Source organism: Lygodium microphyllum, chromosome 4 (genome assembly GCF_053477565.2).
Source record: "Lygodium microphyllum isolate KBCC chromosome 4, Lygodium_microphyllum_v1.1.10, whole genome shotgun sequence".
NCBI classification, from domain to species: Eukaryota; Viridiplantae; Streptophyta; class Polypodiopsida; order Schizaeales; family Lygodiaceae; genus Lygodium; species Lygodium microphyllum.
Genome location: NC_141138.1, coordinates 49,628,409 through 49,916,766, shown reverse-complemented (window position 1 = coordinate 49,916,766; position 288,358 = coordinate 49,628,409). Strand labels below are relative to the sequence as shown.

Below are 288,358 nucleotides of genomic sequence, written 5' to 3'. Positions count from 1 at the left end.
CAATTTACAAAAATATGACAAGCTTTTAGCTTTTGAGTTTCCTTTCTACAAAAATAGGAAAATAAAGATAATGGACGGTGCCCATAGAGTCTGGCACGCCCAATCTCAATGTCCAAATAGAAATAACATATCCGGGCGCATAGGCGCATACAAAATAATAATCAATAATCAATGTCTCAGTAGACATAACAAAATATAGGCGTGGCGCCTATCAAAATATAGTTCAAAGGTCGAATACTCGCTAAACTCCAATGCTTTCCTCCGCCACTGCTGCTATCTCTACACATCAACTGAAGCATTCACAATCGTTAGTAAAATAATACAATTAAACCGACAAAAGTGAATACCTAGCAGTCTTCAGCTACATAAATAAATCAACTGGTTAGAAATAAATCCTAACCTTAATTTATTACGAGTGCGCACTCTAAACTCATAAACGTTTATTAATTTAATATGCATTTTGTGGAATCACCCGCTATGGAATCACCCATGTACACACTAAATTAATGAAACGCCCGAAAAGGACAGGCGTCCCCATCAACTTCTCGCACAAAGAATCCTCTTTGTGTATGAGCCCCGGTCATCTAAGTTTACGGAATCCACCGTAAAACCTCACGGAATCCACCGTGGCACAGAATCCACCGTGGAATATGCCTCCTGGTATCAGCGAGTTACTTGACAACAACTGCGCATAAACAACAGCTCCGTGGCATGAGCAAAACGAGACACTCGTCCTTGTGTGTGAATGGGCACTTCCAGCACACAGAAAATCTGAAACATGCACCAGCACGCGAACGGCCACAACGATGACACCACGAAGTGTCAACATGGGGCAGCAAGGGGAACTAGGAAGCAAGAGGGTACGGGGTGTGAAAGGGGGCCTGCGAGGGGGTAGGGTGTTGTTTCGTTGTTCCTTGCGTCTTCGTTGGTGTGGTTCGAGTGGGAAGGGGGGCCTGTCGGGGGGTGGGGGGGTTTCTGTGGGGAGTGGTAGGAAGGGGGGCCTGCGGGAAGGGGGGGTTTCTATGGGGGGTGGTGTGAAGGGTTTCTATGGGGGGTCGTGGAGGTGAAGGAGATGAAGTGGATAAGGTGGTGGAAAGAGGCCGGAGGGTGGGCGACCGTGTAGGAGAGTGTGGAGAAGGGCAAAGGAGGTGGTAGCACCCATGGAGGGTGGAGGAGAAAGTGGAGGGAGAGCAATGGTGGGCATGGAGAAGGCTTGGGGCGGGCGGCGGGCGTGGAGACCGCAAGCAAGCAAGGAGGGAGGCACTATGGGCAATAGAAGGGGATGGAAGAGGAGGAGGAGAAGGAGAGAGAAGGAGAGAGAAGGAGAAGGGGAGGGAGGAGAAGGAGTAGCAGCAGGTGGGGAAGGAGGGAGTGGGAGCAGGTGGAGGTGGGAAGGAGGAGGGAAGAGAGAGAGAGGAGTCTGGGAGAGATAAAGAAAGAGAGAGAGAGAGGTGAGAGAAGAGGGAAACGGGGGCGGTGAGGGGATGCAGGAGGGGTAGTTAGGTCTCATGACTATATCGCACGGGTATTCAATGAGGGGGAGAGTTGGGATTGACATTTGAAAATGCAACATGCGTCTTGAAGAGATCTGGGACGTTGAAATGGACATCTATGCACTTTATTGATGCAACCAAAGTAAACTAGGCCAAAAAATCGGGCGTTCCTTTCCGTTTTTTTATATGGATCGTGGAATGGGTTATATTAAGGGCTATTGATGCAATTTGGCTTTATTTAGCCTACTAGCTAGATTTTGAAGAGGGAACATGTGGTGTAATTAATTCCATTGGTTTTATAGGTACTACACCTTTAGTCCCTAAAAATTTCAAGGTCCTAGTTTACTAAAAGTGAACTAGGACAAAATGGTAACCTAGGATGGATGTTTGTGGGATAGTTTCGGGCAAAAGAGCTTGCATAACAGTTTCTACAAATCTAGATGGTTGGGAGCTTGAATGCAAAGCAATAAGGTGAGCCTAATGATTTATAATTTATGTGCTTATTGAAGAAAGTGTGCTTATTGAAGAAAGATTGAGGTGCTATGGTTCTTACAACATGGTATTTTGTGATTTTGCTACTAGTTTGGATTGATGGGAAATGCTTGCTCATTGCAATGTACTTGTTTCACATCTACTTTGCTAGATGATGGACGATAATGGAGGAATTGTTAGTGACTTTGAATTCAAAGAATACTCTGAACATGATAACAACAATCCATCGAGTGATGATCATGATGCTGCAGAGATTTTACAATGCGGTGGTCAAAGGCCTAATGTAGCAACCCATGGTTCGTTGAGCCCATTTCTCTATGTGTCACCTAAATATTTCACATTTGAGAGGGAAAGCCACAAGCTCATGGAGCTTGATATTCAAGGTGTCATGCCAATAACACTAGACACCTTGAAAGCACATGATACAAGAGACTTGCTTGATTTGAAAAGGTGGAGACGAATGAGGGATGACATGTGCTTGGTGCAAAGAAAGGATGGTAGCAATCAATTATGCTTGAAATCGTTACCTTTTACAAAGATTTCTTACATCAAAGGTTGGGAAGATATTGTTCAAATGATTCATCGCCATGGCCCAAATGGACATCATCAAGGTGTTACTGCCACAATCGATGCAATCAAGCTAGAATGGTGCACTGACATGAGAAAGCATGGTATTCCTACTCCTTATGTGCGTGAGATAGTGAACACATGTGATTGTAAAAATGACAACAAGAAAATCACCTATGGTACCTCTCATCTTTTGCCTCATGCTAAGAAGGATAACAAAATACAACCATGCAAAACAACTTTGACAAATAGGACCCATGTGGAGGAGAGCTTGATTGATATAATCATCAAGTACAAAGTCAAATTGGTTTTACTCCGCACCTCAAAGAACAATGCCATGCTCAAGACAATTGTTGAGTATGTATGCCATCAAGGTGGAATGACTGAATGAAAGGGAGATAATATTCGAATATTGAGGAAATCGAAAAAGTGTGGCTATCCATTCAAGGTACATATAGAGTACATTGATGGTGTGGATGAAGTGACCATTTTATTATGGGCAACTCATGATGGGCATATTCCTAGTACATGTGCAAACCTATATCACTTACATGTGCATTTGAGAGTCATCCAATGTTGCGCAGACGACTTTTTTGATGTGGGCATATTTCACCATGTTGCAAATATGTCGGTCTCCAAGGAAAATTTTCATATACAAAACTCCATATTGCTAGATCGGGTAACCTTTCGATTTTTCATGATCCCGAAGGAAGTTCAAATGTTGTCACATCAAATGCGCAACCAAGGTGAATTGCAAATAGCATATTTGTCTGCACATGTTTCTATGTATGTGAATCATACATTAATGGTCACAACCTTTTTTTGTGAATAGGAAAGCTCTCGAGTGATGATTGGATGGCAATGTATGTGGAGGCTCTAAAATTGAGGGCACAAAACAAGGTTTATGTATACAATTCAGGGTTATCATAAACACTTTGTATGCAGGAAAGATTGTTATCACAAATATCAAATGTGCTCACTATAAGATACTTGCATATGCATTTGTGCAGGTGTTTTATGTACAACCTTATACTCCAAATGCATCAGATGAAAAGGATAGACCATTCATTCTCATCATTAAAGATATATGGATGTTAGAAATGGCAGTTCACTTCTCCCCACATAATGCATGGGCGCTTTATTGCACTTTCAAAACTAATGTATTTGGCCTTCCATTGTATGCCATCGTTTTACCAAACCAACATGGTAATGGGATTCCTTCTTGGCTTATGTTATGTACAAATGACCCTCGCACAAGTCAAGAGAAACTGACACTAAAGATGGTATTCTCTAAAATGAATGGTGTTTGTCCTAAAGCCATTGTTATTGACAAATGTTCACAAGAGCTTGAAGCAATCTCAAAGGTCGTTAGTGAAGATCCACATTGCTTTGAGAAAGATCGACAAGGATGCCAAGTGCAAACTTCTTGCCGTGTTCTCTTATGTTGGTTTCATGTCAAAAAAGCATGGGTGGAGAACTTACTTCCATAGGTATGACTTTATGATTTTAATATCATGCAAGTTTTGTTTTTGGTATGGAATTGATCTCTCTCATAATGAAGCAATGATATCTTTGTTATGCATAGCATGCTTGTATAGGTTCCAAAAGGCATGAGAGATGTTATATATAGCTCAATGACGAGTTTGATGCATGCTTCTATAGAGGCAAAATTTAATGTGAAAATCAAGGGTTATTGCAACAATTCTCCTCCCATCTGAATGTGCAATGCTACGTGTCCAATGGATGGTGTGCAAAGACTTCATATGGCAAATAAGATGGCCTATGTTTGGTTGTCTCTTCCAACATGGAAATGTGGATACAACAAATTTGGTTGAGAGGCTGTGGCAATATGTGAAATATACTCTCTTGGATGCAAGAATAAATAGGTCCATTTTAGACTTGCTTCATGCCCTTGTGGGGAACTCTCATACAAGGACTCATATGGGAGGAACATTACTTGAATTTTTCAAAAAGAAGTAAGAAATAAGTAAATGTTGATCCCCACTTATTCCTCTTTTTTATTGTTCAACGACCATGCAATTAAATTTTTCAAGTTTTCCTTTTGTAGTGGACTCGGCTTGTTTTAGTATATATGGTACAAGCAACAGCCACACATCTAGATTGGCTACAGGGGAGATGATATTACAAAGGTATAAGAAAGACCAATCAACTCTTCAACTAATGAACAAGCTTTCAATGTTATTCAAAATACAAAGCACTTCTACTCCCTCTCAATGGTACAATGTGAGTTTGCAATCCAACTACTGTGAATGCCCAGATTGCTTCAAAATGCAAGCATTTATGTGGCATTCGCCTTATATTGAAAGATAAACAATATCAACACACACAAGTAATGATAGTCAAGCGCAGGGAGAAGAGTTGGTTCTGACAAGCTAAGTGTAAAATATTACACGGCGCAGCGAACAGAATCTGAGAAAGAGATAGAGAGTACACAACAGATAAGAGGAGAATCAGTAAATTCTTTAACTCCAAACAACTGATACAAAGATGGCTCTGTCCACCCGAGCGCTTCCACTATGTGAAGCTTAGATGGCGATCTAGACAGAAGATAGGTGAAGAGCTTAAGGCTAGCTAGAATAAAAACTCTGACTGGGTGAAAGATGAGTGTAAGATGGCTACGAAGGGGTTTAGCTTTTATAGCCCGCGAAGGTCGTTAGGTCGGCCTGCTGACCGACCTACCATATGAGCCTCCACTAGTCGGCCAGGGAATATTCCCTTTACCATCGGGCCGGGGGCGCTGCCCCCGGACCCCCGCTAGGGGGGCCGCTGGCCCCCCTGGGACCCCCCAGCCAGGGGCCGCTTCCCCGGCCCCCGGATCCCACAATAGGGGACCCTTTTAACTCCCTTACACCGCAACTCGATGCAATGCGCCTCGAGTTGCTACTAGCTTAACCACTCCGTCTAACCCAAAGATTAGACCCACAATGGTCACCTTTTTGCCATCCGGTCACATAGACCTCATCTGATATACAAGTCAAGACTCCACCAATGTCTGGGCTGTTGAGAATCAGCAATCACACTCAAACAGCCTCTTTGTATGGAGTCTCAGGGTCAAGGACATGCAAGCTAACTTATCCCATATGCACAATGGTGCCTACTGCAGTTTCCTACTTTCCTATAAAGCATTGTACTTGCTTCCTTTCTTAATGCAATGATAGTACTCTTTTCATTTCAGTAAAGTGTCAATGTCATTGTCCACATACACAAGATTGTGTTTATGAGTCCAAGTCTCAATCTTGGAACCTAATTCACTTGTGTAACAAACAGTGTCCATTCCATCATGAGTCTACACTTCTCCTTCCATCCTCCATAGCTTCCGGTTATGTCATGCTCTAGATCCCGCATTTCTAACATGGTATCAGAGCCCAGTTGGGCATGGCATTGCTTCTCCAGCCTCTCTTGATTCTTCTGAACCTCCATCCAGCTCAGTGTCAGTGTATGACTTCTTTTCTCAACTCTACTCTCACTGAAGCTTCCATGGCAGCCATAGCCAACAGCACCCTGTCAGATTGAACTGCTTATATCTCACTCCACAGGTCAAATCTCTTGGAGCTTCCTTCTAGAAAAGTATTCCCCAACTCATAAAGCTTCCCTGTATCACATCAATCCAGGACATTGGACCATCTGGAGCTCAGCATTGTTAAAATCCCCAATCTCTGTTCTGTGTCTGCCATAGCCAGACAGGACCTACCTTGCTTGGAGCTTCCATAACTCTTCAACCAGGCCATTTCAGCCCACGATTTCTTCTGGAGAGTTGTTCCTCTGCTCAAGGCGCTTCATCTTGGCACAATAATCAATGACATTGATGCTCCCTGGCTCCAGCATTGCAGAAATTCGACCTCGCTGTCCAGATCTGCGCCGATTCTGTTCGCGGCACCTGCGCGCTGCATACTGACCACGATCTGCACAATCTCCATGGGGCTTTGGTAGCCCATGACATAAGCTTCCTAGATATGTAAAAAGTTTTGAAAATGATGCACTGTAGCTCCTGCAATAAGCAAAAAACCAGGCCCCTGTCTCAGAAACCCTAATTCCACCATAGCCAAAAGCTTCAAAATCTTGACATTTTTCACTGTTTCTCTCACTGAAGTTATCAACAGTGATTTTAATCACTGAGCAATACTCTCTGAAGTTTATTAAAGTACTGTCACTCAGATCTGAAGACATCAACATCAAATCAAGAAGGGGAAGATCACTTGGAGTAAAAGACTTTTGCAGATTTGGTATTCATTGACACTCAGTTAGTGCTTTTTAGCACTTGTGTCTCTCAATCAATTCTTCTGTTGCTCAAATCTAATAAAGTCTGAAGTTGATTTGCTACTGTTCCCGTAAATCTAACATGGGCAAAGACTCGCCAAATGCTCGATTCAAAGGAGTCGGATTCCACACTTGGCAAACCCGCATCAAGCTCATCCTGATGAAGAAGGGTCTCTGGGCCATCACAAATGGCAAAGAGAAGAAACCGCGGGACGCGGACCTTGCAACTACTTGGCAAAAGAATGATGACAGAGCCCAGGCCATTATCAAATTGGAGCTAGATGACAGTTATATCCATCACGTGGATAACTGTGAGACCTCACAGGATACATGGAAAAGACTTGACACTCTGTTCGGTGCACAATCTAAATCATCAAAGTATGGTCTCCTAATTGAATTCTTCAGACTTGAAATGAAGTCCAGCACATCACTTGCCACACATCTTAATTACATGGAAGGACTCCTAACCCAACTTGCAGGAATCAACATTAAAATGGATGAAGATGTTTGCATCGGTGTTCTACTTAAGAGCTTGCCTCCTGAATATAATAACGTATCAACAACTTTAATCAACATGCCAAATCCTGAACTTGTTGATATCCAGGCATCACTGTTAGAAGAAGAAAAGAAGCTAAAAACTAAAGAAGAACCAAGTACCTCTAGAGATGAGCATGCATTATATGTTGGCAACAGGTACAAAGGCAAGAAAGATCAGCTCTTTTGTGACTTCTGCAAAAGGACCGGACACACCGAGAAGTTCTGCCACGCAAGAAAGAGATCCCAAAAGGCCTATCTAGTCGCAGTCAAAGAAGAAGAAGAAAATGAAGCAAAGGAAGAAGAAGATGAAGATCACCAGGATCGGAAGAACAAGACTCATCAGTCCTTGTACTCTCATAATTCTGATAGACTGTTTTAATAGCCTTGTATTTTTCCTTGCCCTAATGCTTCCTACCATAAGCTATGTAAACTCCTTATGTAACTTGGCATTACAGTCCCTGTACACTTTGTGAGGCCCCTGTTACAGCCTCTGGATGTCCACCATGTTTATGGTACCCACACTTAGCTTTTTCTGCGACAGCCTCTGGTGTTTTGCCATGTCTGTGGTATACCCACACTTTGCAGGTGGTTCTCATTACAGCCTCTACACACTTTGTGCCTTTCCTAGTTGTGATTGAGGAGGGGTGTTGAGAATCAGCAATCACACTCAAACAGCCTCTTTGTATGGAGTCTCAGGGTCAAGGACATGCAGGCTAACTTATCCCATATGCACAATGGTGCCTACTGCAGTTTCCTACTTTCCTATAAAGCATTGTACTTGCTTCCTTTCTTAATGCAATGATAGTACTCTTTTCATTTCAGTAAAGTGTCAATGTCATTGTCCACATACACAAGATTGTGTTTATGAGTCCAAGTCTCAATCTTGGAACCTAATTCACTTGTGTAACAAACAGTGTCCATTCCATCATGAGTCTACACTTCTCCTTCCATCCTCCATAGCTTCTGGTTATGTCATGCTCTAGATCCCGCATTTCTAACATGGGCTCACACTTGGCTTCTCCTCGTAATGGGGGCCTTACAACTTTGAGCACCATGGATCATTGGTAGCACCTAATGAGGGTGGGGCATTGATCATATCTAACACTAAGCTCCTCAAGTCCTCCTCTCATCACCCATTTAAAAGCCGTGTGACCATCCCCACCTCCAAGTGAAGGGCATGCAACCCACGTTACCGCCATAGGAAGCCTTGACCAACAACACTGATGGTGTAGACAGGGTGCAGCCCCTTTCTATACACCTTCTTCCCTTTTTGGTCTATCCTTCCGAGGATGTACCCTATCCCACTCCATGACAACCAGTCCACACAACTTAGCATAAGCCAATATTGGCTAATGGCTGGAGGCAAAACAAACATCATCATAGGGGCCATCCCTTTACAACAACCACTGCATGCCTCACCCCTCCCCTTCTTGTTACATACGCTTGATAAACCACACTAAATTCCCTTCCATGCGAACAGTTGTATCCTATATCAAGGTCTAACCCTTGGATTGCATCTTCCAGGCTTCCACACGGAACACATGGAGAACCATGGACATCTGGCATGCAAAGACGCTCTTCACAGACGACGGGAGCACGTGGCATGCGCCCCTCCACCGAAGTGCTATGTGCCCACCATCAAGAGGTACGCCAAGAAGCGAGGCCCTAAACGCCACTGTCCAAGGCGAAGACCGAAGAATCCTCAAGTCAAGAAAGCCAAGACTCAAAACGTGCAACAGGTGGCAGCACTAGTGGCACGAACCCCCAGCTCACGCCCCGGCCCCAGATGCTCAAGGGCAAAAAGGGCAGCTCAGGAAAGGGAAGAATTCAATGAATTGTTTAAAGACATTCTGGAAACGGTAGCTGCCCGGGACTACACCATTCATATCCTGGCCGACATGTTCCCTACCCAACCCCACAGGATCCCCACACCAGCAGAGCCCCAATCAACCGGCCATCCAAACTCGCCCCGCTTCGTACAAATAGAGTAGCCGCATGTCGTATAAAGGGCTCATCAAATGCTACCTGGCCATAACTTGTCTTTAAATGGTTAAGTGTTGAAATGTCTCCGACTTGTACGAAACTTTCATATCTGCGTTTAATGTATTTCACGTCTTTTGCAAAGAAAAAGCTAATTAAGTGCAGGTGATAAATGTCCAAATCAACACCATAGAATTCAGATAAGTGGTGTCTCCTTGCATTGCACTAGTTTATTATAGTTGCGGCATATACCATGCACGTACTCTCATAAAGCGACAAGTGGATACAAGATCCGACAGGTCTTTGGGCGAAAGTGCTCAATGCCCGATCGCCGCAAGACCATCAACCCCACAAGGAACCGCGGCAAAGCCACGCTGCCGAAAGCACCCTTGCCAACCGCCCCCATTGCACGGTCTAAAGCACATTCATGGGCCACGCTCCCTTTCTGGGTCAAGCTCTATAGTTGGCTCACGGTAGTCATCACCTCAATTATACCAACATCGCGTGGGTCGCAAGGAGGTTTGCAATATCTCAAGTGTATCTCCCCATCTCAACAACTGCTTCTCTAACAATGAGGCTAGGGCACAATCATCACTGTAATATCCATTTCTTGAGCCTTCGAAACTTGACATTTTCCAACCCACTGAAAGGCTGATAGCCTCAACATATTGCAATGGTTGTACTTATGCAAGTCAACAAAAAAAAAAGAGAGAGAAAAAAAGGAGAAGAAGAAGAAGAAAGAAAAGAAATGAACAAAAAGAAGCACCCACAATCACAGCACAGCACCTAGGGGTCCTCAAATTAGGTACGTCCAATGACCTTGATCGACTGGCTCCGTCCCTAGTCCCCTAGCCCTTTAGCATCCCCCACAATTGTTCAGGGCACATCAAGGGCAGGACATACCTAGGGAGCTTGTCTCGCCTATGGTTAGACCTGTCACCCTGACCCACTTGCACAATTCTCTCTTGCACTTTGCCATAATACCATTGCAATCAATTGTGGTAAGCACCGCATGATTGGCCGTGAAATGTACACCGTCCTCATCAAGCAAGTCCAATAGCTTCCAGCTACTGAAAGTGCGGTGTCCCTGTATTCAATTATGCTCCATCGTGCAGTCACAATGCAAAAGATGTCTCATATACCTTCACATGTTCTTATTCTCAATACGGACAACTTTGCTTCATCCACACATTGTTACGCGAAACTAGCCCATGGTCTTCTAACTACATAATATCTAAGTATGCACGAGCATTCACCTAATATCTGCACCAAAGTATATACATAGTTTGGGTCCTCAAGTGCAGGGCAATACTCTCAGCTTGCTTAGAGTTCGACCTGTCTCCCAAACTAATCAAATATGTCTTGTGCACGATAAGAAGACTACCACTACCCCTTAGGGAGAGACCACATGAGAGGTTTTCAAATTGCAGGTATTGAAGACTCCAAGGAAAGTGTCGTTCGATCTTAATCAACACCCAACTCTGAATGCTTATCCCTTACCATCCGACAAGCCCGCAAAGGATCATCATGTGCAGAATCCCCAACAAACCAACACTTGTACTGGCAATCAATGCAATCCCCAACACAAAATAGCCCTACCGCCAACTCCAACAACCTTCCACCAGCCACCTTGGCCACCAACAGCCCCCCAGGACCTTCTACCACACCACCACCAACACTCCTCCATGGAAACCACAGGCGTCCTTGTCACCCACGTCTTCGATGCATGCTACAGCTTGCTACCTACGATGGTGAGTGCCATGGGACTGGCACTCGTCTCGGAGGGGGGTAATGTTAACTCTCAAACGAACGAAGGTGGAAAATCCGGAAAAGCTAAAGCAGAAGACAAAGACAAAGGCCAAGGCAAAGAGAAATGGAAGACAAAGACACGCAAGGAGAAGAGTCCTAAATAAGGGAGAAAGGCGCAAAGGAAAAGCGCAAGTCAAAACTTTTGTAAAAAAGCGCAAACGCATCATGGTTTAATTCAAGGAGCGCCGGGCTCTCACACGTGCAATTTGTAAATATAGACGGGCGGTGGAAAGGAATCTAGGAAGATAGAAGGACAATGGTAAAAAGGGCCTAGGCTACGGTCGGCCATGTAAAAAGGGGAAAAGGGAATGACCGCCCAAAAGGGATTTAGGGTTTTGTATATAAAGTTGAAAAGTGAATGAGAAGCTCATTCTTGTGTGTGGCCAAAAGTAGCTCTACTCTTCTTCTTCTTCTTCTTGTTCTTGCTTGCTTGAGCTTGTGCTTGAGAGAGGGAGCGTGAGAGTGTGAGGGAGTGAGTGTGTGAGGGTGAGGGACCGAGGAGGAGAAGCTCTCCATCTTCTCCTCTCTTCTTCTCTTCTCTTCTCTTCTCTTCTCTTGCTCGTGGACATGGAGCTTGGAGTGTGAAGCTTGAGGATGGAGTTTGCTTGAAGCTTGCACTTGGATCGTGGAGCTACCGGAGTGCGCGGGAGAGGAGGTAACTCGAACGGCATCAAGGTAAGCTCACTACACCCCTAAGGTAGGCATTGCGCGTCGGCTATGTGAGAGGTAGCCATTAGTGCTCGGCTTGGAACGCTTGAAACAATAAGCGGTCCGAGGGTCTCGACGGTTGAGTGAAAGCTCCTATAACTGCAAGGCTTCAAAGTGCAGATAACTGTCACAGAATCAGGAGATATGTCTTCCAGCTACATACATATCCTACAATCAATGCATTCCATGAGCATACATATCCAATGGATGGTTTATTAAACACCTGGCATGCTTCTACAATGTCAATAGTTTCAACCATCGATCCCATCTTTAGATTCAGAAGCCTCTTCCACATCAAAGGGCTGACATCCTTCATCTGATTCCTCAAAATTTTTAGAATTCCCGACCACCATCCTTGATGAATTTCTCTGCATTGTTAACATACCCCCATGAGATCATTCATGCCCCTAGCATTGTTGATATACCCTACCCATGTTCAAGCAACACGATCACTTGCAAACAATAGTATCCACAACCAAAATTTAGCCTGCATGAACAATACAAATGCTAGTCAAGCTTCAATATGAGCACAACCACAACAATGTGCAAACACCCTCACCTCTCTAAGATATTGCAGCCCTTAATCTATGTTAGAAGATAGGCATAGGAACCCACTGTAAGCAAGGGTGCATAAGGGCAGATGGGTGTGAATAGCCTTAGGGGCAGGGGAAACCCTAACCCTAGCTTGGCAAAGGCTATACAAACAGCCTATGGGTCACTATCAAATGAGGGAGAGTGTACCCAAGTTGTACTTGTAAGCAACTTAATAACAAGATGTTGTTCTTGTACTTTGACTCTCTCCTTCCTCTTGTGCACACATTCCAATGCTGCAACTCTAATTTCTCACATGGTATCAGAGCCTCCTCTGATCCCTTCATCTTCCTATACCCTCAGCCTCACTAAGTGCACAAGATTGTCCATCATCTTCATCTTTTACCTCTTGCCTCCATAGCCAAACTAGACCCACCTCTGATGGAGGACTCGGGGAGAATGAAGGAAGAGGTTTCAGCTCATGGTTCCTTCTGAGTAACTCTTCACCAACTTAGGGTGACTCAACTTGGCACAACAAATGCTAAGATTAGTTGACGTGGTGGATGACATTGCAAAAATCCCAGATTTGGCACAGTTTTTGCAAGCGACCTAATTCGAGCTGAAGTTCGTCTAGTACAGGGAGCAATAATGGCAGCTACCTTAGGGCTATTGTAGCCCCTATAGAGGACTATACTCACCTAAGAGGGTTTATACTGATTCATCTCCTATAGCATGCAATGATCAAAACCCTAACTGTGGGTCTTTGGCAACCATAGCCAGGAGCTTCAAGCTTCATCCATTTTCAAATTTTTTCAATGTTTGGTCATCAATAGTGATTTTAATCACTGAGTTAACTCTTCTAAAGTGAGTTATGAACCTGGGAACTTCATTTTAGTGGTTTCTCTACTCGAAGGGTCATAATCAAAACCGACATTTATCATCTCTAGCAACATGAGCTACAGATGATTGCTTGTAAGCACTAAGGCACATTGCCTCATCATCATTGTTGCTAATACTTATATAATCTAAATGTTTTTCATCAGGAAAATAAAATAGCCAAGTACCTTGCATCAAATTGTAAGGCTATGTGTACAACTCTAAACACATATACCATCATACACTAGAAGTGTATTGCATATCTTGAGTGATTTCTTCTTCAGTATATTGGTCAATGAAATTAGAGGAATGAGTGTCATTGTACTCTCCTCAGAATCATCAACAAAACAAGCATTGAAATCATAGACCGTCCTTGTCCTACACACAAGTGTCATCCACTGAACCATACCACAAAGAGGAGCCCGAAGTCCAGCCTAGGTTCAACTCATTGAAGCCTAAAAAGACCATTAAACCTCGGAAGAAGCTTGCCCCTAAGAAAGGACCACCAAAGTCATATTTTGAAATATTACATATGTACAATTTTCAGCCCTTTTCCTCATTACAACTTTGAATTGCTTTTGCATTTAGTGGCAAACTTGTAAGGGACTAGACACTGTCCTTGTTGTAACAAGTGGTAAGACCTTCCCAATGGCCACAACATATGCTGATGTCCATCCTCAAATTCGAAAATTTGATGGCAAATATTTCCTCCCATGGCAAGTCCTTATCAAGTATAAAATGATGGAGAGAGGGTATTGGCCTCTCATTCAAGGCATTAGAGCTGTTAACTCTACAAATCTAGTTGATATAGAGGATGACCAACATGCCCAGGCAATCATTATGTTACACTTAGATGAGTCATTGATTCATCATGTTGATTAACTAAATACTGCTAAAGAAAAATGGGATGATCTTGAAAAGCTCTATGGAGCTACTCATAAAAATACTAAAATCTTCCTTAAAATTGATTTCTTTAGGTTGGAATATTGATTAGGAGAAGACTTGGGAAAATTCATCTCTCACATGAAGGAACTTATGGCACAGCTTGCCTCAATACAAGCTCCAATACATGAAGAAGATGCTATAGCTATTCTCCTAAAAGCTGTAAAACAAGTGTTTCCTACTCTTGTAACCACTCTTACCAACATTCCAGATCCTACATTGGCAAGTACCATCCAATCTTGTTTGGATGTAGAAAAGAGGAACCACAAAGAAAGCAGCAACAATCAGGCATCTTCAACTTCCCGTGATCAAGTATTGGTACATACAGCTCTCACTAGATGTTCTTTCTATAAGAAAAAAGGACATCTTGTAAACAATTGTTGGAAGAAGTATCCCGAGAAAATGAAATGTAACAAATGCAAGAAGACATGACATATCACTAGTAAATGCCCCAACACTCCTGATGTACCCAAAGAACTGGTGACCAATTATGCCTCCAATTCATCTGAAGATCAACTTTTTTGAGTTTTAAACCATCTACCTAAAAACACTCTTGTAGCCTGATTTATAAAGGCATCTCAGTTGTTTAAAAGGGGAGGGACATCCTTACATGCCTTGTAATCCAATGCCACCCTGGCATTGAGGGCGGGTGTTAGAAGATAGGCATAGGAACCCACTATAAGCAAGGGTGCATAAGGGAAGATGGGTGTGAATAGCCTTAGGGACAGGGGAAACCCTAACCCTAGCTTGGAAAAGGCTATATAAACATCCTATGGATCACTATCAAATGAGGGAGAGTGTACCCAAGTTGTACTTGTAAGCAACTTAGTAAACAAGATGTTGTTCTTGTACTTTGAGCTCTCTCCTTCCTCTTGTGCACACATTCCAATGCTACAACTTTGATTTCTCACAATCTAGATTGGCTGAATGTCATGGAACAAAATGTACCTGCAAGACCTATACAAACTCTACAAACAACAAAAAGTGCTTTGAAGTACAAATGAATTAAATATTGAATATCATATATGCTAAAACCAGATTAAAAAACCTAATGCAATTGTGAAAGAAATATTGTCATTTTAATAGTAGCCAAAACAACTCATGTGCTAACACTAGATCAAAACAGCCCATGCACAGGCAAAAGAGATCTTGTCATTTTAATACTAGCCAAAACATCCCATATGTACAAGGTATGTGGCATGAACATGAGAAAATAGGAAGGGGTCCTTGAAGGCACATGAGCATTAGCATGATCATACAAAATGGTATGAAAATCCACTACAAAAAATGGACTCTTCTAGCAACCATAACTAGTATTTGCGACACTACTCCATTTGCAGCACACCGATGCACCAATCTTGTAATCTTCTCTTTAAATCTTCTACGGCCGAATGAGTGAACCAAGACTTTGAAAGCTGCACCATAAAAAGACCACCAATCAAATTAACACATCAACAAATGTGCTATAAAAAGACCACTTACCCAATGCCTTGACACCTTCTCTTGTAGTGCCCCCTCAATCAAAAACTTCATGTAGGCCATAACATAGAACCTACAATCAATGCTATTGGGTTGTTGAGGACAAGTAGGTACAACTAGATCTAACTCATCCAGCCTCTTCAAGACATCACTAAGCTCTATATCTATTGCAAAGCATGTAAGACTCTCTAGTGCACGGTGCATAGTCGGTAAACACTCACAAGCCTCGATCAACCCAAGGGAGTCAAAATACAAAAGGCTTATGCCTTTGTCTCCTAAATGTGAAACCCTCTTAAATTTAGGGCTGTAAAGGGCATACAAAGCCCAATGATTTTTTCATTAACCAAAATGGTATTTAGATGTCAAAGTCAAAGAGTATATTCAATAACAATGGTATTGATAAAACCCTAATTTAACCATGCAAATATTTAGCTCAAGATAACTAGCAAAAAAACAAACATCAATCTTGATGCATCCACACTAGAAAAGAAATTTAGCAACACTCGTGATTTTGAACATGCCCCAGTCACAAGATTTGGTAATCAAGGCTCCATCCACCGACACTACTCCATTTGTAGTACACCCTCTCAAGAATTTGGTAATCAAGGCTCCATCCACCTGGAAAAGAAGCTTCAATTACCAAACCAATAGACCACCAACAAAAGAGAGCCTTGATTTTGAACACACTCACACTACTCCATTTGCAGCACACCCTCTCAAGAATTTGGTAATCAAGACTCCATCCACCTGGAAAAGAAGCTTCAATTACCAAACCAATAGACCCAAATGCATACATAACAATGTACTATGATATGCAAAAAACTTACTTACAAACCAAATAGATTGAGAGTCCGAGTTGATGCCTCTAAGGCATTGTCTAGTACAGAAGCTGAGTATAGAGGAGCTGCTTTAGTGGCTTGCAAAGCAGTTTGGTTGATGAAACTGTTGAAAGACTTGGAAATACAGTTGGAAAGCAGAGTGGGATTGCATATTGTGATAACCTCAATAGTGTTATGTTGGCTAGCAATTCTGTCTACCATGCTAGGTCCAAACATATTGAGGTTCACTACCATTTCATAAGAGAAATAGTTATTACAGGAGGGCAGATTGACTTGATTCATGTGAAGACTGAAGACCAGGTAGCAGGCATATTTACCAAGTCTCTTGGTAAAGAAAAGTTCATATACTTCAGACAGCTACTTGGAGTTTATCAGATGGTTTGAGCTTGAGGGGGAGTGTTAGAATATCAAGCTCCTGTTACTCTTCAGTCAGTCTATCTTTATGTGTGTGACCGACATTAGCTGGATACAGATGTACACATGTGTGACATTTAATAAGTCAGTGTAGTTAGTGGCTTAACCATAGTTAGTCTTGGTTAGTCATACATATGTGTGTAAGTCTCTTTCAGTTAGTATGATGGAAGAATAATGGAAGAAGAACAACAATGAGATGAGGCTCATCTTTTGCTCCACTCTGTCTCTCTCCCTCTCTTCCAACAAAAATCCAGGCCCAATCAACATCAGTAAACCCTATCAAGTCAAGAGATTTTCCATATGCATAAAACAACCCATAATCTGTATTACCCTTTACATATCTCATGATCCTCCTGACTACATCTAAATGTGGTTTGCAAGGCTTCTGCATGAGCTGACTAATCGGTCCCACTACATAACGTAAGTCAGGATGAGTAATATTTAAGTATATCAAGCTACCCACCATCTGTCGATACATGGTTACATTCTCTATGTCATTCCCAACATCAATCTGTAGCTTGACATTCTAATCAAGAGGTGTCTCCATAGGCTTGCATTCAGCCATACCATACTTCTGTAACATATCATGAGCATACTGCTTCTGTAGCAGCCATATGCCTTGAGGCGTAGAGACTACCTCAATCCCAAGAAAATACTCTAGTCCACCAAGGTCTTTGACTCTGAATTCAGCCTGTAAACATGATTTAATTTTAGCAATGCCCTCTTCATCATCTCCAGTGATGATAAGATCGTCTACATAAACCACTAGGAACACATCTCCATGATCTGTCTTCTTCGTGAACACACTGTGATCTGCATCACCCAATCTAACTCCATGTTGCTGTAAATAACTGTTGATCCGAGCATTCCATGCTCTAGGTGCTTATTTTAGTCCATATAAAGCCCTTTTCATCCTACATACATGTGTAGGAAAGTTCGGGTGAATATAGCCTTCAGGCTGCTCCATATATACTTCCTCAACCAAATCATCGTTCAAGAAAGCATTCTTGATGTCCATTTGCCATAATTTCTAGCCTTTGCATGCTGCCAAAGCAATGACAGTTCTGATTGTTGCCATTTTAGCCACCAAACTGAAAGCCTCCTCATAGTCAATGCCATATTGTTGTGCATACCCTTTTGCAACCAACCTGGTCTTATAGCATTCTAACAAACCATCTGACTTGCACTTAACCTTGTGCACCCATTTTCAACCAATGGGCACTTTTCCTTCATGCAACTCAACCAATTCCCATGTCTTATTTTTAGCTAGGGCTGCATGCTTCTCATCCATGGCAGCACACCAATTATCATTTGTAAAACTGCACAATCAAACTTTGTAGGTTCTTTGTAACTTGTCACACTAGCCATATATGCATAATGGCAGGCTGAATAACCAATGTATGTAAACCTATCAACTGGTTTTTTGACTCTCTCAGATCTTTGTAATTGTGGCTCACTCTGAGTTTGCCTCTCATGAGGCACTACATAACGACTATGCCTTGCTTCAAGCATCATAACAGACAAAATGCCCAACTCACTATCCAAATTGTTGCTGTTAGATGGCTCATAACCTGTTGTAAGTGGACCTATCACATCCTCAAGCATCTTTTCTTTTCCCTTATCCAAACTCCCCCTCTATGATATATCCGTGTCAGTGGACGTAGGAGTACAACTCCGCAAGTGTCCTGACCAAGTTGTTGGTAACCCATCACCTGTAAGACCACTCATAGATGTACTCACTGTAGGTCTATTTTTATCATTACTAGTGCTAACTTATCCATCAGTAGCCGCTACAACCGGATTACCATACCACGATGCCAGCTCATCAAAAACAACATCTCTGCTAATCAATATCTCATGTGTAGATGGTACATAACACTTGTAAGCTTTTTAATCTTGTGCATAACCAAGGAACACAATCTTGACACCTTTAGGATCCAATTTCTTCCTCTTTTCATTAGGAACATGCACATACGCAATGCTGCCAAATACCTTCAAGTGTGAAATGTCAGGCTTATGACCATAAACCTCTCATATGGAGTTACATCATGAATCCCTATTGTAAGGGTTCTATTCAGTACATAGATAGCAATCACTACTACTTCAGCCTAATAACCATTTGGCAAACTCTTCTCATTGAGCATAGCTCTTGTCGATTCCATCAGTACCCTATTTTTCCTTTCTAGTACACCATTTTGGTGTGGTGTATAGTTGCAAGTTAATTGTACCTTCTAATCCCATGTTTAGCAAGGTACTTGTCAAAGTAATTAGAGACATATTCTCCACCTCCATCTAATCTAAGACATGAAATTTTACAGCTCAACTCATTTTTAGCATGCTTCTTGAAGTCCTTGAATGCATCAAACATATCATCCTTATAAGTATGTAAAGCCAAGTGTACCTGTTGAAATCATCAATGAAGGATATATAGTAACGAGCACCACCAAACGAAGCATTATGAGACAAACCCCATACATCTAAATGTACCAATTGCAAGGGTCTTAAGCTATTCTGTACATGTCTCATAAATGGAAATGGTGCTTTCTTTCCAAACTAATATGAATCACGTACATATCCAAAGTCCAAGCACAATCTCCTTTTGTTGCATAGATTTCAGCTTTTGTACATTCACATGGCCAATCCTCTTATGCCATATCTCAACATCCCGTATAGCACCATCATCATGTGCATGCATGGCTACTTTCAATTCTGGAATTGATGCATCAAGAGTAAACATTCTGCCATCTCTTCGGTCTCTAGCAATCAATTTGCAACCATTACCATATTCTTCAACAAAGCATCCATCTCTATTAAATTTCACTTGTAGATTCTGTTCTTCCATCTGTCCAACTAACAAAAGATTCTTGGTTATTGTAGGTACATGTAGTACATCATGCAGGCTCTTTTTCTTGCCATCAGGCATCAACAATGGAACAATTTATATGTGTTGAATGTCATGTTGGGTGTCATCCCCAATACACACATAACCATGTGAACCTGCAACCATCTCATCAAACCATTCTCCATAGGGTTTCATATGATTTGAAGCCCCTGAATCAATGTATCATAGCTCATCTCTGTTTTGCCTAGATGTATTCTTAGACACATGTTGCATGGCAAACAATCTGTTAACCTGCTCATCATGAGCACCGCTAGAAGATGCATAGTGCCCATGTTGTTTTCCCTTTGCCTTCATATCTCCTTGCTTCTTGTAACAATCCTTTGCAATGTGTCCATATTTGTGGTAGTAATGATAGTCTTTATCTCTGTTTGACTGATCATTTGATTGCCATGAACCAGATCCACCACCTCTACAATGGGGTGATCTCCCCTTGCCTCTAAAGCCACCAGATCCATGCTGGCCTTGTGTATTTGTGCCATGCCAAGCATTCTATTGATGTTGTCCATAAGTGTTTTGAGTGTCTCCTCAACCTCGAAAAGAGCCACGGCCTCTGCCGCCTCTACCACATTGGCTAGAGTAAAGAACAGTGTCTCTGTTTTGAGACGTACTAGAATTTGTATTCAGCCCAAGCTTAACTTCCTCATGCACCACCAAAGCAATCAGCTCATCCCAATTAGGGGATTCAACTCTCACAGAAATAGACGTATCGAATGCTTTATACTCTTTGCCAAGTCTGTTCAATGTCACTGCAATCATATCATCCTCAAACACTGAAGATCGAATGGTGGCAAGCTGATCCGCTATGTTCTTGATCTCTGTAGTGTAGGCATGAATGCTTTTGCCATTCCTAGACATGTTATTGAACTATTTCTTTAGCTAAATCTTTCTTGCATGTGTTATATTTCCATAATTCTTCATGAGTATGTCCCATGCATCCTTTTGAGAACTGCATCCAATAATTTGTATAACCATAGCATCTGATATACATAAGGAAAACCAATGTAACACCTTGCATGCTCTCTCAGTCCATAGCTTATGAGCCCTTTTTTGATCATTTTTCGGATTCCTTTCATGCATTTCAGTTTCAGCATAATCACCTGTACATAAGTCCCAATAACCTCTACCAACCAAAAAAATCTTCATACGGAACTTCCATAAAGCAAAATTTTTGTTGTCCAGCTTTTCTCCCACAATTTGAGTGATATTGTCAATGCTTTGAGCATTTTCCATAGTTGTAGCTTAGGTATTCAGTGATGTATACAACCTGTAAGTATCCGACTCCTTTTCCTATAGTTCGGGACCAGTTCCTTGCTATTCATGACAGTTTCTTGCAATTCAGGACATTTTTCCTAACAACCTACTTGCTATAAATTGTATTCCAACAATGAAAAAACACAGTCAAGTGAGCATAAACCAAGCTCAAATCAATTCAAAACATTCTATGGTAGTGGAAAACATCCCAATAACAAACTATGTCTATACAAGTATCAATGTTTGTATTGTATGCAAGTAGCAGTACCAAATACAGTCTATCCACTACTATAACTAGCAGTATTTTCTCTGTTAAAACAAGAGCATTCATACCTCAAAACAGCCCCAAAACATCTCATTCAGTTTCCACTCTATGCAGGAGTTGATACATGTCTAACTGGTCAGAATATATTACATGTATGTCAAGTGAAGATGATCGTATGCTTCCTGCAGACAATAACCAATCAATACCCTGGTATAACCAGCAAAAAACAGTCCAAACTTTGGACTTTCAACACTCACAATATCCCAAAAAGCATCTACCACTCAAGTGGTATAATCCAAGCTTTTGTCTCTAGCAAATAAGCATCACAGATACTTCAACCATGTAGGTATATTGTTTCCAAATTCAGGACAGTAACCAGTTCATTGTTTCCAGCCTGCAAATAAGCTCCAAAAATGAGAATTTAACACTCCAATATCATGCTCAAATGCATGATAATAAGGGCATATACATTGTCAGGATGAAAGCCACCAGTGCCCTAGAATCACTTGTTGTTTATTGCAATAAACAGCCAATCTGCATAGGTCTGTGTTGAATATCTCAAAATCTGTGAGGAATTTGAAAAAACTTTATTTTGGAAAGTTGTAGACCACGTTGAAACAGTCAGGAACCATGGGCCGTTTCTCCAAAAACCATTTCTATAGCAAGATGTAGCTTCTTCAAAAAAAATAGGCTGCAAGCACAGTCTCCTTTGATGACATTTTCTTCAGATATGATAACTTGATGTCAAATGGCCACTGCCAAGCCTTCATGCTTCAGGCATTCAAGCTCTGATACCAGGTTGGAAGAGAGGGAGAGAGACAAAGTGGAGCAAAAGATGAGCCTCAGCTCATTGTTGTTCTTCTTCCATTATTCTTCCATCATACTAACTAAAAGAGACTTACACACATAGGTATGACTAACCAAGACTAACTGTGGTTAAGTCACTGACTACACCGACTTATTGAATGTCACACACGTGTACAGCTATATCTAGCTAATGTCGATCACATACATAAAGATAGACTGACTGAAGAATAACGAGAGCTTGATATTCTAGCAATTGTATCAATGTAGTATCAACCTCAGCCACACTAGGGATGACCTCAAGGATTTGAACTCAATATGTACACTTGTCTCTAGCCTATATACAAAACCATGGTACTAAGAACACTACGAATCACACAATATTACATAAAAGATAAAAAATAGATACCATCAACCCTAAACCTACAATGAGTCATCTGGCCCCTCGTTTGCAAGGGACTCCCTACTATGCATTGTGGCTCAATAGTGCAGCTGGAGATCACAAATGTATATGCACATATAGCCTCCTCAGATGATGATGGTGAAGAGATGCTAATAGTGGTCATATCATCCCTAGCACATGGACCTCTGAATCTCAATCCCCTCTGTCGAGGGGCACGTTGTCTCTGCTATGCATGAATCAATATACAACTTTCAATAGATAAAATGAGCTCTAATTAGGAAAGAACTGCAATATTAAAACCACCTCAAGACTCACAAGTGGGGGTAATGGGGGTTGCGACTCAAGATTCATACCTTTGAATGTTGATAGGAAGGCCGGCAAAGAACTTTGAAATTGTGGAATAATGCACTCCTTAGTTGATGCGAGACCAAGTTATTGAGGAGTCCATTTTGGGTCATAGTCTCCATCATGTGCATTTCCATCACTAGTAAGATCTCTGACATGAGGTTTAGCTATATCATCATCACCAACTACACCATCATCACCATCTTCATAATTTTCAACACCCTCAGCAACACCCCCAGTTGCAAGTTTTGGGTCTCCATGAGGTACCTTTTTCCGTGCCTATATTGAGAAGCATTGAATAAAACAAACTCATTGTGTGTGTGTGTGTGTGTGTGTGTGTGTGTGTGTGTGTGTGTGTGTGTGTGTGTGTGTGTGTGTGTGTGTGTGTGTGTGTGTGTGTGTGTGTGTGTGTGTGTGTGTGTGTGTGTGTGTGTGTGTGTGTGTGTGTGTGTGTGTGTGTGTGTGTGTGTGTGTGTGTGTGTGTGTGTGTGTGTGTGTGTGTGTGTGTGTGTGTGTGTGTGTGTGTGTGTGTGTACAAGATGAAGACAACAATTAAAATAAAAAATATGGCTTACATGCTTCTTGTATCCCTCATTTATTCTATCTTCAATTCTTTTCAGCTTGATGGACTTTTCAGCCATGTATTTGCTCATGGCTTTCTTTAGAAATTGTGAAATATAGCTAGCCATATCCATAGAAGTCTTCTTATCTTCAGGGATCAAGTCCCATGCAAATTCAGCCCTCTTAAGGGTAGCAAACTCAAACTTCTTTCTTGCTATTTTAGACTTTCTCTCCTTTTGGAAAAAGCACTTCTAACTCTGCTGCATAGAGGTATCAGTAGAGTACTCTGTGACATTGGCATGGATAATGTCATCTGGACCAACCTTACATAGAGGAATGTCTACGTCCAAGCCATGCTCTTTCTTCAAGTGTTGTATCATCCTTAATCTTTTGAACTCATTCACATGTCTCCTCAGACAAACAAGACAAGCATGGCACTAATGTGCCACTCTACCATTTGGACACACAATCTCCTTGTATAGAGGCTCCTGAAATGGAAAGAACACAAAGGTAAGCACAGTGTTAAGCATAATAACTATTTCATGTCTACATTGAAAAAAATGCAATTCAATGTCAATCAACAAACTTACAGTGCATGTATTTGTAGTAGCCCCATCGTAACCCACATCAACATCATTGAATGCTCCGATATCGACATGGTTTGTTGTCAATGCTCCATGTAATAATCACTTGACATAACCAAGTCTTGTTACAAATAAATAACTACATAAAAAATTTGTCATTTACAAATCCAGACATTTAATACATGAAGATTTGGTAGCAACTAGCAAAACCGAACATAGTCCCTCATAGCTATAAAGGTTACCCTGTATTTAGCTTTACAACTTGACTCAATGTCAAGACAAGGAAATTGCACAAGATTTTTTTGAAAGAAATCCTACAAAAATGTTAGACAACTCATATTCTGGCTAGGTATGGTTTGATCCCTTAAAACAAAACAAAAAATGATATGGCATAATCATGTCATGAGTATACCATGATCACAGCATGGCCACAACAAGTACTTTATTGAGCATGATCTCATGACAAGCATGAAAGATTTCCATTACAGAACAAGATGACTACAATACAAGCAGGAGGTTGAAAACTCTTCCATGCCGTCAATGTACTACAACATGCAACATCATCATCACTGGACAGTCTCATAAAAAATCACTCTTTGCTATTCATAGGTAGAGGTAACATTTAGAAGTTACAAAAATCCTCCTCTAATGGCCTACGCCATGGCTTCATCTGATTATCTAAAAATATTATCAGGTGCATTTAGATTTATAGCCCAAGCAAAGAGACATACAAATTATGCTAATTGATGTATGTTTTCGACCTAGAGTCCACTCTGTGATGCACAATAAACAGCCTCGAAAATAGGTTTTGTTGAAACTGATGTAACTGTAACTTGTAACAACCTGATCAAGCATCCGAGCGTGACAAGCAGCTAATCATCGCTCCATTCACAAGACTTGACGAAGGGAAAGGAAGGGAATGACAGCCTATAAGGAATGCCCTAAGGGAGAAAGAACGGCATGAGAAGGGATTACATGATGAAATAGAGTGCTGGAAACCCTCGAGGGATGTTAGTGCTGAAGCGTCGAATTCGTCAGTGGGCAGTTTGAGGAGGTAATCCTTGAATTCGTTTAGGAACGCCCAATTTGCTGGCTTAATTTACTTTTCGGGCCTAGTTTACTTTGGTCACGCTTATAAAGTGCACAGATGTCCATTTCAACGTGCATCGAAAGATAGAAATGAGGGCGTTTATTCGCAAAACCGCGCAATGTTGGGATGCAAAATGAGACGAAAAATAATTTTGAAAAAATCATCCACCAAAACAAAGTGCGGACAGAAGAAAAATATGTGGAACAACACGTCGAACAGGCCAGGCCTATCACATCAAAATGCCGTTCCACCAGAGATAGAACTTATTCATATGGAAAAAACCAAAAAAACATACTTAAAAAGAGAAAGAAAAACTAATACGAAAAGATCCGACAGTCGAAACCCGACAAAGTGAACACAAGAAATTTCCATAGGAATAGGGTGGACAGATGGATAAGGTTAAACGCGGTTCTGGGAATGGTAAATGGTGCCTTTGCATGGGAAAAATAGCAAAAACACAAATAAAAACAGAGTCGCAAATTAATACAGAGAAACCCGTGCATCGAAATGGAGGGAAATGAAAAGTAAAAATGTTAGGGGATGTGAGTGGAACAGGTTTGTCTAGTCAAAATGTAGTTCCGATGGGATGAGGGGCATTCACATGGGAAAAAGAAGGGAAAAGATCATAAAAACGCACAAAAAAAGTAATAAAATAAAATTGATAGGTCGAATCAAGAGGGGAAAAAGGAAAATCATGCAAGGAACAAAGCCGAATATGAATATGCAATCAAAATTAAATTTGGAGGTGTTTAAGGTAGGTTTATATGGAAAAATGTCAAAAATACATACAAAAATACCCAAAATTACAAGAAATTTAATAACGGACAAACCATACATTAGAATAATAGGCATTAAAAAGGAAAAATGTCCAAGGAAAGGTTTAGTTCAGAGTTGGCATAACATATTGCAATTCCGATACGAAAAAGATACATTCACATGGAAACACATGAAATGGGTAAAAACTTCTTCAAAAATTAATAATTCATGATCCGTAGCTTGGAACATGGGGTTGTAAAAAGGAAAAATGGTTAGTTTGAAGGGAAAAATAGGGCTATAAGGTTGTATGGGGTAAAGGCAATGGAGGATGCATTCACATGGGAAAACATCAAAACAAGGGATAAAGGAAAACAGAGACAGAACAGCCTTGGGAAGGGGGTAAAGGTAGACGAGTGGGTGGGGAAGGGATCCCATCAAAGTAAAATCTAGACATGGCATACATGCATGATCATATCATGATAGATGCATAAGGGTATGCAACATAGACGCGGAGGAACATATCCCCACACTTAAGACCTTGACGGAAAGGGTGAACCAAACAACAATGACCTAGAACCACACATCAAAACAACCACTAACATCCCCACACTTAAAACATGACCATCACTAAGAAACCAAAGGTGTAGGGTTAGAAAAACTTGGTACATGTTCCCGAGAATTGAAGTTGATTGTCAATGTCACGTGTTGTGTCGTAGTCGGCCTACAAGAGGTACCAAAGTGTCTTCATAGCACATGTTCAATGTGGCAAGAACCAAGCAATAGCACCCACGGAGGAAACTTTTCCGAGACAATCATGGGGAATCAATGATGGAGAAGGATATTGCACTCGGCCTCATAGTCACTCAAATGGAATGAAAGAATAGTAACTCACCCCACAACGGACATCACTCAATTGAATAATAATGAAAGCCCAGTCTCATACCTAACTTAGAAATCAACAAGGAAGATGGTTCAGAGAGAGTATGCCAGTGTGCATAGTTAATGGTGCATTAGTGTGTCCAACCTCGTCTGCATAGGTACAAGCAGGAAGGCCAAGGAGCCTTGTAGTGCAATGTACAGAATAGGGTGACGTCTCTTGGGGTGATGGCAAAGACCCATCCCGTGTGTGCATAGGAAAAAGAGAACATACTTGATGCCAAGTGTTGTAACGTCCCTCAATCCGCACCTCTTAATAAGTGTTTGAGGAAACATCAGTCACATTCAACCCCCCTCTATCTCATGCTCTATTGATAGATATAGAAGGGCAACCCCTTCTTGAAACCCATTGATATTATCCTTACTGTCCTGTGCAAAGGCTGTATGCCTTGTGCACAATTGATAGTGCAACTATGCATCCCACAATATGTGCTAGCATACAGTGCGAGAAGGGAGGCCAAGGAGCCTTATAGTGCCATGCACAAGAACAATTTTGTGCTTTGTGCATTGAGAGGTCCATCCCGTGTGCATGCAACTCTCCATTCACACATCTCACCTCTCTATGGGATATAAAGAGCAAGGACTGGTCACTCACCCCACCCTCTATCTCACACTCTGTTGATGAATACAGAGGGCAACCCATACTCACATCCCCATCCGATTAGGATGAAATCTCACTCAGCTTCATCTAGTTGATGATGTCAACGTGGATTGGTTGATGAAGAGGCATACCCATAGAGGTAGCCAACAACTTCGGTGCTTGAATTTCATGTCGCAAACTTAGTCTGTTGTAGGAATGAAAATGCTGATGGAGTTACAGGATGCAGTGCACCAAGGGAGGTGGCTTGAAAACTTCTTCTACAAGAGTTCTGCTAGAGATTCGGTAATCTTGGACTACAGGATGTTACCACCTTTTCCACAACTAGCTTCCCGTCCAAGGGTGTGTATCACCTTTTCTTAGGATGAGACCTGTTATGATAGGGAATTTCTTCATTTTTTCTCATAACAATTTTTCTCCTTTTTTTCTTTTTTCTTTTCTTTTATTTTGCCCTACTCCCGAGGGTGTTTCCACCTTTTCTCAAAAAATAGGTTGGCATGACAGGGACCAAAGTCATTTTCTCCCATGACTGATATATTTTTATTTTTTATTTTTTTCTTGTTGTTTTTGAAGAGTAGAATGGTCGGAATGCCATGTATCATAACCATCCTCGCCACCTCTGATACATTAGACAAAAGAAAGCCAAGAAGGAAAGGAAGGTGGCTATGAGGGGCTAACAGAGCAAAACCACATCATCACGATCAGCAAGAGGGTTATCATGAGCATTAGGTAAATCTGTATCAACCATCGTGTAAGGAATGAGGAAGCTATCGACAATGATTGTCAGGATCCTAAGGAAGGGTAATACTTCTTGAGGCGATAGCCATTAATAAGGAAGGGATCATCTGAAGTGTCAACTGTTTAGACTTGAACCAAGCCATTAGGATTGATGGCAAGTACCTTAGAAGGGCCCATCCAACATTGTTGAAGCTTGCCAGGAAACTTGCCAAATCGAGAATCATAAGCTAGGACTGTGTCGCCTTCCGTGAACTCCTACTTGATGAAGCTATCATGATAGGCCTTTTTGCGAGCTTGCATGGCTTCCATGCACTATAGGGCCATCCTGCGAGTCTCATCAAGACATTCCAAGTGCAAGAGATAGCATTGCAATGACTCGCCATCTTCTAAGCATTCTTTGATACCCACTCATAGAGAGGGTAGCTCGAGTTCAACAAGAAAGACGTATTATATTCCATACACCAACTGGAAAGGGGTTTGTCCTGTAGTAGCCTTATGGGGGGTTCTCTATGCCTAGAGAGCCTCTATAAGTTGATCATCCCAATCACGACAATGTGCAGCTATCGTTCTTATTAGAATTAAGTAGAAGATGCAATTAGTAACTTCGACTTGGCCATTGGGTCTGGGGTAATAGGGTGTGGACTTACAATGGCGCATCTTGTACAGTTTTTTCAATTCTTCCATGATCTTGTTGAGGAAGTGAGTACCTTGGTCATTGACAAGCTCTAGGGGATTGCCAAAACAGGTGATGATATTCTTGTACAGGAACAAGGCCACATTGCTACCATCATCCTGCTTTAGAGCTTTAGCTTCACACCACTTGGTTACGTAGTCTGTACAGACCAAGATGTATCTATTATATTTCCTTCTGTGGTTTGGCGGATCAGCAGAACCCACGAAATCAATTCCCCACTTCTCAAATGGCTTTAGGGGAAGAATAGGTTACAGGGGCATAGCGCTAGATTTGGTAGGCTTTCCCATTCGTTGCAACAAGCATCATAGTGTTTGCAATAGTCATAGGCATCCTTGTGGAGGGTTGGCCACAAATATCCTGCAAGTAATGCCTTTTAAGCTATCACCTCTCCTGTGAAGTGTTCGCCATAGAGCTCCTCATGGCATACTTTCAACACAATTCCAATCTCATCTCCTGAAACACATCTTCGCAAGACCTCGTCTTTTCCTTTCTTGTGCAGAGTACCTCTTAACAAGGTGTAGGGAGTTGATTCCAACATAAGCTTCTTCTCGTGGATCAAGATACCAAGGGGATACTATTGGGTTGCCAAGAGGTTGGCTATGTCTACATACCATGGGTAATTGTTTCAACTAGAAATAAGCATCAAGAAGGTTTGGATCATCTTGCTCTTCTTCATCATCGCTTTAAGGGATTCGCAAAAGATGATCAACCAAGACATGAGAGCGATCGAGTTTGGTAACCACTTCAAAGTCAAACTCTTAAAACAAAAGGAGCCATTTCATCATTATTCCCTTCACATTGGCCTTGTTCATTAGAAAGGACAGGGCTTCATGGTCCACATAGAATTTGAAGTGTGTCGATAGTAGATAGTGTTGGAGCTTCTCCAAAGCAAACATCATTGCTAGGCACTCAAGCTCTATCACTATGTAGTTTCGTTCTCTGTCGGTTACTTTTCGACTTGCATAATAGATAGGTTGATCTAACTTCGAGGGGCCTTTCTGGCATAAGACTGCACCTAGGCCTTCAACTGATGCATCAATGTGCACATGGAACTCCTTCATCCAATCAAGAGGCTACACGATGGGTGCTTCAATCAAACACTGCTTTATGGTGTTGAACGCCTCGTCACAATCATTGATCCACATGAACTCAGTATCTTTTCTTAGGAGTTTATCCAAAGTGTCTGCCTTTGTAGCAAAGTGCACAATGAATCTTTTGTAATAGCCCACATAGCCAAGAAATCCCCTCAATTGTTTAAGACTGGTTGGGGCTGTTAAGACAGCAATCTTCTCAATCTTGGCACAATCTATTGCTATCCCCTGTGTGGAGACAATCTCGACATATATCAAAGCACTGCTTGAGGTGTTCCCAATGCTCATGGATTAGGCTATAGACACAAAAGTCATTCAGGTACACCTCAATGAAATCATGCAGGTGGTTTTGGAACGCAGCCATCATCACTCATTGGAATGTAGTAGGCGAGTTACAGAGCCCAAACGGCATCACTCTCTGTAAGCATAGGTTCCCCATTCTATTGTGAAGGTCGTTTTGGATTGATCTTCTTCTACAATCTAGACTTGATTGTATCTATTGAATCCATCTAAGAGGGAATAAACCTCATGGTCTGGCACTATGTCCAACAATTGGTTTGTGAAAGGAATAGGGAAATGATCCTTCTTCGCCTTGGAATTCATCTTTCGAAAGTCCAAACATATTCGCAACTTTCCGCTCTTCTTGGGTACTGCTACAATGGGCAAAAACCATTCACTCGTTAGCCACTACATAGATAAACTCTGCTTCAAGGAGATTCAGTAATTTAGCCTTCACTTGGGCAAAGTAATTTGGATTCATATGCCTCTGTCGCTACCTCACAGACTTGGCATTAGACTCTAGGTTGATGTGGTGTTGGCACACTGTGGGATCAATCCCCTTTAGATCTTTGTATGACTATGCGAACACATCTAAATTCTCCTTTAGTAGGTCACGCAAGACCAGTAGTTCTTCTTCCACAAGATTTAGACCCACCTTAAGTCCCATTCAATCCCTTCAACATCCACAAATTTCAATTTCTTTTCACCTTCCACTTTGCAAATGAATGTCCCACGGACTGTTTTTGGGTAGAGATCCAACTCCTTCAAGGGAGTGGTCTCCTCTTCTAATGATTCATTGGAACTAACTTTATTTTTCAATGCAGAATTAGTTTTCTCTTTGGGAAGTTGAAAAGGTATAAGAGCGGTTTTGAGTTTGGTTTGGGGATGAATTACTTCTTGGCAGAAGACTCCTCTTTCGAGGATGCATCAAAGAATGTGACATAACATGAACCTTCTACATTCTGTTTGAGCTGCCAAACTAGGGGTTGTTGGCAAGGCGCATCGTCATCATCTTCTCTTCGGAAAGGTAACTTTGGGTGACAAGAGCCATTGTTATGAAGGAAGGCCTATTCTTCTTAATCCATTTCTTATAGAGGCTTTGTTTATGACGTGATTCATTAATTAGTTCAAAAGGTACCATAGTCATCTTGTCAAATAGAAAGGGATCATTTGCTTATGAGGCTTCAGGAACTTCCGAAACTTCTTCCTCATCTCTGCCTTCTACGAGTAGGATAGACTCTTCTAGCTCACTTTCATAATCTTCTTCTACATTATCACCTTCATCTTCTTCAGATTATGTTTCTATCTCTATATAGAAGCTCTGTAAGAGAAGAATAGACTCTCTATTATGTCCTCTACTTCTATCTCTATCTCTGTCTCTATCTCTACTATACTGCCATGTAACAGGGAGACCAATACACCCATGCTTCTATCTCGCTATCACAGGTGACTTCAGAAGTCAATTCGGGTTCAAGCAAGAGATATTCACACATGGACAAAGACTTTTCTTCCTTTGGTAGTTAGCTTACAGTGCCCACTATTAGGGACTGTGCCTCTATTTTCTTATGAAAGATCTGTTTGACAGCCTCTTCATCTCCTAATGTACCATCCGTTACTTCATTGGAGGAGTTTGTTACACGATCCATTGCCTTTTTGTGATCCATACAACTTCAGCACTACCTCATTGGGTCCTCTGCCTATGATTAGCTCTTGCTTCAAAGAGCCAAGGTCTTCCTAGAGCAGCAAAGGGTATGAGGTCCCGTACGAATTTGGTTTAACCACCAGATATGTCTGCCAATAATCCCTTCTTGCAAGGGTTGTCTTCATGTATGGGAGAATGCCCAAAGGCTTCATTCTTCTTTGGTCTACTAATCTCATAAGCCACTATGTAGGCTGCATTCCTTGCAAGCCTAGATCCTTCATTGTCACATCCATCATTATATTTACTGATGAGCCTACATCAATTGATGCATTTACTATAAAGCATCCTTCAATCCATATGCCAATCTCTAGGGTTCCTAGATCCAGAAAGGCGTTAGCCACATTCACTTCCTTCACAGTCTCTAAGGCTCTATTGGACTCGGTTGCTACAAAGGGAGCAATCCTTAAGCGTCTTCTTCTTGTCAGTATGATTTTGAATATCTTTCGACAGCCAGGTGACTACATCAATAACTGTCAAAATGTTAAGTTTGGTTTAAAAGTGTCTAGGTCCTTGACCAAGTCATATTCTTTGATAAGATCCATAGGCTTCTCTAATCGGCTAGGAAATGGAGCCACACCCACTTTTATCTTCCATTTTTCTTCTAGGAGCGACAACATCTGTGCTTCTTCTCCCTGATGAGATACTTCAGCATCCTCTATATCTTGAACCTTTGGTCCTATCTCTACAATTGTATATGTAGCTCTCTATGACTCTGTAGTTGTCTAGACCAAAAACAAGCCCGACACTCGCTAAAAGCACTAGCTAGGCCTCTACGACACACAAGACATCCCACACAACCTCATGGCCAAGAGCGTCTAAGGGACACGCTACACAAAACTCTAATATTGATCTCGCCTTTGTAATAGGACACAGTCCAATGTTTGCCTTCCCCTACTCGTCAGAGGGAGATCCCATACACATTGGTATAATATACCATGTATCACATACATAGGAGGCAACCTCTCGATTGAGTACCGCAACCCCACTGCAACTCTCCTACATCTCGGGGATTGGCCCCTTGATACGCTGCTCCAACATAAAGAACAAACATACAAGCTCCACTCTTTTCTGTATTAAATGATCCATGAGTCAATATTTTCTCACTAGACTTATCTCCAAGGAACCGCTCGTATATCCTACAGCCTAGGAATCCTCACACACGCCACATTGGTCATTTATTTAGTCAATCAAGTGCTATGCATCTAGGTTTTATACCATGTGGCATGCAAAATGCAAAAGTGTATGACCATTATGCAAACTATTTTATGATTAGAAATCAGCCACATTCTGTGCAAAAAAATCCTTTAATGATTTCCGATATAAGCTCATTATTGTTGTGTTGCTAGAGACTAGCACCAAGTTTACTCGTGCTACTAGTCTACTAAAACAAAATTTATTGACCTATATGCTATGGATAAACCAAATGAATTAGAATTTTATGTATTTCCAATAATCTCTCACTTTTACAATCTCTTTCCCCCTTAACCATTTAGGTTTTGCAACGTTGCATAGGTTCAAGATTCATTTGTATGTCATTTTTTCATATGAAAAATAATCACAAAACGCACTAAAACATACAAACAAGGATGAGCTGAGGCTTAATCCTCATGTTCAACCTTGTTAAACGTTCACAAACATTAATCATATTTTTTCTTAAATTTTAAAGCATGAAAATCTATTTTTCATATTTTTCCCTATTTATCTATTCATAAAAATAAGGTATTTTTTATCTATGATTCTTGGCTGATTATGACAGATAAAAGATAGTTTTTATCATAATTTTATCCCATGTGAATTTCTTTTTTCCACCCAAAACCAACTAAACCTTCATTTTCCCTCTAAAAATGCACTTTTCGGGTTGCAATTTAATTATTACGACTATGTATCATTACAATTATGTATTTCTTTTATGTGCAACCTTCAATCATGATGCAAACAATATTCAAACAAATTTTTATTCCATATGAATTTCATTTCAACCATCAAACATCAAAAGAAGCAAATTTTCTTTATAAAAATGAAGCATACTGCTTATTTGCGTGTTACGGGTTTTTTTGATAATTAATACGTGCAGTCGACCAACAATCATTCTTCAATGTTGAATACCTTCCCTTAGCCTCCTCTTCATCTTGGAGCGATCAGGGAACAAGCATCCTTCAACTCCTCTTCTTCTTGATTTCCTATGTGTGAATCACAATTGGAAGAGAGGGAGGGAGTAGAGAGAAAGGCTAGATTCCAATCTTGTGATGTGGATAGTCATTGGATGCGAGCAAAGGCAGGTGTTGGAGAGCATAGAAGTTCTTCATCTCGATGGTGGCATTGATTGCTATGGGTATACGGGCCCTCTGTTGTGGCTTATAGCCGCCCCGCCCTCCCCCCCCCCGGTTGCGTTTCAGTTTGGAGGGGGAGGCCCCAAGGGTCACCCCCCTTCCACTTAAAGTTCATTTACAACAATTGTTTTTTGTCCTCCACCTCAGGCACTACCATTTCACTGTCACGCCCCCAATTAATTATCTGAAATTTTTCCTTGCCTATCTCGGGATCCCCCACTATCGAGCACTTCCAAAATTTTGATCCGACACCCGAATAAATTATGAAAATTCCACAATAGTTGCTTGGTGTGTCTTCAAAGTGCTTTTGAAACCCTACCACTTAAAATTGACCCAACTGCCTCTGCCACCTTTGACAAGATTCAATTTTCTCTTGAAATTCCGATTTTTGGAAAATTTTGAGCACTTTTCAAGGTCAAAAATCCACCACTCATTGACAACCACGGAATAGGGCAACTCAGCATGTCAAATCCCATGAACAAATCTACATATAAACATAACCACAAAGAGCATCAAGCTAATATAAAATAGATAAACAATAAAACACATCACAGCTTTCACCCTATCCCCTGACAAAACCAAGGCATAAAATCCACGAGGAGTAGGCCTAGCATATTCTAACAGAAACCTCAAAGCTGGTCACTAACCGACTGCTCCAACACAGCCAAGCTAAAGAGAGGTCATCCTAAGTGTTGGTCTGAACTACTTACCTAATTGAGGATAACTCAACCAGGAGCTTCTCCTAGGCAAGGACTCCTATAGCGTGAGAAAAAATTATTGTTATTTAATACATTGTCCTTTAGCATTAATTCTTCCATACTCAAGTATGTAAAAAGAAGGGAGTTGAGCGTAGTGACCCAAGGAGAATAGGGCATTGGCCTCAGGTCGTGTATCAATACCCAAGAACCTACTAAGCCCTTGCAAGGCGACACTCAATCCTTTTCTAACGCTCACTTTTATTTTTGCTCCAACCTTCTCTTATTTTTATTTTTTCAGCTAGATGCCATCCCTAGGAAGACAAGGCATCGGCCTCAGGTTCTATCTCATCCCCAGGAACCTACCAATCCTTCGCAAGGCGGTAAGCACAACTCATAGATATTTTTCTCTCTTTGTTTTTCTATTTTTATAGGAGTTAAAACCCCTTTTTACACATCTCCGTATATTTTTATTCTTCAACTATTCAGGATTTTGCTTCTTTGCATATATTTGTTCTGGTAGGCTTTTCTAACTGCCTCACAACTAACAAAAACTCCTAGAACGGCTGCCTAGTAGGTCAACAAAATAGGGTCTCTAGGATTGCCTTTTAAAACAGGTCTTTTAATGCCTAACAATGCCTATATAAGAGGAAACAACTACTCAAATCTCCCACAGACACACCTAACCTAAACATGGGACTTTATGCCTTAATTGTCAATCCCCCAACAAATGAAAAGAAAATAACCCTTACATACACATATATCGTTATCTACTTAAGGGAAAAACTCAAAAAGGGGATGAAACCACCTGGAATGGCCACAAGAATCTCCTTCGCAACAAAGGCTCCCTCTAGTGACTTCGGCAACCTATGTGATGCAATCACTAAAACAGAAAAGCATTAAACGCACCTACACCAAACAAACATATGGCTCTCTTGGCCTAATGGAAATCAAACAAACCAGCTTGTATATATCCCCCCTTAAAAAAGTTTATTAATATACAACAAGATGCTCCATCCCAAGGAGGAGATAGGGCTCCTGCCCTAGACTAAATGCATCAAATTGTGACCCATACCTCCTGCATAAACAGTAAGAGGTGTATGCATAACATGTCGTCTAACCAACCTATGGGTCCAAGATAACAAAGGCAAATGGATCTCGGTCACTCTTTGCATCACCCCTACTAACCATCACTTGCCATATAGAACATGTTCTGATCAAAGGCCCCATAATCAATTGGGTCCTATCTCATCATCAATAGAGATGTCCAAACTAGAACCATAGTTAAAGAAAATGTATTCTTCATAAGCAAAGTTTGCTAATGAGTCCGCAAACTAATTCCAATAACATGAAACCAGCTGAAGAGACACTCTCTCAAACTCGTCGAGCAGGGTCATAGCCATGCAATAATACATAGAGAGAATAGGATTTCAAACTATGTATGTCCCATTTAGTTGGTTCAATACCAATTGGGAATCCCCCTTTACTAACAACTGATGGATACCGCCTTTCTTAGCAATATTTAACCCTCTGATTAAAGCTTTGTATTCCGCCATGTTATTGGTAAATCCAACCCCAAGATAAATATCCAATTTCATGATAACTCTACGTCAGGGGTCTTTAATAGCTACCTCTATACTTCCTTTCTTGTTGGGACCCCTAGACGCTCCATCAAAATACATTGTGTATAGCCACAATGGATTCACATGGCCAGTCGTTGTCACCTCTACTCGTAATTATGATAGTCAAAATTTAGCATATTCAGAGGATGTACTGAAGGCTCCATCCCACCTTCTTCATTGAATATAATAGGGATGCTTGTCAGAATTTGTAAGCAGTGATGACAAAAGACTTTGATTTTCCAGACAAAGGATCCGTCCTCTTGCTCAACCACCTTATATCCCTTACTCCACCAGATAAGCTTCCCCTGATGATATTGCTACTCCAAGTACGAGTGCTCCAAATAAGAAATCCACTGCCCCATCAATCTCTTTCGACTCTTTGCAGGTTCCTAATCAGCCTAGTATTGACCTGTAAGGCATTTATTTTGTTAGTGCATTTAGAGATAATAATGTTTAATCTTATTAAGATTAACGGTATTTTTAAACTCCACTCCCTCAAGATCAGCCAATAATCCCATGGACTTATTCTTCCCTATTCTCATGATCTTGTAGGGACTATCCCATTCGTTCTCAAGTTTTCATGGAAGCGGTTCTCTACATGCATCATAATATAGAACTAAATGGCCCTTCTTAAAAGTATATTTCTTCGCTTTTAGATCATGCAACCGCTTCATCTGATGCTTAGCCACCTCCTGCTGCAACAGATTCTGCAATTTGAGCTCATCCAAGTGGGCCAAAGTCGTAAAGCACTCGAAGAGGGCATCCTCATCACCCAAAGAATGATTGATTGCAAATCTGATGGTTGGCAACTCAATCTCTAAGGCCAAAACACACTCCTCCCCATAAACGAGGTTGTGAACGGGGTGTGGCCAGTGGATCATTTAAATGTCATGTTATACACCCACACTGCCACATATCATTTCTTATCCCAGTCTTGCTTTTTTTCGAACAATATTTTTGATAGAATACCCACAAGCTGCTTGTTAGTACTTTCAACTTTGCCCATTCGCCTGTGGGTTATAAGGAGTCATCTTATTGTGCCTAATTTGCCACGCTTCAGTCAAACTTTTAATCACTTTGTTTAGGAAATGGATTTCACAGTCAGATACTAATTCTTTTGGAGACCAAATCGGCATATAATCTGCTCAAGTAGAAAATTGGTAGTCTCTTTTGCATCATTGTTCCTCCTCGCTCGTGCTTCTGACCACTTTGTAAAGTAGTCAATCGCCATGATAATATATCATTTTTGTGCAATGGATGACCAAGTAATAGGACCCACAAAGTCAATGCCCCACTTCTCAAATGGAAGTATAGCCATAATCGGAGTAAGTGGCCGCTTCCTATTCTCCCTACTGTCATGCCATTGACAAGTATCACACCTCTTAACATACTCAAATGCATCTTGGAAAATGGACGGCCACCAATATCCAGTTCTTAAAGCTTTTTGTGTAGTAAGCCACCCAAACAAAATGCCCTCCGCAAGCAAAGTCATGGCACTCTTTCAAAATGAATGAAGCCTCATCAAGCACCACACATCGGTGATAGATATCATCAACCCCCTGCCAATATAATGTTCTTGCGATCAAGGCAAATTTCAATGCATGGTGTCTAATTTTTCTCTTCTTTGATTTTGATAATTCAGATCCAATCTCTCCCGTCGAGAGGTAATGCATTATAGAGACATACCAAGAGAGAGAATAGACATCGTATCAATCTTAAACAGCAACTCAATATCGCTTCCTTCTGCCTAAGTGTCTTTCGGCTCCCTAAAATCCACAAGGCATTCTACAACACCCTATAATCTAGGTGGCTTACTCCTGATCTCATAATCAAACTCTTGCAAAGTGATTAACCACTTTGCTAAACGATCACGGCTGTAACTTGTTCATCAACAATCTAAGCCCTTCCGCCTTCGTATAAAATACAACCTTCTCATAGAGAATGTAGTGCCTGAATTTTTTTGTCACAAATACCATCGCAAGGCACAACTTCTCCGGGTAGGTGTAGTTGATTTCTAATATGCCCAACTTCTGACTAGTAAAAGTGATCGAATGGTACCATTTTTCCTCCTAGATTTGGAATAAGCAGCAGCTGATACTATGCATGGTGGCTATTGAAAATATATAGAATACTTCGCCCCTTTTAGGTGCTTTTAAAACTGGTGCTTTTACTAGATCCTATTTCACATCATTAAAAGCTACCTTACAAGGGTCACTCCATTCAAATAGATAACTAAAGGATAATAGATTTATTAGTGGCAATGTTCTTTTTGCTACGACATTTATGAACCTCTGCTAATACCCCACAGATGACAGAAAATTGTGTACTTCTTTTGGCATGCGCGGCAGACTCATGGCAACTATGACCGTGATCTTTTCAAGGTCAGTCACAATCCCTACTGAACTAACCACATGGCCTAGTAATAGCCCATAAGGCACCCCAAAGATGCACTTCTGCGGGTTAAGAGCTAGGCAAAATTGTCTACACCACTCAAAACACTTCCACAAAATAATCAACTGCATTTCTCTTATGGTGGCTACCCCCGGGTCATTGATAAATACTTTCAACTCCTCTAAGGAGATCTCACCAAAGGTCTTATCTATTGTTTGTTGCCATGAACCAGGTGCATTGCATAAACCAATTGCCATCACAGAGTATACAAAGGTACTGAAGACAGTAATAAACATAGTTTTAAGCTTGTCTTCTTCTGCAATTGCCATGTAGTTATATCCTGCAAAGCAATCCATGAACGAATATATTTTGCTACTTGCTAACTGGTCCAAAATCTGATCAATAAAGGGCAATGAGTAGTAGTCCTTAATTTTTTGCTTATTTAGCTCTCTAAAGTCTATGAAAAGTTGGATTTGATTAGTTTTCTTCTTCCTAATAACAACATGTGAACACATTTAAGTGTGCTGAATAGGAAATATCAAACTAGCTTATCGCAATTTCTATAACTCCTTGAACAACCCATCCCTCAGTTTGAAAGGCATATGCCTTACTTTCTGATGCACATGACAACTACTTTCCTTTAGAGGAATGGTATGAATAGCCAGGCTGGGAGGAATACCTCTAAACTCATCATAACTCCAGGCAAAGATGTAATGGAACTCTTGGATAAGGGACACATAGTCCTCCCTTTCTTCCACACTAAGCATGGGCCCTAATTTAATTGGCCGTGGATCATTAGACGTACCAAGATCCAACTCAATCACATCCGTGTCTCTTATTCAATCTTGAGGCTCTGTAGGCTCATTTAGAGTTATTTGATAGATGTCCTCTGTGGTGGACCCTTCTTTGGATTCATCACTTGACAAACTCTCATTAGTAGATACATCTTCTAATGTCTCTAATTCCGCAAAGGATAAAGGAGCTCTCTCGCTTTAAGGTGACTCAAGAGTTACATCAACTACTACGCAACAAGCACCTCTACCAATTATCAATCCACCAGTAGGTATATCCACTTGAAAATCTGCTTGCAAGTTCCAGGGTCTACCCTGCAACACTTGACAGCTAGGACACCCTGCAAATCTAATCACCCTAAAGTCCAGAAGGCATTCTACATTTGCAACGGTCACAAGGACTTTAGTAATACAACCTTCAGGTTGTCTTAGACTATCATTAGTCATTTGTAGAATTGTGAAAGCATCTTTTTGGATTGAGAGACCCAATCTCTCCATCAATTGAGAACTTGTGACATTAATAGAGGATCCCGTATCTACAATAGCATGATCCACTAGTATTCCATCAACATAGGCTAGTGCAACCCTTGGGCAATGTTTTTCAGCATGCTCAAACCAATCATCTCCTCCTCGTGCTATGCTCAGAGGTTCTACGATATACCCAGTATGTAGGATCTTTTTAAATTCCTTGCACACTCATGGAGACAGCTTAATTAGCTGCAAGAGATTCACATCTAGTTTAACTTCACAAAAAGAGCTTGCCAAATCAAATTTGTGATAATTCACTAGAGCTCTCTTTTCTCACAAGACCATTCTTTATTTTGGTCGTTGAAACCCAACTTTGGTGTCCCCTTCTTAGCTTTTACCTTTCTCCTTGGTAATTCTTTATCCTTCTTGGCATCGGCTTTGCTCTCTATGGGTTTTAAAGGTCCCTCATGTTAGGGTTAAGGACTTGCGTCCCCTTGTTGTCTTGTTTAGAGTTTCCGTCAACAATTTTTACATTATCTTTGTTACCTTCTCTACCCTTTTGCCCTCTCGTAATGGCCTACAGATTAGAAGCTTTACTGCCATTAACTCATATAGCCTCAATGAGGCTAACTCCATTGCTACTAGACAACTCCTCTATAGCATCCTTACCTCTTTGAAGGATTTTACTTCAGCCCTCATCTTACTAAAGATTATCCCTTGCGTGCAGTGGTTAACAGGACCTTGATGTCTACTACCTTGTTGGAAAGAGCTAATCTTACTCCAACCGGTGTAGCAGCCAAATGGTTGGACTTCCCACAAATATCACATCTCACGTTTGGGAAATTTCGAGGGTTGGCCACCACACCATTTACAACTAAATCTCAAGGGTGCACCCTCTTCAGGGTGTCGACTCCCTAACAGATCCTATTGTTTTTTAAGGAAATTAACATCAATGGCTATTTGTCTATATTATTTGAAAATCATGTCAATGTAATGATTTATCATATCCTTATCTTTGCTAAGGACATTTGACGTACTTGACTCATAGCCATGCTCATCTATTGGTCATTCAAGTGGCCTAACAATTTGATTGGGCCTTGATTGCTGCTGACTCACAGGAAAAACCTTAGGGTATTCGATGCTTGGCCTCCAACATTCGGTGGAGTCAGCTGACTAGCCATAGGCATAGTCACAGTAGGAGGAGCTGGCAATAAGGGGCATAGTCACAGTAGGAGGAGCTGGCAATAAGGGTATCTTTTGAACCATGATTCCTCTGCCATTAGGGTTAGTCATCACTATCCCTTGACTTCCATTGCCACTAGTCAATGACAAATTATTTCCCGAAACTAGACTCATATTAAGATTGGTTCGAGAGGCATAAGCCACTTGTAGTCGAGATTCTACTTCTTACGCTTGTCTAATGGCAGCGTCTACATCCGGCAAAGCGATACTACTCAATTGCACCTAAATATTGAAATCGAGACCATGCAAGAAATATTGCAATTGGACAATTGCTAGAATAGGGATAGAAGCTTGCAATTTTCATAATATGCTCGGATATTCTCATGTGGCTCTTAGCATATCACATTTAGTACATATACCCAATATTGACCACCCCTTTCAAGGGCAAACTCCCTTCAAAAAGCTTCAAAAAATAAATCAATAGTGGTTATGGTTCTGGCCTCTAGACCGTAATACCATCTGGCAGCTCTTCCTTTGAGAGTCATGTTAAAGAACATCATTAGATATCCTTCATCATGGATGCGACAGTTGAACATCAACTTTTGGAATTTGTTAATGTGCAATTATGCATTCTCCTCCACTAACCCATTAAAGATGGGAAGAGGGAAACCTACAACTGGCAAATTCCTCGTTCCAGCAAGTATGACAATAGGTTATGATGCCATGGTAACAACCGGATTCACTACTACTACAGGGGTTCAAACATCGGAACTAGACCTCCACTTGAAGTGGAGGGACTAATTGGAGGGGGGGGAGAACTAGAGCTTCCTCCCCCTAATGGACTATGTGCTAAGCTAGGGTTATTAAAACCCTGCCCTTGCAAAGCTATTGGGCTACTCCTTTGTGAAGAGTATCTTCTATTTATCTCAGCCTACCATCTAGCTTCTTTAGCACTAGTCGGGTCTCTATGACACACAAGACACCCACACGACCTTGCAATCAGGAGCGTCTAAGGGACACACTACACTAAAATCTAATATCGATCTAGCATTTGTAATATGACACAATCCAATGTTTGCCTTCCCCTACTCCTCATATGGAGATCACATACACATTGGTATAATATACCACGTATCACATACATAGGAGGCAACCTCTCGGTTGAGTACCGCGGTCCCACTGCAGCTCTCCTACATCTTGGGGATTAGCCCCTTGATGTGCTACTCCAACATAAAGAACAAACGTACAAGCTCCAGTCTTTTGTGTATTGAACGATCCATGAGTCGATATTTCCTCACTAGACTTACCCCCAAGGAACCACTCATCTATCCTACAACTAGGAATCCTCACATACTCCACGTTGGTCATTTATTTAGTCAATCAAGTGCTATGCATCCAGGTTTTATACCATGTGGCATGCAAAATGTAGAAGTGTATGGGCATTATGCAAAACCATTTTATGATTAGAAATTAGCCACGTGGTGTGCAAAAAAATTCTTCAATGATTTCCTATCTACTCATTGTTGCTAGAGGCTAGCACACCAAGTTTCCTTGTGCTACTAGTCTCCTTAAACTTAAATTTTTATCAACCTATATACTATGGATAAACCAAATGAATTAGAATTTTATGTATTTCCAGCAATCTCACACTTTTACAATCTCTTTCTCCCCTAACCGTTTGGGTTTTGCAATGTTGCATAAGTTCAAGGTTCATTTGCATGTCATTTTTTCATATGAAAAATAATTAAAAATGCACTAAAATATACAAAAAATGATGAGCTGAGCCTTAATCCTCATGCCTCAACCTTGTTAAACATTCACAAACATTAATCATATTGTTCCTTAATTTTTAAAGCATGAAAATCTATTTTTCTCTTATTTTTTCTATTTATCTATTCATAAAAATAGGATATTTTTTAATCTATGATTCTTCACTTATTATGACAAGTGAAAGATCTTTTTTATCAAAACTTTCTCCCATGTGAATTTCATTTTCCCGCCCAAAACCAACAAAACCTTCATTTTTCCTCTAAAAATGCACTTTTCGGGTTGTAATTTAATTATTACGACTATGTATCATTACGGTTTTGCATTTCTTTGATGTGCAACCTTCAATCAAGATGCAAACAAGATTCAAACAAATTTTCATTCAATATGAATTTCATTTCAACCATCAAACATCAAAAGAAGTAAATTTTCTTTATAAAAACGAAGCATACCACTTATTTGCGTGTTGCAGGTTTTTGATAATTAATACGGGTAGCAACCAACTACAACTTGCCTATATTCATTCTTATCATCTGAGAATGGCAAGTCAAAGACTGCCAATACATGTATCCAATCATGCTCATTCTCAAGAGAAAGAATATACTGTCAAGGGTCTACATTTGCACTTTTCTTATGAGACATCCTTTAGTACTATAGAGAGCCACTAACTTCTACTCTTGTGTCCATGATTTCTTTCCATGTGGCATCACCTAATGCAAAAACATGCAAGACTGTGTGCATTTCCATGCCCTCCCAAAAGGAATTCACTTCTAGGGATTTAGACAATGGGTTCAGGGTTAAGCTTGGTATATGCATCTCTACATCATCGTCCGACAAGTCGATCACTCCATGTCCATTAGGTCTTTCTACCCACTACTTCAACACTTGCCATAGCATGGGGTTTTGCCTAAGTAATTCTTCTAATAATAAGGTTACAAGAGTTGATATCAGTGTCATCAATAGATTTCCAACCTTTTTCTTTTCCTCTAACTCAAGGCCTTTCTAACAATGCTCTTGGATGGTTCATCTATCCATGGCATCTAGATTCTGCTTATGCAGGCGGTGCTTCATGGGCTATTGATGTGCCTCTTAATCTTAAACACATAGGGGAGATTGGTAGACTCACACAAAAGAGTTCATTAATCTCATCCTCCAAGATAGGTTCTACATCCTGTAGGTTTGCATGAGCTTTTTTCACCCACTCTTTGATTTTTTCCACAACTTCTAATTGGTGTGTTGGGTTGGGGTATTCTCAAACCTTGGCACTTCCCTTTTCCACTATCTTAGGAGCAAATGTTTATGCCTCCACATCTGTAACCCATTTCCCTTTGGTCAATGTGGTGACACTATTGATTTTGAGTATTATCTTGGTGCTTGTGCTCTTCCTTCTCCTCCTACAGCGTTTCTTTTCATCAAATGTTGTATCAAAGTTGCTAGGTACAAGTAATGAAATACCGGCCTACTTCGTTTGAGCTCAGGTCATAACATTTAGTGGTATTGGTGTGGCTTCATCACATTAGGTGTTTTTACACTAAATAGTCTAAGTGGTACTACTGATAGAACAATTGTCGCACTAGTAGAGGGTTTTTGTCTAGGGCAATCAATGTACAAATGTGTAACTCCACACTCTAGACATCTCAAGTCAATCTTGTCCTCGCTTTCTTGATCCTTTTCATGGTAATAAGATGAAATGTTCCTTGGATTTTCACAAGTCCAATATGTTATTGGCTCTTTGGTTTGGGCCCCTCCTAGACCTCTACCTCTTCCCTTGTGCCTAAAGCCATTAACTGATATTGGGTCTAAAGGCCATCAATATAGGATTACCCTCCTTATCATAGGAGACATAAGGATTCACATACATTTCATCCTCTAATGGCTCCTCTACAAAGTGTATTGGAGCCGGCGTATGGGTCGCTATGGGTCCAAGTGGCCTTGGGATTCCCATGGGGTCAAAGTATCAATCCTAGGGGTAGCTAGCTTCGAGTCATTAGGCATTGGTAGAGCTAATGGAGCTTCTCTTCCAAAGTTGGGATGCCTATTCCCTAGATAGTAGGATTAAGTATAGGGTTGTGGGTATAGGAGCCTTCTTGGTGGCAATCAACAGTGCAACACATCATGTCCAAACCTATCGCACTTTACCACAAGGTCATGATCTAGGGTCAGGACACTCAATTGGGAGATGGTTCCCACTACAATGCACACATGGCATGTGGGGTCACACTAGCTTTCTCAACATCTCTTGTAGTAGCTTGGCCAACTCTAACTACTTCAAGTTAGCTATTTCTTGGTTTTGGTTTATGTTTTTCCCCTTATCTTGCATGCCATAGCTGGGTCAATCACTAAGGATTGTGGTTATCTTGATGTTCCCAGAGGTGATGTTCTCTTATGGTGTGATTCTTGAGCTTTTCTCTCTTAGCAAGTCATCCACATGTATTGCCTCATTAAAGACCCTAGCTAACACATCCCTTTGCAGGTTTGAGTTACTAGCTAAGGTCTTATAGAGTTCTTTGTTTTGGATTCCATTGATAAACACAATAGAGACTACTCTCTCATTGGGTCCAGCTCTGTCGTTGGAATCCTCTTGTAGATACTTCTCATGTGAGTGACATAGTATCGGATTTTCTCCTTGTCTTTTTGGCTAACATTCACTAACCTAACAATGAGGTTGTTTGAGTATCCGGCTTTGGAAAATCTCTTAGTGAAAAGATCCTTTAGGCTATTGAAGTTATTGCACTTAGGTCGTCTAGGCTAGTAAAGCAAGTTCATCCCTTGTCCCTAGGTAGAGTCCAAAATCTTAAGCACACTGAGTAGGGTCCATTAGGCTATTTGCCTCACTTACATGCTCAAACTACTCAATGAAGCTATATGGATTGTTACATGTCTGATATTTCTCAAACTGCTTTGCAACTATAGATATTTTGATCTAGCTTCTAGCATTTTGGGTGATTCCTAGTTCAGCTAGCAACGAAGTTGCTAGGGCTGCTACGCTTTGCTTTGTAATCGTGTTATCTAATAGTCGCTTCGTGAGAAGCTCAATAAATGTAAGATCAACCTCTAATGCTCTCTCTCTCTATCAACATTTCCTCCTGCTCTGTTTCTATGTGTAATGGCTAGAACTCGTTGGACCTCGTTAAGCTCTATCTCTTGGTGTAGCCTCTGAGCACCTTGCTCCTACTTATAGTTGGCTAAGTCTTATAGAGCAATTCTTCCTAGCCTCCTCTCCTCCTCGAGATCAGCTATGATTTCATCTATGGATCTCCCGTGGTGCGTTATTTTCATTTCATGGTCCTATCGTGATATGAGTTGCTATATGTCAACTTGAAAATCGCCTAGGTCGAGATCTTAGTTACTTGTGTCCATGCTAGCACTTGCCATGTTACTGGTCTCTTGAATCACTAAGGTGTCAATGAGGTGATTAGGTTAGCTAAGGACATGTCTCTAATTGTGGTTTGTTCCTTTCTTCACTCAATTATCAAGTGTTTTGGGGTTGTTCACTTCTCAATGTTGGGTCTCTTGGTTTGTTTCCATGGTCCCAGGGGTTTCACAAGTCCTACTGGCGGATTCGCTTCTTAGCTTAATTCCTCTTTAGTGTGTTCCTTCTTAATTTAATCACTTTGCAAGTTTGCGCTCACTCATGCATTTGGATGATGCAATGCAATGTGAGCTATGCACAATCAAGCTTTCAACTTTTCTTATGTACTTAAGTGTCTACAATTCAATGTGCAACCTTTAATGAAATCATTCACATACACATCTTGCCAATCAGTTCCACATGGTTGCAGCTCTTTTATGTGAGCTGCGATTACATCACACAGTCATATAGTGTCTCTATTGGGAAGTAAACTAGGAGTGATCGGATGATTTGGTCAATTCTTGTGCCTATCGAGGTAAATTCCAATGTTGGTCAACTCTATGGTCACACTCACAAGTTTGCGATCAAGCTATGGTCACCCGATATTTAGCTCACATCCTTTGGTATGTTTGCGAGGTCTGGATGGTCCCTAAATATGTGTTCTGATTCAGGTAGTCTTTCAATTTGGGCATTCAAGTTGCAGGTCTTTGACTATTCAAGTCCCAGACTTGGCCATCCAAGAGTGGTGAATTTGGCATGTATGAATGGTTGGGTCTTAGACAAGGGTTCCCATCTGAGTCTGAGAAGGTGTGTCCAAGTGGAGGCTGACTGAACATCTGAGTGGGAATGTCTGAATGGGCCGATTTGAGTGTCCGAGGGAGTGGGACTATCCGAGTCTGAGTGAAAGTTCTCCAAGATAGCAAAAGTGATTCGATTGTCCAAGAGGCTGATTGAGCTCGACCATTTGAGGCCTAAGGCATCTTTTGAGTGGCAAAAAAACACACCGAATGGCAAAAATCAATGACAAATAATTCTCTAAATCACATATACGCCTAGCTATGATCTTGTTCTTATTCCTCAATTAGTAAGGAAGGTTTTGAGCATACCTAGAATCACTAGGAGTGATGATATATGGATTTCTACTATCATTACTCTTTCCTAACCTGTTGTTCTCCCTCTCAAACTCTCACAAGAACAAATGAGCTCTCCCCCCTTTTTTCTTCTTTTAATGCTCTCTCTTTCTTCCCCTTCTCTCTATTTTCCTTCTAAAGTATTCAAAATCTTATTTCTTTACTTTCCCTACTTTCCTTCTTCATGGTTGTTACAAAAACTTATCTTTTCTTTCTATTTCTTTATTTCATCAATCTTTATGCATCCTAATAATGAAAAACATCCTACCACTAATCTAACTAACATTCATAAATCTTCCAAAACCTAAACTATTCGGCAAAGAAGATTGAATACCTTTCAACTCCCTTGCTTCCTACCTAAATGAAGCAGCGTTTTGGAGATGAACTCCTACTCCATTGCTCAATTTGGAGCATGCAAGCACTCAAGCTTGAATCTGTTTGTCCTGCCAATGTAACCAAAATTTCATCGCTATCACTAGCAACTGTCACCAAGACCCTATGGACTACTTATCATGTCAAGTGTTTCAAGCAAGTGGTAATGTGGCTATCTCTCTCATAGTGGTGCATACTCACACATGATGTAGTGAGATTACCGTTGAATCTTATCATTGTACTCCTCTTCCTTGAATCCTTTGATGGCTCCAAGTTTCAAGGCACTAGCTCAAGCAAGCTCCATCTCCATGATCCAAGCTTCAAGCTCCAACCTCCATAGTCGAGCGTGCAAGAAAAGAGATTAGAAGAAGGAGCAAAATAAAAAAGGAGAAGAAGAGCTTCTCCATGGTCCCTCACTCTCACACACTCACACCCTCCCTCTCTCATTCACTAGAAGGAAGCAAGGGCAAGAACAAGAAGAGAGCTAGTTTGTACACACACCACAAATAACCCAAGCACTAAGCATTAGTGGGCAATGAAGTGAAACTTTTTCTCCTTGAATTGTACTTGGCACTTTGGGTTGTTTTATCGCAAGGAGAAATCATTACCACCACATATACATGGTTTTTTGGATTCTAACATAGACTTGGTTGCTGTGACACTCATGTATCCACAAATTAAGTTTTGCTTCATGCTTGGCAACTCATGCATATCATGGTTCATCCCATTCTGTCCACTTATATTTGTGAAGCTAAGTGCATAGCAACTTTCATAGCTATGGTTGAGTGTGTTTGGCTCAAATGCCTTTTAGTTGATTTGGATATTTGATCGTCATCTACTACTACCATCTTCACTCTAACAGTCAAAGTGCATTACAAGTTGGATGGAATCTAGTGTTCATGTATGTACTAAGCACATCAAGGTGCATTGTCATTAGCTTAGAGAGAGATTCTTTGTAAGGGAGATTACAAGTTGGATGGAATCTAGTATTCCTGTATGTACTAAGCACATCAAGGTGCATTGTCATTAGCTTAGAGAGAGATTCTTTGTAAGGGAGATTACTTGGTCTATGTGCCAACACAAGATAACTTCACAAATCTTTGAACAAAGGCTTTGTCTCATGAGAAGTTCAAAGATTTCAAAAAGAGCTTTGGGCTTACTTCCCTTTTAAATTGATCTATTGCACTAGATTTGACAATTTCTTGTACATGAGTGCTAGCTCTTACTCAATGTATCAACCCACATGGGATTTGTTACCATATTTCTTTGAAGACTAGCTAAGATGCTTTGGCTACTATGAGATTAGGTTTAAGGAAGATGTCATCCTAAATATAGTCTTTGTGATATAGTATAGCCATTATAAGCTCACTGCCATGCCCTTTGGCTTAACCAATATTGTAGCAATATTAAGTAGATAATGTAAGATATTTCTTTTCCATAATTGGATGATTTTATTCTTATCTTCTTTGATGATAGCTTATTTACTCCAAGTCAAAGGAAGAACACAAAGATTACATAGGCAAGGTACCATAGTTGCTCCATGCCCATAAACTCTTTGCTTAAAAGAGCAAGTTCATTCACTTCTTAGATTGAGTATGTGCGATTCATTGTTTTCAAGAATGGTGGTTCTATACACCTTGCAAAGGCCAAAGCCATAGTGGACTAGCTAGATCATAATATAGCAAAGAAGTTTGTGGGTTCCAAGAACTCACTAGTTGATACACTCAAACTTCATCCAAAGTCAAACTCTTGTAGCAACACCCTTCGCTAACCTTCTAAAAAACAATTTCTAGATAATTTAGACACTAGTACAACAAGTGAGCTTTCATTAGATCAACTTTATCCTAACAAATTCCTTGCTCATCATACTTCTAATTAAGGAATGAAAGGTTGTTTATGATTATGGTAAACTTGAACTTACGCTATCCTAGTCCAAGAATGCAAACATATAGTATATTTCATGTAAATTTAAGACCTATGAATCCAACAATGCTATTCATGACTTTAAGTGATAAAGTATGGTACATTGGTCAATTTATAATAGCATTATCCTCTTGGTCACAAGTTTTCACAAAGTCTAAACTAAATATTCACCCAACCAAGCCTCAATATGAGTAGAGAAGATGGATAGAGTCTTCCAAGAATATGAACTTTTCATTTCAACTAATGCCAATGCAAAGACAATGTACTAATTGATGCCTTTAATTCGAATGCTCTAGTTAATTCAATCTCCATAACCAATATCCTTATATTCAGCTTAGTAAGGTAGGCTACACCTCAATATGAATCATATCAAGAGATATTATCTCTTCTCCATTTAGTGAAACATTTCCAAAATGAGGGGCTCAAATTTAAAGACCATTTCCTTCATGATTGGTGCCTATATTTCAATGACATATTAGCCATTCCTAAAGAGCAAGGTCTAAAGAAGCTCATCTTTTAGGAGCCAAGTGATAGTCTGGTAAGTGGCCCCACTGAAGAGCTACTCAAAGCTAAAAGAATAAAAATTCCTGGAAGGCCAACCATGGAAATGGTATTTTTCTCCTAGGCAGCTTGTGGGTCAGGTGGAGCTCTGGACACCCCTTGCCAAGTCTAGAATGGAGTTGCGGACGTCCGTGGCCCCAACGTTTGTGGCATTGGAAGATCCTATTCTAGATAAAGGATGGAAATTATGGTGCCATGTGATTTGGACTGAGTACTTCTGCAAGGCAGAAGGGACATATAATTTCTCCTATATGAGCAGGAGACAAAGATTAGCTGGAAGATACGTTAAAGAACTTGTTTTTCAAAAGGAGTGTTTGCTTTGTTTTCATGTTAATGCTATAAGTTACACGAACGAACCCTGTTCCCTAAATGTCTTAATTAAGGAAGCTAATTTTAAATATCACGCATAAATATGATAGGATCTAATTAGATAACTAAAGAACACCTATTGAGGGAAGCGGGTGGGTGGGATCCTGGACGAGTCCGTCCTACGATAGGGAGGTCCTAGAGAATTGGGAGGCTTCTCACAAGGTTTGACCCTTAGTAATTGTTAGGTTAAAACCCCGATTCATGCCGTTTTAGGGGACCAGAATGGGGCTATGCCCTACGGGTAGAGAGGTTGAGCAGCGCATCCCTCTCATTTCCCATTCTCTTTGAACCAAGTGCGGCATGGATCTACTATGACTTGGGTATCTCTGCGAAAAGTAAAATGTCCAAGACCCGACGATAGAATGTTGTCAGGAGACCTTATTCAGTAGGAACCCAAATTTTTGGTCAGTCCTAGTGGGTCGGCCATGAACATTCCATTGGACTTGAGAAACCCTAGGCGACAAACCCCGTAACATTCCATGGGAGTCCCGGGCGGCATCGCTTAGATTCGTCTCTCGATGGACTGCTAAAAACGTGCCTAGACAGTCGATAGGCAGGCACGTTGCAAATAAAGAGATTATAAAAAATCCAAATATTAAAATGTCTTCTTCATCAAAATAAGATGGGATACTTTAGTGTGACTAGGTCTACAATCAATGGAATGGAATCATAACCTCCTTGCAAAGTAGGAAGATTTGGAATAAATTCCTTCCTAATGCACTCCTACTTCATGTTTGGTATGCCTAACCACTCGACCTTCGGCTCATAAATCGAGTAGTGCCCTTCTTGGGTTAATCCACAATGCAATCTTGGAGGTGATCCACTCATGCAAAGAACCTTTCCTTAATTAAATCCTTTAAGAATGAAGTAGAAACAAGGCATTCATCCCTAATATCTTCTTTCAGAAAACATTCATTTATTCCCATGGCAACTTGTCATCACAAACCCCTGCCATGAATTTACCACCAATCACAAGCACTTGGAATAATCATCCAAACCACAATCCAACAATTAGTTGAATGTAAAAGCATTAAGGGTGTTGTTTCATCAACCCACAAAACCAATTGCATTTTTCCAAACAATACAAGAATAGACGTGATAACATTTTCATCCGCCACTTCAATATAGATGTGTTTACTATACATGGATGAGTGAGATTTTATTTTTCATAGTTTTAACTCTTGCACTTGAATATGCATCCTACAATTATAAAGATGAAATTTACCCCTTTCAATGACCTATTCTCATGCAACATAGTATGGGACCTAATGTATCTCATGTGGGAACCAAAGTAAGCATCTAACAATTTGGAAATGTATTACTTATATCCGATACCGTAGTTGTATTGACAGTGATACCCTCACCCAAAGCTTCATTTTCTGATTGTGGGATTGCCATCTGCATGCAACATTATTCACTTGGGGGCCATCGTCCGCAAGTAGATTCGAGAGATAAAAAAGAAGGAATTTGAGATGGAATAGTGTCAAAGAAGATGGCTTAGTTGAAGACCAAGATAGGGGGAATTGAACTAACTCTTTCCCTTGCAGCCTCTCAGGGTAACTCCTCTCTCTCTCTCTCTCTCTCTCTCTCTCTCTCTCTCTCTCTCTCTCTCTCTCTCTCTCTCTCTCTCTCTCTCTCTCTCTCTCTCTCTCTCTCTCTCTCTCTCTCTCTCTCTCTCTCTCTCTCTCTCTCTCTCTCTCTCTCTCTGTGAGCCTCTCGGGGTCTCCTTGTGCTTCCTTGTGCCTCCCTAACTGCTCCACATGCCTCATATTTATAGCTAAACAAGAGAAGAAGAGCTCTTTGTGAAGGGGATCTTGGAAAAATCAGTGATCTGATACTCAAATCATAAATCTGATGGTTCCATTGGCTCGAAAAGGGGGTAAAACCTCAAGAAACTTGGTTAGAAATCTTTCAGATCACTCCTTCTTTTTCTCCTTGTTAGAAGTGTTGTTTACTACTTGTAAACTGCAATCGCAGCACACGCAATTTCGCAAATCCCTCTTTTTTGTATTAAATCTCCAAAACTAGCTTTTTTTTTCATGACATCCAGTTCTAGACATTTCCATATCTTTTTAGGATACTTTCAATAAGTAATATCTAAAATATGCTAGTTTTGCCCAAAAATCTAATATTTTTAAACTATCCATACTATACACATTAACACTAGTGATTAATATAGCTCATAACTCTCGTTCACGTTGTAACTTTCGTGAAGGGTGGCTACAATCCTTGTCAATCCGAGAAAAATGTCAAATTATGACTTTTGTTTTTTTAATATATTTTAAATTAAATAAAAAATATTAGTTATTAACATTAGTTAGTTTTTACTGTAGTTAGTAAACTTACTATCTTATTAATTGACTAACTAACTTTAGAACTAACCAACTAATTTTTTTTAATTGCGTGGAAGTATTACATCCTCCTCCCCTTACAGAAATCGATATGTCCTCATCTCGAGAGAAACTGGGGTTTTCATTCTGAAACCTATGGGGTAAGACCCATCACGCATTCATTGCGACACTCTAACCACTCATAAGCATGTGGTCTTTTAAAACAACAACTTATTGTATTTGATATATCCGAGTCTGGATTACAAGAGAAAAGTTTATTGTAGTTACATCTCATAAATATCTTCTAGGTTTTTTTCTAAGTATCTAATAATTTCTTGGTAGGTTCTAGATCACTATCAATCTAGATGTGAGACTTGTACAACTTCATTTCTTGTAAGTTCAAGTTCTTTTTTAGTCTTGTTGGGACAATTGGCATGGATATGTCCAATGTTGTGGCACTAGGAGCGTCGGTGTTTAGGGTAATTTGGACATTCCCTTTTTAAATGACCTAGCTCCTTGCACTAGAAACAGTGCGGAACTTTATCACTTGGGGTCACAAGATTCTTGGTTGTCTTTGGCAAGATTTTCTTATTTAGACCAAATTGCTCTAGGATCCTTTTAACGGACCAAAGTGGTCCTTTATCTCGGAATCTTTGTTTCCAAATTGTCATCTTTTTAGATCTCGACTGAGATTCATGGAGGATCGGCTTTGCTTGTAATACTAAGGAATACTGCCAAGCTTTGACATTCTGGTAAGACCCAATCTATATTAGTCAAGAAGAAAAAACTAAACAAAAATTCATCACAAGTTATAACGGTCATCCCTTGCTAAAGTATCTCTGATCATTCATAAGTTTTAGGCTCAAATTTGATGCAACTCATATTACTTGAGTTAATTGTAGTTACAAAAGTAAGGTTTATTTCAATACAAGTTGTATTACATGTTGATAAAATTTCTAAGATTTCTAATCATCGTGAAGAGGTGTAGTGGGTTCTAGGTCTTTGTCTTCATCTGATTCCTTTATATATCCAAATATTGCACTTGTGTAGCTTTGTTTTCTTAGGGTCTCAATATCTTCTAGACTTAAGTCAAGGCAGTCTACTTGGACGTGCTCTAGATCATTGCAGTGGAAGCATTGATGGTTGGGACATCTCTTACGGATGTGCCCTATCTCTCCGCATGTGTGGCATCTCTTGTCCTGATCTCAGGAATCATCTTTTGTCATAGTTTTCTGATTTAAGTTATTTGATGATTGCCTTTGCTCGAAGTAATGCATCTTGCAAGTCTGTTGGATGCGTTGCTTTAAGACGGTGGTTCAGAGCAGCATTCAAGCCATGGCAAAGCTTGGATACTTACTGCACAATATCCATAGGTGGTGCGTATTTTAGTATGGTTACAAACTTTAAGTAGTAGGCTTCCAAGGTTAATTCCAACTGCTTTACCTTGAAGAATTCATTCATCCTCAAAGTTTGGTAGGTTGGCGGAAGATATCATCCACGTATAGCATCTTTCAGCTGAATCCAACTAACAATGGCTTCAGAAACAACTTGATCTTTGCACCATTGCTTCCACCATATTCGAGCCTCGCCAACTAACTTAAGTTTGGCTATCATTACTTGATTGGCATAAGCAATTTTCGAAACAGAGAAATAATCGTCCATCGACTCAATACATATCCCTGCCTTTGCTACAACGTCTATTCCTTTTCCACCAAACTCGGGTGCCTTAATCTGTTTGAGAAGGAATTTCTTCTCTTATATGTTAGTATTCATGGCTGCAAAGAAGGTGCTTGACAATCAAGACATACCACTTAGGTTATTCTATTTAGGATATTTCTATGAACCATACATTAATCAATCTCATATCATTATGAAGTCTCACTTTGATACCAACTATAATGTGCCTGCCTATCAATTATCTAGGCACGTTTTTAGCGGTCCATCGAGAGACAAATCTAAGTGATGCTGCCCGACACTCCCATGGAATGTTACAGGGTTTGTTGCCTAGGGTTTCTCGAGTTTGTGTTGTAGCGGAACGTTTGTGGACACGAACCCACTGGGATCGACCTAAAATTTGGGTTCCTAGTGAACAAGGTCTCCTGACAACATTCTAGCATCGGGTCTTGGACATCCTACTTTTCACAAAAATACTCAAGGCATAGCAGATCCATGCCGCACTTGGCTCAAAGAGAATGGAAAACCATAGGGATGCATTGCTCAACCTCTCTACCCGTAGGGCATAATCCCATTTCGGTCCCCTAAAATGGTATGAATCGGGGTTTTAATCTAACAATCACTAAGGGACATCGGTAAAACCTCGTGAGAAGCCTCCAATTCTCTAGGACCACCCTATTGTAAGACGCGGACCCGTCGAGGGTCCCATCCACTTACTTCCCTCAATATGCATTCTTTAGTTGTCTAATTAGATCCTATCATATTTATGCATGACATTTAAAATTAGCTTCCTTAATTAAGCCTTTTAGGGAACAAGGTTCGTTCGCGTAACTTATAGCACTGACACAAAAACAAAGCAAACAATCCTTTTAACAAACAAGTTCCTTACCTTATCTTCTAGTTAATATTTGTCTCCTGCCCATACAGAAGAATTATATGTCCCTTCTGCCCCACAGAAGTACCTAGTCCAAATCACATGGCACCATAATTTCCATCCTTTATCTAGAATAGGATCTTCCAACACCACAGACGTTGGGGCCACGGACGTCCTCAACTCCATTCTAGACTTGGCAAGGGGTGTCCAGAACTCCCACCTGACCCACAAGCTGCCTAGGAGTGAAAAACCATTTCACCCCTCGACCTTCAGCTTGTGAATCGAGTAGTTCCCTTCTCGAGTTAATCCACAATGTGATCTTGGAGGTGATCCACTCGTGCAAAGAACCTTTCCTTAATTAAATCCTTTAAGAATTAAGCAGAAACAAGGCATTCAACCCTAATATCTTTCAAAAAACATTCCTTTATCCCCATGGCAATTTGTCATCATAAACCCCTGCCATGAATTTACCACCAATCACAAGCACTTGGAATAATCATCCAAACCAATATCTAGCAATCAGTTGAATGTAAAAGCATTTAGGGTGTTATTTGATCAACCCACAAAACCAATCGCATTTTTCCAAACAATGCAAGAATAGACATGATAACATTTTCATCCGCCACTTCAGTGTAAATGCATTTACCATACATGGATAAGTGCAATTTTCTTTTTCATAGTTTTAACTCTTGCACTTGAATATGCATCCTACAATTATAAAGATGAAATTTAACCCTTTCAATGACCTATTCTCATGTGGCATAGTATGGGACCTAATGTATCTCATGCGAGAATCAAAGCAAGCATCTAACAATTTGGAAATGTATTACTTATATCCTATACGGTAGTTGTATTGACAGTGATATCCTCACCCGAAGCTTCGTTGCTGGTTGTGGAATTGCCATCCGCATGCAACATTCTTCGCTTGGGGGCCATTGTCCGCAAGTAGATTCAAGAGATAAAGGAGGAATGAATTGGAGATGGGACAGTGTCAGAGAAGATGGCTTAGTCAAAGACCGAGATAGGGAGAATTGAGCTAACTCTCTCCCTCGCACCCTCACAGGGTATCTCCTCTCTCTCTCTCTCTCTCTCTCTCTCTCTCTCTCTCTCTCTCTCTCTCTCTCTCTCTCTCTCTCTCTCTCTCTCTCTCTCTCTCTCTCTCTCTCTCTCTCTCTCTCTCTCTCTCTCTCTCTCTCTCTCTCTCTCTCTCTCTCTCTCTCTCTCTCTCTCTCGGGGTCTCCTTGTGCTTCCTTGTGCCTCCCTAACTGCTCCCCACGCCTCATATTTATAGCTAAATAAGAGAAGAAGGGTTGTGGCTGAGAGGAAGAGCTCTTTGTGGAGGGGATCTTGGAAAAATCAGTGATCTGATGCTCAAATCATAAATCTGATGGTTTCATTGGCTCTAAAAGGGGGGTAAAACCTTAAGACACTTGGTTAGAAATCTTCCAAATCACTCCTTTTTCTCCATGTTCGAAGTGTTGTTTACTACTTGTAAACTGGAATCGTAGCACACACGATTTCGTAAATCCCTCTTTTTTTTTGTATTAAATCTCCAAAACTAACTTAAAAATCACTTGCTTGTTTTTTCATGACATCCAGATCTAGAAATTTTCATATCTTTTTAGGATACTTACAATAAGTAATATCTAAAATATGCTAGTTTTGCCCAAAAATCCAATATTTTTGAACCATCCATAGCACATTAACACTAGTGATTAATATAGCTCATAACTCTCGTTCACATTGTAACTTTCATGAAGGGTGGCTACGGTCTTATCAATCTGAGAAAAATGTCGGATTACGACTTTTGATTTTTTTTAATATATTTTGAGTTTAATAAAAATTATTAGTTATTAATGTTAGCTAGTTTTTACTTTAGTTTGTAAGCTTACTAACTTATTAATTGACTAACCAATTAATTTTTTTAATTGCACGGAAGTATTACATTATTAAAGAAAATTTTAGACTGCATAGACTTCCTTAGATAATAGGTATTGATTGTGACTCAACTTGACCTCCAGCTTCTAGAAGGCCTTATGAATCAAGCTATTCAAGTGTGTCTATGCTTTAGTCTTGTTTACACCCTCCAAATTGATGGGTAGTTGGGATAGGTGAACAAGTGGCCAAAGATAGAACTTAATACAAGAGAGTGCTACATACATGAATGTGTGTCAAACTCTACAAGCTCAATGGTTGGACCATTGGACACAACCCTATTATTTCAAGGGCTCAATGCATGAACCCTATGACTATCTCTCACCTACTTTACTCACATATGCAACCACATAAACTAACCTACCAATCAAAAATCAAATCAAGGAAAATGTATTGAGTGCACTTGCTAATACTTACCATGGTTTAGTTGCAATGCATTGGCAACCTTCACTCCACGATTCATGTGTATGACCCTTCACTCATGATCTTGCTTTCATTATTGTCCAGAAAGAGAGGAGTTTCTAAATATAAGCTTAAGGAGATGAAGAGAAGAGCTTCACATTGCCACATCCATCACTCCCTCAAACTCTCTCCTTCACACACTCACACTCATACACTCAACCCACCAAGAAGATGGGATGGAGAATAAGAGAGGATAATGCAAAGAGCTTCACCACCATGTCAAGCTAGGTAACAAAGGCCAATGAACATACCTAACTTGACGACCCCTAAGTGTGATGTTGTGATCGTGAGTGTTTTCTTTTTAAATAAATATATATGTCCCGTACAATGAGGCATTCATCCTTACAAAAGAAACTAGAGATTTTTAGGGTTTAGAAGATTAATTGTGACTATATACTGAGAAAATACTTGTATAAATCATTGCTCCATGAGCTTCAGTGCTAGAAGACTTGTTGCCAATAGACAATGGTAGTTTGCTGGACGATTGATATTTTTTAGACTTGTTGCACTTCCAATCAAGGTTGTAGAGGATTTTGTGGTTGTAGCCAAAGTAAATCTTGCTTGATGAGGTGAGGCTCTTGATGGTGATTGCCTCTCTTTATACCCTAGAGGTGAAACCAAATTAAATCTTGCATTCTTGTGCCTTCAACCTTATTGCACTCTTCAAAATTTGTTCACTTGTTACTTCACTGGTGTTGCCTTCCGGCTTGAGCATATCAATTTATTAGCCTTTTTGTCTACATTTACTTTAATATAAATTGAGATAACATGTGGTTGAGTTCAAAAGAAATAGAATTTTAAATTTTGAAAAGAAATTTTTGTACCACTTACCAGTTCTGGATTTGTCAGCAACTCACTTTTTGGTTGCTCCCACCTTGCACCAAAAATGTTGTGATGCTTCCAAGCATTGCAAGGGTATTGTTTTTATGGTATGCTTGGTTTTTTCTAAAATTAATATAATTTATTTTCTTGTGTACAAAAATTTAATGAATTAATTGTTTATAGAAGGTAACAAGTTGTAATGTTACTCCACCCAAGGATAAGCCATTTATAGAAGTCAGGATTCTATTGAAGAGTAGCCTTTCTCAAAGAATAGTATATGTGCAGCAATGTCAAGTACCACATTTCCTTGGCCTAGTTGGCTAGCAATGTGTAATCCCTCCTTTATGAGAAGCTTATTTAGTAGATGGTGATCTCAGACTAATTTGGATAGCTCAATATTCTATACATTTGCAAGTATTCATAACAAGGTTGGAGCTACAAGCATTGGGCCATTTGTGGAATTCAATAGCTCTTATTTCCTCCATGAAAGTCACTTGCTAAGCACCTAACTTTGTAGTCAATGCTTGCATGGCATACCTATTATCATCACTTGTTGTGTTTACTTTTAATTGCACTACCTATATGATGTCTATCTTACTCATATAATTCTAAATGTGTGGAAAGAAGGAACTCAAAGTCCCTCAACTTTAGCTTTTGGCATATGTCGTATAAGTATATGTGTCATTTTTGAGTAGTGGTTACAAATGTGTTCTTGCTTGTCCCATATATTAATGGGGCAACATGGGACTTCCTCATATTCCTCTAGCAAAAAATCAAGATCGACATACATGGCTACGTATGTCAACAATTTTATCTTATTGTATCAATCTCTTTGTCAAACTCTATTACTAGTCAAGTCCCTTCTCATGCCTTGTCTTTGATATGTCCATAAGAGAAATTTCTATACATCTAGGTTTCAAGTTTTAGGAGATTTTGGGTGAGTGGAATGTGTCTTACCCAAGGATTAATTAGTGGCATTTTTTATCGTAGTATTTGTATCTTGCTATGTTAAATCACTATGGGCTTATTATTGGGCAAAGTTCACAATTCTAGTCACAAGTGAGGGGTGTGACTATTAGGTTTTTTGGATTTGGAAGTAGTAGTTGAAAGGTTGAGGGACTTGATTATGGTAGTAGTTGAGGACAAATGTGTAGTTAGATCCTTGGATAGTTTAGAAGTGTTCCTAGGTTCACAAGCTTGAGATGTACCTTTGATAGCAATTTTGGTATCTTTTGTTACACATCTTGTGATTTTTTTTCTTTAGGATCCACTTTCATAGTTTAACTAGTTGCAAGGGGCAACTACTATTGTGCTTCACATTTCTATTTTGATAATAATAGCTTCAACTTAGAAGACTTTGATGATTTGACTATATTATTATCTATAGTTGGCTATTGCTTGTTTATCTTTGATGTTACTACTATCTCATTGCTTCCTTGATTAGAGTGAAAGGCATTGCAATGACTTACAAGTTTCATCTCTTTATCTTGAGAAGATGACCTCTTCAAGGTTTTCGAGGTCACCTTGTCATTACGCTCAAAGAGAGATTATTGATTCTTAGATACATCTTTTGTTGTCTTTTGTGTACCATTCTCATTAAGTTGAGTAGCTGCATTGGGCGATCACGGTTGATTTTCTAGCTTCTACCTAAGAGATGATGTGGATTTTGCTATGGGAGAAATCAAACGTTTAGAACTATTAATAGCATCCTTGGGTTGCAACTTGGAAACATTAAGTGAATTGTTTGTCTTCTTCCTGGGTCTTTTCTTTTTAGTTTAAGGAGCATCACTAGAAGGAGACTACTTCTTGATCTCTAGTACTAATGATGGCCTTTTAGAGGCCATTTTGTTCTCTTGCAAGCTATCAACTACCTTAGATTGTTGTTCCATAATTAAGGTAGACTAAAGCCTCTTTTGTGAATCAGTAATATTTGGCTCGACCTGTCTAGTGCATCAATATCCTTGGTGTTCTAGTTCAAGAGTTTGATCTACATTTTAATATTTTTCTCTATTCTTTGCTCTATTTTCCATATAGTACCCTTGAGCATGTAGAAATGCTTTGGTGGAGACCAATCCTAGCATTGTGATAACTCTCTTAATTTTTGTGGGGGTATTTTCAAGATCTCTTATTCCTATTGTGTGAAGATTTTCTCCTGGTGGCCTTTGAGGTTATGTTGTGTCTTTTGACAACCTTGGCTTTTCTTTCTGGACCAAGCTTTCACAAGCTCAACCATTGAACTTGAGAAAATACTTATTGTTTCAAGTGCTTCGTCAATTTAGCAACGGCTACCTCTCACATAGCTAATACATCTTTACGCTCATCAATCTATCCATTCTTCCCCCCATGCCACATGAAAGTAAGACTAAACAAATCAATGAGAGTGTAGTGAAATCGCCAACTTACCTTCTCCTTGACACTGAAAATCAAAGACTCGTTGGTGGCTCCACGATCTAGTGGCGGTACTTGATCCACCTCCTTTATTCCATAGCTCCCACATGTGTGCAAAAGAAGCTTCACTTCTCAAGTCCCTCACTCTCACTCTCAAGATGGAGTACAAGTAGTCAGATTAGAAGAAAGAAGAAGAAGCATGTTCTCAACTTTTTACACCACAAGAATGAGATTGTCCATTAAATTTCTAGCTTTTATACATGAGGTTTTGAGTTTGGGCTTCTAGTCAAGTTGGGTGGCCATTTCTCTTATTTCATTTTGAAGAGAGTAGTGGTTGTTGTTGGAGTACAATTTGGGTGTTGAAGTCATTAGGAGCTCAATGTGAAAATTGGAGTTGTTTTGCGCATTGGATATCAAGTAAGAGCTCCATGTGAAAAATTCACACTTGGATAGTTTGGCAAATAATTGCTCTCACCTTAAGAGACATAAGATGATGCACAAGTATTTGACATGTTCCTCTAATGACTTACTATAAATAAGGATGTCCTCAAGGAAAACAACTATCCAATTTCCAAGGTACAAACAAAATAAATCATTTATCATTTTTGTTGGAAAGTTGCGGAAGCATTGGTCAATCCAAAAGGTAGGACCAAAATTTTGATATGTCCATATCACATTTGAAACACAATTTTCAAGACATCCTTTGAAGCTATCCATATCAAATGGTATCTAGATCTTAGATCAATTTTGGTGAAACATTCCGCACTAGAAAGCTGATCTATAAGGTCATCTATCCTAGGTAGCCAATATTTATTCTTGATGGTCACCTTATTGAGACCTTTGTAATCAACATGGAAGTGCACCATACCATCCTTCTTTTTAGTGGAAGGATACCCATGCCCCATGGGAATTTACTCAACTCAATAAAACCCTTAGCTAAATAGTCTTGAAGTTGCCTAAATATTTTATTCTCCTCTTTTGGGCTAAACTCTAACGTTGTAGAGAGATAGGATGGCTACCATACGACATCTCAATTCTATGGTCTAAAGTTCTACGAGTCAACAAAAAGTCCATTAGGTAGCTCACATGGAAAGATGTCAACATATTCATGTAATATCAAATCCAAATACTCGCTAACATTTGATTTTAAAGTAAGATTATTCAATTGATTTTAATGTAATATTCAGTTGGTTGAACTTTTTCAACAAAACAAATATTAGTAGTAACACTTGGATCAAAAAAGCATTGAATAAACTCTATTGTTGAAATCATATATACATTGTTTTCTGTGATCTCCAAGGGTAAATAGCCCTGGATCACATGGAAAAGACCATCAAGTTCAAAAGAAATTACATGATTTTCATAATCCATACACAAAGAGGAGCATTTATCAAAGAACCATCACAATTCTCTTTGTTGTCTTGTCACATAAGATCCTATATTGTTCTCTTGAAGCTTTCAAATTGTGAAGCTTTCAAATTGTGAAGTGTTACCATATTGAATTTATGGCAGTGGCTACAATGTTATCTTTGGGATAACTTCTTCTACCCATAAGGAGTTTTAATGCTAGGATATTTAATGATTTGCTAAAGTTAACTAATGTAATTCTTTAGACTCAATGACTTGAATGCAAATGGTATACCTTAACTGTCACTCTTAATTTTTCATTTTATTCGGAGTCTCAAAACTTGGTGACAATTTCTCTCCTTCTCCCTTTTTACTTTGATTATTTTTCCTTTGTGAACTGTGGCTAGTCATGAACCCTTTGACATTTCTAGTGAATCCAACATGAAACAGCCACATTAAAAATTGTAGAATGGAATATTCTTTGGGTATACCTAAGTGTATGGATGATATGAGATATCATTTGTAGGCTTTAAATATGTATATACAACAATAGCAATAGCAACATCACTAAAAGGTATAGTAGCAACAATAGTTGTACCAGTAGCAAATTATGCAGCACATGTAATTACAAGTTAAAACTTGGTATGAGAATGTAGCAATGAAATCTATGGAAGCTGTGGGTAATGAAAGCAAATGTTTTGATACTAGAAATGTCTCCAGTTACTTGAAATTGTTTTGAGGCACATATGGGTTTCTTCGGGTTTCCTACATGATTAGTGATCAATAGTCTTGGGACCTCATCACTGAAAATGCACATAAATGAGCTCTATGGATAGGATGCTACATGGAATGCATTCAACAAAGCATTGAAGGAGGACTCTTTCTTAGAGGACCTAGGGTTGGATACCTAAAGGACATTCAAGGAGTGGATTTATAAGCCTAATAAAGAGCTAGTTGCATTAGAGTTGCTATGGATTTTTGAAGAGAAATTAATCATTTGGATGCTGCAAAGTGGGTAGCTTTGCAATCTAAAAAAGTTGAATTATTGTACAAGTGTTAAAGGCAGTAGTAGTTGACTTTAAAGCTAGGAGCTACCAATGGCACATTAAGGAGCCGACAGGTGTAGGAGCACTGAATACCATCTAGCATGGCACATGGGTGGAGAGAATGTTGCAATAGGTAGTATGCTATACAAGGAAGGGAGTGAGGAGATCAAGGGTTGCATAGACTAGGAGCTCAAGAGATCAAGTATCCAAGGGAAATTAGGACTCAAAGGCAAAGGGCTCCCATGCTCGACTATTAGACCTTTTGTGTCCTTTTGGTCATGCCATGTTGAGTGCTATCTAATGGCAGAGCTCACTTTTGTATTGTTCTTAGTCACAACATCTGGCAGTAGTACTACCATTGTCTTCTATTCATCAGATGTCATAAACTCATGAAGGTGATTATTCATCCAAGAGTTTATATAGGATTTGCAACCAATGAACAGAGTGAGTATCATGAATATAGGTGTGCAAGGCCAATTGTGGATGAGATTGCTTAGGCATTTATAGGGTGAGCTATCCATTCTCTTAGTGATCTTTATTTAGGATATGATCAGTTTCAACTTGCCTTGGAGAGTAGAGATTTGACTATTGTGAAAACTCAATTGTTGATGCATATGATGGATGCCATGAACAAGGTCCTACATGATTATATCCCTTAGTTTACAATGACATTCTTGGATGATGTGTCTATTAAGGGTTGTGTAAAAGAAGAGAAGGATAAAACATTGGATGTTCATGGTTGCAGACACTTTGTGGCTGACTATATTATGGATTGTAAGAAGATTTTGTCTATGCTTGAAGAGGTGAACTTGACTTTATCAAAGCTTAAATCAATTTTTGGGGTCAAGGTCTTGCTCTTTAGGATCAGAGATGAGCAAGTTCCATGGAGCATGTGTCTTCTACTGTGACATGCCCACTTGAGGCATCCTTGGTGTCATAATGTAGTGGTCCTTCGAGCTTATTTTTCCTAGGCAATGCCGCTCGATACTCTTTCGAATAATATGAGGTTTGCTACCTAGGCTATCTCAAGTTCACTTCATTAACGAAAGATATGGGCCATTCCCATGAGAATCAACCTAAATTTTTATCATTTTTCTATATAAACTAAAGTCTGCTATTTGAAATTAACTAGCATCACTCTTTGAGCAACTACTTGTGGTAGATTACTCAACCGAAGCTGACTCATATTGCACTTCATTCAAGGAGAGTGAGAAAAGAGGGGGAGTATAAAGACATCAACCCCTCTATCCATTAGGTAAAGTATCAATCCGTTCCCCAAAAATCATACGAAGTCAAGGGTCTTAGTTGATTCGAGGGTCAATTCCTCCTATTTTCTAATGTAACGAATCTATGAGAAGTTCTCAACTTACCAAGACCACCCTACCTTAGAGTGGATATGTCTGGGATCATGCTCTCCCACTTCTCTCAGTTCAGTAGTTTTAGTTATCTACTTACCTAACACATTTAAGTTGTACATATAAAATCAACTTCCTTAATTAATCCTTTAGATCACAACATTCGTTTACATAAAATAGAATCACAACATATAAACAATGAGGACAACCCTTTGAAAGACATGTTGTTATTTAATAAGATTCCTTATACAAGTCTTCACCATCCACCCATACAAAAGAATGGTGCAAAGGCCATTATTTACCCAAGATTTCCACCCCTAGCTCTAGTACACTGAGGCCCCAGGAAACCCATTCGAAGTCATATAGGAATTTAGGCGATTCCTAAGAGTTTAAGAGTTTATGAGCCAGAGTCCCCCCATGGCACCCTCACTCCTCTTGTCCAATGACTTTCTATGAAATGACTTCTCGCCATATCAGGGCCAGTCCAGAAAATCTTTACATTGGCAATCTATTTCCCCTTTGGGAAGGCACCTGCGACTAGCCTTGGGGGAGGTCTAGTGCACTTTTCTTTTTATCTGGTTGTAGACTTAGTGTGTTAGGAATTTCCTATTATTCAATCAATTTCCTAAATGCATTGATTCAAGCTCATGTGCATTGCTACAAACATAAGTATTTTTTTCCAAATGATTTCTTAACAAGAGGCAACTGAGTAAGGTCTTAACTTAAAGGCAACTCTTTACAATTTGACTATCTTCAAACTCTTAGGTTTTTCCCAGTTTTCCTTCGGCTTGGATTTTTGGAATTTTTTTCTCTCAATCTTCAATTAACTTTTCTTTTTAAAAATTTTTATAATTATCAAAGGTCTTTGAGTACAATCTTTCGTTCATAATTATTGTCACAAGAATTAGTTGTTAGTCCCATTAAGAATTTTAGAGATTATCCTTAAGAACCCCTAATCAATGGTTTTGATTAGGGGAATTTATCGAGTTTTCAAGGGAATTTATCGAGTTTTTTTGGGAAATTTATCGATTTTTAGGGGAATTTATCAAGTTTTTTTAAAATGTGAAATTACCTCTCCTTAAGAACCCCTAATCAATGGTTTTGATTATCCACTTTATTCTTCCTAATTCACTTATTATACAAGTTAAAGTTATTCTTCTTTGTTTATAACACTAAGGGAGTATTTAAGAAGTTCATAAAATATAAATAGAATTATTCTTGATACGATCACTACCACTCTTTACGTTCATATGATTTGTAAAAACTAAAGAGCTATTATTGATGCAATATCACGCATCCTAGTTTTACATAATTTATAAACATAAAAATATTTTTTTCTCAATGAAACTTTTACCCTTTCCAACTTTTTAATGCCAAAAATAAATCTTGATGCAACTTTGTTTTTTTCCAACATTGTCTTGAAAAATAATTATTCTTAATGGAACTTTTTATCCTTCCATGATTTCTAGATGTAAAGGAATTAAGCTTGACGCTACTTTCATCTTTCCATGTCTTTCTAATGTGATTGATAAATACAAAAAGAATTTTATTCATGATGAGACTATTCTTTTATAAGGATCTTAAGAAAATTATTCAATGTGATATTATATAATTTACCCTAGCTTTGTTTTTTTTCCATTTTAACTTAATGATTCCTTATATGCCATATTTATACATTTCTAACCATGTGTTTAATGAGCATAAATTTATGAAGGAACCTAATCTTGTGTCGTGTAAGATGGTGTGTTGACCATGTTTGTGACCATGTCAATAACCCCCGCGCTCCTTGCTCTAGAATATCTCCTCTTGGAGGCCATTGCAAGAAGGCGTCTGTGGCACTAGCTCCGATTTTGACAATCTTGAACTGCAAAAAGATCTTTGCAGTTCCTTGTGGGTCACTCGTACTAGGTACGAAGGACTTGTGTTGAAGGTATCGGAGTGATACTCCTCTTCTACTTCGAAATGTCTTGTTTGTACTCACTTCCCCCCCCCCCCCCTTCTCATAATCTTGCTTTACTACTTTGACTCTTTTCCTCCTCTCCTTTTTCTCCTCACCTCTTCTACTTCCCTCCTCTTCTTCTTCTCTAAACTTCTTCTACTTTCCTTCCTTTCTCCTCTTCTTCTTCTATCCCTCTCCCTTCTTCTCTTCCCTTCACTCTCTTCACTTCTTCCTCTCTTCTCTTCTCTCCTCCCTTCTCCTCTCCTACTTTTTACTTCTTCTTCTCTCCTTCTCCCTTCTTCTCTTCTCTTCACTCTCTTTGCTTTTTCCTCTCTTCTCATCCCTTCTCCTCTCTCTCTCTCTCTCTCTCTCTCTCTCTCTCTCTCTCTCACAACCAACATGAGTGCGCAGAATGGTATTCCATTGGCTATCTCTAGCTTATATAGGCTTATTGTTTAAGGTATCAAGCCTTCCAATAGTCGTTTGATTTATTTTCCTCCTCTCATCTTGCGAACGTCGAGCATTAGTGTAGTGTTAGTTTGAATTGTTCGTCGCATGGAGGCCTCAATAGAATCGTGTGATGGAGGAGCAAGTGGTAATGAGCTCGGTGAAGTTGACGACATTGACGTGCAGTAGCTGGAGGCTATGAATCCTTTTTTATTTTCCTTTTCTTATTTAATATACCCCCCTTCACACACAAGGGGGGGAAAATCAAGTTATTACATCATTTTCCCCTAAGGGAATAAAGATGTCCTCATCTCGAAGTTAGGGGATAGTTTAGATTGCAAGATCTACAAGATAGAACCCTTCATGATTTTCCAAGATTGTGAAGGTAGAATAGCCATTTTAAGTAGCTTGTATTAGTCTTTCTAAGATTTCATTGGGGTCTAGTTCTGTATTACAAAAGAATCTGGGGATGTTGTTTACATAGGGTGTCTTCATCCATCCAAGTGGCATCCTCCTCAGGATAGTCTTTCCACTAGATGAGATACTCTCTAATGGTCCTATTTTTTAAGATTTGATTCCTTTACATCAATTATATTGCCAAGCTGAAGCTCAAGGACTCCTTAGCTTGGCATTACAACTTGTTGATCATTGAGAACATGATCAAGATTAGATAGGTAACCTCTTAAAAGGCTAACATGAAATACATTGTGAACTTTGAGGTGTTCACGAAGTTGTAGCTTGTAAGCATTGAGCCTTGGACACTTGAGAAATTTATAGTGTCTGCAATATCTTATTCTTAGCTTCTTGTATTGCCCTAAGGAGAAGGAATACTTTTTAGGATGAACATGAATGAAAACCATGTCTCGCTCCTTAAAGATCCTTTATTGTCTTCCTAGATTGGCATATGCTTTCTATCAATTCTTGGCAACTCGGATATCTTGTCTGATAGAATTATTGCTCATCCATTTCTTTTGACATCTTCTTGGAAGCTTTTACCTTAACGGTGGAGTCTTAAATGTTTAGTGTGGTTAGACACTCTTATCCATACAATGCTTGGAATGGGGTCATCTAGATGCTTTGATGATAAGATGCATTGTAAGCAAAGTCCTCCATAAGTAGATATTGTATCCATCATTTACGCTCTCTGCAAGCAGTAAGCTCTAAGTACATCTTCAATGACTTGGTTGATTCGTTCAGTTTGCCCATTAATTTGGGGGTGATAGGTGGTCCTGAAGCAAAGTTAGATACCAATGGCCTCAAACAAACTCTTCCAAAAATGAGAAGTGAAGAGAGAGTGTCACAATTAGTGATTATCCTTTTTGGCAAACCATGTAGCCTAAAGATTTCATTCACAAAGATTCTTGCAATATATGAAGCCTTGTAGTTGGTTTCAATTGGTATAAGGTGAGCAACCTTTGTTAGCATATCCACAATGGCTAAGATTGAATAGTATCCTCCCTAGACACAAGGTAGCCCAACTACAAAATCCATGCTAATAAATTCCCACTTCATTTGTGGAATATCAGGTGATTGGAGCTTTCCGTGCATTTTGACATACTCAACCTTGACCCGTTGGCAACTCAAGCATTCATTGATATATTTAAGCACATCTCCTTTGAGATTTTCCACGTGAAAGTTTCTCCTTACCATGTTAAGGGTCTTTACATAGCCTAGATGTCTTGAGAAAGGAGAATCATGGGCTTCCCAAAGTATCTTCTTCTTGAAGTCTTGACTTCTTGGAATGCACAGTCTTGTCTTGAAGTAGAAAAGTCTCTCTTCTATAGATAAGTTCAAATACTTGAACTTGAATTTAAGGTCTCTCACTTTGGATATGACTTCTCTTATCATCTCTATTGATATCTTGGGACCTTACGTGCTTCTTCCTTAGATATTTCTAGGATTGGGTTATTAAGCATTGACACTACTGTTGTTAGACATCTTACCTTGAAGGGTTCTTCTGAGATAAGAGCATTGAGAAATGCTTTATAGATTAGGGCATCCAAAATGGAATTCATTTTACCTTGCCTATATTTAATATTGAATTCAAATTTGTGCAAGACTTCAAACCATCATCATTGTTGCATGTTTAGATCATATTGAGTAAAGATTCATTTGAGGCTTTTGTGGTCAGTGAGTAGAATAGACTTGCTGCCAAGTAAATAGTGTCTCCATAGTTGGAGAGCATGAATTATAGCAAGTAGCTCTAGATCATGACTTCTTCTCATGAATCTTTAGTTTCCTAGAAGAGTAGGCTATTGTGGATGGCCTTCTCACATGAGTACACAACCTAATGCAAGAGAGCTTGCATCAGTGATAACTTTAATTATTGGTTCAAGTTGGGTAGTTTTAGGATAGGTGTAATGGTCAAACTTTGTTTAAGCTTCTCAAATCTAGACTACTCAATGAGAGTCAATACAATGGCAATTCGCTTCTTGAGTAAGTCAGTCAAAGGTGTGGCAAATCAAGGCATAATCCTTTATAAAAATCATGTACCAGCTAGTTAAGTCCAAAAAACTTTGGACTTTCTTAACTCTCGATGGGGTTGCCCATTCTTGTATGTCTTTAACCTTGGTAGGATGTACAAAAATTCCCTCATTAGAGACTATAAATCCTAGGTACTCAATTTGCCTCGTATAGAAGGCACATTTCTTCTTCTTGGCATAAAGCTTGTGTGTCCTCATTATTTCAAGGATAACTCAAATTTGAGATTCATGATCTTCATCTTTCTTTGAGTAGGTCAGGATATCATGAAGAAGACAATAATAAATTCATTAAGATAGGACAAAAAATATATTGCATTAGCATGTTAAAGGTTGCGGGTGCATTGGTTAACCCAAAAGACATTACAATGAACTCATAATGGTTGTACTTTGTATTGAATGCAATTTTTGGAATGTCCTCTTTTTTAATCCTTATTTGATAATAGCTTGATCATAAATCAATCTTTGGAAAAAAAATTGCTCCTTGAAGACAACCAAGTAATTCATCTATCCTTGGAATTGGATATTTATTCATGATCGTCACTTGATTTAGCCCATGATAGTCGATGCAGAGATGAAGGATTCCATCATTCTTCTTTTGGAATAGTACTAGTGCTCCCCATGGTGAATTACTTGGTTTGATGTACCCTTTATCCAAAACTTTATTGAGTTGTTCTTTTAACTCAATGGCTTCTAAAATAGACATATGATAGGATTGCTTTGCTCTACCGACGTAGCTCCTGGTTTTAACTTAATCTCATGATCAACTTCTCTTGGTGGAGAAAGTTCTATCAAATCTTTAGGGAATACATTTGCATATTCTTTTAGCTAGAATGGCTCTTCATCAGCTCCCTTCTCTTTCTCAATATTATTAATTTGGATTGGGTAGATAGGGCAATCCCTTTCTCAACCCTTTCATGATCCAAGAAGCCTTTGCTAGGCTGAATTCTAGGGTTCTCAACTTCACCTTGAGTGGTTACTAATTTTCTTTTTGATCCAAGAATGCAATTTGACCTTTCCCACAATGAATGTGATCATCATTGGGTATTAGCCAATCCATCCCTAACAAGCACTCATAAGCTCCTAAATTCATGCCTCTCAATCCCATATTGAAAAGGTTGTCTCCTAAGGTAAAATCCACTCTCATAGTCTGTTGAGCAAAAATTACCTGTCATTCATTTCTCAAATTTACTAATAGTGTAGATGCATATTCAGTGTTTACTCCTAGTCTCTTTGCACACTTCGGTGAGATAAATGAGTGGCTGCTTCCACAGTCAATCAAAATCTAAAAGGTTTTACCTTGGTCGGTTTTTGCTGGCATCTAAATTACCGAGAGCTCATGGTTGGGGCCCTGCTTGTTGAGTGCAACATGTATCATTGCTCTCTCCATGTCCATTTCTAAGGTGGGGTCTTCTTCTTCTTCCATCTCTTTGTTCCTTCCCTTGAACATTATTTTGGCAACCTTTCCTTTGGTAGCTGATACTGCTCAGTTCTAGCCATGAAATTGTCCTTGATGGATTGCTTGCCCTAACTTTGGACATTGTCTTTTAAAGTAGTTGGGTTTGTTATAGTGGAAATATCTTTGTTTCTTGTTGCTGATAGTAGGTACAAAGTTTCCGAATGCACTTGTCTTGGCCTTCTTCCTTTTCCTGGTTTGGTATTGTTCTTGGATCCTCTTGACATATCCTCGCAACCCTTTGTATGGAGAACTTTGTCTCCAAAGTCTGCCACTATTGAATGTTGATTGCAGTTTATCTATAATAGGCCTTGCTTGAATTAATGCATATTATAGGTTGTTAAAGGGGTGCATTGCTTCAAGACACGTGTCCAACAGAGAGCTTCGCCTGCGACAAAACTTTGACACATGTTGTGTAATGTCCATGGATGGGGCATACTTTAGAAGGGACACAAATCTAAAATAATAAACCTCCAAGGTTAATCTAGATTATTTCAGACTAAGGATTCATTCACATTCAATGTACAATAAGCTCATGGGAGGTAGCACCCATGTACAACTTTCTTCATCCTCTCCCAAGTAATGGTTACCTCTGCAAACCCTTGGTCCTTACACCATTTCTTCCACCAAAGTCATAGGGCTTCACCCATCAACTTTAGTTTGGCAATCATTGCTTGATTTGGACAAGAAGTTCTTGCAGCATGAAGTAGTTCTCCATAGACTCAATCTAAATTTATGCTTCTGATTTGATATCCTTTCCCTTACCATCAAACTCGAGCATTTTGATTTGTTTAAGAAGGAATTTCTTCTCTTGTGATTTGACCAGGATAAGCAAAGGCATGGAAGGTACAACGCCCTAGTTTTGTTAACATTCACAAGATTAGTTTTACATCTTGAGCGCTTTCAATACTTGCCTCTCTTTAAGGTTTCAACACTTGAGTCTACAAATCTTACGTTTATAACATATGGTTGGTATGAAGCACACAATCTTGCAAAAGGTTGAGACTCTTTTATTATTCATGGTTTGCGATAAGGCTGACTAGATTTCTTTATTACATTGAGTAGACAGTCAGAATCAAGCTAGGAAAACTTTTTTAGGTTACAACGATTCTAATTGTGAAATTCAAATACATCAATGGTCTTCTAAGTTGAGGGTTCATCAAATATTTTTAGGATATTGTACTTCTTTGGAAGAGTTAGGAAACCATCTTTACACTAATTATGACGATGTGAATGCCCTAAAATGGCAACACACTCAGTCATGAGATTTTGGAGCACTTGGTCATAGAGATAACGATTCTGGTGAACTCCTTCTCCACCTAAGTTAAGGATGGGATTTAGGCATGATTCTTTGAAGATGAATAGTTTGACCAGTTTAAGATCCTCCATCCATTTGATCCACTTAAGGTTGTTTTGAAGATAGGTAAGTTGATCTACATTGATGAAGCAATAGACCTTGCTTCACATCCATCGATGCTCCCGAAACAGTGATGAAGGATTGTATATGCACTCCAAGATCCTCATGAAGTGATCTCACCAGCCAACATCAAGGGAATGTATTGCTAAGGTAAACATTACTTGAAATACTAAATTTTTTAACCAATCTTCATGGTTCTGAAAGAGATCCCACTAATTTGTTAGAGCAAGTCATTCTTGCACCGAATATTCTTTTAACAAGGTTACAAACAATTCTTCATATACATTAGTTCTATTTTGTTGTGATACCATGTCTGACATGCCCACTTGAGGTTTCCTTGATGGCACGAGTTAGTGGTCCTTTGAGATGATTCTTTCTAGGCAACACCACTTAATACTCTTTTGAATAATACAAGGGTTGCTGCCTAGGCTCTGTTGGATCCACTTCACAAGGAAAGATCTTGGTCATTCCCAAGAGAATGGTCCTAAATTTTTCTCATTTTTATATGTAAATTAAAGTCTCCTATTTAGAATTAACTAGTGTCAATCTTTGAGCAATTGCTTGTGCTAGATTACTTGAGCTGAAGCCGACTCATATCGCACTTGGTTCAAGGAGAGTGAGAAATGGGGGGGGGGGGGGGGGGGTATATGAAAACATCAACCCCTTTGCCCATAAGGTAAAGTCTCACTCCATTCCCCTAAAGCGATACAAAGTCAAGGGTTTTAGTTGATTCGAGGGTCAATTCCTCCTATTTTCTAATGTAATGAATCTATGAGAAGCTAGTGGCTTACTAAGACTAATCTACCTTAGAGCAGATCCATCAGGGATCATGTTCTCCCACTTTTCTTGGTTGAGTAGTTTCACTTATCTACTTACCTAACACATTTAAGTTGTACACATAAAATTAGCCTCCTTAATTAATTTTTCAATTCACAATGTTCATTTAAAGAAGTTAGAATCACAATTTACAAAAAATGAATACAACCTTTTGAAAGACAAGTTCTTTCTTTAATAAGATTCCTTATACAAGTCTTTACCTTCTGCCTATATGGAAAAATGGCACAAAGGCCATTTATTACCCTATGGAGTGATCCCTTGCCATTGGGGTTGGTTCAAAAACTCTTTGAGGAGACAATCTATTTTTCCCTTGGAAAGGGATCCACAACTAGCCTCGGGGGAGGTCTAGTATACTTTTCTTTCTATCTTGTTGTAAAATTAGTGTATTAGGAATTTTTTATTATTCAATCAATTTCCTAAATGCATTGAGTCAAGCTTGTATGCATTGCTACAAACACATGCAATTTCTTTCAAATGATTTCTTAACAAGAGGCAATTAAGCAAGGTCTTAACTTGGAGGCAACCCTTTCCAACTTCACTATCTTCTAACTCTTAGGTTTTTTCTAATAACTTGGCTTGGATTTTCTAGTTTTTCTTTCTCTTAAAATTTGATTAACTTTCTCCTTTTTTAATAAAATTTTAAAAAATTTGTCATAGGTCTTTGAAAATGATCTTTCGTTCATAATTATTGTCAAGGATTTGTCATTAGTCCCATCAAGAATTTTAGAGATTATCCTAAATTGAGAGAAATTTATCGATTTTTTTACATTTTTTATAGTGGGATTATTCTTTCTTAAGAAGTATCCCCTAACAATCCAGGGTATTGATCATCTATTTTATCCTTCCTAATTTGCTTGTTACAAAAAGTTATTCTTCTTTATTTATAACACTAAGGGAGTATTTAAGAAGCTCATAAGCATAAAGAGAATTATCCTTGATATAATTTTTACCATTCTTTACATTCATATGATTCGTAAAAAGTAAAGGACTATTATTGATGCAACATCACTTATCCTAGTTTTAATAATTTATAAATGTAAAAAGTTTTTTTTCTCAATGCAACTTTTACACATTTCAACGTTTTTATGCAAAAATAAATTATTCTTAATGCAACTTTATTTTGTTTCAACATGTTCATGCAAAAAGAATTATTCTCAATGCAACTTTTTATCCTTCCATGATTTTTAGATGTAAAGAAATTAAGCTTAATGCTACTTTCATCTTTTCATGTTTTTTTCTTTACATGTTTATAAATATTAAAAGAATTTTATTCATGATATAACCATTCATTTATAAGAATCTTAAGATAATTATTCAATTTGATATTATATATTTTACCCTACCTTCAAATTTATACAATTTTGACTTGATCATTCCTTATATGTCCTATTTATACATTTCTAACCATGTACTGAATGAGCATAAATTTACGAAGGAATTTGATATTGTGCCATATAAGATGGTGTGTTGACCACATTAGTGACTACATTAGTAGCCCCCGCTCTCCTCACTCCAAAGTATCTCCTCTTGGGGGCCATTGCGAGAAGGTGTCCACGGCACTAGCTTCAACTTTGACAATCTTGAACTCTCGAACAAATCTTTGCAGTTCCTTGTGGATCACACTCATGTACTAGGTAGGAAGGACTCGTGTTGAAGGTGTCGGGTTGGTCTCCTCTTCTACCTCAAAATGTCTTGCTTCTGTCCCTCTCCCTCTCCCTTCTTCTATTCCCTATTCCCTTCACTCTCTCCTCCTCCTCCTCCTCCGCCTCCCCCTCCCCCTCCCCCTCCCCCTCCCCCTCCCCCTCCCCCTCCCCCTCTCTCTCTCTCTCTCTCTCTCTCTCTCTCTCTCTCTCTCTCTCTCTCTCTCTCTCTCTCTCTCTCTCTCTCTCTCTCTCTCTCTCTCTCTCTCTCTCTCTCAACCAACAACAATGGGAACACATAATGATATTAGCCTTTCCATTAGCTATCTCTAGCTTATATAGTCTTATTGTTTAAGGTATTAAGCCTTCTGAAGACAGCCTTTTGATTTCTCCTCCTCTTCTCATCCTTTAAATGTCAACGAGCATCAATGGAGTGTCAAATTGAACAATTGGTTGCATGGAGGCCTCAATAGGTTTGCATAATGGTGGAGTAGGTGGCAATGAGCTCCGTGAAGATGAGAATGGCAACATGCAGTATTGCTGGCAGTTTGCAACCCCCTTTTTTATTTTCCTTTTCTTATTCAATTTACCCCCCCTTAACCCCCCTTCAAGGTATTACATCTACATAATTTGGATTCCACTCTTTGCTCATATTGCAAATGAGTTGTATTAGTTGCTTCAAAATGGGCATAAGTTCTTGTGTGATGAGAAGCATACCAGAGCTATGAGAAAGCTAAAGAGGTTATTGAAGTCCACTTCAACTCTCAAGAAGGTGCACTATACATGTAGAAAACCTATTGTGACTACAATTGATACTAGTACTATTAAGATTACTTAGTGAAAGGTGAGAAGGATCAAAACTTGCACGCGAGAGCTATGGCAGGAGAGCAAGAGCAACAAAGAGAGAGACAAGAAATGGGAACTCCAACAACCACAATGTGTGGCCAGGTCTTCTTTTATTCAAACTGTGACTAAAAGAATAAAGAATAAGTGACTGTGACAGGCGCCCACCACTTGCAGTGTGCAGTGGCGGGTACTGTCAGTATAGTAATACACGGGCGGCTAGGCAGAGATGCCTTTACCCCCAACAACCTCCCACTTAAAGGTGAATCTACCCCAGTGAGAGAGAGAGAAAAGAAAAGACAATACAACATGTACACATGTACAACAGGATGAGGAAAAAGACGTCATCTCATCCAATGCCCATCAATCTCCTGAGGAAGGCAAAGTGCTTAGTAGTGAGGCTCTTTGTGAGCAAGTCTGCATGATTCTGCTCAATCGAAATCTTGACAAGATCAATAGACCTATCCTCAACGACCTTGTGAATGAAGTGATACCTTACCTCAATATGTTTCATCTTCGCATGGAAGACCGGATTCTTGGCCAATTCTTGGCCAACTGAATGGCACTCATAGAATCCCAATGCAGTGTAGGCATAGCATCTATCATACCAAGGTCTACAATCAAACGGCCTAACCAAATAGCCTCTTTATAAGCCTCTGTGGCTGCAATATACTCGGCCTCTGTAGTAGAAAGGGCCGTACATTTCTGCGCCTTGGACATCCAAGAGATAGCCCCTCTAGCATAAGTGAAGACATAGCTAGAAGTGGACTTCCTACTATCTGCATGTCCTGCATAATCAAAGTCAGTGTACCCCATGACTCCTGTATCCTGGCTGCCATAACAAAGACACATATATGTTGTGCCTTTCAAGTACCTCATGATACCCTTCACGGCATCCCAATGTTTCTTGCCAGGTGTAGCCATACAACGTGCCATAACCCCAACTGCAAAGCAATATCAAACTTATGGTACCATTACCTAGGTGTGTGCTTTAAGCCATATAGAATCTTCTTTAGCTTGCACACTAGGTGTTCCTTGCTAGGGTCTACAAAGCCCTTAGGATACTCCATGTAAATCTCATCATGCAAGTCCCTATCTAAAAAAGTCGTCTTGACATCCATCTGGTATAAGTCCAAGTCAAGCTGTGCAACCAAGGCCAAGACTAAGCGTAGGGTAGTCATCTTGACCACGGGAGAAAAGACTTCATTAAAGTCAACACCATGCTCCTACTTAAAACCCTTAGCAACCAATCGAGCCTTATATGCTAGCTTGGGGTGTCTAGGGGTACTTTTCAGCTTGTACACCCACTTGCATGGCAAGGCCTTCTTACCTTGAGGCAAGGAAACCAAATCCCAAGTCTGATTCTTATGCAATGAGTCAAGCTCAGACTGTATAGCCCTCTCCTAAGAGTGGCAATCACCTCAGCGCATAGCCTCATCATAAGTGAGAGGCTAATCTGCAAGGTGTAACTAATATATAATCCATAGAGGGCGTGAAACGGTCAAGAGGTCGTCTATCTCTAGTAGAATGCCTCAATCCAAGTTCTACTACCTAACCAACATCATGTCTAACATCAGCATGTCTAACATCTAGGCCATGAGCATAGGTGATGCTACATGCTGTCTAGTTGGCCATGGAGCAGGCTGAACGGAAGTAGGTGGCTCCTCTTGAAAGATAACTCTACGTACCTCAACCACTTGTTCAGGCTGCATATGCATTTTGTCCTCATGAAAGTTGATATCATGGCTGCGGATCACTTTCCGTGCCTGCGGATCCTATAGATGGTAACCCATCTCTCCTACATCTCCATAGCCAATGAAAATGCATTTGACACTCTTAGGATCCAGCTTATTGCGTTTGTCCTTGGGTACATGGCAGAATGCCTCACAGCCAAACACACGCAAATGATCATAAGAGGGGGGTTTGCCTGCCCATACCTCCTCTGCAACCTGAAAGTCAATGCCAGTGCTAGGCGACCTGTTAATGAGATGCACTGCAGTAGTAGCTGCCTCTGCCCAAAAGTGCTACGATAAGCCAGCCTAGCTAAGCATGCTACGGACCCTTTCTTGAATTGTCCTATTCATGTGTTCAACCATACCATTCTGGGGTGGGTTGTAAGGGGCGGTCAAGTGATGCTTAATACCCCACTCATCACAAAACTGCTCAAAAGCAAGTGATACATACTCACCCCCATTATTTGATCTTAGGCATTTTAGCCTTTTCCTAGACTGGTTTTCTGCCAATGCAAGCAAATGCTGAAATGTGTCTAAGACATCAGATTTTCTCTTTATAGGATAAGCCCAAACCTTACGTGAGTAATCATCTATGAAATTAACAAAGTACTTTGCCCCACCAAGTGACTGACAGGGCATGGGCCCACATACATCTGAGTGCACAAGAGCCAAGGGCTCACCCATGCCTTTCTTACCAAACTTTTTATGCATATTTCTAGTATGCCTGCCATACAAACAATGATCACAAAAATCAAAATGCAAAGAGTCAAAAGGCGGAAGATACTGTAAAAAGCACGGAGCATTTTCATTCCTTTAAGAGACATATGCCCCAAACAAGCATGGCAAAGGGATACATGGGAAATAGAACCCACAGACAAAACATGATCCAATGTAGCTCCAAATACAAGTAAGGGATAGAGGCTGCCAGACTTGGCACCTCTTGCAAGTACAAGCCTGCCACGAGTAATCTTCCATGCAGAGTCTCCAAAAGACACAAAATACCATGCATCATCAAGCTGTCCAGCTGACATAAGGCTACATGTCAACACGGGTACATGGCATACATCATGTAAAACAAAAGAGTTGCTAGAAGGAAACTGCAACCTAACATCTCCAATCCCCACAGTATCAAGAGACTTGTCATCACCAAGACATACAAAACTAGACATGGTACGATAGGTATGAAACCAATCTCTACAGGGTGTCACATGAAAGGACGCACCCGAATCCAAGAGCCAATGCTGCGCATACATGGAATATATCTCCGAAGTCTGTAATGCATCACATGCAGAAGCTACAAGTATGTAATCATCATTTGAATCAGTGGCATGCATGACATTAACCTCTTCTATCTTCACACTGGACTTTGCAACAGGTACAATACTGCACTCAGAAAACGTTTCCTGCAGTTTTTCTTTTCCCTTTTCCTTACACTTATCATCATGCATTTTATGGCACTGCAGCCTAATATATCCTGCTTTCCCACAATAATGACAGGTAATATCAAACTTCCATCCACGGGACTTGTTGCGACCACATGATTGACCTGGACTTCTGAGAGTCCCTGCCCTTATGATCATTATCATGCTTGCAATGTATGCCACCTCTAACGGTCAATGTATGTGAGGAGTGGGAAGCATAATTGTTTCTCATGTTGATTTCCTCAGTCAATAAAGCACTCTCAACATCTTTGATTTTCAGCCCATCAAGCTTGTTCGTGCATATGGCAGTACGGAAGACATCCCGTGATTCATGCAAGGTGCCAAGCAGAAACAACGGATGTTAGTTGTCTTTGAACTCAATACCCTATGATAACAAACTCTTCATGATAGCATGAAACTGACTAAAATGAGATGAAAGATAGGCCCCCTCCTTCATGCGAAGGTCCATTAACTGCTTCAGCCAATACATCTGTGGCGCACGACTCTACTGCGCATAGAGCTCCCGAATCTTCTCCCATAAATCCCAGGCACTCTGATTCTCATCTTCAACAACATTATGATGGACCTCTTCTGAAAGTGACAAAATAATGGTAGACTTGCATAGCTCATCAACTTCCATCCAAACATCATCATCCATATCCACACGTTTGACACCTTTGAAATGCAAGGTTTTAATCTACAACTTCTGTACCAAAACCTACCATATTTGGGACTTCCAATACCCATAGTTGGTACTATCCAACTTGGCAATGTTAAAGAGAGATGTGTCTTTCAGATGACCAGCCATACTGTCCCAAATCAATGCAAAAAGGCAAAATTGTAGGTTGTTGTAATTAGTAGAAAATGCACTAAAACCATTGCTAAAAATGACTGAAAGAGTGGATTTTACCAAGAGAAGCACCTATCCACAAAATATCACTAAGATAACATCAAATAGTAAGCATTACCCTTAGAGAAGTGCTCAAAATCTGTAGATTTTAGCTTGCAGAGCTAACTGTGCTAGAAGCGGATCCCAAGTCAATCATATACTGCCAAGACCATAACCAACATCATGCGGGCATAACGTAGGCATATGACAATCGATAAGCATGAATCCAACATCCAACATGTCATGAAATATCTGCCGGTGAGTAGGCACACCCCCCAATCAACGAAGAAAAGTGTGACTGCCACTACCAAGACTTGACACAAGTAGGTGTCAACTCACAAGGAAAGGGACCCAAGTCAAAGAATCAACTCATAAGCATCGAAAGGAACCAAGACATATGAACCATGCATCATCCCAAAGGGCAAGAAATCCCAAATAGTCTCAAAAGCTCAAATAGCATAGATCGCGTGCTCAATGTCTGTCAAGCATCCAAAGACGCTCCCATTGGCACAAAAGCTGTAAATATCAAGCAACAAAGCTTAAACAAAGCATGTACAAGCACCAGTGACAAGTGTCCAAGATCAAGCATCAATGATACATCCCAAACATGTAGGCGATAGAGCATCCATATGTAGCATCCATAGACATCAAGTACATCCCAAAATAAACTCTAGCAAGCCAATAAAGCAAGTGGCTCCAAACAATGTAACTAGCATGCATAGGTGACATAGCCCGTAATGGCGGTCAAGGCAATCAAGCATAGACCAAAGCATGCCATAAGTGCATCAAAGACAGAGCATCCAAATGCTTCCTGATATGTCCCAGCATAGTATTATCAATGACTACAGATAGCCAATACATCACCTTTTTGTCTTTCGCATTCCACTCTTTCCATGCTTTTAACTCATCTGCAGTCAGAGGGATACCTAGCTCTAGCTCCTTTTCTTCACCTGAAACAAACTCATAAAGGCCCTTTCCAATGAGGAAGTTCATCACACGAAACTTCCATGAAGGGTAGTTGTTCTTGTCGAGCTTCTCAATAATGGGATTTCCACTGTTCTCTGCCATTATCACAAACAAGGATACAATACAGCAAGTTAGTCTTCTACAATCTTTCACAACACGTGCACATCAATACACCAAGCAACCTTTTTCACTGATTGCTAAATAGTACATGTAATCAACAACATGTTTGTAGATAAATCTTATGTTTGCTTCCTACAAACACCTCAAAAATTACAAATTCGCAATCTGTAACGTGTGCACCCACTTTCTGTCAATACAGCCGAAATCACAGTGTACCCTGAAACTGTTATCCGCAACCGTGCGGCTCTAAAACGGGGCGTGAAATGGCCTCAGACGCCCATGATAACTATGGGACAACCCTAAAGGGCTAATCTGCAGAATATACAGTGATTTGCTCGCACACCAAATCTCACAGCAGTCTGAGATTTTTGCTCGACCTGCTTCTGGTGCCTCCACAGGCACTATCCAAGAGAGAGAGTGAAAGAATGGGAGAGCTTCTTACCCGTTGCTTGCTTGCTCGAACCTTCCTTCTTCTCCTTCACTTCAGCCTTCAAAATCAGCCTATCTCAGTGGCGCGGCTCTAATATCATGTCAAGAATCATGTGATGGGGGAATTTGCTTGAGTTGCTACGCCAAACACACACTGTATACACAAGAGGAAGCTCACTCAAGAACACAAGAAGAGAGATGAAGGCCAAAACGTTTTCTTACTGGTTTCTTCTTCTTCTTCTTCCACACACTATACAATGTACATAAAGTATAGATAAGATACAACATAAAGGAAAGTGGCCTACCAAGTCAAACAGTGCATAACCGACTACACTAATCGGTTGGTGCTATGTCTTTGCCAACTGTAGGTAGGTGTAACAAACTAAATATAATAAGTGATAAGACATTGGCCATATGAGTATGATAATGACCACCAACGTGCTAAGTGTAGACATGCGGACCCATCTAGCCAGGTGGCCCATCATCAATGTCTACACGTGTTGAGTTTGCCATCTCAACACACGTGGCCTAAATGGCAAGTGTGGGGGGTAGGGTAGGCACCAATGAAACCTAGGAAGAGGCCTCAACAAGCCACTATGAAGGGGGAGCAATATATGAGCTCCATGAACCTTGGATATGGCTACCTTGTTGCCTACACCCTATGGACTGAATAAAACCTAGTAAAGAATGAAGCAATACCTTTGTGTGAATGCCCTAAGGGTGCCTCAATAGGCCGGGAGGAAGCTCCAGAAGCCGGGGAGTGACGGGAGCTCAAGGGAGTCGGCTATGGCTGTCGGAATGGAGACCCAATGCTAGTAAGGAGTCAATGGGAAGATAAGAATGCCAAGCCAAGCTCAAGAGTCAGGAAGCCGAGCTTTGATACTAGTTGAAAGGTGAGAAGGATCGAAGCTTGCACACGAGAGCTACGGCAGGAGAGCAAGAGCAAGAAAGAGAGAGACAAGAAATGGGAACTCCAACAACCACAATGTGTAACCGGGCCTTCCTTTATTCAAACTGTCACTAAAAGAATAAAGAATAAGTGACTGTGATGGGCGCTTGCAACCTGTGGTAGTGTGCAGTGGCGGGTATTGTCAATGTAGTAATACACGAGCGGCTAGGCGAAAGCGCCTTTACCCCCAACACTTGGGCTATTGGACATGATGATGCAAAGGGTCATAGGTATACTATATGGTTGGGGGCAAAGGTCTTGAATAAGAGGCAAAAAAGATACCCATAGAGCAAAAGAGAGCTTTGAGGAGTTGTGACTACTCTTAAGTGTGACAAATAATATTTTATCGATGCTTATGTTGTGGTTGAGGCTAATTGTTTGACTTTGTTGGGGATGATTGCTAGTTGCTCTACACCTAACATTGCTATACTTTGACGGATCACATATATACATTCCACGAATCTAAAATTTAGGCATATTGTAGGGAAAGAAATTTAGGTTGCTGATTTGCAGATGATGGAGAGGCTGAAATTTCAACTATGGTTGATTACATATGTCATGTCTCTTGAGTTGAGAATTTTTCAAAGGATCTCTATACAAGTGAATGGTTATATAGATTGGTCAATACTTGAATACACTAACTAAGAGAGCTGAATTGTTGGATATAGAGTTCAAGAAGATTAGACAAAAGGCCCATGGGTATTTCTTGAGAGATGGATTGCTATGGAAGCATCCTAAAAAGAGAGGTGGGGTACCTCTGAGAGTAGTCTCTAATAAGACTATACAATTGCAAGTTATGAGAGAGTTTCATGATAGCCTATGGGTTGGACATAGAGGTGTGTGGGCTACATGTTAGAAGATCCAAGAATGTTACTAGTGGAAAGGGATGTACAAAGATGTATCTCACTTTGTTGAGACGTGCAAGGATTGCCAGTCATATTCTCTAGTGCAACATAGAGATGAGCTTGATCCAACGTACCCACTTTGTATGCATTATAAGTAGGTGATTGATTTGCTTATTATGCCCATTGGCCTTTGGCAAATGAGATACATTGTTCTATCAAGGGAAGATCTCACCAATCAGGTCGAGGGTATAGCATTGTGGACAAAGGCTACCAAGGTTGTATGCAAGTTTCTACTCAAGGATATATTTTGTAGTTGTTAGATGTGTTAGTAAGATGACTGCAGATTGAGGTGATTTGGATCTGGATTAATCAAATGTTGTTTCTTAAGGTGCCTTCTATCATCAACAATGATGCATCCCGTGTGCACTAATCCTCTTAGTCGCTGCAAAACTACCAATCATGCTTCACTTCTAGGAATGGAAGTGAATGCACGCTTCCACCAATTACCCCCACTACTCCATTGAAGCTAGTAGGTTGTTTCTTTGCTTTTGGTTATCCGGTTGTTATGCCACCTATACCCCCTCTCGATTTTCAGTTCTTAATAGAATAGCCCACCAAACCAACATCCCATTCCCAAAGTTCTTTAGATCTTCTCATGAGATTTGGATGTGTTCATCCACTAGTTTGGTGTCACTTACACTATCAACTTCCCTAGTCAAGTCAATGAGCCTCACAATGTCATCGTATTCGAATCTTTGATGCAAAAAAATGCTGCAATATGGCTAGCAATAGAACATGGATGGCCCACGTAGAATGCTACATGAACTACATTCCAAAGTAGATTTCAACTTGACTGAACAGATGCATAGAAGCTTGAATGACTTCATAACCTAAAGTAAGGAGATAAATTAGCCTAGCCTACACGGCCAAGTTCACAATCCTAAAAAGTAGAATTAACCCAAACACCCACCCTCATGATGAAATGTTAAATACCATGTATGTCCAAGGATTCAATAAGCCAATCCAAAAAGCTTTTGCCTCTAATGAGTTGTTTGGCTTTAATATAGATCCCTTTTACAAGAAAGCTCTTAGATTGGATCCAAAGAAAAACCTAGAGAAGGAACAAAATCCACAAAGTTGGCTCAAAAGACCCAAGATGACAACACTAGTGTTTTGGATTCTGATTCAAATCTGGAGGTAGAAATTACCATTGAGGAAGATGACTCCAGTGTTGAGGAGGAGAAAAAGCCCACTAATTCTAAGAAGAAATAAAAGGGAAAGAGGCCACCGGAGGACACTCAAAAAAATGAGATCAAGAATCTATGGTGTACATAATGAAATAATTTGAGCCATGTCCAAGATGAATCAATAGTGGTGTGGCATTTGTAATATGGCCACTCGCAACTAGTGGTACAATGGCCGCTATTAGATGTTCCACCTCAGAGGATGGCAAGGTACTAGAGCATTGTAGTTCGGCCAATGGAATCCTATGTCAACCAATCAGGCATAGAGCGTAGATGCCTGCAATAGCATACACAAATTAACAGTATCAACAACTCGACAGTAACCATGGCATATGTGGTAGGGGAGGAAGAGGCTCTTCGGACATTTTCTAAATATTGTTTCTTTTGTATCCAAGAAGGGCATTGGAGATTGGAGTGTCTAGAAACCCAAGCATATGATGCCTAGAGATGGCAAGGGCAAGGCTCAACATGCATGCTCTCGTAGCCAACGCAGTGAAAACCAAGTAGCTACCAAAGCTAGATATCAATGTAGTAACCTAGTCCGAAAGAACTTACAAGGAAGTAGCATTAATATCCATAGGTCCTTTACGGGTAGAATAGGAGAGAGTCTACCATCAAGTAGTCGAATGGACAGCAAGAAAACCAAGTGCAATGAAATACACATCACCAAGTTCTAGTCCACAAATGTTCAACCTAGAAGATGGTCAGGAATCTCAAGTGTGTTAAAGAATTCTCAATAGCAATATGAATATGGCTAGGATGATAAAGCCTTGAAAGGAGTGCATGGAATCCACACTGCGATGCACTTTTCACAATATAACTAGCAAATGAGAGGCACACACCCCATCAGTTCAAGAATTACAACCAAGTGAATATAAATTTTCACTCGAGTTTAGGATGGAATTAACAAAACTAGAGAATCTCCATAGGATCAAAAAATATGAAGTCTAAGGCCGCAATAGGAGAATGGCCGGGGTGTACCATCCCCGCAACAAGATAAAAACAACCAAGTTGCAAAGGAGGATCTGCAACCCGATGGTGTCATCAAAGTTTCGTCCTCAAAGGCAGGAATCCCACACACTATGAGGATTGATCCACTCTTGAAACATCCGTAAGTTATTATAGAATAGAACTAAATCAACATCTAGATGGTTAGCCTAGTATTGACAAAGGCAAGCATCTCAAGGGTTATCTTAGAAAACAGAAAAGCAATATACTAGAAGTTCGTCCTGGCAAGGAGTAGGAAAAGAATCTAGAAGATCATCCCAAATAGCAGCATGGTAAGACCCCAAAAGCTAATCCTAGCATGACAATCAGTAGAAGACCCATTTTCAACCAGCAAAAGCATAAAGAAACAAGCCAATAATCATAGTTGTTCCAAACTCATCCGAAGAATAAACCAGATGGGAACCAATTGATATCACTATTCTATTAGGAGATCTTTTAAATATTGTACTAGCTTTCAATTATTACCTATTGAAGCTTATCCAACTCACTCAACTAGTGTTACCAAAATCCCAAGTAGCGGCTATGACTACGACCACCCTAAAGGAGACATTATAAAGAATCAAGTAAGATCCAGTACCACTAGGCCCATTGTCTAATTCAACAATTCTACTCCTCCTTGTTTGGTGTGCAAGGACATAACTATCCAAAACATCATGCTCAACAATAGATTCGATGTCAACATTATCACCTTGGCAACCTATAAGTAATTCAAATTAATAGATTAGGAACCCTTCCTATTCTTAATAAGAATGGAAAATTTTCAATGGGTGAGACTACTCGGAATTATTAGCTATGTGCATTTGGAAATTGCTACCATCTCTTCTTTGTTTCTTTAGTTGTAAAATATGGAGCATGCAAGCAAGGATTATAAGCTCTTATTGAGAATGCCTTGGCTCCGCCAAGCAAGAGTTGCTCATACTTGGGATCAAGATAAACTCGCTATTTGCCGCAATCAACACAACGTTACTCTATTCTTGCAAAATGTTGCCCTTCCCTCACCACAATGAAGAGCAGGTGTGGCCAAACACTTAACATGGTGGAAGGATTAAGTATGATGAGGAAGATGAGTTTCTAAAGGCCAATACAATTCTATAACCATGGTGTCTAATTAAGGTCTTATAGATCATGAACAATACGTGCAAATGCAAAGTCTGCCAAATAAACCCCTAGAGAAAGAGGAAGGGGGCCATACTACCAAGACCTCCAGAATCTACAATAGAAAACAAAGACATTGAAAACATTGTAGAATTTGAGATAATTGAAGTATTGAGGTAATAGTGGGAGTTTGAAGCTCATATGTAGAAAGTCGGGAGAGTAAAAGAGGAATAATTGTTAAATATGCTCAATGCCCCACCCTCGTAAGGTGCCACCAATGATCCATAGTGCTTAAGTTGTAAGGTCCCCATTATGAGGAGAAGTCATATGTGAGCACGGACATTGGGTGGATCCTAACTTATATGTTAGATGAGGTCTATGTGATATTGGATGGCAAAAAGGTGACCTTTGTGGATCTAGCCTTTGGGTTAGATAGAGTAGTTATGCTAGTAGCAACTCAAGGCACAATGTCTTGACTTTAGGAGTTGTTAGGCTTCAAGGGCCTTGGAAGTTGCCCCTGGTTGGGGGGTCTCAAGGGGACCCACACCCTTGGCCCGACGGAAAATGAATTATTCTTTTGGAATATTCCCTAGTCAATTAGGGAAATTTCATAATATGGTTTGATATGTTGGCCACACTACCTTCTCAGCTATAAAAGAAAGACCCCTCTAAAGCCATTTGTCAATCTATATTTCACCTAGTTAGAGCTCTTCTAACTACCCTTAAGCTCTTTACCTATCATCTATCTGGATTGCCATCTAAGCTTCATAGTGGAAGTGCACGAGTAAATAGAGAAATCATTGTATCAATTCATTTAAAATCAAAGCAGTCCTTGTTTTTCTTATATTTGTTGTGTGCTCTCTGCTCCTTGCTCAGATTCTATATGCTATGCCATGTAATTTCTACATGGTATCAAAGCCTAGAGGGCTCTAAGGAGTGAAGAGTACATGATCAATAGAGAAGAGGAGAAATGACATCTGCTATATTAAGTAGCGGTGCTAGCACATCAGGTGGTGGTGGTGCTATATCGACAATTCAAACACTGATGATTCATCCACGAACCTTCAACGAAGACAAGTTAGATGGTACAAACTACACTTTGTGGAACAACTATCCCTGATTCTTATGAGCTTCTCAAAACAATGCTTGGAACTGACCCAGAACCACAACCCATCAAATTCAAGTGTCATGATTCCTCAAAATGCAGATCTTCTATGAGCTTGGAAATGAAGGAATGCGAAAGCATTGTGTGCCTTAGTTACAAGTTGTTCCCATACTGATTTAGCACACAACTAAGGCATAAAAGGCTTGGAACGTATTAAGGAGTCTGTAGAAAAGTGATATCAAACAAGGATTCAGAACTTGGAGAATCAACTAGCAATAAAGAAGTTTGCTAAAGGAGAGACAGCTGAAGCATTCATCACTCGAATCAAGAATCTATGTGACTAGATGGTTGGTGCTAGGATACAAAATACTAGTGAGGAGCTAGCTCGAAGGTGATGGATTGGTAACTTCCATAAATACTTAGGTGAGACCCCAAGCTTTGATGTTTGAGAAATTTTGTGTATTACTAACAGAGGAGGAGTTGAGGCTTAAATCCTGAGAAGGCAGCAACAGTGGAAATATGGCATTCTCCACCACCAATGCAAAAGGAAAAAGTAGTTCCTCTACCAATGGTGACAAAAAGAAGAAGGGTGGTAAGAAAAACTTCCCTCAAGAGTGCTTCTACTTCAAGAAGAAAGGACATGCAATTGTAAATTGTCATGTCAAGAAGGTAGATTTAAAAAATGGCATTATGAAGACTAAAGGGAAGGAGATAGTCAATATGATTGAAGCAAAGTTCGAGTTATTCTGGTGACCACCATTGAGGAAATGTGTTTCTTGGTATAAGAAATATCTACCATTGCCTCATGGGTATTGGATAGTGGCACCTCCTATCATATGACCAACAAGAAAGATCTATATAGTTCTATGAAGCCTTTACAAGAATCCATCACTATGATGGTTAGAAATGATGCAAAATGCCTTGCTAAGGACACATGTACTATTTCCTTTGTTATTGCAAATGGTGAACTCAATAAACTTTCAAAAATGTTATATGTTCCAGATATTAAGAGAATTTTGCTCTATCAATCGCTTCTATAATTGATATTGGCAGTGAGGTGAGGTTCACTAAGACATGTGCAAAAATTATTGATAGTTTTGGCAAAGTTGTTGGCAAAGGAGAAAGAAGGAACAATTTGTATGAGCTAAGTGCTCTAACAACTACCGCTAGTGTGGGAAAAAGTAAACTTTGGCATGAAAGATTTGGTCACATTGGTTTTACATTGTTAAAGGAGATGCATAAGCAAGGTATGGTTGCTCACCTACCTAGAGTAACTGAAATGAAGGAACAATGTGAAGCTTGTATGATGGACAAGCAACAGAGAAATACATTTCCACAAGAAAGCAAACATAGAGTGAAGGCTTCTTTAGAGTTGCTGCATGTGCTGACTCATGTAGTAAAATGTCTACAAAAGCCTTGGGAGGATCTTCTTATCAACCATGGCCATTGATTGCACTTTGTTGCAAAGGTTGTATGTATAGAGGAAACTATGCACAGAATCAACCTATGCTAGATAGCACAACATAAAGTAGACTGTAGAAGGCATTACCCTCAAAAATGGACATTGTAAAAAATTCCACATGAAAGGGAGCTTGCATAGTCCTCATAGTAGTGCAAATGAAGCCCAAAATAAGCTTGAAAAAAAAATTGATGACATGGAGACCCATGAGCTTACATGTAGTATTAGACATTTTGTGAATGCTTCTTGAATCCCAATTAGAAGACAAAGCGATAGGTGTTCACAATTCTTTCCATGAAGCCAGAGAAGATAACGAGGAGGGTGTTAAATATTATTTTTGAAAAGTAGAATCCTACTTTGATACTAAACGGTGGATTTACAATTGTAGAGATGTGCAAACATAGCATGGAAAAGAAGAAGAAGCTTGATAGTACACAACACAAAGTGTACTGAGAAATACTAATGTAGAAGATGTATGAGATTAGGTTTGCTCTATACAAAGAATGGGTATATACAAAGTCGAGGGGAAAAAATGTGAAAGTGAGGGAAAAAAAAACATTGGAGGTCCTAAATGTGTTCACACACATCACTATCATAATATGGTAACATTATGCATACCTACTATTGGGATAGTTTAGTGTATCTTGGTGTTCGTGTATCTCCAAGAGGAAGAGTTGTGAGAGCATCTTTGGTCACTGAATGTCATAAACCGACGTAGTGGAGCAAAGTCTTCCTAGAAGAGGCAGTGTAAGTAGCCTTGTATCTCATAACTAGGCAAAACATTAGCCTATGTGATGTTGCTTTGTCTTCACTCCTATATATCTACTATCTTTGATATATATTTATTATCTTGCCTCTCAAGGAAATCTCCATCTCAACTTGAAGCTAGTGCGAGGAAGTCTTGATTTGACTTATGCTAGTTCCCATCTTGAAGGGGGGACACACACACACACACACACACACGCACACGCACGTGCGCGCGCGGACGCACACACATAGAGTTAACAAGGGCACATTTTACAACAAATTTCAGCATATGTAGGAAACCTTCCTAGAGGATACGTGAGACTATATAAGAGCCCCAAAAGCTTCTTAGAGTAGTTGGCACAAAAAGTACTTTTCTAGGGGGTATTAGGACGACGTCATCGAGGATATTGTAAATGTTAGCAATATGTTGAATCCATGTTTTTGGGGAGTGATGTAAATATATCTTATGCATAATCCAATCCCAAAAAACTCAAATAGTGAAATCTAGATAGGCAATATTTGGTCTTTTTTGCTCATTGCTTAGAGCTTGTAAAAAAGGGAGTCGTCTCGAGGCTAGGTGGTTAACAATAGGATGAAGTTTCATCAATTAGGACAACGAGGATTGAGAAAAATTGGCGTTGTGAAAACATTATATGGAAGCTCTTCTGGGGGATCTGGATTGAAGCACGTAAGGGTAAGCGTTTGGAGGTCTGATGTAGTCAACGCCATGACTGTCTGTTCTTGCAGCATTTGAGGTCCCAATTCTGCCCTCCGTTTTCATAGAACGTCTTTCTTTTCTTTCGACGCCTAAATATGGTTAAATGTTGGAGCTTGTTCATGGCGCGTGCAGGGGAATTGAGTTTTATTTGTGGCGCCTGAGGAGAATCTCGTTTGCTAACCGAGTGATCGCAGGTTCAATTGTAAATAGGGAATAACGTGAGTGGCTTTCTTTAACCGCGCATTGTGCTTCCTAACAATGTGCACAGGTTCAGGCACGAAGTTGCCTAAGTTCTATAATCTTGCTGCTTGTATTGATCGTTCGAAACTTTGTTTCCAGAGTCCCGTTTGAAGCTTTTTGGATTCAATCTGCAACGGCAAGGGTCGTTTGAGCTAAGCTGGTGATGTAAACAAGCAGACTTATTCTTCATGTCAGTTTTTAAAGCTCATGACAGCATTTTTCTACGTAAGCATTGGAGGCAATTGTGTTACGTGCACTCATGTGTGCTTGCTTTTCATTATTAACTCGAATGGTCGAACATGTGTGCAAAATATGACACTCTTAATACACTTTTACTTGCAAAATGCATTGTGTGCGCGAGCACGCACATGCACATTCTATAATATATGACAATGCTTGACAATGGCGAAAGAACTCATGCTTATGTGCACCTCACTCCTTCATGCCCTCGCTGGCTCATCAACAATTGTACTAATGTAATTGCAGAGGTGGAAGCTATAAAAAAAGGTTATGAGGTGGTTTTAGCATTGTTTTGGCAGCTTGAATGCATCATGAATCAAAAATACAGTTGCCAATTGGATATAGGAGCTTGACTCACACAGTTTAACTAAGATATTTTGATGGAACATCTATTATAAAAAATCTAACTTAATTGGGGTTCCTGCTACTGATTTCTCAACTTTCAATTGGTATATCTAACATAAAGATGTTTCTTTTTTGAAATCATTGTGCAGGGATTCTTCTCATTATCAAGACGAAGACGAAGAAGATTGGGTACACATTGAGCAAGAAGAGGGTGCTCCTTTGTATGATAGAAGCTTGTAAGTCTCTCAATTGATAACTCTTTGATGGTTTGAATATTCATAAAGCATTATGAATAGGAACATCATGAGAGAGAGAGAGAGAGAGAGAGAGAGAGAGAGAGCATTATGCTCCCCATGCTCACTTACCTTTTCCCATTGTTGCCTTGGACTAATGTTGCCTCGAAAGACTCGAAAGATCTCACTTGGCACTTCCATTTTATCATATGGAAGAAAGATTTTATGCATGCTCATATACCTTGGATATCTTGGAGCCATGTTTGTACCCTGAAATCCATGGGAGGTGGGGTTGTTTTGGATGTTTAGGACCGTATGGCAGCTCTTCATTGGTCTCTTTTTCAGGTGGTGTGTGTTGGTCAAGAACCCTTGAGGATCGGGACCTTTGGTATGGTAATACCAAGATTTAGGGTCTATGGTGGCATGTACTTAATGCCGAGGTTCAGTTTTCTACATCGGCTTCAATTCTTCAACCATTTGGTGTGCTCGTGGAAAATGGTTCTTTGCAAGGTCCAATGGCATTTGGCAAAGGATAGATTGGTTGCCAATTCATTGCAAATGGGAATTCTAGTAGTGTCTCATTGCTTTCTTGGGAGGACAAATCAAAGGAGAGACCTAAGTTTAATTGTATGGCTTGCCTTGGATTGGTCTTGATGGTTGATGCCACTCTCTTGGCGCAAGGCACATTCATATTTTTTTGCAACACCAAATGGGTCCTTTTGAGTCCCTTGTGGCTACCGTGATCTTTAAGGCAAGGTCTCGAGACTTTTGTAAGATTGACAACCCTTTCCTATCCTAGATTCTAATTGTTCCTGTCAGGGTTGGGACGTTGTAGGGCATTTGAGTGTTGAGTCTTCTTTAGCTAATCGGATTTATCATCTCATGATCAAAGATCTCTCATGGTTGACCACCAAAGCCAATTTGCTTTGGGGATTGCACAAATCTAAAGCTTAGTGGAAATTGATAGTGATGGATGGATGGATCAACAATACACCATTCACATCAGGTATTTATTTGGAGAATGTTAGTGGATTGTTTTCTTCTTGCATTGGCTCTTCTTAGCATGGGCATTTCCAATGGGAATTGTTTCTTTTGTACCACTACAGTTGAGTCTTCCCATCATAGATTCACCTTGTGTCCTTTTGCTTAGAAGATTTGGGTCCTCCTTTCTAGCATTTGGCATATTGGGGTGGATACTAGGATGCTTTCTTTCAATTGAGTCTTTGGCAAGGCTAAATACCATGCTTCAATGCAACCTCATATGAAGATTTTATTTTACTTTCTTAGATTTTAGGGTTATTGTGGCATATTTTGATAACTCATAACGTGTTTATTTTTTATGTTGCCTCGGATATTCAATGTCATGTTGTGAAGCTTAAGGGACTTCTTCAGGGGCAGCTTGATCTTATACAACATGTTTATTGGGCAGTCTCTTCAATGACCTTGTCCAGACTTTTGTACTTTTTTTGTGACTAATATACATACTCTATGAGAGAGAGAGAGAGAGAGAGAGAGAGAGAGAGAGAGAGAGAGAGAGAGAGAGAGAGAGAGAGAGAGAGAGAGAGAGAGAGAGAGAGAGAGAGAGAGAGAGAGAACGATGCCTTCAGATTGGAAGATTGTTGTCATTAGGTTGTTACCCAAGGTTCCTTCTCCAACATCTTTGAAACAACAAAGATCTATTTCTGTTATGGGTTCTTTATATAAAATCTCTTCCAAAATCATTGCCAAGAGATTGCAAAAGGTATTTCTACACTTGGTTCATCCACGTCAATACGGCTTTATTAAAGGCCGGAATGTGAGAAATGCGGGATCTAGAGCATGGCAAAACCGGAAGCTATGGAGGATGGAAAAAGAAGTGTAGACTCATGATGGAAAGGACACTGTTTGTTACACAAGTGAATTAGGTTCCAAGATTGAGACTTGGACTCATAAACACAATCTTGTGTATGTGGACAATGACATTGACACTTTACTGAAATGAAAAGAGTACTATCATTGCATTAAGAAAGGAAGCAAGTACAATGCTTTATAGGAAAGTAGGAAACTGCAGTAAGCACCATTGTGCATATGGGATAAGTTAGCCTGCATGTCCTTGACCCTGAGACTCCATACAAAGAGGCTGTTTGAGTGTGATTGCTGATTCTCAACACCCCTCCTCAATCACAACTAGGAAAGGCACAGAGTGTGTAGAGGCTGTAATGAGAACCACCTGCAAAGTGTGGGCATACCACAGACATGGCAGAACACCAGAGGCTGTTGCAGAAAAAGCTAAGTGTGGGTACCATAAACATGGTGGACATCCAGAGGCTGTAATAGGGGCCTCACAAAGTGTACAGGGACTATAATGCCAAGTTACATAAGGAGTTTACAAAGCTTATGGCAGGAAGCATTAGGGCAAGGAAAATACAAGGCTATTAAAACAGTCTATCAGAATTATGAGAGTACAAGGACTGATGAGTCTTGTCCTTCCGATCCTGGTGGTCTTCATCTTCATCTTCTTCCTTTGCTCCATTTTCTTCTTCTTCTTTGACTGCGACTAGATAGGCCTTTTGGGATCTCTTTCTTGCGTGGCAGAACTTCTCGATGTGTCCGGTCCTTTTGCAGAAGTCACAAAAGAGCTGATCCTTCTTGCCTTTGTACCTATTGCCAACATATAATGCATGCTCATCTCTAGAGGTACTTGGTTCTTCTTTGGTTTTTAGCTTCTTTTCTTCTTCTAACAGTGATGCCTGGATATCAACAAGTTCAGGATTTGGCATGTTGATTAAAGTTGTTGATACATTATTATATTCAGGAGGCAAGCTCTTAAGTAGAACACCGATGCAAACATCTTCATGCATTTTAATGTTTATTCCTACAAGTTGGGTTTGGAGTCCTTCCATCTAATTGAGATGTGTGGCAAGTGATGTGCTGGACTTCATTTCAAGCCTGAAGAACTCAATCAGGAGACCATACTTTGATGATTTAGATTGTGCGCCGAACAGGGTGTCAAGTCTTTTCCATGTATCCTGTGAGGTCTCACAGTTATCCACATGATGAATATAACTGTCGTCTAGCTCCAGTTTGATAATGGCCTGAGCTCTGTCATCATTCTTTTGCCAAGTAGTTGCAAGGTCCGCGTCCTGAGGTTTCTTCTCTTTGCCATTTGTGATGGCCCAGAGACCCTTCTTCATCAGGATGAGCTTGATGTGGGTTTGCCAAGTGTGGAATCCGACTCCTTTGAATCGAGCATTTGGAGAGTCTTTGCCCATGTTAGATTTACGGGAACAGTAGCAAATCAACTTCAGACTTATTAGATTTGAGCAACAGAAGAATTGATTGAGAGACACAAGTGCTAAAAAGCACTAACTGAGTGTCAATGAATACCAAATTTGCAAAAGTCTTTTACTCCAAGTGATCTTCCCCTTCTTGATTTGATGCTGATGCCTTCAGATCTGAGTGACAATACTTTAATGAACTTCAGAGAGTATTGCTCAGTGATTAAAATCACTGCTGATAACTTCAGTGAGAGAAACAATGAAAAATGTCAAGATTTTGAAGCTTTGGCTATGGTGGAATTTAGGGTTTCTGAGACAGGGGCCTGGTTTTTTGTTGATTGCAGGAGCTACAGTGGATCATTTTCAAAAATTTTTATATGCCTAGGAAGCTGATTTCATGGGCTACCAAAGCCCTATCATAATCATCAAAATCGTGGACAGTATGCAGCACGCAGGCACGTCGAACAGCAGCAGGCGCATTTCTGACAGGATTCCGCAATTTTCGCAATGCTGAAGCCAGGGCTTAGTAATGTCATCGATTATCATGCCAAGATGAAGCGCCTTGAGCAGAGGAACAACTCCCTAGAAGAAATCGTGGGCTGAAATGGCCTGGTTGAAGAGTTATGGAAGCTCCAAGCAAGGTAGGTCCTGTCTGGCTATGGCAAACACAGAGCAAAGATTGGGGATTTTCACAATGCTGAGCTCCAGATGGTCCAATGTCCTGGATTGATGTGATACAAGGAAGCTTTGTGAGTTGGGGAATACTTTTCCAGAAGGAAGCTCCAAGAGATTTGACCTGTGGAGTGAGATATAAGCAGCTCAATCTGACAGGGTGCTGCTGGCTATGGCTGCCATGGAAGCTTCAGTGAGAGTAGAGTTGGGAGATGAAGTCATGAGCTGACATTGAGCTAGACTGAGGTTGAAAGGAATCAAGAGAGGCTAGACAAGCAATGCCATGCCCAACTGGGCTCTGATACCATGTGAGAAATGCGGGATCTAGAGCATGGCAAAACCGGAAGCTATGGAGGATGGAAAAAGAAGTGTAGACTCATGATGGAAAGGACACTGTTTGTTACACAAGTGAATTAGGTTCCAAGATTGAGACTTGGACTCATAAACACAATCTTGTGTATGTGGACAATGACATTGACACTTTACTGAAATGAAAAGAGTACTATCATTGCATTAAGAAAGGAAGCAAGTACAATGCTTTATAGGAAAGTAGGAAACTGCAGTAAGCACCATTGTGCATATGGGATAAGTTAGCCTGCATGTCCTTGACCCTGAGACTCCATACAAAGAGGCTGTTTGAGTGTGATTGATGATTCTCAACACGGAATATAATGCACAACATCTTGAATTTTCAATTGGGAATTGACTATGCCAAAGCTTCAAGCTAGCAGGTGGTTATGCTTTAGCTTGATATTGAGAAGGCATTTGATCATGTTAGCTGGTCTTTTTTGCGACAATTAATGTCTACAATGGGATTTGTTCCTCGCATGATTTCTTTGGTAGATACCATTAGTCAGGGTGCTATGGCTTGTATTGCACTTAATGGAGGAATCACTGAGGAATAATGGAGGAATCACGGAGGAAATTGCCTTAATGCAAAGCTGCCCTCTCAACCCTTTGCTGTTTGCTTTAGTCACTTACCCGATGCTCTCATTGTTGGATAAGTTGACTAATTAAGGTGAGATAGTTGGCTTGTCTCTTTCTTGTGGTACCCAGCTTGTGGGCCAATATTTGGTAGACAATTCTTTCATGTCTCTTAAGGTAGATTGCACTAATGTTAATCGGGCAATCGTGGCATGGAATCTTTTTGATTTGGCATCGGGTCTCCATATTAATACTTAGAAATCTACTCTTCTCTCTTGTACGGAGAATGATCTATAGGCATTGGGCTGGCATGGTATTGTGATCTCAAGGGGAAATATAACTAGACACTTGGGATATCCTATTGGTGTGGAGGTAGCCCCTCGTGCCTTGCTAGATTGGATGGGCTTCCTAGATTCATGATAGGTTTATGTACTGGAAATCTCAAGGCTGGCCTCTACATGTCCGACTTAAATTTGCTTAGTGTATTATGATTAGTATGATTTCGTTTTTTCTGCCATTGCTTCCTTGGAGTAAGAAGTCCCTTTTGGAATTGGTTCAGCCTATTAGATTCATGTTGTGGAAAAAGAAAAGCAATCGTTTGGGATAGGTGTGGATTTCGTGGCAGTATGTCACTATTCTGAAAAGGATGGGGTTGCAGCTTTGCTAGATGTCAACTTGCATATGGTTGCTTTGAGGCTAACCCTTTTGTAGGCCTTATGTGTACAGAGTCATCCTTAGTTAGATATTGCTAAATTTTTCATAGAAAAAAGTGGCATATCTCATGGTAGCACAGTTATTTATGCCTCCTGGTGGCATGTGCTCAATTCCTTGAGGCCTATAAGGTCTCTCAGTCTTTTCTTCTTTCTCATTTGATCACATCCTGACAGAAGATGTTATGTTTTGTAGTTTGGCGCTCTATTGATAGTTGTAAGGAGGAGAATTTGCTACAAGCAAAAGTATTGGCCTCCTCCAAGTTGTTGGACTGGTCGGATAAAAATTTGCAGAGAGACAAGCTTAATCGGATGGCTCATTTGGGGTTGCAGACTATCTTTGATGGTGTTATTCCTAGGCAGCCCCATCTTTATTCTTTCAGGCGTATTCGTCAATACTTCCAGGTGCCTTACGAATATAGTGATATTTGGTTGTTCATACAGGACATACTTCAGAGATTCGCTCCCTTGCCTACATTACAGCCATTGCAACCATGGTGTGACTAGATGTTTGTGCTCCTTGATGATTTCGAGAAGAGGTTAGCTAATCAGATATATCATCAAATGGCGCAGGCCAAGAAATTGGTCACTAGGAAGGTTAATAAACTATGGAATATTCGAGATAGTAAAAAGAAATGGCAAGAAAGATTTATACAACTTTGGAAATCTGAGGTTCCATATCAGGGTAAAGTGTTCATGTGGAGGCTCCTCATTGGGGGTCTTCCAATTGGGGATGTGTTGCATGCCCGAAAGATTTCTGCTGGTCATTGTGTTTTCTGCACTACATGTGATTAGACATTGCTTCATCTTTTTGTCTCCTGCCTTGCTGCTCAACAGATTTGGAGTTTTACTTCCCGTGTGTGGTCGTCGGCGACTCAACAACGGATGCTTCCTCGTTCGTGGATTATGGGAAACATGTCCTCTATGTCTTCTTTGCCTTCAGATTATTCCTGCATTTTCCATTTCCTTAGGTGGACAGCCTTGTGGCATATTTGGCGCACTCATAATACCTTTATTTTTGATTCAGTATTGGGCATCCATGGTCATGTGGCCCGTGTTAGTGGTTTAGTGCTATAGCAGATCTCTTCTATGATATCAGCTGACGTGGTTCTTCCTGACATTGCTGCACTTTGGCTAGCTATTGTTCGCTCTACTCCTACAGTCATTTCAGTGTGATCTTGTAGTGGTACTCATGTAGAATGGTTGTTCTGATAGCCTGATGGCTTCATTACAGTTGTTTCCTTTTTGTTTGGTTGGCCTGAAGGCCTGATGTAAATATTTCCATACATTAATATACTCTTATTCATGAAAAAAAAGAAGGAATATATATGTGTGTGTGGGTCTTGGGGGGGGGGGGGGGGGGGGGGGTGTTCAATGACTGCAATGCTTTGTTTGCTATTGAAGATTTTCTCCCCTTGAACTTTAAAGTAGTGGATGTCCATTTCTTTATGGGATCATTATATAAAATATTATGATAATCGCTAATAGACTGCAAAAAGTTTTTTTTCAGTTGATTCACCCTGACAGTTTGGTTTCATGAAGGGACAAAATATCACGCATAATATTCTGAATGTTCAATTGGGGATAGATCATGCCAAAGCCTTTGGTCAGCATGTTGTTATCATTCAATTGGATTTTGAAAAGGCTTTTTGATCATGTTAGCTAGTCCTTTCTTTGACAATTGATGTCTATCATGGGTTTTGGTGCTAGAATGAAATCTCTTATAAATACTATCAATATTGATGTAGTGGCGCGTATCACACTAAATGGGGGTGTGACTGATAAGGTTGCTCTTTCTTGCTCCCTATGTTAAGGATGCCCCCTTAGTCCCTTGTTGTTTACTTTGGTGACACATTTAATACTCTCTTTCCTAGATAAGTTGGCTATTGATGGTGAGGTCATGGATTAGCTCTTCACAATGGAGAAAAACTTTTGGTCCAGTCTCTTGTTGTTGATGCTTCGTTTATGTTTCTTAAGGTTGAGAGATGTAATTTGAAAAGAGTGGTGACAATATGGAGCCTATTTGGTCTTGCTTCGGATTTGCACATCAATGCACATAAATCTACTTTGATCAATTGTATAGAGAGTGATTTGAATAATTTGGGTTGGTAGGGGAGTGTGGTTCTTCGAGGAGAGAGAACTCAATACCTGGGTTATCCCATAGGGGTGGATGTGGATCCTCATGCTTTGCTCGGCTGGATGTCTTTACGTATTCATTATAAATTTATGTATTGGGAGTCTCAAGTTTGGCCTTTGCATATGTGATTGAAAGTAACTCGAACAATCATGTTCAGGACAATTTCTTATTTTTTGCCATTGCTTTTGTGGATGCAAAAGTCGTTGCAAGAAGTAGTGCAGCCTAACCGCTTTATGCTCTGGAAGCAGCAAGGGAATTGATTAGGCCAAGTGTGGGTATCTTTGCAACATGTTACTATGCCAAAATGATTGGGTGGTGCTGCCTTGTTGGATATCAAAGTTCATATGATGGCCTTGTGGTTTGCTCTTTTGTAATCTTTTTTTTTTTTTTTTTTGGTTTTGTGAATTGAGCATGCATGACTAGGTTTTGAAATGTTTGTGTGTTCAGCATTACCCTTGGATAGATATTGCAGAGGATATTGGCATTTCACATGGGGACGCTACTTTCCAAGCCCCATGGTGGAGTATTCTAAAATTGACTCAACGAGTCAAAACTTCAAAGTATTTTCTTCTCACTCACTTGATTGCATAATGGCAAGAGACTCTTCGGCTTACTGTTTGGCACCCTTCTGATTTTAGAAAGGAAGTAAATTTCTTACAAGCAAAGGTATTGGCTACATCGAGGTTGCTTGATTGGCCTTAAAAGCAAGTGCAAAGGGATAAATTTAATAGGATAGCGAGATCGGGTCGAAGACTATTCAAGATGCTATTATTTTGGGTTATTTGGGTTGTATTTGCTAGTACTTCCAAGTACCTTAAGGTTACATGCTGATTTGGTCGATCTTGGAGGACCAGCTTTGGAGGCATTCCTCCTTGCATGTTTTTCAACACTTAATGTCTACCATAGGTTTTGGTGCTAGAATGAAATCTCTTATAAATACTATAAATATTGATGTAGTGGGGCATATCACACTAAATGAGGGTGTGATTGATAAGATTGCTCTTTCTTGCTCCCTTTGTCAAGGATGCCTCCCTAGTCCCTTGTTGTTTACTTTGGTGACACATTTGATGCTTTTTTTCCTAGATAAGCTGGCTATTGATGGTGAGGTCAATGGATTAGCTCTTCCCAATGGAGAAAAACTTTTGGGGAAGTCTCTCGTTGATAATCTGTTTATGTTCCATAAGGTTGAGAGATCTAATTTGAAAAGAGCGATGACAATATGGAGCCTATTTGGTCTCGCTTTGGATTTGCATATCAATGCTCAAAAATCTACTTTGATCAATTGTCTAGAGAGTGATTTAAATAATTTGGTTGGTAGGGGAGTGTGGTTCTTCGAGGAGAGAGAACTCAATACTTGGGTTATCCCATAGGGGTGGATGTGGATCCTCATGCTTTGCTCGATTGGATGTCTTTACATATTCATGATAAGTTTATATATTGTGAGTCTTAAGGGTTGTCTTTGCATATGTGATTGAAAGTGACTCAAACAATCATGCTCAACATGATTTCTTATTTTTGCTGTTGCTTTCATGGATGCTAAAGTCGTTGCAAGAACTAGTGCAACCTAGCCGCTTTATGCTTTGGAAGCAGCAAGGGAATTGATTAGGCCAAGTGTGGGTATTGTGGCAATATGTTACTACGCCAAAACGGTTGGGTGTTGCTGCCTTGTTGGATATCAAAATTTATACGATGGCCTTGTGATTTGCTCTTTTGAAATCCTTCTTTTTTTCTTTTTTGGTTTTGTGAGTCGTGTATGCCCGACAAGGTTTTGAAATCTTTGTGTATTCAGCATCACCCTTGGACAGATATTGTAGAGGATATTGGCATTTTGCATGGAAGTACTACTTTTCAAGCCCCATGATGGAGTATTCTAAATTTGACTCAATGAGTCAAAACTTCAAAGTATTTTTTTCTCACTCACTTGATTGCATCATGGCAAGAGACTCTTTGGCTTACTGTTTGGCACCCTCTTGATTTTGGAAAGGAAAGTAATTTCTTACAAGCAAAGGTTTTGGCTACATCCAAGTTGCTCGACTGGCTTGACAAGCAAGTGCAAAGGGATTAATTTAATAGGGTGGCAAGATTGGGTTGAAGACTATTCAGGATGCTATTATTTTGGGTTATTTAGGTTGTATTCATCAGTACTTCCAAATATCTTAATGTTACATGCTGATTTGATCGACCTTGGGGGACCTGTTTTGGAGACACACTCTCTTGCTTGCTTCTTAGCCCTCATTGCCATGGTTGGATTGAGCCTTTGTGAAACGAGGATTTTCTAAAATGGTTGACTGATCAGATCTACCACAAAATGGTACAAGATAAGAGATGGATTGTAGAGAAAGCTAATAAATTTTGGTATGCTTGTGACAATATAGCTAAGTTGCACGATTGCGTGCTTCATCTATGAAAGTCAAAGCTTCCCTATCAAGGGAAAGTTTTTATATGGAGGCTTCTTATTGGGGGTCTACCCATTGGCAATGTGCTGCGGGTTGGCAAGATATCTTATGGTAAATGTATTTTTTGTACTACTTGTGATGAGACCCTTGCTCATCTTTTCCTTTGTCCAATTGCTAGATAGGTTTGGGGACTTCATCTCCAAAGTGTGGACCTCATTGACATGTCGGAGAATGCCCATATATTCTTGGGTATTATGCAAGATGCCTTCTATGTCTAGGTTGCAGTCTCACTATCGTTGCGTCTTTCAATTCATATGATGGATTGGTCTTTGGCACTTTTGGCAAACTCACAATGCTTTTATCTTTGATTCAACCTTGGGTATCCATGGTCATGTGGGTTGTGAAATCAACCTTCGTTCAGTGGATGGGTGGTGAAGCCCTGATCACAACTTAATTACAACTCTAAGCATTTATTGCAAAACTAAAAAATACAAATGTACCTACTAATCTTTGGACTATGGACACTTGGTTGGCCCTAGAACTGTACCCCTTTTGGCATTTCTTTAGCTTTATTGAAGTAGAAGTTCATTTACAATGGGATTCTCCAATCCCCTTTACAATCTAAACTCCCCTTGCTGTCCAAAGTGACAACAAGTCTTCAATCTGGTTGCCCCTAAATTCGGGCAGTCAATTGGCCTTCACCTCTTTGAGAAGAATGGAAGTGCCCCAAGTTTGACGGCTGGATGGTCCTCCACCTGATTTCAGCTGAAAATTACCTTTAGCCCTGAATAATTCAGATCTTGGAGTCTTCAATGTCTAGCATGCATCCGAAGGCAGCTTCTAAACCCTAATTTTTGTTGTAAATTAGGGTTTACAGCAGAGAAAACTGAAATTCCTCCTCCAAGGGTCCAAATGCTGAGATCTTCAAAGCAAGATTGTGAAATGGCCGGGGAATGAAAGAGAATACCGAGGAGAGAGAAAATTCAGAGTTTTATCAGGAGAAATGACTGAAAATCAGTCAAATGTAGTTCTCACTTTGTCCCAACGGCAATAAATGCTATCGCCTACACCTTAGAGACCTGAAATATGTTGACACCTTTAGCTTGGGGCTGTCACCTAGCTGCCCAGGATCTTGTGTAGCTATCTGCTGCTCTGAATGTGTAAACACCTGCTAGTAATGGCTGAAACTTAGCTCATGATGGCTGCTCCAGCTCCTCACGATGTGTTTCCAGCAAGAATGAATGATTCTCTCTCTCTCTCTCTCTAAGCCTTCGTTTTTGCTCTTCCAACTTTCCTTCCCCACATTTTTCCCATTCTCCCTTTGGAAAATTTAACAAGTGGCAACCTTTTCAAATGAATTTCTAGCATTGTCCACATTATTATATTAATTTTTAGCGTAAAATTACTAAAAAAATAATATAATAATTATTTCGATGCCCAAAAAAATGGTTAGATCATCTAATAATTAAATTTTTTAGGCTACTTCATCTCTCGAGTGTCCCTGTGCCAATTTTGACCATTAGATCGGCATTAAGTACCATTAAATGCCACATCTCAAGTGTCATCTATTGACACTTATGGCCAAATAAATGACTTAGGCCAATAATTGGCACTAGATACCACCTAGTATCAGTGCGATATAACTAATTGCAACTTTTGCCTTCGACATTCGTTGAATTTCTCAGGACTTGGGCTCATTAATTTGCACTAACCTCGGTTGCACCTCACATGTGCAACATTTACTTAAACATGTGATTAAAAATTAATCGATATGTTAAGCGAGGCTTGCAAAAATACATGCCCTCATGATAGGTTGTGTGCGAGGCTTGCTATTATGACAAATTTCTTCCATGCTTTTGGCTGGTTTCATAATTGGAGAGATGGATGGATACCATGTGCTCCACCCTTATTATGCCCTCTTCATGATTCCCTTCTTTTGTTCCTATAGAATGGTGTTTTAATGACCTTTGGGCTTCATGAGTACTTGTTGGGGGCGGCGGGCTTGGTTGGCCTCAAGGCTTGGCGTAAACATTCTATACATTAATATAAACTTCTTCGTGCATGCGTGAGGGAGAGAGAGGTTAAATTGCAATAGGTCGCATATCTCTCATGGCTTAAAAGTAGAATGTGTCCCATGCTCTTCTCTCAATGGCAATTCATTATTTTGTGTTGACAATTGGGGTTGTAGTTTGATCTCTGGAAGGGATGCTCAAGAAATGAGTAGTGTACTTGCTACTCTGGGTGCTTGTTTGATGCCATGGAGGGCCTTCAATAGTTGGTAGACTCAATCCTCAGAAGTGGTTGGCTACTCTAGATAATCTCCTACTAAAGAGTAACATTCACAAAGCTTGGCTTGATATTCAACCATTCAAATGGTAGTGATCCAAGGTGTCAATGCAAATTTCTCTGCATCGCTAACCCAAGCTTCTGGGTAGCGTTTGCATCAATAAGCTTAGTTGTGTGCATATCTGAATCCATTAGCCCTGTACTTGTCTTATATTCTGTTGTGACATCAAGGATCTTCCTCCTAGAAGGTCGTGAAACCAACTCCCAAGTTTGATTTTGCATAATGGAATCCAACTTCTCTTGCATTGTGTGTTGCCAAGTGTCTTGTATTATAGAGCCATCCTCAATGGAAGCAAGGTCTTTGTCCCCCATGGTCTTGTGCATTAGGGTGTAGTTCACAAGAAGTAAACTCACATATTGCTATCCCCCTTAAAAATGTTGTAACCTTTGAGACCTTCCAAGACCTTTTGTGTGTGGGGCTTTGGAAAAGAATACATATGACTCCCTCACGATTGGCCTAAATTATGGTGACACTTTAGGAAACGATTGTAGGGTCTCACTTGCCTCAAGACCCTTTAATCTCTTGCCTCGTGAAACTTAGATGCACTGTGAGTCATTGGCTCATAGGCACTGGCACTGGCTTCCTCTTTCCAATAGAACCTGTGGTGATGATGTGACTAAATGAGGAGGGAGCTTGATATATAAAGGACAAACTAATGCCAAAATAGGAGCAAGTTGGGCATCATTCAATGCTGGTTGGCCAGCCTAAGATGCCCCAAATAAGTATCACAAATGCCCCAATAAAATGCCTAAAATACCTAGCCATACCCTCACACATGAGTTGTGTGTAACGCTAACACCCTTTCTTAGATCCTAGGTGATCTAATACAATACAATGATACAATGATAGAGTCTAATTAGAGTCCATACAACAAAGAATCACTAGACTAGAACCATGGATATCCAAGCAATGGTGGGTGATCTAGCCACCAACAAGGTGCCTCGGAGAGAACTTGACGTTGATGTCAATTGTATCAGCTCTTGAAAAATAGAGAAGAATCATAACAGATCTCTATGTCTGCCAAAAATGTCTTGCAGTAGCATACAAGACTTTCATGTCAAAAGTGCCTTTGAACATATGTGACCATGGATTCCTTGCCTTTGGCCAAGACCTCTAAAGTGTCCCCTCATGTGAGTTCGGACTAGGAGCCAATCCCACTCTCTATTAAAGAACAGGCCATCATGAAACTGGATGTCAATCCCAACTCTAGGATTTGAACTTGCCAGACGTTAGTCTATGTATCAGGAAAGTCCCTCTTTGGAACCTGTGCACTTGTACACTTGTATAGATGCAGCTCACTTGCCTCATCTCACCACCTTCTCACATTCCCTCTCTAGGATTTGAACTTGCTAGACGTCAATTTATGCATCAGGAAAGTCCCTCTTTGGAACCTGTGCACTTGTATACTTGTATAGATGCGGCTCACTTGCCTCATCTCACCACCTTCTCGCATTCCTTCTTTGGCATTGAAGAGTCGTTAAGGATGACTGCATCACCTATACTAGAAAGCAAAAGGAGGAGGGGTTGCCAAGCCCTTTCCTCGGTCTAAAGAAGATGATATTGTCTGTGCCTTGGCCTTGGCCTTGGTTGGAGGATTTGAGTCGGAGTCTGAGGAAGAGGATGACTCAGCATAAGAGTTTGGATCGTGCTTCTTCTTCTTTTCTTTCTTTCTCGAAGAGCTACTGACTTTTGAAATCCTTGTGCAAATATCCCTTCTGACCTCAGTGATAACATTGGGCCTTCAACTTCTTCTTCTCACCCCTCTTTGAAGTTGTATAGGTCTCATTGGAACCACCAGACTGTGATCGAAGCATCCCTTGTAAATGCAAAGATGTCACATGCTCAAGTAGCATTGAGGACATCTATAGAAAACTGGCGGGTGTTGATGACGTTTGAGCCTGCAAAGCATTGGCCACTCCATAAAACTCTGGTGGAGGGAGCTTGTAGGGCACAGTCCCCACAAGATGAGCCTCCAGAAGGGGCGGACTGTATGCGGCAAAGCTAGTCCTATACTGGTGTGACAGGAAGTAGAACAATTGAATAATGTTCTTAGGCTTGAACTTCATCTGTTGGAGCTATCTACAAGTAGTGATGGGACACATAAGTGAAGGAGCCTCATACATCATTTGAAGCTTCACCCAAATTGTGAGACAAGTCTTGCAAGCGACGATTGTCGGAAGAACTTCTTTGGAAATGTAGCGAAGAAGGGTAGAATATGCATGGCCATCATCAATATCCCATGTGAGCATAGCTTCTTCATGAGTGTCCTCCTCAAAATTAGCCGGAAAAGTAGGATGCTTAGGATACTCACAAGCCCTAGGTACAACGTATCATAACTTCTTCTGCATAAACCAAGCTTTCATAATAGCACTCCATGTTAGGTAATTAGGGCCATGTAACTTGTCCTCATTGGAACAACAGGGGGAAGCCATTTGGAGAGAATAGGAAGAAAAAAGAAAGGAAAGAAGAGAAGAGAGAGTACAACCAAACCAAGAGCACAGACTACACAAGAGAGTTCACACGCAATGAATAAGAGCTGATTACAAAAAAAAACACAAAGTTGTAATCAGAAAAAATTGCAATAAATAAGCTAAAATATACCGCCCATAGCTATATGAATCAACAAGGATCAAAAGATAGAGAGGCTATGTAATAACCCGATTTGCGTGTGAAGGGGAGGTAAAATTAACCTTAATAAATGAAGAAAAGGAAAATAAAAAAAATGGGATCGCACTGCAAGCTACTGCGTGTCGCCATTGTCATCTTCACTGAGATCATCACGTGATCCTATCGCGGTCTCCATGCAGCCAATCATTCAAACTAACACTCCAATTGACGCTCGGCATTTGCAGGATGAGAGGAGGAGAAGAAATCTGACAACTGTCCAAAGGCTTGATACCTTAATGAAGGGGTGAGTGCGCAATGGCGTGTGAGATCAAGGTGCTAGCTGAAGAGCAGAGCTGAGTTGAGAGTTAGAGAGAGTGAACGTAGAGATAGGTGTACTGTTTGTTATGGTACACAAAGAATAAAAGAATGTATTTATATGTAGGGTACATTAAGGGTGTGTTCACACTCGTAAGTCTATTTACACGGAGACGAAGGGAGATGAAGGGACTTTACACCCAACAACCTCCCACTTAAAGGCCTGAAGTGGTACCTTTAAGCTAACCAACTCCCATGAAACGAATGCACTGCTCATGCTAAGCCTTTGCAAGAGACTTAGTGAGAACATCTGCAGGGTTATCTTGGGTTTTGACCTTAGTCAGTGTGACAAGACCCTCATCCAAGACCTGTCGAATGAAGTGATAGTGAACATCTATGTGTTTGGTACGTGCATGGAACATGGCATTCTTAGCTAGACATATTGCACTCTGGCTATCACAACCATGCACTGGAGTACGTGAAGAAAGACCAAAATCCTTGACCAAACGGCCAAGCCAAATAGCTTCCTTAGAAGCTTCAGTGGCTGAAATATATTCAACTTCCGTAGTACTTAGTGCCACAATTTTTTGCAATCTTGAACACCAAGAGATAGCCCCACTAGCCAAAGTAAAAACATACCTAGTGGTAGATTTCCTAGTATCAAGATCTCTTGCCATGTCTGAATCACAAAATCCCTGCAACTCTAGTGTACCCTTTCCATAGCATATACACTTTTCTTGTGTACCTTTCAAGTATCTGAAGATACATTTCGTTGCTTCCCAGTGTGGCTTGCCAGGGTTAGACATAAATCTGCTAACAACTCCCAGTGCATGAGCAATATTAGGGCGAGTTGCAACCATGGCATACATCAAAGATCCACAAGCTGATGCATAAAGTATACCCTTCATGGCACTAGTAGCTGCATCATCTCTAGGGAAATCAGCTTTGCTAAGCTTTGTATGTGGCGGTAAAGGCACACCAAGAGGCTTAGCATCAGCCATATTAAACCTATTAAGTACTTTGCTGATGTGCTTGTCCTGTGAGAGAAACAACAAGCGCTGCCCTCTGTCTCTTTTAATGCACATGCCCAAAATGTGTTCAACTACCCCCAAATCTTTCATAGAGAAGGCGGAACCCAGCTGCCTTTTAAGAGCATTCAAAGTACTCTTATGCTGTCCTACAATCAGCATGTCATCCACATATAAAACCAGCACAATAAGGTTGCCATCATCAGCCTTTTTAGTGTATAAGCAGTGATCTACATGACTGTGTTTAAATCCATGGCTGAGCATAAAGGTATAAAATTTTTTGTACCATTGTCTAGGGGCTTGTTTCAGCCTATATAAGTTGCGTTTCAGCTTACAAACCAAATGCTCTTTTCTTGGAATAGCAAATCCTTTTGGTTGCTTCATATATACCTCTTCATTCAAGTCACGATGAAGAAAAGCAGTCTTCACATCCATCTGATCCAACTCTAAATCCAAGGATGTAGTGAGAGCAAACAAAACATGGAGCGTAGTCATATTCACCACTGGTGAAAAGACCTCCCGGAAGTCTATGCCTTCCTTTTGTGTATAGCCCTTAGCAACTAGCCGTGCCTTGTACTTGGGCTTCCCATCAATACATGTCACTTTGTAAACCCATTTATTTGGAATAACTTTCCTATCCTTGGGCAAAGGTACAAGCTCCCATGTGTTTTTTGCATATATAGACTTCATCTTAACCTACATAGCAAGTTCCCACTTTCTCTTGTTTTCGCATGATTGTGCTTCTTTAAATGTCAGAGGCTCACTCTCATTAGTCAACAAAATGCAATCCAAAGATTGCTGAAACCTTTGTGGCTGCCTTCTGATACGTGTAGACCGTCTTACCCAATGATCTGTATTATTAGGCGGTGGGCCTACATCGTGAGGAATGTGCACACCATCACCAGGTGACTGATTTTCAGCATTTTCTTGCTACTGTAATCTGTTTTCAGCATGTTCTTCTTGCTGTCCTATTTCATCCTGTGCATCTATTTGCTGTCCATGATCTTTTGGCTGTAGCACAATAGGTTACTGCTCATTTTCAGCATCAAAAGGGACAGAACTTTTAGCTAATGGCTGCTGAATGGCTGGTTGTTCATGCTGAAATTTGACCTTCTTTTTGTCAAGAATACCATGTGTAGCATTTTTCAATAACTTTGCCTCATTAAATACTACATCTCGGCTGTATACTATCTTCCTGCCCTGAGGAAGCCAAACTCTATAACCCATCTCTCCCTCATCTTCATATCCCATGAAGATGCCCTTAATTGATTTCATATCCAGTTTGGTGTAGAGGATCTTCGTTGCTAGGTGAGCAGATCCAGCTCTGATACCATGTCAAAAGATGGCATACCAACGAGACAGTAGGGTTTGTGGGAAGGAACAAGGAGTGAACTCGGTAAATGTGGAGAAGAGAAGAGAAGAGAGAGGAAACTCTGATGAATGGAATGATGAAGTTTCGAATCATGGAGTGAATGTGATAGAAGGGACCAAGGGTGCCGTAGCACAAGGAAGATGAAGACAGCCCACAAACCACGAACCGCAATGTCCTCTTGAAGGGGTGTCAGGGTAGTGGAGAGGATGGAGAGAAGAGGTGACAGACTGAATGAATTAGCTGTGAGGAATGAATGAGAGAGTGGCCTATAAATAGGCATAGTTAGTCTAGGATGGTGCCCCTTTTTGGGGCTGCAAACCCTAAACGCAAAACACAGAAACACAAAAATGCAAACTGCGGGTGAAGGGTGAAGGGTGAAGGGTTTCTCAACACTTAAGAGCAAAAAGGAAGTCTTGGATTCTTTTAAAAAGTTTCATGCTTTTGTTACCACACAAAAAGGGCTTAAGTTGAAAGCCATAAGAACAGATAATGGGGGTGAGTATGTCTCAAAAGAATTTAACAAGTTTTGTGAGATGCACGGCATTAAGAAGGAGTTGACAGCCTCTTATAATCCTGCATCAAATGGTGTGGCTGAAAGATTTAACCACACACTTTGTGAGAGAGTCAGATGTATACTATCCACAGCTAATCTCTCATAGCAGTTTTGGGGAGAGGCTCTTAAAACTGCAATTTATGTATGCAATCGCTCTCCCAATCGTGCATTGGAAAATGTCATTCCTAAAGAGGTTTGGTCTGACAAACCTGCTTCATATGACCATTTTCGTATCTTTGGTTGTGATGCCTTTGTGCATGTACCTATAGAATCCGTCCCACGGCGGCAGGGTGGTCCCTGAGAACTGAAAGGCTTCTCACAAGGTTTTACCATCATTTGACCTTTAGGTATGGTTAGGTTAGAGTTCGATTCGTGTCATTTTAGGGGACCAGAATGGGACTATGCCCTATGGGCAGAGAGGTCAAGCAGCACATCCCCCTCATTTCCCATTCTCTTTGAACCAAGTGCAACATGGATCTGCTTCAGCTTGGGTATCTCTACATAAAGTAGGATGTCCAAGACCCGATGCTAGAATGCTGTTAGGAGACCTTGACCACCAAGAACCCATATTTTAGGTCGATCCTAGTGGGTTCCTAAGCGAGAGGCAACATGACTGATACATACCTTGGTGTGTGGTTGTGAAAGCTTCAGGTTAAGATTCTCTTTTTGAGTTTAATGCAATGCTAAAGGAGCTCCTCGAATGCTCACTATGATACTAGTTGAAAGGTGGAGTAAGAGTGGAAGCATGAGTAGAAGCAAGAGAGAAGTAAGAGCTATGGAGGTTCAAGTAAGAAAGAGAAAAGATAGTATGTGGTGGAAATTCCAATAGTCACAAAGGCAAAGACCGGTGGTGGGTTCGACGTCCACTTTTCTTCTTCTTCTGCTGCATCAACATCTCGTTTTTATAGGTTTTAGGTGTTTTCAGCTTGCTGCCCACATCCCTTTTGCGGAGGACATTACAGTCTTTGCTGTTAGAGCGACTGTTGCTGATCACTCTCCATTCAAAAAATATTTCGTTTTTGCAGATTTCAGGTAATTCAGCTTGCTGCCCATACCGCGGATGTGGAGGACATTGCAGTCCAAGCTGGCCATCGCTATCTATAACAATTTGACGCCTGTTTCCAGCTTACCACACTGTTCAGAGCTGATTTTAGCATACTAACTGTTACTGCTAGTTTTTCCTCCGTTTTTTGTGTGTGTGTGTGTCTCTCTCTCTCTCTTGCAGCCCGTGTTTTTAGTCATTCTCTCTCCTCACGTGTTTTTCTACTGATTGCAAACTCTTACTGCTAGTCGCATTCGCCTCCCATAGGCAGCTCACTTCCAACCCTTCCACTGCCCTTCCACCCCTTGAGGCAAACATTGCGGTTCGTGTTTCACACTGCCTTCACTCCCTTTGAGGCAGACATTGCGGTTCATGGTTCGTGGTTCATGGTGACTGACCACTTCCTTCTTCAGCAAGGCACACTGGTATCCATGGCGTCTTTACCAGCAGATGACTAGACTATTGGGTGCTCCTATTGTGGCATCATCGGATACACAATCAATGCTTGTCGACTTCAACCCTTGCTCCCCACCCCTCCGGAGTATATGCATCTTCCACCAGGCACCCCTTGTGCCACCTCTTCTTTCTGGGCCATAGAGATTGTTCTACATTGGCTATCAGAGTACTATGCTCTCAAGGCAATAAGACGCATCCGATGCGTACTAAGTCCTTTCGAGTACATGGAGGATCAATTGGTGCTACGACCCCCTGGAGATCGTTGCAATGTAGTGGTAGTCTTCTCCCACTTATTTTCAGGTACAGTGGCTTCCACGACCTACGGATTTGCAGTCCACTCCATTGAGAGAGAGTGATTATTTGATATCGTCTCCTCGTCAGTCTGCTCCTTTGAGAGACAGTGGTTGCTCGACTCCTTCTTCTTCGACTATCCAGTCTGCTCCATTGAGAGACAGCGACTATTGCCCACCTCTTGCTCATTCTGAGTCCCACCCTTCCCCACCCTCGACTACTCTGTTCGAGAGGCTATGTCTAGGAGCTCTTCGGCACCCTAGATACCTTCTTCAGCACGACCTGCGGCACTTTCTTCGTCATCAAACATTTCGGAGTCCGTGATCCATGAGTTTTTGGATTCTCTATCTACTTCAGAGGGGGATTTAGAGGGGGATGTTATTTCTTTACCCTCAGAGCGGGCATCTACTTCTTCTTCGACTTCAGCGGAGGCCCCTTCACCTCCCACCTGAGAGGGGAAACCTACTCCACAAGAAGTTCTTCACCCATTCTCTACTTTCTTGGGGTGGTTGTCTTCAACCAGTTATCTCTTCTACTTATACCCAAGATCTTCAGGTACCACCTAGATCGGGACCTCGGAGGTTTGGCCGCGACTTGGTGACGAGGCTTTCGTATTTCTTCCAGCATGGATGCACTGAGCTAGTGCCTTCTCTCCCGAGGTTGTGTTTCGGGTTCTCCAGTTCACTCTGTCTACTGGTCTTTACTATAGATTTCCTTTTCGGTGGAAATCTTGGATCTTAGGGATCCTCTACATCTTCTTCCTCCTCTTTTCTTCTTGCCTTGGTCACTTGGTCAGCATGGAGCCACCTCTCAAGATCAAGTATGGGCATATTCTTATGGTTCTCGGTACCACACAAAGTCCGACATTCCTCCTATGCATTGCATGTTTTCATCATCTTTGTACTAGGGCACTTGGGCAAGTGAACAATTTTCCCATAAGGGACAGTGCCCAAGTGGCACCTGTTGTATGAGCATTCTTTAGCATGTAGCATTACATCTCCATCTCTCTCCTCTTGTTTCCCTTTTTGGGCCTAAGAGGGGGTGTTGAGAAACCCTTCACCCGCAGTTTGCATTTTTGCGTTTTTGTGTTTTGCGTTTAGGGTTTGCAGCCCCAAAAAGGGGCGCCATCCTAGACTGACTATGTCTATTTATAGGCCACTCTCTCATTCATTCCTCATGGCTGATTCATTTAGTCCGTCACCTCTTCTCTCCAGCCTCTCCACTACCCTCACACCCCTTCAGAGGACATTGCGGTTCGTGGTTCGTGGCTGTCTTCATCATCTTCCTTGTGCTATGGCACGCTTTGTCCCTTGTATCACATTCACTCCATGATTTGGAACTTCATCATTCCATTCATTAGAGTTTCTTCTCTCTTCTATTTTCTTCTCCATGTTTGCCGAGTCTACTCTGTGTTCCTCCCCGCAAACCCTGCTATCTCGCTAGTATGTCATCTTTTGACATTAAGTACATTCACCCATGACTTTCTACTGAAATCATCAATGAAAGTAACAAAGTACCGTGCACCCCCATACGGATTAACAGGCAGTGTCCACATTAGAGTGTACTAGGTCAAGAGCATTAGACTTTTTAACGACACCAGAGTAATAAGGAGACTTCACTTGTTTTCTATATAAGCAATCATTACAAAATTCGGGACCAGAGCATTTTACATCAAATCTTCCTAAAGAGGAGAGAACCTGAAGGCTTTTCTGGCTCATATGACCAAGTCCTTTGTGCCAGAGCTCCATCTATGAATGGACTTCAACCACAACCAAGAACTTGCCAAGTAATGCTTTACAATGCAAATAATATAAGGTCCCTCTTTTGTTGCCTTTAACAATTAGCATAGAGCCCTTATGGACCTTCCAAGATCCACCACCAAATGTAGTAAAATACCCTTTAGCATCAAGCTGCCCAACTGATAGTAGACTCTTCTTTATGCTAGGTACAAATCTGACATCTTGCAAAATCAGCTCTTGACCATTTTCAAGAGCCAAGTGAATGGTGCCAACACCCTCTATCTCACATGCATAGTTATTGCCCAAGTAAACCTTGCCTAAGCAACCTGCAGTGTATTCAGAAAAGACTCCAAAGAGGGAGTAACATGAAAAGAGGCACCGTTGTCCACTATCCATGATTGTGACAGCCCATCATGAGCTGAAAGTAAGGCATCAATTACCTTCTTTTTGGTGATGTGCATATCACATGTTGCTGCCAGAATATCTGCATCATTACATGAGACTATAACAAGTATCTCTTCAATGTCAAGAAGCTCTTCAATGACCACACTAGATGCAACATTTGTCTTTGCAACTTCTTTTGAGGAAGAGTTGTCATCATCTTTCTTATCATCCTTCTTTTTCTTACCCTGCTGTTTCTTTTTTTCTTGCTCTTTTTTGAAGTACTAGCAATCGGGCTTTTTATGCCCTTTACACCCGCACTGATAGCATGTGACATCCTGTTGTTTGCCCTTGCTTTTGCTTCTCCTTTTCCCTTTATTAGCTGCATTACCCCTCTTTTCTGGCCTGCCTCTCTCACATGGTAAGTTGAGCCATTGCTTTCACCACTAGACTTTCTTCTAATTTCTTCATTAAGGATTGAACCTCTTACACCATCAAAAGTCAAAGCAGGATTGTTACTAAGTGACACAACCAAAGATTCCTAGCTGTCAGGCAAAGTCATCAATAAGAAAATAACTTTCAATTTATCATTGAAAGCCGCCAAACCAAAGTCCTGCAAAACTGACTCAAAACCCCTGTGAAAGTTCTTAAATGCTCAGATGCTGGCTTAGACTCATCCAACTCCATGTTCACAAGTTTACGCATAAGATACACTTGATTCACAGGATTTGTATTTTCATAAGTGTCCTTAAGCTTTTTCCATATAGCATAACCTATGTTAAGATGCTTGATGTCTGTAAGTACATCATCAGACATGGCCATCTTAATGTATGCAATGGCCTTCGTATTAAGTCTAGCCCAATCCACATCTGTCATGGCTGCAGGCTTAGTCTCCAAGAGAGCATCTTCACACTCCTTGAGAAACAAAATGCCTTGCATCCTATCCTTCCACAAGTCAAAGCGAGTGCCATCAAACCTCTTGATTTCAAAGAGGGATTTAGTGTCACTACTGCTAGAAGCATTTGCAGCCATTTTTCAACAATAAACCAGAAATTCAATGCTGCAATTTATGACAACAAAAAATGAGCTGAATATTTAGCTGATTTCAGCCCAATTTTTCAGCAAATAATAGCAAGATTTAGTCCAAGTCCATGTACAGCAGTAGAAAGAATGACTTTCAGCAGTATGACTGCAATTTCAGCATACATTAAATGCATACACCACTGCTAGGTAACTCCCACTTAAGCAATATCACCGAAAATACATTTACACCAATCCCATATCTGCAAACAATCACTAAGACTGCTGCAACATGAATAATCAGCAATACATTAACTCAATGGGAACTGTCCAACAAGTATACCCCATATGTATGTGCTTGTATCATCTTGTGATACCCAAAACACCAAGAATTCTCTGCAATTTCTCCAAAATTGTACAAGCGGGACATAAAAATGCTCAAATCACTTTGCTTATAACCACAAGATTGCTTTAGCAATATTCCTAAAGTGCATTTCACACATTAACTTTGCCAAAATCCATAGATTTCAGCAAAAACCCCAAAAATTTCACTATGAAATTTGCCCCAATTGTATTAATACATGTTCCCGAGAGCATAAAACGGGCAAATTTAGCAAAATTTCACAACATTTTGCAAAAGCCCCAAAATTCGCGGGTCCAAGTGTGCACGAATGTCAGCAATTTGACTCAGCTGAACAAAATTTCACCAATACAGCAAAAGCCCCAAATTTTATGGGTCCAATGTTGAGAAATTTCACTCGGATGAGCAAAATATTAGTAAATTTGGCGAAATCCCCAATTCAAATGCGCACAATGTCTGCAATTTCTGACATAGATGCCTTAATTTTGCATGAGTAGCACTCAACCTGAAAAGCCCCAAATTTTTGGGCATAGATATGCACAAATCTGAACTCTGTGCTTGCATGCAAGAACCCCCGTTGAGCCAAGGGAAAATTCCAAGAGAATCTAAGGAAAGAGAAAAACGAAATTGTGGCCCAAAAAGAATGACGAGACGAGGTCCGTTGATATGCCAGTCACGTCACGTCGCGTGACTTGGAACCTCGCTGGCTGCCGTCTGACGCACGTCGCTTGTCCGTCTAGTCGCGGCTCCGTCATGCCTGTCACGCCTCGACTCCCTGCAATCGTTGCTTGCCGTTGGTCGTCGCTGGTGCTGCCTGCTATCGCTGTGGTCTACGCTGGACCTGCTGTGGTCAACGCTGGACCTGCCTTGATCTTGCCTTCCGCTTGTGAGTTGTCGTCCATAACCCACAAGTCTTGTCGACTGCCTGCGTCAGAGCTTGTCGCTCGATGGCCACACACTTAGCAGCTGTAAGTCACACTGACTGGTCCTTGTTTGACCTTCTGCCTCGAGTTGTTCGCGAGCCGTCTTTGATCTCAGGAAGCGTGCACTCTGGGCTTTGATACCGATTTGAAGGGGTGAGTTCACAATGACGTGTGAGATCAAGGCGTTAGCTGAAGAGCAGAGTTGAGTTGAGAGTTACAGAGGGTGAACGCATAGATAGGTGTATTGTTTGCTATGGTACACAAAGAATAAAATAATGTATTTATATGTTAGGGTACATTAAGGATGTGTTCACACCTGGAAGTTTATTTACATGGAGATAAAGGGAGATGAAGAGACTTTACACCCAACACTTAAACAATAAGTCTATATAAGCTAGAGATAGCTAATAGAAATGCTAATACCATTCTGCACACCCATTGCTGGTTGAGAGAGAGAGAGAGAGAGAGAGAGAGAGAGAGAGAGAGAGAGTTATATTAATGTCTACGAAAGGCCAAGCTGGCCCATTAGACCAAAACGTTACATACAAAATGTTTGGGAAACTTTCTAGGTCCTAGTAAAGCTACCATCTAATGCTATGATAAACTAATTGAGTAGGTACAAAATGGTATATAGGCTGGATACAATTCATATGTGTTCCAAGTATGGTGTGGAACTGCTCATGGAGCTTGGTCATCCTAAAATGTCATGCATGGGTCTATTTGATATCGAGAGGGTGAATCGGTGGGGCAGGGCCCTTTGGTGGCGGCGTAGTATCCCTTGTATCCTCGACATGTGCCTCTTGTATGAGCGGGGGCCGGTTGGGCGTGAGCGTTGGGCTTTGCTTCTTGCCATGGCTATGGCTAGGATGGTCCCTCTCGGCTTGGAGGTCAGTGGGGTTGGTGGGGGCTCAAGGGTAGAGAGAGAGAGAGAGAGAGAGAGAGAGAGAGAGAGAGAGAGAGGAGGCAAGGGAGGGGGAGGGAGGGAGGGAGAAGAAGAGAAGGAAGAAGAGAAAAGTGGAAGGAGAAGAGAGGAATAAGTGAAGAGAGTGAAGAGAATAGAAGAGGGGAGGGGGAGAGAAGAAGAAGTAAAAAGAAGGAGAGAGATTCAGGAGCAAAGAGTGCAGGAGCTACTAATGCAGTCATAAACATGGTCAATACGCCACTTTACGCAACATAAGATTAGGTTTCTTCATAATACATGGTTAGAAGCGTATAAATAGGATACACAAGGAATGATTGAAAATTGTATAAATTCGAAGCTAGGGTAAATTATATGATATTGCATTGGATAATTATCTTAATATCCCTATAAACGAATAGTTGCATCATGAATAAAACCTTTTTTTAATCATGTTAAAAATTATGGAAAGATAAAAGTCGTATTGAGAATAATTCTTTTTGCAAGAAAGTGTAGGAAGAAAAAAAAATTGCATTGAGATTTTTAAAATTTAAAATTTAAAATTTTATTTTATTTTTTGGATAAGAACATTGAGATTATTTGGAAATGATAAAATTTACATCAAGAAAGAAATTCTTTTTACATTTATAAATTATGTAAAAACTAGGATAATTGAAGTTGCATTAATAGTAGTTCTTTAGTTTTACAAATCATATGAACGCAAAGAAAGGCAAAAATCAAATCAAGGCTAATTCTCTTTATGGCCTCGGTACTAGTTAGGGGTAGAAATCTTGGGTAAATAATGGGCTTTGCACCAATTTTCCGTATGGGTAGAAAATGACGTCTTATACAAGGAATCTTATTAAATAAAGAACCTATCTTTCAAAGGGTTGTTTTCATTGTTTGTGTGTTGTGATATTTAATTTATGTAAACGAATAGTGCGATTTAAAGGACTAATTAAGGAAGCTGATTTTATTTGTACAATTTAAATGTGTTAGGTAAGTAGATAACTAAAACTACTCAATCGAGGGAAGTGGGAGAGCGTGATCCTTGATGGCAGATCCGCTCTAAGATAAGGTGGTCTCGGTAAGCCGAGAGCTTCTCACAGAGTCGTTACATTGGAAAATAGGAGGAATTGATCCTCAAATCAACTAAGACCCTTGGCTCTGTATCATTTTAGGGGAGCGAAGCGAGACTTTACCTTATGGGTAGAGAGGTTGATATTTCATGCTCCCCCTCGTTTCTCACTCTTCTTAAACTAAGTGCGATATGATTCAGCTTTGGCTCGAGTAATCTAGCACAAGCAGTTACTGGAAGACTGACACTAGTAAATTCCAAATAGGAGGCTCTAGTTTACATAGAAAAAGGGAAAAAAACTTAGGTGGATTCTTGTGGGAACAACCAGGACCTTCCGTTGCGAAGTGGACCCGAGAGGGCCTAGGCAACAATCCTTGTGCTATTTGAAAGAGTACCAAGTGGCGTTGACTAGGAAGAATCATCTTGAAGGACCACTAAATTGTGCCGCCAAGGACGCTTCAAGTGGGCATGTCACAAACTGAGCAATCATCAGCAGTTCAGGAGCTGTTTTGAGCAACACGTGGGAGGTAGACTGAAAATGCATTTGTTGTTGCCTAGCCATAAAGACATTGCATTGTCTTAAAATAGTAGTATTACGGCTAATGTAATAGGAACTGATAATATCACTTAGATTTTGGGGGACAAACTGGATAATAAGAGCCTTTCTCTATGGAAGTTCAAAATGCAAAACTTCCTAATTTGAAGAGGTTATTGGGATTTATATACTGGAGATGAAGCTAAATCGAGTTTTTTTATAGCATATTAGATGTTATGGCCATGCAAATCACTATCAGACTCCAAAGGATGCATGGGAGATTCTTATGAGAAACTATGACAATGTCATTCATGCATGGAAAATTTAGCTCACGCAGCAGTTCAGTAACATGCCAAGAAATAGCAGAAACATACAAACTTATACCACCAAAATTGAGACCATTGTAGATCAGCTTCCTTCTATTGGATTTTGAGGTTGAGGATGAGCATCATAAATGCCCTAGTAAAATGCCTAAAATGCCTAGCCATGCTTGGCATAGGTCAGAATCACACGAGTTGTTTGTACTGCTAACAACTACCCCTTACTAAGGGAAGGGAGATGTGTCTCATCTAATGAATAAGGCTTCCCCTTTGATAGCTCAATCCCCCCTAGAAACCCGAGAGATTTGAAAGGGGTAGAAATATTCAATGACGATGTGGTGGATGAAGGAGCTATCAAGGGTGGAAGGGGAAAAGGTGAGAAAGAAGAGGAAGAAGGGGTGCCAAGGGGTACTTGGAAGGAAGGGGAGGGGTTGATGGTGTTTGGGGGGGGGGGGGGGGGGTCCATGATGAAGAACGACGTGTAACAAAAGAACCTTTAATTGGATCTTGGGAGGCCGTAGCCTCATTGAAGATCACATCCCTATCCACCTCAATCTTTTGAGTCTTCTGGCTGTGGAGTCGATAGCCCTTCATGGTTGTGTTGTAACTTATGAAGATAAGCTTTTTCGACTTGGGGTCGAGTTTGCTCCCTCTTTTCTTCTTGTCCACATGGACATATGCCTCACACTCAAAAGTTGTGAAAGTGGGAAACTGAAGGCTTCTTTCTAAAGAAAGCTTGGTAGGGAGTCATATCCTGTAATGCTAAAGTAGGGGACTTGTTGCAGATATGTACCGCAGTAGCCATTGCCTCATCCTATAAGGAATGGGAAAAACTCCTATGCTCCAACATTGATCGGGAGCCATTTCAAGCATGGTTTGATTGGCATGCTCCACCGCACCATTTCCTGATGGTGTGTTTGGATGGGAATATTTCACCCGAATAACGTGGTCCTTGCAAAACTAAGAAAATAGGTTAGAACAAAACTCATTGTGACCTTTATGAACCTATGGGTCCCCTTGGGAAGGCCAAGTATCTTATGTTAATTGTTGACAACTTTAGTCATTGTGTGGCCCTATTTCTTGGAGTACAAGAGTGAGGTGTACTCCCACTTTTGCAAGTGGAAGGTGTTTGTAGAGACGTAAACCTCTTTCAAAGTTTGCAATGATTGAGCATACCAAATTGGTGTGTATCAACTCAAGCGGTGTAGAAGCCCTCTGAGGAGCAACCTGTGGTTCAACTACCTATGCTACTTGCCCCTTAAGTAGCTAGGGTTCAGAGTGTGAATGGGAGGGAAATTTGGAAGCTCCTCGGGCCTCCACCATCTTTTTCTAAGAAGCGCCGTTCAAATGCGTGTAACAAGCATGCCAAAGTAGTCCCAGCTCGCGGAAAGACCATGTAGCAAGGACTGCGATTGTGATCCGCCAATCAATCCTCCATGTGCTCAAAAGACCATGTAGCAAGGACGTGTAGCAAGTCCTTTCAAGCACATTGCTGTTCGTGGTGACCTCTTCCACCTCTTCCTTTTTCAGCAAGGCACACTGGTACCCATGGCTTCTTTACCAATAGATGACCAAACTACTGGGCGCTTCTACTGTGGCATCATCGGACACACCACTAATGCTTGCCGACTTCGACCTTTGCTCCCCACCTCCCCGGAGTATATGCGTTTCCCACTAGGCACTACCTTTGCCACCTCTCCTTTCTGGGCCACAGAGATCATTCTGCATCGACTATCAGAGTACTATGCTCAAGGCAATAAGATGCATCCGATGTGCACTAAGTCCTTTTGAGCACATGGAGGATCAATTGGTGCTACGACCTCCTAGAGATCGTCACAATGCCAGCGGCAGCCTTCTCCCACCTATTTTCGGGTACAGTGGCTACCATGACCCGCGGTTCTGTAGTTCGCTCCATCGAGAGAGACAGTGATTGTTTGATACCGTCTCCTCGTCAGTCCACTCCTTCTAGAGACAGTGGTTGCTCGACTCCTTCCTCTTCTTCGGCTTCCTGGTCTGCTCCATTGAGAAGCAGTGTGTTGCCCAACCACTCGTTGCTCAGTATGAGCCACACCCTTTACCGTCGCCTACTCAGGTCCAAGAGGCCACCTCTGGGGTTCGAGAGAGTTAAGTAGAAAACCCTAATTTTTGGGGTGCCCTTCCACATCTATAAGTAGACAGGCTGCCCCCATTTAGCCATCATCCTTGTTTGCAAGTTACACCAGCCCACACACCCTTTGCTGCTATTGGCGCCCAGTTTCCAGCCTGCAGCCCGCCTCCATCTGCTGTCCAGCCATCATCAACTGCAGCCACATTATCTTCAGCTTGTCCATTGCTATAGGTGACAGCTCTCAACTGCTGGCGACTGCTCCAGACTGCTGTTTAGCCTGCTGTCCATCATCTCCGAGGTCACCCAGCCTGCGTTTTCAGCATTGCAGGCCCTGGCACCCTTAGACACTGTTTCAGCCTGTTGTTTACAGCAGACTGTGCACAGTTTCCAGCCTTCGATCGGTGGTATACTGCTGCGTTTACCAGTTTCCAGCCTCCAGCCTGCTGTGTTTTGGTGACTAGACTGCTGCCATTCACTATTCTGCACTCCTACACTCTGACTGGTGGTCACAGACTTGGGATCCATCTTTGGTGGATGTCACACTCCGACATTGCTTTGCCCTTGAGCACACTGTACACTCTTACATTCATTTATAGCATTCATTCACTTTAGAGTTGTGTTCTCTCTCCCCCTTCTTCTGTTTGTGTTTGAGTTTTGAGTTTTGCGTTTAGGGTCTGAGTTTTTCCCTCTATGTTTATGTCTGTCTCTTTGTGTTTCTGTCGTGGTCGTACACTCTGTGTGTCCTCAGTGCAAACCCTAGCAGTTTCCTTCACAGTGGTCATGGTCTTTACATATAAGAACCTTTTTTGGTGGACAACCTCTCTGTAAATAACTTAATGGTATTGGATGTAGTCCCATATTTCACATAGGTTGAACATGAGGCCTTAAGCTTTTGATCTTAGAATTTATGTACCCTCTTCAGCTTGGCCCTAAATAACAAATTTTTACCAGTGGATTTTATCTCATTCATCATTTATGCAAACCTTGACATGCAAATATAAACTATAGGTCTGGTTCAGTTTTACTTCACTCACTCCTTTGGTGGTCCAATATCGCATTTGCTAAACGTGGATGCTTATTTTCATTGTAGGCTTCTACAAGAGCTAGGAGAAAATGCTTTGACAAGAAATACCAAAAAATCATCATTTGTCATGGAAGAGGCAAGTGAAAGAAATCAAGAACTTGATGCACACCCATCCTTACAAGACACACCTTCACGGTACAATTTTTTGTTTAGTTTAATGTATTATTTATGCCTAGTTGTTTAGCTGAATTGACCTTGCTAGTTTTGAATCTTGTATATTTGAAGTGGTTTTTAAATAGCATGTTGTGAAGTCTTGTGAAGAATTAATTGTCATGTCATGAATGGATGTAACCATGTTGCTCAATGCAACAGATTGTTAGATCCATTTGTAAATTTAAACTTCTGTTAACACAGTTCAGGCTGACTGGACTTAGGGATGATTCTAAGCTGTGTAATGTCACATTTTTTAATCACATTCCCTAATGCAATTAAATCTATGTGACAATTATGTACCTTGTCTTGTATGACCTAAAAAGAGCGATTGCAACCAATATGAAATGTTTACATGAAGCTTTTTATGCTTTCTGCATAGAATATTTTGTTTGAAACCTAGATGCCGATTGTTACGTCCTTAGACAAGTAACTACCTACACACTTGTATTGCTATGGGTGGGTGGTATGGGACACCTACCCTTGTGGTAGAGGCTTGGCTTGATTGTGGTGGCTGCTAGGCTCAGGGTTAGCTCGTATTTGCTCTATGGCTAGGAGGTGAGCACAATGCCTTTATCCTCATGTTTATTCTATGTGGTTGTATGGCTTGTCTTGTGTCACATGTATAGGATGGATCCTAGTTGGTTGGTATCAAAGCTTCTTCTTGCTCTCCAAGATGTGCTGTTACAATACGCACAAGGTCACTAGAGCCCATGGGTCTGTGATAGTCCAGCCTAATAGGCTCTCTCCACTCTTACATAGTGTGTGATATGGATAGAATGCTACTAGGAAGAGAAGAGGTCAAGGTAGGCACATGCGAGCTGATAGTGGGTTGGAGGTTAGGATTCTCATATGTGGAAAATGAATTATTATGGAATCAAACTTTCCTCTTAAGAACTTTTCTATTAGACGCTTTAGAATTATACATACTAAGCTTGTCATTCCATTATTTTATTTGAAAAGTTCCATTAATTTGTTTAATAATTGCTTTGCCTAGACTATTTGGGATATAATGATAAATTAAAAGCAAGTGTGAACTTTGAAGGGCACCTCGGCTTCATTTGTGCCATTTGTATTCACGCTTGGGTTATGTTGTTGAGGATGGTCTTGCTGCATCCAAAGGTTCTGCAACGTTGTCTAATGTATGTGGAGAAATTATAGAAGGGAAGAAAGGGAAGGAAAATAGAGAAGTGGGTCTTCGAATGCGCATGTGTAGGCCGAAAGGTTTTCGCTTTTGATACTCTCTCTTCACTCTATTGCCTTGGAATCTTCACCCTTGCTCACTCCTGGTTAGGTTTGGCTTGCTTTCCACTACCATCATTTGCCTTCCAGCTGTCCTTGGAAGTCACTGCTCCAGGGACATGGTGGGCCCTTTGTTGGGTATACAACAGTGAGAGTGTTCTTTATGCTCTCTGAAGTATGTTGTGCAGGTATCATGCAGAATGAGGAAGAAAGAATGGTATGTTGTGCAGGTATAATGCAGAATGAGGAAGAGAGAGCGGTAATTTCTATGCTAGCTGATCATGTTTGGCTGTTTCTCTTTTGCTGCTGTCCTGTGGGTATGCTTGGGCTTCTACATACTTGGTTCCACCATCATGAAGGCCTCGTGAAAATCCCCAACGATCCAACCTGCACGCAAGGCACAACACAAGCCATGACCAGGCATAGAAACCATGAGGGAATGTACATCAGACTCACCTCCAGCCATAGAGCCAAATGGGCTTACCCTCGAGCCTGGGGGGGACTAGTTGCATATTGGGCCACACTCGCGTTCCAAGAGCTGGCATGTTATACCACCAACCTACACCATCCCAGTGTATAGAAGTAACAATCATTGGATCTAGAATCCAAGGATAGTAATTACACGATGAATGTGCATAGACAAGCCTTGAGTCCTGTAAATAGGACTTGGGCTCTAGCATGGTAAAAGTGGCACACAAGAAGGTTGTCTAGGACGAGCTATAAAGATGGTGCTAGCTAGTTAAAAAAAGCTTGTTTTCATATAACATATTTTTTATTTTATTCTACCCATTATAGTTTATTTTATAAATAGCAACCAATTTCCCTCTTCTTTTGGTTTGTTTTATAGTTCTTTTATTTTATTTAAAGAAAACCAACAAATTTCCCTCTTCTTCTCCTAGTCCTCCACGTTTATCTCACATAACTGCTTCAAGATCTCTCATATTTCTATACACAAAAGGGCATGGAGGCACTCTGAGATGTTTGCAAAATGCAAGACCATGATGTGCAAAATGTTAAAGAAATGATGACAGCAATATGTGATGAGGCTATCCAGCAAATCAGGGAGGAGATGGTTAGGAAGATGCAAGCATGGAAGAGTGAAATATACGAGGAGCACACTTCACCTCTTGGAAGCAAGACATTGAGTCTCCTCTTCAAGAAAGAAATAGGGTGATCGAAGAGCTTCAGCATGATATCATCAACTCATCATCACTGAAGCAAGACAAAATACAAATGGAAATTAATGAGCTGAAAACACACATGACGAAGGAGATCAATACATGGCAGCCATAGAAGACCCCAACAAAGAAGGAAGATTTTGTGAACATAGCACTTGAAGAGGAGAAGAGAAGGAAATTAGAGCTTTGCACATTTGGGTGGTTGGATGGAAAGTGGGAGACAGCCGTTTAGAAGATGCCAAGAGCATATGTGGAAAAATGGGAGTAGAGGACCCCTCCATTGTGAAAAACGCATGGCAAGTAGGTAAGGACCTAGAAAAGAGTCTCCACCTTATCCTCAAATTTGTTGATTTGGAGTCATGACGAGCCTTTCTTTCCAAAATGAAGGCTCTGAAAGGGAAAAAAGTCTATCTTGAGGACAGTCTCACACCATCCCAAGTAGCCCATTGCTAGGAATGCATGCCACTTATGGAGGCTCGCAAAGTGGGCAAATGGGTAGTATATGGAGACAAAGGACTGATGTTGGGCTATTGCAGTAGACCTTCATTGATAGTGTCATCATCTTGTATACAGAGACACACGAGAGCCCAGACACATTTCCTAGTGGTGGGAGAAGCCATAGATGGGAGATGGCATGTCACCCCTAAGCCCAATCACAAGGGGGGAGTAGAGGGTGTTGGGGAATGGATTTATTGCACAAGGAGGAGCTACGACATATTGTGTAGGTCATGCTGAGGGATGAGGAGGCTCGCTTCATGTGGATTTGGATACATACAGATCACCCCTGTGATATATATTTTGCAGTGTACTAGTTTGCTTGAGTGAACTCCCCATATGCACCGCAGGGAGGAGAGTTGCCATGTTTATCATAGTATGAGAATATCATGCATTATTCTACCATAGGAGATGCCTTGTTGACTAGGAACTTCAATGACCACATAGCATAGAGACATGTCCCCTTCTTTGAGAGTGAGGACCACATGTACAGAGAGAGAGCACCGGAGGAGATGGGGCTCAGTCGGACATCATAGGACACCGTCCAATGCACAGAATATGGTCACCACCTCCTAGCCTTGGAAGGCATACATGGATTAGCCATCCTTAATGGCTTGGCTAGATGGCTAGGATTGGACACTATAAGCATGCATCTAGACGTACAGGAGGAGGCCTCTCTGGAGGACCTACATGGTGGATTCCCAACATATAGTCTTTCAGAGTCTCCCCTCGTCCATTGGTAGTGGCAATTGACCATACTTATCTACAGTTTGCCATCACCTACGAACATGATGTGATCCCTCAAGGGAGTATTCACCACAGATTCCTTAGATACCACTTCACCAGATTGACGACGAGTGTACTTAGATTATCTCTACTGGAGCTTGCAAAAGATGGATCCTCACACACCGTTGGAGGAGTTCACAACATAGCTTGCTAGAGCATTTCATACCTCAGTTGCGATATATTTTCCCCACACACATCCCCATTCCACTCCTCCAAGCAAGAATGTCTCGAAAAATAGCTAGTACGACCAGGAGTGCAAGGAAACCCATCTTCATTGTCGCTAGCAAGGTGAAGCACAAGAAATCTACACACATAGCCAAACATGCTTGATCTTTTGTCGCCTAATGTGGTGGAAGAAGAGGGCATATCTATCCATATTGGAGCATGAGTTTTACCAACTATTCTTGGAGCAAAACAACAAGGAGGTATGGAAGGCATTCCAGGATCTCTGAGCCCATACACCCATTGCTTCTCTAGATACGTGGCATACATATGCCATGTCATTGTATTGTGTACCTAAACAGCCCTCTCTGCCTTAACCACTAGGTTAAAGACCCATGTCGTCCGCTTTCTTTAGTACAATGAGGGTTTGCGACACCATTGATAGATGGAAGTGAGCAGGTTTGATTTAGGAGAGGATACTTTACACTTGATCATATCCTCACACTTCGACCATCATTGAGGAGAGTGGGGCATAGGGGAGGTGGGTATATTCTTGCTTTGTGGATTTCTGCAAGGCCTTTGACATAGCAGCCCATGTTAGCCTCATGTAGAGACTACGGGAGTGGGAGGTCCCGACTGAGATGAGATGAGTATATTGTTGCTTCGTGGATTTCCGCAAGGCCTTTGACATAGTACCCCGTGTTAGCCGCATGTAGAAACTACGGGAGTTGGAGGTCTTGACTGAGATGAGATTGGGGGGGGGGGGTACTAGCACCATATGAGTCTGTCATAGGATAGGTATGAGTACTAGGAGGGTTGTCAGAGGAGATCACCAATACCATTGGAGTGAAACAAGTATGTTCACTCTCACCTACTCTGTTTAGGTTCTATATTGATGAGATATTGGATTACATTGATAGACTTGGAGGGGAGGAGATCACCAATACCATTGGAGTGAAACAAGTATGTCCACTCTCACCTACTTTGTTTAGGCTCTATATTGATGAGATATTGGATTACATTGATAGACTTGGAGGGGAGGGATCTAGCTTGGGAGGGGCATTAATGCCCATATTATTGTATGTAGATGATATAGGCCTCATCTCCAACACGCTTGAGGGATTGTAGCACCCCTTAGATGCACTACATGCTAGTCTTTTCTCAGAATAGGGATCTCACAATGAACCTTGAAAAAACCAAGGTTATGGTGTTTAATACCTCCACCTAGTGGATTCGGTGATGAGTGCCCCCTTTCACATATAGAGAGGAGAGTGTGGAGGTGGTCTAGAGATATGTTTACTTGGGGATTCACTTTGAGGAGGGCAACAAAGGATAGATTGACATGAGGCTATGTGGCCCCATGGTCGATGGAGAGCCAATGTGCATGCATATAGTTTTAGGAGCTTGGGATGAAGCTTTGGCTCTTCAATATTTGGTCACACCAAGACTTGTATATGGGGTCCCTATATGGGGATCACGCCTCTATCATACAAAAAGAGCCACGTAGGATCAATGATTATATAGGGAAGAGGAGATATTTGAGGAATGGGAGTAGATGGAGAGACCCCTAGTATTGATGATTTCATGGATGATTCAGAGTAAGCTCCCTGTGCCACATGGGATCGTTAGAGTAGAGATGGGAGCACCACCCATAGTGGTAGAGACCCTTTTTTAGGCCGTGACTTTCTTGCATAGGTTCTGGAGATTGAACAGAGAAAAATATGCCTGTGAGAGTGCACAATAGAAGAAGGGACAGGTCAGAGCTCCTAAAGTCCTCGTGTAACTCAGATTGAGGCTCACATGCAAGAGATGACAAGGCATGACAAACATCACTGCTAACACCCCCTCTCAGATCTTGGATGTGGTGAAAGGCCAAGGGAGAAATGGATCCTTGGGTGGCAAGAGGAATGCCAATGTCGATGAAGTCCATCCATAAAGACTACCGATGAAGAAGCTCCTCGCGATCCTAGGAAGCCCCCTCTAAAACAATAGGGGCTAAAAAATCCAAAGCCACATCACCGAGATTGTCCCCCTCTGAAAGGGATGGGGGGTATGAGGGAACCACTGGAGGAGAGGGTATGGGACAGGAAGGAACCTGTGGATAAGAGGGTGCACAAGCGGGAACAGGTGCAGCAATAGGCAATTGCCTTGGAGAACCTTGCATAAGAGAAGGGGAATGGAGCTTGTAAAGCCCGCTCTCCTGCCAATCTCTCGCGATAACAACCCCTATAGAAGAATCCTCAATAGAAATGGCCTGCTTGGTGAAGACAACCCAGGTACCAAGCCTTGTAAGGCCATAAGTTGAGAGGAGTGGAAAGCCCAAGTTCGGAACACAAAGAGCTTGTGAAAGGGAGCTCGACGCGTGGTCGGGAAATAAAGGCAAAGTGCCAACACCACAAACAGGCACCGAAACAATGTCACCAATAGTGACTGAACCCTTAGAAGGATGTAGATCCTGCAACAAATCACCTTGGGGAGTCATATGACTAGAAGCTCCACTATCAACCAGCCAAGGCCTCTTAGAAGATGAGGCAACCACTAAAGAAGGCTCCTCCAAGTCAACAATTTGAAAAAACACTGACTCATGGATAACCACTGGAGTAGAGGTAGAAGGCTTGGATGTTTTAGTTCCATCCTTTGCTCCTAGACGGAGGTGAGGGTACTTCTTCCAAAATTTCTCCTTTGGATGTATCCCCTTCCCACAGTATGGGCATTTAGGCTTCTTCGAGTCGAAGTTAGAACCTGAAGAACTCTCCTCTCTTTTAGCTTGTGACTTTCCTTTCTTTTGCGTCCCCCCTCCCGAACCTGAAACAAAAGCTTTGGTGGAGGTGGATCCACTAGCTACCTCTTTGGCGCACTCGTCATGCTCCAAAACAAGCGGGGCAAGCTCCTCCCATGGAAGCTTCTCATGGGTTCTCGATGTAAGAAGGCTGGTATAGAAGACATCAAACTCGGGAGATGGCAACTAAGTCAAAAGAGTCATGGCCATATCCTCTGAAGAGATTATCTTACCAAGGGACGCAAGCTCATCCCTCATGTCCTCCAACTTGTTGATATAGTCCTTCATGGAAGAAGAATCATCAACAACGAACATCTATAATTTCTTCTTGAGAGTAATCTGATGAGCAAATGTCTTCTGATGGTACAAAGAAGCAAGCTTTTTCCACACTTCCGCCGCTTTCCATAGCCAGTGCACATGCACTAGGACAGAATCCTGTAAGCTCATAAAGAGGAAATATCGAGCTCATAAGGCCGCACGATCCATCGATGATCCAATGGTGGGATCCTCCATGGGATGGGGAACAGGATGGGTAACAAACTCCCAAAGATCGAAGGTATCAAGGATATACTCCACCTTACACGACCAAAGCGAGTAGTTGGAACTATCAAGCCGGTCCTCTTTGGGCAAAGAAGGGATTACATGCACCTGTATAGAGGGTGCCATGGAAGGCATATGAAGGCCAGTAGAACGAGCCTTTTGTGAAACATGGAGAGAGTGGGGAGGAGAGGGATCTTGGACAAACGGGTTAGGTGACCTCCGGTCGTCACGTGAACTAGCACGAAATCACTTTGTCTCTCAGAGGAAGGAACAAAGACCTCATCTTCTGAGTCAACAAAGAACTGGTGATAAGACATCTTTGTATATTTCTGCAAAACACCCACAAAAAATCTGCGTTTTGGAGGTAGACAACCCCGAAATAGGAGGAAACAACTACATGATCACAATGAAGTCGATGTAGAGGGTCTGTCTAGGAGAGAGAGACTATTGCCTGCACAAGGACTATGTGCATTTGCTGAGGAGAGCTGTTGCCTGACCAAGGAACACTACGTTTGCAGTAGAAGATTGTCACCTGATTGAGGAAGCCTGTCACTTCCAGCAAGAGAGGAAGTGGGTAGCAAAACGGGTACTTGGCACAAGAAACGCTAATGCCTCCAAGCAAAAAGTTGCATTTTCAGCAGAATGCTGATGTGGCAAGGCCGCCTAGTAGTCTGGGGTGGTCTCCTCTGCGAGAAGTCAGCTCTGTGTCACTCTTAGGCAATGATATCATACTTTGATACCATGTGAGAGTGTGCAATAGAAGAAGGAACTCAAACATAGGAAGAGAGAGACAATTTGCAAGAGAAGAAGAAAAGAAACCTCCATTGAACAAGGAACAAATGCTGATTACAGGAGGGCTGATTAGTCCCTGCACGTAGCCCATAACATCAGAGAGGGCACGAGATCAGGATGATGATAATGACACCACCGAAGATGATGTTGTTGGAGTGTGCACCTACCAAGGAAGGAGGAAAGATGATAATCTAACTGATTGCCAAGTGGGAAATGGCTATAAATAGTAGAAAATCCCAAAACTGGCTGACCTGAAATCTGGGGCCAAAAATATGACAGACTAGCATTTAATACTGGTTCGACCATCATTTAATGCTGTTAAAATTGCCAGAAATGCACAGAATAATCTCGAAAAGAGTGGACATTATCCGAACAGGTGAGGCAGGTTGAAGAATGCAGAAATTGCCGTGGAAAATGCATACAAAATCTCAATTGGAGAAGAAAATGCATTGAAATGCAATAAATTGAGTGCTCTAGAATGAGCTACCTCCTCTGTCAGAACAAGTGATAGACAGGTTAGAGCTCCTAAAGTCCTCGTTTGACTTAGACTGAGGCTCACAGGCAGGAGTTGACAAGACATGAAAAACATCACTGCTAACAATGCCCAGGTCTCAGTAGAGTCATCTAGATAGCTAGCATTATAGGGGGATATTGTGTGATGGTATGCTCGGATAGAGGCATGGTTATCGCTGCATGGATTACACATGGATCACCTCTCTCCCTATAGTACAACTTGGATTGTCTTCACTTGGAGCTTAGTGGTGAACCACATCATCAAGATGGACATTATTTAGCTATACATAGCTAGGATATGGGCGACACCTATTAAGGATTTATGGATGTGAAGATGTCCTTCTATCAGAAACATCTTTTGCACATATCTCTCGATGGCTTTGTTACTTGGGATACATGGATGTACACCTATCTCATGGTTTGTTACGAGGACATGTATTTTTGAAACCTCACTTAACACGTGGATTAATTTTTAATCACATGGTTAAGTAAATGTTACACATGTGAGGTGTAACTGGGGCTAGAGTAAATTGAGACTTGAGAAAATCACGGGATGCCAAAGGAAAAAGTTGCTATAAGTTATGTTGCACAAGTACTTGGTGGTTTTTGGTGCCAGTTGTTGGCCTGGATCATTCTTTCGGCCATAAGTGTCAGTTGGTGACACTAGAGAAGCGACATTTAATTGTACCTAGTGTCAATTTGATGGGCAAAGATGGCAAAAGATACTCGGGAATGGAGGTTGTCTAGCCAATTTAATTATTGACCAGTCATATTTTTCTTTTGGACATAGAAAGAATTATTAGATTAATTTTCAGCATTTAAAGATTAAAAAATAATATTTAATTATGGATAATACTGGAAAAACCATTTGGGAAGGCTGCAACTTGTAAAAAATGCCCATGCAAGACTGAAAACTTCTTTAGAGGTTGGAGAGAGGCATTTTAGTGCATTTAGCTTGCAAGAGAGAGGGAGGTTATGCTCCGGGTCTGATCTGTAGTCATTGGAGGACCTTCTGAGGCAGCCAGGGGTGAGGGAAGACCAATCAATAGTAAGCGATAGTATCTATAGGCTGTTGAGATAGGGCAACAACAGTAAATGATTGTTTTTCTTCGGTTCTTCACGAGGAAAGTTTGAATTTTCTCTCTCCTCAGCATTCTCTCTCATCCCCCGCCTTGCTACAACCGTGCAAAGATTATAGCATTGAGATCACCAGAGATTGAGAAATTTCAGATTTCTATGATGTAAGCCCTAATCTGCAGGTAGAAATTAGGGTTTAGCAACAGCCTCAAGAAGTGTGCCAGAAATTGGAAGCTCCAAGATTTAGATTCAACAGGTTTGAAGCTGTTTTCAATCAAATTCAAGTGGAGAAACCAACAAATCAATGAATTTGGGGCATTTTCCATCTCCATCAAAGTGAATGAAGGCCAATTGACTGCCCGAATCAAGGGGCAAATCAGATTGAAGACTTGTTGGTCATTTTGGATAGTAAGGGGAGTTGGAATACCAAAAGGGATTGGAAAAATCCCATTGTGCATCAACTTCTTCTTCAATTAAGTTAAAGAAATAACAAAAGGGGCGCCGGTTTTGGGGCCAATAGGTTGCCCATTGCCCAAGATTGTGAGTTAATTTGCATTTCTTAGTTTTGTAATAAATGTTTCTCTTGTAACTGAGTAGTAATCAGGGAATTACCACCCATCCACGGCTTGTGTGATAGTTTGGGCGTGCATTTGCTGAAATTTTTTGGTCACATTTGGGCTGAAAATCATGGCTGGCAGTAGTAACAGAGTCATCTCATGCACATTAAGAAATTGAAGGAGCACAAAACTTTGCAGTGTGGCAAAAATAGTGCTATAATATCTTGTTGCAGAAGAAGTAGGCAAGGCTGATTAAGACCAAAGGAGCAAAGCCCGTAGATATGGAATAGGAAGATTGGGATAAGTTAAATGAGTTTGCACTCTCAACCATCGAGCTATCAATTTCTGATGCCTTGCTGTTTAACACTCAAGGTGTGGATTCTGCCTATACTATTTGGACTCGACTAGAAGAACTGTATGCTCAGAAGAGTGCCGCAAGCAAAGTGTATTGGCTGAAAAAGCTTATGAATTTGCGTCGTATGAAAGAGGGTACAACAATGTCTACTCACTTGAGTGAGTTTAACTCCATTTTCAGCCAGTTGGTTACTTTGAAGTTCTTGATTGATGAAGAATTTAAGGCTACGTTCTTGCTTTGCACTCTGCTAGAGAGTTGGGATATATTCAGAACTGCTATGAGTAATTCTAATGCGATACTTTTATATGCTGATGTAGAGAGTGCTCTACTCATGGAAGAAATGAATCGGCAGAACAATGCATCCAGTAAGTCTTCTAGTGCTTTGCATACTAGGGGCAGATCACAGCAGAAAGGCAAATCTGATAGCAAGGGACGCAATAAATCACGCGGTAAGGATGTTGAATGCCATCATTGTGGCAAGAAGGGTCAATTTAAATGTAACTGCTACAAATGGAAGAAAGAGAAAGGAAAGGGCAATAAGACAGATGATAGCAAGGAAGAGAAGAAAGAGAGTCAGCCTAAGAAGAGCGGTGTCAAAATTGAAGAGGTGAATGTAGTTACTCATGACAGTGACAGTGGAAATGACGTACTCTATGTTTCTTCACACTTTAGTATACATGCTTTACTTGCAGATACGGATGATGGCATGCATACTTGGATTTTAGATTTAGGTGCTTCCTTTCATGTTACCCCTCATCATGAGTGGTTTTTTGACTATACAGGGCGTCGGCATGGTATTGTCCTTCTTGGGGATAACTATGCATGTGACAAGTGTACGGTTGCAGTTTCAGCATGGTTCTATCTTCACACTTTAGCATGTACGGCATGTACCTCAGCTCAAGAAAAGCTTGATTAGCACAAGGCAGCTAGACGACGATGGATTTCATACCACCTTTGGTGATGGGAAATGGAAGATCCGTAAGGTATCTAGAGTGATTGCTAGAGGCTGTAAAAGTGATATCTTGTATTCTCTCCATGTATCTAGTGTGTGTGACCATGTTGTTGTTGTGACCGAGTAGCCAAGTGTTTCTTTGTGGCATGGCCGATTGCAACACATGAGTCAAACTGGAATGAAAGTGCTTTCTCGTTTGGGTTACTTGCCTTGTCTTCGTTATGCTGATTTTGAACATTGTGATCATTGTGTTTATGGTAAACATGCACATACGTCTCATAAGAAGTCTCTTTCACTGAAATCTTCTCCTAAAGAGTTAGTACATTCCGATGTATGTCAGATATCAGGGTTATCTTTAGGGGAAAAGAAATACATTGTTACCTTTGTCGATGATGCTAGACGGAAGGTATGGATTTTACCCTATTCGTAGCAAGGACAAAGTGCTTGACAAGTTAAAAAAATTCTTAGTATTGGTTGAGAATCAGACTGATAAGACACTTAAGTGTCTTCGCTTTGACAATGGTGGGGAATATATGTCCAAGGCCTTTCCGGCATTTTGTGAAAGCAAACGGATAAAGAGGGAGCTCACTGCCCCTTATAATCCACCCCAAAATGGAGTTGCAAAGTATATGAATCGGACCATACAGGATAAGGTCCGTACCATGCTGTCACATATTGCTTTACCTCATGGTTTTTGGGAAGAGGCTATTATGATAGCCATACACTTGATTAATCGGTCACCAAACAGGTTTTTGGGGGGGAGGGGGGGTTCCCCAAGAAGCGTGGTCGGGCAAATCATCTTGGTATGCACACTTGAAAGTGTTTGGCTTCGAAGCATTTGTGCACATATGTAAGGAAAAACACAGCAAACTTGAGCCAAAGTCCTGTAAATGTATTTTCCTAGGATATGGTGATGAAGGTGAAATCGAGTATAGATTATTTGATCCCGAGAAAAGGAAAGTAGTATGCAGCAATGATGTTATCTTCGGAGAAGATCGCATGCATAAACAGCTCGAAAAGACTAAGAAGGTCCGTAGGGTTGTATTTCGAGAAGAATTATCTTTTGGACAGCAAAATGTGCCTGCTGTACAACAGCAAATACCTGTTGTAAATGAACCTGCAAATGCAGAAAATAATGTTGGAAATGATCAGCTAGACATTGCCCATAATGATGAGCCATTGGATGTGCAGGAACAACCAGGACATCAAGCTGCTAATGCTGATTTGCAGGCTGAAATGCCAGGACAGTAAGCCGAAAATGGAAATTTGCAGGCTCAACAACTAGCAAACAATGATCATTGGGTTAGGAGATCGTCTAGGGCTACTAGACAACTTACTAGATTCGTTCCTGGTGCAAACAATATGGCTGATTATGTCATGTTGATAGACTATGGTGAACTGTCTTGCTTCAAGGAAGCAATGGATAGATAGGTTAGCAAGAAATGGTATAAAGCCATGTTGTCAGAGATGGAATCTCTTGAGAAAAATGACCCTTTGGACTGGTGCAGTTCCCTAAAGAGCAGAAAATCCTTCTATGCAAATGGGTTTACAAGATGAAGGTCACTTTTGGTTCCTCGCTAAAGTACAAAGCAAGATTGGTTGCAAAGGGGTACAAGTAGAAACATGGAGTTGACTTTGATGAGATCTTCTCTCCTATAGTGAAGATGATTACATTGAGAACCATTTTGGGCTTGGTTGCAACTGAAGATATGGAGCTCATACAGATGGATGTAAAGATTGCATTCTTACATGGTGATCTGTATGAAGACATATATATGCAATAGCCTGAAGGGTTTGTGGCAAAAGGGAAAGAGAAGATGATATGTAAACTCAAAAGGAGTTTGTATGGGCTGAAACAAGCACCAAGAGAATGGTATCATAAGTTTAATACATTTATGAAGTCTCAAGGTTTTCATAGAAGTCGAGTGGATCATTGCTTGTACACCAAGAAGGCAGCAGATGGCAGCCTGATTATGTTAGTTCTGTATGTAGATGACATGCTGATTGCTGGCAGGGATACTCATGTCTTGGACTCATTGAAGCAAAGTCTTCATGGTAGCTTTGACATGAATGATCTTGGTGATGCAAATCACACTTTTGGCATGCGAATACTTAGAGATAGGTCAAAAGAATTACTCTATCTTAGTAGGAGTATATCTCGAAGGTTTTGCAGCGTTTCAGTTTGGTGGGGGGGAAACAATCAGGGCTCCATTGCCTCCATATGTGAAACTCAGTGTAGAGCACAACCCTACATCTGATGATGAGAAGGCTGAAATGGCTAAGGTACCATATGCTTTAGCTGTTGGCAGTTTGATGTATGCTATGGTGGTTAGCAGATACATAGAAAACCCTGGGAAAAAACATTGGGATGCAGTGAAAGGTATTATGAGATACCTCAAAGGCACAAAGGAGTTGTGCATTTGCTTTGGAAAGCAGAAGGCATCTGTTGTTGGCTTTACAGATGCAGCCTATGCTGGTCATGCGGATTGTGGAAAGTCCACTTCTGGGTATGTGTTTACCTTTACAAGAGGAGCAATCTCTTGGATCTCCAGGCCACAAAAGTGTGTTGCATTGTCTACTACAGAGGCAGAGTATGTGGCTGCCATTGAGGCATGCAAGGAGGCTTTATGGCTTTCACGTCTGGTAGGAGAGCTTGGCATTATAGAGTTACTTGTTCTCCATTGTGATAGTCAAAGTGCTATCATGCTAGTACGTAATCCCATATTTCATGCAAAGACGAAGCACATACAGGTGAAGTATCACTTCATTAGAGATGTACTTGACAGCAAGAGCATTGAGCTTTTCAAAGTGCATATAGATGATAATCTTGCAGATCTTCTCACGAAGGGTTTTTCAGCAGAGCGGTTTGTTCATTGCTGATAGATGATGGGAGTTGGATAGGTAAATGTATTTTAGCTTTGTATATACGTAAACTTAGTTGATTCTTTTCTTCTCTTAAGGCACATTGCGTTTAGGTGGGAGGTTGTTGGGAATAAAGGGCCATCGTGCCTTTTATATGTGCAAGGTGTGAACACACCCTTGGTACATTTGTACTTTCATATATATCTATCTAAAACCTAAAGAGGTGCACACACAAGAATTGTACCCAAGAACATCGTGCATGTCTATCTCTGACTCTCACTTGTTACTCTTGCTCACATTTTGCTCTCTACTTGACAGTTTCATCGCCGGATATTGCATCGCCACTGCGCATCGCTCACTTCAGTATTTTGACCACTCCTTGTATCATAGAGCCCGCACCACACTTCGAGGAGTCACCCCAAATACAACCACTTAGAGATGCAGTTGGCCATGCCTAGTTGGTCCATGCCTCCACAGGAGGCATCATTTGTAGATACAAAGGATACTACATTGTCATTGGAGAGTTCTACCTCATTGCTTTAGCCTCTCTATGTTAGATAGACCCATGAGAAATATCTTGGGATGAAAGTATTCTAGAGGAGTTTCACATTGTATCTTGTTTTGTATTTATCAACTATGTATTGTTTATTCTCCATTTAGTCAGTCACAACATTAGATGATAGCTATTTTGGAACTTGGAAAAAGCCCATGTTTTTCAGATGTGACATTTTGGTCTCATAGGCCTATTTGGCCTTTTGTAGACGTTAATATAACTTTCTTTCTCTCTCTCTCTCTCTCTCTCTCGTCATCGCCCATCTCTCCTCGCCCCGTCATCGCCATCGCCCGTCCGTCCGTCGCCCACCATCCCCCGTCTATCCTCGCCCCGTCATCGCCCGTCCGTCCCGCCCCGTCGTCGCCCGTCTCTCCTCGCCGTCCGTCCCTCGCTCTCGATCTTCACCGGACAAGCCTTCAGGAGCACCTTCACATCGTAGGTGAGGCGGACCATCTCTCTCTCCCTCTCTCTTGCCCTGTCAGCACCCCATCATCGCCCGTCTCTCCTCGCGTCCGCGTCCCTCGTCTGAGTCCCGCCCTCGTCCGAGATCAGCGCCCGCCTTCGTCCGAGATTAGCCCCCGTCTGAGTTCCCCCCCCCCCCCCCCCCCCCCTCAAATCTCATCCGAAGTTCCCCCCACATTGGGATGTCTCTCGTCCAAGCCCCGCCCTCGTCCGAGTTCCCCCCACAATCCCGTCCGAGTCCACTGAAAATCGGACGCCCTCTCGTCCGACTCGGACACTGCCACGTGGACTAAACTGTCCGAATCTCCACAATCGGACGACGCTCGTCCGAGTCTCCGCCCTCATCCGACTCGGACACCAGTCCCTCGTCTGAGTCGCACAATCGGACGCCCCCCTCTCCACGTGACCACGCGCCTTGTCCAAGTCGACGACCAGACCATACCGTCCGAGTTGCCGGACCACGCACGCCAGCCCGCCCCGGCCATCGCCCTCCCTGCTCCCTCGATAGGAGCAATCGCCATCTCTCCTCTCCTCGCAGACCCCGGCCTCGGCACCCATATCACCCCACCGCCACTAGCCCTACCCATACCCAACTTTTCCGCCACCTCCCACCACCACGCAGCACGTATCCGCAACCACAATGAGGCCGGATGCCCACATCCCCTGAGCAAGCCCCGGAACCGTGAGGAAGGGATGGGCTCGAACAAGACATCCCTGTCACCAAGCAGCCGCACAAGGGGGGAGAAGAATGAGAAATACTCAGCGATTTGGAGTAGCATTGACAAGGTGACAGACTACCACACAAGGAAAGACATGGAGGCCCTCCGAGATGTATGCAAGGTGCATGACCAAGATATCAGCAACATCAAGGAAATCATGGCAGCAATGTGCGCGGAAACTGCACACCAAATCAAGGAGGAAATAAGCACGAAAGTGCAAGAATGGAAGAACGAAATCTACGCCGAGATCACATCACACTTCACCTCCTGGAAGGTGGACATTGAAACGTCCCTCCAGGAGAGAAACAGGGTGATCGAAGAACTGAGGCATGAGCTCGATGAATATAGAAACCAGCTGGACCTACTCAAGAAGGAGGAAGGAGAAATCACCGAAACAACGCCCACCAAGGTGCAATCCGAGATCAACGAGCTGAAGACACAAGTAACAAAGGAGCTCAACACGTGGGCGAATATAGTGAAACAAGCACAAGCTGAAGTGGCCGAGAACTCCAAATGGATTGAGGTAGCCAAGAAGTCGCCAACAAAGGAGGAGTTTGTGAATGCAGCACTAGAGGAGGAGAAAAGGAGAAAGCTTAGAGCACTCCACATCCGGGTGTTCGGATGGAAGGAAGGGGATAGCCCCTTGGCAGATGCCCAACAGATATGTGGAAAGATGGGAGTAGAGGACCCTCAAATAGTGGAGAATGCATGGCGTGTAGGGAAAGACCTTACCAAGGGAAGGCCTCTTATCCTCAAATTTGCCAACTTAGAATCCAGACGAGCCTTCCTCTCTAAAAGGACAACTCTAAAAGGGGAAAAAGTCTACCTGGAGGATGACCTCACACCCGCATAGGTGGCACACCGTAAAGAATGCATGCCACAGATCTTGGAGGCTCGCAAAGCGGGAAAATGGGCAGTATACAGAGATGGTCGGGTCATCATCACAGATAAGCGCCAATGACGGGGCGCGGCCTATGAGACCCACCCGATTTTTGCAGTGTGGAACTGCAACGGAGCTATGAAGATAGATGCAGGATTATTCCAAGAGACCTTCACCGGCAAGGACATCGTCCTCTACACAGAAACCCACCAAAGCCCAGGCACCTACTTACCAGAAGTGAGGAGATATAGATGGGAGACGGCATGCCGCCCTAGAGCCCGAACAAAAGGAGGGACCCGAGGGTCCGGAGGGGTGGCTGTGTTGTACAGGGAGGAGCTACAGTCCATGGTGCAAGTCATGCGGAAAGATGAGGAAGCCCGGTTCATGTGGATCCGGATACACACAGATCGCCCCTGAGACATATACATGGCGGTGTGCTATTTCCCACTAGCACACTTCCCATACGCACCACAGAAGGGCGAGTCACTATACCTACCACTGTACGAAGATATCATGCACTACTCCAGCTTGGGGAATGTCATGTTGCCTTGAGACTTCAACGCACGCACAGCACAAAGGCAGACCCCCTTCTTCGAGAGCGAAGACCACATGTACAAAGAGATTGCATCGGAGGAGATAGGATTCAACCGGGCGTCACAGGACACAGCTGAGTGCACCGAATATGGCGAACACCTACTGGCGTTAGGGGGGGCACATGGACTGGCCATCCTCAACGTGGCCCGGGTCGGATGCCCTCACATGCTTCCCACACAAGCACGCGGCCAATTGCATCGGACGGGGGGCACATGGAACACCCACACAGAAACTGGGAGCAAGCACAGTGGACTATATCCTCGGCCCTCTATCACTTATCCTCGACGTCCAATCCTTTAAAATATCACCTCGCCCACTCGCAGTGGCTGCCGATCATGCATACCTACAATTTGACATAACCTGCAGGTATGACCTAACCCCCCCAGCAAGCAACCCCCCAAGATTCCCTAGGTACCACTTTACCAGGCTAACTGCGAGCGCATACTCCGACCATCTCTATTGGAGCCTGCAAGAAATGAACCCCCACGCACCCCTGGAGGAGGTCACAGCACAGTTGGCGGGCACACTACACACCTCAGCTGCCGAATAGAAGCTTCAACACTTTAGGACTATGCTATGAGTTCATGAGCTCATGCTGAGCTCAAGGGGGAGTATTGAGATGTCGAGCTCTATATGAGAATTGGCATCCACTACGTGCCTTGATGATATGGTAGGATATTATTTGTTGGCATGTTAGGTGGTGAACATGAGGATACTTTAGTGATTCTATGGACTAGATCCACATAGTCCATCCTTGGTTATGGCCAATCCATTGTGCCATCTGTTCTTTGAGAGTACATAGATAGATTGGGCGAGGTGGGATCGAGCGTGGGAGGGACACTGATACCTATCTTACTATATGTGGACGACATAGTCCTCATCTCCAGCACACCCGAAGGGCTGTAGCGCCAACTGGAAGCACTACAGGCCTTCTGCCAAGACAAAGATCTAACTGTGAACCTGGGGAAAACCAAGGTCATGGTGTTCAACACGTCAACCCAATGGCTCCGTCGGCCGGTACCCCCCTTCACATACGGTGGAGAAACCGTGGACGTGGTCCAAAGATACGTCTATCTGGGGATTACATTCTCTGGACCGAGATTTACCCTGAGAAAAGCCGCGGAAGATAGACTAACCCGAGGCTATGCAGCCCTCGGGTCAATGGAGAACCAATGTGCCCGCATACAGTTCCAGGAACCCCGGACAAAACTCTGGCTTTTTGACACCTTGGTCACACCAACCCTCCTGTACGGGGCTCCCATATGGGGGTCCAATCTCTACCACACGCGGAGGGCCCCACAGGATCAGCCACTGCCTGAGGAGGAGGCCGCCTATGAGGGATGGGACCAGATGGAGAGACCCCTAGTACTTATGATCTCACGGATGATCCGAAGCAAGCCCTCCGTACCACAGGAGATCATCCGCGCAGAGCTGGGGGCACCGCCCCTCGTGGCTGAGGCCCTCTTCCAGACCGTGACCTTCTTACGCCGAATATGGGACTTGCCCCGGCACCGGTACCCCAGACTCGCCCTGAAGTCATCCAAACAGCTAGCAACACAAGGGGACACTGAGTGCTGGTATGCCCGAACAGAGACCTGGCTACGGCTCCATGGCCTGCACATGGACCACCTTCCCCCACTACAATACAGCCTAGACTGCCCACACCTGGAGCTCAGTTGAGAGGAGGTAAATCGCATCACCAGAATGGATATCATCCAGACAGACACCGCCAGGACATGGGTGACCCCCACATCGGAACTAGGAACCAAGAAGGCTTTCTACCGAGAACACTTCCTGCATATCTCCCCGGACGGCTTCATCACCCGTCCAAGCTACATGGACACACACCTGTCTCACGGGGTCAGAAGTGCCATCGGACAGATCCGCACGTCCTCACACCAACTACGGGTCGAAACGGGCAGATACGGGGCTAACCCCCTCCCCCCAGAAGACCGAATCTATTAGCTCTGCCATCTCGAGCCAGAGACAGAGGAACACTATATCTGTAGATGCCCAGTGTACTACGAAATCCGGGGACGCTTCCACTGTCTATTCAGCGAAGGATTTGGACCACTCTCCAAGGTGATGGAATTCAAAGACCAGAGATGCCTGGGGCTCTTTCTACTGGAAATACGACGCCACAGAGACCACCTCCTACGAACCACGGAGCAAAGACAAGGAGCCACCAACCAACGCACACTCAACGACTTCTACCAAATACCAGCTACCCTCCCCACCACGGAGGCCCCACCAGCCCAACCGGTCTCCCGGCCCCCGGGGACCACCTTAGAAATAGCCACAGCGAGAGGTAAAGCCCGGCGACTACGCCTCGCCGGCCCCCGTTCCCGCAGAAGACACTGGTTGAAGATACAAGGGATACTACGCCGCCATCGGAGGGCCCTGCCTCGCCGCTTTAGCCTCTCCATGCTAGACTGACCCATGCGGGACGAACACCCCAGGAGCAGTTCCACACCGCACTGGGAGTACCTCTAGATTGTATCTAGTCCAGATATCATTTTGTACCTACTCAATTTAGTTCAACATAGCATAAATGTTAGCTTCACTGGGACTTTTGAAATCTCCCAGACATTTGTATGCAACATTTTGGTCTCATAGGCCAACTTGGCCTGTTGTAGACGTTAATATAACTTTCTTTCTTTCTTTCTTTCTTTCTTTCTCTCTCTCTCTCTCTCTCTCTCTCTCTCTCTCTCTTTCCATGGTTGGGAAATTCTCTCTCCATGGTTGGGGCCCACCCAGACGACTATTACACAGTTCTTTTAGATAGACAAAGTGAGAGCTACTGTACCAGCCTCCAGCCAGACCTCCGGGCTCACACTACAGCAGGCTGAGGACCAGCGTACCCGACGCCGCACGAGGATCCGTGGGTTTCGGACGCCACAGCCACACCGATAGGAGATCCGGAGGATTCTTGATCTACATCGACAGCAGATTGAGATCCGACGACACTCGACACATTGGATCTCAGATCTCCAGTTTGCTCTTTCTCCACCACCGATGTACCACATCCTGCATCCAGGAGGGATCACCTGCTATTAGTGACTTTGACGACTGCTACTACATCCCAGGATAGTATATCTCCCTGCATCTGTTACATATACACATCGCACCACTTTATCACAGCCGACAGTTGTTCCCCTATCACAGCCGATATTTGTTTCCCTTTTGTAACCATTATCTGGAGTACCAGAGCTACATACGCACATACACATACACGACACTTATCACACTCACAACACCGTATTTTCAGTTTCCAGTTTTTAGCTTTTCTTTCAGCACTTTTATTTTGGATAGCTGGACCTCCTCAGTTGTATCACAGTTTGTCTCATAGGCCAGTTTTGGTCTTTAGAAGACGTTAATATAACTTTCTTTCTTTCTTTCTTTCTCTCTCTAGATGTATACATGCCACATGAGAGGTGGGTAGCCATTGGCCAACTTAGGGCATCCTCTCACCAGCTTGAGATTGAGACTGGGAAAGAAGCCCATATCCCTAGAGTTAAGCAATTTGTAGATTATGCCATGAAGAGGTAAAGAGCGAGGAGCACTACATCTGCAGATGCAGAGTCTACACCGAGCTGGATACCCTACACTATTTGGAGGAGACACCTTGCTTAGACTAGTTATGGAGTCCCCACACTAGTGCCACTTGGGCCAGTTTCTAGTGGAGATTTAGAAGCTCTGCACATTGCTACTATAGGCTAGCACTACACAGAGAGGGGGGTGTTAGTTAGAGCTTACTGATTTTTTCCAGACAGTGACCACACACACAACAGCTACACAAAGAGGGGTGACAGTGCAGAGAGTGAAGGAGGTCAGAGTGGCATGCCGCCTGCAGATATAGGGATACCAAACACATATGCTACATTAGAGAGAGATGAGGGCAATTCGCTCGCGACAGAGCAGCAACTGATAGAGTTAGTGTCCAATCTAGATGCTACCGTCATACTATTTCATCCGAGATGTATGACATACTCTACTCACTGATCCTAATCGGGTGGAACTAGATATATGAGTATAATTTAGCCACACAGCTAGACATGTACTATCTCATCCTCCCACAGTATCCCTTTATGAGCACTATTTTGTCTTGTACACCACCTTGGCCATAGTATATCATTGACCATCTTCCAACACGTCACATTTTGATGTCTAGTGATGATCAACATTGTACATGATTTTGTCTCGTAGGCTGATTTCTGCCTTAGAAGATGTTAATATATATTTCTTTCTTTCTACAATAGGGTGCTCACAGCAGTAAAACAATGGTCTTTGTCTTTGTCTCTACAACTACTCCCTTATGCTTCAGTTGTCTCCTGCGAAGGTATTTTCCTCATAGAGGTCCTTTGAGACCATGGAAAGGGACCTTGGTGTAGTGGCTTGTCAAAATTATAAGGTTATTTTGAACTTGATACTATCCCAAAAAGGCTATTTTTAATATAGAAGCGTCACCTCCTGCTGTAAATATCCTTGTTATATATGTTGAGGTGATTAATTCATTGGTAGAAGTATAACAGTGAGAAAATAATGCCAAAGATGGCAATCAGTGATATAAGACAAACTACAACTGCTAGGGCTCCAACTAGCAGTGAGTGAATATGCGAATGGCACTGAGAACTGTCAAAGAATCAGTGTGTTAGAGTGAGATACACCCTATAGGCATAACAATCATGCATAGAGTGGGTCTCACGGGTAATAGAAGAGACCAATTAAAGTCACAATGGACTGAGCAATGTACCGGAAGCTCAATACATAACCAACCAAGATGCATACATCACCGACAACATTGTGATAGAGATAGGTGCCAGCCCAAGAGGAATGTCGGGATTAGCCCACTAAGCATCAACTGCGTACATAAAGCATGACAAGAGCATGCACATGCCACCAAGTCCCATAGTCTCACTGGAAGACCCTCAAGCTCAACTGCGTAACCAAATGCTTAATGTAATATCCAAGTGTCAAAGTAGTGGCTCCCATTGGGGCAAAAGTCGAATGTCAAATGAGCAAACAAAGCTCAAAACACATCTACCTTTCTTGATCAGTGTCAAGGTTATGGATTCAGCCCGCGGTACATATGTATCTTAAGCCTCTACTATAGGTTCTTCCTTTTCATATAAGATTATATGTCAGTATGAGGTGGATAGGAAAAGGCATACCAATAAGGTGGTTGCAAAAAGAGTGCAAGAGGATGACATTGATGTTAGCAAGCCAAAATGAAAGGCAGTGGCAGAAGATCTATTGAATTTGTTTTTGAATGACACATATGGCATGGATGTAGCAGTAAGAAGGGACAACTTTGAGTGGTTTTGCCTTCTACCTTGTATGGAAAAGTTTCAACCAAAGTCTAATGCAGAAATTAATGAAGCCATTGTATCTAAAGTATAATGCAGCCTAAACTTGATGAAACCACCTCGATCGTGTGAAGAGTTGTTTGTGAGGAGGTCCACCATGCTTATGTTGATGAACCAAGAATTATGAACCAATGCTGAAGTATCCCAATTGAATCTTTGTGCAATGGCTAGGGCTTTAAACATTCATGTTAGGAACTTGTATGGTGCACGTTCTAGGTTGATCGCTACCAAGAATGGACAACTATTGTGGGATTCTTGTCACTGAAAAGGACACAAAAGCATCATCACAGAAGAGATTAAGGAGCTTGTTTTCTCATTTTGGCTCAATAACACTTGGGCTCACCAAATAAAAAGGATGTTTGTAGGAAGATAATTGGGAGAAAATGCTATCTTGAACACCCCATTCATCATCTTGAATTGTCCCAGGTTAGCAGATCTTTTTAGAAAATCAATTCAGCATGTATGGCTACATAATGTATCTACATTACTATCAGTAGTATGCTATGCTAATTTGCATGTTTAGTACTTGTTGCTCTTAAAATCTAAGTGATGGTTGCTGCAGACTGGGCTGTTCATTCAATTTCAAAGGGCACGCCTAGACATCATCATACAACAATGCTCCTTTTCACCTGTAGGATGACAAACCCTAGTGGTGTTAGTAGTTACACTTCACCATGCCCTCTTTCCCAATCCCCCCCAGTCCCCCGTGATAGGCATTGTATACATGTGATTTGATTTGCATTCAGCTCTAGCTAGACTGTTGAGCATTTGTATTCAGTTGTATTTTCTTTTAAGTAATATAATTAGCCACACCTTTTTTTGCCAAAAAAAGGTTGGTAATTAACACATAATGATATTTTTCGTCTCATCACTTGGAGATACTTTGGGCTTCTTTCTGTTATGTCCCTCTAACTTATGTGTCTTGAGAAATCATTATTTCTAAATTCCAATGTACACACATGCACATATGAGATGGGCTGTTTCCTACAGGCTTGAGCTGCTCAGCATTGTACGGAAGCATTCCAGTTTTTTGAAAAGCTCAGCAAATGCAGGCATAATTGGAGGAGCTGAAGATCAGCTAGATATGCGATTTTGGCGTGAGTTAGTGGATATGTTTTTTGTGAGGGGTATGACTAAGTTAAAGACTCCTCAAGATGACGATCTTGTTTTCTTTGTTCGACAGACGGTATTGTTCAAAAGCTTTATCTCTTGAATTTTGATTTGGAAACTTTGTTTTGCACTTTTTCATGGAAATTCAAATGGATGTCTAATGACAGCATGGGTTCGGCCTGTTCAATGAGCAAGCCAATATCCAACCTTACTTTGTTCGTAGATGGGCCCCGCAAGTAAGCTACTTCAGTTAGCATCATGCTCTCACTCCATTTGTGTGTCTTTTAAAGTTGATGGTTGAGTGGAAGTGTCATACGAACTGCTTGTACTCAGAACAGATTAAAAAATTGGCCTTTTTGTTTATGTCATTTTTGGATTGGGAAAGTTGGTTTTTTGGGGGTGGGGTTTCAAAGGGTCACTGGTTGCGGACTGGTATTTTTGGTTTTGATAAAGTTGTTCACGTGAGTTACTGATGAGCTGATCCATGGCTCTGATTGTGAAGCAGCTTGAAAAAGTTGTTGGTGAAAGTGATTGGGAAGTCGACTGGCGTCGCTCCTTATACCTTAACCTGATTGCCCATACATCATATACATTGACTGTGGCTGTCTGCAGGCAACTTTCCTTTCAATACTTGGATAGAGATTGACTTTTTCAACCAATAAACTTGTCATCAGCTGTAGAGTTTATGTTAACTCATGAGCTGACAGTGTCTTTTTTGAACTTGATATACAAGCAGTCGTGAAGTTTTGCAGAATCAGCAGAGGACCAGCACCTTGCAAGTGGCTCCAGTCTATAAAGTGAGTAAAGCTGTTTTTTCTTGTTATTTAAGCTCAAGGAGTGCATAGTTTGATTATACATTTTTATTAGTATGTTTGTTAGTTTGTATCCTGTTTACTGCTCAGCAGATCATTCAGATCATGCTAAAAGTAATACATTGATAATGTCACATTGAAATGCAAATACACATCAGGCCGACATTAGAAAAGGACATTGTATGATCAATGCCTTTCTTGAATGCAATATGTCATTTTTGGGAGTTCCTAGTTTTTTCTCAATTTGAACATTTGTGTTTTACAGCAAGTCTGACGCTAAGTTCCTTGTATTGGACTTTGACCACTCTCCATGTCTATTCCTACTCACCTCATGCACTTGATCTTCTCTTAAGTTTGGTCTCACAACCCCATTCTATCCTATTCAGCCTGAGGCTCGAAACTTCCCAAGAAGTGCCACCCAATCTAGCTTGGTCTCTCTGCTCTTTGCCCCACGATGGAGTTAATGTTCCTTTTCTTAAAAAGCTTCACCATAAACGAGGCCTGAACTCCTTTTCTGATGGTGGATTTCAAAGATGAATGTTTATATTCGTAACGCTTGATTAATGCCATTATCTATCAGGTTTCCCAATTGTTGTAAATTGTCCATGGCCCATGAGGTGAATATTGTCCATAGTCCATTGACCATGAGGTGAACCGCTCAGTTGAACATTGGGATGGCAGGTGTTTGATGGATTTCATTTCCTTGCCTCAGTAATTTTTCAAAACTTGCAAAATTTTCCCTCTAAGGAAAGAGAAATCACTAAGTAGACACATCAGAAAAGACTTCCTGAGGAATAAGCCCAATATAGGGCTTCAATAGGCAGTCTAGTACAAGTGCTGAATGAACAGCCAATCATGTGGTCTGTGATGCCAAACCATACATGACTCTAAATGAAAGAAGGTGCTGGAGTTCGAATTCTGAAGAAAATCATCTCTCCTCCTCATGTCTTTATAATCACTCTGTAGTCTCTTCCATCTCTTGTAGAGAGAGTGGACAATCTCTCTCCTAATCTTGGAGACAGTCTCTAAAGTAAGGCATGTGTTGAAAACCTCGGCAAGTCCATGGTACAACCCATAAACAATAATAGTAGGGATCAAGTCCCATCTGTGACAATGCCTCTCAGTCTACTGTCCATGAAAAATCTCTTATGCTTAATTGCTGATCATGCATGAGAAAGGACTAGCTCCCCTAAAAATCCTCAATCCACATGTAGGGCATTTGTCCATGACCCAAGCTGCTGTCCCCCAAATCACTCTCCCACAAACAGTGCCCCTATGTCTCCCCTTGCTCTCTACATGTGACATTGCCATAACCTAAATAAAGCCATATGCCAATTGCCAGGCTCCACATTGCTACTAACCAAAGGAAGAGCGAAATCTTCCTAGATCTAAAGCTATCATCCATGCTTCTCCAAAAGCCAAGAAAATTGGGTGAAAACTCGTTTATACCAATGCTGGGTAGCAGTTTGCGCCACTTTGGAATTGCACATTTGTATCCTCCACTCCAACATGGTGATATATCTAAACAAGTGGACAGTGCACGGTTAGTCTAGAAAGGGATTTATCCCCACTATAACTTCTATAGGAGCCTCCTTTGCTAAGCTCAGTGCCTTCACACATCCATTGTGCAAGTAATAGGTTTTGAATCAGAGTGCCATCTCCAACATGGTGGTATATCTAAGCAAATGGACATTGCATGGTTAGTCTAGAAAGGGATTTCTCCCCACTATAACTTCTATAGGAGCCTCCTTTGCTAAGCTCAGTGCCTCCACACATCCATTGTGCAAGTAATAGGTTTTGAATCAGAGGGCCATCTCCAACTTTGATCCTTTGACGAGAGCAACTTGTGAACTTAGAAAGATCTGAGTCCTCTCTCACACATCTGTTGTTTCCTCCATAGTGAAAGGAAAGACTTTCTCTAATGGTCCCTATCACCAGGATGAGAGATTCATTTAATGGTTTAGTTAAACTTTACCTAAGATTTGAATCAAAATGATCTCTAATTATACTACCTCTAGCTCTTGCATGATGCCAATTTGAAACTTTCATGAAAAACGAAAGTTTTGACTGTAGAATCAAGTTACATTGAAAGTTTTGTCAAGTCAGCAGCTTTTATATGTCAAGCAACCCCCTTGTTATTTAACAGGGTTCTAGAGAGAGAGATTCATTTAGAAAGGCATGTATTGCCATTTGCATCTCCTCCGCCACCGCCACCGCCGCTCCGACCCGCACCACCCCCACCACCACCACCCCCTTGCCTTGCCAACCAGTTGGCCACACCACTAGCCCCATTGTTCCCTGTGCCAGCCTCCATTTCTCCCCCTCTGTGTCGCTGCCCCCAGTCCTGCTTAGCTGCTGCCACTCCCACCCTTTTTTCCCTGCACCACTGTCCCCAGGCCCCAGCCCTGCCTACGTCACTTCCATCCTGCCTCTCCCACCAGCCTCAGTAGCCTGTTCCTCATCCTGCCCCAGTTTCTGACATGGGTTCTTCACACTGACCTGTGGGAAGAAAACAGGCAGCAATCAGATTCCAGCAAGACAGGACGGGGTCTAGAAACAAGGCATCCCCACCATCCGGAAGTTGCACAAGAGGGGAGAAGATTGAGAAATACTGTGTCATCTGGAGCAATATTGACAAAGTGAAAGATTCCCATATGTAGAAGGGCATGGAGGTGCTTCGAGGTGTTTGTAAAATTCAGGATCATGAAATGCCGAATGTCAAAGAAATGATGATGGCCATGCGTGATGAAGCTATCCAGCAGATCAGGCAGGAGACGTTCAATAAGATGCAAGAATGGAAGAATGAGATATATAAGAAAATCAAACCACACTTCACATCTTGGAAGGAGGACATCAAGTCTTGCCTCCAAGAGAGGGATAGGGTGATTGAAGAGTTTAAGCATGAGATCATCAATTACAAGAACCAGCTTGACCTCCTTAAGGAGGAAGGGGAAATCACGGACGTCACTGAAATTAATGAACTGAAAACCCATATGACGAAGGAGATCAATACATGGGCAGGCAACCTAAAGCAAGCACAAGCTGAAGCTGCGGAGGACTCTAAATGGATCAAAGTGGCAAAGAAGGCCAGTAGAGCTCTACATGTCCGGGTGGTTGGATGGAAAGAGGGCGACATCCCTCTAGAAGATGCCAAAAGCATATGTGGGAAAATGGGAGTAGAGTACCCATCTATTGTAGAAAATGCATGGCGAGTGGGTAAAAACCTAGTTAAGGGTTGACCCCTCATCCTCAAATTTACTGATTTGGAGTCATGATGAGTCTCTTTCGAAAAGGAAGGCTCTTAAGGGGCAAAACCTACCTAGAGGATGAAATTACACCAGCCCAAGTAGCCCACTAATGGAAATGCTTGCCATAGATTATGGATTCTGGTGAGATGGGCAAATGGGCAGTATGTATAGAGAGAGACACATCATTATCATTGACAAGTGCCAATGATGGGGAATTGCGTATGTTACACATGAGGTTCGTAGTGTGGAACTGTATCGGAGCCACGAAGATTGATGGCAGGCTATTCTAGGTGACCTTCATTGATAGTGATATCATCTTGTATACAGAGACATTAGAGCCCAAGCACACATTTACTAGCGGTGAGAGGCCATAAATGGGAGATGGCAGGGTGATTGAAGAGTTGAAGCATGAGATCATTAATTATAAGAACCAGCTTGACCTCCTTAAGGAGGAAGGGGAAATCACGGAGGTCACTGAAATTAATGAGCTGAAAATCCATATGACGAAGGAGATCAATACATGGGGAGGCATAGTAAAGCAAGCACAAGCTCAAGCTGCGGAGGACTCTAAATGGATCAAAGTGGCAAAGAAGACTTGGATGCAAAAGAAGGAAGAGTTCGTAAATGCAACACTTGAAGAGGAGAAAATAAGGAATATGTAACGTATCCACCTGTTATCTTCAGGACACGTCTTAGCAGTCCATCGGAAAGTATATCTAGAAGGCTCTGCCTGGCACTCCTATGGAATGTTACGGGGTTTGCGATCTAGGACTCTCCGCGTCTGCCACGTAGCGGAAGTATATTCCGGCCGTTCCCACTTAGGACCGACCTGAATTAGGGTTTTCCTATTGGTCATTTCCTAACGGCAACTAACGTCGAACCCAAGCGAACTACTTTACGCAGAAACGCCAGGTCCGAAGTGGATTCACGCTACACTTGGTTCAAGGAGAATGAGAAACGAGAGGGATGCGAAGCTCAACCTCTCTGCCATAAGGTATAGTCGCATTCCGTTCCCCTAAAACAACGTAAATCGGGATCAATCATAACTCTAGGTCAACGCTTTTGTTGTTCGTGTTCTTTGACGATCTTCCAGCTGTTCATTGTGTTTTGAGAAAAGTTCCCAGTCAACCGGGACCACCCATCCATAGGACGGACCTATGGCCGCATCCACCGCACTTTCCTCAGGTTGTTTTAGTTATTTAATTACCTAGCACATTTTATTGGATATGTATCAATCAGCTGCCTTAATTAGCCTGTTAGGCACTGGTTCCTTCATGTAATCATATCACTGACATAGAAAAGCAATGTGAAACAAGTTCCTTATTAACAGGTTATCATATTTATCTTTGAAATTCAGAAAGTCCAGCCCGTAGGCTTATCCATAATCCGTCGAAAGGCTATCTAGCAATCCACAGGGATCACTAATCCAAGTTTCCGCTCGTAGACTAGTATGCAGGCCTCGAGATCCAATCCCCAGTCACGTTAGCCTCTTGTGCAGGACTCGGAAGGTGAGGGATTTACGGCCAGAGCCCCCCCCTGGCACCCAAGCGTCCTCCTGCTCCAAGTAGCGCTCAACGGAGAGACCTCTTGTGGCGGGTTCGGTCCGCTTTCCCGACGCGGTTAACAACCCCCTTGGTTAGGGTCAGGCAGGCAGTCGGGGGTAACTGAAGCTGCCTCTCCCTTTAGGCCTTCAACCTGAAGCATTAGATATCCATTTATCCTTTAATTCATTGATCAAACAAAGCAAAACAATGCTCTTAAATCTGTAACAAGCACAATCATTTTCATTGGTCGTTATTGTTGGTAAATTGCTAAGGAATGAATCCTTCCTCTCGAATGCGCTCAACACTCGATCCGGGATGACTTGCGACTTGGCAAGATCCCCTATATCCTGGGTTAGGGCGTACCCTATTAACCCGACTTGGTCAAACCTTAAGTTCATAGATTATTCCAGTTTATCGGCTGGTCTTTTGCTTCCAAACAATTATCTTTACTCAAGAAAGATACTATATTAGGATGATTGTTCATCCTCTTGCAAGATAACTTGCACAAGGATCTGCCAATCTCATTGCGAGAATTCGCCATTCCCTTGTAATCCAATCACAAGATCATACGACTCCGCACTTGTTGCACAAGTGTCGCATCGAACTATGAGACTATTCTACTCATCAAATGGAGTCACGAAACAATCTGTTCCTAATTACATTAGGCTGATGTCGTCAGTCCTAGGGTTCCAAGTTCCATCTTTTTAGAGTAAGATTCTTAGGGACAAACCCTAAATCACTTCCCAAATATGTTTCGTTGTCCCTACATTCGGTGAATGTGGGCAAGTATTTAGGGTATAGGAGTTTTAGTTTTAGCAATACGTGCAACTAGGTCATGTATTAAATCCTAGTGAGATCTTTGGAATTGAATTAACTCTTTCTAAAACGAGTACTCCGTGGGTTTAGGTGTTTAGGTTTATGCCAATTTGTTTAATTCTCGAAGATAATTACGCTATCAAAATACATGACTCATTGTCTACGCGTAAATTGATTTTCAACCTTAACTTATCGATTTAAGATCAAGCATAGGTTAGGTTATAATCTAATTCCAACTAATCATCCTATAACTTGTGAACAAGATTCACACTAAACAAGCAACCTTTTACTAGTAATTATGCATTTGAAAAAACGATAATTGACTAGAGTTATGCAACGTAAGAAACATTTCATGCCTTGCAATTCCCTATGGGTTATTAGCGCTTCCCATGATGACTTATTGCGAAGAAGATATGTGGCCTAATAATGTGACATGCAATTTTATACTTCCATGCCTAAACAGAGTGTACTATCTTAATTCCGTTTTTGTAAATATGGACTAAATGCATATCAATTTTCTAAAGCATTTAAGACGAAGAATGCATCCTATTTCCAACAATTATCCTCGCACAATTATAGCAATACCAAATAAAAATTAGGAAGGAAAACTTGGACTTGTGGTGAGATGTCCACGTGGATGCTAGGAGACGATCCTCCTGCGGTTGCGCCTTGGGCTTTCTTAGGAGGCATCGCGAATGCAGGCTTTCTGTCGTGGATGCAACTTTGCAACTCCTTTTTGAAATTCCACCGTACTTTATGAGTCTTTTGTTCTTTCCTTTCGTAGAAGCTCTTTGAAGGGTTACTTGTGGAGGAGGGGAGAAACCACGGAAAGGGTTCAAAATCCGAAAAGGGGGTATTTTAAAATCCTCAGTGGAGTAGGGCTCATTAAAGCCATGGGGAAGGCTTAATGGCCTTTTAACAATTTACAAGAAAAGGGAAAATGGAAAGTGTAAAAGACCCTTACGAGGCTTTTGGTATGGGGAAAGAAGGTGTCACAAAAACAACCCTTAACACCCTCTTTTCTTTTACGTGTGGGGGGGAGGGGGGGGTGTGGAGGGGGAAACAAGGTATGAAAGGGCCTAAAAGGGGTATTTTTGCATGGGGAAAAAAAAAGGGGCTAAGGGGGCTCTTAGGGGGATTTGAGATACGGGGGAGAAAAAGGGCTTTTAGGGTAAAAGCTTTTGGGGGGAAAGGGCCTAAGGGATCCCTTAGGGAGGAATTTTGAGGGGGTGGGAAAGGGCCTAAGGGAGCTCTTAGAGGAAAATTTCAGTTTGGGGGGGGGGGGGGGGGGTAGTCTTAAAGACTATAGGAAAAAGGGGGCCTAAGGGGGCCCTTAGGGGGATTTAAAAACACGCTTGGAGGAAGAGGACCTTAATGACCACTTAAGGCCTTTCAATGAAACTTTGGGGGGGAAAGGGGGCTTATAGAGTCCCCCCCTTAGAAGCTTTGGAAGCTTCTAGAGAGCACCGGGGGGGGGGGGGGGGGTACAGAAAGTGGCAGCCGACATGACGAATGACAGTTGAATCGTGGCAGACGGATGACAGCGGCCCCCCTAGGCGACAATCCGCAGTGCCTCCTTTTCTTTTCCAGGCTGCAACCCCGTTGGCAATCGAATGGTGGCAGGACGGCGTCTTCAATCCCTCTCTCCCTCACGACTACTGTCAGCAGCACGGCATAATAATCCTCTCTCTCTCTCTCTCTCTCTCATGACAGGCGGCAGCACTCCCTTAAGGTGTTCACGGCAGCCTCCCAGCCTCTCCCGGCAGCCATGATTTAAATAGGGGGAGGGGATAAGATCCTCCCTCCCCCACGCGTCGATGGGCATGCCCCATAGCCTAAGCAAGCTCCAGCAAGGAGCTTGCTTCCACATGCTATTTCCCTCTTCCTCCAGCTCGACAGTCGGCTGGAGGAGAGGGGAAATAATTAAAAAAATTTGCCTTAAAGAAATTATCCTTATGGCTATAAAGAGGGTTCACGCGTGCTAACTCAGAATGTTACAGAATATTAGAGCTCTACATGTCCAGGTGGTTGGATGGAAAGAGGGAGACATCCCTCTAGAAGATGCCAAAAGCATATGTGCGAAAATGAGAGTAGAGGATGTAGAGGCGAGCATGAGCTCTACCGCCAAGACCCACGGACCGCTTATTGTTCAAGTGTTTCAAGCGAGCACTAATGGCTACCTCTCACATAGCCGAAGCGTTATCCTTCTCTAGGAGTTTAGTGAGCTTACCTTGATGCCCGATTGAGTTGCTTTCCCTCGCAAGCACTCCGATAGCTCCATGATTCTTGATGCAAGCTCAAGCATCCTCAAACCTCCACCTCCAAGCTTCATCCTTCATAGCCCCACGTGAGACAAGAGAAGAGAAGGGAAGAGGAGAGAAGAAGAGAGAAGATGGTGGAGAGCTTCACGTCCTTGATTCCTCACCCTCACACGCTCACTCCCTCATACTCTCACACTCCCTTCCTCAAGCACACACAAGCAAGCAAAGGGAAGAGAAGGAGAGAAAAAGAAGAGGTTACTTTTTCACACACCAAAGAATGAGCTCTCTCATTCATCTTTTGAACTCTATATACAAAGCTTTAAATCTCATTTGGGCGGTCATCCCCTTTTTACATGGCCGGCCATAGCTTAGGCCATTTTTTCCATTGTTCTCCTATCTTCCTATCTTCCTTCCTACGGCCCATCTACATTTACAATTTGCACATGTCAGAGCCTGGCGCCCTTAAAATAAATCATGTTGCGTCTTGCGCTCTTTTACAAAAGTATTGACTTGTGCTTTTTCTTGAGCGCCTCTCCTTGATTTAGGACTTTTTCATACTTCTCGTGTTTCTCGATTTTTCTTGGCGTGCCTTCGTTCTTCATTCCGCTTTTTCCTTGACTTTGTCTTTTGCTTTAGATTTTTTTGGATTTTCCACCTTGTTCGTTTGAGGGTTAACGTTATCCCCCTTCTAGTTGAGTGCCAGTCCCATGGTACTTGTTGGGTGGTAAGTCGGACTGTGCTGTTGGAGTAGCCAAGTGGCTTTTTGAGTTTGTATACAAGCCGTGTTGGGAGGTGTATTGGAGGGATTTATGGAATTTGAAGGCCCTTGAGTTGGAGATGATTCTTGGTGTTGGAGGGATTTATGGACCTGTTGGAGGGATTTATGGAACTGAAAGGCCATTGCGTTGGATATGATCCTTGGTGTTGGAGGGATTTATGGAACTGAAAGGCCCTTGCATTGGATATGATCCCTGGTGTTGGAGGGAGGTTGAGGGGTGGGTCCATCTTTGAAACTGAAAATGATGCTAGATGGATCCATCATTTGACTAGCTGAGTTCGCCTGCGCTGTTTCCCATGAGCTCCTTCATTCACTTTCTGATTGTGGCTGTTGCGTCCATCCCTTGGTTGGTTGTGCTGTGCTTGATGGCACATGGCGTAGGATGGAGAGGGCATTGCATGGATGATGGGTTTGCTTAAGCTGGTGGTGGGGTCTTCGGTTGTATCTGAAAAGAAAAGAAAGGTGCATTGCGTGTAGGTGTGTGCCATTGTTGTGTGGTGCATTGTTCACATGCTAGTGGAATGGAGCTTAGGGTGAGAGGTCTTACCTTCCTGGGTGTGTCTTGCCCTTGATGTGTCCTAAGCAGGAAGTGAGGGATCAAAATGAGGCTAGGGGGTTAGAAACGGAGCTGGCCGGCTGGGGCCATCGGATGCACCTAACTTGAGGATCCCTAGGTGCAGTGGTTGTGGTGGATGTACAACTTGCGGTTACGACATGTGATATCTTTTCCGTTTTCTCTTCCTTTGCTCCTTTTTTTGCTTTTTGTTTGTTTATTTGTTTTTTTCTTTCTTTCTTTAAAAAACATATAATAATAATAATAAAGTTACATAGTCGTGACAGAAGTTTAATTTTTGCCATTGGAGTGAGGTGGAGAAGGGAGCTTAATAGATTTATTAAGGAATTGGCGGTTTTGAAGATACCCTTTGAGGTTTAGGCATACTCGAAGGGTGGTGGTGGAGAGAAATGGATGATTGTAGCGGGTGAAGCAGCTACCATTCATGTCCTCTGGTAGGGCTAAGCAAAATGAAGGCAATAGAGTGGCTCGCATCATTAGTTGAGCCATCACGCAACTATTTATAGCATTAGGATCAAAATGGAGCATTGGGAGGCCGCGCTTCTGCAGGGTGGGGTCTTGCTTAAGGAGTATCCTAAGCAATCTAAGGTAGTTACAAGTGGTAATAAAGGCGGGATCAGGGCATGAAGAGAATTGGTTAGTGAATTAGATTAGAGTATCATACAAGTTTTCTGATGTGAAGACGAGGGCATCTTCATATGTAGTACAATGAGAATTATAGATTACAGGGAAGTTGCAACCAGCCTTCCTCCTCGGATAGGGTGGTAAATCCCTGATTACAACTTAATTAGCAGCAAACAATAAATGCAAATCTAAAAATACAAATTTACCTACTGATCTTGGACACAAGGCACACCTGATTGGCCCCAAAATTGGCGCTCCTTTCGATATTTCTTTAGCTTTGTTGAAGGAAAAGTTGACCTACAATGGGATTCTCCCAATCCCTTTTGGTATTTCAACTATCCTTGTTGTCCAAAGTGACTAGTAAGTCTTCAATCTATTTTGCTCCTTGATTCAGGCACTCGATTGGCCTTCACCCACTTCATAGACGATGGAAATGCCCCAAATTCAATGGCTGGCTAGTCCTCCACCTGAATTCAGCTGAAATTCACCTTCAGCCTTGTTGAATCCAAGTCTTGGAGCTTCCAATTTTCGGCATGCTTCCCAAGGCTGCTGCTAAATCCTAATTTACTGTAAATTAGGGTTTACAGCAAAGAAATTTGCAATTTCTCAGCCTCCAAGGGTCCAAATGGTGAGATCTTCGGAGCAATGCTGTGAGATGGTTGGGAGATGAGAGGGAAAGTTGTAGAGAGAGAAAATTCAGAGTTTTGTTGTGAAGAATGACTGAAAATCAGTCAAGTGCAGCTGTTGCGTGTGCCACAACAGCATGTAGATGCAAAGAATTGAAGAAAATCAGTCATTTATTGCTGCTGCCCTGCCTCAACAGCCTGTAGATGCTGTCTCTTGTTGGTGATTGGTCTTCTTTTAACCCTGGCTGCCTCAGAAGGTCATCCGATGGTTACAAATCAGACCAGCAGCCTCCCCTTCCTCTCTCTTGAAAATCAATCATTTATTGCTGCTGCCCTACCTCAATAGCCTGTAGATGCTGTCTCTTGCTGGTGATTGGTCTTCTTTTAACCCTGGCTGCCTCAAAAGGTCCTCTGATAGTTGCAAATCAGACCAGCAGCCTCCCCTTCCTCTCTCTTGCAGGCCGAATTTATAAAAATGCCTCTTTCCAGTCTCAAGACGTTTTTCAGTCTTGCATGGGCATTTTTGACAAGTGGCAACCTTCCCAAATGGTTTTACTAGCATTTTTCATAATTAAATATTAATTTCAGTTTTACTTTGTTGTACAGGTTTCCAAGACTGTATATGCATCTCCAAGCCGCGTTAATTTCCACAGGGATATGTCCAAGGTATGGCATTAGAGTAATTTCTGCAATTCATCTTGTCTGTTGCTGAAGGACATGAAGTACCTTTTTTTGGAAGGTTTCTGCTTCTGTATGTTTTAGATTTCTTACCTTGAATGCAATTTCAGAAGCAAGTGACAATCAGAGATCCTGTGATTAAAGCGTATAAATATGTGTGGTCTTCAAGTCACTTGCAATAAGGTGGGGTTGCAACTTGCAAGCTACTGCCATGTTTGTTAATTCTCAACCAGTGTTGGGCAGCTACTGTCTAGAACAATGCTTATTTATCTGTAAACTGCACCTCTTGTACAGGTATTCCTCACACACAGTTGCCCCACTGTTGCACTCTTCCTTGAGTCAGCCTGAGCAGCTGTTTACTGTTCTAAGAACCTGCCAGGTTTTTGAAGCATGTATTGGATGGTCCTATTGTGTACATTTTGTACTGTTAATCCTCATTAGCTTTATGGCTGTCAGCATCTTTGCAAAGTAAGCTTGGTTGTTTTGCACAGCCTTCGGTTGATGTGTTGCCACTTCCTAATTTTATCTCAGTCATTTGAGTGAGTGGATATCATCTTAAGCTGTGAAGAGATTAAATCCAGGATGCCTAGTCAGACTAGGATCACGTATACATGGTCTGCTGTGTTCAGGGATTTCCCATCACACCAAGATAAATATGAGACTGAATTGCTGTAACCTACCTTACCTAGTGGACAGAAAAAGAGCTGTTATCAGTATTACAGGATGAAGAACCTAAACAGCTTTAGTGAAATATGGAGATGTGTACCAAGGCCACATATGGCTTAAGAAATGGTTGATGTATGTGTTAAAGTGGTATTGGGATTGATCTTGTTGATAGTGCAGTTATACAAATGTTCTCTTTCAAGCACTTTGATTGGATTTGTATGCTTATAGCAGTTTATTATCCTTTGGCATATCACAGTTACATATGCACTAGACTTCCATAGGTACAGCTTGCATAAACAGACATGAACTCCCCTTGTTGAAGTGGAGTTATGGTGAAAGCAAGACCTGTATGGGTGCCCATATGTTGAGGCAGAAAAAGAGGGTGCTGCTGAAAATAACATACCTGACCTGATCAAGGAGGGGGGTCATACATTGCAGTATATAGGATGAGTGAAACAGTAAATTCACCAGAAACTTTTTGTTGAAATCAAATGTGTTCATTTGTTAATCTTGGGACTAAAGTACTTTGGTAACTAAGCTTTAGTGTACACTTTTCCTAAAAACGTTTGAATATCACAACATTTATCCCTTTCATTATTACATTTTTGTTTGATGCTTCCCTCATTAAATACCATAATTTTTAGCTGTTTCATGCTTACATACTATGAACATGGGTGTTTACAATTTCAAAGTTGAAACTAAATCACAGTTGAAATTTCATTTCATTCTTGGCTTTTTAAAACAGAGAAAAGAAAAACTTGTATCAATAACGTCTTGGAGAAGGTCCTTCTAAAGTATTATACATAGTACAAAGATCCCTATAAAGAGCAGCTGAGTTCATCGTGAACACAATGGTTGTGTGAACAACCAATATGGTGGGCTATAATGCCACATCATATGAGGGGCTAGGTGAAAGAAGATGCCAGAATCCCAAGTCTGCAAGAAGGCATCTCTCCTCCTCATCCTTTCAAAACCGCCTTGCAGCCCTTGTCATGAGGATGTGCATTTTTCATGCTTAGCTTTGGCAGTATTAAGTTGTGCATGTGTGAGGTACACATGTGAAGTGGAAGTAGTTAAGTCATAGTGACAACCTAAGTACCCTAAGGATGCAGAAAAGCTGTTTGGGACTGGCTCAGGGTGGAGGCTGCCATTTGGAGGCTGAGGGAGGGAGGAGGAAGGAGTTGCTGAGTACCATTGGCATATATTGTAGGAATGGATTCCAGCTAGGAAGGCTGCTAGAATTAGGCAATAGCTGATTGCCTATGCACAACAGGCAGGGGCAGCATGTTTCCTTCTCCACCTTAGTGAGAGATAGTAATAGAAGAGGAGGGCTTGTTGATTGCATTGGGGTTTTATCCCCCTTTCAAAGCTATTGGTGCCATGAGAATACCGTTGGTGTGTGCAGGGTTGTCTCAGTACGTAGTACGAACTGATCAGTACAGTACGATCCGTACGGTATGTATCCCTACGGTTTAGTATATAGGCACTTTTTGGCCTCTCCTTCAAGACTACAACTTTCTTTTTTTCTTTCACCTTTCTTTTTTTTTTCTTCTTTCTTTCTTCTTTCTCTCCCCCAAGCCTCTCTCTCTCTCTCTCTCTCTCTCTCTCTCTCTCTCTCGTGCGCGCTGCTCACACCCTTTTTTTCTCTCAAGCCTCTTATCTCACACACACACACACACACACACACAACCTTCTCTCTCTCTCTCTCTCTCTCTCTCTCTCTAGCCTCTTTCTCTCTCTCAAGTTGTGTGAAAATGCTTAACCTTGGACATGTCACTACATGTGGACAAATTGGACAAGTAGTGAAAATGTTGGTCATTTGACTTTTCAATGCTTACAATGAAAGTTGTGTTAATGGACAGGAGTCTTAAGTGGTAACTCGCACGGTTGCCATGTGTTTTTGCCACTTTGTTTTTGAAGTGTATTCTTGCTATATGAAGTGTTGTCCTACTAGTAGGATTTGTGGTCCCTTTGCAATATTTGTGACCCCAAGTGGAAATTTTAAGTGTTTAGTGGTATGTTTGTAGAGAGGGATCTTAGCAAAAAGAAAAAATGTGGGAGATGTTACGAGGGGAAAGATAACTGTGCAAGGAGAGAAGAACTTGCAATGGGTGATTGAGGCTTTCATGGATTTAAAGCTCAATGGCGATGTGGTGAAGATGGAGTCGTAGAATGAAATCTACTGCTGCAATTCCTTTGTTATGACATGGAGGGCTGGTTTTCAGCTTCTCTTTCCTTTTCTCTTGCTGTAGGAAACACAGTGAGTGCATTCTTTTATTTGAGGTATTATTGTCAGTGAGAGAGACAGTGGGAAGGCTGTTTCGCTTTGTGTTGTTGATGGTGTATATCACATGTGAGAGGTTTCCCATTAGGGAGAAAAGGGAAATGAGAATTTTCGTGTTTGAGGGATAAGTGTGTTGCAAATACTATGTACTGTTATCAAAGGTTGAGTATGCTATGTGAGAGAAGGCAGGATCGAAGCTCAGCATAGAAAACAGTAGACAGTCTGAGAGTGAAGCACGACACCCACAATGCAATAGCTGAAAGAGTGTGAACTGAAAGTACAAGGTACAATCCTTAAACCTTAAGGTTGTAGGGGGTGCTCACACTCGAACACGGTAAGCGCCTGCAAGTGTGTGCCATAAGCACATACGAAATAATACCATAAGTCTAGGGGAAAAAACCTCTCCTACCGAGAGTAAAAAGTGCCCCAGTGTCCTACTGATCACTGACACTCCTATGTGAGCATAGGCGTAAGTGAGGCGTGAGTGAAATACCCAACAAACCCCCTAGAGTGAAGAGTGATCAAGAGTACAAGGATCATCTGCCACCGAAGGAGATCAAATTTAAAGCATTGCGAAATGCTTCAAAATTTTCACGAGGAAGAGGGTTGGTAAAGATGTCTGTCACATTACTAGTGGTAGGATAATAGACAAGGCTGATATCACCTGCACGTAGCCTCTCTCTGACAAAGTGATAATGAATCTCAATGTGTTTCGTGCGTGCATGAAACAAAGGGTTTTGTGCAACTGCAATGGCACTCTGACTGTCGGTGAACAAAGAAGTAGGCTTCATAACAGATACATCCAGATCAGCTAGCAAGCGTCTAATCCATGCGCATTCAACTGTGGTAGTGAAAGTTGCCTTGTATTCAGCTTCACATGACGATGTGGCAACAGTGGATTGTTTCTTGCTAAGCCAAGATATACAAGACGAGTCAAGAAAGAAGCAATTGCCACTAGTGGAGTGACGTGAATCATAATCACCAGTCCAATCAGAATCACTGTAAGCATGTAACTGTAGTAGTCCCCCCTTGGCATAGAGCAATCCAAGAGATCTAGTACCTTGCAAGTAACGGAAGACACACTTAACAGCTTGCTAATGTGACATGCGTGGCTGATACATATATCTGCTCAGGGCTGAAACTGCAAATTGTATGTCCAGCCTAGTGTTGCACAAGTAAATAAGACATCCAACCGCTGGAGCATATGTGTGAATATCAAACAAATCACTGTCATCATGTAATGATAGCTTAAGTCTGGGTTCCATTGGTGTACAAACTGGCTTGCAATCCTGTAAGCCAAACTTCTCAAGAAGTTTATCAATGTATCTTGACTATGATAACCCAATACCTCTAGCATCATGTATGAACTGAATGCCCAAGTAATAATGCAAAGACCCGAAGTCTGACATGTCAAAAGTTTGCTGCAAATTTTGTTTAAATGCTGAAATCTGATCAGCATATGTCTCTATAAGCAAGAGATCATCAACATAAAGACAAACGATCAGCATGGATCCCCCCTCTTTACATATGTAAAGGATAGACTCAGATGAGCTGTTTATGAAGCCTTGGCTGAGCAAGGAAGCATCTATCTTTGCATAGCAAGCTCTACGAGCTTGTTTCAAACCATACAAAGCCTTTTTCAGCTTGGAGACCGAGTGTTCCAAGCCCTCAAGTGCAAAACCAATGGGCTGTTGTACATATACTTCCTCATGAAGTTCCCCATGTAAAAATGCAGTTTTAATATCCAATTGATGCACAGTCCATCCGTAATGAGCAGCCAAATCAACCATAGACCTGATGGTCATCATGCAGGAAGTAGGAGCAAATGTCTCCTCATATAGTCAATGCCTTTCTTCTGTGTATAGCCTTTGGCTACAAGCCTTGCCTTGTATTTGTCAATGGATCCATCTGTATTCCGTTTCAACTTGTAGATCCATTTTGTTCCAATGGCTTTCTTCCCAAATGACAAAGACACCAAATCCCATGTTTGATTCTTAGTGATAGAATCTAATTCAGCTTTCATTGCTGCCATCGAATGCACACTCTATTGTGCATCCTTAAAACATTTAGCCTCCTCATCATGAAGGTGCTTGCTGCCATAACGAACTCCATGGTATGTGCAGTATCATGCATACGAGCTTGCCTTCTAGTACGATGAGCTATGGGTGCATCCAGATGACTATCTTTCATAGTTTGTAAATACCATCTAGGCATTCGTCTTGCCTCATGATTGTGTATAAGCTCTTACTGAAGTTCAGTTTCAACACTTTGCTGAATATTCAGATTAGCCAATGGCTGATTTTTTGCATTTTCCAAAGGAGCAGCTGGCTGAACATCGAGTTCACTTGCTGAAACTCCAGCTGAATCACCACAGCCCTTCAGATACATCATGGGCAGCCTGATATGTGTCTAAACCAGCTAGGGACAATTCTGATTTTTCATCAAATAGTACATCCCTCTTGACAAACACCTTTTTAGAAACAGGATCATAGAGTTTGTAGCCTTTGCTCTCACTGCTATATCCCACAAAAATGCATTTAACAGCCTTGTTATCTAACTTTTTTCTGAGTACCTTTGGAATATGTGCATATGCAAGGCACCCAAAGGTATGAAAGTGTCCAACAGAAGGTTTTTGGCTCTTCCAATCCTCAAAAGGTGTAATTTTCTTCAAAACCTTGGTGGGGCATCTGTTCAAAACATGGCAAGCACACATGACTGCTTCCATCCAAAAACTGTGAGGCAAGCTCTTTGCCTTCAGCATACATCTGGCCATCTCCATGAGTGACCGATTCTTTCTCTCTGCAATCCCATTCTGTTGTGGAGTATAAGCAGTAGTGTACTGATGGAAAGTGCCCTTTTGCTTCAAAAAAGAATTCAGCATAGAGGACATGTATTCCTCCCCTCGGTCCGAACGGAGAGTCTTAATTTTACAACTAGAACAATTTTCAAAAAGTGCAATAAAAGCCAAGAATGCATCATACACTTCTGACTTTTTAGCCAAAGAGTAGACCTAGCAAAATCGAGTAAAGTCATCAATAAAAGTCACAAAATAGTAACATTCTCCCAATGACTTTGTTTGCATAGGCCCACATACATCTGAATGCACTAACTGCAATCTAGCTGTTGCTCTACAAGCAACATCACGGGGAAACGAAAAGAGATGCATTTTCCCCAAAATACATCCTTCGCACCTATCCAGTAGAGGTAATCCATCTAGCATGTACATACGCTATAAGAGCATCAAGGTGCAAAGTTCACATGCCCGATCCTAGCAAGCCATAACTTTGCCTGTATCATAGCAGGAGTAAGAGTGGATGTCAAATACGTTGACAGATCAACCAAAAGAGCATCCAACTCGTATAACCCATGACATAAAGTGCCTGTCAAGACCAAAGTCATGCATTATTTGTCTCTCACCATGCATCTATCATCATCAAATGTGACCTGCAATCCACAACATGCCAAAGAAGAAATAGAGAGCAAATTCTTCTTTATGCCCGGCACAAATAAAGATTCATGTAGGCGAAGAGTAGAGCCATCAATGGCTGTGAGCACAATCTCCCCAATATCTCAAATAGGGTATGATGCATTGTTGGCACACTGTACAGACTTGCCAACGGGAGCAGCACTAACAGAAGCAAATAAATTTCTGCGAGATGTAATATGCCTAGAAGCACCACTGTCAAAAAACCAAGTGCCTGTATCCTCAGTAGAGCTAAATGCTCGATTTGCCCAAGAGGTGTCATAACTGCATGTGTAAAAACAAGAGTCCTTGTCTACAACAAAAGACACGGACTCGATAGCGGTAGAAGGAGCATCAGAAACAGACATTCCTGACTCCTTTTTCTTCTCCTTGGCAATGCGCTTTCTGCACTCAATAATGTAGTGACCTGACTTAGTGCAATAATGGCATTTGCCCTTTTTGGCTTGTGTGCCCCCTTGTTTTTTACTTGCCACATGCAAAGAGTGCAAGGATCAAATTGTGGCCAAATCTTAAGCCACAGGAAGGCACAAATTGTTCCTTGTTGTTGCTGATTGTTTAAGACAGCCCCATGAATTGAAAATTGAATACTACAAGATAAAGAAATACTGCAAGGGATGCCAGTTGTTGGGTCCAATTGGGTGTCGGTTGTCCAAGATTATTTAGTCAATTGTGTAATTCCAGGTTAGTGAGTTTATTGGTTTCTGTAAATTGTCTTACAGATTACAACCCTATCTGAGAAGGAAGTCTAGTTTTGACCCTTCCCTTCTTCCACAAAGAGTTATTGATGATTTTGCAAGATCAAAGTATAGCAATGGGGTAGAAAGAAGTGAACACGATTGATAGAGAGAGGGAGTGGCCACAACACGACAATTTGCAAAATAGAATGTGAAGTACAATCCTTAGACTATAGGGTTGTAAAAGCGACTTAAAGTGCGTTCACACACAGATGTCTGTATTGTGTGGTAAGTGACCAAAATGTGTAACATAAATACACAGATGAAAATAAATGTGACTAAGGGAAAAAACCTCTCTTATGGAGAGTAAAATATGCCCCAACGTCTTGTGTGCGAATCATTGATACTCTTGTGTAATCATAGGCATGAGTAAAACCCAGCAAACCCCTTGGAGTGATAGGTGATCAGCATACAAGGGTTAACTACCAAAGGAGATGAAATTTGAAGCATTGCAAAATGTTTCAAATTTGTTGCGAGTACAAGCTTCGTTGAAGATATCTGCCACATTCTTGTTGGTAGGACAATAGACAAGGTTGATGTCCCTTGTATGTAGCCCCTCTCTGTGACAAAGTGATATTGTATCTCAATGTGTTTCATGCGTGCATGAAACATTTGGTCCCATGCCACTGCAATGGCAATCTGATTGTGAGTAAACAAAGGAGTAGGCTTTGTAACAGATACATCAAGATCAGCCAACAAACGTCTTAGCCATACACTTTCAATTGTAGTAGTGAAAGTTGCCTTGTACTCAGCTTCACAAGAAGATATGGCAACAGTGGATTGTTTCTTGCTAAGCTAAGAAATGCAAGAAGAGCCAAGAAAGAAAGAATAGCCATTGGTAGAGTGACGAGAATCAAAATCACCAGCCTAATGTGAATCATTGTAAGCATGTAATTGGAGTAGCCCCCCCTTGGCATAAAGCAATCCAAGTGTCTTGGTCCCTTGAAAATAACGGAAAACATGCTTTACAGCTTGTCAATGTGACATGCGTGGATTGTGCATATATCTACTCAAGGTTGAAATTGCAAACTGAATATTTAACCTTGTGTTGCATAAATAAATGAGGCAGCCAAGGAGCATTTGTATGGATGCCAAACATATCACTGCCATCATGCAAAGACAGCTTAAGTCCAGTCTCCGTCGGTGTGCTTACTGGCTTGCAATCTTGGAAGCCAAATCTCTCAAGGAGTTTACCAATATATTTGGACTGTGACAATCCAATGCGTCTAGCATCATGAATAAATTGAATGCCCAAATAGTAATGCAAAGGCCACAAATCTGACATATCAAAAGTTTGCTGCAAATTTTTCTTAAATGCTGAAATTTGATCAGCATGTGTCCCTCTGAGTAAAAGATGGTCCATTTAAATACAGATGACCAGCAAAGATTCCCCCTCTGCATATGTAAAGAGTAGACTTTGATGGGCTGTTTATGAACCCTTGGTTGAGTAAGAAGGCATCAATTTTTGCACATCAAGCTCGTGGAGCTTGTTTCAAACCATACAAGGCCTTTTTCAGCTTGCATACCAAGTGTTTGGATCCTTTAATTGCAAAACCAATGGGCTGCTTGCTGTACATACACTTCTTCTTGAAGTTCCGCATGTAAAAATGCAGTTTTAATGTCAAGCTAGTGCACAATTTAACAAATATGGGCAGCCAATGCAACCGTACACCTGATAGTGGTCATATAGAATGTAGGAGCAAATGTCTTCCCATAATCAATGCCTTTCTTTTGTGCATAGCCTTTTGCCACAAGCTTTGCTTTGTACTTATCGATGTATCCATGTGCTTTTTGTTTCAGCTTATAATCCCATTTAATACTGATGGCTCTCTTCCCTATAGGCAATGTAACTAATCCCATGTTTGATTCTTCATGATAGAATCATATTCAACTTGCGTTGCTGCCATTCAACGCACACTCTGTTGTGCATCCTCAAAAGAATTAGGCTCATCATCATCATGTGTGTTTGCTGCCATAACAAACTCCATAGCATTAGCATAATTATGAAAATGTGTTTGCCTTCGAGTACAACCAACAAGAGAGTATTCAATTGGCTATCTTGCATAGTCTGCAAATACCATCTAGGTATGTGCCTAGCTTCCTTATTATGTACATGCTCTTGCTGAACCTGCTGTTCAATATCTTGTTGAATATTCTGATCAATCATAGGCTGAATATCTGCATTATTTAATGAAGCACCTGGTTGAACATTTTGTTCATTTAGTGGAGCTCCAACTATATCATCAAAAGAAATGGGCAGCAGCCACTCAAACACATCTTTTGCAGTTTGATGTGTGTCATAACCAACAAGAGATAATTTTGATTTTTCATAAAAAATCATATCTCTATTAATAAAAACTTTATTGGAACATGATCGTATAATTTGTAGCCTTTGCTTTCACTACCCTACCCCGCAAATATACATTTGACAGCCTTATTATCCAACTTTTTTCTCATTGCTTTGGGAATATGAGCATATGCAAGACACCCAAAGGTACGAAAGTGACCAATTGAAGGTTTACGGCTGTTCCAAGCCTCAAAAGGCATAATATTTTTCAATGCTCTAGTAGGGCACCTATTTGAAACGTGACAAGTACATGTATCTACTTCCATTTAAAAAACATGCGGCAATTTCTTAGCTTTAAGCATACAATTGGCTATCTCCATGAGTGATCAATTCTTCCTTTTTGCAATCCCATTCTGCTGTGGAGTATATGCTGTAGTAAACCGATGTGCAATACCTTTTTGCTTTAGAAAGGAATTGAGCAACGAAGACATATATTCTCCCCCTCGGTCCGAATGTAGGGGCTTAATCTTACAGCCACATTGATTTTCCACAAGTGCAGTAAAAGCCAAAAATGCATCATACACTTCTGACTTTTTAGTCAATGAAAAAACCCAACAAAAATGTATAAAGTCATCAATGAAGGTAACGAAGTAAAAACATCCACCCAATGACTTTGTATGCATGGGTTCACATATATCTGAATGCACAATTTGCAACTTGACCTTAGCTTTGAAAGCAATATCATGAGGGAAAGAAAATTGATGCATTTTTTTCAGATTGTTGTTGAGCTAAAACACGCTTTTTAGCTGATTAGTATTCTTAAACAGTCCCAAAACCCACTTAATTAGTGAAAAACCCAAAAAAGGGGAGCGTACCGAGAGAGTTTCAGTGGTCTCCAAAAAACCCTAAATTTTGGGACATGCTTCAACATTTATAAATAGACAGGCTGCCCCCATTCAGCCTCATCCCTCTTGTGTAGGTTTCTCACCCTTAAGTGCAGATCTCAGCCATCAATCTCCCGCCACGTGGCAGTTTAGCCTTCGCGACTGCTGCTATCACCTCATTCTACTAGCTGCCACATTTTACTGTGGCATTCTATTATTGCATTTTATTGCTGCGTTTTACTGTGACCTTCTACTGCACCATTTTATTGTGGCATTCTACTGCTACGTTTTGCTGCTTCGCCCACATCATCAGGCATCATCCTCTACAGTCTCCTCACACTCTGGTGATCAATGTTTGGTGTTTCTCTCACTCCGTCACTTCGACTAGTGGTCACAACACTTGGGATCCGTTTTCGGTGGACGTTACTCTTTGATACACTGCTCTGCCCTTGAGTATTTGTATACTCTTACTCTTACATTCATTTGTAGTATTTGTTCACTTCAGAGTTGTATTCTTCTCTCCCTTCTTCTATTTGTGTTTGAGTTTTGAGTTTTGCATTTAGGGTTTGAGTTTTGCCTTCTATGTCTATGTCTGTCTCTTTGTGTTTTTGTGGTGGTCGTACACTTTGTGTTTCCTCAGTGCAAACCCTAGTAGTTTTCTTCACAAATGTATCCCTTATAAATGTGCTCAAGAGGTATCTCCAAGAGAGGTAAGTCTTCTAGCATAAGAGTACGTTGCATAAGCATCGGATTGCCATAATTCACATACCTCATATGAGTATGCCATGTGAAGGAAACTGCTAGGTTTGCACTGAGGACACATAGAGTGTATGACCACGATAGAAACACAAAGAGACAGACATAGACACAGAGGGAAAAACTCAAAACTCAAACACAAACAGAAGAAGAGAGAGAGAGAACACAACTCTGAAGTGAATGAATGCTGTAAATGAATGTAAGAGTATACAGTGTGCTCAAGGGCAGAGCAATGTCGGAGTGTAACGTCCACCGAAGACGGATCCCAAGTCTGTGACCACCACTTGGAGTGTAGGAGAGTTGAATAGTGAATGGCAGCAGGCTGGTTACCAAAACACAGCAATGTACCACCGATCGGAGGGTGGAAATTGTGCACAATCTGTTGTAATCAGCAGGCTGAAACAGTGTCTGAGAGCGTTAGGGCTTGCAATGCTGAAAACGTAGGCTGGCTGACTCTGGAGATGATGGACAGTAGGTTGAACAGCAGTCTGGGATAGTTTGGAGCAGTCGCTAGCAGTTAAGAGCTATCGCCTACAGCAATGGACAGGCTGAAGATAATGTGGCTGCAATCGATGATGGTTGGACAGCAGATGGAGGCGGGCTGCAGGCTGGAAACTGGGCGCCAACAGCAACAGAGGGTGTGTGGGCTGGTGTAACTTGCAAACAAGGATGATGGCTGAATTGGAACAGCCTGTCTATTTATAGATGTGGAAGGGCGCCCCAAAAATTAGGGTTTCCACTGAACTCTCTCGAACCGCTCCCCGTTTTAGGGTTTCCATTGAACTCTCTTGAACCGCTCCCCATTTTAGGGTTTTACTTTAAAAGAGCATTTTTAGTGTGTTTTGGGGCTGTTTAAGAGGCTAATCAGCAAGTAATGCATATTTTAGCTTAACATGCTATAACGTTTCTTGTGACATAGCAAGATTAACAGAGTGAGCATCTAATTCATAAAGTCTATGACATAATGTGCTAGTAAGCACCTAAGTCAAGAATTCCTTATTCTTGACCATGCATTTGTCATCATCAAAAGTGACGTGCATTCCACATTTTGCTAAAGAAGAAATGGACAACAAAATTTTCTTTATCCTTGGCACATATAAAGCATCGTGCAAACGGAGAGTAGAGTCATCAATGGCTTTCAAAATAGTCTGTCCAACTCCTCTAATAGGATAAGATTCATTGTTGGTGCATTGTTGGCACATTGTAAACATTTGCCAAGAGGAGTTGCAACAACAGAAACAAATAAATCCCTTGGGGATGTAATGTGCTTAGAAGCACCACTGTCAAAAAACCAAGTACGAGCATCCTCAGTAGAGCTGAATGCTCTATTTGCCTAAGAAGAATCTCGACTACAACTATAAAAACAATATTCAAGGTCAATGACAAAATACGTTGATTCTGTGGCAGTAGAAGTAGAGTGTGTTTCTGAAATTGACAACCGAGACTCCTTTTTCTCCTTGGCAATGCATTTCTTGTATGCAGGGATATAATGACTTGGCTTTTTACAATAATGTTACTTCCTCTTCTTAGCTTGTGTGCCCTCCTGCTTCTTGTTGTTATGTGAAGTTCCAGAAATTCCAGAAATCTATGGAGCATTCTTGGGCTGATTTCCCTTACCTTTTTTCTTTGCCACAAAAGCTTGAGTGTAAGCCATGCTGCCTCATTATTACCCAACAAATATGTGCTCAAGTATAAGCCATGCTACTCGTGAAGTAGTACTAGAACGAATATGTGGGATTACCGACCGTTGAACTACCAATGAAATAAGTGACAATGCTTGGGCATCCCTAGTGTCCCAAGTCCTTTGAGCAACTGTTCTTTGGGGTGGTGGCTTTGTGGCAACTTCTTTCCTTTTTCCATGTCCTGTTGCTTGTTGAGAGGTTGCTGCTGCACCATCTTGCCTTTGTCTACAACATCTTGCTTGTGAAGGGGTTGCAGGAGCCAAATCACTAGGACGTACTTCTTCCCCACTGACATAATCCCAAAGGCCTCTTGCAGGAGCCAAATCACTAGGACGTACTTCTTCCCCACTGACATAATCCCAAAGGCCTCTTGCAACAACCACATTTTTCACCATAAAGGACCACAGAGTAGTTGTTGCAATCTAATCTATCCTCTTTTGAAACATAAGTGAAGACATCATTCTGTCCATGAGCTGTCATGATAACTGTCACTTAATCAAATACAAAAAGAGCAATTACAAAAGTTGGCTGACCAAGAAATCTTCAAATTCCCAGAAATTACAGTAAATGCCAAGCTGTAATCGACCAAATTTAGTCAAAAGAACCACCAAATTGTGTCACAATTAACCAATATTGCCTCAATGTGTTGATATTTCCTAGATTTCAGCAAACAACATGCTGTCCAAGGCAATAAGAGTGCTCAGCAGCAATAAAAACATAAAAGCCCCAAAAATTTGACCGTCCAATGTGTGTAGTTTTAGTCAATTTCAGACTAAATACACATTATATGTGCCAATGTCTGCCAAAAATACAAAAACCCCAAAATTTTTGACCCAAATATCTGCAAATTTCTTCAATTCATGCATTGAAGCACTTGTGAAGCAAAAATCGACCTATTCCTACAAAAGCCCTTTGCTTCGCTCTGAAATTCTAATTAAAATAACAAAATATACCTGTAGTATCTGCACAGATCTGAAAGTATGCTGATGTGGTAACTCAAGAGCAAGCAGAACTAGTTCTGATCTGTGTGGCTGTTGACGTGGCTGGCTGGAACAAATCTGGAGCAGTTTTGGACTGTGTAGGTGCTGATGTGGCAGTTTTGGACTGTGCTTGCAAAAGTAGGGTTTTCTGGAGTGTGCCTATAAAATTAGGGTTTTTTGGACTAACCGTGTAAAATTGGGGTTTTTTGGACTGCGCTTGTGAATTAGGGTCTCTGACTGTTTTGAACAGCCACAACAGGTTGCAAAGGTCGAGGATAACAGAGTAGGTGTGTGAGAAACACAGGTCGCCTTAGGCAGGAGAAGCACATGGGCGGAGCTGAGAGTGAAGAGAGCAGAGAGACAATTGGTTGAACAGCTCTGATACCAAATGTAAGATCGAAGTACGGCAATGGGGCAGAAAGAAGTGAACACGACTGATAGAGAGAGGGAGTGGTCATAGCATGAGAGTTTGCATAATAGAATGTGAAGTACAAAGTACAAAGTACAAAGTACAACCCTTAGAATTTAGGGTTGTGAAAGTGACTAAAAGTGTGTTCACACACAAACGTGTGTATTGTGCAGTAAGTGACCAAAATGTGTAAGGTAAATACAGAGATGAAAATAAAAGTGACTGGGGCAAAAAGACCTAGTGTCCTCCATGCGGATCATTGACACTCTTGTGTGAGTGTAGGTATGAGTAAAACCCAACAAATCTTTGTTCAAATCATTGAGAGTGTCTCTATAGTGAAGACATCTTAGAGGTTTGTAGCATGGCTACGCCTGGTAGTCCAAATGTACCAAGCAATAATACTAGAAGTTAGCTCCAATCTTGATAATGTCCTTGAGTCGATTGTCTTGTGAATATTCTAGAGTGGAGGTTCTAGTCAGATGGTGGCCAATGGTGAGAAAGTAGTGGCTCCCTTGAAAATCCTCATGTTTGCATGTTGGGCTATGGCCCCCCAAGTCCCAACCATAATCTCTGCATTTCATTCTTGACCTTGATAGTTATTGCACGCACGTCATCATTTATGTCAAACTAACCTTTGTGTACACAATCCCAATTTGGGGGAGTACGTTGCACTTTGCTTTTGTAGCTTGGATTGTGCCATATTCTTGGCTTAAGTAGTAGGAAATGTTCCATATGTTTAAAACGACATACCTCTCATGAAGTTAAATGGCTTCAAAAGATCATATGTATTTGGTCTTCCAAAATTTGAAGCTAGGATATATGTAATGGTTGTAAAGGAGGTGTCAACTAGTGGACAATAATATAATTGCTTTGGCCTATATTAAAACTACAAATCAATTGGTTGGCAACTTACACAAAGGCATCCTCTTATCATTATCTCAAAAAGCTAAGTGATGAGCCTTTGAGTAGACTACGTGAGTGACAACAATGGGAATTGCTTTGAAGGGCTTGCAATCATCTATATCAAGGCTAACACCAAACAAAACAATCTCGTTTAGGAGTTGTTGAAGAGCTGATATCTTGATTGCTTGAATTACCTTAGCTAGCTAGGTATGCCACCTTCCCGAATTCCTGTTGGACAACGTTGCTCTGCCATTGTTGATCTGTGCATAGTGCCACCTTGATCAGCCCCTTTACTTTCATGCTCATTCAGGGTCTTCATCTTGCCTTATCTCGTTCTCAGCCCAGTCTTGTTACCTTCCTATCCTACCTTGCTCCTTAAACGAGTCCGCCATCCTATTCTCTAGTTTGCTGCAACATCACTTGTGAAACCTAGCTCCTGTAGTTGCTAGCCATTGATGGCACCACCAAGACTTTTGCTGCCATGCTTGTCTACGTGCTTCATTCCATCCAAGCTAGTGTAACCCTCTTTTTGTTCTTGCCCATGGTAGATTCTTCAGTCTCTGCTTCTATCGTCACCTCCTTCTTCTTCTTTTTTCCAAGCTACCTCCCTCTTCTCTTCCTTCATTCTCCTTCCTCATTAGGAATTGGAACTCGTATAGTAGTGTGCCAATGTACACATGCTTAGGATACTTAAAGCAACACATGTAGGAGTTAGTGGACTCACAAGATTGCAGCTGGTCCACCGCCATTATGAGGGGACTCTAGTATGGTCCCTTGCGTACCCTTGCGTGATGCCTTGGACCCAATTTGATTTCCTCTGGATACAAAGCTCAAGGCATCATTCATCATACCATGTAACCCAACCTTGGCCGAGGGCACGGAAAAGGAAAAAGAAAAAACTTAACCCCCAAGAATCCATATCCTTAAGAACTCCATCTAGGTACCCCTTGCTAGCACCCCAACTAAGGTTGCATGAGTGGTACATTTGGAAAAGGGGTGCTTCAGGGTTGAGCTTAGCTCAATTGAGTAGATGGAGGCGGCACTCACCAACAACAGCTTGACATTCGATTCTTAGTAGGATACTTTAATAGATGGGTTGAAGGTCGGAATCCACCTACACTTGGGGATGGCGTTGCAATCACTATCTCGTATGCATGTCTTGATGAGTACTTTATAGCCTACATGATAGATATTGACAGTGTGTTCAGCGACATCATATAGAGATAAGAGCTTTGTAGACACGGTCTTGGAGGGCCCCTATTGTGACCCGTTAGTCAAGGTTATTGTCCCTTCCCAATAAAATCTCTACGTTCAGAATCCCTACTAGATCTCTCTGTACACACTTCCTTGGACTGTCAAGATTCCATCCATTCATGGAGGATTCCTAGTTCTCATACTTGGGCCTCGTTGGGTAGTTTCACTTGCAAGATGATGGGTGATCTTGCAGCATATTCCCCCAGGATAGATCAATGACAGACTTCCTTTTGATACAAGGGAGGTGGTAGGCCTTAGCCTTTGAGCAAGGTAGAGCATTAGAGATGGTGCATTGCCAGCTAGGGGAGGCAGTGGGGTGGCAATGAGAGGGATAGCATACTTTTAATTGACAGAGACAATTGTAGAAGGCCCTGGAGTAGTAGAGGCAGGTTGATGGATGATGGAGAAGAAAGAAAGAAAGAAAGCAAATGTTGCATCTGAAAGTCAAGGAATTTTCCTAAGTCCAAAAATAGCTATCATCTAATGCTATGACTAACTAAATGGAGAATAAACAATACATAGTTGATGAATACAAAATAATGTCTAGACTAAATACCATGTGGAGCTACTCTTGGGGCACTCTCATCCCAAGTTATTTCTCATGGATCTATCTAGCATAGAGAGGTTGAAGTGGTGAGTTATGGTTCCCCGATGACAATGTAGTATCCTTTGTATTGCAGATGATGCCTCTTGTAGGGGTGTGGACCTATTGGGCATGGATGATGGCATAGAAATAGGGAATAGCCATTCGGGCCTATTGGAATGGCCTAACATGTTCCAAACCCTCCCAAGAGGTGAAAGAGCTGAGGAACGATCCTTGCTGTTCCCAATGCTATTCCTACCTATTCCTTGCCATTCCCTGTACCGTTCCTTGTTTGGAACAGCTCTTCCAAGCCCACAGGCCAAAAATTGATGTTTTCTCCCATTGTTTTCTTCTTGCTTATGTCACAGTCATGCTGCCACCTATCCATCCATCTCCATCGCCTAATGTGCATCTCACATACACATAGACACACACACAAAGAAGTGTTAAGACAAGTCACAAGCTAATCATGAGTCCATGCAAGGGTCACACTCAATATATAATCAACTCTTGCAAATCACAATCAAATTTCAGCCTTGTTCTCAATTCCAAGTTAATTACACATTTATATCATCTAATTTCAAGGGAAACTAGGGCATTTGGGTCAATTTAGGGAAGTTGAGAGCTATTGGGGTAATTGAGTCAATTTTGGGGTATTTGAGGCAATTTGGAGTAATGAGGGTTATTAGGTCAACATGAAGGGCATTGCGGGGAATTTGGGAATTTGTGGCATTTTTGGGGCATTGAAACTCAAGAGCAACTTGGGACAGCAGTCACGCAATTTTGGGATATTTAGGGCAATTTGGGCAATTTGTAGCATTGGGGGGCTATCGAGGCAATTCGGGACAATTTGGAGCAATTTGGGATAATTTAGGTTATATTTGGGGCATTGGGGCACTTAAGACGTGCACCGTTCTCCCTATTCCTGTTTCTTAACCTTGGGTGTTCCCCCCATTCCAAGGGGTTATATTCCTGCTCTCGTTCCCCATTCTAGGTAACTATGGACGACGGGCTCTGCATCTCTCGGTGTTTGTGGCTAGGGTGACTCCCCAGGGTGGGGCCATCAGTCACTCCAATGGGGGCTCTATTGTAGAGGGAGTGGTTGATGCTCTGTAGAACTCTGAGTGTACATTGGTGTGCGTCTTCACGTGCTTGCTCCCGAGTCTGTAAGAGGTGCTTTCTATGTCGGTGTAGCTCTAGTAAGAAGAGCCTGAGAAATCTCTGATTTGGGAAATCCATCACCTTGGATAATTGGCTGAATCCCTCTCTAAATAGGCATGGAAGCATCCCTTGATCTTGTAATACAATAGGCATCTTAGATGGCCAGGCTATAAACCTTCATGGGCCTCTAAGAATGGTCATCATACCCAATGAAAGGCTTGGACATTTGGATGAGGCCAAAGTTGGTTCAAGTTATCCCAAGTGGAAATGCCCTAGAAACCCTGGTTTCTAATACCTTTCAGTTCTTGGATGGCCATGAAGCCAAAAGAAACAATGCACCCATCCAATTCTCCATGTTTGCACTCCACTATTTCCAAGGGTGAAATATCCCCTTCTTAACAACCACCACAGTCAAAGAAGCAGGTTGGGGTGGGTTGGCTGCTACAGCCCTGGTGGCCAGCCAATAGTGACCCTAACAGTGGTCAGCAACATAAGTGAATGGGACAATCTGATGTTTAAAGCCTTTTATTATGTTGTTTGTTTTTCTGCAAAGAGAATATTCTACTCTTATTGTGTTATGTACAATCCTTTTGCTTTTTTCTGTATTTCTAGTAAATAACTTGTGACAAGTTTGCATGCACTAAAGCTATCAAATTTGATCTGCCTTTTTGTCTTAAATCAGGGATTTGAGACCATTCCTGCTTATCCTGATATCTGCTTCATGGTCGATGATTATGAGGATACATTTGAAGCAGTGGTAAGTGGGATTCTGCATTCTCTCTGCCCAATGATTTCATTTTTAATGATCTGATGTAGGAGTGTGATGTGGCAAACTAAATCATTAATGGAGTGAACATCTTTGATTGTGTAATGCCCATGCTGCAGTAGCTATTTTATGATACCCACTGGGCAGAGTGTTTACTAACATGATTACAATCATAGATACTTTCTTAAGCTGTTGGACTCACGTGTTCCACAGTTTTCCTTAGCCTTTTGATTAAGCAATTTATGAGTTTTTTAGACACATACAATCATAATAAATCACTTTGATACTTAGTTGGGTGAAAATTTGGCAATAGTTTTGATCATATTCAATGTAGAGGCTAGGCTTTGCAATTTACTCACTTGTAGTCTGCCTGATGTTTCTACTCTTGGAAGTAAAATGAGTATTCTGAATAATACACCTGTTAACAGATTCTTTCAGAGCCAGATCATTGCTACTGTGTACAACTGAATGCCCATGGTGGAGCTTCTTTACCAAAAGAAGAACTAGAAGTACGAGGATCTGCACGTACTAATCCTGAAACTGTACTTTTTGAAGATGGTCGAAACACCACGTCAAAGGTGTGTCAGAAAGCAAGTTTCTGTTTGAATATTCTGTGGTCCTTGGAGCTTGTATTTTATCGAATACATTTAACAAACTGTTTTGGCACAATCAGAGAGGCATGTTTCAGGTTCGATGATAGTTTTATTCATACTGTCTAGCTACTGAGCCAAAAATGGAAAAATGAGGAGAGGATTCAATTCCCACCAGCAATCTTGCAATGATACACTGTAATTCCTGCTGTTGGGAAGCCACCAATAAAAGGAGTATCAAAACAGCTTTCTTTAAGTGTTTGTAATAGCCATCTAGGGACTCTTTTGGCATATGTGTAGCAGCCCTTGCTTGCACAACTGCCTCATCTGCTGCCCTAGGAGAAACTCAGATCAGTTGGTGGCAGATTTGGTGTAGGTTCAACATGCTGTAATTGTTGATTTTCTGCATATTAATCAGCTTCTGAGCCAATTGCATATGGAAGAAGACCTTGAAATATATCCAAAGAGTTGGATGTATTGGGGGTGTTTCAATAATGGGACACAAACACTCTCTAGGAACGCATTGCTTTTTAATGATAAGGTTTAATTCATTAATTAATCATGTTTTGGGGGTGTTTTAATGAAGCTAATGTATTTTTAGTCAATAGAGATTTAGGCTAGTCAATCTTACTAGCGATCCTCTGGTAGTATTGGACAGGTGAAGTGCCTTATTTGGAAGTTCAGATGCTTGGGTGGAGGTGAAAGCTTGAATTCTTGAGATGATATTAATGGATAGAGGCCTTCAAGAGAGCAAGCTTGGAAGAATCTATTATTATGGAGATTGGTGGAGAACAATGTTGGGAGGTCCTTCACACTTAACTTCCCAATGGGGTTTTCTCTAGATGTGACTAGAGACCTTGGGAGAGGCTTTGAGGTTGTCCTTGCAGCAGCCACTATTCAAGCTTTGAGATTATTTTGAACTTGTGTGTAGTACAAAGTTTTGATTTCGCTAAAGGAACTATGAGACAACCTCTTTTGTGTAACAATCACATTGGGTTTGGGAGGGGACATACGATTGAATGGATACCCTATGTCTTGAAAACACCCCGAACAAAGTGGTATGCTCGACAATTGTAATATTTGTTTGTTTTCAAGACTTTCAAGAGCTCAATTACAATTAACCAGTGTGAGGAGAAGTAGTTCTCGATCTTGCAAGATCTTGAAAGGATGTACGTACACATATGCATAACTATGCAATAAAAATAAGAGATTTCTTCACAAGATGTGAATAGAAAGAGAGAAAAGCAGCCTTTCTCCATTGTTGTTTAGCAACACATTTACACGGCTTGGTTTTTGTTTTTGAAATGGAAGAAGAACTAGAGGAGGAAGGGCTGTAATGAACTTATAGGCTTGCTGTCCTGTAAAACAACAGTGAAAGAAGAGGAAATATGGGGACATTTATTGGTGGAGCGGAGGATGATAATGTAGATGAATGGGGTCAACTTTAGGCTATCTTTAGTTGCTGTACAAGAGTTTACAACCAAAAAATTGATGTAGAATAAAGAAAAATGAGTTCTCTCTTTAGGAAAAAGGGGAGAGCTAGTGCAAAAAAGGAACGTGGAATAGCACAAGACAAGTGTCCATCCACATGTTATGATGTGTGACAAGTGGAAGGACACTTAGAAGCTTTCTCTATGGCCTTCCCTTTTGGACTGAGTATTTTCAAGAGTAGAAACAATCAAATTTAGTAAGCGTTGCTAGAATACGAAACTTACCATTTTTAGAATGTCATCCGTGTTTTTTAGAACTAGCATTTTTAAACCAATCTGAGGATCTTAAAATTTACGGATCCCCTAAAACTTAGGGATTCCCCAATATGGATATCATGTGAAAGCTCATTATGAGTACATGACAAAGATAGTGCTGAAATCTTTATATGAGTTTTCCATGCAAAGATGTGCATTTTAAGCGTTCAGTCTACATATGTACAAAATACAAATAGTTCATGATTATGCCATCTTGCTGATTGTAACTATTTGTTCTAGCGTATCTAACCCACGTTTCAAGTCACTAATCCTTTTTGTGTGCGAGCTTGACACCAATATGCTTGAGTTCCAGTCATAGGTGCCCAATCGGGTTATATGGGTGGAAGTGCATAATATCATTTCTTTAATCCACTACATGGGTCCCTAGTGGCCACGTATTAGTGGCTAGGTCTAATGCACTTTTCTTTATATCTAGTAAGTACAAAGAAAGTAAATTTAATAAAAAACTAAATATGCTACGTAATAGAAAGGATACAATTTTTTTCAAATGTTATTTTATGACATGTTTGTAGGGAGAGTGGTTTGCTATTTTAGAACTTTCCTAGGATGGCAATTTATTATGTGGTCTATATATGAAAAGGGTCCTTGGGGCGGGGGGTGGGGTCTTCAAATATTTGGGAGGCACAAACATCTTGTAAGCCTAGGTAGTTTGTTGTCAAGAGGAGACCTGCTTTTTCAATCATTAGCAGATAGGAATCCTTACTAGTCTGGATGCCAACCTTACAAGGGAGGAGGTTGTCATGACAGAATATTTGGATTGCTTGTGATATGCAGTAGGGCATCAAGATGTGTGAGGATCATCCATATCCCCAAAAGCACAGGGTATCCCACACTCAGAGCATATGAGGAGGGAAGAGGCCTCTCTTGCCATGTGGGATATAGGCACTTTCATTCCATGACTCTGCATAGAGTTTGGCTGACAGTGTTAGGATTATCTCTTACAGCTGTTGTACTAAGATATTTCCTGTAGAGCAGCCAGCCTCACTTTATTATCTGGGATCCTTGTGCTGTACAGTGTATTCTAACATAAAGATGTTTCCCATTGAGGTGTTTTTGCTAGAATCCTAAATCATTTCGTTTTTGAACCATTTTTCTTTTTGCTTATGCTCAATCCTCAAGTTGCTGTGCCATGTGACAGCAGCCAGAACTTTTGGAAGCATTGTTGTTTGGTTAAGTATGTTGATGAAAGATTTGGCTCAATTTCATATGAAAGCTCAATATATACACAAGCTTTAAAAACAATGCACAAGCTTTGACAGATTCTTAGTGAAAGATACGGTTACCACTAAGGCTGTTTCCCATTGTAGTAGTTTCGTGTTTACTTGAGGATTGCAAGTTTCTTGGTAAGATTTTCTTGTTAGTGTCTTACTTAACAGACTCGTTGGGATTGCCTTGTATTAGTTATATAGTATAGCACGTGCAGATTTGTGGTTACTCTACCTGCATAAGTACAGTTGAATGGAGTTTCTTGTTTGGTTGTCTTATTTTCTTCTGGAAACATCATTGTTGACACTACCTCAGCAAAACTTTTTAATACTCTGGTTCTGTTTTACAGCTAATTTTATTCTCAGGGTTTGTGAGCTATGATATGGTTCGATCAGCTTTTGAAGGTAAGGGTCATATCATGCAAGTCTATTATGACATGTTCTCCTTTGGCTTCGTATGCCAATTACAACTTGTAATTTTCTATATGCAATTTGTTAAAGACCTGAACAGGCACAAATAAAAACTCTTGAATCATAGCATCACTACAATGCCAATATGAGCACCATTTAGAGCCCATATGGCAAGGGTCATGTCTATCATAACATCTTGTGTTTTATGACAAGCTCCATGCTCGTGTTTGATGATCTATGTTTGAAATTGCCTTATTACTTTCAGTTTTGACTTACATGCAAAAAGGTATTTATTGAAGGTTTGTGAAGTCTATGTTAGCTAAAGAGAGCAGATGGTTTGGGGCAAATAGGCTGCATCCCACATGTGATGCTGCTCAGTTTTGAGAATTCCTTCTTTGAAACAAAGCAAAGCTTCCTTGGCAATGGGAGGGTCTATCAATTCCTTTTCCACAATTGCCTGAAGAATCCAAAACTTAAGCTGAATCTCAATGGTGATTCATAGAGCCAATTTACCCTGCTAAATTAACTGCGTTCACCTAAGGCATAAAACTCTCCAAGAAAGCTGACTGTTGTGATTTGATTAAGAGTTTGAAATGTATGTCCAGGGAAAATGCATTATCTCTACTCTAAGCCTATTGAAGCAGACTCGATAGAGAACAATCACTCACACACCCACAAATGGCAAAACATACGAGAATGGAAGGAAATGTTTCACATCGTACAATTTGTAGGTGCAGCCACAACTCTATCTCATACTGGGCTGAGACATGGGCTCCTAAAATGGAGTTGGAGAAAGACTTTGGGCACCCATGTTGTCAGAGGCTGATTGGTAGAGGCCCAGTACAAGGCAACATGCTTTGCTACTTGTGAATCAATTTTGCTAGCAATATTTTGAGAGAGATGGGAGTCCTAGTTAGAGAGGTAACTATGATGAACTGTAACAACCAGAGTGGGATTTTGATTGCAAATAATCATGTGTTTCACCTTTACAAAGCATGTAGATATAAATAAAGAATGTCAAAGATGTGGGGAGAAAAAGATGCGGATAGAGATTATCCACACACTTCATTGGAGATTGGAGAGGCTCCAAGGTGATTTTGAGCATATGAGGAGGATTCAGGAGAGATGCTTTTTTTGCACATGGGACTTTAGCACCTGCTGTGAAGATATGCTAGGTTTTGCATTGAGGAAACACAGCAAAGGAAAAAAACGGCTGGCGCCAGTCACGTCGTGCCAGTCTCCGCCTACTCCATCCCCTCTGCCCGCCCTGCCTATCTCCGCCTACTCCATCCCCTCCGCCTGCCCCGACAGTTTAGCCCCCCTCCCCCCCCTAAACTGCCGAAAAACAGCAGCCTTCCCTCCCCTCGCCATTGTTCGCCCCACCCTCCAGTTGCTTCCTCTTCTGCAGCAACTTTGCCCCTCAGGTAGCACCGTGACATGATGGGTAGTTTTCTCAGAAGGGTCGCACAATGGAAACCTCTGGTCAGACACCAGTGTACTTAGCGAGTGCCCCCCAGTCAAACACCTTGCGTGTCGTCCTCTTTGAGGAGCATCTTTTAGCCGTCCGAGCTAAGGAGCTGGAGCTAAACGAAACAATGATTTATGGTCAAGTAGTAGGACATTTCCTAGCCAAGGCCTAGCTTTGGGACTGGCTTCACTCCACGCTGCGCATTGGCACATCGCAGATCGTGGAGGCGGTCCTAGTGGGCCAAGCATAGAAATAGGGAACGGCCGTTCCGGCGTGTAGGAACGGCCTAACGCGTTCCAAATCCTCCAAGGAGGTGAAACGGCCAAGGAACATTCCCTGCCGTTCCCAAGGCCATTCCCTACCGTTCCCTGCCGCTCCCCCTGCGGTTCCCTGTTTGGAACGGCCGTTCCAAGCCTGTTCACCGAAAATTGATGTTTTTTCCGGTTTTTCTTTTTGCTTGGGTCACACTGCTTCTACCACATATTCACCCATCTCCATTGCCTAATGTACACACACTAATCTCTCTCTCTCTCTCTCTCTCTGGTTGAAGATTCAAAGTGTCAAGACAACCCACAAGCTAATTAGGAGTCCATGCAAAGTTCAAATTTGATGCATTATCAACTCTTGCAAATCATAATCAAATTTCAGCCTATCCTCAATTCCAAGGTATTCATTCATTTATATTGTCTAATTTCAAGGGAAATTGGGATAATTGGGGCAATTCAAGGCAATTTGGAGCTATGGGGGTAATCGAGTCAATTTTGGGACATTTGGGTCAATTTTAAGCATTGAAGGGTATTGGGGCAATTAGAGGAACATTCTTTGGGGCAATTTGGGTCATGCAGGGCATATTTGGGGCACTTAAGACATGTGCCGTTCCCCTCGTTCCCATTCCCCGGCCTTGGACGTTCCCCTCGTTCCAAGGGGTTTCGTTCCCGTTTTCGTTTCCCGTTCCATGTAACTATGGGGCCAAGGGATCTTCATGGTCAGGCTCAGTTCGGTAGACACAGCTCGCGAGTTACTTGCTAGTTCACCATATGCGTCCACGAAAGGGGTCATATACATGGTCCCTTGGTACAGTGGCTTTACTGAGGAGGCATTTGTACTCCACAACAGGTTTCTTCAGCACTCGATCACCCTTCTTTTCCCCGGTCTGGTGATAGAGTATTACCAGTTAGTGGAAGACTTTGAACGGCTATTTGGCATTGTCCTTCCCGCGTCTTTCGCGGATGCAGTGATAGGAGCAAAAGTCCCAAAGGTACGGGTGGCAGTGAAAGAGGTCAAGAATATCCCACAGCTCCTAGAGATTGAGGCGGGCGGGCACTCCTTTAGGTAGCAAGTCATTGTGATGGGGCAGCTAGGGGAGTGCCTACGTTGCAATGACTTTGGGCATCAAACAACAGTTTGTACGCGCTTCGGAGCTAAGGCGGCTCCGCCGACTGGCTCGTAGGTGGACGCTAATGACACGACAGAGAGGGAGATGGCAGGGGGGGCGCAACCAGTCTCCTAGGCCCAGCCTCAACAGCAGGGAGTAGATGTGCGAGCGACGCCCCCTCGGCAGAGCAATCCACAGCCCCCCCTGCCTGCCCCACCCGGTAGGACCGCAGCTCCTTACATCCACCACTCGTGCAACAGACTACCTCACCCATAGTTGCATTCGTACTATGTATAGACTAGTTCGTTCCGTACGGTACGGTACGGATCCATACCATTTCGTACCAGAAAACAAGCTATTTTTGGCGTATGAATCGGACCATATAGGATAAGGTCCGTACCATACTGTCACATGTTACTTTACCTCATGGTTTTTGGGAAGAGGTTGTTATGACAGCCGTGCACTTGATTAATCAGTCACCAAACAGTTCTTTGGGCCTTTATTCCAACATTCCATGATAGCCACTCGTCCTGACATAGCATTTGGAGTAGCAGTTGTGGCATGCTATATGGCTATAGCTGGCCGATGGCATTGGGATATGGTCAAGGGTATCATGAGGTACCTGAAAGGGCACAACAACTATGTGCATCTGTTATGGTGGCCATGATATATGAGTCGTGGGATACACTGACTCTGATTATGCAGGACATCTAAAGAGTAGGAAGTCCACCTCTAGCTATGCCTTCACCTTTGCTGGAGGTCTTGTTTCTTGGTTGTCTAGGGTGCAGAAATGTATGGCTCTATCTACTATAGAGGCAGAGTATGTTGCAGCCATTGAGGCTTGTAACGAGGTTCTTTGGTTATGCCATTTGGTGGTAGACCTTGGCATTACTAATGTGATTTCTACACTGCATTTGGATTCTATGAGTGCTATTTAGTTGGCCAAGAATCCCGGTCTTTCATGTGAAGACGAAGCACGTTGAGATGCATTTTCACTTTTTACAAGAAGTCGTTGAGGACAAGTCCATTGAGCTTGTCAAGATCCAACTGATCAAAATCCTGTAGATGTGCTCACTAAAGTCTCTTAGCGGAACGTTTTGCCTTCCTTAGGAAGTTGATGGGCGTTGGATGAGATGATGTCTTTCCTCATTCCGTTGTACTTATGTACATTTCTACTTTCTCTTTTTTTTTTTTTTTTCTCCTTATAAGGAGCACATTTGCCTTTAAGTGATAGGTGGTTGGGGATAAAGGCGTGTGTGTCTAGTTACCGGAGTATTAGTTATATTGACAGTCTCCACATATCCACACACCTCTATAGTGTAGGTGGTGGATGCTCATTACTTTTACTTTATTCTTTATTTTTTTTACTGATATTTGGGAGTAAAGGTGTTTGTGCCAAGCTGCCCATGTATTAGTTACACTGACAGTACCCACATTCCCGTATACCTATATACTGCACACGGCGGGCGCTCATCATTATCACTTCATTATTTATTCTTTTAGTGATCTTTGAATAAAGGGAATGCCGGTTACACATTATGACTGTTGGAGTTCCCACATCTTGTGTCTCTCTCTCTTTCTCCTTTCACCATAGCTTTTGCTTCCACTCCATACTTCCACTTCAAGGCTCACTCGCTTCAAATGTGCACATCACTAGTGCAGGGGGTCAGCTATATCGTGTTGTATGTTGATGATATATTACTCATTGGCTCAGATTCTGCGGCTCGTAGAAATTAAGATAGAGAGTTGCTCTACATTTGAGATGATAGACTTAGGATTGTGGTCTTATTTCTTGGAGATGGAGATTATTAGATCTGAAGACAATATCTTTGTATCATAGCAGAAGTACGCCCTTTAGCTGGTGGAACAGTATTGCACTGATTAAACATGGCCAGTAGCCACGCCTCTAGATTCCACTATCCATTTGCACAAGGATACCTCAGTTTAGCCTTTTGATGTTTATACTTGTCGTTCTGTTGTTCAGGAATTACTCTGGTTGATTTATACTAGGCTAGATTTTGCATTCTCGGTTAGATTGCTTAGTTAATATTTTAATGTACCTAGAATGTCTCATTCGATTGCTTGTCTTCATGTTTAAGATATTTAAGATATATCTATTATTATGGACTAGCTTATGGTCATGGTAAGAAGTATATTGATTTTGACTGGGTTGGAGATCCTCACACCTGGCATTCCCATGGATGCCATCTCTACACCTTGGGCAAAGTATCCATCTCTTGAGCTAGTCATAAGTAGGAGACGGTGGCAGCTTCACGGCCAAGGTAAAGTATCGGGCTCTCTTGGATGATACTACGGAGGCCATCTATCTGAGAAACTTGTTGGCCGCACTACAATTTCTTGTGAGTCACTTAGAGTTGTCTACTACGATAACCAGAGTGCCATTGTCCTTGAGGCAATCCTATCATCATCTCTTGGACACAGCACGTGGTGGTTCACTACCATTTAATCAAAGAGCAGGTTAAGCTAGGTACTATCTGCCTATAGTTTGTGCCATTTAGTGAAAATTTTGCAGATATTTTGACCAAGGTTGTCAACAACTGGTGGGTTCTATAGTATCTTCTATTGTGGATTAGCTTGGGTATATCCTCCTCTATTTTTTACAATTGACGGGAAGTGGGTGCTTTCCTCTTATTTCTTCTTCCAGTTTGAGAGGAGACGGCTACCTTCTCTTGATAGTGATAGTGATGATATTTACAGTTTTTCACTTTCAGATATTTATTTATTTTGTATTGTATATTATGGATATTTTTAACTTTATCCACACTGTCATGATGACATGATTATAAAAGGATGCTTAGGCAAGTGAACAATTTCCCTACGACGGCATTGCCTAGGTGACACTGTTGCATTGCATTTTGCATGAGTATGAATTCTTGCATCTTTCTTTGTATTATCCCATGCATTGGCATTTTGTTCATGTAAACATGGATTTGTGCGCATTTATCCCTTTTCGATCAGCCTTGGAGCAGTCGACTTTGGATCCACCATATACTCGTGGCATTGCATATGGCAATTTTCGAAGGCAATTTTTCTTAAGCTTGCATTTTAGCTTTGCTTATCTTGCTTGCTTACACGTATTGTCTTTCTCTCCACATATTCCCCATATGATTTATACACACATTTACACAAACACAGAGGAATTCCTAAGTACTTATCTTAGTAGTATATGGGATTTTTTTGCTTGTTTTGTGAAGATAGTGGAGCTATCTATTCTTATTTTCTCGTACTTTGAGACATAGTGACTCAATAAGATGAAAATTAATTTAAACCAATAGGTTAATGCTAGATCTTTTGAAGAAATTAGAGCAAAAGTCCTTTAAAAAAAAAAAAAAACACAAAGTCCACTGTTGATTCCATCTGCCTTTGTTGGACTTGGTAGGCCGACGGACAACTGACGTACACCCTTGATCCAATGCCCTAGGCTCTTTGGGGTGATCACTTGGGCTCCCTTTGGTAAGATAACCATCGCCTCTGTAGTCTTGGTAGGTCACTAGGCAGTAGACTTGCACCGTTTGTTTGATGCCATGGCTACTTTGGGGTGGGACGCCTTGGGTTAACATAAAATGAATATGAAGGCATATTTCTCACGAGTCAGTTTGAGACGGAGAGGGGGGTGTTGAGCTAAAAATGCATTAGCCTGACTTGAACAGTCCCAAAATATGCTTAATTAACGAAGAAACCCTCTTATTTTAAAAAGAAACATGATCCTAGAGAGTTACTGTGTCCCACACGCAAAATCCTAATTTGGATACCCCAAACTTTCTACAAATATGTATGCAGCACACCACACTCTTAATCTCGTTTTTGCACATTTCAAGAGTCATATCTCTGTTGCTCATACCTTGTTCGTGGAGGACATTGCGGTCCGAGCTTCCCCCAGCTATCTGCCACTATCTGGCGCTTGATTCTAGCCTTCACCACTTGTATGCAGGTGTAGCTTGGTACCTTGAAGCTGTCGCTTACAGCTTGTCTGCTGCGTTTCACGCTGACATCAATATCCGATGCTATCATTGGTAGTTTGGAGTTGTCACCTTGATCTTCTCTCTCCTTCACAGGCTGCATTTATAGTTTTTGGTTGTCGCCCTGACTTTCTCTCTTCTTTATTTGCTGCATTTGTCAGAACAGTTGTTGCCCTGTTTTTCACTCTGCTTAGGTACTTGCGTTTTTAGTCTCTCTCTCTCTCTCTCTCTCTCTCTCCCGTACATTGCTATCTGCATCAGACCCAACCTTCCTTGGCTGCATTTGCTGGTATTCGATACTTGTAGACTTCCTTTGTTGCAACTCGGGATTCATTTGGAGTACGACACACTCTACAACTCATAACCTTTGCCTTGATCCCAGAGATACGAGAGTTCAAGGTTCAGTTTCACTGTAGAGTGTGATTGCTGCTTGAGTACTGTATATTCATTATTCATTCGCTTTATTATTCATTCTGTTCAATGTCTTTGAGTTACCCTTACCCTAACCCTAACTGTGTTTTGTTGTATTAGTCTGTGCTTTGTCGTACAATTGGCTTAATGTTTTTTTGCGTTTAGAGCATTTCTTCATAGGTGTCATTCAAGAGAGTTGGGGTGCCACCCGAGAGAGTTCAATGAATCATGTCGCTATAAATAGGGCATGGGCATTCTTCCAATCTTCACTTCACTCGACTCCACTCCACAGTTGCTCTCTAATTCATTCTTCATCATTCCCTCATCAGACCTTCAGCCTCAACCCTTTGCCACTACTGTTTGCCCCCATATCTTGGCAGATAAATCAGTTCATGTTGCTGTCTAGCTGATTGTGACACCACACTAGCAAGTGATTTCATTCTAGAGGTCTTCTTCACATTGCCATCAGACACTCCACATTGCTGCATTTTCAGCTTGGCAGCCTGTTCTTCATAATATCCATTGCTGTGTTTGCTGGTTTCACTCCTCCTTGGATTGATATAGTAGATCATCTTGATTGTTATTGTGTGTTTCCAGCTCTTGCTGCCACCCGGACACCCAAACAATAGTTCTCAGCCATCAGCCAGTCTATGGAGTCTATGTTTGTAGTAGTTTGAAGCCGCCTACAATAGGTTACATCCTCTTTATCAGCCTGCATCAATACTTGCGTTTTGTGTTTTTTGCACTCACGAAGGGCTGCCTACTAGTCACTTGTCTTTTGCCACTTATATGGAGAGATTCTTGCATTTTCTTTTCCAACTGGCTGTCCAGGAGTCACCTTGATAGCAGCCATTATCTTGGAGAGATTTCAGCATATCTTTTATGTGTGGCAGCTCCTGAGGACTGCATTTCGCTCCTTGCATTGTTGCCCTTTATTTTCCAATGTCTACTTTCACATTCCATTGCCCGGAGGATTACATTTCACTCCCTCCACACAGCTCTTTTTCTAGTCATTGACACCTCTGCCCGAAGCATTGTGTTTCACTCCCTTTATAGTGCATATTTCTTTTGGGCATTGCTGTACGATTAGCTAGGACAATGTGGTTATCTTCGAGCTTTTACTCTTTGTATCTGCTTGATTCATTTAGCATGATTTATGATTCATGATTCATCATCTTCTTCACTCTTCTTCTTTAGAGTTTCGGAGTTTCTTCTCTCCGTGTCTACTGTACACTTTGCGCTTGTCCTCGCAAAACCTACTTTATTTTTGATATGGTATGAGCTTGTAGCGTCCCATCACTTTTCTTGACATGGTGTTAGAGCATATGAAACCAATCTTTCTCTTCAGATAGGGTGGTAAAACCTGATGAAACACTAATTACAACAAGCATAAATTTGACATAAACTAAAGATGTATACCTTACCACTTCAATCTTGGATATTGGACACCTTGTTGGCCCCACAATTGGTACCCCTTGTGGTATTTCTTTATCTTATATTGCAATTGGAAGGAGTACAACTGAGATCCTCTGATCTCCTCCGCTAATTCAACTACCTCTTGCTATCAAAACTAACTAGCTAGCATCCAAATCAAATTGCCCCGTGGTTTGCTTGGGAGTTGGCCTTCACCCTACTCCTTGAAAGATAAATTCAGCCCCAAATCCAATATTGATTGATTGACCTCTTGTATCTTCTTGAAATTTCTCTTGTTGAATTGAAGCCCTAGACCCTCAATTTTGAGCATGCATCCTGATGCGGTTGTCAAAACCCTAATTTTTACTGTAAATTAGGGTTTACAGCAGAGATTGACTAAAATCTCTTCCTCTAATGGCTTAAACAGCTCGATAATGTTGACATAGCTTGAGAGATGGCTTGGGGATGAGAGAGAATGCTTTAGAGAGAGAAATTTCAGAGTTTTATTGCGATAAACACTAGAAACCTGCTGCTGCCCCGCTCAAACAGTGATGGAAGCTGCCATCTAAGGCTTAGGACTATTAGAAGGATTGCTGTCCCATCCTCTATGCTGTCATTTGCACGAGAAGGACCGTGGGCTGTTGTCACCTACTCTTGGAGGGTTTAAATTGCTGTCACATGTAGGACTAATCTGTGGTGGTTGCAAATCACGTCAGTGGCCTCTTCTTGCTCTCTAACAACTCCTCCTCTCTCACAATGATTGGAATAGACTTATACCAGTCCCAGAAAACGTTTTTCCCTCTTGCATGGGCAAGTTTTTCCAAGTGGAAGCTTTGTAATCCCATTTTCCAACATTATCCAGCTTATTAAATTAATTTTTAAAATATTACTTTTGAAATTAATTTAATAATTATTCTAGTGCTCGGAAAATTAATTCCACCAGCCAATAATTAGATTAGCTAGGCCAATTCGTCTTCGAAGTATCCTTGAACAGTTATTGACTCTTAGATTGGCATTAATTAATTAATTAATGTCTAGTCTCTAATGTCACCACTAACATTAGTGGCCAATAAATTGGTCTAGGTCCAAATCTGGCACTAGGTACCACCTAGACATAATTTATTATAACTTTTGCCTTTGGCATCCACTGCATCCTTGGGGTCCTTTTGACGTATTACCATGAAATAATTGCCATGTGCGTCACATGTGCTAAACAACCTTGTACAATTTCTGATTAATAACTTAATCAAATGTTATCGGCAAGATTAAAGCATCTCAAAATCTCACATCCTCGTGACAACATAGTTTTCTTGACATGGATGAGTTCCTTTGAACACATGGTTTTCATTCTACCTTTGAGCAATGTACATGCACCTCTGCTTCGTGCCTTAACTGGGGTCCTTGAGCTTCTCGGTAGACCATGTCATGACCATTCTCGTGTTGCACCTCTCCCATTTATATATCTCCTTTTGTAGGATCTATTGTATGGGATTAGACATTATCTCTTCAAGGTAAGACCTTCCCATTGTTTTTTTTCGTATGTTGTGTCATGAGTTCAGCCACCCATGACTTGAAGGGGAGCATTGCTAGTTTTTATTCATCCTTGTGTGTGAACTTACATTATAGTGTTTAAAAGTACATGCTTAGGGGTGAACATCTATTATACCACCGAGATTTAAATAATGGTCAAAGATGTAGGTGGATACCTTAATGTATATGTTCAAGCCCTATTACTTGTACTTGCACCTCACTTATAATTATCAATTTTTAGTTTCAATTTTTGTATGTGCAAGAGTTTTCTCTTTCTTTCTCTCTCTTTGTATCTTTTTCTCATATTAGGTAGTTGTATTAATTACGAAAAAAGGTACAAGATTACAAGATATAGGATGATGACTAGGATGGCAGAAAAGAGTACAAAAGGCAGGGCAAAGAAGCATCATAGATTGGCGTATGCCAATCCTTCTCTCTATTTCTCACTCTCACTCTCTCTTCTCTCACCTCCATGGAGTTCCATCCACCATAGCGTGTTGGTCCATCTTCGAGAGCTCCATACTCAGCAAGTTTTTGGGTAAGGAGACCATCATGATCCTCTGCCTTATGTCTATTAGCCACGGAGTTTTTTTAATAGCCTCTCAGACCCTACAGGCCTACTCACTATAAATAAAGTAGATGTCTATGGGCAATGTTGTAGTGGATCAGGGAGAGGAGGCTGACTTGCCATTGTTTAAAGACTGGCTATATGCTGCCCCCATGTATCCAGATGTAATGGGTATGAGTGGGCAATGCTCTCTAAAAAGCGGCCAAGCCTCTGTAAAGTCTTGGCTCAAGAATAACTAGTACAAGTCTCTCTTTAAGTGGGCTTAGAATGCCCCTTTCTTTCGGGGCTAAGAACGCCCTTTTCTTGTGCTATATGAGGCATCTAATGAGTAGCTATGCTTGTTCGTGGATAGTGGATCCCAATGCTACCTCTTTATAAATAAGCCTTGGTCTCGTGACAAGTTTTTTTATACCAGCTGTTCTGAGGTATCACCCCGGAGGGAGCTCTTTGTGTGGGCTATGAGTATGGAAGTGCTGCACCTGCTTCTGTATGTAGAGTCTCATTGAATTGCTGAGTGAGCTCAAGTCTCATATAATGGAGTGTGGCGTTTGACATCATATAATAGTCTGAAGATCTCTGTTGAGTAGATATCTTTTGTCTCTATAGAGAAGTAGTACCTTGATGAAAAAACTGACCTAAAGGACAAATCAACTGCATCAATCATCATTTCTACATTCTATTGTGGGTGCCAAAAGGCATAGTCAAGTGAAAAAGTAAAGAAAACAAAGTAAAACCAGACTCTAAGATCAACCGATCCTTACTGGATAGGACTGCAAAGTATCAAAAGATTCATCTAGGCATTTTAGATGGTCACTTCCTCTCTGGTTTCAATGTCTGGAAGAACTCCACAATGACAGCTCTGCCTTGTTTGTAGACTGTCCATTTTCCTTGTCTTCGAGCTTAGTGTACTTTGGCCAATTCTTGTTTCCTATTCTTGAGCTGGGTGAGTGTCAGCTTATCTACCATCCAGATCTTGGTTCCTTGCAAGGATCTAGTTTGCTTTAGCAAACTTGTAGTTGAAACTTCCCTCTAGGAGGCTTTAGCCGATGTGTGGTTGGAGCTTCCTCGTTGTGGTTGGCTGCTTGAATCATGTTGCTTTATCCATAACATAAGTTATTGACTGCAAAAATGTGAACAAGTTAACCTAGTGTTTGAGGGTTCTCTGGTGCATCATTTCAAAAGTTGCCACATGCTTTTTTTTTGTTTTCCAAAGAACAGGAAATTGTATGAAGTCAGGGCTAAACATTACATTGATTGCTTGTGAAATTGAGGAAATGATCATTTATCTTGCCGACATGCTTACACTACCACTCAGTAAATATGAAACGAGCTACTTTTACATTCTTTTTATTCTGTTAAGTGGTCCTTGCTACACATAGTCTGCCATGCAAGGAAATCATTGTTTAAGATATGTACAGAATTCTTCTAGAAGGTCAACTTTCCTTACAGCATGAAGTCTAAATTATGGTGTATATAACAGTGCTTGTACACAGATGTCTGAGAAATCGTCTCCACCTGCATCCTGCAGGTGGAAGATCCAAAATTGGTGGCTTGTTGCTTGTAGGCTCTTCCACACCACGGTCAGAACATGTCATTATGCGTGGGCCCACAGGTGGCGAGGTTGATGTTTCTGTCTCTAGTCTTCCAGGTTGGTACTGGGAATCTTGCTGCATGGAAACAAAAATAATGTATTCTTTTATAGGTCTGTTGAGACGAAACTGGGTGTCTTCTGTTCATGGTTTTATTATGAAATTGTTTGTTCTCATTTGTTTGACAAAGGTATCTATCTAGTTGCATTATATGATCTCAACCAAACTTATGGGGATGTTTGATTCACTGGATATTTCACACTGATTGTGCTAACAACTGCAATAGTTACAAGGAAAATGTAACAGGGTAGCATTGTTGCGCATCTGGCTGTTTCTTTAGAGAGAGGGAGAGTTGAGAGGGAAATAATGAGAATGAGAAGACAAGGTCAGGAGTTGAGGGCAGCTACCTCTTCTGTTCTTCTTAACAACTTTCTCCTCTCTCCTTGTTTGAGGTGGAGTTGTGTGCTAGAGACTTGGAGCCTGTTGCAGGTGTGAGTGTTGCTTGAAAGAGAGGGAGATATTGAGATTGAGAAGGCAAGGTTTGGAGTTGAGGGTTGAACCTCTTCTGTCCTTCTTTAGCACTTTCTCCTCTGTCTTTGTTTGAGGAGGTGTAGTGTGCTGGAGACTTGCAGCGTGAGGCACTGTATTGGAGGAGGCTCAAAGTAGTTTGATTATATGTGGAGGCTGAGCAGCAGCTACTGGTGAGTCCATCTACTGTGTGTACCAAGGAATGAGCAGGCAGTCTCGATGACAGGTGACAGCTCACAGGGGGCAGGCGACTTGTAGTAGACATGACGGCAACAGCGGGCAGCCGCAACAAGGCGCCAGAAGGTGCATGCGACCAGGAGACGACTGCAGCGCTGGCGACACAAGTGGGCAGTGGGTAGCGGTTACGGGCGACGACTGTTGGTGCGTGACAAGGACAGGACCAGTGGGGCGAGCGCGCGACGGGGACGAGACTAGCGAGGCGAGGACAGGCCTGACAACAGATCTGTCATCCAAAAATTCTTTTTTCTTCAAAAAAATATTTCTTCAAGCTCCTTCCTCTAACCAGGGTTTCACGCTCCAGGAACAAAAGGTCAGAATTGTGCAATTGTGGTCCAGGATATTTGGCGCTTTTCCTAGATTTGGGGAATGTGATGCAGGACAAGCAAATTTGTCTCAGAAATTGCAGGAATTTGTGACATTTTGTCCCCGACATTGGGGCTTTTCATGTACATGCACAAATTGGGCTGAAAATTACCCAATTTCTCAATATTGATGCACATTGGATGCCATGCAAGTTGGGGCTTTTGCAGTTTGGGCAAAATCTGTGCAGCATTTGGTCATTTTATGTACATGCAGGTTGAATTCCATGCAATTTGGACATCAACACTTGGTAAAATTTGGGGATTTCGCTGAAATTACTCTATTTTGGCAAAATTGACCTGTCCTATGTATGACAGAGAAAATGCAGATGTGTGGTTGATGCTTTGAGCACAAAGTTTTGGGGTTTTTTGACCGTTCGTGTCAAATTTTATCCCGTGGGCACATGTACAACAGAAATTGCAGCTAAAATTTGGGATTTCTCATGTAATGTGATGCATATGCCCTTGGAACAGCTGTAATCAGTTGTGGAATGCTGTAGCACATGGTTTGTTGCTTCTGAAAATTTAATTACAGATCTGAAATCTGTGCTTCTACGTGGTTATTTATTGCTGGTTGCTACTTGTTTGTACCTTGGTCACTTGGGTGACAGTTTTGGGCCTGCGTTTGCTATTTTTTGGTCACATTTGGGTTGAAAATCATGGCTGGCAGCAATGACAGCAATAATCTGATGCACGTAAAGAAGCTCGAACAAGCACATAACTTTGCAGTTTTGGGCCTGCATTTGCTATTTTTTGGTTACATTTGGGCTGAAAATCATGGCTAGCAGCAATGACAGCAATAATCTGTAATATTCAAGGTTTGGATTCTGCCTATACTATTTGGACTCGACCGGAAGAACTATATGCCCAAAAAAGTGCCACAAGCAAAGTGTATTGGCTGAAAAAGCTTATGGATTTGCGTATGAAAGAGGGTACAACAATGTCTACTCACTTGAGTGAGTTTAACTCCATTTTCAGCCAGCTGGTTGCCTTGAAGTTCATAATTGATGAAGAGTTTAAGGCTACGTTCTTGCTTTGCACTTTGCCATAGAGTTGGGATACATTCAGGACTGCTATGAGAAATTCTAATGCAATACTTTTGTATGCTGATGTAGAGAGTGCTCTACTCATGGAAGAAATGAATGGGCAGAAGGATGCATCCGGTAAGTCTTCGAGTGCTTTGCATACTAGGGGCAGATCACAGCAGAAAGGTAAATCTGATAGCAAGGGACACAGTAAATCACGTGGTAAGGATATTGAATGCCATCATTGTGGCAAGAAGGGTCACTTTAAACGTGACTACTACAAATGGAAGAAAGAGAAAGGAAAGGACAAGAAGACAGATGATAGCAAGGAAGAGGGTCAACCCAAGAAGAGCAGTGTTAAGATTAAAGAGGTGAATGTCGTCACTCATGACAGTGACAGTGGGAATGACGTCCTTTTGGTCTCTTCACACTTTGGTGGACATGCTTTACTTGCAGATACAGATGTTGACATGCATACTCGGATTCGCGATTCAGGTGCTTTCTTTCATGTCACCCCTCATCGTGAGTGGTTCTCTGCCTATACAGGGTGTTGACATGGTATGGTCCATCTTGGGGACAACTATGCATGTGACATTGCAAGTATTGGTAGTGTGCAATTGCAATTTCGGCATGGCTCTCTCTTCACACTTCAGCATGTATGGCATGTACCTCAGCTCAACAAGAGCTTGATTAGCACAGGGCAGCTAGATGATGATGGTTTTCATACCATCTTTGGTGATGGAAAATGGAATATTTGTAAGGGATCTAGAGTGATTGCCAGAGGTTGTAAAAGTGATACTTTGTATCCTCTCCATATATCTAGTGTGAGTGATCATGTTGTTGCCGTGATTGAGCAACCAAGCGCTTGTTTGTGGCATGGCCAGTTGTGGGATACATGATTCAAACAGGAATGAAAGTGCTTTCTTGTTTGGGTTACTTGCCTTGTCTTCGTTATGCTGATTTCGAGCATTGTGATCATTGTATTTATGGTAAACATGCAAAGACGTCTCATAAAAAGTCTCTTTCTTTGAAATCTTCTCCTCTAGAGTTAGTACATTCAAATGTATGTCAGATGTCAGGATTATCTTTAGGGAGAAAGAAATATTTTGTCACCTTTGTCGATGATGCTACACGAAAGGTATGGGTTTATCCTATTCGTAGCAAGCATGAAGTGCTTGACAAGTTTTAAAATTTCATGGCATTGGCTGAAAAGCAGACAGATAAGACACTTAAGTGTCTTCGCTCTGACAATGGTGGGGAATATGTGTCAAATGCCTTTCAGACATTTTGTGACAGCCAAGGGATAAAGAGGGAGCTTAGTACCCCTTATAATCCACCCCAAAATGAAGTTGTAGAGCATATGAAGCGGACCATAGAGGATAAGGTCCGTACGATGTTGTCTCATGCTGCATTATCTCGTGGGTTTTGGGCAAAGGTTGCTATGATAGCCGTTCACTTAATGAATCGGTCACCAAATAGGTGTTTTGGGAGGGGGGGGGGGGAGGGGGGAGTTTTCCCAAGAAGCGTGGTCGGGCAAGCCAACTTCATATGCTCACCTGAAAGTGTTTGGCTGCGAGGCTTTTGTGCATATTTGTAAAGAAAAATACAGTAAACTTGAGCCAAAGTCCTGTAAATGCATTTTCCTAGGATATGGTGATGAGGGTGAATGAGGTATAGATTATGGGATCCCAAGAAAAGGAAAGTAGTACACAGCAATGATGTTATCCTCTGGGAAGATCGCATGCATAAACAACCCGAAAAGACTGAGGAGGTCCTTAGGGTTGTGTTCCAGGAAGAAATGCCTTTTGGACAGCAAAATGTGCCTACTGTACAACAACAAATACTTGTTGTAAATGAACCTGTAAATGCAGAAAATGATGTTGGAAATGATCAACCAACTATTGCCAATTGATAATGAGCCACTACATGTGTAGGAACAACCACAATAGCAAGCTGTTAATGTTGATTTGCAGGTTGAAATGCCAGGATAGCAAGCTGAAAATGCTCAACAATGTGCCAGATTTATGCTCAACTGTCATGTCGCATTGCTGTCTCCCCGCCCTGACTACGCGCCATCCGATTGGTCGCCCGTCCGATTGCACCGTCTGACTATTTCGCCCGCTGTTCGACTGTTTGCGCCATCCGATTGATCGTGGCCGCTGTCCGATTGTTTCGCCCGCTGTCCGACTGATCGTGGCCGTCCCAGCACTATTCGCGCGTCCCAGTCCTGTTCGCGCGCCTCGCCCCAATGCTGTGTAACGGCCGCTTGTCTGCCGTTTTCTCCTCCTGCCTGGCTGTCCCCCTGGTTGGCCGGTTCTCCCCTCCAACACCTAGTTGCTCCTTCCCCCTGTAGCAACTCCTCATTCAACAGCACAACAACGCGATAGGTAGGTTCTCCTAGAAGAGACGAGCAATGGAAACCTTTGGTCAGACACCAGTGTACTCCCCAAGTGCCCCCAGTCGAACACCTTGCGCGTAGTTCTCTTTGAGGAGCAACTCTTAGCCGTCCGAGCGAAGGAGCTAGAGCTAATGAAAACAATAATTTATAGTCAGGTAGTAGGACATTTCCCAGCTAGGGCCCAACGTCGGGAATGGCTCCACTCCATGCTAAGCATCGGCACGGCGCAGATCATGGAGGCGGTCCTGTTGGGCCAAGGGATCTTCATGGTCCGCCTCAGTTCGGCAGACATAGCTCGCAAGCTACTCGCCAGCTCACCATATGCATCAATGAAGGGGGTCATATACATGGTCCCTTGGTACAGTGGCTTCACTGTGGAGGCGTTTGCACTCCACAACAGGTTTCTTCGACACCTGGTCACCCTCCTCTTCCCCAGCGTGGTGATTGAGTATCGCCAGTTGGTAGAAGACTTTGGGAGGCTCTTTGGCACTATCCTTCCCGCGTCTTTCGCGGATGCAGTGACAGCGGCAGGGGTCCCAAAGGTACGGGTGGCAGTGAAGGAGGTCAAGAATATCCCACAGTTCCTAGAGATTGAGGCAGGCAGGCATTCCTTTAGGCAGTAGGTCATTGTGACAAGGCAACCAGGGCAGTGCTTGCACTGCCGCGACTTTGGGCATCAGGCAGCAGTTTATACATGGCTTGGAGCCAAGGCGGCTCCGCCCATAGGTCCGCAGGTGGACGCTGACGATTTCACAAGGGTTTAGAGGCGACAGAGAGGGAGATGGCAAGGGGGGTCGCAGCCAGCCCCTCAGGCCCAGCCTCGTCAGCAGGGTGATGGCGGACGAGCGCCCCCCTTTCGGCAGAGTACCCCATAGCCCCCCCTGTCCGCCCCACCCAACAGGACTGATCCCCCCCATTTTCTCCACATGAGCCACAGACTGGCTCGCCGGAGCCCCCACAGGCCCCTCACCCACACCCTCCTCATTCCCCCCCCTCTACTGACCTTGGCCCACAGCCCCCCTTGCCAGGGCTACCACCCCCTCCCCACACCCACCATGCATCTCTAGCCATCCCACCATAGTGCGATCCACTCCACCCCCATCACCCCCCTACTGAGCACTCCCCCTGATCCGCACCAAGGTCAGGCCAGCCCCCCCAAACCCACTCCCCCTCCTCTCACAGGAGGTGAGGAGCCACACACACGTACCTCGTTTGCACACCAGCAGTCCCCCCCGTCCACACAGCCACCAGCTCATCTACCCATGCCGCCCGCCATACTTTCCGAGACAGGCATAGCTGCTGCCATAAGAGTTTTTTTGCAGTGGTCCATGGTCTTACCTGCGAGTTGCGGAGTGTGGAGAGTTCCCACTATCTCTAGAGGTGGGGATCTTCGTGGTTCGTAAGTCAAGGAGGGGCAAGGTCCACCTATTAGCGCCATCGGATGGACCAAACTACGCTTTCTTTTTTCAGTCATCCTTCTCAGAGGAGTGGACGACTATACAGATTGCGGAGGAATTGAAGAGTCAGGTGGTAGATCATATCTCCGAGTGGATGGGAGATGAAGGACTAGCACTGTTCACACAACAGAGGCCAGGTTGCATGATGGACATTAATTGGTGGGCTCGCGCCGACATCCTGCATTTGAGCATTATCTTTTGAGCCCCTCCACAGTGGGGAGTGTCGAGGGACGTAATCGAGTGGCCCCCAGCACAGGTGGCCCGCTTCTACCAATGTACGGAGTCGTGGTTTTCAGTATGGCTAATAGATGCATTGATAGTACCACCTGGAGCATCTATCACCCCTATGGTTCGGCCGAGGGCCACTATGGGGGATTGGAGCTCACCATCCAGACCGGCAGCAAAACATGCTTCGCAATCTCTCTTCCTCATCTGCAGCTTCCACACCGAACAAATGCTTGTTCGGTTAGTCACAGGTTTCCCCATGAGTCTACACCTTGCAATCTTGGAATGTGAACAGTCTCCACTACAGTGGGGCACGTGGCTCGAGGAAGCTGATTGTCCGGCAGGAGCTGCAGCCTGCCCTTGCTGGACGGATAGACATCTTGTTACTGCAGGAGCACAAGCTCACCCTCGCCTAGGCTGAGCGGGTTGGGAAGGTATTGCCGAGCAGCTCGCATACTTATTGGGAGCAAGCCATAGGTGCCCACTCCAGAAGAGGAGACATATGCACCTCTGTTGGTCCGAGTCTCACCACCTGTGTACGAGACCACGGGACGATAGTGGAAGGAAGGGCTCTATGGATCAGACTGGATATTGGGGACTCGTGTATTGGAGTCCTCAATGTCTATGCCCCTACGGAGGTTAGGGCACGCGGCAGGTTTTGGGTGGAAATTGTAGATGGACTCCCAGAGGTGGACTCCTAGATTGTTGGAGGAGATTTCAACAATCTGGAGGCTTTGGAGGACCAACAGGGCAGAGGAAGAAACTACCAGGGCATAGCTGGGAAGGAGCAGGAGGAATGGGAGGTCTTTTTGCTTGTAGTCGGAGCACGGGATGCTTAGAAAGACCCTGACTTCCACAGGAGGGAGAGGTCGTTGGACTTTTCTTGGGGTTACAGGTGGCTAAGTGGAGCCTTGCTGGAGTGGTTGGACAGGTTTTATGTGGGAGAGTGGGGAGGTTCTCGTGGAGGCCAGATTGAGTAGTTGGCAGGCACCACACTATCCGATCACTGCCCGGTTCTCTTGGCACTTGATCCCCCAGCATCCGCCCTGCATACATGATCCTGTCGGATCCCTGACTCGATCTATAGGAGGGAGAAGGTGTTGAGATAGATAGAGCAGATCTGGACCAGAGAGTGGGTTAGGAGGGACAGGATAGCAGAGGAGGTTGCAGAGGTCCTAGCCGAGTCAAGTAGAATTTGCCAAGAGGCAGCCCTACAAGCCAGGCAGCAGTGCTGGGAGGAGGAGAGAACACTTGGCAGCTACGTAGAGATTGTTGCAGGAGGCACCAGGGAACCCCATCCTCCACGCACAGGAGGTGTGCGCGCGTGTAGCCATTGCTGGCCGAGAGCACAGGCACTTGGAGTTCTCTTTCCGCAATTCACTAGCCTTTTGGGCGCAGAAGGGAGACACGATGTGCAAGTTCTTCCATCCAGGTGCACCAGCCCCGCACCGCCGGAGAGCATATACGCAGCCTTAGGGACCAGTATGGGAGGACCTGTTCTAGCCTTGATGAGGTGATGGAGATTGCCACCGACTATTACACACATCTCTTCCAGCAGGAGACATCTTCAATTAGAGGACAGAGATGCAGACAACAGGTATGGGATCACATCCCGTCCCTCGTCACAGAGGAGACAGGACACGCCCTCCTAGTCCCCTTCACATAGAAGGAACTAGAGCAGGCTTTCCATACATAGGATGGGAAAAAATGCCTGGGGGAGGATGGCCTCTCTAAGGCCTTCTTCACTACCTATTGGGAGGTGGTGAAGGATCCCCTACTAAGGGCTCTGCATGAGATCTTCACCTCAGGACAGATGCCAGGGAGACTCTCGGCAGGCCTTATCAGTCTTCTCCCCAAAGGGGTAGACCGGTTGGAGCTATCCTAGTGGAGATCGATCACCTTATTGTCAGTGGCCTATAAGGCTCTGGCAAAGATAACTGGTAGACGATTACGTCATGTGCTTCCAGATATCATTCATGACACACAGACAGGCTTTGTCTAGGATAGGAGCATCCTAGACAATGTATTTACATTCTTTGAGGCGATAGAGTGGGCTCGGCATAGTGGGCAGAGACAAGCAGTACTACTCTTGGACTTTGAGAAAGCCTATGACAGGGTGGACTGGGATTTCCTAGAGGGTACCATGGTGAAGTTGGGATTTCCCCACGCTTGGATTCGCGAGGTCTCCTGCCTGTACAGATCAGCCACTTGCAGGGTTCTCATAGGCGGAAAGCGAGGGGAGGAGTTCCGGCTGGAGAGATCGGTCCGAGAGGGCTGTCCCTTGGCCCCATACCTGTTCCTACTCTTTGCAGAGGCGATGTCTCATATCCTCAGGTCACGTGTGAGCGGACTACACGGCCTTCGACTTCCAGTGAGAGAGGAGATTGAGTTGTTAGACTCAGAGTACGCAGAGGACACAAGCCTCTACATAGAGGACGATGAGGTGATGTTGGAAAGAATGAGGCTGGCTCTTGATGTGTTCTACACTGCAGCGGGTGCGAAAATCAACTGGCGGAAGTCGGTTGGTTTCCTCACAGACCCGGACTCCAGCACGGAGTGGGGCGTCCACTTGGGATTTAGATGGGTGAGCAGAGGGCAGACCGTCCGATACCTAGGGTTCTAGGTGGGACTTGATATCATTCCTACCTAGCAGTTTCCTCCTGTTCTAGAGTCTATTAGGAGGAAACTGACCTATTGGAGCACGGCTGGCCTCTCACTAGCCGGTCGAGCCCTGGTGGTTAAATAGGTCCTCCTAGCGACGGCCTGGTACATCGCCTCGTGTTGGTGTTTCTCCTCATCGTGCATAGGACAGCTTCGCCGCCTGGTGCGGAATTTCCTTTGGTTGGGGTCTGATGGCTCCAGAGACTCTAGGGCCAAGGTGGCATGGGCGACCATCATATGACATCGATGAGAGGGAGGGTTTGGGATCATAGACCCAAAATATCAGAGTATGGCCCTCTTGGGCAAGCTAGTTGTCCGCGGTCTCACACCAGGTGGGCAGACCTGGAAGGTACTGAGGTCTTCCCGGTATAGTATGGCCACACCTCCAGAATCCCTAGTGCTTGCTAGTTTTCTAGCTACTGGACAAAATGCACTTTCCCACCTATATCCCCACACCTTTGGTAGTCGGCTACCTTTACATTGGTGTGTTTCTGTGTACATTGCTATATCTATGTTTTAGAAGCTATCTTTAAAGTAACCAGTATCCAAGCGTAGGGCTCCATTACAATTGCATATTGACATCCGAAGTGTCTCATAGGCCTCGTACCGTCATGAAGTCCTTTTGTCAATGATGATGACTCATCCATCCCTATAAATAGCCCACTTTCCCTCTGTGCGAGCCTCCAATACCTTGGGCATGTGTTCTTTTGTGATGCACTATTTGCGCTAGGAAGGCCTTCAGGATTGTAAACTGAGGCTTGGCGGGGAGTGGAGGCCGTCCCTGAGATGGATCTTCACTTCAGCCCAGATTACCCCGCCCAGATCACCTTTCCTGCCGAGCCTACTCCGCGTGTGGCAGGGCCTCTAATGGCCTTAATCCAGAGCCCCCCGGGTTGCCTGGAGAAAATAGACTGTCAGCCAGTGATCTGGAACCTCCAGGTCAAAGATAGGGAAGGGGCACAGATAGGTGAGCGCCCCCATATCCATTGGGTTGGGTGGGAGGCCGGCCCGGCTCGTTCCATCAGGACATGGTGGGAGGTATACAGGATGGCAGACAAGGAGGTGCTATAGCGAGTATCAGGGTGCATGAGAGGAGTGGAGTTGAGGAGAAGAGAGTTAGACGCAGCAATACCTCCGGAGTGGCTTTCCCCCCCGATATGAGAACCGATAGAGGCTGGGGAGGTATGGGCAGCTAGGTTCTCTCCAGCAAGCATCCCTCTTCAGGTGGCAGGTAGAGTGGGTGGCGCCCCCCAGGGGACTTTCTTTGCCGTTCAAGAGGGGGGATGTCTGGCCCTTGATAGAGGGCAACAGGATGAGGGGATTGCCATCCTCTCATGGAGAAGGATTCGGGTGGTGGGTCTTCAGGGGAAGACTTGGCGATTGGACCCCTATGTTTTCTAGATGGAGCTCAAGGAGTGGCGCCTTTGGATCTGGGAGGGTAGACCACTTGATGAGTTGGAGTGGGACCCAGGAGAGTGGCTATGGCCGGCCTCTGCGGTTTCTAAAAGCCACCCAGGTTCCTAGAATACACTGCCAGGATTGGTAGACATGCACTGATGCAAGAGGATATGGACTGGGCACCGTCACGTAGTAGACACTGGGCGGAGCACAGCATCACGGAGCCCTTCCAACGGACCTTCTGCCGCTGCCTATGGGATAGCTGGAGGCCGAGGAGGGTGTCGTATTTTTTATGGTTGGTGGCACATGGAGGATTGGCGGTGGCTTGCCCAGATGCAGGAGGAGGGAGGTTGTAAGCGCTGCACACAGCAGCTTCTAGAAACCCCAAAGCACTGCCTTTGGGCTTGTGAGGAGGCGCAGCTAGTGTGGTGAGGAGCATGCCGCGTATCCTTCGGCGTATAGCCCCCAGCCTCGGGTATATTTCATGGGGAGCTTTTTGTTGGCAGGTAGTTAGCCAGGGCCGTCACCTTCTGTACGAGGCCACGATGCAGGACACAATCTTCATAATCGAGGCAAGGTCATGTGCAGTGGTTGGTCTAGAAGCTTTACCTATCCGACAGGTATTGGAGCCCACAACAGACCGCTCAGAGATATGGGAGATCATAGGGAGTCTTACTGGATGGCATATCTGGAAGGTGCGCTGCCACGTGGCCTTCGGCGGTGAGAGACTCTCAGCACTTGCGACCTTAGCAGAGCTATGGACCTTCATCATTCACTCCCTCCGCGGCGGATGGGGTCAGGTGCGGGGCGAGTTCAGGGCTCGTATGGAGCTCCGTGGTCACTTCATGCGTACGTGGGGCGGCCAAGGCCTATTTTTCGTGATGCAGGCAGGCAGTCCCGTTTGGCGATATACCCCTCCCCCATGGCTTCTTGCCCCCATCCCCCCTAGACCGCCCTGAGAGGCTTGTATACATGATGTAGTGGTGACTTTGCATCAGCTCCAGTTTATTCTGTTGAGCATGAGCACTCTGTTGTAATGAGTTTTTTTGAGTAATATAATCAGCCACATTATACTTGGAAAAAAAAAGAAAATGCTCAACAACTAGCAAACAATGATCATTGGGTTCGGAGATCATCTAGGGCTACTAGACAACGTGACATGTTTGTTCTTGGTGCAAACAATGTGTTTGATTATGTGATGTTGACATACTGTGGTCAACCATCTTGCTTCAAGGAAGGAATGGACAGATAGAACATCAAGAAATGGTATAAAGCCATGTTGTTAGAGATGAAATCTCTTCAGAAAAATGGCACTTGGGACTTGGTGCAGTTGCCTTAAGGGTAGAAAACACTTCCATGCAAATGGGTTTAGAAGATGAAGGTCACTTCTAGTTCCTTACCAAAGTACAAAGCAAGATTGGTTGCAAAGGGGTACAAGTAGGAGCATGGAATTGACTTTGATGAGATTTTCTCTTCTGTAGTCAAGATGACTATATTGAGAACCATTTTGGGCTTGGTTGGAGTTGAAGATATGCAACTCATACAGATGCATGTAAAGACTGCATTTTTACATGGTGACTTGCATGAAGACATATATGTGCAGCAACCTGAATGGTTTGTGGAAAAAGGGAAAGAAAAGATGATATGTAAACTCAAAAGGAGTTTGTATGGGCTGAAATAAGCACCAAGAGAATGGTATCATAAGTTTGATACATTCATGCAGTCTGAAGGCTTTCTTAGAAGTCAAGTGGATCATTGCTTATACACCAAGAAGGCGGCAGATGACAGCCTGATTATCTTGGTTTTGTATGTTGATGACATACTGATTGCTGGCAGGGATACATGCCTTGAACTCACTGAAGCAAAGTCTTCATGGCAGCTTTGACACGAAGGGTCTTGGTGATTCAAATCACATTCTTGGCATGCGAATACCCAGAGATATATTAAAAGGCTTACTCTATCTATCTTAGCAGGAGTATATCTCCAAGGTTTTGAGTGTTTCAATATGGAGGGATGGGAAAACGATTGGGGTTCCATTGTCTCCATATGTGAAATTCAGTGCAGAGGACAACCCTACATCTGATGATGACAAGGTTGAAATGGCCAAGATACCATATGCTTCAACTATTGGCAATTTGATGTATGCTATGGTTGCTACACGTCCTGACATTGCCTTTGCAGTGGGAGTGGTTAGCAGATACATGGCAATCTCTGGCAAAAAGCATTGGAATGCAGTGAAATGTATTATGAGATACCTCAAAGGCAGAAAGGAGTTGTGCATCTGCTTTGGAAAGCAAAAGGTATATGTTGTTGGCTTTATGGATACAGACTATGCTGTTGATGCGGACTACAGAAAGTCCACGTTTGGGTATGTGTTTACTTTTATAGGAGGAGCAGTCTCTTTATGGCTTTCACGTCTGGTGGGAGAGCTTGGCATCATAGAGTTACCTGTTCTCCATTGTGATAGTGAGAGTGCTATCATGCTAGCACGGAATCCCGTCTTTTATACAAAGACGAAGCACATACAGGTGAAGTACCACTTCATTAGACATGCACTTGACAGCAAGAGCATTGAGCTTGTCAAAGTGCATACAGATGATTATCTTGCAGACCTTCTCACAAAGGGTCTTCTAGTAGAGCGGTTTGCTCATTGCCGATAGATGATGGGAGTTGGATAGATATATGGATTTCAGCTTTGTATATACCTAGACTTAGCTTATTCTTTTCTCCTCTTAAGCCACATTGCCTTTAGGTGGGAGGTTGTTGGGAATAAAGGCCTCGTGCCGTTGAATATGCTCGGATGTCAATACACCCTTAGCTTTTGTACTTACACATATATATCTATCTAAAAACCTAAAGGTACACACTCGTCATTGTACCTAAAAACATGCTCACTCCTTGCTATTGCACTCTCACCCACTCTCTCTGTCTCTTGTTGCGCGTAACGACTCACTGTCTCGATCTTTGTGTCTAACCCGTCACTACAGATGGAGGGTCTAAACGTTGCATACAGCAGGTTTTGGAAACTCTAAAGCACTATCTTTGGTCATGTGAGGCGGCACAACTTTTGTGGAGAGGAGCATGCCACATCCTCCTCCGTATAGCACCTAGCCTTGGATGTATCTTGGGAAGCTTTTTGCTAGTAGGCAGTTAGCCAGGGCCGTCACCTTTTGTATGAGGCTGGGATGCAGAATACAATATTCTTTATTGAGGTTGGGTCGTGCGCAGTGGCCGGCTTGGAGGCTTCACTCATTTGCCAGGTATTGGAGTCCATAGCAGACCGCTCTGAGGTATAGGAGATCGTAGGGAGTCTCACTGGATGGCATATCTGGAAGGTGCGGTGTCAGGAGGTTTTTGGCGGGGAGAGACTTCCTATACAAGCGACTTTAGCAGAGCTCTGGATCTCCATCATCCACTCCCTTTGCGGCCAATGAGACCAAGAGTAGGGCAAGTCTCGAGCTGGTCAGGAGCTCCGTTTTAATTTCATGCACACTTGGGGCGGCTAGGACTTGTTTTTCGTGATGCAAGCAGGTAACCCTAGATGGCGATACACCCCCCGTCCATGGCTTCTTGCCCCCATCTCTCCTAGATGCCCTAAGAGCCTTGTATACTTGATATATCTGTGACTCTGCATGAGCTCCCGCTAGTCTATTGAGCATGAGCACTTCTTTGTGTTCAGGGTTTTTTCTGAAGTAATATAATTAGCTACACTTTATTTTCAAAAAAATGTGTAGTGTCGCGAAGCATCTTCTTCCATTAAATCTGATAGAGTTTCATTGCTAGTGGTGATTCTCAAAGAACAAATGAAGGATATGCAATGACTAGCCAAGATGCATACTCGCTATTTTCCGTTTTTGCTCATAGCCATCGGGAGGTTGCCTCTTCAATTCCATCTTGATCCCTTTAAAGGAGAGAAGAAGGAATGCGAAGAGACGAACATTGATTCATGGTTGGCCAAATGGATGGCTTGCTTTGATTTATATCAATTTGATGACGCTTAGTGGATCATAGAGATACAAATCTTCTTATAGGGGAAGGTGTATGCTTGGTGGGCGGGGCTACATCCGAAGCTAGAGACATGGATAGTGTTTTGTAACTGATGGGTGGATTGGAAATTTTTGTAAATGGTTTGAGTTGGACATGGGAAAGAAGACGTTAGACGCATATTGACAAGAATTAAAGATCTATACCAAACAGAAGCTTTGGACGATCCTTAGGCGTTGCTCTAAATGCGATATGTTTTTGGATTATTGCTGAGTTACCAAAAGAAGGTGCTTCACAATCCATTATACTCATTGGAGGACGTCTAGAGGTACACAAGATTTTGATAAAACTTTGGTTGCAAGTAGGGGCAGCCCATCAACGAGTGGTAGGAATTTTGACTCATTACCTTGACCATGTCAATGTCATTCTTGGTATGCCATGGTTTTTAAATAAATAATCCTCTTTTTTTCCTAATAAAATAAATTTCTATTCATAATACCTTGGCAAAAGGCTTAAGGTAAAATATAAATTACAAGGAACTTTGTGAAGAGCAACTAAGTACATCACAAATATAATGGTTGTGTGAACAATCAATCAGAGGGACTCTAATGCCAAACCATATGAGGGGCAGTATGGAAGAAACTACCAGAATTCCAAGTCCTCAAAAAAGTCTCTCTTTTCTTTCTCATTCTCTCGGAGTTGCTTTTCATCCTTTCCCATCTCCCGCGAAGAGTGTAATTTGTGAATAATCTTTGTTCAAATCCTTGATAGAGTCTACAAAGTGGATACATCTAGACGATCAATATTGTGGGTGCATCTCGTAGTCCAAATATACTAGGCTATGATATTGTCAATCAACTCCCATTTGTGGTAGTGTCCCTTGGTCCACAACAGTTGCGAGTAATTTGAAGTGGAGATACTACTCAGATGTTGTCCAGTGATAAGAAAAGAATAGCTCCCTTGAACATCCTTATAGCCACACACTGGGCCTCTATCTGTGACGCATGCTACAACCCCCCAAGTCAGTACAATGGTCTTTAATATGTTGTGAAATATCATCCTCAAGGCTCTTATCGAAACCTTATGGACTTTGGGGTAATCCCATTTGTACATTGACTATAAAACTCTTGTATTCTCTTTTGAACTTGATGGTGGTTATGTGATCAAGGACTATCTATCCTCTTGAATCACAATAACTAATGCACATATGATATCAACTTTGGAATTTAATACATGTTTTTTTGATCCAAATGTTATTACTAGTATTTGTTTCATTGAAAACCTCAATCATTTGATTTGCAATGTAATCCAATTTATATTAATATTAATAGGAGTTCAAATGTGAGTGAATATTTGAATCCATTTCTACATGAGTGTGCTGATATCATTCCGTTCAAATTACCCATCAGACTTTCGCTGTATGGTGATGCCTTAGACCATAGGATCGATATGGTTTTGGTAGCCATCCCGTCTCTCAACATCCTTATAGATCAATCTTAGGTCCAGTTACCATTATATATGGATAGCTTTAGAGGATGATTTGAGAACTGCATTTTCAATACAGTATTGTCTTTTGGATTGATTAGTACTCCCGTAACTTTCTAGTAGATGATGAACGATTTATTTTATCCATATCTTGAAAAGTGGGTAGTCGTTTTTCTCGATGACATCCTCATTTATAGTAATTCGTTGAAGGAGCATGCAAAACATTTGTATATCCTCGTATGTCTCTTAGGATGAGAGTAATTGTTTACCAAACTATCGAAGTGTGAATCTTTTTGCATGTAGTTGTTATATCTTGGACATGTTATCTTGATTAATGGCATCCAGATTGATATTGAAAAGGTTTGACTAGTGCTTGATTGGCCTATTCTATAGAGCATATGGCCAATAAAATCTTTTTTGAGTTTTATTGAATTTCTTTGGAAGTTCATAAAGGACTATGCTCGTATTGTTGAATCCGTAACACATTTGCTTAAGGTTATCTGAAGCAAGAAAAAGCATATTAATCCGCCGGTTGTTTGAACTAGTGAGCTCGATCAATGTTTTCAAACATTGAAACAGCTGATTACCACTACATTGATGTTGTAAATTATTGATTTGAAAAAATATTTTAAGGTTCACACAGATACGAGTGATTATACTATAGGTACTATTCTTTATTAGGATAGCCAACCCATTGCATTTGAGAGCCATAAACTCATTGATGTCCAAATGTGTTACAGTACCCAAGAGAAGAATTGTTGACATTCATTTGCTTAAATTTTGGCGTCATTATTTGGATTGACTACCATTCTTAAAGATACATTTGTGATCATCCTGGTCTCCATGGCCGTATGGTGCAGTATGCAGAGCTTATGCAGAAATTTAACTCTGAGATTTATTATAGAAAGGACGCAACAATATAGTTACTGTTGCCTTTAGCCAAATACCCAACATTAATGTCTTATCCTTTTTTAAAATGTTGAATCATTTTTGAAGGGGTGTCAACAAAATGATCTTCACTTTGGTAAGATTTGGCAACTAATTTAAGAGGGATCTAGTAGCCTCGGAAGCTTTGGCATTGCAGATCCTGGAAAGTTGACTATTGAGAGAAAGATGACGGAAAAATAGTTCATTCATAATGGATTGCTTTTCAAACAAGGCAAAGTGTGCGCGCGATGATCAAGATATGCGAAAGAAAATTTTGTATGAGTGTCCAAGGTGTCCAATGTGGCGAGCATCGGACACCTTGGCATACACTTTACTTCGGCCTTGGTTCCTTGCTACTTTTATTGACAGCATGCTAAGACTATGGTACAGACAAGGAGGAATGTGATATCCTATACAAATTCTTGATAGAAAATGGAGTAGCATTTCTATGGATTTTGTAGTAGGATAACCCCATATGAATTGAGGTCATGATGCAATTTGGGTTGTAGATGACCGATTGATGAAAATTGCTCGATGCATTTCTTTAAAGATGATTGTGAAAGGCTATGAGTAGATTGGTCTCTTTGTTTAATATCTTTACAGACTTTATGGTTTGCCCAATGAAATAGTTACTGACTAGAATCCTAAGTTCACTGTCCAATTTTGGCAAACGGTTTTTCAAAAATTGAAAACTAGATTTTCCAAGTCATTCTTAAAGCATCTTGAAACTAGTGGACTGATTGACAGAACAAATTAAACCATGGAGGATATGGTGTTGGCATGTCTCTCATAGACAATCCGACTGGGAGTGCTTCCTTTCTTAGATTGAGTTTGCTTATAACAATGCTAAGCATTCGGCTACTGGTTATAGCCTGTTTATGCTGAAGTATGGTTATGAGCGGAAAGCGCTGATTGCCATTGAACTCAAGGAAGTGAAAATGTACAACATGGTCGACTTTTTACATGATATGCAGGGGATGTTGACGATTGCTAGGGAAACCCTTAAATAACCTAGGATCATGCCATGTTTTATGCTAACCAACATCGTACTTCTTGAGAGCTTAGAGAGTGAAGCTAGGTTTACCCTAAAGTCCCAAAGGACGCTGATTTGATGACTACCGGCAAGTGCTATAAATTATCTTCAAGATATTGTGGTCCCTTTCAGATTACCAAGAAGATAAGTAGTATATCCTATGAGCTAGATTTACAATCAGAAATCCAAATTCACCTTATATTCCATGTTAGTCATTTAAAAGGAGAATTGAGACAACGTGAATTGATTGTTTCAATTGAGGAGGTCCTGCAGCTTGAGGATATTGCTCAATATATTCCACTCAAACCCAAATTGGTTATTGACTTTTCAGTCAAACCATTTATGTTGAGTATTTGACCAAGTGGAAAAACTGCTGTCGAGCTAACATAAGCATTATATGTTGAATTAGCCACTTAAAGGTATCAAAAAATGCTTAATTAATAAAAACCCTAAAATGGTGCGCGGTTTGAGAGAGTTTTAAAATGGTGCATGGTACAAGGTCTTGAAGCTCCCTTTAAATAGGGAGGTTGCTCTCCATTTAGCCCAATCTCGTTTTTGTAGGTTTAGGCCCTCTAGCTTTGTTGCCCACATGCCGTTCGTGGAGAACATCTCAGTTAAAGTTGCCCGTTGATCTCTACATCCATTAGGCGCCTGTTTTCAGCCTCCATCGTGCAGTCTTACATCAATTTCTATTCCTTTTGTTGATCGTCCACATTGTCTACAAACTGGTGACTTGCTGCATTTGTGATCTGTGGCTGTTGTTCGGACTGACATGTCATCATACGTGTGTTTTATTGTCGTCATCTTACCATGTCACAATACCTGCATTTGTGCCACTGTCAATCTATTAAATCATCATCAACTTATTGTGTTTGCCATTTTATCTTTCCTCTGATTGTCCCCAGCACACACTGCCACGTTCACTGTTGTGCGACATCTGGAGGTTGCCTTGTTTTTTTGTGATTTGTCAAGAGTACGACACACTCTCCCACTCGGCACTTCTGCTCAGTCCTTGAGACACCAGAGTTCGGGGCACACTTTTAATTCTTGCATGGTTTGTCTGTTGCATGGGCATTGTATATTCGGCATTCAAATATTAATTCAGATTTTCACCATATTCATTGTTGGTGAGCTACCCTAAACCTAACTTTTTTCTTTTGAGTTTATGCTTTGTCTTATGGTTTCATTTATGTTTTTGTGTTAGGGTATTTTTGCACATGGTTTCAAAGGAAGGTTATCTTCCATGAAACCTCGATATTTGATCTGAAAGCCCTTGGCAAGAAGCAAGAACAAAAGGAGGGCAAGATGACCTTGAACACATCTTCACCACATTATCATGATACTCCTAAGCCTAGCACATCGAGACACGAGACAGAGTGGGCTTCAGAGCGCTTGCTTCTCCTCGTGATATGGCCAAAGTCTCTTTGGACAGTGGAGTCCACAAACCTTACGAGATCTCATGAGTCGAATACAATCTCATCCTTATATATTGAGCTCAAGAGCAGATTAAAGGTAAATTTGAGTTTTCCCCTTTAGATTTGGTGCATTGGTTTAAAGATTTTGCAGGAAGGATGAAAGCTTCACAAAGAACTAGCCATGGTGAGTTGGAAACAAGCATGGAGTAGAAACTCTTTTTCTCTCTACCACCATCATCTTTACCTTTACCTCTTTGATTTTTTCCACACACTTTCTCACCTTCATTCACTCCTATGTCGAGTAGACATGCTACTACTCAATCTTTTGATTTTATTTCCTCTTTTTCGGAAGATATTGGTGATGCCCATGATGAAGGAACTCTTCAAACTAGGTATTGGTTCATTATCGCCGAAGAGGATAGATTCTTTCGATTGCACTGATTAAAATGTAAACAAAAATTGCAGGAATTGATGGCGAGTGCTCCTTCTTTATCTTTTCCTTAAGCTTTCACATCTCATGGCCAATTTGATATTGGTGATTTATCTTTTTCATTAGTTTTGCTAGTGACTAGGGTCCACAGATCGCGCTATGCTGGATCATGTATACTATGTTGCCCCAGCTAGGGTTGAGCGTATTAACCCTTCAGCAGCTTTGTCTGTTGGATCGAGCAGTGCTGTTCACAACGATCACAGTGAAGGTCCTTGAGTGACACTAGTTTAGCAATTGCTCACGGTGAGGCACAACCTAGTGGCTTGTACCATATGATGATGCCATTTATTTTCGAGTCAATAGCTGAGGGCTTTGAGTTCCATCGCTTCCAAGCTTTAGCTTGTTACACAAGAGCCTTCAAGCACTGAGCACCTTTGGGATTTTTGCTTAGCATCTCGGATACGGTTCTCTTAATGAGTTGTCACGTTCACAAATGGTTGATGCCCTTCCCTGCGTGAAGCTATTGCGGGATGTCTGTAAAGCTTGTTAACTTGGGAAACAACAGCATATCCCATTCCCTCAGCAATCTACTCATAGAGCTGAGGTCTCTCTTAGATTGATTCATGTTGATCTTTGTGGGCCGACATCCACCATGGCCTTGAGCAACGCGTTGTACTTCTTTTTTATTATTGATGATTATTCTCATTACATATAGGTGTACTTTGTGAAGCATATGTCCAATGCCTTTACATATTTTTCTACTTGGGTGTTGTTGGTGCATAACTCGACTGGTTGTCATATAGGATGCATGAGAAGTGACAGTGGGGGCGAACTCACCTTCCATGAGTTTTACAAGTTTCTAATGGAGCATGGTATTTCACACCAGCTTATCTCTATCAACATTCCTTTATGAAATGGAGTCCTAGAGCATAGGATCTGAATGATCATGAACATGACACGCTCCATGTTGTTTGCTGGAGAGCTTCTTGATGAGTGCCTTTGGATTGAGGCTGTTAATACTTTGGTGTATCTCCTTGACCTGTACCTGATTGTGATGGTCTCTGAGAGGACTTTGTGTGAGGTATTCTTTGGCTCACGACTTGTAGTTTCCCACTTTAGAGTCTTTGGGAGTCATGCTTATAGGTACACCCTTGATGATAAAATAGGTAAGCTCTCTCACCGAGCTGATTTCTTGATTTTTGTAGGATACTCCTTTGAGCCAAAAGTCTATTGTTTCTTCGATCCTCGGACAAACAAGGCGATCGTTAGGATATATGTTGTGTTTGATGAGTGGAACATTTTATAGCCTTCTATATTGGATTCAGAGCCCTTTCCTTACATTAGTCCTTCTGAGATAGTGCCTTTTGAGCCGGTTTGCTATCTGCTCTTGATCCACCCGTGGATTCTTTAACTCCCGGCCCTCCGTGTGAGACTTGTTACCTCACTGGTACCAGTAGACCATACCGGATTTGGGAATCCTTCTATCGGATTTCACTCTGGAGGATCCTTGAAATTTTGTCCGGCTTGCATCTTAGGTTGCATTTGCATGACTATTTATAGAAGCTGATTACATAGCGCATTCTTAGCCAGATAGTTGGCAGGAGGCTGTTCAATACCCCCAATGGCATTGAGTGAAATGAGACTTGGACCTTTGTAGCTTGTCGAAGTCACAATAAAGTCTTTGGGAGGAAGTAGATTTTTAGTAGTAAGCTAAAGATTGATGGAACTTTAGATAACTACAAGTCTTGCCTTGTGGTGTGAGGGTTTTGACAGAAGCAAGGTATTGACTGTGAAAAGACCTTTGCTTCTACTGCATAGTTTATATCATTTCGTCTGTTGGTTGTACTTGTTGCTCACTAGAGCTAGCTAATCTATTAGATGGATATTAAAAATGCCTTTCTGAACGGTTATATGGAGGAGGAAGTCTATGTGGAGCAACTTCCCCAAATTTTTTGTACTGACTAGAAAGATAAGGTCTTTTGTTCGTAAAAAGCTCTTTATGGGTTGAAACAAGCATCACAGTCTTGGTTTCAGAGTATAGATGAGTTCCTATGAACTCATGGATATCATTCTACCCCTTATGACATTAACTTATATGTGCGAACTATTTTAGAAGGGGTTAGCTATATTTTGTTGTACATAGATATTTTCATTGGCTCGGATTCTTTTGTCATAGTAGATATAAAAACTTAGCTTTGTTTTATTTTTTAGATGATAGATCTTGGTTTGTTGTCTTATTTTTTGGGCACGGAGGTCGTTTGATCTGGGAGTAGGATTTTTGTGTCTTAATAAAAATACGCTCTTCAGTTAGTAGACCAATATTACATGGATCAAACATGGCATGTGGCCACGCCTCTTGATTACACTATTCATCTTTCTAAGGATACCCTTAGTCGTGCACACCTATAAATTTGTGGTAGGGAAGCTTCTTTGATTGATTTACACTAGGCCAGATTTAGCTTAGTTAATTTGCTTAGTTAGTATTTTAGTACACCTAGGATGTCACATTGGATTGCATGTCTTCGTGTTTCGAGAGGTGTGTCTATTTTTATAACCTAACTTATGGATGTGGTTTATGTTTGCAGGGGCACACTGACTTTAACTAGACAGACGATCCTAGCACTTAGTGTTCCAATGGCAGCTACCTCTTTACCTTGGGCATGACATCCATCTCTTAGGCCAGTCGTAAATAGGAGACTGTGCCAGCTCCCACTACCGAGGTTGAGTATAGGGCTCTTTTTTGGATGGTTCCATAGAGGCTATCTACTTGAGGAGCTTACTAGCGGCACTTTAGTTTTCATGCGACTCTCCCACCATTATTTACTATGACAACCAGAGTGCCATTGTCCTTGTGGATAATCCAATCATTACACCACGGACGCGGTATATGGAGATCCACTTTAAGTTCACCAGAGAGCAGGTTGAGCTAGGCATTATATGCCTAGAGTTTGTGCTATCATTTGATAACTTTGTAGACATATTGACCAAGGCGATCAATCGGTTGGTGTTGCAGATTGTTGTATATTCTACCGAGGTTGGCTAGGGGTATACCCTCTCCTACTTCTTTAAATTGATAGGAAGAGGATGTTTCTCTTCAACTTTCTCTTTTGGTTTTAGAGGGGACAACTTTCTTCTCTTGGTGGCAATGACATGATGTTTACAGTTTCTTTTTCAAACATTTTTGTGTATTGTACTTTGTATCTTCATCCATATCATCAGGATGACATGATTGTAAAAGGACGCATGGGCAAGTCCATCATTCTCCTATGGTGAGAGCATTGTCCAAGTTGCACCGTTGCATAACATTTTGCATGAGTATGATCGTACCTGCATTGTCTCTTGCACAACTCCAATGCATTGGCATTGTATTTATGTAAATATATATGTGTGTATTTATCTCTTTTCGGCCTTTCTAAGTGGTTAACTCTTGATCCATCATATTCGTGGCATTGTACATGGCAATGCCCTTTGCTTGCTTAGCTTCCATGTGCAATGCCACGAGTATGGTGGATGCCACCAGACTCCAAAGGTGACAAAAAAGGGATAAATGTACAAAAATGCATGTTTACATGAATAGAATGCCAATGCATCGTGTAATGCAAAGGAGCATGTAAGTATTCATGCTTATGTAGAATGCGATATAACAGTGCCACTTGGATAGTATCCTTGTGGAGGAATTGTTCACTTGTCGAAGCGCCCTTTTATAATCATGTCATCGTGGGAGTGCAGATGAAGTTACGAATGTCCATAATGTACAATATAAAGTAAATAAATGTTTGGGAGTGAAAAACTGTAACCATTATCACTGTCACTATTAAGAGAAGGAAATTGTCCCGTCGCAAACTGTAAGGAGAAGTAAGAGGCAAGGACCTTCTCCCCATCAATCTAAAGAAGTAGAGGGTATATCTAGGCCGGATCCAAGGTAGAAGATACTATAGAACCGGGTTGTTAACCACCTTGGTTAAAATATTTGCAATATTATCATTGGAATGTACAAACTCAAGGCGATTAGTACTTAGCTCAACCTACTCTCTGGTGAAGTGAAAGTGAACCATTGCATGTTGTGTTCGAGGTGTGATGAATGGATTGCTTGTAAGGGCAATGATACTTTGGTTGTCGTAGTAGATAATTGTAGGTGTCTCACAAGAAAACTAAACTACAGCCAACAAGTTCCTTAGATAGATGGCATTAGTGGTATCATTAAGGAGAGCTCGATACTTTACCTTGATCGTGGAAGCTACCATTGTCTCTTACTTATAGCTAGCCCAAGGGATGGGTGCCGTGTCTAAGGTATAAAGGTGGCGACCATAAGAACGCCAGGTGTCAGAATCTCGTGCCTAGTTAGAATCAATGTATCCCTTCAAGGATAAACTATGACCATAAGTTAGTCTATAATTATAGGTACACCTTAAATATCTTTACACACGAAGACAAGCAATCCAATGAGAGATTCTAGGTGTATTAAAATACTGACTAAGCAAACTAAATGATTATGCAAGATCTGACCTAGTATGTATCATGCAAAGTAGTTTCCTGACCTGAGATAATCTTATGCAGATGGATAGTAGGATCAAGAGGTGTGACTATTGGCAGTGTTTGATTGGTACAATACCGTGCAACTAGCTGTAGTGCGTATTTCTGTTGTGATAGAAAGATACTTTTCTCAGAATAAATAATCTCCATCCCTAAGAAACAAGACAACAAATCGAAGTTGGTCATCTCAAATGTAGCGCAAAGCTTTGCCTTGATTTTTGCTATAGCCTCGGAATTTGAGCCAATGAGAAGTATGTCATTAATGTTCTGTGGGATATAGCTCATCTCCGCGCTTGTGGTGCACATATATAGATTTGAATCATAGTGGATAGAATGGTATCCATAAGTTCATAAGAACTCGCCCATCTTGTGATACCAAGACCTTAGCTCTTGCTTTAGCGTATAAAGTGCAAATGAAATGTATCTTGGAATGTGCAATGTAATCAGCTGTAAATAGTGATGTATATGAAGCTTGAGAGGCGAGTTGAGTAGATCTTTTAGGGCCCTCCAGAGTGGAATCCAATAGAAGGATCCAATAGAAGGATCCTTGAACCCTGCTCCGTCTGATGGTGCCAGTGAGGTAACGGGTCTCGCGAGGGGGACCTAGGAGTTGAAGTGTGTGTAGGAAGGTGAGAAGCGAGCAGTAGACCTGACTTAGAAGGCACAATCTCATATGATGTGAGCAAGATGAGGACATAGAGTTGGGTGCAGAAAACTACATGATGTTGCTCTCATCAAAGAGGACATCACTCCTAACGTTTACCTTATTCATTCGAGGATTGAACAAACAATAGGGTTTCACTTCGGAAGAATAGCCCACAAAGATCAAGAGATCAATTGGAGGGGTGAGCTTTCCCGTCTGGTAATGCGGATTGTGCATAAGCATGACTATTGAAGACTTTGAAGTGAGAAACAACAGGCCGAGAGCCAAACAATACCTCATATGGAGTCTTATTAGGGACCACTACAGTTGAACATCAGTTAAGGATGTATTGCGAATTGTTAACAGCCTCAACCTTAAGGTGCTCAGGGAGCTTTGCTGTGAACAACACAGAGCATGCTATATTCACGATTGCCTAGTTTCTATGCTCTATGTGTTGGAAATAAAGACTCACTGTGCCTTTTACGGTGTTCGGGTATGAACACATCCTTACACTCTTGTACCTTATATATTATCTAAACTTGAAAGTAGTACACCCGTCATTGTATCAAATGCTGATTGTATTGTGCTCTCACTCCTGTTGCTCACTCTTTTCTACGCTTCTTTCTACGCTCAGTCTATATATCACTCAGTCTCGATCCTAGCAAGGCTATCAAAGTAGTATCAGAGCAAGTGACTGGTACGAGTAGACAGGCGAATTCATTTGGAGATGTATGAGGAGAAGATCTTTGCAGAGCTCTATATAGAGCTTATAGTAGTAGATACTCTTGACACTTGCCGTCAACGTGTTTATGAGTGAGGAGTTTGAGTAGGTGGCAGCAGGGGCATGGTCATTTGGCACTCTCCGATATCAAGGAGGGGTGGTTTGAGTTGCTTGTAGACATATGTGAGGCATGGCTCTAGTAGCTCCCATTCCATACCTCATGATGAAATCCCCCCCTTGCGTACATAGTCGGCATCTAGGGAGCTATCATTTGATGATGATGATAATCTCATCAGTCAGAATGAGTATAAGAGTGTCTCATCATTCGATGCTAAGGAGTCATCCTCAGATTCTTGATGAGCACTCAAATGGTTTTGATGATGATAATGATGGTGATGCCTCATCATAGATCTCTCTCTTTTTTGCATTTACTATCAATGTATCCACTATGATCCATCATCCATGTATATATACACTAGACTTTAGTTGTATCACATGTTGTACACAACACATGTGATCATGAGGGCCATCCTCATGTATTCATCTTATTTTTTAATGACATGGCTAGTTTCACTTTAAACCTGTGTTCTATCATTTAATGATTTATAGTTTCTAAGAAATCGAGTTTTTCTTGTCCTGTACTAATATGGTACCATACCTCATAAAATCATAAGGTACCATTTAGTACCGTATTTTATCATACCTTTCATACCTAACACCTATGAGTACAATGACCAGTGATGCCTAGGATTTCTCTTATTGAAGATCCAAGCATACGATAGTTGCCCAAAGTATCAGAAATGACGAAGTATCAGAAATCTCTAGAAGCTAAATTTGACGACTCCTAATTTTGAAGGCTACTATTTTTTGAAAGTGGCTCAAATGGAAATTCTATTTGCATCAAAGGTTTTGCAATTTCATAAGGAACAATTTTGTCTTCAGCAGCTATCTCAAAATCTTAACCATTTGAGAGATTTATAAAGTACGAGGTTTGGAAGCTTCTCTCTGACTCTCTCTTCATTTGGAATTAGCTCTCATGCTGAAATTTCAACCACATGCTTTGTACTCTCTTATCTATCTCTCATCCAAGAAGCACTTTCTAATAAGTTTAATCTAATCCAAGCACTAAAGAAGAAAATTAGCTTGTTGTTGCCCAGAGTTTGCAGAAATCAGGGTTTTAAATCTCTAATTCTTAGAATTGCAGCAAATCGGTCCTTTTCTATATGGTTTAGGCACTTAGCGTGTGTGGTTTGTTTCAATAAGTTCTTGCAAAGGGGAAGGGGCGAGTTTCCCTCTTAACTCTCTCTCTCTCTCTCTCTCTCTCTCTCTCTCTTTAAGGGGGGCTTTGGACCACTGAGATGGATGATGGACTACGGGAATCGGCCTTTTCTTGTTGGATGTCCAATGGCGCAAAGCAACATTGTTACAAGATCGGAGGCAAGCCAAGTCACATCCACCCCTCCAAAGAGTAGTTGCAGATTTTTTTAGTATAGCTGACCCCTGGGCCACTGCCACCTTAGACACTATATCTCCTACTTGACATGCGCCAATCAAGGAACATCATCAAGTGGCATCACAGTAGATAGAATTGCAATGTTATGCAAAGCACGACGCGCTAGGGTACTTGCCCAACAATGTAGGCATGCTCATATGCAACACTCTTGCATCACAATTGCTCATTACAGACGAAGATTGCCACGAGGACTCAATCGGAGGTAGCTTGCAAAGTCTTGGTAGACTCCATATGCTAAGAGGAAGATACTCTATACTCTGTTTAGTTTTTCAGTTTCCCATATTTTTCAATTTTCATTTCAATTTATCATGTAGACATAGATATAATTTTGTTTTCTTCTTTGATGAGAGATGATGATACCGGTTGTATTAGTTATGGTCTCGTAGGCCATTCTGACCTTCTAGAGATGTTAATAGATCTCTCTCTCTTTTTTTCGTAAAATAGATCTCTCTCTCTCTCTCTTTCTCTCTCTCTCTCTCTTTCTCTCTCTCTCTCTGTGTGGCGGGTCGCTGACGGGGAGCTGACGCGACGGGTATGCTCTGGTGCCTGGCGGGTATACTCTGACGGACGCGTGACGGGTATGCTCTGACGCCTGGCAGGTCGCTGACGGGGAGCTGACGCGACGGGAAACTGGCACGACGGGCATGACGTGGCGGGCGTGACGCTGGCGTGTGTGACGGACGTGACGCTGGTGTGGCGGGCATGACGCTGATGTGACGGACGAACGCTGACACAACAGGTTGACGAATGCACTAGGACGAACGGACTATGGCAGCAACGACGAATGAAGGCTGTGGCAGCAGTGAGACGGATGTACTGTGGCAGCAGTGACGAATGCAAACACTCTCCCAGATTGCACTTACTCTCTCAGACTGACATAAATGCAGGCACTGTGAATGTACTGTGGCAGCAGTGACGAATGCAGACACTCTCTCAGATTGCAAATACTCTCTCAGACTGATATGAATGCAAACTGACATGAATGCAGACACTGTGAATGTACTGTGGCAGCAGTGACGTATGCATACACTCTCTCAGATTGCAGACACTCTCTCAGACTGACATGAATGCAGACACTGTGAATGCACTGAGATTGCAGATGTACTCAGACTGATGTGAACCTTGCATGCTGTGTGGACTGGAAACCTGCGTGATTTCAGACTGACACACATTAACATTTCATGCTACAGTCATATCTTATGATGCAGTCACATTGACAGTCTATGATATACTGTCTCTAGTTCATGCTAGAGTGATAGTTTATGTCACTGGTTTACTACTCTACTCAGACTGTAAACAATTTTATGCTATAGCGCACACTATAATTACGATGGAAGAAACTGACAATGAAGGAATCACAAAACCAACCATGGAGACAATGTTTCATACACCGCCAAAGAACACGAGATACAAAACCTATGGGCGTAAAACCCGAGATTGGAATGTCTCTCCAAGGTCGAGTAGATATGGAAAGACATCTCGCAAAATTAATGAAACACTATATGAGGAGATGTTGACTATACTCCGTGCTGAAATACGTACCATGAGGAAGGAAATGGAAAAGGACATACAAGAACGGGTTCGAGCTGAAATGATGGAAGAACTAAAAGAGGAGATGCAACAAACATTGGATGCACGCATGGCAGAGAAAGACTCATTGATCTCTAATCTACAAGAAGAACTAGAGGAATGCAAAAAAAAAGTGGACGCACAAGAAATGGATGTTTTAAAAAAGGACATGCACACCTATGCAAGTGTGGTGGAAGGCACCCAAAAGAAAATGGAGAATGTTGAGAATACTGTCAAAGAAAATGCAGAATGGATAGATGTGGAAAAAAAAAAGAACAAAGGAATGCATGGCAACAAAGTGGAAGTCATGAATGCCACCTTGGAAGAAGAGGCAAAAAGACGGGCACGCGCACTCCATGTAAGAGTGGTTGGACTAGATGAGAAAAGCTCCCCAATTGAAGATGCTACAGCTCTTGCCACCAAAATTGGAGCTACAAATGTACTCATCATTGGGGCTTGGCGAGTCGGAAAGGCTGACACAAAAACAAAAGTCCTCATCTTGAAGTTTGGAGACCTGGAAAAGAAGAGAGCCTTCCTCTCCAAGAGGATCGCTCTCAAAGGAGAAAAGATCTACCTAGATGAAGACCTCACCCCAGCCCAGTTAGCCCACAGGAGGGAAAATATGCCACGTGTTCTAGAGGCACGGAAAGTAGGTAAATGGGCTGTATACAGAGATGGAAGAGTCATCATCACAGAGAAAAGGACGGCATGACGGTGCGCGGCCTATGAGACCCTGAAGTTCACACTGTGGAATTGCAATGGCTCCCTTAAGACAGATGCAGGTTATTTTGAGGATACTTTCAAAGGTATAGACATTGCTATGTATATTGAGACACATCAATGTAAAGACAGCCGTTTACCTGATGTATATGGATATAGATGGGAAAGTGTATATTGCCCTCAGCCTAGACGGCCTGGAGGGACAAGGGGATCAGGAGGCGTGGCAATTCTATTTAGAGAAGAGCTTCGAGATACAGTCCAAGTGGTACATAGAGATGTAGAGGCAAGATACATGTGGATTAGGTTACGTACAAGCAGAACTCGAGACATGTATATTGCCATATGCTACTTTCCCCCTGCATACTCTAAGTTTGCCCCTAAAGAGACATCCCCGTATGCACCACTATATGAGGACATAATGGGATACATGAGAATTGGGGATGTTCTACTAGCAGGAGACTTTAATGCACACACAGGAAACAACCAATCTGCTTTCTTTGACACTAGTGATGAGATGTTCAGAGATATTGCATTAGATGAAGTGGGATTAGCTAGATCAGCCCAAGATAGAGAGAGAATAGAATATGGAACACACCTACTGGCACTGGGAAGTGCACATGGTTTAGCCATCCTTAACGGGCTACCACAGTGGCCAAGATCTAATGGCTTCACATGTTGGAATAACAAGAAAGGGTCAAGCACAGTGGACTATTTGATTGGATCACCCAACTTGCTACCTGACATAAAAAGTTTTGAAATCTCAGACAGACCAATTGGATTAGTAGCAGACCATGCTATTCTAGCTTTCACAATGTAGTATGGGCATACACACGAAGCACAGTCACACATACCAAAATTACCACGCTATGATTTTGTGGAAGCGATCTCACACATATACAACATTACTGTGCGAGATGCATTGAGGGAGCTAGACACACAGGCCTCTCTGGATGAGTTTACAGGACAGTTGGCCGAGATAATACACACTTCAGCAGCATATGCTTTCCCACACACTACACCGTCAAATAAACCTCCACGAGGTAATGCTCCACAGAATGGCTGGTATGATGATGAGTGCAGAGAGACACGAGCACGTTTTCAGCGAGAGATGGCACTTGGCATATGTACACATAAGCATGCTCGAACACTCTTCAGACGGTTGGTACGCAAAAAGAAGCGGGAATACCTAAGCAGACTAGAAACAGAAATGTATTCCATGTTCTTGGGGTAGGACAGCAAGAGAGCATGGAAAAGATGCACGAGAACCAGCCACCCCTACAAATTACTAGACCGGATGATTGCCATGGATATGCTTGCACACTCTATGATATTCCTGGCCAAGAGCCTATGCCACTCCCCTCAACCTCAAGACCAGCAAATTGCAGATTTTTCACAGAAAAAAAACTGAGGAATGCCATATGGAAACTGAAAAATGGAAGAGCCCAAGACCATGAGGGTTTAGTGGCTGAACACTTCACGCATGCCTGTGATATTCTGGCACCAACGCTGGCTCACATCTTTAATAGGGCAGTTTGTGAGGGATTTCCAACCTGTTGGTTAGACCATATTATTGTGCCGCTCTTTAAGGGTGGAGACCCCGCGCTACCTAGTAACTACTGAACTATCATGATTGGACACATGCTGGCCAAGATATATGGCTCTATCATGGAACAAGCATTGAGTGAATGGGCCGAGATGCATGGCCTGAGGTCAAAAGGCCAAGCTGGCTTCAGGAGGGGATATACAACTCTAGACCATATCTTTACGTTGAGGGCAATCATCGAAGAAGGCAAGGCATTCAAGAAAAAGATCTATTGCTGTTTTGTGGACTTTCGCAAGGCCTTTGACACAGTGCCACGTGCTAGACTCACGAGAAGAATGCAAAACATTGATGTGCCCGTAGAGATACAGTGGAGTATCTATGCCCTGTATGAGACAGTGACAGGCAGAGTACGAACACCTGAGGGCATCTCAAATACAGTCAATAGCACCATTGGGGTGAAACAAGGCTGTCCACTTTCACCGACACTTTTTGGGCTGTATATAGATGAAATTTCAGAATATGTGGATAGGACTGGTGGGGCCGGAGCCAGCCTAGCTGGAGTGCTGATACCATTACTGCTTTATGCCGATGATATTGTACTTATATCTGACTCACCTGAGGGACTAAATAGACACTTGGATGCATTATCAGCTTTTTGTAGAGATAGAGATCTTAAGGTGAACCTTGGGAAAACTAAAGTTATGGTATTTAACACTTCAGCTGCTTGGGTGACAAGAGCTGAGCACCAGTTTACTTTTGACGGAGAGCCAGTGGAGATGGTTAGGCAATATGTTTATTTGGGGGTCACATTGAAAGGACCACAGTTCTCTTGGAGAGAGACATCAGAGGCTCGTCTGGCAAAAGCATATGCAGCCTTAGGTGCATTGGAGAGGCAATGTGCTCACATACAATTTCATGAGCCGCGCACCAAACTGTGGCTTTTTGACACCCTGATTACACCCACACTCCTATATGGGGCAGCTATTTGGGGTCCAAGTCTCTTTCACACGAGGAGACAACCTTTGGGGGACCAGGATGGACCAGAGAAGGAATACTATGATGGATGGGAGCATATGGAAAGACCACTGATCATGATGATCTCACGCATGATACGAGCGAAGAGCTTGACCCCACATGAGATTATCAGAGCTGAGTTGGGAGCATCACCCATGGTGGCTGAGGCCTTGGTCCAGGCAGTGACTTTCATACATAGACTATGGGAGCCCCCAAGACAGATACCCACGGCTAGCCCTGGCCTCTTCTAGACAACTAGCAGCAGACGGTGACAGACACTGTTGGTATGCTCAGATGAGTACATGGATGAGTCTACATGGGCTGCAGATTGACAGACTACCCCCCTTCGACTATAGCCTGGATTGCCCTACACTTGACCTAAGCCGATCAGAGCTAAACCATGTGATTAGAGCAGACATACTGAAGTTAGATACGGAGAAGACCTGGATCCGACCCCCCTCCCCCCATGGCACGAGGATGGCACACTACCAGACCCACTTCCTTCAGGTATCTGAGGATGGTTTCATCACCCGACCCAATTACATGGACACACAGCTGCCTCATGAACTACGCACAGTTATTGGTCAGATCCGCACCTCATCCCACCACCTGAGGATTGAGACAGGCAGATGGGAGGGTATACAGACAGAAGAACGCATATGCCCACTATGCGACGGAGAGCCAGAGACAGAGGAACACTACATGCACTGTATATTATGACATACGAGGTAGATACCACTGTCTGTTTCGAGAGGGTTTTGGACCCCTGAGACGGATCATGCAGTTTGAGGATCAGAGATGCTTGGGATTTTTCCTCTTGGAGCTCCAGAGTCGCAGAGCAATAATTCTACGGAGTAGGAGGCCCCCACAGCTCGGCTCACATAAACAGAGAGCAGTCACTGACTTTTTCACTGATACACGACAGAGTATGGCAGATACCACTACTACTGCCACACAGCCTACAGGAGTACATCATCATTGGACCTCATCCTCTGTAGGTGTCCCTTTGGATAGAGCAGTGGCACTTAGCCGGTCTAGGCGCCCACGTCCACCCGGACGAAGGCCTAGACATCCACACCACAGACAAATTAAGGCCATCATTGAGCGCCACAGGAGACAGATGCCGAGACGCCTCAGCCATGCAGAGATACACCTCCCTAGAGAACAGACATATCATTGATGGAGAGTTTTCCTTTCTCTACTCTCACTTTCAGATCACTGACATGTTTCCCCTTTTATAGGACACTACTTCATTTCTTTTTTAGCCTTATAGGCATGTTTTTCATCTTTTTCCTCATTCCAGATGAGAAACACACCATCATTGTATGCACTGCTTTGGTCTCATAGGCCACATTGGCCTTTTAGAGACGTTAATATACTCTCTCTCTCTTTGTAAAAGGTAATTGTATTAATTACGGAAAAAAGGTACAAGATTACATGATTACATGATTACAAGAGACACGAGGGCCCTAGGCCAACGTGTGGGAAATCCCCGTACTAATGCACTAAAAAGGTTACACCAATCATGGCAACGACCCAGAGGCATTTGCCATATGCCAGGGATGCAAATCCTCCCAAGGGAGCAAGTCGGAGTGCCGGATGAGATCTAGCTGTCAATGCAAGAGCCCTTTAAGCCTGGCAATATGTCTCGGTACATTAGAGGCCGAATCAAAGAGAAAAGCATTGCGTGTGGTCCAAATGTGCCAGCATCCCCAGTATCTGAAAAAGTGAAATAAGATCTTCATATGTAACTGTGGCGGTGTGGGGTAAAACCCAATCGAAAGGAGTTAGTGAGGACCCCACCACTGCGCGCCAGATTTGCAACAAGAGTGACCAGATATTCTTGGCGAGCGGGCAAGAAAGAAAATGATGTCGGGCCGATTCCGCAGTAGTGGTACAGAAGAAACAATTGCCATTGGAGATTCGACGCTTGGAAAGGGCCGAGGCAAGAGGAAGACCACCAATCATTACCCGCCAAAGAAAGACCTTGCATTTGAAAGGTGCCTTATTCAGCCAGCCCTCCATCAGCGTTGCCTGCCACCATGACAGTGATTTCCGCAGTCCCCAAACAATATTAGCTTTCACACCCAGCCATTGGTGATCTTGAATGAGAAGATGATACACCTGATTAGTAGAGGCCTTTTCCAGACTCAACCGGCCTGCAAGGTCCCAGTCCTGCCAAGGACGATCCACAGCCAGGGTAGGAAAGGGTTGCCTATCCTGAAGCTTCGACAAAAGCTTTCCCCATAAACCACGGTATCTGCGCAGGATCCTGAAAAGTCTCCTAGCAGTCCGAAACGATGCGAGGACATTGCGAGTGGCAAGGATAGCATCCGCAATCGAAGTCACACCTAAACGGGCCATGCGGTTAAATCTCGGTTTGAGCTGATGTTTGTCTTCCCATGAAAGTAATCTCGATACTGCCAACAATTCCAGCTGAAAGGAGTTCGTCTGCAAGCGGTCCCCCACTGGATGCCAACGGGCCTTTTGGAGCACCACTTTCCAAGAGCCGATCAAGTGCAGTAACAAAGAGGAAGAGGGACTGGAAAATCGAGAGTCAGCATTAAGGACATGCCACCAGGAGGCCCGAAGTTGTGTGTTATCATGGCGTAGCCCGCTGTGCTCAAGAAAATAACGGGCTATGATAGTCCACGGGTGATGATCCATACACATGGCACGAAAAAGAGACCAACGAAGAGCCAGCATATGAGTTTCTGCATCCAAAATAGCTCCACCACCCATGCGTTTAGGGGTACATGTATGTGACCATGAAATCCACGAAATGCCTGCCTGCAGTGAATCCTTCTTCCATAGCATGAAACGAATGGGATGAGTGAGAGCCTTCAAAGTAGTAGGCGTCCATGGCAGCAATGGCAGGAAATACGTTAGCATTGGTAGCATAATTGTCTGAGCCACTTTGAGGCGGACATGGAATGGCCACGCTTGCGACTTCCAATACATAAACTTCGCCGCCAGTTTTTGTGAAATCCACTCCAGTAGGTCCTTTGACCGTACATCCACCCCCAATGGGTATCCAAGATGCCTGACAATGGAGCCACGGGAAACCACCTGGCCCTGCCAGCCTAATGACTGTAAATTAGGCTCCGTGCAACTGAGAATGGCTGACTTAAAGGCATTGATGCGAAGACCAGAGGCCTGACCAAAGAGCGTCCAAACATCTAATGCCTTTCGAATGTTGTCCCTGTCTGCCTGCAAAATTATAAAGGTGTCATCAGCCAAAGATTGGCTAATGAAGTGCTGCCCCAAAGGAAGAGACAATCCTGCCAACTAAGCAGCAGCCGCCATTGAGGATAACATTGAAAGGACCGGGTGAGTCGCCAGGGCAAAGAAGAGAGGACTCAAAGGGCAACCCTGTCTGACCGAGCGTGCAAGGACAAATGGCTCTGTAACCCCACCATTGAGTATAACTCTTGAAGAAGCCGCAACACTAATGGTGTAGATCAATCGGGACATCCGAGTACCAAAGCCCATAGCAGACATGAGATCTGCAATGAAAGACCAGTCCACATAGTCAAACGCCTTTTCCAAGTCCAATTGAATCAATACCACTTCCTGACTGGAGTGCTGCGCATAGTCAATAGCCATTTGCACATTTAAGATATTATGCAGAATGTTGCAGCCCTTAATGAAACCATATTGGAGAGGATGTACAATAGCTGGAAGGTGCTTGTGAAGCCGATTCGCCAGCACTTTGGAGAAGATTTTATACATCGAGCCCATCAAAGAAATTGGTCTCCAGTGTTGCAGCATTGACGGCGAAGGGACCTTTGGAATCAATTTGATAAGGCCTTCTTTTCATGAGGAAGACATGACCCCTGTTTCCCAAACCTGCTGAAACATGACCGCCAATGGCTTCACCAACTGCGTGGCCGAGTTCTCAAAGAATTCATTAGTGAGACCATCCCAACCATGACTTTTATCCTTAGGCAGGTACAACAAAACATCCATAACCTCCTCCTCGCAAATATCCGCCTCCAAATTGGCTTGCATATCAAGTGGCACCTGCTGGCGGACCAGATGATAGAAGACCGAGCGGGCATGCGTAATGTGGCTAGAAGGCGAGGGAGAAGAACCAAGAAGTTCCATAAAATAATTTCTGCACATATTGACAATGGTCTGCGGATCAGTGACCATGCAACCTTCCGAATCCTGGAGTCTAGTCATATTTTCGCGAGCCGGAGAAGCATGCAAGGCGCGAAAGAACTTATGAGACTGGCAGGCACTATCTTGCAATGTGTTAGTCAAGTTATGCAGCTTGGCCTGCTGATAAGATTTCAACTGAAACACTTGAATAAGATGGGTCAAACGCCTTTCCAGTGACATCAGAAAATCATCATCTGAGGAATCCACGAGCAAGGAACGGACCAATGCCAGTAAGTCCTCTGCTGCATGTCGACGTCGCCGACAAAGAGAGGCATGATGAATCCCATACTGCCGAGCAACCCGCTACACATTAGAGAGCAGCCGTGCAAATGAAGCCAAGCCCTCAGATGCGAAGTCCAATAAGAACCTCTCAATCAATTGGTGCATATAGCCCTGAAAAATTGGATGCTTCAAATAAGAGGAGTTAAAATGTAAAGGGAGCCTATCCAGCAACTGCATAAAAGGTGCAATAGGTTGTGCCCACATCTCAAGCTGGAGGGGGAAATGGTCCGACAACGCATATTGCTGCAAGACCTTCATTTCCAGCATCTCGGGAAGAAAATCATCCCCTTGCATGATATACATTCGGTCCAACCGCGACCAAGTAGTTGCATATTGTGCGGAATGAAAAGTAAACCCTGAAAAAGAAGGGTGAAGCCACGACCAAAGATCTTGCTTAAGTACGCGCAAAGCAAAGAAATTCCACACCCGGCTTTCCGGCGTATCCATTATCGAATGCCCTGAAGTGGACTGAGAAGAGTCAACACACATATTGAAATCTCCCATCAAAAACCCCCTTCGGCCAAGTGACATGGAGCCCTGCAAAGTCCACCAAAGATCCCGTCGGGATGCGGGATCATTTGGAGCATAGAGGCCCAGCAACCATAAAATCTCTCCTTCAAATAAGACTTCGATTACCAGAAAGCGGCCCTACACATCATTTTTAACAAGAACAGGCTGGTATTTCTCATGGACAATCATCAGCACGCCCAAATAGTGCGTAGCATGTGTCCCTGCATAAAACAGACGGAATCCATGACAATCCACAACTTTTCCTGCTTCACCGTGACTTTTGTGCTCAACTGCACACAATACATCCCACTGGTTCTCATGCAAGACAGTCCACATGGCATGTTGCTTATGGCGAGAGCAAATGCCTCACACATTCCACGTGGCTATCTTCATATATCTTCAAAAAAAGGAAGTCAGGAACGAGGCGCCTGTTGCCTCGATTTCACCTTTTCCGCGAGAGCATCTAGGGCACCCTCATCCAGAAAATCAGCCAAGACTGCAAACGAATTCTGGCGACCTGCTTTAGAGGTGGAAGGAAAATCCACTGCCTTGGGAGTGGGGCGGGGATAACGCCGATCCCAGGGTGTAATCACATTACCTTTTGTATCAAACGCCAGCTTAGCAGGTGGGCCCTTGGGACCGTCTGTATAGACTTTCCTTGTAGACTGATTACGAGGGGCAGATGGAGCCATAGTACGCGCCGCCTGCTGTGAAGTGAACATTTCTTTCCTGCGCATATACGTGCACACGGAATCCTGTGAAGCATTAGGCCCAGGATCCGCCAGGCCTGCATCCAACTTTTTACCTTTTTTTTGACGTGCCTCAATCCAATCAGTGGTACGGGAATCCAAACCCGAGACCTGTTGTTTGCCTTTATCCACGACATTAGGTGGCTGAAGGGCCTCTTGTGCCGGGGCATCAAGCACCATGTCATCCTTAGGTAGCACCACCTGCGCATCCTCGGAAGACGGTTGCCTTTTAGGGCATTCAGCCATAAAATGCCCCAATTTACCACATGAAAAGCAGTGTCCTGCAAAGTTGCCCCATTTCAAGCGAAAATGCAAAGGATGCATGCCAGAACAATTGAGGCGAAGCCATGCAGGCCTTTTCCTGGCCGTGTCCCATAACATGCATAAACGGTTTCGATTCATAGCCCTGAGGCTTGGGGGAACCAGCACTGTTCCCACAACTGCCATCGCATCCTTTAACAATGGCCAATAGACCGCCGGACAATTTTCCACTTCCATCCACACCGGGCATTCTCGTTGAAGCAGACGCTGGAAGTCGCCCATAGGGCGCCATGGTACAACATGGACCAAGCGGCAATCAAAGAATAATGGCAACTTGGACAGGAGCTCAGCTCGATGTGTTTCCAATTTCAACAGCACCTCATAAAAGCCACGAGGTCCAAGGAAGATCTCCTCAACACACTCCCCTTGCAATAAATGGTGCATCCACTGGCGAATATGTGAAAGCACTGGGATCCTGCCAGTGAAGAAAAGTATAATGGCACGGTCATAAAACACCAAGAAGGACTGCAAGACTGATTTCGGGTCCACCGTGGCTTCCAGCACATCATCAGTTCCCGCGTCAGAAAAAGTTTCATTATTATGCTGGACATAATCGCCAAGCAGAGTATTGGCAAAGTCCAGCAAATGCTCCCAGTCAATCTCCTGCGAATCCACAGGATCAGAGGCAACCTGCGCATAGGAACGTTCCTGAGGACCCATTGGCTCGTCAGAAGTATGCTTGGAGCGTTTACCCGCAGGCGGCAGTTCAGAACCCGAAGGCATCTCCTCCGTGTACGGCACCATATCCTCCGGCTCCTCTGTATCGGAATCAGGGCCAAGGGCTGCCACCGTCTGGTCTAGAAAATCCATATCCAGGCCAACCATACTGTTGTCTTCTCTCTGAAGAAGTCGTCAGGCGGCAGTCGTCAGATGGGTCTCCAGGCGGCGCGCAAGTCTAGGCGATCCTCTCTCTCTCACTCTTGGCTGCCTTAGCTCTGCACGCGGACGTAAAGCAGGGGACCACAGGTGAATAGGCGTGCACTCGTTCAGGCGTCTCTCTCTCTCTCTCTCTCTCCCTCTCTGTGTGTGTACAGGAGTACACAGGTCAGGTTAGGTCGATCCTGCGCAGGGTCGTTTTGCAGGGTCCAGTCGAACCTGCGCTGCCCTGGGGAAAGGGACCAGGCGACACGCAGGGCAGGGCGGCGTGCAGGGGGCAACGAAGGGCGACGGGGCGTCAGAGGCAGCCGCAGACGCGCAGGGGGCAACGAAGGGCGACGGGGCAGGGCGGCGCGCAGGGTGCTACGAAGGACGACAGGGCAGGGCGGGGGGAAGGGCGTCAGAAGCAGGCGACGGGGCGTCAGAGGCAGCCGCAGCCGACAGGGCTTCAGAGCCTGACGCAGACGACGGGCCTGCAGTAGGCGATGGGCTGCCCTAGACGAGCAGGAGAGTCAGGAGAAATCGCCGCCGCAGTCAGGTCACGACAGCTTCGTCATCGCCATCGCCATCGCCATCCTCTTGCACGCCATCGATCCTCTTCTCTCTCTCTCTCTCTCTCTCTCTTTTAATTTTCATGGTGATAATTAATCGAGTTGGTTAAGTTCAAAGTATTGTTCTTCTCACGTTCTTCCCGCACTTACATTGATATTAGGGCAAGGACTACTTCTTTGTTAGAACTTTTTTAGGTGACGAGATCTTTGGACCCAACTTTCTCACCATGTCAAGTGGCAAAGAGGAGAATTTTGGTGAACAATTGAAAGACTCTCGACACTGTGTATATGTATGCTACTATGATTATAATAAGATACAAAGATACAAGGAGTTGGAAGCCGATCGAGAAATTCAAGCTTTGATGGAGAGAAGAGCTAAAGCATGGGCTAAAGCAAAGGTTTTTCAAGATTTTCTTATGGAGAAGGCTCTTGACACAGATTGTATTACAGTTGGAAAGGCCTATCTCGGCTTGAAAGGTATCAATGTTATTGATGCAACTAAGTCTATGAAAGGTAGCATATCACCTATCATTCCAGGATCCACCCAAGCGGTGACTTCAAAGTCTCATCATACACAAGCTGCCTCCTCTTGTTTCAAGAATCCCTCCATGGAGGACAAGGAAAAAGTCAAAGAACCGTCTATTTCCATGGTAGCCAAATCTCCAAAGATGCATTTAGCAAAGGAAAACTATGCTAAAAGAGACTTCAACCCTAGAGAGAAGAGTGTCAAGTTCGACGTTTTCTATGGTAAGAGAGATTCTTAAAAAGATGTCTTTTACTAGACAATTTGATGCTACTTTTGGTGGTGAAGATTATACAGAAAAATAAAAAATTAGGATGGTTAAACTGCATGTGAAGGATGTTACTTTAAATTGATGGCTCAAAGTTGTTCAAGAGGGAAAGGAACCCAAGTCTTGAAAAGAGTTTAAGGAGATGTTCACCAAGAAGTTTCTGCCTTTATCCTTTGAAGCTAATGTGCAATAAGAATAGGATGAGCTAAAGCAAAGCCATGGATACAATGTTGAAACATATCTCAATAAGTTTATAGGTGCTTCTCTTAAATTTACATCTCTTAATGAAGTTTCTTCCAATATGGAGATAAGAAAGCTTATCCATGGATTATATCCAATGGTACGACAAGCTATCAAGATGACAAAAAGCGTGATACTTTGGAAGCAGCCCAAGATGGGGCCTTGGAAGCTAAAGGACTGCTTATGTCATAGATTCTTAGTAAAGACTCGAAAGAAGAATCACAAAGGAAGAAGACCAAGATGTTTGATAAAAAAAAAGTCACATAAACAAGAACTAAAGCATAAGGATGGAGAGAGGCCACCTTTGCCATCGAAAAAGAAGCTAACATATCAATAATTAGTAGAATATACAAGAGAAGAATGATGTTTCTCTTGTGGAGAAAAATGACAGAATACTGGTCAATATCCTAGTAAATCAAAGAAACAAAACTAGCCCCAAAAGACACCTCAAGCAAATACTCTATCTAAGGAATCCTTACAAGAGGATGAAACTCCGTCAAAGAAAAGGAAGCTTTTTATGGCTTGGGGTAAGGCTGCTTATCATCTTGTTTTCATTCATTTTGATAGAGGGGCTACATATCATTATATCCATCCTCGGATTGTTGAAGCTCTATATCTATCAAAGGAGAGGTTCGGAACTCCAAAATAGTCAAGTGCTAATTTTCAAGGAATGGAGTTTGAAGCTACCCCGATTATGGAAAAACTACGAATTGAGATGGGAGATCATGTAGATCATGAGAGTTTTGTCATGGGAGATCTTGGTCATTGTGATATTGTATTAGGAATACCTTGGCATAGAAGAATAGATCCGGCCATTGATTGGAATCAAAATAAGTTTAGATTCTCTTTCAAGGGTAAAAATGTATATTTTGATGTAGGAGTGGAAGGAAACTCTATTTCCTTTTTATTCCATGTATAAATTTGTAAAGGAATGAAAAAGTCTATTTTCTCATATTTGATTTTTATCAAAGATTCTAACAAAGAATCTAGAATTGAAGAGTCTATCTTTGATATGAACGAGGACCGAATGAGTTTCTTGAAAGAATATGAAGTTTGTTTTGCAAACACTTTTTCTTGACGAGTTACCACCAGAGAGGCTAAAAGATTATCACATTGATCTCATTTCTGGGAGCTCATCTCCAAATAGGCCAGCCTATTGTGTGAGTCCAACACAACAAGAGGAGATTATGAAGCAAGTGAATGAGCTCTTGGCGAAGGGTCTAATAAGATCCAGTTCCTCACCTTTTTGCTCTTTAATTCTCTCAGTGCAAAGAAAGATGGATCTTGGCCTATGTGTGTGGACTATAAGGCCCTTAACAAAATTACAATTCGGAATAGGTTTTCCATTCCAAGAATTAATGATATCTTGGTTAGATTATATGGATCTAAAGTATTCATCTGGATTGATTTGAAGAGCGGCTACCATCACATAAGGCTTGCTCCTCAAGATATTCATAAAACAAAATTCAAGATAACTTTTGGTTTGCATGAGTTTCTTGTGCTACCATTTGGTCTCACCAATGCTCTTGCAACCTTTAATAAAATGATAGAAAAAATCTTTTGGTTTATTCAAAAGATGAAGAAGAGCATAAGCAACATTTGAAAATAGTGTTTCAAGAACTCCGCAAACACAAACTTTATGTGAATGGCAAAAAGAGTGAATGTTTCCTAAAAGAGATTCACTATTTGGGTCATATTGTGTCCAAAGATGAGATTCGTATGAATCGGGAAAAAGGTAAGGCTATTGTAGAATGACCACAATTGACTAGTATGAAGTTCGATGTTTTTTGGAATTATGCTCTTATTACAAGAGATTCATTAAATGGTTTGCAGTGGTTGCTGGACCATTGCATGATTTAACCAAGAAAGCAGTTCAAGAAGACCTCAGATTCATACTATGTTCATGATTCATCATAGAGATTTCACTAATATAAGAAACGTGTAGATTTTAAAATCATCTAAGAGAGTTTATAACTTGATAAAATGGTAGACTCTTATGTTAGTAAAGATGGATTTCTTTTGATGAAGAATAAGTTATGTGTTACTGAAGATTTCAAGCCTAAAGTAATGGAAGAACGTCATGCAACTCCTTATATGGCTCATCATGATATTTTGTCCACAACCAAGGCACCTAAATTCTTTTGGCCAAGTCTTCGACGAGACATTGAGCAATTTATCAAAGAATGTCTTGTGTACCAAAAGATTAAGTTTGATTGCCAAAGCCAACAGTGCTTTTGTAACCATTATCTATTTCGAGGTAACCTTGGAAAAACATTGCTATGGATTTTATTTTTGGCTTGCCAAAATCAACAAACGGCAATGATGGCATGTGGACTACTATTGACAGATTTAGTAAACATGTTCATTTCATTTCTATAGAAGACTATTAAGTCTCAATATATGGCTAGAATATTCATTCAACAAATCTTTAAGTATCATGAGTTACCACAATCCATCGTGGGTAATAGAGATCCATGAACCACTAGTCTCTTTTGGCGAGCTCTTTATTTGGGTACAAAGCGTACATTTTTTTTCTTTTTATCATACTCAAACAGATGGTCAAAGTGAGATAGGCAATCTGAAAATATTGGATATGCTAAAGTGCTATTGCCATGAAGCTAACCAACAATGGGAAAAATATTTGCCTTTGGTAGACTATGCCTATAAGAACGCAATTCATACTTCTACAAGTAAATTACCATTTGAGATCATATATGAAAAACTACTCTTATTACCTATTCTTAAAACAAAGGAGGAGATATTCCATGCTGATGAGTTCGTGCGTGATATGGATACAGCTTTCGCCTTGTTGAGAGATCAGAAATGATATGTGCTCCAGGAAGAGATGTTTTGAATCCCATATGCACAGTGAGGAGGGTGAAACAACCCAACTTCTATAAATTATTGTACTTGACTATCACTTTCAAGATGAGTAATGCAATATCATGATACTTTGTACTTTCAGTTAGTATCATTGTCATTATCAGTCTCCTACACAAGATTGTGTTTATGAGTCCAAGCTTCCATCTTGGAACCTAATTCACTTGTGTAACATTTTGTCTGGTCATTGTCCATGTCACTATGAATCTAGTCTTCATTTTTCAACCTCCATAGTTGCCATGCTCTAGATCCATGCTTTCAACATGATAATTGAACTCAACTGAGCATGACATATCTCCATATAATGCTTCTTTAGTCGCTCTTCATCTTTGGTAATCTCTGTTCAACTCACCTTCATCTTGACCTTGCGTCTGCCATAGCCAGCATGCATCCATCTTTGTTTGAGCTCTTAAATCTTTCAAACTAAAGCGTATCTCTTCATACTCTCTTTTGGAGATCTCTTCCTTGACTCCTTGGGTAACTTCCTGTCACATCAAAGCTTGACATTGTGCTCTACAAGACATGGCATTTCGAAAAAACTCAGTCGCTGCCCAATCCGCACCTGCACCTGTTCGTACAGCCTCCACCACGCCTATAGTCCGCAATATTGACAATTATCATGGGGCATTTGAAGCTTTACATCTAAGCTCTCTCCCACTCAAAGGGTTTCCCAAATGCTCACCTGTACAAGCTGCACCAGAAGAAAAACCAGCTGCCTGTTTACAACCCTAACTATGGAAGCCATAGTCAAAGCTTCAAAGCTTGATATTTTCACCGTTTCTTCTCACTGAAGCTATCAATAGTGATTTTAATCATTGAGCTACACTCTCTAGAGCTCAGTACAGATCTGGGAGTGCTCGAGTAAGCTTAGAAGTCATCTACAAAGATTCAAGAGAAGACCATAACTTCATACCAATTTCACCTCAAGCTTTCTTTTCACTTCATTTTCACACTCAAGAAAGTTCCTGCAACTCTGATTTGGTGATTCACTCAGTTTTTAGCAAGTTCCTTCCCATCAAATTAAAAACAAAGGGTGAAAAATCCTCAGCAACATGAAGCTCAAGATAAAGATCTTAAAATCTTCAAGCATAGTATCTATTGATACTCAACTAGTATTATTGGACACTAATCTACTTGTCTTCTTGGGCAACTCACTTTCTGGTATTATCTCAGCTATTTGAAGCTACTCAACATGGCACAACTTAAGCAAATAGCCAAGTTCAATGGAGAAAGCTTTCATGCTTGGAAGGAGAAGACCATGCACCACCTTATGTGGAAGGACTTGGGACTTATTTGAGAATGATGTAGGAGATGCAGATAGCAAAAAGGAAGATGATGAAGACAGGTTTGTTGAAAAAGACCAGCTCAAAACAAAGGAGTGGAAAACGATGAACAACAAGGTTCTAGGCATCATTGCTTGGGGGACTATTTGATGATGTATTGCACCACATCTCTGGCATCAGACATGCTAAAAAGGCTTGGGATGAGCTTGATAAGATCTTTGGAAGTTAGCCAAAATTTGTTAGGTCAAGTTTTTAATGTAGTTCTATAAGCTTGACATAAAAAATAGCACTTCAATGACTATGCATATTCTTGATGAAGAGAATAAACAGAATAATGAGAATGCAAAAGATGGTGTCCCTTCATCTAGGGAAAATCTCTTATATACCAAAGGAGCTGCTGGAGCAAAAGCTCGAGGAGGAGGATTCAACTTCAACAACAAAGATCAGATGACATGTTATAATTTTGGTAAGATTGGCCATATAGCCAGTGCATGTTTCCATCATAAAAGTGTACAACAAGTGCAGAATGGTAACCACCAAAATCAATTCATGATTGAAAGAGAAGAAGAAGAACATGTTTCCACCACCAACAACAACTCTATGAAATTGTTTTGAAGAAATTATCTTTGCCATAGTGGATCTTATGTTTTCCCATAGTGGATTTTGTTTTCCTTAGTGGATTTGCTTTGTAAAACAAAACCCTTGCCAAAGATGTAAAGTTTTAAGCTTTAATCTTTTGTATATCAATTGTTACCAAGACATATGGGTTCAATGATTTGAAATTAATTTAAAGCTTGTGTACTTTGAAAGGTGATTTTTGTTATTTAAGTATGTTAAGATATTATTAAATGCTCATATTTCTATTTAAGGATGACCAATGGCTAAAACGCCCCATAATTCTACTTGGGTCGTCATTGCTGAGATACCCACTAGTAATTAAAAGTTTAGTTGGGCAGTCTGATTAACCAGAAAGCCCAAATGACTAAGACTTTTACACTTAGATAGTCACATTGACTAGAAGTCCATATAATGAATGGTTTCAAAAAGTGAAACCAGATGTAAAAGTTGCTTAAAGGTAAATTTTGTTTTTATCAAAGGCTTTGAAATTTTGCAAGAAACAATTTTGTCTTCAGTTATCTCAAATTCTTAACCATTTGAGAGATATTTAGGTATAAGGTTTGGAAACTTCTTTCTCTAGAAAAGTGTATGTGGCATCTAGAAGAGGACATGTGTCATTTTGAAGAGACAAGTGTTCCTACACTTGTCATTTTCAACAAACACTTGTAATTTATAACCTCTACTTGTGACTTTTGAGCACCCAAGCGCTACATCTATATATTGGACGTTTCTCTCTTCATTTGGAATAAGCTCTCTTGCTAAATTTCCAACAAGTAGTGTTGACTCCTCTCTCTCTCTCTCTCTCTCTCTCTCTCTCTCTCTCTCTCTTTTCGTAAAAGATAATTGTATTAATTACAAAAAAGTTTACATGATTACAAGATATACGATGGCTCTACCCCATCGTGTGTACACACTAACTCTTTACAAGAACCAGACGACTAAAGAGTTACAAAATCATGGCAAAGACATGGAGGAAATTGCCATATGCTAGGGGCGTAAGTCCTCCCGAGAGAGGATGTCAGAGTGCCGGAGAAGATCTATCTGTCAAAACAAGAGACCTTTAAGCCTAGCAATATGCCATTGAACATTATAAGCGGAATCAAAAAGGAAAGCATTCCGAACGGTCCAGTTGTGCCAACAGTCCCAATATCGAAGAAAGTGAAACAAGATCTTCATATGTGGCTGTGTCGGTGTGGGATATTTGGGCTGCGCGAGAACCCAATCAAACGGGCGTAGCGAGAAACCAACCACCGCTCGCTAGATGGCTGACAAGAATGACTAGATTTTTGAGCAAGGGGGCAAGAAATAATTCACAATGGTGGTGCAAAAGAAACAGTTGCCATTGGAGATTCGGGCTTGGAAAGAGCTGAAGCAAGCGGAAGACCACCAATTATCTTCCTCCAAAGAAAGACCTTATATTTGAATGGTGTCTTATTTAACGAGCCCTCCATCACAGTTACCCTCCACCATGACCGGGATTTATGCAATCCCCATAGAATATTAGCTTTAGTAACCAGCCATTGATGATCTTTAATCAGAAGATGATACACTTGGTTAGCTGAAGCCTTTTCTTACTTCAGCTTGTCTGCAAAGTCCCAGTCCTGCCAGGGACGATCCGTAGCAAGGGCAGGAAAGGGTTGTTTGCTCTGAAGCACCATCAAAAGTTGTTCCCATAAATACCTATATCCACGAGGGATCCTAAAAAGCCTCCTATGTACGAAACGACATGAACACATTGCGATTGGCAAGGGTGGCATCCGCGATCGAAGTTAAGCCCAAACATGCCATGCGGTTGAATTGTGGTCGAAGCTCATGTTTACCGTCCCACGAAATTAACCGCGAGACTACCAATAGTTCCAATTGAAAAGAATTAGTGGCTAAGCGATCCTCCGCTGGATGCCACTAAGACTTCCGGAGGACCAGTCTCCAGGAACACACCAAATGGGCAAGCAGAGATGAGGAAGAACTGGAGAACCAAGGATCGGCATTAAGAACATGCCACCAAGAACTGCGGATTTGGGTATTACCATGCAGAAGCCCGTGATCCTCAAGAAAATAACAGGCTATGATGACCCAAGGATGATAATCCGAGCACATGGCGCGAAAAAGAGACCAGCGGAGTGCCAGTATATGAGTTTGGGCATCTAAAATAGCCCCTCCACCCATGCATTTTGGGGTGCACGCATGCGACCAAGAAATCCAGGAAATACTTGCATGCAAGGAATTCTTCTTCCATGGGTAGCAAGGGCAAGAAATATGTAAGCATTGGCAACATAATTGTCTGGGCTACTTTGAGGCGAACATGGAAGGGCCAGGCTTGAGACTTCGAATACAGAAACTTAGCCGCCAATTTCTGTGAAATCCAGTGTAGTAGCTGCTTTGGGGGAACATCAACACCCAAAGGGTACCCACGATGCCTGACAATGGAGCCACGGGGGACAACCATTCCCTGCCAGTCCAGTGACTGCAAATCCGACTCCGTGCAGCTGAGAATAGCCGATTTCAAAGCATTGATGCGAAGACCAGAAGCCTGACCAAAGAGAGCCCAAACATCTAATGCTTTGCGAAGGTTATCTTTGTCCGCACGCAGAATCATAAAACTGTCATCAACCAACGATTGACCAATTAAGTGCTGTCCAGAGGGAAGCAACAATCCAGCCAACTGAGTAGAAGCTGCCATATGAGATAACATCGAAAGAACCGGATGAGTCGCAAGGGCAAAGAAGAGAGGACTCAAAGGGCACCCCTGTCTGACTGAGGGGGCAAGGACAATTGGCTTGGTAACGTCTCCATTCAACATGACCCGCGAAGACGCTGCAACACTATAGTGTAGATCAGACGAGATATCCGGGCACCAAAGCCCATAGCAGACATAAGTTCTGCAAAATGAAAGACCAGTCCAGATAATCAAAAGCCTTTTCCAGGTCCATTTGAACCAGTACGACCTCCTGATTTGAATGCCTTGCATAATCAATCACCAGTTGCGCATTTAATACATTGTGCAAAATGTTTCTGCCCTTAATGAAACCATATTGGAGAGGATGCACAATGGCAAGAAGATGCTTATGGAGGCGATTTGCCATAACTTTGGAAAAGATTTTATACATAGACCCCATCAAAGAAATTGGGCGCCATTGTTTCAACATGGATGGCGAAGGAACTTTTGGAAGCAGTTTAATAAGACCTTCTTTCCAAGAGGAAGGCATGATCCCCGTTTCCCATACCCGCTGAAACAAAGCCGTCAAAGGTTTCACGAGCTGGGTGGCAAAAAACTCAAAGAACTCATTGGTGAGACCATCCCAGCCAGGGCTTTTATCCTTGGGCAAGTGTAACAGAACATCCTCCGACTCACAAATATCTGCCTCTAGAGTAGATTGCATGTCCTGAGGAACCTGATTGCAGACCAAATCATAAAAAACTGAACGAGCATGAGTAATTTGGCCTGAAGGAGGAGAAGTAGAACCAAGAAGGTCGAGGAAATAATTTCTACACATATTCACAATCGTCTGCCGATCAAGAACCATTTGATCTTCTGCATCTTGGAGCCTAGTCATATTCTCTCGAGCAGGAGAGGCATGGAGAGCTCGAAAGAACTTATGGGTCTGACAAGCACTATCTTGCATAGTCTCCGTCAGATGTTGCAATTTGACCTGCTGATAAGATTTCAACTGAAACTCTTTAATAAGATCAGCTAGACGCATTGCCAGTGACAGCAGAAATGCATCATCTGGAGTGTCCACCAGCAAAGAACGAACCAACGCCAGCAGTTCCTCCGCTGCCTGTCGGCGCCCCCGACAAAGAGAGGCATGATGGATCCCATATTGCCGAGCAACCCGCTGCACATTAGAGAGCAATCGTTCAAACGAAGCAATGCCCTGAGATGAGAAATCCAATAAGAATCGATCAATCAATTGCTACATATAGCCCTGAAAGATTGCATGCTTCAAATAAGACGAATTGAAACGCAAAGGGAGTCTATCCAGAAATTGCTTGAAAGGTGCAATGGGTTGTGCAAGGAGCTCAAGCTTCAGAGGGAAATGATCCGACAAGGCATATTGTTGCAACACTTTCATTTCAAGCATCTCAGGAAGGAAATCATCATCCTGCATGATGTATATGCGGTCTAACCGCGACCATGTTGTGGCATACTGGGCAGAATGAAAGGTAAACCCTGTAGAAGAAGGATGCAGCCAAGACCAGAGATCTTGCTTAAGAACGGCAAAAGCCAACTCCTGCTACATACGTCTTTCCGGCGCATCCATTACCGAATGCTCTGATGTGGACTGTGAAGAATCAACACACATATTAAAATCCCCCATCAAAAAACCCCCTCTGCCAAGGGACAAGGAAGTCTCCAAGGTATGCCAAAGCTCCCGGCGAGATAAAGGATCATTCGGAGCATAGAGGCCAAGTAACCATAAGATCTCTCCTTCGAATAAAATTTCAATCACCACAAAGCGGCCATGTAAATCATTCTTGATAAGAACCGGCTGATATTTTTCATGTACAATCATAAGCACACCAGAATACTGCTTGGCATGTGTCCCTACATAGAACAAACGAAAGCCATGGCAATCCACAACTTTACCTACTTCACCGTGACTCTTGTACTCAACAGCACACAAGACATCCCACTGATTCTCATGCAATATTGTCCACATGGCATGTTGCTTGTGGCGAGAACAAATTCCTCGCACATTTCACGTGGCTATCTTCATGTGGATTCAAAAGAAAATCAGGTACGAGGCACAGCTTGCCTCGATGTGACCTTTTCTGCGAGAATGTCTAGGGCACCCTCATCCAAGAAATCAGCTAACACTGCAAAAGAGTTCTGACGACTAGATTTGGAAGTGGATGGCATATCCGCTGTCTTGGGGATGGAGCAGGGATAACGACGATCCCATGGGGTAATGATGCTACCTCGAGTATCAAAAGCCAGCTTAGCAAGTGGACCCTTTGGACCATCCGAAGACACTCTTCTAGCTGGCTGTTGACGGGGAGCAGAGAAAACCGTAGCAGGAGCATAGTGCTCTGAAGACATCATTTCTTTCCTGCGCATATACGTACGCATGGAATCTGGTGAGGCAGCAGGCACAGTATCCACCATGCCAGCCACAAGCCTGTTGCCTTTTTTCGCGCATACATCTACCCAATCGTTGCCACTAGAATCCAAACCCGAGACCTGTTGTTTACCTTTATTTAAAACTTCAGGTGGCTGGGTGGCATCCTGCAATGGCGCATCACACACCATATCTTCCATGGGCTGCGCAACATGCTCAGCATCTGAAGTGTGGTGCTTCTCTAGGCATTCAGTCATAAAATGCCCCAATTTCCACACAAAAAGCAATGTCCTGCAAAGTTGCCCCATTTCAAACAAAAATGTAAAGGATGCATGCCAGAGCAGTTAATGCGTAACCAAGCAGGTCTTTTTCGAGCAGTGTCCCATAACATACACAGGTGGTTGCAATTCATGGCCCTTAGGCTTGGGGGGACCTAAACAGTGCCCACAGCGGCCATGGCGTCTTTTAACAGTGGCCAATAAACAGCCGGACAGTTTTCCACTTCAACCCACATAGGGCATTCACGTTGCAGCAGACGCTGAAAATCTGCCATTGGGCTCCATGGCACCACATGGACCAACGAACAAAGGCAGTTTAGACAAGAGAGCGGCATGGTGTGTCTGTGATTTCAACAACACCTCAAAAAAACCCAGGGGTCCAACAAAAATCTCTTCAACACATTCCCCTTGAAGCAGATTGTGCAGCCACTGGCGAATACGGGAAAGCAGTGGGATCCTACCAGTGAAGAAAAGTATCACAGCACGTTCATAAAACACTGAGAAGGAGCACAAGACATGTTTCGGATCCACAATGGCTTCCAGAACATCTTCCGTTGCAGAGTCCAAAAAGACTTCCTGATTATGTTGAACATAATTGCCCAGCAAAGTGTTGGCAAACTCCAGCAAGTGCTCCCAATCAACCTCTTGGGAGTCCACAGAATCAGAAGCAACCCGAGCATAGGAACGATCCTGGTGATCGATTATCCTTGCCGAAGTATGCTTGGTGCGTTTGCCCGCTGGCTGGAGGTCAGGAGCAGGGGGCATCTCCTCTGTGCACGAAACCATGTTCTCTGGTTCCTCGGCGTTAGAATCCAGACCAAGAGTTGCCACTGTTTGGTCTATGAAAGCCAGATCCAGGCCAACCATATTATATCAGTACGTATGTCGGTCAGAGGCCGAGTAAAAAACTCGCGGAAGGCAGAGACACGCAGGCCTCTCTCTCTCTCTCTCTCTCTCTCTCTCTCTCCCTCTCTCTCTCTCTCCCTCTTTTCTGTATAGAGTCACTGTCCAGGGGCGTATTCTGCAAGCACAACCGATGAAAGCGGAGCTTTACTTGCCAGTCTCAGTCAAGGCCTGTCCCAAGAACCCTTGTGGCAAGGCATGACCCTAACAGTGCAGGGGCAGGAGGGCGGAACAAAGGCGTGGCAGTCGACGGTAGAGTGGGACGGTTTGGGGCGCAGGGCAGGGGTCTGTCGTCAGCCAAAACCCTAACGAACAGGGCGAAGGGGCGAGAAGCAGGCGCAGAGGTCGTAGTACAGGCGGGTGAAGGACACAGGCGATGGGCCGTCTGACAGCAGGACGGGGGGCTCAACGGTAGTGGACAGGGCGTCAAGGGCAAGCGACGGGCCTGCGGGCGGCGAGCAAAAGGCGGCTACAGGTGACGAAGGTCAGGCGACGACGACGACGGGTCAGCAGGCGACGTCGACGAGGGTCAGGCGACGACGACGTGGGTTGGGCTCCATCGCGCTCTCTCTCTCCAAAGTCTCTCTCTCTCTCTCTCTCTCTCTCTCCTCTCTCTCTCTCTCTCTCATCGATTGCAGAGAAAATATTCTCTCCACTCGCAATCCCTCTCTCTCTCTCTCTCTCTCTCTCTCACAGCTGGGAACACACAGCAACATATCCTCCAAGAGTTCTACAGACCCTCGGCCAGTTCCTCTACAACGAGGACTGCAGCCAACCGTCTAGTGGTCCCACCCTGAGGAGTCACCTTGGATAGAGCTACAGAGAGAGGCAGAGCTCGCCGCCCACACCCAGTAGACCCACGCCTCCGCAGGAGACATCACCTACTACAGATACAGCAGATACTACAACACTACCGGGGAGTTGTACCTTGCCGCTTCAACCTCTCTATGCTAGACGGGCCCATGCGAACATCTTAAGATGATCACGCTCCATGAGCAGTTCCACACTGCACTTGCAGTGCATCTAGATTGTATCAAGTCTGTATATCATTCTGTACCTTTTTTTTTCTCTCCAAGAAAAGAGAACTCTATTAATAATACCTTGGAGAAAGTCCCCCTAAGGTAAATACAAAGTACAAGAAACTCTGTGAAGAGTAACTAAGTACATCAAAGATACAATGGTTGTGTAAACAACCAATCTGGTGGGTTAAAGTGCCACACCATCTGAGGGGTAGTGTGAAAGAAGGTGTCTGAATCCCAAATCCTTAGGAAAGCCTCTCTTTTCTTCCTCATCCTCTTAGAGCTGCCCTGCAAACTCTACCATCTCCGACGGAGAGTATGGACTATGTCTATCTAAATCCTCGATAAAGACTCCCCAGTGGGTATATCTTGAAGATCAATGACCTGGCTACATCTTGCAATCCATATGTACCAAGCTATAATGCTGGAAATCAGCTCCCACTTGTGACAAATGTCCTTGAGTCCATTGTGTTTGTGAGTAGTCTGAGGTAGGGATCGTGCTCAGATAATGTCCAATGATGAGAAAAGAAATGCTCCCATGAGTGTCCTCATAGCCACAAGTTGGACCTCTGTCTATGACCCAAGCTGCAGCCCCCCATGTCGCGACCATGGACTCTCCTACACCATGGAATACTATCCTAAGAGCTCTCCTCCAAATCTGTTGGGCTCTAGGACAGTCCCAGAGGCAATGTCTCTATGACTCCTCTGGCTCACCACATCGCGCGCAAGCCACTGGGTCCTTGCCATATCCAAGCCAAGTGCCAACTGCTAAACTCCTATGGGCTAAAAGCCATACAAAAAGAGATATCTTCCTAGGCCTGAAGCTGTCATGTATCCGCCTCCAAAAGTTGAATAGGAACTCATCTGAGACTCCCTCTCTATGCAAATTAGGCAAGGCTGCAGGCTTTGCTCTAATCTTGCTCATTTGTATCCTCCATCCCAATCTAGTAGTGTAGCCAAAGAAGGGGATGTCGGATGGCCTATCAAGGAAGGGATCCCTCCACACACACTCTCCTGGATCCCACTGAAGTCTGTAGAGGCCTCCTTTGGTATGCCCAATATCTCCATCCATCTATAAGACAAGTGGTTGGGTCTGGGTCTATGTGTCATTTTCTTTGAAAGTGTGTCACTACTCTGGTTCTCTGCTTGGAGCAGCCACTAAGTGCTGTAAGGTCAAGGTCCTCTCGCTGGAGGCAGCCATCCTCCTGGACTGTGAAAGTGAATGTCCTGTCTTTGCTAGATGCAATGACTGCTAGAAGGATATGCCCTCTAGAGAAAAGACCAATCCAAGTCTGAGAGAAAGTTGTTTCAGTTTGCCAATTTGGTGGAACCCCTTCCATCACGGCCTCAATCATAGCCATGGCTGTAGCGGCCTATAAAGAGAATCTCCCCCATGATAAGTGTGTCCGCTGCCCAATGGTGTGGCCTGACTCTGATCTCAAATAATGATTAAAGAGAAGAGGTTGTCTCCTCTTCTCTTCAATAGTAGTCAGGGGGAGCTGGTAGAGCCCTGGAGATATAGATCTCCAAGCTCTAATAATGGCAGCTGCAAATCTGACCTCCGAGCTCCTCCCTAAATCTCTGGGCGATCTCCTGAAATATCCAGTGAATGCTGGGCTGCCATGGTCCTCCATGTATAGGTGTCAAGTCCTCTAGCCTTCCCCGTAGAAGTTTCTTCCAGGGCTCCTCTCCTGGAAGTAGACCCCTAGCAATGAGCTTGACCAATAAGGCTTTGCTCTAACTATCTGGGTCTATGATCCCCAATCTTCCTCTGGATCTAGGTTGTATGATGACATCCCAAGCCCCCTTTGCTCTGGCTAGACTCCCATCTGCTTCTGACCAAATGAAGTTCCTGATGAGGCGTTTCACCTGGCCAATACACGACCTAGAGAATGCCCAATAAGAAGTAATGTACCACATGGTTTCAAGAAGAACTTGGTTGGCAACCACTACTCTTTCGACCAAGGAGAGTCTCGCCGAGCTCCAATACAAAAGCTTCTGTTTGATGCTCAAAAGGAGGGGTGCTAGTTGCTGCTTTGAGGTAATGTCAATCCCCACATGGCATCTAAGATATCTCACAGTGATCCAACGGGGAACCCATGTGAAATCCTCATGTGGTCGCCACTCTGGCTGTCTAGTGTTGCGTATCCAATATCCAAAGGATTTGTGCCAATTAATGAGTGCTCTTGATGCTCTGCAAAATGTCTCCATGGCTGTTACAAAGGCCCTAAAGTTGCCCTCATTCCCATCCAGGTAAACTGTTGTATCATCAGTAAACTCCAATCAAGAAGCTTCTCAATTTCAACGATGGGGAGCTTGATGCCTCTGATACCTATGGATCTGTCTCTCACGAAGGAACTCATGGCCTTTGCTACAAATAGAAACAAGAACGAAGCAAGTGGACATCCCTGTCTAATTGATCTGTGGATGCTGAATCTATCTCCTCTTACTCCTCCAGTCATGACCTGGCTATGTGCTGAAGAATAGAGAGCCGCTACACCCTTGACCCACTGCTCTAGAAAGCCCATCCTCAGCATTGTGCCCTCCAGGAATTCCCAATCCACGCGATCATATGCCTTCTCAAAATCGAGAAGGAGCACAATAAGGTCTCGCCTCCTAGATCTAGCCAAAGCTGTGGTCTCCCAAAAGGTGAAGATGTTGTCCAAGATGCTGCGCTCTCGGATAAATCGTGTGTGAGTGGGGTGTATAATATCTGACATCAATGGTGCTAGCCTGAGACTAATTGCCTTAGCGAGGATCTTATAGGTAGTTCCAAGCAAGGCGATCAGTCTCCACTGTGTGATCTCCAATCTATCTCCACCCACTTCCTTTCGGGATAAGATGAATTAGCCCCTCAGAGAGTCTCTCTGGCATAGTCCTTGATGCCATAATCTCCTAAAAGGCTGAGTGAAGGCCTTTTTTTATAAGATCCCAGTAGCTCACAAAGAAGGATTTATCTAGTCCATCTTCCCTTGGACACTTGCCTGAGGCTAGTACCCGAAGTGCCTCCTCTAACTCCTCCTCTGTAAAATGGGCCATCAGATTTCTGCTCATCCTGTCTGTAACCACCCTCTGCATGCTCTGCCAAACTGCTTCTCTATCTCTCTCAAATCCAGGGGGTCTAGTGGTGGATCCTAGTAGGGATGTATAGTATTGTGTGGCCACCTATCTCGCCTCTAGAGGGCCTTGTGCAATGGATCCATCAGCTCTCCTGAGTCTCTGAACACCTTGTCTAGATTGTTTAGGCCCTGTGGTGCAAAAAAAATCCCTATTAACCTTGTCCCCAGACTGAGTCCAAAAAGAGGCTCTCGCATGAAATATGTACTCTGATCTAGCTTCCTTCATGTAATCAATCTCTGCCCTGGCGGTATGCATCCTCTCAACTATCCATCTGCATCCTAATTGTCTCTCCTCCTCCCCCTGTAAGGCAACCAATGATGCCCTAGCAGCTCTTTCCTTCTCTAGAAGGCTTTGTCTCCTCCTTGTGGCCTCCTCTCTGAAGAGGGAACTAATCTCTTGTAGGCTCTCATCCAAGTCTCTAGCTGCCCGTCCACGTGAGACGTGAGAAGGGTCTAGATCTCCAGCACTGTGTGACTATTTCTCTAAGATCATCCTCATAAAACAAGTGCTTTGGAATCCTGACACAGGAATGTGGTCCCCCTACTCTCTCAAGAAGAAGTATCTAAATCGGTGAGTGGTTCGAGAGGGTCGTGCCAAAGATGATGCCTGTAAGGCCGCCTCTGTCACAGGCCCAGTCATCCACATAAAATCGATCAATCCTGGAGAAGGTCGTGGCTCCTATCACCCTATCTCTCCTGGAGAACTGAAGTGAGCATGTTGTCTTGCCAAACTCTGTTGTGAACCATGAGTCCTGGCCTCTAATCTAGAATAAGAACTCCTCCCAAGCAGCGTGCTCTCCTCCCCTAATGATTTCTGTGCATCTGCCTCTCCTGTCCTCAAGAGCCTCCACCATGTTAAAGTCACCCACCACCATCTAGTGATCAACCTGTGGTAGAGACTGACCAAAACTGTCTCCTATCTCGTTGGCCATTCGGGGCGTAAATGGCCAACAAATCAATGAGTGCCTCCTCAACTCTCACGGAGACCCACATGGCTCTCTCTGGAATCAAAATACCCTAGCCCTGTACCGACAGAGTCCACTGCTCCCCAACACATATACATACTACAGCCTGTATCTCGATAGCACCTACAGTTGCTGCCCAATAAGTGTAACTCTAACGTGGCAATAGCTTCCCGTAACATCGGGATATCCTGTCTGCCGAAAGATGGTGCTCCTGTAACATAAGAAAATCAATCGATCCTCCTACTAGAGCTCTGTGCAGATCCTGTTGCATGAGGCTCCGGCCCTGTCTAAAGTGACAAGCTCCGAAGCCTCGAACATTCCATGAGAGGATCCTCATGGAGTGTGTCTCAACCTCTTGGACCGGCGTGGTTGTACAACCCATGCCTCCCTCTACTGCCTCCTAGTATATACCCGATCATGCTCTCCGCTATCTTTGCTGCGGGGTGTAATGGAGGGAAGTCCTCAAAGTAGGCATCTGAGTCCTTTACCTCCTACTCATTGACCCGGGCTATCATGGCCTCCCCCGCATGCTATGTGTCGGGTACTTGAGATGGGCTCAGCTCGAGAAGCTCAACCTGATGGAGTAATGGTTTGGGGGATTGTAGTGTATCTAAAGCCTATTGTAGCTCCTGAGAAGCTACTGGTGTCGCTGCCTCCATGGGCTGAATCACATCCATGTGCAGTGCTGCCTCTATCGGTGGCTATGGGACCTCTGGCTCTTGGGCATCCGTAGGAGCGTCTATGGGAGCAGTGGGTGGCTGCAGTGGCTCTGCATGGGGCGACGGCTCGAGGTCCCTAATCACTCTCCATCGTCTCGGATCTAGGCCCTCGTGCCTCTGTCTCTCATCAGCGCGCTCTCTTCGTCGGCATTGTCTCCTCCTCTATCTAGCCTTGTGCCGTCTCTGCCGCTCTACATCACTCCTGTGATACTTCTCAGGTCTACCACCTCCCTAAGTTTGGCATCGGCGTGTCGTGGGGCATTCAGCTACAAGATGTCCAATCAGCCTGCAAGCAAAGCATTGACCAGGGAGGCCAGTATAAGAGACTGGCTGGATAAGAAAGCCCCCGTGAATGGAGGGAATTCTATTATTGTGGGGAAGGCATTGCAAAGACTCTGTGGGTATTATCACTCGGACCGATGGGTATCGATGTGGGCTTTCTAAGACTGTGTCAGTAAAAGTCCTATCCCTCTGTATGACGTGGCCGAATGCACTGTCAATCTCAGAAAGGTATGGCCTTAAATACTCATCAAGGCAAGGAAAAGAGATGGTGATTCCTGTGCCATCTCCAAGCAATGAATAGTCCCGGCCCTCCATCCATTTGTCAAAGTATGCTACTGAGTTCCTGACATCAAGCGGGCTGGTAGCAAGCGCTACCTCCATCTGCTCAGGTGAGCTGAACTAGAGTCTGAAGCATCCCTTTCCAAGGGGCACCACTCGCATGATCCTGGTTGGGGTGCCGGTAAGAGCAGACTAGATGGAGTCCTTAAGACTGTGGATAGGCGGACGATCTCCAACCATTCTACAGGCCAAGGATGATGCTTCTAGGGTTGTCACTCTCTCCCTGAGTGCCAGCTCTATGTCTGGAGCAAAGCATATCAGTGGGAAGGCATTGGCCAAGTGTATGCAAGGGGTTGCACTGGAACCCCCTGGGGATGGTGGAGGACCAAGCTGCAATCTCAGGGAATACGCTAGCTCCATGTGTCGGTGGTGCGGGTGCTTCCTCGTCTGTTGGCGTAGGGTATAGCTGCTGGTCTACTTGTTGGGGTTGTGCGGGGGAAGGGGAGATGGATGTTGCTTGTGCAAGGAATCTTACGAAGGCTGCAATGGTGGATGAGGAGGCTGAGGAAGTGTCCATGGCTGCGAAGCGAGGGGTTGCTGCCAACAAATAGCTGATGAATTGATGATGGGTCTTGTCTACCATTTTGTATCTACTCACCTAGTTTACCATAACGTTAGATAGTAGCTTTACTGGGACTTGGAAAACTTTCCAGACATTTTGTATGTAACCTTTTGGTCTCATAGGCCAACTTGGCCTTTTGTAGACGTTAATATAACTCTCTCTCTCTCTCTCTCTCTCTCTCTCTCTCTCTCTCTAGATTGGCACAGACTATGGGAACTTCCATGCCATAGATACTCTAGATTGGCACTAACCTCATCTAGACAACTTGCAGCTGGAGGCGAGAAGAACTGTTGGTTTTCACAGATGACTATTTTGATGAGCCTACATGGTTTGGATATTGGCTGTCTTCCACCTTGGATTATAGCCTTGAATGCCCTACACTTTCTCTCAGCCGATCAGAGTTGAACCAGGTGATCAAAGCTGATATCTTGAGGATTGAGACAGCAAGGACATGGATCTATCCACCACTCCCTCTAGGATCGAGGATGGAGTTCTACAGGAGTCATTTCTTGTGTCTCTCTGATGATGGTTTCACTATTTGGCCAGCACATATGGACACCCATCTCTCCCATAGCGTATGGGTTGCTATCGGACAGATTTGCACCTCCTCACATAGGCTTCAGATGGAGACAGGCAGATGGACAAATACCCTAGCAAAGGATAGGGCTTGCCAGCTTTGTGGTTGAGAGCTTGAGACGGAGGAGCACTACATATGCAGATGCACAGTATACTATGACATATGAGGATGGTACCCCTGCCTCTTCCATGATGGATTTGGACCCCTTTGTTGCATCATGGGGTACGTGGACCAAAGATGCCTAGGTATTTTCCCTCTACAGCTCAAGAGGCGCCGAACTGCACTACTGCGAGACAGGAGGTCAGCTCACCCAAAGCGACACGCATAGAGAGCAGTGACAGACATCTTCTACAGAGCCGACTGTACTGACACTACCAACCTAGCAGAGACAGAGCCACCCCGCTAGACACCTTACAGGCCACACTGTGGTGTCACATCGGATAGAGCCACTTCCCTTCGTCGAGCACGACAACCCCGTTTACCAGGACCACGTCCAAGGAGGCCACACCAGAGTCGAATTAGAGCCATTATCACGAGACTCACCACCAAGCATATCAGTGAAGCAGCTAGGGACCGGATCATAGGTGAGATCATGTGCAAATCTTGACATCAGCTACAGCCCATAGTCCCCACCACACTTTTGTACATGGTTCTATCAAAATCTGGTTCTCCTTTCCTTTCCTTTTCTTTTCTATCGATGGAATAACACTACACATGGTTCAACCCTAGTATAGTCCCATCATATAGTTATTTTCAGTATTGTTTCATCGGCCACCCACTTATTTGTAATGTTATCTTTACCTTACTAATGAGATGACATTAGACATGGATGTACTCTGGATTTTGTCTCATAGGCCACATTAGCCTTATATAGACGTTAATATATGTTTCTTTCTTTCTTTCTTTCTTTCTTTCTTTCTCTCTTCTAATTTTCATGGTGATAATTGATCGAGTTGGTTAAGTTTAAAGTATTGTCATTCGCACGTTCTTCACCATGCTTACATATGATTCTATTAGGAGCTATATGTCAAAGGGGAGTGACACTTCCTCTTCGAGGTAAGACCTTTTCTTTTGTATCTCCTTTTCCAAAGTCATTGTATGAGGTTAGACACTCCCTCTTCGAGGTAAGACCTTTTTTCTTTTGCATATGTTTTGTGTCATGGGTTCAATTACCCATGATCCGACTCCTGTGTGAATACACATTATTGTGTGGAAAAGTGTGTGTTCATAATTTAGGTGTGAACATCTTTTACACCACTTCACATTAAATAAGGGCCAATGGTGTAGGTGTATCACTTGTACTTTCATCTCACTTATCTCACCTATATATATTTAGGCCCTATCACTTGTACTTTCATCTCACTTATCTCACCTATCATTATTAATTTATTTCCTTAAGTTAGTATACGTCCAAGTCTATGTGTGTGTGTCTGTGGAGTTTCATCCACCATAGCATGCTAGTCACGCACTCGAGCTTCATACCCAACAATTAGCAATGTCTTAATCAATGGGTGGAATATTAGGTTGCTGATTTCATGCAAAAGTGACTGATTTAACTGTTGTATTCATTCAATATGGCTATAATTGACCATTTTTAGGTGCATCTTGTTGAAATAGTGATATTGAGCTGTTAAACATATCCATGCGACCAACAAGTGGTTGATTTTTGTAGTCAAGAAAGGGTAACATGCATTTTCAGTAAATATGAGATTTCTACTCTCAAAATTTTTGTTTGTAAAGGGATGCTACAAATGGTACCCTTTCCTCTCTACATTATAACCATGAGAATCCATTTGATAGCTTTATCATGAAGTTATGCCTTTTTGGATATTGTACCAAAGCATATGCTAACCAACCAAAGGCACACATATGATTCATCACTGGTTTATGGCCATGTCAAGTCTCGTAAGGCATGCAACACTCAATGCTTTGGTGGGGATTCCCTTTAGCAGATATATTGCACACATAATAACATCAAGCTAAAATTTTGAGGGGAACTTATTATGTGAAAGCATGCAATGTGCCATCTTCATAAGAGTTCGGTACTTTCATTTAGCCACACCATTTTGTTGAGGTATACAAGGTGTAGTGCACTGATGTTTAATGTTGCCTTCAGCCAAAAAAGTGGTAAATTCACATGATGTGTATTTTCTCCCTCTATCACTATCTAGAGTAATCAACTTGCAACAACTGTCAATTTTAGCCTAGGTGAGGAAGGGTTTAAAATATGCAAACACCTCTAATTTGTGCTTCAATGCATATACCCAGCAATGATGGGTCGTGTCATCAATGAAGGTCACAAAATACAAATATTCCCCAATGACGGATCAGCATGCATAGATCCACTTTTGGAAAGGAAGCGAGGGACCATGCATTTTGCTAAGTATACGTCTCTCACTTACATTATGAACATGTGTTTTTGATGGAGGAAGATCAAGCATGATATTTTTACTTTTCAAACAAAGCTAACTATCATAATTGAGATGACTGAATCGAGCATGCTACATCTCAATGTCATTCATAGTAGTGGCATCAACCTATAATGCATCCTCTGATGCTCTCCTCTCATACAAATCAAGTTGGCCATTGTACAATGTGCCTGTGACAATGAGGTTATCCCCATCACTACAATCATACAGATTGTATTAATCCATAGAATGCAACCATAAAATTCTCACATGCAATGATTGAAACTAAAAGTACATGCAAGGCCTTTTGAAGCATGATAATACCCCCACTTACTAGGACAATGGGAATTCATTATTCGCCCAATGTTTTGATGAAGGATTGCTAGTACATACACTAGATCCCCCCTTTTGTACATTTGCATATGATACAAACAAGTAACAAATGGAGGTAATGTGCTTTGAAGCACCATTATCAAAGTACCGTGTATTTTTATTTTTAACCACTGATAAACATTGATCATGTGATGAAGGATTGTAAGAATGAGGCACAACAAAGGCATTAGAGTGTTTAATATCCAATCTAGCCAAACGTGCTTCTGTATACTTCACGTTTGTCTAATTCTCAGCTACTACTTGCTCTTTTTGGTACCCTCATTCTTAGTGCTTTGAGAATCTAAAGAAAAGGCTTATTTGTCTTTACGCTTAGAGTGAATGTGCTGCCATGATTCTCCTTTGTTTTTGTGGCTAGCTACAAATGCTTAATAATCCATAGTCATATTGGAGAGATTGATTTGTGACTGCTCCTCTTGTAATAGCAGTGAAACCAACTCATCAAGTGTATATGCATTGGCATTCCCTTTGGCAAGCAAGGTGAGTGTAATGGCAAAACTTTGATATGATTCTAGTAGACTAGCCAAGACAATATAAACACGAGATGTGTTTTGGGATAATCTCATAAATGTTAGCAAGTTGCTCTGGAAGGTCCTTTACTTAAGTAATATATTCATCAACGGAAACACCTTTAGTCATATGCTCTATCTTGAGTTGCTTGCACAAATAGGCAACACGTCTCATAGGAGGAGGCAAATATATCCCAAGGATCTTTGGCGATTGTACAAATATGTGGAATGACGTGTCTCCTGCACAACATTGCAATCAATGCATTTGCTTGGGCATCTCGCCCATTCCATCTCAACTAATCAACTGTGGGAGGAGGAGCTAGTAGTGATGATCCACTAGTTATTGAAGACAACCTAGAAGAACCTACATCATTTTGTGTAATGGGTCCTACAGGCCTTCTCTTTGTACTGGATACGTAACTCTAAAGCTATTTTGCAACAAAGACATGCCTCATCATGCACGCCCTATGGGATAGTTCGTTCCCTCCAACTTGTTACCATTGCCAAACATGCTGAGCAAGACATTCTGAGCGGCCATTGCTTGTTATATATAGCTGGTATTTTTGATGAGCTGCTGTCCAAAGTACAAATGAAGGTGCAAAACAAAAGGAAAGCAATGGAAAAGTAAAAAATTCACAATTTTATGGCTCGAATGTTGATGACAAAGTTGAATGTTAAAGACATTGTTGAAAATTGAAGCAAATTTGATTTCAATGTTCCTGAATATCACATAAGATGACAAATTGGGCCTTAATATGGTGGTTTTGGGAAAGCCCACAAAAGCCCCACAAATTCATAGTGAAATTTGGTCAGAAGTGAAATCCCCAAGTTTTTGTGGCATGCTCAGAAGTGACATGCATGCAAGTCTCCAACCATGTAGGCAGACACACATAGGCAAATGTAGGTGATGTTTCAAGTAGTGACACATGAGCAGGCAGATGATGTTGCAGGCAGCGACACTTGAGCAGGCAGGTGAAGCAGCAAGTAGGGGAGTGTAGGGTAAGCCACGTGCTTATAGGGAAGCCGTCATCATAGGCAAGTAGGGCCGAAAGGTGTGCAGACAGGCAAGGCCAAAGCTAGCATGAATTGAATGGTAGAACTAGTGACTTGTTTAGTAGATGTGCAGCTTGATGAACTTGGAGCAGTAGAGTTGGCAAATAAGGTTAAAACTAGAGAAGGGCTGAGTTCAGATTCAATGGTGGTTGTGGTAATGATGGCTTAGGTGTTGAGTGGCAGTAAAGAAGGTAGCTCTAATACCATTGTTAGGTCAATACTCAGCTACACAGGTACACATATACACTCAGTGTGAAGAGTGAATAGCAAGATAGAAGCGAGTGCTAAAATGTCACATCCACAAATGTTTGAATGATAGACTGAAAGTAGAATGCCTAAGGTACTATAGTACCACACTTGAGGTGGGTGCTCATACAGGGAGAAAACAGAACACTAAGTGTAACATCCCATGCCCTAGGATCTATGATGTCCATTTTTGGCATGAGTACTTTACGGCACCTTCAATAGCTCCTTACAATCGTCTTCTTGCTCCGACTAGTGGCTTGGTTCATCCATTCCCAATTGGATATATTTGGTGTGACCCATTCAAGGTTTCTCCACACCCTTTGGCTTGTTCTTGGAACCCTATAATTAGGTTCTCATCTAGAGAGGAGGTCATGGTGCTCAACTGGTTCTCTTGATCAATGGACCTCATTGACATTGGCCAATTCCAATTGTCCACTTGGAAGAGGCTGCAAAAAAGAAGAGAAGGTGCAGAAACAGCAAGAGAGGTGGGCTGGAAAAGATGATAGGAAACGGAAGAGAAAAGGGGCTGGCTAAGATGGAGAAAGCAGGCTGAGATGGAGGTGGGAAAGGGGCAAGGAGTGCACAACTGGTGTGAGCAAGGCAAAGCTTGAGAACATCCTAGAGGGTGATAGGTGGGTGAAGGAACCATGCAGGAAGCATGCTGATAGCACAAATGCATGGATGGGCAGAAATGAGGGGAGAGGAAGAGGCTAAGGAGCACTTGTTGGTGGAAAGGGAGTTGCAATGTGGAAGGAAAGGGAAAAACCAAGGAACTGAAGCTCGAGATGAGGGACTGGCAATGGCAATGATGACATGTTGGAGGGTAGGCAAGTTGTGAAGAGATGCTCTAAACATAGAAAATAGAAAACCAATCGTACGACAATGCACAAATTGATAACACAGAACATAGGGTTCGAGTAACTTAGAGACGTTAAACACAATGAATAATGAAGTGATTGACTATTGAATATACAATGCTCAAGTAGCGAAAACACTATGCAATGAATTTGAACCTCAAACTCTCATAACTCTGGGATCAAGAAAAAGGTTATGAGGTGAAGAGTGTGCCGTACACTGAAATGGATCGCGAAATGAAGCAAGGCAGCCTCCATGTGTCAAACACCAACAAACGTAGCTAGAGAGGCTAAATCTAATGCAAACAAGCAGTGAGGAGAGAGAAAGACTAAAAACAGAGGTACTTGAGGAGAGACAAAAACTGGGCGACAACTAGAAATATTTGTCTTTTCGGTCACCCTTTGAGTGGTCAATTACGAATCCACCATATTTGTGGCATTGCCCATAGCAGTTTCCAACAACAATTTATCCCTATTCTTGCATGCTGGCTTTGCTCGACTTGCTTGCTCATTTGTCGTATTGCTCATCTCTCCACATATTCTCCATATGATTATCACACACACACACCCTTAGGTAATCCATAAGCACTTTCCCTAGTAGTGTATGAGATTGTTTTACTCATTTTATGAAGGTAGTGGGGCTATTCATCCTTACTTCCAATACTTCGAGATGACTCAATGGGATGAATGCTGATTTGAAACCCTCACTTAATGCTAAATCTTGTGCCAAGTTAAACCTAAGATCTTTTTTTTTTAAATCCATTATTGATTCCATCTACCTTTGCAAGACTGATAGGCCTCTGGTCACTCGATAGGTACCCTTGGTCTGATGCCTTGGCCTTTCTAGGGTGATCACTTAGGCTCCTCTAGTACGATAACCATCGCCTCTATAGTCTTGGTAGGTCATTGCATAGCCGATGTGCACCCTTTGCCTGATGCCCTAGCTGCTTTTGGGGTGGGATTCCTTGGGATAATAGAAAATAAATACGGGCTTATTTCTAATGGCTCAATTTTGGGCCTAAGAGAGGGTGTTGAGCTAAAATTGCATTAGCCTAACTTAAAGAGCTCCAAAATATACTTAATTAATAAAGAAACCTTATTATTTTACAAAGAAACATGATCCTAGAGAGCTACTACGTCCCACATGCCAAACACTAATTTGGGTGACCCAAACTTTCTATACACAGGCATATAGCCCATCACTCTTCTTCGATATTGTTTTTTAAGATTTTAAGAGTCATATTTTTACTGCCCATACCTTGTTCATGAAGGACATTGCAGTCAGACCTCCTTGCAATATGGTATCATCTAGCACCTGATTTCTACCTTCGTGTCCATCTATGAGCTGTCACCTATATCCTGGAGCTATCACCTACATCTAGTTGTTGTCATCTAGTACCTTGGAGCTGTTGCCTACTGTCTGAATCTTACGTTTGATGCCGACGTCATCATCTAGAGTTGTCACTAGCAATTGGCATTGTTGCCGTCATCTAGTTCTTGGGTTTGCTGAGTTTCTCTCTTCTCATGTTGTCGCCTACACTTCCTAGCCATCTATGAGATAAATACGCACAAATGCATGTTTACATGCACAAAATGGCAATGCATGGGGTAATGCAAAGGAAGATGCAGGTTTTCATGCTCATGCAAAATGCAACGCAATGGTGCTACTTGGACAGTGTCCTCACAAGGGAATTGTTTGCTTGCCCAAGTGCCCTTTTACAATCATGTCGTCTTGATAATGCAAATGAAGTTACAAATGTCCATAATGTATAATACAAAGTAAATCAATATTTGAGAGTGAAAAAAACTGTAAGTATCATCATTGTCACTATCAAAAGAAGGAAATCCCTCCCTCTCAAATTGGAAGGAGAAGTAAAAGAAAAGCACCCTCTCCTCGTCAATCTGAAGAAGTAGAGGAGGGTGTACCCAAGCCGATCTGTGATACAAGGTACTATAGAAGTGACTTGTTGACCACCTTGGTTAAAATATCTACAAAATTGTCACTGGAAAGCATAAACTCTAGCCGAACAGTATATAGCTCAACCTGCTCTCTAGTTAAGTGAAAATGAACTGTCACATATTTGAGGGGTGATGATCAAATTGCCTGCAAGGGCAATGGCGCTCTGGTTGTCATGGTAGACAACTGTAGGTGTCTCACAAGGAAATTAAAGTGTGGCCAGCAAGTTTCTGAGAGAAATGGCCTTAGTGGTACCATGGAAGAGAGCTCGATTCTTTGCCTCATTCGTGGAAGGCGCCACCATCTCATGCTTATGACTAGCCTAATAGATGGGTGTTGTGCCACCTAAGGTGTAGAGGCAATTGCCATGGGAACGTCAGGTATGAGAATCTCCTACCCAATTAGAATCAATGTACCCTTGCAAGCATAAAGCATGACTTTAAGTTAGTCCATAATTATAGGTACATCTTAAATATCTTAACACACGAAGATAAGTAATCCAATGAGACATTCTACATGCATGAAAACACTAACTAAGCAAATTGATTGAGTATGCAAATCTGGCCTAGTATGAATCAACCAAAGTAGTTTTCCTACAATAGAGCAATAGGTGTGAGCATCAAAAGGTTGACCCAAGGTATCCTTATACAAATGGACAATGAGATCCAAAGGCTGGGTCACTGTCCGTGTCTGATCAGTGCAATATTGTTCCACCAGTTGTAGGGCTTACTTCTGTTGTGATAGAAAGATACTTCCTTAGGATCAAACAATCTCTATCCCCAAGAAATAAGATAACAAACTCAAGCAGTCATCCCAAACATAGTGCAAAGATTTGCCTTAATTTTGCCACTACTACAGAATCCGGGTCAATGAAAACTATATCATCAACATACAGCAGGATGTAGCTAGCTGACCCCTACACTAGCGGTGCGCATATATAGATTTGGATCATTAAGGGATAGAATGGTATCCATGAGTGCGTAAAAACTCGTCCATGTTGTAGTACCAAGACCTTGGTACTTTCTTTAGCCCATAAAGAGCTTTCCGCAAGTGAAATACCTTATCGTTCTAGTTAGCAGAAGAGAAGGAGGCTGCTCCGCATAGAATTCCTCCTCTAAATAACTATTTAGAAAGCCACTTTTTGAGGGCCATCTGATAGATTGGCCAACCTTAGTGAGCGACAAGCGCAACCAACAAACGAAATGATATTAACCAAGTGGTAGGTACAAGGTTTCTTCATAGTCAATGCCGTGCTTTTATACCTAAAACCTTGCACTACAAGGTGAGCCTTATATTTAGCTAAAGTACCGTCAGTCTTTAGCTTGGTCCTAAAAATCCATTTTGTCCCGATAAGTGGCTTGTGACAAGGATTATCCATCAAGGTCCAAGTCCCAATTCAATCAATACTATCCAATTTCTTCTCCATGGCCTTACGCCACAGAGGATCCTACAGAGCCTCTTGCCAAATGTCCGAGTCGGAATGTACAATGTAATCAACTGTAAACAACGATGCATATGAAGCTTGAGGGGCAAGCCGAGCAAACCTTCTAGGGCCCTTCAGAGTGGAATCCGATGGAAGGATCCCCGAATCCCACATAGTGTGCCAGTACCAGCGAGGTTACAGGTCTTGCCGAGGTGGCTTGGGAGTTGAAGTGTCTACACGAGGGTCAGGAGTGAGCAATAAACTCGGCTCAAAAGACACGATATCATATGATATAAGCAAATGTGAGGACCCAGAGTCGGGTGCAGAAGATTGCACAATGTCCCTCTCATCAAAGACATCATATGATATAAGCAAATGTGAGGACTCAGAGTTGGGTGCAAAAGATTGCACAATGTCCCTCTCATCAAAGACATCATCCCTCCCAACAATCACCTTCTTCATCCGAGGATCGAACAAATGGTAGCCTTTTACTTCGAAAGAATAGCCTACAAAGAACAAGAGATCTACTGGAGGGGTAACCTTTTCTATCTTGTCATCCGGAGTGTGCGTATAAGCACAACTACCAAAGACTGAAGTGAGAAACAACATGCTGAGAGCCAAAACATACCTTGTACGAAGTCTTTTTAGGGACCGCGTTGTCAGGATGTACATCGAAGTGTTAACAGCCTCAACCTAAAGACACTGAGGGAGTTCTACTATGAATAGCATAGAGCATGCCATATTCATGACTATGCAGTTCCTACGCTTTACAACTCCATTCTATGCTGGGAAGTTGCTAGTGGTGAGCTGACGTGCAATGCCCTGCTCCTATAGAAACTCAAAGAACTCGTGGGAGGTAAACTCGCCACCAAAATCACTTCTCATAGTACCCATACAACAACCAATTCGGTTATAAACCAACAATATCCAAGCACTGAAATAAATGAAGGCATCTGAGTTGTGCTTGAGAAAATACACCCACATGTATGTAGAGAAATCATCCACTATCAAAAAGAAGTATGATGCACAATTCAAGGCGACAATGGATGTGGGACCAAAAAGGTCTACATGAATGAACCTATGGGGTTCTTCAGTATGGGCGGTAGACTTTTGAGAAAAGGGTGTACGATGCTACTTACCTAGCTAATATGCTTTACAAACCTCTCGAGATAGTTTTAGGCATGGAAGGCCCTCAACTATCCCCTGACGCAACAGCTCATAAAGAGAGTCTTAGCCAAGATGTCCTCAGCGAAAATGCCAAAGATGCTCAAAGTCATCCGCAGTCGACTTGGTAAGAAAATGGGTCATATGGTAAAAGCCATTAGATTGTGCCTTGTTGTGAGCAATCAGTAAACGAGTCTAAGAGTCTAGGACCTTAACTGTGGTCATGGTAAGAAAAATGCTTGCCCCAACTAGCAAAGTTGTTGAACAGACAACAAGATCACCCCAAGTTGGGGGACATGATAGACATCATCCAGTGAAGCCAGATTTGGACACTAGTCAATGGGAAAACTAATACAACCTTGGATCTTAATCTAGCCCAAGGAGTTATTTCATACACGGACTCTCTCGGTTGTTGCAGTGGCTTGGGAAACGAAAGTGTCCTCTATAGGAGTCATGTGATGAGTGGCTTTACTGTCCACAAGCCAATTTGGTGCTAATGTGCTCGGCTGTGATAACGAGTGGGTCTCTACAGTCACTTGGTCGGGAGGCAACTCGCACATGTGAACGAGACTTGCATCCGATATCTCTAAGGCGACGATGTGGGCCTTTGCAGACAATTAGACAAACCCTCTAGAGTTTAGTAGTTCGCCAACTGTGATGGCTGACTGGTGGTAGTGTAGGTCTTGTCTTGCCACTGCGCTGCTAGGGGTTGCCACCACCCTGTTTCACCTACTGGGGATTAGTCGATTGGGGTATAGGGATTTGATTCTTAGATGTTGGTTGTGTGCCTCTTCTATTTAAATCTACACTCTTCATCATAATGGCTAACCTTATGACAATTTTGACAATTTCTATTCTTCTTAGGTACATTCTACCATTCAAGTTTGAAAGTGGATTAGATAGTTCCTTGGGATTCACTAGGCTTGTTTTAATTTTGATTTTGATTTGAATTTCCTTTTTCCTTGATGTGTTGTTTCTTGTGAGAAGATGCAACGAGAGCTCCCTCTATCAAGGACGTGTTATGAAATTGATCAAACAATTGCGCTTTATGCAAGAGTTGACACTTCAACTCATAAAATGTGGGCATCTAAGGCTAGACTTAGAAGCCCCAATGATCAAGAACTCAACAAGAAGATGCCAATACTCAACCAACTTGACTTTCAAGTCATCCTTATTTGTGATTTTAAAGTTTTGGAGTTCATGATCCAAATTGATGCGATAGGTCCTATCCTTAGCTACACAGCAGTCGGTCAAGTGTACCCAACGCTCGAATGCCAAGTCGAAATACTAAAGCTAAGAGTGAAATTTAGGCAATAAGCCCTACATAAGCTCGACAATAGCAAAGACGTTGGAAGCGTTCCATGAGCGAAGGACCTCGTATGGAACAAGTGCAAGATCAGATTGGGTTCCAACCCTTGCACTAAATCCCATAGGTTCTGAGAATCTAGGACATGCCTCATCAAGTTTGACCAAGTAGTGTAGTTTGACTTGTTAAAACGAGGCTTGTCATTAAAAGCATGCTTGGTGGATGAGGAGCGAGAATCATGAGGTGTCTGTGGAGGTGGATAGATGGGCAAGGGTGGAAGATAAGATGGTGGTGGTGGTGGGGGTGGATAAGGAGAAGGGGGTAATGGTGGATTGGCAAAAATAGGTTGCTGATGTCTAATGAGTGCCGATTGATGTAGAGATACCAAAACTACCATAATTCCATATGGTATGGAAGGTGGGTCGGCTAGGGCACAATTTAGTGACTGGATAGTCCGCTAGGTAAAGCCAGAGGCAAATTCCGGTACCAAATGATCCACACTCGAGTATGTTTGGGATGCATTCCCAGAGTGGTAACCCAAAAGTGTGTGTGTGGGAGGTCGAGGCTCCGTCATAGGTATACCACTCGGAAATGGGTATCTAGATGTCCTAAATGCTATGCCTAAGTGTGCACAACCCCCTGGTGTGGTGCGGGGTGGTAAATGTGGTGCACTTAATGGAAGTGGAAAGGTAGGTGCCTCAAAAGATGAGGGAAGGATAGGTGGAAGCCCAAATGGAGTAGTGATAGATGTTGTGGGAAACATTATTGGTTCCTTTTGTCGATTAAATGCATTGAATGAAGATGCACCTACTCCAAATTAGCCATGAAAAATAAAATCATTTGAAGGAAAAGAAGGGAAAGAATACTTACAAGTTCTTCTTTCAACTTCTTACCTAGTTTTGAGTTCATAAACAAATACCTATAAAGGTTGTTTTGAAGAGTTACTTTTTTACGAGCATCCCTTGATCCAACAAAAAATACTGAATTAGTTGACATAGCATCTAACATAATAGGGTTCATACCTAGTAGTGGAGAAAAGAAGTATCGTGGAAGGGGATTGTAATCCAAGCGTGGTTCCACTTGTGGATGGCCAATCCTTAGTGGAGATTCCAAAGGTCTTGCAAGATCATTAGTTTTGTGCACTGAATCTAAAGGAGATAACTCAAGCTTACCTTCAACCTCTTGCTAAGCCCTATGCATAAGAATGAGATCATACTTGGTGGCAGAAATCTAATATGATCTTTGGACTCCATGGTAGTTCTCCACCAATATCAAATTAGTCAATAGCAACTTGGACGGCCCACTCCTAATTATTTCTGTCCATGTTTAGTTGTGGAGACTAGAGCGATGGTATGAGTGTGTTCAAAGTCATGTGATCCTTGAATTGTACTTGCTTTTGTGGATGAGCTTTCCGATCAAAGGCCAAGGTTTCTGAGCGAGTACCTAGCTCTGATACCATGTGAAGAAATGCTCTAAATATAGAAAACAAAAAACCAATCATACGACAAAGCACAAATTGATAACACAAAACACAATTAGAATTAGGGACTCGGAGATAGGTAAACACAATGAATAATGAAGTGAATGACTATTGAATATACAATGTTTATGCAACAAACACACTATGCAGCAAATATTGAACCTCAAACTCTCATGTCTAGGATCAAGGCATAGGCTATGAACTGGAGAGTGTTTTGTGTCTAAAATGGATCTTGAAATGCAGTAGAGCGGCCTCTATGTCGAACACCAACAAATGGAGCTAGAGAGATTGGATCTGACGTAGACAGCCAGTGAGGAGAGTGTAGGCAACAACTGGAGGAGAGAGAAACTCGGCAAGCGCAAGAACTAGATGATGGCGACAATGTTAGAGTGATGGTGACAACTCAGATGATGACGTCAGCATTAAACGCAAGGTCAGACTATAGATGATAGCTCCAGGGTACCAAGCGACAGCTCCTAGATGCAGACAGCAGCTCACAAGTGGAGATGAAGGCTGGAATCAAGCACTAGATGATAGCATACAACAAGGGGAAGGTTTGACCACGATGTCCTCCGCAAATGGGGTGTGGACAGCAAAGATACGGCTCTTGAAACGTGCAAAAACGAGATTGAAGGAGAGTGGTAGGTTGCATACCTATTTATAGAGTGTTTGGGTCACCCAAACTAGGGTTTGGCATGTGGGGCATAGTAACTCTCTAGGATCACATTTCTTTTTAAAGTATTAAGGTTTCTTCATTAATTAAGCCTGGTTTGGGGATACTTAAATCAGGCTAATGCAATTTTAGCTCAACACAAGTGGGTTGAAGGAAATAGGTAGGAGGGATGATGGTGTAGAGACATGGAGGGGCTAAATCCAAGGACGAAGAACAGGCTAAGAGCATATGTATATGGGGAGGGACTAGCAATGGCGGAAGAGGAAAGGCTAAGGATCTGAGAGAAGAGATGGCCCTAGTGATGGCAGTAATGGCGGGCCCTTGTTTCAGTTTGCCAGTCTTTTACTGGTGTAGCTTGCTTGCTTTATTTTCAGTTTTTTGTAAGTTGCTAAGTCTTATTTTCATGTAGCAATATTGAGGTATTCGAGGTCTAGTGAATGTGGAGCAGAAACAAACATATACTTCCTTTTTATATAGATGAAGGGTTCCAACATGCATCGGGATCATCCTCTGTGTCAACATCAAAGTCTGGAATAAAGCTTGGGACGCTCATGCGCAAAGCAGCTGTAGCAGCATCTCTTGCAGCAAAGCAAGCATATGTGGCAGCCTCAACAGGTGTAAGGGTTGAGACTGATCCAGTTCCATTACGTTGCTGTTTGATGTCTCTCACTTTACCATGGGATGCTCTTGCTTATGATCTTTTGTTCAAGGTAGTACATTCGCTTCTCATCTTGCAGATGTGATTATAGTTTTTTGTGATTGAATTCGGAGTTGACACTTACTGATGGACTTGCAGGGAATTTCAAATGATGAAAAATGATTGGGGGTCTCACTTTGGGTTTTAAAGTAAATCTCATGCTGTGTTCTATGTATATTTCTTGCACCTTCGTCTAAATTTGTCATTCATTTCTGCAGAAAATTTCTTCGCAATGTTTTTCTGTACTAAATTACTTGAGTTCAAACTGTATGCATTCACTGATTAGAATTCGTAAATCTTATGACAGGTTTACAGTATGATGAGTTTGTGATAACATTCTGCAGGTGAGTGAGAATATAGGACTGCTGCTTTTATCTGTTCACTGATATTGATTGAACTTGTGTTGATTAAATTGGACATGTAGTGGAAGTGGAAAAAGTTCTTCTTATGTATGCTACGTTTGTGATACTTTTCTTGAGGCAACTGAAGTACGATACCACTTTATCTATTAATGGATATTGTGGGATGAAAACTAGTGCTTTTATAGGGTAGGGCCTAGATGGTAAGATGCTGCCATTGAAGATTCATTTAAGAAAATGCCTGGTAGTGTACTACATTATGATTTATTTTGCATGCCATGCAAATGAATTTCCTGTGTTGTCTTTTTGATAACATCTTGGAGAAAATCCCCTGAGGTAAAATATTAAGTACAAAGAACCATGTGGAGAGTAGCTAAGTACATCATAAATGCAATGCTTGTGTGAACAAGCAATCTGGTGGGCTACAATACCAGACCATCTGAGTGCCTATGGAGAAAAGGTGTTGGAATCCAAGGTCCAGAAGAAGGCATCTCTCCTTCTCATCCTCTCAAAGTCACCATGCAGCCTCTCCCATCTCCAGCAAATAGTATGGATGATCTCTATCCCAATCCTTAAGAGAGTCTTTGCAGCCAGAGACATCCTGAAGATCTATAGCATGGCTGCACCTCGCAGTCCAAATGTAATAAGCAGTATTACTAGAAAATAGCTCCGATATATGACAGTGTCTTTGGGTCACCATGCCTGCAAGTAATGTGGAGTGGGGATCATGCTTAGATGTTGAACAAGTTGAGAAAGGAGTGGCTCTTCTGAAAATCCTCAAATCCACATGAAGTTCCATCTTGAGGGCTCTCCTTTATACCTTCTGAAAATCTCTATTGTGCCATGAAGTTCTATCTTGAGGGCTCTCCTTTATACCTTCTAGGCTCTAGGACAGCCCCATAAGCAATGTATTTGGGTCTCCTAGCTTACCATGTCTCACATTTGCCATTGGGGCACTGCTATATTCAAGCCATGCATCAACTGAATAGCCACAGGAAGAGGGATATCCTCCAATGCCTAAAGCTCTCATCTAGCCTCCTCTGAAATTCTGAAAAGAAATGATGAGTTTCCTTTTTCAATTACAAGCTTAGGGATGGTAAGTCTCAATATGAATGGTACTAGAGTAGATTTATAATTGAAACTCTTCTATATGACTGACTGAAGGTGTTATGCATCATCACACACAAACATTGACATAGGTGCTAATATCTCAAGTCATAGATCAACCACATGATGGACAACACCACCCATTCATATCATAGAAGCCACCTATCATAGTAGCAAGCCCCTTATATGATCAATATGACCATGAATTTCAGATTCCCAATGAAACAGAATGCCAGTTGTAGTATGCTAGATGTAGCAAATCTGAATCCAATGCAAGAAATGCAACAATGAGTATTCCACGGTTAAGTGAATCAACCTGAGGCATTCATCCCATTTCCCATGTAGTTAGTAGCCCTCACGAAAATGGCCACAAGCAGTCTTGCATCACTGCACTATGTTGCTAGTAGGGGTGCCTCTAATATGAACTCTCCAAAGGATAAACTTGATACAAGATTATAGGCTTTTGTTTAGTAACAATCTATGGCCACTTTGTACTGCCATCTCTCCACAGTTCATTAGTAGCAAGAAATAACCAATCTTTTGCCTTTAACTGTCTTCAGATATGTTTCCGATGTTGAAGACTATAGAAAATCATTAGGGTTGATGGAAACCCAATCTTGCCAAGGTGGAATGTGCTCTGATCTAGAGGACGATCTCCTCCCAAGCAGCCCTCTTTCCTTCTCTAATGATCTCTATGCGTTTGTGCCTCCTATTCTCCATGGTCTCCACCATATTGAAGCCCTCGCCTACTATCGTGGGGTAGTGACTAAGGGTAGGCTAGAACTCTTGCCTATCTCATTGCCATTTCGGGCTTGTAATGGAGTATGTTAAAGCTTCCAATGTAGACTGACAATAATTTAACCAAAGTTGAATAGCAAACAAATAAATTGAGATGAACACCAAAGAATTCTAGAAGGAAAAAGACAAGAGAGCACAACACAGCGTTCTGTACAATCTCCCCCCATGCACCTCCCTCATGCATGCATGTAATGTATTCCAAAATATTTTTGTGCTCAAAATAGGATAGTGCATCCAATTTAGGATCTTTTAGTGCCTTCAATATGAATGGCCTTATGTTTCCTAATATGTAAATTAAATCTTAGAATAGTCTTGTGCACAGGTGCAGCAATGAATTAGAATAGTCTTGTGCATAGGCGCAGCCTTGTCTAAATTAAATTTTAGAATAATCTTGTACATAGGTATGCCTAGCATAATGTGATCAGTGCTACATGTATTCACAAGCAACAAGTCACTATTGTGCAGTGAATAGTAAAATTAAAAATTCATGATATAGATCCAATAATTATATCCACTTATTTTCAGAAAAAATCAAGCCAAATTAATTATGATAACATAAGTACGTCATCCACTCTTATAGAGACCCAGATGATTCTTCATGGGACCAAAAATCTTGCTTTCTTGGAATCCACAACTCTGTTACACAAATGCAAACTCTTGCTCGAATCTCTCTCTCCCACTGTTGTGCCCAATAAGTACAACTTACAACTTATCTTGGCAATAGCTTTCCATAGCATCAAGATATCCTCTTTGTTGAGAGTCGGTGCTCTTGCAGCATTATGGGAAAATCCATTGATTCTCCCACTAGTGTTCTATGCAGATCTTGTCTCGTGAGGCCATGAGAATTAAGCCACATCTAGAGAATCATGCACCAAAGCCTCATACCTTCCATGAGAGGATTCTAATGGGGAGAATCTTGGCCTTTGGGTTAGCATAGCTCAACATTCCACGCCTATCTCCACTATGTTCCAGTTTAAAATCTTTCTGGCCTCCTCTTTGTGATCTCGGTTTGGGAAACACAAAATATAAAATCTTTCTAGCCTCTAAATCCAGTGAATCATCCTAAGATAAAGTTTGCAAGGCTATATCCTCGAGGGTATGTATAGAGGCTTGGGAAGTAGGCACTACCCTTCTCTTTGCAATCTACTTTGCTTCATGCAAGGGAGGAAAATCCTCTAGATCCAATGAATCACGCCAAGGTAAAATTCGGGAGTTGTATCCTCTAGGGTGTGTGTAGGGGCTCAAGAAGCAAGTATCTCAGCTAGGCGGTCTGGATTGCCTACACAACTTGAGCTGCATGTGCATCATCAATGCATTGTGGATCAGCCACCTCTGGTGTAGGGGGCAAGGGTACCACTGGTAGCTAGCTTCTAGGAAGCCAGTGACATGGGTGGCTTTTCTTGATGGGGCACTGCTGGAGCCACTAACATAGGTGGTTGAGGAGCTAATAATTGTCTTGGCTTGGGCAGCAAATCTGAAGTCTGTAACTACTCTCCACGTCAGCCTTGTTTGGACAGCAGCCAGTTTACTCACAGTTTGGTATACATAAAGGTCTCTCTTATATGGAAAGTGCTTTCCTATTGTATCGGAGCTACATGGACATGATTACTATCATCCTTGGCTTGGATTCGGTCCATTTATCCTTGGTTTTGAGGACAAAACCATCTTAGGACGGGATGGTTTGTCATGAAAGAAAAAATACTTTGATACTTTTGTAATTTGGAATCATGTTGATTCCATACCTTGTAATTTCCAGCCCTTGTAAATTCAGCCCTACCTATGTAAATGTGCCCTTAACTTTGGAGATGAGGAGTTAGGATAAAGAAGGAAAGAGGCTAAGATTCAACCAGGAAAAGAAATCTAACTAAACTGAAATAGACATAAAAAACAAAAAACTATTGGACCAAGACATCTTGCCAACCTATGTTACTTCAGACCTCCCTATCCCTATCTTTCACCGTGCTATATTTTCTCTCTTTCTCTCTGTCATGGTTTCCACTTTTTCCTATTATCCCGCCATCTTTGGCACTCTCTCTCAGTCCTCATGCAAGGCTGAGGTTTGCTACCTCCCTTGTCCTTAAAAGAGGTTTGTCATCGATGTGTCCTAGGATAATTTACTACAAGATGCTGATTGGACATCCACTTTGAAACCATGTTAGCAAAGGTGCTATCTCTTTGAATAATGTGGCCGAATGTAGTGCTGATCTCAGACCAAAGAGCTTGTTGGGGCATGGGATAAGTGTGAAGAATTCCTAGCCTTTGACCCATGTGTCAAAGCAAGCCATTGATCATCAGATATTGAGCAGGCTAGTAACAACTGTTGCCTCCAACTTCTTAAGTGAGCTAAACCGAAATGTGAAGGAACCCTTTCCCAAGGGTACTACACTCATTACAAGTGAACAATGCTCGGCACCCATCACGTCGCATGCTCCCCCGCTCCGTCGGATCGCGCCCACCCCCTAGATCGTTTGTGCCCCCTCGCTCCATTTGATCGCTCCCTCCTACCCTGTCTGATCGCACCCTCCAATTTGCTGCCCGTCTCCCCCATCTGTCCACCCCGCCTAGCCGTTTTCTTCCTCACCTGGCCGCCCAGTCGTGACTACCTCCCCCCCCCCCCCCCCCCTGTGGCCGTTTCCCCTCCACGTGCCCGCCTTGGAGAGATCCCCCCCCCCCCCCCCCCGCCCCCCGTGGCCGTTTCCCCTCCACGTGCCCGCCTTGGAGAGATCCCCCCCCCCCCCGCACTCTGCCTCCGTCTGCAGCCTCAAATCCCGCGATGTGTCAAAACAGCAGCGGTCTCCCTCCCCCCCTCGCCATTGATCCCCCACTTTTCAAGTTGCTCCCTCAATCTACAGCTTCCCCCCCCTTAGGTAGCACCGCGACGTGATTGGTAGTTCTCGTAGAAGGGACACACAATGGAAACCTCTAACCAGACGCCGGCACACTCAACGAGTGCTCGCCAATCAAACACCTTGCGCGTCATCCTCTCTGAGGAACAACTCTTAGCCCTTCGAGCTAAGGAGCTAGAGCTAAAGGAAACATCAATTTATGGTCAGATAGTAGGACATTCCCTAGCTAGGGCCCAACTTCGGGACTAGCTTCACTCCACGCTGTGCATCGGGGTAGCATAGATCATGGAGGTGGTCCTAATGGGCCAAGGGATCTTCATGGTCTCGCTCAGTTTGGCGGACGCAGCTCGCGAGTTCACCATATGCTTCCACGAAGGGGGTCATATACATGGTCCCTTGGTACATTGGCTTTACTGTGGAGGCATTTGCACTACACTTATAGGTTTCTCCAGCACCCGGTCACCCTTCTTTTCCCCGGCCTGGCGATAGAGTATTGCTAGTTGGTGGAAGACTTTGGTCGGCTCTTCGGCAGTGTCTTTTCCACATCTTTGGTGGATACAGTGGCAGCAGCAAGAGTCCCCAAGGTACGGGTGCCTGTAAAAGAGGTCAAGAATATCCCATAGTTCCTAGAGATTGAGGCAAGAGGGCACTCCTTTAGGAAGCAAGTCATTGTGACTAGGCAACTAGGGCAGTGCTTGCACTGCTACGACTTTGGGCATCAGGCAACTGTTTGTATACGTTTCAAAGCCAAGGCGGCTTCGCCATTGGGTCCGCAAGCAGACACCGACGGCTTCACAGGCAGAGGGGCGCACTCAGCTCCTCAAACCCAGCCTCATCAGCAGAGTGCAGGGGAGAGCCACACCCCCTCGGGGGAGCACTCCATAGCCCTCCCTGCCTGTCCCCCCCAGCAGGACCGCAGCCCCCCACATCCACCACCCGTGCCACAGACTACTTCACCTGAGTTTCCACAGCCCCCACACGCCCCCCCCCCATATCCCATGCCCCCCCCTACTGACCATGGCTCACAGCCCCCCCTTTCCAGGGCCACGAGTCCCCCCCCCACACCCGCCATGCATCTCTGTCCATCCCACCCTCCCTTGATCCTCATCCGCCCCACCACCTCCCCTACCAAGTACCCCCCCCCCCCCCCGATCCGCACCCGTTTCAAGTTCTCCCTCCTAGCCTCACCCCCCATCCTCCCACAAAAGGTGATGAGCCACACACACCTACTTCCTCCTCGTACCAGCAGTCCTCCCCCTCCCATACGGCCACCAACTCATCCGCCCTTGCCGCCAAAACCTGATCTTGCATACGCAACATGCGCTACTACCTACAACTTACAACTACATAGATGGGAGTGGATACATTATACATGAATGATCATACAAATAAGAGAAATGTGGGCTTGAGAGGGAGAAGGTTGAGAGAAGTTGTTTGAATCTCAAATAACCTAATCTCATGGGAGAATCATATTAGTATAAGGAGCATCTAGCTCATCCCAAAGTGCAATTCGAATAGGAAAAGATGTATCCATTAAGTTGGTACCTTATGGTACTAACACGTAAGGTACGGTACTTAGAGAAATAAGAAAGAAAGAAGAAAAAAAAAAGAAAGGAGAAAGAAAAGAAGAAAGTTGTAGGCTTGAAGGAGAGTGGCCAAAAAGTGCTTATTTTTTCGTACGGATATGTACCGTACGGATCAGTCAGTACTATGTACGGAGACAACCCTGCATGCAACCCTGATTGGAGTGCCAACAAAGTTTCTTAGATAGGGTCCTTCAATGACTTGAGCACCGTAACCCTATTTTTAAGGACAAGCTCCATGTTAAAAACAAAGTGGATTGTAGGAAGACATCAGCGGACAGTGCACACGCTACACTCGAGTGCCCTAATGGAGGTGGACTGGCTACTCTCTCGCAAGTTCACTCCTCCGGTTCCCATGGCTGGCGACTCTTGAACTGCAATGCATGCATATCTGCAAGGTACTGGCCCAATTCAGATATAGTTCAGATGTGAGTAGAAGGGAAAATAGAGGGGAGGAGGCGGCGGCTTGTGAGAAGAGTTGAAGAAGGGACGCAAAGGGCAAAGGGAGTATACCATTGGAAGTTGCTACTATAAACAGGCTGGTGGGCAAGGCTGAACTAAGAAATAGAAGCTCAGAGTCAGATGAGGTGGCACTAGCTCGGGATTAGGAGGCAAGGGGCTGAGGTGGTGCAGGCAATGGCTGGAAACGAGTAGGCAAGGCAGGGAGGTGTAGTTGAAGGCTGGAGAAGTCATTGGTGGCACAGGGATAGGTGCTAGTAGCACAGGCTTGTAGGTGGCAGCATGAAAACTAGGGGTGGCAGGCAGCATGCAGCTGGACAGAAGTATGCTGGACTGATGGTGGTGTAGGACTGCAGGGGGCAGTGTGGTGGACAGCATGCAGGCAGCACATTGCTAGGTAGAGGGAGCTGGGTAGCAGAATTAGGCAGGGCAGGCCAGTAGTTCAGGTTGGCATGCCCCCTGAGATGCTTTCCATTCTCTACCTAATGAATCTATGGTAGGAAAGCAAGGAGCTCTTGTACTGCCTCTGAGATGCTTTCCATTCTCCACCTAATGAATCTCCTGAACAGCCTCCACTACAATGGGGCACGTGGTTCTAAGAAATTGATAGTTCGGCAAGAGCTGCATCCTGCTTTTGTGGGATGGATCGACATCTTACTTCTTCAGGAGCACAAGCTCACCCCCTCCCAAGCCCATCAAGTAGGGAGGTACTTCCAGGCAGCTCACACACCTACTGGGGATACTCTATCGGTGCCCACGGCAGGAGTGGAGATGTATACACCTCTATCGGTGCCCACGGCAGGAGTGGAGATGTATACACCTCTATTGGTCCAAGCCTCATCGCTTGTGTACAAGAGCACAAGACAATTATGGTAGGGAGGGTCCTATGGATCAAACTGGATATAGAGACTCGTGCCTTGGAGTCCTCAATGTTTATGCTCTTACTGAGGTTAGGGCATGCAGCAGATTCTAGGTGGAGATCACAACAAGACCTCCAGAGGTGGACTCTTGGATTGTTGGAGGAGACTTCAACAACCTGGAGGCCTTAGAGGACCAACAAGGCAGAGGCAGAGATTACCAAGGTATGGCACGGGAGGAGCAGGAGGCATGGGAGGTCTTTCTCCTTGCAGTAGGAGCACGTGATACTTGGCGGGTCCCAACTTTCCACAAAAGGGAGAGGTCATTGGACTTCTCTTGGGGATACAAGCGGCTGGGCGGAGCTCTTTTGGAGCAGCTAGACCAGTTCTATGTGGGAGAGTGGGGGTGCTCTCGCGAAGGCCAGGTAGGGCAGTTGGCTGGTACCACTTTGTCTTATCACATCCCCGGTAGCTACTTTAGCCTTAGCAATGCCAAACAAAACCATAACAAAATTCATAAATCTTTTACCAAAACCTTTGGTGGTTTGTTTGGTAACTGTTGGTCTCACAGGTCATTTTGGCCTCATGTAGATGTTAATAAAGCATCTCATGTCATTTCATCTCTCTCTCTCTCTCTCTCTCTCTCTCTCTCTCTCTCTCTCTCTCAAGCATACATGCCTCTTATTTGTATGATCATTCATGTATGATGTATCCACTGCTATGTATGTACTCTTAAGTTGTAGCACATGTTGTGCATGCGGCATATGCCATATAGGTTTTGGTATGTTACCCTCAAGTATTCATCTTATATACTCCAATAGCATTGCTATTTAGACTTTAAACATATGTTCTATCACCTATAGTTTAAAATAATGAAGTTATTTTTTTTTTCGTACTAATATTGTATCGTACCTTATAAAATCTTAAGATACCATTTAGTACCGTATTTTATCGTACCGTACTTTTCGTACCTGACAACTATGGGGCTACGTGGCATGCGACTTTCGATGAGGGAGGAGACTGAGCTGCTAGACTCAGAGTCTCCAAATGATACCACTCTTTATGTGGAGGATGATGAGCTGATGTTGGAGAGAGTAAGACTAGCTCTGGGGTTATTTTGCACTACAGCTGGAGCAAAAATCAACTGGTGAAAGTTGGTTGGTTTTCTTACAAATCCGGACTCCAACACAAAGTGGGGTTTCCACCTGGGGTTCAGATGGTGATCATCTGATATCTAGGATTCTAGGTGGAGCTCAACATCACTCCTGCCCAGCAGTTTCTTCTAGTTCTCGACTCTATTAGGCGGAAGCTGACCTACTAGAGCATTGTCCCCCTTTCTTTAGCGGGTCAAGCCCTGGTGGTTAACCAAGTCCTCCTAGCGACGGCTTGGTACATCGCCTCTTGTTGGTGTTTCTCCTTGTCTTGTGTGCTTCAACTTCGCTGCCTATTGCAGAATTTTCTCTGGGCTAGCTCAAACGGTTCTAGGGATTCCTGGGCCAAGTTGGTGTGGCGACCATCATCCAGCATCGGTCTAAGGAAGGACTTGGGATCATTGACCCAGAGTTCCAAAGCTTGGCCCTTTTGGGCAAGCTAGTGGTCTATGGTCTTACACCAAGTAGACAGACCTGGAAGGCCCTTTTGCAGGAAGGTATCCAGGAGTGCAAACTGAGGTTTGGCGGGGATTGGAGACCATCCTTGAGATGGATCTTCACGACTGCCCAGATCATGCCACCGAGATCTTCCTTCCTCCGCAGTTTACTTCGAGTGTGGCAAGGCCTTGGCAAGGCCCTAGTTTAGAGGTCCCCCAAGATGCCAGGAGGAGATAGACCGCTAGCTGGTGGTCTAGAACCCCCAGGTCAAAGATCGGGATGGGATACAAATAGGTGAGCGCTCCCACATCCAGTGGGCTGGTTGGGAGGGTGGTTGTGCTCATACTATTAGGACATGAAGGGAGGTGTACAGGATGGTGGATCAGGAGGTGTTGCAATAGCCATCAAGATGTCAGGAGAAGCTGAGCTGAGGAGGAGGGAGATTGACTCAACAATCCCTTAGGAGTGGCTAGATCCCCCGATCCGAGAGCTGATGGAGCTTGGGGAGGTGTAGGCTGCTAGATTCTCACTGGCACGTATCCCCTTACAAGTGGCAGGTAGAGTGGGTGGTGCCCCCTACGGTACTTTTTTTACCGTGTGGGATGAGGGGCATCTGGTTCTTGACAAAGGGCAGCAAGATGAGAAGATTTTCCTTTCCTCTGGAGGAGGATTTGTGTGGTCGGACTCTAGGGGAAGAAATGGCGACTAGGTGCCCTGGGAGGAGTTTCAGGAGTGGCGCCTTTGGATATGGAGATCTGGCCACTTGATGAGTTGGAGTGGGATCTTGGAGAGTGGCTATGGCCGGCCACTGCGGTTGCCAAGAAGCCTTTGAGGTTCTTGGAGTAAACACCCAGGATTGGTAGACATGTACTGATGCAAGAAGACATGGATTTGGCACCTTCGCGCAACAGGTACTAGGTGGAGCACAGGATCACGAATGCCTTTCGTCGGACCTTCTAGCGTCGCCTGTGGGACAGCTAGAGGCTGAGGAGGGTGTTGTATTTCCTTTGGCTTTTGGCACATGGGGGTCTGGTTGTTGGGAGTTGGTTGGCTTAGATGCAGCATAATTGAGATTGTAAGCGCTGTCGATGGCAGCACTTGAAAACTCCAAAGCATTGCCTTTGGTCTTGAGACGGCACAGCTTGTGTGGAGAGGAGCCTACTATATTCTCCAGTGTGTGGCACCCAGCCTTGGATGTATCTCGTGGGGGGATTTTTACTGGTAGACAATCAGCCATGGCCGTCACCTTTTGTACGAGGCCGGGATGCGGGACACGATTTTTCTCATCGAGGCTGGGTCTTGTGTAGTGGTTGGCTTGGAGGCTTTACCCATCCATCAAGTATTGGAGCCCACAGTGGAGCGCTCAGAGGTATGGGAGATCATAGGAAGCCTTAGAGGATGGCACATTTGGAAGGCACACTGCTAGATGGTTTTTGGCGGGGAGTGCCTTTCAGTATATGCGACTTTGGCAGAGCTTTGGACCTCCATCATCCACTCCCTCCGTGGCCAGTGGGATTAGGTGCAGGGCGAGTTCTTAAGCTCGTCAGGATCTCCATCTTCACTTTTTGCGCACTTGGGGCGGCCATGACTTGTTCTTCATGATGGAAGCTGGCAGCCCCAGATGGCGATACACAACCCTCCCCCCCACCCCCCCAAAACTGCCTGAGAAGCTTGTATACATGATGGATTTGTGATTTGCATCAGCTCCAGCTAGTCTGTTGAGCATGTGCACTTCGTTGTAATCAACCTTCTAAGTAATATAATTAGCCACATTTTACTTGCCAAAAAAAAAGCTTGTGCATATTATCACTTAACATAGACCTAAGGGTGGTTTGGGGATTTTAGGCCTAGATAGCCAAAGGACAGCTTTGTTGATGAGGCTGATTGTGAGGGGCCTTCCTCTAGGCAAGAAGTCCTAGAAGAAGTTACGATTGTGGAGACTAGAGATTATCGTTCTTGCTCATAGAGAAACATGGCAGTTTGGTACTCATTGGACTTTTCAGCAGATCTAAGTTACAAGGCTTGGGAGGAGTTTTGGGGTCAAATTTGTTGTTGCTATTATGTGGGCTTGGAGATGTTAGTCTATAGGACTTTACTAGATTGCTCCAACCATCATTGAAGAGAAGATGAGGCATCATCTTGTCTTCAACCAGCTATTTAGGACAGGAAGCCACACCATTTGGCAGAGGACATGCTCAACTTGGGGGAGATTCTCGGTTGCCGATTGCTTCTATAGTGGGGGTAGTGGTTTGCCTTGTTAGAGCTACTAGCTCATGGACAAAGATAAAGGCTCCATGGCATCGGAGGGGTAGGAGTCATAATGGAGAGCGTTAGGGAGGTGGTCACCCCCAAAGTGGAGGATTGATATGAAATTTGAATACCTCTTATACATGGGTTGGGCTCTTTATTAGATGAGATATTCTTTTTGTAATGGTTTCTACTTGCAAAAAAAGTTTCCCTTTTCAATACATAAGGATGGTAGACTCAAAAAAGAGGATTCGGATCAATCAATGTTTATAGGATGTTCTTGGTAGATGATTAGGGTTATGGCTCATTGTAACACAACTTAGTACTTAGACTCCAACCCTACAACGTGCACGATGGATGGTGGGAGATATACAGCATACAAGAGAAGGCCTCTCTAGGGTTACGACGACTGCAAGGAGTGGGTTTGGCGGGATATCTTTGCAGAGGTACCCATGGATGATGCCTTCTTTCAATACACCAATAGATTAGGGGGGAGGATATCGATCAGCAAGGTTAGAATAATGCCAATGACCATCAAGCATTCAATTGTACAAGTATCACAAAGTCTTCCTTGGTGACTTCTGGAGGAGATTTGATGGCTTGGGTATATCATAGATCTAGCGGCCATAGTTAGATATGGGGAACCAAAGGAGATGTGGAGACAATGTTTATGGGATTTCCCTAGGGCTCAAGAAGATATGGAGACCCTTAGGATGGTATTTCATGCACAACCGTGACTATTATTGTGAGATGGGGGACGGTTACTTGGGTTCACAGATAGAGGCCCAACTTGTGGGTATGAGGATACACATAGGAGTCATGTGTGTCTCATATTGGGTCTGATCTTTGAGTAGCGTTGCCACATTGGATTTTTCATTGCCAATGTGGACTCGGGGTCATTGCCTCAAATGGGAGCTCATAGCTAGCTAGCAACATTGCTTGATATGTTTTGCAAGATGTAGCCATGGTACAGATCTATTGGACATATCCACTATAGAAACTCTCTCTAGGATTAATTCTCCATACTCTTTAAGGGAGATGGGAGAGGATATAGGATGATTCAAAGACTATGAGGGAAGGAGAGTCAAGACCTAGGATTCTGGCACTTTCTTTCACCAAACCACACATGGTTTGGCACTATTGACCTCCTAATTGGTTATTCACTCATGCCTTGCAATAGACTTTCCCTTTGTTGTATATTTTTCGTTTTTGGAAGTCCCTTATAGGGCTATTCTTGTACTTTGGGATACTTTGTCTTGAGGGGATCCATAATAGGATAAATCCTTTCTTTGGAAAAAAATTCTAATGCTTACAGTTAAAATAAGAATAGCCTAGCCTATCTACTAAGGTATGATTCATGTAGCATAATTGACTGTGTCTAGAACATTCATTCAAAAGAAAAGATCCATCTTAGGACCTTCAACGTGTTTGGCAATACTTCGGGATGATTCTAGGGCTTGGTGTGGCAGCTTGTTTGGGCTTATGGCTTATGTAGGCAATGGTCTAGAATAAGCCTCAACTAGAATCGGATACTGCAACTTTTGCTTTGATCATCTCATATGGTACGGAGGTTTTAGTATGAATCATACTGGAGATCACAAGGATTTGAGGTGTCTCAATTTATTGCAAGTTATATATATAGAAAGTTCGAGTATATTGGTACTCATAAAAAGCTAGGAGGCCTAAAACAAAAATGATTAAGATTTGGTCGTCGCTTGTTTTTTCTTTTTGGGGACTGAGCTTGCCCATTAATGGTACTGTCAGCATTGTTTACTGCTAGCTACAATTCACTATTTGTAATCATTACTCAATGCTGGTTACACATTTTTTTTGCAATTAAAGTGTAGCTAATTATATTACTTAGGAAAAACCCCTAAATACAAAGAAGTGCTCATGCTCAATAGACTAGCTAGAGCTGATGATGAGTCACAGATATATCAAGTATCCAAGCCTCTCAAGGCAGTCTAGGAGGGATGGGGGCAAGAAGCCATGGAGGGGGAGTGTATCGCCATCTTGGGTTGCCAGCTTGCATCATGAAGAACATGTCTTAGCTGCCCCAAGTGCGCATGAAGTGAAAACAGAGCTCCCGACGAGCCCGAGACTCGCCCTGCACCTGGTCCCATCAGCCGCGGAGGGAGTGGATGATGAAGGTCTAGAGCTTTGCCAAAGTCACTTGTACTAAAAGTCTCTCCCCGCGGAAAACCTCCTAACACCACGCCTTCCAGATGTGCCATCAAGTAAGACTCCCTACGATCTCCCATACCTCAGAGCGGTCTACTGTGGGCTCCAGTACCTGGCAGATGGGTAGAGCCTCCAAGCCGACCACTGCGCACGACCCAGCCTTAATGATGAAGATCGTGTCCAACATTCCAGCCTCGTACAAAAGGTGACGGCCCTGGCTAATTGCCTGCCAACAGAAAGCTCCCCATGAGATACATCCAAGGCTAGGTGTATATGACGGAGAATGCGGCATGCTCCTCTCCACACGAGCTGCACCATCTCACATGACCAAAGGCAGTGCTTTGAAGTTTCAAGAGACTACTATGGGCAACATTTACAATCTCCATCCTTCTGCATCTGGGCTAGCCAACTCCCCACCGCCAAGCCTCCATGTGCCAACAGCCATAAGAAATACGATACCCTCCTCGGCCTCCAACTATCCCTTGGGCGGCACCAGAAAATCTGCCAAAAAGCATCCGTGATGCTGTGCTCCGCCCAGCACCTGCAATGCGACAGTGCCCAGTCCATGTCCTCCTGCATCAATATGTGTCTACCAATCCTGGTTGTGTACTCCAGGAACCTCGATGGCATCTTGGCGGCTGCAATGGCCGGCCACAACCACTCTCGAGGGTCCCACTCTAGCTCATCAAGTGGCCTGCGGCGCCACTCCCAGAACTCCTCCCAAAACACATAAGGGTCCAAACGCCATATCTTCTCTTGAAGGCCAACCACCCGAATCCTCCTCCACGGAAGGACAACTATCCTCTCATCCTGCTGCCCACTATCAAGAACTAGATGCCCCCCCTCCTGCATGGTGAAGAACCCTTGTGGGGCACCACCCACTCTACCTGCCACCTGTAGGGGGATACGTGTTGGTGAAAACCTAGCGGCCCATACCTCCCCAGGCTCTACTGGATCTCGTATCGGGGGGTCAAGCCACTCTTGATGTATCATAGCGTCAATCTTCCTTCTCAACTCAACTCCTCTCTGGCATCCTAATGCCTGCCGCAACACCTCCTGGTCCGGCATCCTGTACACCTCTCACCATGTCCTAATGGTACAAGCCGGGCCGACCTCCCAACCAGCCCACTAGATGTGGGGGTGCTTGCCAATCTATACCCCCTCCTGATCTCTAACCTGGGGGGCTTTGAATAAGGGCTTTACGGAGGCCCTGCCACACACAAAGTAGGCTACGGAGGAAGGACGATCTGGGGGGCATGATTTGGGTTGTCGTAAAGAGCCATCTCAAGGACTGTCTCCAATCACTACCAAGCCTCAGTCTACACTCTTGGAGGCCCGCCTACAATAGGACCTTCCATTTTTGCCCTCCTAGTGTGAGACCGCAGACTACTAGCTTGCCTAAAAGGACTAGACTCTGATACTCTGGTTCTATGATCCCAAGCCCTCCCTCTGACCGATGCCGGTTTCCCACGCCATCTTGGTCCAGGAGTCCTTGGAACCGTCGGACCGTGCTCAGAGAAAATTCGGCACGAGGGGGCAAAGTTGAACTACGTAGGATGAGGAAAAGCACCAACACAAGGCAATGTACCAGGCTGTCGCTAGGAGGACGTGGTTAACCACTACGGCTCGGCCCACTAGGGAAAGGCAAGTAGTGCTCCAGTAAGTCAGCTTCCACCAAATAGTATCAAGGACTGGAAGAAACTGTTTGGCCGGAGTGATGTCGAGTCTCACTTGGAACCCTAGGTAACGAACGGTCTCTGCCCTCTGCACACCCATCTAAATCTCAAGTGGACGCCCCACTCCGTGCTAGAATCCGGGTCCGTAGGGAAACCAACCAACTTTCACCAGTTTATTTTCACTCCCACTACAGCAAAAAACACCTCGAGGGCTAGTCTCACACTCTCCAACATCAACTCATCGTTCTCTATGTCGAGTGTTGTATCATCTGCATACTCTGAGTCTAGCAGCTCCATCTCCTCTCTCACCGGAAGTTGAAGGCCACATAACCTGCTCACACGTGACTTGAGGAAGTAAGACATCACCTCTGCAAAGAGTAGGAACGAATATGAGACCAAAGGGCAGCCTTGCAGGGCTGCTCTCTCCAATCGGAACTCCTCTCCTCACCCGCCACCTATGAGAACCCTATTGGTAGCCAATCTATAAAGTGCAAAGACCCCGCAGATCCACGCCTAGGGGAAGCCCAACCTCACCATGGTGCCCTCTAAGAAGTCCCAATTAACTTTGTCATATTCTTTCTCAAAATCCAAGAGTAGTACTGCCAATCCCTAACCACTGTGTTGGGCCCACTCTGTTGCCTCAAAGAAGGTGAAGACATTGATGCTCCTATCGTGGACAAAGCCTGTCTGTGCGTCATGAATGATGTCTGGAAGCATAGGACGGAGTCGCCTACCAATCATCTTGGCCAGTGCCTTAGAGGCCACTAACAATAGGGTGATCGGTCTCCGCTAGGATAGCTCCAACCGGTTTAGGGAGGAGGCTATTAAGACCTATCAATAGACTCCCTGGCATCCATCCTAATCTGAAGATCTCCTGGAAGGCCAACAGTAGGGGGTCCTTCACCACCTCCCAATAGGTAGTGAAGAAGGCCAATAAGTAGGGGGGGTGTAGCGGGGGGTGCGGTGATGGGCAGGAGCTGAGCTGGTTACACATTATTGCATCTGTATTCACAAACTCAATGATCATAATGTGATCAGAAAGGAACATATTTTAGCATGTCTCTGAGCTGCTTGACATAAGATAAAAAGACACCAAAGATGATCATCAAAGTATTTGTTTTAAGCTGCTTGGTATGTACTGCAGGTAATCATTAGTAAATGAAATGATCATAAATGTATACTTAATTAAATATCTAAGCTGGGCATGTGGTCTATGTACAGTGTTGATGGTCTAGTATCTTGTATGTACAGGATTGACCAGGTGAATTTCTCCCATATGCTCCTAGTTGGGACTTGCTTCAGGGCCTTGAACCTCATAGTTTTCCAATGTTCTTGGTAAGAGATGTGTGCAGATATGTCACAATAATAAAGTATTATTGGTAGGATATCTATTTTTGGTGGTCTGGTGCAAGAGTTGCTAGCTGAATTCTTCAGATATTTAGGATGGTTATAATAACCACCAGCAATATGGATGTTCAAGGTCTTCCAAATTCATCAACAGCTTTAGAGTTCCAAGGGACATCATCAAGTAACAGAATGTGAAGTCAGCAATTGAAATAGCAGGTTTCAACTGTTTAGTCAAGCAGCAGTTATAGGTTTGAAGGTTTGCAGAGCACCTTTGATGTCCTGAAGTAGCTCACAGATGTTTTTAAGGATCAATTCATCCTTCCTATGTATGTATTTTTGAATATGTACAGTTTCTGGAGCAATGGACTTGTTTGATTTTGTAAAGGGATTACATTATCAATATTCAGCAACACAGTGCAAGCAGGGTCCTGAACTTGCACATGCTATGTAAAGAATCTGTTTAGAAGTCACATTTGAGTGTACAAAATCATGTGCTTGAGTTTGCTAGTCTATGTACATCAAGTTTTTATGAAAATGCCTTGGAACTCTTATGTTTAATAAGACCCAACTGACATGAAGTAAAAGATTGATTGCAAAGTTTGGCCCCCATACATGTTGCTAAATGAAAAGATAAGATATTTGTTTTTATAAGTTAATTTTGTTGTTGGTTTATTATTGGCAAATATTATGTGCATGCAAATACATAACCGACAACTAGGAGTCTGAACATGATCTGAGGCGCCTAGATTCTCAAATATGCAGCCTAGCAGACAGCACCAGATATACTACCACTAATCTAGATCCACATGAAGGTGATGCAAGTAACTTCTTGAAATGTCTAGCATCACTTACAGGGAATACAAGGATCCACACTTGTTACCATTTTGAACATCTCCTGCTTGTGAGCCTTGTCATTCAGTCAGTGGAAGATGTTAGGAGCTCTTTCTGTGAGAGTTTTTTTGTTTGGCCTAATTGGGATTTATCGGGCTAATTTTAGCCATCTTGGTGTGTTGATTCATCACCATACTCGTTGCTCCATTCTTAGCACCTCACTGGCAATGCTCCCAGTATCACATGCCGGAGCTGTTATATTCATGCATGAAGACTTATTTTGGCATTGTTGGTATCATCAGAAACAGATCTTGCATTTCAGCATCAAATAATTGCAATATGATGATTTAGTTGTGTTCTTTGCAACAAAAGAAACGCATTCCATCATTGAATTGCATAGCATTGTATTTCCCTAGGTAAGTATCGACAGAGCAGCAATTGTTCCAAGTGACTTTTCCAACCTAGATAGCAGTCAGTATGTGTTTTCCCCTTCAGAAGTAGAGTCCACTTCAGCAGGTCATCGTATGCACGTTTTTTAAGTTGATTCTGCCATCTGCATGGACACACTTGCATTCTGCATCCCTTTGAAGCAGTATATTCCTATGTTTTCTTGAGAGATCACTTTCCATGTGTGAAGCTTGCTGGTCAGGGCATTGGGGGACCTTGATGCCAGATGGTTCTTCCATAAATTACTCTAAATCAATGTGCTTAGTCTTCGTTATGCTTGATCTAAAGTTGGCTACAGATTTGTAGAAGTTTGGTATAGGTTTTTGAGTTATAAGTAAAGAGAGCTGCATGAATTTAATTCAGCCGTTAAACTGATAGAAAAAGAGGATTGGATGGATAAAAAGGCGCATTGCTTGAAGGATTCAAGGTGGAGACTTGTTTTAGAGACTTTACTGATTGCCAATGTTGCTCTTTGGAATATACCTTTCTCAGGCATGATCATACTAAGGCCTGCCTACATTCCCATGAGAGGGGTGGGTAGTGTTTTCTTTTCATACTGCTCCTTTTCTTTCCTCTATGGAAAAGTCATGGAACTGCAGACATCTCTCTCTGTTTGACTAAAAATTCAGAGGGTATCTAAAACCAATGTTTGGCTACATTTTCTCAATTGTGAACTGATTGAAATAGACATGCAAAGCAGAAACAAGTGTGCTTTTAGGATGCAATATTTGTGTGAACTTGTAATCAGTAACTCATGCATGGAAACCATGTTCAAGGCTGAAGAGTGTGTAAATCATTTTAAGGCTCATTGGGATGCTTAGAGAATAATAACCAGCATTGCAACAAGGAGCAAAGTTTCTCTTACATCAGAGGCAAGCTCAAGAGCTATCCATTCCATTACTTATTGAAGTGGGGTTAAGAAGAGAGTTAATACTCCTACAAAGGACATACATGAATGCATGTAACATAAATTGATTGTATATATGTTTATAGTATCCAGTTTTGCTTTGCCTAGTTTCAATTGGGTACATGCATAGTTTCAATTGACTAGAGATCAATCTCATTTTCTTCCAAAATACATTCATGTAACATAAATTGATTATCTATATGTTTATAGTATCCAGTTTTGCTTTGCATAGTTTCAATTGGGTACATGCATAGTTTCAATTGACTAGAGATCAATCTCATTTTCTTCCAAAATAGGTATACATGCACCAACATGTGTAGTAGGTCACTAGTGAAGGGAGGTGAGCTTTGAAGTGGAAGCACGAGCGAGAGCAAGAGCTATGGTGAAAGGAGCAAAAGCAAAAGAGAGTCATACAATGTGGGAACTCCAATGGTCACAATGTGTAATCAGCCTTCTCTTTATTTAAATATCATTGAAAGAATAAAGAATGAAGTGACAATGATGGGCGGCCACCACTTACAGTGTACAAGCGCAAGTATTGTATAATATACGAGCGGCTAGGCAAGGCACCTTTACCCCTAATAACCTTCCACTTCAAGGTGAATCTGTCTTATTGAGGAGTGAAAAGAAAAAAAGAAAAGACAATACAAGATATACAGAGATATAACAAGATGAGGAAATGTGTTATCTTATCCAATGCCCATCAACCTCCTAATGAATGCAAAGCACTCTATAGAGAGGCTTTTTGTGATCAAGTCTATAGGATTTTGATCGGTTGAGATCTTGACGGGGTCAATAGATCTGTCCTTGATGATCTCACGAATAAAGTGATATTTTATCTCAATGTGTTTTGTCTTTATATGAAAGATCGTATTCTTGGCTAATTTGATAGTACTCATAGAATGTAAATGCAATGTAGGGATAGCATTTGCAATACCAAGGTCAGCAACCAAACGATCCAACCAAACGGCCTTCTTACAAGCCTCAATGGTTACAATATACTCCGTCTTTGTAGTAAAAAGGGTTATGCATTTTTGTACCCTGGATATCCATGAAACAGCATCTCCAACAAAAGTGAACGCATAGCCAGAAGTTGACCTTCTACTATCTACATGTTTTACATAGAGTCAGTGTATCCTATGACTCCTATATTCTGGCTAACATAGCATATATACATATCAGCAGTGTCCTTCAAGTACCTCGTGATACTTTTTTCAGTATCCCAATGCCTCTTATCAAATGTAGCTATATAACGTGCAACAACACCGATTGCAAATGTAATATTTGGATGGGTGGCTATTATGGTATATATAAGACAGTTCATTGTGGATGCATAGGGAATCTTGGCCATCTCGACCCTCTGCTCGTATGTCTACGGACAATCAACATGTGATACTTCATATGAGAAGGCAATGGAGAGCCAATAGGCTTCACATCTTACATAAAGAAGCGCTCAAGGACTTCATGGATATACTCTTATGACAGATAGAGTAGCCCTTGAGACTTATCACACGTAATGCGCATACCAAGCATGTGAGATATATGCCAACTCCTCCATTTCAAAGCTCTTTTTGAGCTTAGCCTTAAGAGCATCTAGCTCATCATGAGCTTTCCTTGCTAAAAGCATATCATCCACATAGAGCATCAAAATTAGTAATAAACCATCACAATTTTTTTTCTATACAAGTACAGATCCATAGCACCACGACTGTAGCCTTATGATTGTATGAATGCATCAAATTTGTGGTACCATTTTCTAGGTGTCTACTTCAAGCCATAAAGACTCTTCCTCAATCTACACACTAGGTGTTCTGTACTAGGCCTTGCAAAGCCCTTACGGTACTCCATGTATATCTCATCATGCAAATTTCCATGTAAGAAATTCGTCTTGATATCCAATTGATACAAATCTAAGTCAAGTTGTGTAGCCAAAGCCAAGACTAAGCATAGGATGGTCATCTAATTCACAAGAGAGAATACCTCATCAAAGTCAACACCATGCTGACTTGGTCGTCTAAAGCAAGCCAACACTAACTGGCTAAGACCACTACATTTTTTATGCTGACTTTGCCAAGACCACTGCATTTGATGCTGACTTCTAAAGCAATCCAATACTGTGGTTTTTGCTTGCTTTAGATGTATTCACTTCTAAAGCAAGCCAACGCTTAAAGACGGCCAAGATATCAAGTTTTTGCTTTATGGAATAAGCCTAAACCTTACATGAATAAGCATCAATAAACGTGACAAGTACTTTGCACCCCCTCTAATGATCGATAGGCCATGGGTCCACATACATCTGAATG

At 42.5% G+C, this 288,358-nt stretch overlaps 1 protein-coding gene across 1 annotated transcript; it reads left to right on the top strand.

Annotated features, from left to right (window-relative positions):
- The first annotated feature begins 116,640 nt into the window (after window positions 1-116,640).
- LOC148037017 (uncharacterized) lies at window positions 116,641-284,430 on the top strand. Its single transcript, XM_087675957.1, has 15 exons — window positions 116,641-116,659; window positions 122,535-122,663; window positions 146,533-146,728; window positions 146,820-146,888; window positions 147,158-147,264; window positions 147,389-147,449; window positions 158,542-158,601; window positions 177,363-177,437; window positions 177,875-178,024; window positions 181,358-181,412; window positions 193,692-193,811; window positions 266,602-266,834; window positions 266,921-266,993; window positions 267,129-267,165; window positions 283,775-284,430. Exons 2-13 carry the CDS (start codon window positions 122,596-122,598, stop codon window positions 266,942-266,944), a joined length of 1,218 nt encoding a protein of 405 aa, XP_087532083.1. The 5' UTR covers window positions 116,641-116,659; window positions 122,535-122,595; the 3' UTR covers window positions 266,945-266,993; window positions 267,129-267,165; window positions 283,775-284,430.
- The last annotated feature ends 3,928 nt before the right edge of the window (window positions 284,431-288,358 follow it).

Coding starts and splice junctions, on each gene's coding strand:
- LOC148037017 (XM_087675957.1), top strand. CDS start 122,596: ATGGAAGAGGCAAGTGAAAGAAATCAAGAACTTGATGCACACCCATCC. Junction 146,729..146,819: donor TTTTCTTTGTTCGACAGACG/GTATTGTTCAAA, acceptor GTCTAATGACAG/CATGGGTTCGGCCTGTTCAA. Junction 146,889..147,157: donor TTCGTAGATGGGCCCCGCAA/GTAAGCTACTTC, acceptor ATTGTGAAGCAG/CTTGAAAAAGTTGTTGGTGA.